The sequence below is a fragment of the Theropithecus gelada genome, chromosome 3 (assembly GCF_003255815.1).
Source record: "Theropithecus gelada isolate Dixy chromosome 3, Tgel_1.0, whole genome shotgun sequence".
Classification (NCBI taxonomy): domain Eukaryota; kingdom Metazoa; phylum Chordata; class Mammalia; order Primates; family Cercopithecidae; genus Theropithecus; species Theropithecus gelada.
In genome coordinates this window covers 87,835,466-88,095,440 of record NC_037670.1, presented here as the reverse complement: position 1 = coordinate 88,095,440, position 259,975 = coordinate 87,835,466, and the positions used below count along the sequence as shown (strand labels likewise).

Genomic DNA, 259,975 nt, shown 5'->3' with positions numbered 1-259,975 from the left:
CCCCACAACTCCCTCCTAAGTGGTCTCCCTGGATAATTGTCATGCTGGTCCCATGTGACCTCCACCTAAGCCTCAGCTGAGTGGACTGGAGCTCATCCCACGACTTAAGTGCAGCCAGCTTCCAGCAGCTGATGAGACAGCCTGATGCAACAGCCTTAACACACGAGGATGTGACTCTTTCCCAAAACAACTGAAAGGCAGATACGGGACACTGGTTAGTCAGCTGCAGAAGCTGAAAGATATCCAGAAAGAAATTAGGCAGCAGAAGCTGTGAGCAAGTAGAAGCCATGAGGTAGGGCAAAGACGTTCAGGTAAGAAAGTGGTTAGTAATTACAGAATGGCAAAGGCAGAGGCAGCCAGGCCCTGTGGAGAGGATTAACTTGTCCTTGAGAAGGACAAGATAATCTTATTGATAGAAGTGGGTGGGTTCCTGAATAATCCTCCGGCTTCATAAATGTATTAGAGTCTCTGGAGGCCCAGGAGTATGGCTATTCCTACATTCTTACACCTTAATCTCAGTTCCCAGGGTGGGGAAGTGATACATGGTGTGTGTGTGTCTGTGTGTCTGTGTGTTGTGCCATCAATGTGCTTTCAGTAGGAAAAAAACCAGAAAACCCCACTAAAAATGGCCTAACCAGAAAAGACATACATCTGTCATTTCACGTATCAAGACATGCAGCGGAAGAGCAGTTCTGGGGTGAGTGGATTCGGAGGCTCGGCAACATTGCCAGCGGCCTGGGCTCTTTCCACCATCTCTCACTGCCATCCTCAGTGCCCTGAGGCTCGCCCCTTCTTGGCCTCAGGATGACTGCAGAACAGTCCACACAAACAGCATCCCGAGGCTGGAAAGGAGATGCTTCTCTCTTCGGCCCCTTTCTCAGATTGTGGAAAACATTTCCAAAGCTGCCAGCACATTTCACCCTCATCTCATTGGCCAGAACTGTATCCCGTGCGCATTCCGAAGGCAGCTGCTGGCAGGAGCAGGAGTGCTGTCCAGGCTCAGCCTGATCAGGGTCTTGGGGCTGGGAAGGGGCTCTGCCCTGCTTCAAGCACAAGGCTGCCCACATCCAAAGAGAATTAAAGTTCTGCTAATAAGTAAGTAAGAAGGGGGATGAATAAATGGCTGAGGCCGTCTCCAGGATTCCTGGCAGGACGTCCGAGAAGTTGGCTGGCCCCTCTGGCAGGCCCCATGCAAAGGCTCCCGCCTTGTGAAATCACAGCCAGGGCCTAGAGTTACATATTAGAAACTTAATTTTGCCATCTGACACACTGATTAAGTTCTGGGGTATTGATACACCCTAGCCAAAGGTCAGCTTATAAACCAGGATATCAGTTTATTGATTTGTAACATAGGATGTGCAAATCTCTCTCCAATGACTAGAAAACTCATGTTTATCATCTGGTACGCAGCAGCTGAAAAACCAAATTAATATTCAGGAAGTTTCTTAGATGAGCATAACCAAGAAACATAACATCCAAGCAAAGGATTTCAGCTGTTTTCTGCCCTTCTCTGTTGGTGCCACACATTTTCACACTCCTACCCCTTCATATATACGCTTCTTGCCTGAATATCTTGTGGCCCTGCTCTGCCTGAAAAACGCCCATTCAGACCAACTCGAATGTCATGTCTTCTGTGAAACCCTCCCTGAAATGGAACTAACTCCTCCCTTTGTTAAGTTTCCATGCGTTGTAAATATTCACGGGTGGTTACACCCTCTCCCAAACCAGTATAATTCTCCCAGAGAGCATGAACTCCGCAAGGGGCAGAGCAGGGTCTTAGTGACCTTTGTCTACCCAGTGGATGGCATGCTACCTCTTCTGGAGCCTAGTAGGATCTAGAAGATTGGTTCTGAGTTTGGTGTGTGTAAGAATCACCCAATTGCCTCAAGAATTTGGTTTAAAAAATCCTATTTCCAGCCCCTACCCTCAGAAGGCCTAACTCACCCAGGACTCTGCATTTTAACATGCACGCAAGTGACCTTGACTCAGGGACTTAGGCCCCATTTTGGGAAACATTGGCCTGGTCCATGACGTTTCTTCAGCTCTTGCACACATTGGTCTACTGATGGGGAAATTGTTATGTACCATGAAAAGGGCATCTTTCTCAGATGCACTGAATGGGTAGTGACAAGATCTTCCTCTCTGGTCCCTTTCCAAGGAGATCAACATGACCTCCTGCCCAAGTCAGCATGACTACAGACAGGCAGGAGAGGTGTACAGCCTAACTCCAGACAGGCATCTAGAAGGTGTGGGTGCTGGAGCTGAGTCTTAAGGGGAAGCAGATGTGGGAGGAGACACTTCTCAAAGAGGAACAGCATGCACAAAGGCATGGAGATCTGGGCTGAGAGTAGTTCAGTTTAACACAGAAGAGCAGTTCTTCCCCCACGGGGAAGCCGTGAGACGTGCAGCTTACAATACTCATAGCCGGTGAATTTATATTCATGACACAGCACCTCATAAAAGAGTAAAAACCACCTCATTCTCCACTAGGAGCATGATAAGCATTGTATGTATATTATGTACAGCTGAGGACTATACATTTCATATAGTATGTATAGGTTAGGTCTGTGTTTCTCGAACTATTTGATCTTAAGGCACCCTTATGCTTTCAAAAACTATTAAGAACCCCAAAGAGCGTTGTTTATGTGGGTTAAATCTATTGATATTTATCATTTTAGAAAATCAAACAGAAATTTAAAAATATTAATTCATGTAAAATATCAATAATAACATATTACATGTTAATGAAAAAACTCTTTTGGGGGGTAGGGGGTGGGGACAAGGTTTCACTCTGTTGTCCAGGCTGGAGTTCAGTGGCTTGATCATACATAGCTCACTATGGTCTTGAATCCCGGGCTCAAGCAATCCAACCACCTCAGCCTAGCAAGTAGTTGGAACTACAGGTGTGTGCCACCACACCTAGTTATTTTTTGTTTTCTGTAGAAATGACATCTTGCCGTGTTGCCCAGGCTGGTCTGAAACTCCTGGCCTCAAGCAATCCTCTCACTTTAGCCATCCAAATGGCTGGGGTTACAGAAATGAGCCACTGCACCCAGCCCAAAAACATACTTTTAATGAAATATAGCTAGAGTCACAAAAAAAAAAAAAAAAAAAAAGAGGGAAGAATAGCTTTGCTTTATATTTTCGCAAATCTAATTGATGTGTAGCTTAAAAGAAGACAGTGGGATTCTCACACTTGCTTCTGCATTAACCTGTTGTGCTCTCACATGTCATGTAGCTTCTGGAAAACTCCACTGTACACTCATGGAGAATGAAAGAGGAAAAGGTAAACAGTGTCTTAATATTTTTTATGAAAACACTTGAGGCTTTGCATACCTCATGCATGAGTCTTGAGATTTCCAAGGCCACCCTCTGAGAACTGCTGGCTTAGAGGCTCAGAGCATTCACATCCTGGCTTTATCAAGTACAAGATTGTAGCTGTAAGCAAGTTACCTAACCCAGGGCTCAATTTCTTCCAGTATAAAATGGGGACAGTAAGGGAGCCTTAGAACAGTGTCTCACACATTTATGGAGTGAATGCTCCAGAAATGGCAGCAACCAGCGATGCCTACAACTACCCTCGGGGGTTTGCCCCAGTTTAGAACTGAGGACATGGAGGCTCAGAACAGCTGAGCTGAGATTCCAATGCAATTTCTCTCATTCAAAGGCCAAGCTTGTGACTGCAGTATTATACACACATCACGCTGAAGTGTTTAGAGCAGAGAAGGATTATAAGCAGATTAATGATAAGACCTGATTTTAGAAAAATGACTCCGGTGGCAGCTAAGAGTATGAACGGGTGGGAGTTGGGACTGCAGATGGGGGCTCCATTCTAAAAGTTTGACCTGAGGAAGGGGTTCTGGGGCTGAGGAAGAGGAACTTCATAGGTAGGGTGGGCAGGACTTAGTCCCCATGAACCTGGGGATGAGGGAGGGGAGGAGTCTAGAATTACTCCCAGACTCCTTGTGTGAGCTTATGGATGGTGGTGACATTTGCTGAGACAGAGAAGAGAGGAATGGGTTGGGCATGGGGAAGATGATTTCATTCTTGGATGTGTTGAGTGTGAGATGCCCCAGGGGATTTCCACGGGCAAAGGGAATGTGGATGGTGAGGTCAGGAGAGGTCAGGCGTGCAGAGGCTGCAGCAGACACTGGCGTGCATTCTCTGTGGAGGAAAAGCCACAATTTTGGATAAGCCTGGCCAAGGTGTTTGCTTTTCCGGTGCTCTCATTGCCAAGATTCTATGAGCCTAAGATCCAAAGAGTAGTCTGCCTTTCTTTACTTTGGTTAAATTTCAGGTGTGTGTTTCTTGGAAATGTGACTTTCTTCTATGATGGCTTGAGAGAGGACTTATCCATGGGCGCTGTATTAGTCAGGGTTCTCCGGAGGGACAGCGCTAATAGGATATATGTTATCAGAACTAACAGGCTATATATAAAAGAGAGTTTGTTAAGGAGAATTGACTCATGCGATCACAAGGTGAAGTCCCACGATAGGCCACCTACAAGCTGAGGAGCAAGGAAGCCAGCAGTTGCTCAGTCAGAGTCCCAAAGCCTCAAAAGTAGGGAAGCCAACAGTGCAGTCTTCAGTATGTGGCTGGAGATCTGAGATTCCCTGGCAAACCACTGGTCTAAGTCCAAGAGTCCAAAGGCTGCAGAACCTGGAATCTGAGGTTCAAGAGAAGGAAGCATTCAAGCATCCAGCACGAGAGAAAGATGAAAGTGGAAAGACTTAGCAAGCCAGTTGTTCCCACCCTCTTCCCCCTGCTTTTTCTTTTTCTGTCTTTTTCTTTTTCTTTTTTTTTTGAGACAGAGTCTCAAGCGATTCTCTTGCCTCAGCCTCTTGAGTAGCTGGGACTACAGGTGCCTGCCACCACTCCCGGCTAATTTTTGTATTTTTAGTAGAGATGGCATTTCACCATGTTGGCCAGGCTGGTCTTGAACTCCTGACCTAAAGTGATCCACCTGCCTTGGCCTCTAAAAGTGCTGGGCTTACAGGTGTGAGCCACTGCGCCCAGACTGCCTTTTTCTAGCCTCGCTGGCAGCCGATTGGATGGTGCCCACCCACACTGAGGGTGAGTCTTCCTCTCTCAGTCCACTGACTCAAATGTTAATCTCCTCTGGCAACATCCTCACAGACACACGCAGGGACAATACTTTGCACCTTTCCATCCAATCAAGTTGACACTAGTAACCATCACAGGCACTTATAGATGGTGCTTTGGGTGGAGTAGGTGTCAGCAAACTGTAGTCTGCAGTTTGAGTCTCGCCTGACGCCTGCGTTTTAAAAATAAACTTTTGTTGGAACACAGCTATGCCCATTCATGTACTTATTGCCTCTGGCTGCTTTGGGCTACAACAACAGAGTTCAGTGTAACAGAGACCATGTGGTCTGCAGAGCCTAAGATATGTACTACCTGACTTAAAAAAAATTGCAGATCCTTGGGATACAGCACTGTACCTTGAGTTACAATTTCACTATTTATTTCATAATGTGCTAATAGCATAGTTCCTGACCAGAAAATACTAAAGAGATATCAACTAAATAATTATCACAATCTCTCTTTCAACATAAAGGGGTTTCAATATTTATTTAATCCATAATTCACTTGGTTTTTTTTTTTTTTTTTTTTTTTTTTTTGAGACAGAGTCTTGTTCTGTCACCAGGCTGGAGTGCAGTGGCACAATCTTGGCTCACTGCAACCTCCACCTCATGGGTTCAAGTGATTAATCTGCCTCAGCCTCCCGAGTAGCTGGGACTATAGGCGTGTGCCACCATGCCCAGTTAATTTTTTTGTATTTTAGCGGAGACGGGGTTTCACCACGTTGGCCAGGATGGTCTCGATCTCCTGACCTCATGATCCGCCTGCCTTGGCCTCCCAAAGTGCTGGGATTACAGGCGTGAGCCACCATGTCTGGCCAATTCACTTGTTTTAAACATGTCAAGCACCCTGTTTTTAGGCTGCCACTTCCTATCTTTCCAGTTCCTTCCTTCTAGCCCTCTGTCTCCAGCAATTCTTCAGCCCCAGGACTATCTGCAATCTATTGATTCTGCCATCTCACAATCCCTCAATATACATATACAATATAATTCTTCCAGATGGCCAAATAATTTCCCTTTTAGGATTAAAAAGAAAAGAATAATTGAGGGTAGATCTTGCAATCTATAGGTAAGCTCCATGAGGGCAGGGCAGTGTCTGGCACATGTCTGGTGGTCACGAATAGTTGTTGATTGACTGCAGAACATTTCTACCTATTCTCGGTCATAGAGTGGCAGTCTAGAGCTTTAATGATAATCTGTCCATCTGCTGTTGGGGTACATGAGATTTGCAGAGCTAAGTGGCCTACCCAAAGTCTCCCCACTAACTAGAGATAGGTTCCCCAAGTCCTATCCCGGGGTTCTTTTCTGTGCACTGGGTTGCCTGTGTCTACTTCAAAGACTCAAGGAAAACTTTGGAATTAAGATTAAAGAACAAACATTTAAACTTGGAAGGGAAAGGGGTATTGGAATCATGCTGCTTATATCTTGTGTTGCAGCACAAGGAGGTGCCCTTGGAAACACGCAGACACACTCACAGCCTTCACCACCAGCAATGAGTTGTGAGAGTTTGGTCAAGTTACTTAACTTCCAGTCCTTACTGAATGCTTCTGACAAACGGGGATTGTCTAAACGGGGTTGTTGTGAGGCTTTTGGAGTGGGGTTGCAAAACTCACACTACAACACAGAATTGAGAAAAATATTCTGTTATCTTGTCAGTGACCGACCTGGTCCTCACGAGCCCTTCACATATTGGTGAGCAAGAAAAAGTGAACTGAAGTTCGAACTTTGTTTAACATTTAGTCTAAATGGGTACAGAGTTTCAGTTTGGGATGGTGAAAAAGTTTTGGAGGTGGACAGTGGTGATGGCTGCACGGCAATGTGAATGTGTTTAATGTTGCTGAACTGTACACTTAAAAATGGTTAAAACGCTAAATTTATGTATATTTCATCACAATAAAAAAGCAGCCTAATCTGATCATGTAGACAGTCGGCTGTGGTCATGCACAGTCGCTTCTGGAAAAATGACCTCTCTCTTAATTTCCTGGGTTCTGCCTCATTGTTCCTCCCTAAGATTGTATTTGGATGTGGTGGGGGCACTGGAGGTGGTGGCTTATGTGATCTGTGGCACAGGGAAGAGCTGAGGGCCTTGGGCATGATTTCCTTGGCCTCCTCTGGTTCCCTTAACCAGCCAAGTACTGCTGGCATCTACTCTCCGACCTTTCTCTCATGCCTCTGGGCTGAGGAAACAACAGATATTGTGACACATCAAAAATTTCATTGTGACCTAAGTTGGGCAGCAGCGTTGTGGGTTATTTAGCATGGAGAGGAACCATGAGTCACACATGCCTCTTGTGTGTATCCACCAGGCATCACAGGGGAAGGAGGGAACATGGCCCCTACCCACATATTTCAAAGACACTACAAAAGCAATAAATGAAACTCAATGAAAAGCAGCACATCGTTGTAAACTACATGCCATTTTTGAGGTCCTGGAACAATCATGAGATTAGAAGGTGGTGTCCCAGCTATGTGCTGATCAAATGCTGATTCACAAACCGTATGGTGCTATCTGGGTCTGAACTACCTGGCGGGACTTGGTAGTACTGGTGGTGGCAGTGGTGATTAGCTAAATCTGAGAATCACTGTTTACATCGATATACCTTTCCTAGTCTAATATTTGTTTAAATTACGGCAGTTAATAAAGAAGACAGCATGCTCTTGGCTCATTAAAGCCATTACAACAGTAATAGTGTCATGGAGAACCAGAGAGGTTTCTTGTTTGTTTGTTTTTTGTGGGTTTATTTTTATTTATTTATTTTTTTGAGACGGAGTCTCGCTCTGTCACCCAGGCTGGGGTGCAGTGGCACAATCTCGGCTCACTGCAACCTCTGCCTCCTGGGTTCAAGCAATTCTCCTGCCTCAGCCTCCTGAGTAACTGGGATGACAGGCACGTGCTACCATGCCTGGCTAATTTTCTTATTTCTAGTAGAGACGGAGTTTCACCATGTTAGCCTGGCTGGTCTCGAACTCCTGACCTCGTGATCTGCCCACCTTGGCCTCCCAAACTGCTGGGATTACAGGCTTGAGCCACCGTGCCCCACCCAAAGAGTTTTCTAAATGCACAGTTGATCATAATTCGCCTTTGGTAAAATAAATGGGAGCTGAAAGCACTGAACAAATTCTATCCTCTCCAAGGCTCTTATGCGTATCTACTTATTGAAAATGCCTCCAAACGCTCAGACATGAACTATTCTGGTGAATATAAAGAGCTTATTTTTCTATTTGCCCTGGCTCTTCCCCTGCCCCAGGGACTGAGCCCTAAGAATTGCATCCTGGGGCTCTGGAGCTCTCTCGGGTTCAGCCACTAGGGGGCACTGCAATAAGAGTGGTGCCCCGAGGAGACAGGGCCTGGGATAGTTCTTCCTCACTCTGGGCTGAATTTTTCTGGCAGACTCCACATGTCTCTCTACAGCTGCAGCTCCCGATGGCTGTCCCCTCCTCAGGAGCCCCAGCTACTGCTGGGCAGTACCCCTCCCTACTGTTGCTAATCTCTCGGTGACTTCAGCCTGCTCACAGCCTTATAAGTAGTCCCTTCATTTAAGTCTCTCAAACCATCTGAGTTGGATTCTGTTTCCTGCAGGGGCACCAACTAATAAGCCCATAAAAAGAAATCCTTTACTGCTATCATGTAAGGGGACAGTGATGTCCTGATGTGCTGCTAATCACTGATGGACATTAACTGTGATAATGCTAGTATTTCACTGGTATGACTCAATTTCTAAACTAATGGTTTGGAACTTATACCTTCAAATTGTATTGCCTTCTCAAAGCTGACACCTTAGGATGTTTCAATACCATCATGTTAAAATATTCTGAGGCTGCCTTTAAAGACATTCTTTAGTGCCCACAACACATTATTTTGAATAATGGTGAAAAACAGTCCTCCTTTAATGGCAGATTTGATTCAGTTCAACAGGCAATATCACAATATGCATAGGAAAATTGGCAATAATTTCATTATGTTCATATGCAAATTCCACTGTTATCCAAATGTCTTTTATAGCTTGTTTTTCCTTTCCTTTTAAGCCAGGATCAAGGTTCATGAATTGCTTTTGGATGTCTCTTTTAAGTGTTTTCAGGGATGCAGAGATGTGACTTTATGTCAGTAACTCTGGGGTATAGTGCATTGTGTAACACCATTAATATATCAGTGGAAGCAAATGGAACTAAGGGTGTTTCTGGTATCGCAAAAGACACAACTCAGGTATGGGAGATGAGTTAATTATTTATAAGGGCGATTATGTTGGTTTGAGTAGTAAGCATTTTCCTTTTTCACATTAGGACACACACACACACACACACACCTGTGAATGCAGCAGGACGAGCTGCAGACAAACCCCCTCAGACACCGAGTTGAGGAAGGAGGGGCTTTATTCAGCCGGGGGCATCGCCAGACTTGTGTCTCAAAAACCAAGCTCCCTGAGTGAGCAATTCCTGTCACTTTTAAGAGCTTACACCAGGGTTCGCGTGAGAGGGTCGAGATCAATTGAGCAAGTAGCGGGTACGTGACTGGGGGCTGCATGCAGCTATAATCAGAACGGAACAGAAGAGGCCAGGGATGTTCACAGTGCTTTCCCATACAGTGTCTGGAATCTATAGAAAACACAAGCAGTGAGGTCAGGGGTCGATCTTTAACTACCAGGCCCATGGTGCGCTCCGGTCTGTCTGCCTGTGGACTCCATTTCTGCCTTTTAGTTGTTGCTGCTTCTTTCTTTGGAGGCAGAAATTGGGCATAAGACAATATGAGGGGTGGTCTCCTCCATTATTTTCCCCTTTGAGAACTTCACTCGTTAGTGGGAGTTCTCACTTTCATCCTCACTACCCATGTCTTCTTGTAGGACAGATCAATAGTGATTCATATAGTACACTTGTGCTGAAGCATTTTGGTGAACTAAGGTAGCGATGAAGCTTTTTATCATTTGAAGAAGTACAGGTAGCAAACAAGGGAGTAGTAAGCAGGTTCTCCTAGTGCTGAGAACCATTTTCCAAATATGGTCCCAGAATCAAATCCATGCCACACTTTCACAGGCACATGTGCCAGTTTTGTCATATCTCTAACGATGTCTTCAACTACTTGCCCTTGATCATCTATGTGTAGACAGCAATTAGTAAGGTTAAATTTCCCACAGACCCCTCCCCCAGCTGCTAGCAAGTAGATGAGAGCCAATCTATTTTGATAGATAGCATTTCTCATCTGAGTTTCCTGGTGGGCCAGACTAGTCAAGGCTCTGCCAGTTTTATTAGTGATTATTTCTAAGACAGCTTGTAACCGTATGATTCAGGTGAGCATGTAAATGGGGGTCCCGTATCCCCACAAGCCATCTTGTGCCCAAGTAGCAGGCTCACAGTGCTGTATGACTCTCTCAGGGGGCCATTCATCATCTTTCCAATTTCCTATAGCTTTGCTTCTCTTTTCACGGGAAGCATAGACAGGAAAGCCCAGGAGTTCGCCTGTTTTTATGGGCAGTGGGAAGAAGGATGATTTAATAGTGCCAGTAACACAACTACCTGCCCACTGGTTGGGTAATCTGGTGTAAGCTCTATGCCCGCATATCCAGTATAATCCAGTGGGAGCTGTCCACTCCTGGTGGAACTCCGGGTGCGTCCACATGGTTTGCAACTTTGGGAATTTACTAAATGGATTCTTTTTAGTATGGTTTAAACCCCACCAGGTGACTGTTCTTAATTTTATTTTAAAAACTGTAACCACAGGGGGCTCAGCTCAGATGGGTTATCACACACATCAGGCTGGTCCCTTCCTGGGCTACATACCTTGTACTGGGTGGTATTATGCAAACCTGTCCCTTTTAGAGTTCCAGCACACTTATAATAACTACAGAACAAAGAGACAGTTTTAACTTTTTGCCCTACCTTAGTGACCTGATGTATACACTGAGAACAGTCCTTAGTTTGAGGAAGGTCAGTTGAAGTCCCTACTGTACCAAGTCCAAAATTTAAGGAAAATAAGTCCCATGGTGAGTTTCTTCATGCTTCAGCCATGCATGGACCAGTCAGCTTCCAGGTGTGACTGGACCAGGGCTTGTCGTCTTCTTCAGAGTTACTTTGCAGGGATTGTCCGGGCTTGGTCTCGCCTCCCAGGTCTCAGGTGCTGCGGGTTTCACGCAGCGAGGGTGGATCCAGGCTGGGATTTCTTGTACTTTCACGGCTGTGGGAGTGGTCAAGACAACAGTCTGGGGTTCTTTTCACCATGGCCACACGAGGGCTATGTTCTAATCCTTGATCTACACCTGATCACCCTTGCTGTCTTCTGTACCAAGGCAGCCACAAACGCCAGCCCATTGTCCAAGCTGATTCACAAGGGCGGTCCAAACCTAGGGATGAGATCTCCACATTTGGGCATCTTGGTGAAGTCTACTTGAAGATCTTCAAAGGGGGCTGCTCCATAAGCCTGTATGCCGGGCAGGACAGTTAGACCTTGCCTAGCATTGTGCTGCCAGGTGGTGACACACTGCTGTGCCACTGTTTTGGCAAGGGCTGACAGATGCGAGATGTAGAAGTACTGGCCTAACAACTTTTCAAGTGACTCTTGGCCTAGGTGGGTGGTCTCATGTACAGCCAGTATGACTGCAGCTCCTAGCAGTTGTGGCATAGCTACTCTTCCATCTGATAACCGGATCCATCCCTCTTCTATCACCTACCCCGCCTCTGGTTGATAAAATGCCAGGGTGAAAGGGATAGTCAATTGGACTAAAGCACACGTTCCACTCCAGTTATTTGGCAGAATGTCCAGTAAAGGTCCATCACAATACCACCACACACCTGCTTGGGGATGAACAAGGGCTGACTTACTGGTAAGCTCTTAAAAATTCTTAAGCTCACTGCATCCCTTCAGGTCTCCAAGGAACGCTAAGTTTCCTCCCTGTCGTGAGAGAGACGAAGTGAACTTAGTGTTGGAAGATGGAAGCTGGATGGCCCTCAGGGGCTGACCCGCAGGGTGCCTGACTTTGGGATACAGCAGAGAGAGTTTGGCACAACCTATTACTCCAGGCTATCGAATCCTGGAAAAGAGCTACCATGAAGTCCACGCCTGGTCGACTGAAGGACCACCTTAGTGGAAAGGGGATGATCTGGGCCTCTGGCCTGCCATGTGCACAAGCATAACAATTGCTTTTGTTTAACAGGCCAATGGTATATTTGATTCATTCTAACCAGGCATTTGCATCTTGGTATCCTGTCTTAATTGTCAATGTTTGTTTTAAGTCTTTAACTTCTATGATCCTCTAATAAAATGAATGTATGATTTTAGGAAATTACAAAAACTGGTTGGGGCGGTCCATCCTTGCTCTTTAGTGGCCCACAGAATGTTGGACCAACTACGGCATGAAAGCTCTACACTAGGGAGTGAGACTCCTGGTTGACACTGGGGTCTTTGTTGAAATATCCTCAGATAAAATGGTCCTAATTTACTAATGCCTACTCTGAGGAGAGTCAGGAGGAACAGAGGTACTTTTCTGAAGTAGAGGGCTGTCTTTGACTTGGCAAGTCCCCACAAGGTATAACATAAGGCAAGCATTAAATGCGATAGTTTGAGGCGAAATTGACTTGGTTATGTTAATAACTAGATGGTCAGCAACAGAGCGAGGAAAGAAGATGAGTAATAGAATAGATGAACGAGTTAAATTTTTCTTAGCTTTAGTTTGGTAGGGTTTTCCCCAGGACTATGGCCCATGACTCTTGAGCAGTGGCGCTTTCTTGACTCGGGTGTGATGAGTCCATCCCTTTTTTGCTGTACAAACAGCAGTCTCGGTGGTTAGCAGCACAAGGTAGGGTCCTTCCCAGGCTGGCTCAAGTTTTTCTTTTTTCCACCCTTCGATGAGAACGTAATTTTCAGGCTGGTGCTGGTTTAACAGAAATTCTAGGGGTGGTACATGTGCTAAAAGACTTTTAGTTTTGAGGGAAAGGAAAGTGCAAGATAAACCAAGTATATAATTTCTAAGAAATTGACCTTTGGTTTTAAATGTGGGGACATCAGCAGCGGACTTTATAGTACCTTGGTGTCATCTTACTGAGAAATTTCCTTTAGCAACTATTTTTATTAGTTTTTAGACCAAAGAAAGCCAAACACCATTTTATATTTGACAATGCTTTCTGTATGATTTTTATACCAGATAAGCTAAATTTCACCTTTATATTAGTGTGTTATTAATGTTAAACTTAGTTTTAATAAAACTTTGTAGACATATTTATTTAATTTTTAATGTCTGACCATAAGGTAAGATTTTTATAGACTCTTTTTAACCTTTTACAATTTTTGTAAAAGAGCAGGTTAGTGCTTTAAAAAAAACCCATTGTGTTTTAACTTTAATGTCCAGTTCACTGAGAAACTGGATGATACCGCTTTAACTTTAGCTCATGTTTACACACAGAATTTTCTTTATAGTTAACGTTTTAAAACTTGCTTAAACCTTCAAAAATTTTTTAACCTTTTAATGTAGGTAAAAATCCACATTTTTATGCCTCTTTATAATCCTTTTACTAAAAGTATATTTTACTTTTCTTATATACCTTGCATATAAACTGTTGCTTCAATAGTTTTACATTCAGGAGGCCTAATTACTTTTAAATTATACAACATTTCTTGCATAAATTCCTTTTTTATAACACACATTTTTTTTTCTTGTTTCACTACTTTCACAGACAATTCTTCGACATGTCTCAACTTTCTGACTTATGCAAACATCCCTTTCTTTAAACAACCAGTTAATTTATTTTAGGACAAGAATTTACTATATAACATTCTTTTTACATAAATTCTACCCCCCTTTTTTCTCTCTCTTTTTTTAACTTAGGATAGTTCTGAACTGGTGAGGTGTGCTCACAATGAGGTTTCCTTTAAAAGTTATTTTTCTACTTTTTTCTGTTAGCAAAGCTGTTGCCGCTACAGATTGAATGTATTTGGGCCATCCCAGGTTACTGGGTTAAGGAATGTTGATAGGAAGGCTATGGGTTGTCAGTGGCCTCAGTGCTATTGGGCTACGCCCTTGTTTACACTGACAACAGAGTGGTATTGGGGTGTTATATGGTCATGGAGAAGACCTTTAATTATCAATTATAGGTTCTAAATTTACCTTGGCTTTTAAAGAAATAGCATACACTGTTTTTTTCTTAACTACTTGTATATCTTTCTCTTTCTTCTGTCTCTGTCTCTTCCTCTCTCTCCGCCTCTTTCTCTTTGACTCCCTCTTTGTCTCTTCCTCTCTCTTTTCTCTCTTTGCCTGTTTTCCTCTCTCTCTTTCCCCCTTTGCCTCTTTTCCTCTCTCTTTTGTCTCTCTGCTGATCTTTCCTTGCCTCTGCCAGCCGCTTCTGCTGCTGTTCTCCTCTCTCCTTCCTCTACCCCTAAGGGAGGGACCGGCGGGAGTGGAGCTAGTCTTTCTTCCTTGGCTGTCTGTCCCTTTGCCGCTAGTAGTACTGCTGCCTGTCCTCTTAACCACTGTGGGGGGTCTAAAACTAGCTGCAACCAAGTATCTAGGTATGGAAACTGATCTGGGTGTCCTGATTTACCAGTTACTTTGTGCCATACCTTTGAAACTAGGGACCTGTCTAGGCTTCCTTCTGATGGCCATCCCAGCTCTAATGCCGGCCAATCTATCTCACACAAAGCCTTAAGCTTTCCAGGTGTCATAGTGATTCCATAGTTCCCACTGAATCCTTTCTTGAAATTCTTTAACATAGCCCCTAATGGGGTAGACTTACCTTGTGTTTTACTCATTTTCCTCTCTCAGGAGACAAAACAACACTCTTGCCACAAAGAGGGAAGGGAAAAGGGGGCGAACAGTCACTCACTCCCCAAGCAATTCACACTAAAACCAAAGTCTGGATAAGGAGTTACTCATTCATCAAGCAATTTGAGCCAAGTCAGAACCAAAATCAAAGCCAAACAGTTCAAATCCAAAAGTCAATGCCGAAATCTAAACCAAAACAGTGCAAATCTAGTCAAAATCAAAACCAAAACCAAGGCGCCGATAAAGGCATGCCGTGAGTGATCAGGCCAGGCTTCCACTCAGATGGAGTGGGCAAGTTCCAAGACCGGTCTTACCTGTTGCAGATGTCTGGACTCCAAGCGCCAATTCCTTGCTGGTGTTCAGCTGCTGTGTTAATCCTCCGTGGGGGCCTACCGTGAGCTGCTGTGGCGAGGTGTTCCACCAGGGCAATTGTCCACCCAGGAGTGCTCTCAGGATTTGCGTCACTAAAGCTGGCTGGAGTCCCCTGCAGGGATGCTCCACAGCGCAGGCCTAAGCCACCTAAAGGGCTGCCTCGACCTCCTGCTAATCACCTCACTTGCCCATCAGGGAACCGAGAAATGTAGCAGGAGAAGCCGCAGACAAAACCCCTCAGACACCGAGTTGAGGAAAGAAGGGGCTTTATTTGGCCAGGAGCATCAGCAGACTTACAAAACTGAGCTCCCCGAGTGAGCAATTCCTGTCCCTTTTAAGGGCTTACAACTCTAAGGGGGTCCGCGTGGGAGGATCGAGACCAATTGAGCAAGTAGCGGGTACGTGACTGGGGGTTGCATGCAGCAATAATCAGAACGGAACAGAAGAGGCCAGGGATGTTCACAGTGCTTTCCCATACAGTGTCTGGAATCTATAGAAAACACAAGCAGTGAGGTCAGGGGTCGATCTTTAACTACCAGGCCCAGGGCGCACGCCAGGCTGTCTGCCTGTGGATTTCATTTCTGCCTTTTAGTTTTTGCTGCTTCTTTCTTTGGAGGCAGAAATTGGGCATAAGACAATATGAGGGGTGGTCTCCTCCCTTATGAACAAGACAGGTTTGAGCTGTGTGGGTTCAATTATACTCAGATTTTCTCCTGCCTGTGCCACCCCTGAAACAGTAAGAGCAACCCCTCCTCTTCCTTCTCCTCAGCCTACTCAACGTGAAGCCGATGAAGACAAAGACCTTTATTGTGACCTTTATTCCACTTACTAACAGTATATTTATTTTCCCTCTAATGATTTTCTTCATAACATTTTCTTTTCTCTAGGTTAATTTATTATAAGAACACAGTCTATATTACATATATCGTACAACAGATCTGTTACTTATCTGTGTTGCTGGGACGGCTTCTGGTCAACAGTAGGCTATTAGTAGGTAAGATCTGGGGGAGTCAAGTTATATGTGGATTTTAACTGCATGGGGTATTGGCACCCCAGCCCTGCGTTGTTCAAGAATCAACTGTAATATGTTCATAGCACTCTGGCATTGACAGAGGGGCTCCTGGGGCTGGAGGTGTCCTGTCTGGGGCTCCAGTTGCCTCAGTTCTCTCTTCCATGGGCTGAGGGGGATCTACAATTGTGGCATGCCTTGGGAATGTTAGGGGAAAGGTATGGTGACTCTATGGGTTCCAAGTGTTTTGTATCCCAGGATATTCTTATCTCTAACCCCCATCACTTCCAGTAATCTGATGTGTTCCTCCTCGAAAGAGTTCAGGCAAGGGTCCTGTTCTGTTCCCTTTTAGCAGCCAAATAACCTTCCCATTAACCTGGAAAAACAAAGACAAAAGTGGCCTCTTTTGCATGTTATTTATTCACATTCAACTAGCTACACGAGGGGGATAAGCAAATTAACAGGAGCTTTTTGGGGAGGCACAGAGGTACGGATGGAAGGGTGGGATTAAAACAAAATAATTTTCAGTGGTTAAGTGGAAGATTTACAAATATCTATTTAAAAAGTATCTTCTGGATAAAATAATCAGAAATAAAATAAATTAGCCACTTCTGATCACTGCATTTCCCCAAAGTCTCTGAAAATGGTTTGCACTTTTGACCGTCATGATTTGCAGATATTTACATGACACAGGTTTCCAACATAGAAAAATGAAGACTGAGTAACAGATTAGTACAATGCAGAGGAAAATAGAGCAAATAAAAATAGCTATCATCTGGTAACAAAAATAGATTTATGCCGGTGTTAATATCAAAATTAAAGACATTCAAACAAATTATGCCAATACATTGGAACCATTATTCCTAAGACTATAAGGACAACTTCTTATTGCTTCTACTCATAACCAAAAGGTCTGCAGAGATTCTGTGGTAGCCAGAAGGCATAACTTGTAGTGTATGTAGTAGGGGCTACATCAAGGATCAACAGCCAAATAAAAACTTTATTATTTTTATTTTAGGCTTGACATCTTTAACAGTAGAACAAGACCACTCATGATAAATCTGGAAGATGTAGATGGAGGACAGTGCTTGAAGCCCAAGCAAATGATTTACTGCAAGTAATTAAAAGCAGAATATGAGAAAAGCAGCAGCGTAAATGAAGTAAACATTTTTAAAAAAATTAGTTTGTATATTTCCCCCAGAAGTCTCACAGGAAGCACAGGACACCTGTGTGGCTGTTTGGGCATCCTGGGTACTTCTTGCCCTCAAATGAACTCCCATCTCTTTAGTTAGGAGCAGAATCCACCTGGCTTCTAGGAGAGGAACTACATGGAGAAGCTGCATGAGGCTTTTATTATTAATACCTTTGACTCAAGGGAATACCAGCCTTGGGGTGCTTTGGGGCCTGGGGAGGGAACTGATTGGCTCTCCTGCTACACTGGAGACTGTTAGCTCATTTCTGAATGGATTTCCTGCAGCATGGGGTAGTCAACAGCTGTGACAGGAACATCACCTGAAGTGCAGGGTGGTTACCTGCACAAAGTCCCATTTCCAAGAATTTCTGTGTAATTCATCAGAACTTTTGGATGGAATAATTGGGGGGGGGGTGGGGAAAGAGGTTAAAACATGTAACTCAAATGGTACAGTGATTAGCATTATTTAACCAGGAGATTTAAAGTCCAGAAAATTAAATTCTACCTTGGTTCTTTCCAAATGATGCCATGTTTCTGTTTTCTTCCTCTTAAAACTATAAAATGTCCTAGAGACATAACATTCGGGGAAAGATGCTTTTGAGAAAATGGACAGAAGGAAAAAAGAAGTCATTTTCCCCTCAAGGTAGTTTTAAGCTTATAGTATCAGGATCATCACCAAGCTGTTTAAATTTCAGAAAAGCCCTTTATAGATGTAGTACTGACTAGATTTTAAAATCTGCATATAATTCTGTATCATATTTTAATTCATTCCCACCCCCATCTCAAATAAGATGACTACAGAGGTGATGTTGCTTCCAGTTGTCCTTGGGACTCTAAAACAAAGCATGAGGGCAAGTGAAATAACAACATTAGGATAATTAAAGAATTTCCAAATGCTGCATGACAGTGCTACATCCATTCAGCCTGTACATTTTGCTTTCGTTGCTTCTTTCTTTTTTGAGCCAGTCTCTAGAGCAGGCCAGTTTAACAGCCAGTATTTCTAAGATTCTACATTTACCCTCACACTGTGGAAACTACATTTGTTTTCCCCTTGAGTGCCCTTAAATCTACAGCCTGCTTCCTCATGCCTGTGAGCAGAATTTGGATAAATGCTTGAAATGGAAAGAACAAAGCACACACCAAAGAATCTGACTGTGTCATTCAACTGCTTAGAAATGGAAATGATATTCACATTGTGTTCATCTTGGCATCTCGATAAAATGAATCCCATATTTAATGAGTTGTTTTAAAGTGCCAGTCACGTGCAGATTCCAGAAGGCTACAGATCCACTTTAAATAACTCTCCATTTTGAAAATGCAATATTGTCCAACTGGTTATTTGGTATGACAATGAAAAGTCACGCATTCTTTTCCTGTAATTATTTTACTCTTCATTCATAACATTCGATATGCTCTGAATTTCTTTAAGTAAAAGTGTTTTCTGGAGAAATCTTTTGACTACATCATTATACTTGATATTCCATAGGATTGCTATGGACTTTAGAATAAAAGGCTTAACAATCAGGCTTTGGTTTTAATGTCAACTGGGCAGAAGTTGGAATTGCTTTGATAACACAATTCAACTACTACACATATTATTGTAATGTGAAATAACACATTTAAAAAGACAAAGGTTCCCCTTTCAGTAGTTATAATCTGTATTATTCAAGACTGCTGCAAAACTCACAAAAGAATGATACGGATAACAAGAAAGTATAGGAAAGGGGTAAGACACTTACTTAAAGCTTTACCAGAACACAACACAAAGCAAGAACATCAATTCTCTACATTTGTCTATAAGGCAGATGGCAAACTTTTTATACAAGATCTAAAATATGGTGCTTATTAAGAGGTAGAAAATACTAAAACAGCATTTAAGAAAAACGTGTTGAGTTATCCAAAACAATCAGTTACTTTACTAAACTTTTACAAAGTCAAACTGCTGTGTGGAATAAACTATATGTTTTATATTAAACTGGGACATTCCATACTCATAAGGGAGGTGATCAAACGGAGGGTCAAAAAACTAGGAGTAGGGTGGGAAGCAGGAAACAGTCTTTTAACTTCTCAAGGACTCAGCTCTCACTAAGGAGAAATTTCCTACTGTCTCTTTGGGATGCTACTGTGATATTTAATTAACTGGAATTTTTTCTCTTATTAATGATAATTTCTCTGAGCAAGAGGGTACAATTTTGCACACAAGGCAACAGAACTATAGGGAGAAACAAGTTCAAATGTTTCCTTTTCAAGAAGGTGCCATATTCATCTTATATAAAAATATACATTCCATTAATCTTATATCCTCTCCCTAACCACTAAAATGCAAATGAAGATATTCTTCAGACTCCAGCACCAGCAGAATTGTTCTGTATGAGCAATTCAAGAGCTGTCTGAAGCAAAAAGATATCTCAGCTACCAAATTAAACGTGGGTGGCTTACGCGTGGGTGAGTAACCCCGGGTATTCTCACTTCTTAATGCACCTGGGAGAGGCTGATTTTTTTTTTCTACAACATAATTTTATAAGGCATAAATTTAATTGGAATCTTCCCTAAACTTTGGAAAATTAGTGCTAAAGCTTCTTTTTTTAACCCACACATGAACATTCAATCTTTCATTTTTATTAAATAGTTTATATATAAAAAGAAATGTCAAGGTGTTCTACATTCATATAAACAATCAGGGTAACATTTGAAATTGTAAAGAAACGCACTGAGGAAAATATAGAATTAATGAGTTACAATGCTAAGCTAAGCACAAGTGATCATCCAAGAGTACTGTTTAAATATATAAAAACACAGGTTTGTGCCGCTTCAGAAAGCAAGCACGGGAGAAACACACTAACGTTATCTTTCTTCTTTACTTTTTCACCATAAGACAGGATGGTCCAGTTTGGAAAAACCAAGATCTTTTCTAAGTTCCAAATAGGTACCGTTGCTCAACCACGAGTCATCATCAGATTTCCTGTGAAAAAAGAAACAATTTCTTGCAGACTCTTGAAACCAGCGTCATGTTCTCAAGTCTTTTTCCTTCCTAACCTCCCTGCTTTCCCCATCCTCATTTGCACATGCATTCAGCGTCCCAGAGTGTTGGGACTGGGAATTCTGGGAATTAGAAGTCCAGAAATAATTTTGTTACTTTTTTTTTTTTTTTTGAGATGGAGTCTCGCTCTGTCATCCAGGCTGGAGTGTAGTGGCATGATCTCGGCTCACTGCAACCTCTGCTTCCCAGGTTCAATCGATTCTCCTGCCTCAGCCTCCTGAGTAGCTGGGACTGCAGCCATGTGCAACCACGCCCGATTAACTTTTGTATTTTTAGTAGAGACATGGTTTCACTATGTTGGCCAGGCTGGTCTCGAACTCCTGACCTCAGGTGATCCACCCGCCTTGGACTCCCGAAGTGCTGGGATTACAGGCATGAGCCACCACGCCAGCCCATTTTGTTACTCTTGACTTTAACTTCTCAAACTTAAGAGGCTATGAAAAGTGGTGCTTCTGACAGAAGGAGGGTGCAGGGAGAGTCTGTCATATACAAAACATGACTTGCATGACTGTCAGCACCTTGGGAATGACTGCACAAAAGCTACACATCAACCAGGTTGTGCATAGGAAGTGGTTAACATTTATTTATTTATTTTTAAAGGAGGCTGGGTGTGGTGGCTCACGCCTGTAATCTCAGTACTTTGGGAGGCCGAAGCGGGCACATCACAAGGTCAGGAGTTCGAGACCAGCTTGACCAACATGGTGAAACCCCGTCCCTACTAAAAATACAAAAATTAGCTGGGCATAGTGGCGGACACCTGTAATCCCAGCTACTCAAGAGGTTGAGGCAGGAGAATCGCTTGAAACCAGAAGGCGGAGGTTGCAGTGAGCTGAGATCACAGCACTGCACTCCAACCTGGGCAACAAGAGCGAGACTCCGTCTCAAAAAAAAAAAAAAAAAGTAATTGGAAGCCATAAGAAAGTCTGGAAAGATTAGTCCTGATTTTTTATTCTTTGAATAGAGAATATATGACACAGACCAAAATTCAAAGGGCACAAAAGGGTATACAGCTTCAAGTTTTTATCTTCCCCCTCTCTGCCAGCCTCCTGATTCTTCTCCTCAGAGGTAGTGATGTTATCGGCTTCATTCTTTCAGGGAAATTCCGTGTGTGTGTGTGTGTGTGTGTGTGTGAGAACATGTACTCTATCCCCTCTCATTCTGACATAATGTTGCACCAGACACTGTTCTACTCTTTCAGCTTTGACATAATGAAATATATTGGAGATCATTTCCGATTAGTACAATAAGGCAAGGGTCACCAAACTATGGCCCAAGGGTCGAATCCAGCCTTCTGCATATCTCTGAAATCTGTTTTATTGGAACATGGCCATGTCCATTTGTTTAAATACTGTTTATGGCTGCTTTCAATGCTGAACAGCGGGGCTGCATAATTGCTACTAAATGAATTGAACCTGATGGCCCGTAAAACCAACAATATTTATCATTTGCTCTTTATAGGAAAAGTTTGGTGACTCCAGCAATAAAGGAGTCCTCATTTTCTTTTTACACAGTTGTATGATATTCCATTGTATGGATGGACCACAATTTACCTAACAGGTACCCTACTGATGGGTACTTAGGTTATTTCCAAACTCTAGCTCAGCACATGTCATTTTGTATGTGTGTGCGTATAGTTACATTAACAATTCCTGTAATTAGCATGGCTGGGTCAAAGAGTATGTGCATTTGTGATTCTGACTGATATTACCATATGGTTTAGAAGCAAAGTGGAGCGTGCCTGTTTTCCCACACTCTCAGGAATGTAGATTTTTATCACACTTGTTTTCCTATTCCAGTAACACTATGTGTTTAAAAATGAGTCAATCTGTGTATCAGACAGTTCACTATTTTAAAACAAAGAGGCTCAGTTTGGTCAGAGCTACAGTTTCCACTTAGAATTTTCAGTGATTTTGTTGTTGTTCCTCAGTAAGTGTTAATGACAACATCCAAGTCCCCATATTCCTCTCCAAAATCTCTTTGCCAGGTTTCTAATTTGAACAGTCCCATGGAGGACTGCTACTGCTGAACAACTCTCGCTCCTTCTCCAATTTAAAAGTATTTCCCCATCTAATACTATGATAATTTTATAGACAGTCAAAAAGAGAGCGACGGCTGCCCAGCTGAAGCGGCTGCCCTTTTTCATTCCAGACATAATTCCTTCCTGATTGCAATGACAGCATAATCACATTCTGTATCTTGCATTTACATGGTAATGTGTTTCCAGCAGAGCTCCGCAGGCTTCCTAAGGTCATCCTTAATGTCTCATGTTGGATCGAGTTGGTGAATCTCCTTAACTAGTCCTTGAGACAGTTTGGTTACCTACCATTTTTAATGATCCTAAAAAGTACTGTAATGAACATCTTTATAATTGTAGTTTTTTTTAAAATGAAAATAGACAACATATGAAAGAAAAAGAACCAACCTATTTAAGGGTGTAATGTGTTTATCTATTAACTGATCAGTAAATCAACTGATCAGTCTGTTAATCTATCCATTTTTCTATTTCTTGCCTTTTTCTTTTTTTTTTTTTTTTCTTTTTTGAGAGGGAGTCTGGCTCTGTCGCCCAGGCTGGTGTGCAGTGGCCGGATCTCAGCTCACTGCAAGCTCCGCCTCCCAGGTTTACGCCATTCTCCTGCCTCAGCCTCCCGAGTAGCTGGGACTACAGGCGCCCGCCACCAAGAAAGAATGTAACATTTCCATCTTATTCTTTAAATGTTTAAATGAAGCCTGAATATTTCAGGATGAAATTTTGGCCAGTTGATTTTCAATCACTGATATCGTGAATTTGTGGAAATGATCAGAAGGGATCTAGTAGAATCTACATCAACTTTAGGGAAAAGAGCATCATATTCTTCGAGACAAAACCTTATTTGTTACTATTTTGATGTTTTGGAATACATATTTTATTACTGCTGCTGTTATTAATAACTAAATCCTCATAAAAGTACTTCTGTTGTCCACTAAAAACAAACAAAAACACAAAAAACATCCCCAAACGATGAAAAGACACTGGTGGCCCTGGAAGGACTTGGGCAGATGGAGCAGAGCAGGAACTTGCTGCTTTTTCACATATGCCTATTTAACTTTTTTAAAAAAAGAACAGAAAAACTAAAATGATATAGGCCCTGGCCTCGTAGTGAGGAGAGTCAGGCCCCATTCCGGGGTATTATACCAAGTCCTTCAACAGATCCCCTCCCTGCCTTAGGCTTTCTCTTCTACTCAGTTATAGGAGGAGATGGGGAGGTGAAGGGTTGAAGATCTCTCATACCTCCTTTAAAAATTTAAATCTATTGGCCAGGCGCGGTGGCTCACACCTGTAATCCCAGCACTTCGGGAGGCCGAGACGGGTGGATCACGAGGTCAGGAGATTGAGACCATCTTGGCCAACATGGTGAAACCCGTCTCTACTAAAAATACAAAAATTAGCCGGGCATGGTGGCGTGCACCTGTAGTCCCAGCTACTTGGGAGGTTGAGGCAGGAGAATGGCTTGTACCCAGGAGGTGGAGGCTGCAGTGAGCCAAGATGGCACCACTGCACTCCAGCCTGGGCAACAGGGCAAGATTCTGTATTAAAAAAAAAAAAAAAAAAAAAAAAATTAAATCTATTTTAACAAGACCTTCTTGGCAAGTTATTTTAAAGATAACAGTAAATGCAAGCCCAAGTGTATTGGAACTTCTACAATGCAAGAAACAGACTGCTTGGAATTTCCATACTGCTTACCTGTGGAGTGATCGTGAATGATCTCTGTCATGGTGTAAAATGTGCCTATGGGGGTGACCAACCTTAGCTGTGAATTTAATAAGCTGGCCTGGCACTGGCACCCAGCTCTGGCAGGCTCCCTGACTGAGGACCTCCTCTGAAAACTCATTGGTTGAGGCACTGGGAAAGCTCAAGGAATGCAAAAACACAGTCCCTCGTCCTGCCTGAAGTCAGAAAGAGGGAGGCCCTGAAGGCAAGCGCCAGGGAAGGGCCTGGCACAGAGGAGCAGTTCTCCCAGGCGGAAGTAGGAAAAGTCTGGAGAATGCTCTCATCTGGGGACAGCGCTGTTTACTTGCTGTGAACCAGAAGCATAACGTGCTGGCACCACCTATCAACCAAAAACCTACTCAATCCGGGCACGAACCTGAAAAACCGAGGCTGGTGCTCCACGTGATTTTCTTCTAAGACCCGCCGCCTTTCTCTCTGTAGTTGTTCAATCCTCTGCTTTTGTATTTCAGCTTCTTCTAAGTTCCCTTCTTCTAGAAACCTGAGGCATTGAGGAAAAAAAAAAAAAATGAAAGGATATGAATTCAAGAAAACAAAACAATCATTACTACTCAACTTGTATGTGTCCACAACTGGATATTCAAAATCCGTTCCTATACGTAAGACTCTGCCCCCAACCCTTTAATTAGTATCTTGAAGTAGTCAGAGAAGACATTTTTTGAATTGGTGATATTTACATAATTCAAAAATTATATCTACAAAAAAGAATTTGGGGCAAAGTCTTCCTTTCCTCCTGGTCTCTAATTCCAGCCACCTTCACCCTCCCACCCTAGAAAACCCACTTTATTATTTTCCTCTGCATCTTTCTAGAGATTCTTCATGTGTATATAAACAAATATTAATACATATTCTTACCCTTCCCTCCATTTAAAAAATATAAATGGTAGCATGCTATGTATTCCTTGATTTTTTATTTTGGTTTACTTTTTATTTAACAATATATCTTAGAGATCTTTCCACGGACATACATAGACATCTTTATTTTTTAATAGCCACATAATATCCAGTTGTGTGGATGTATCTGAATTTAGACAATTTCCTATGGATAGACATTTGAATTGTTCCCAATTTTTTAATGTGACAATGCTGCAATAAATGACCTTGAATATCCACCATTTTACATGAGTAAGTAGGAAAAATCTGCAGGAGAAATTTCTAGAAGTGGGTGAAAGGGTGAGTGTGTAATTTATATATTACTGAACGGCACTTTGTGGGGATTATAGCAATTTTATATTCCCATCAGCAATGCTGAGAGTGCCCTTTTCTCCCATCACCTCAGAATGTATAAAACTTCTGAATTTTTGTCAGTCTGATAGGTTAAAAAATGGGATGTCGACATGATTTTTAAATTTGCATTTTTCTGATTATGACTAAGGTTGAGAATCTTTCCAGATGTTTAAGGGATAGCCGCATTTCCTATTTTGTGGACTGTTCATTTTCCTATGTCCATTTTTTCTTTTTTTTTGTTAACACAAGCTTAAGATAAATTTAATTGAAAATGTTCATTATAGACATTAACAATGCTTACCATCCTTTAAATACCATATACGTTATTAATATATAGTGTATATTTCAAATTAACTCCATTCTTAGGTTTGATTTAAGAAACACAATTGTAACAGATTTTATACAAAAAAATACTTCCAGAAAAAAGTAGACAAACTGTATGAAACAGTACAAGCATAATGTGCATAGCAAGATAGCTTGAAGCATTCTGTGTGTGGCTTTCTTTAAAACAAATTAGGGGAATGGGCCCATTTGGGACCTACTGTTACAGGTGACATATGTAAATGGTTTCACATCTTTTTTAGGTGCTTGCTAACGACAGTGTTCAATCCCTGCAAAATGAATTTACCTCCGATCTATTACTAGATTTCTAGAGGCAATTCATGATACGAGTTGCAGATATGGACTTCTCTGTTTATCATTTATCTTTTGACCTTATATAGTTTTATTTATTTTGCCATAAAGAAGGGCTTATGTTTGTTTGTTTTTTTGGGGGGGGTGGGTGGGGTCTCACTGAGACACCCAGGCTGGAGTGCAATGGCATGGTCTTGGCTCACTGTAACTTCCTCCTCTTGGATTCAAGCAATTCTCGTGCCTCAGCCTCCCAAGTAGTTGGGACTACAAGCACGTGCCACCATGCCTGGCTAATTTTTGTATTCTTAGTAGAGATGGAGTTTCATCACATTGGCCAGGCTGGTCTCAAACTCCTGACTTCTAGTGATTCACCCGCTTCGGCATCCCAAAGTGGTGTTTGTTTTTAATAAAGCCAAATGTAACAATCTTTTCTTTCCTTGGGCTTCTAGATTTTCAGTCTTAATTAGAAAGACCTTAGGGGAGACATTATTATTTCCATTTTACAGAGTAGGAAACTGAGGCTGGGAAAGATGAAAAGACCTACCATATATCACACACCCTGTAAGCAGCAACCTAGAAATCAGTAGTTAGATCTCAGTGTACCAAAATCATTTAAATCTGAGGGCTCGGGGAGCTGGATGTTTCCACCCTTTCAAATACACACTAAGTTCTTTATGATTGCATGCAGTAAAACTCTTCAAAATAAACACCCTTTTTTTGGCATTTCAATGGATATGGGACTTTACGGATAACAAAGGTCATGCCACACGTGGATTCGAGTTGGGCCCCAGCTCCTCCGTGACACAATTGCTTAAAGCATCCCCACCTCTCAACTCCTGATGACATTTTCCACCTTTCTCAGGTGCCTCTGGTGGCCCGAGGATTGCTAATAAGACTTTTTGTAAAGGGTTTTACATCTCTGGAGAGAAAAATCTTTAAAAAAATCCTTACCTCTGGTCTGGCCTAAATCGAGTGTCAGTAGGTGGTAATAAAGACTTTGACGACGGATCCATTTCATTTAATTCCAGCGCAAACTGTGTGAAGCCATAGTATTGCTCATAGCCTTTCGGCATGGGATCTAAGAAGAAAATAAATCATTCATCCCTAACTTACATGTCGCTTATGTTACATTTTAATTCCTTCACCTTTTTCATCTCAGCCTCGCTACAATTTTTCTCTCTCAGCTCCCTTCCATTTCTGTTAAAATATTCTGACTAATGAACAGGCGCTGAACATTTCTCTCTACACATTTTCTTTTCTATAATTTTTCTTCTGTCTACAGGGATGTAGCCTCCTAAGTGTGTTCAGAAAGCAAATTTATACAATGCTGTGAAGTTTCTGTAGTGCTTAAGCTATGAAAATAATTTGATTTTAAAATAAATATGCTAGGCTGGGCGCAGTGGCTCACGCCTGTAATCACAGCAGTTTGGGAGGCCGAGGCAGGCCAATCACCTGAGGTCAGGAGTTTGAGACCAGCCTGGCCAACATGGCAAAACACTGTCTCTACTAAAAATACAAAACTCAGCCAGGCATGGTGGCGGGTGCCTGTAATTCCAGCTACTTGGGAGGCTGAGGCAGGAGAATCACTTGAACCTCGGAGGCAGAGGCTGCAGTGAGCCAAGATTGCACCATTGCATTCCAGCCTGGGTGACAAGAGAGAAACTCTGTCTCAAAAATAAAATAAAAATAATAAATAAACATACTAATATAAGCTCTGGGTCCATTTTTCCTGATTCTCACTCTAGAGAATCTGTTTTTAAGTGATGTCAAATTATTCTGAAACTCTGTTTAGTACCTACAACAGTGCTGAACACATAGAAAGTGGTTAATAAATGTTATTCTTTTCTTCCATTCCTGCCCTTTTTACCAATTCTTGCCTCCCCCTAATCTTACATCTTTAAACCATTAGGTGCACTGCCCTAACTGGAATTCCAGCTTTTCAAGCTAAACATACTCAAATTTATATATTGAATAAATCCAATGTAGACTACTAAGATCTACTTATAGTCTAAGCTCTTCACACATAACAAGAGAAATGCTTTCCAAGAACTCTTCTGCAGACCTTTTCTTTTAAATTAAAGGGTCTCAGTCCACCCCGGTTGGAGTAGTGAAGGATCTCGGCTCACTGCAACCTCTACTTCCAGGGTTTCAGTGATTCTCATGCCTCACCCTCCCGAGTAGCTGGGACTACAGTAGATGCACAGCACCATGCCTGGCTAATCTTTGTATTTTTAGTAGAGATGAGATTTCGCCATGTTGTCCAGAGTGGTGTCGAACTCCTGGCCTTAAGCAATCTGCCGCCTTGGCTTCCCACAGCGCTGGGATTATAGCCGTGAGCCACCATGCCCAACCGGGACCAATTTTTTGAATCTTCAGAAGTCCTCCTTGTAACTAATCTAATTCTCTGTGTATCCCTAAGCATAAAAATAGTAGCAAAGTTTCCTGTGGTGTCTTGGTCAGCAACCCAGTAACCAGGGAGTAAAGGTGCTTTTTCTTAAAGATGGGCCAGAGATGCTCATTGCCATTAGAGAGACATAAAGTCAAGGAATAATGACAGTAACAAAAATTTAAACCGTGTCGCTTTATCAAGGTGGTACTTTAACATTGAGACAGGATGGTAGTTCTCATCTGTGATGCATACTTTAAGCAAAGGAGACAGATTGTGCCATTTGCAAAATCTCATGTGTGCCTCTGAAGCTAGGAAGGTTTCCACTGGTGCCAGTTCATTCTAACTTCATGGCAACCTCTGCAACGGTGGGAGATGTGGCAGCTACCCATCGAAAGAGCCACTGCTGGCTGCCTACTTGACCATCATTTCTCTTTCCTGCTTGCTAACAGGATACTGATTCTGTTCAAATGGCATTGTTCCCTTACTGGCGATCACTCCAAGACATCTAAATCTCTCTTGCCTACCCTGTTGCCCACGACTGGTTCATGGATGGGTCTGAACCCACTGCAGGCTGACATGATGTCAAGTCCTATTTGCTGGGGGATCCTAGGAAATGTTCCTGAGAAAAGAGAGGCACAAGAGAGAAAAGCTCTTTTGTCCTCTCAATACGTGCTTGGTACGCTGTCATGCAGGGGTATGACATTGAATGGTAACAACCATTTTGCATCCATTAGGGGAAACAGCACGGCACACTGGGAGTGGCAGAATGTATCCTCACTGATCCGTGTGCCCTTGACACAGGTAAGTTGCCTATGTAACAACCCTGGGGCCACCCACCGCCTCACTTACTGTTACGTAATAGCACATAGCCTAACAGTTGAAGCCACCAGTCAAATGGTTTTCTGTTTGCTTTTTACCAACCTAAAACATCCTAACAAACAATGGTTTACAATATGGCTGTGACTTGGAAACAACATAATTTTTGGACTGAGAAGAGGGAGTAAGATGTTAAAGTGTGGTGGGGACATGCTGATGAAAGCTGGGGTTCCCTAGCTCTTCTGCCCGTATCTGCTCCAAGAGCTCAGCACCCTCTGGAATCACAGGAGTGATGAGGATGGCTTCTGGGGTTAGGTCAGCCTGGGGATAGCTAACTTTTGTAGGTCTCCTGGGTCACTGCTTTTCCAGGAACACTTTCCTCTTTGTCCTTGCTGCAGAATGACTTCTTGCATCTCACTGATATTCTTTCATAATACCCAGTATAGTTACGCATGCGGACTGCAAGATTCCCTCGGAGAATGCCCACGGATTAGCAATGCTTGTTCTGGGGTTAAGAACCCGGGACCCAGCAGCCCAACAGAGGTGTTGCTATAAGTAAGCATGACAAGTAGGTAAAGACTGGATGAAGGAAGAGGGCCAACACCTCTAACCGAGTTCAAAGCAGAAGAGGCTGGAGATGCTGAACAGACACCGCTCCTGTCCTCTGTGGCTTCTTTTGCCATGGCCACTCACGCACCCACTCGCAGCCTGGGGTCCACAAACCCAGACACTCACTTGCTCTCCACACACAAGCAGAAGAGGAGGAGCCACCGCAGTAGATGCTTTCATGCCATTTCCCAAACAGCCGATGAACTGCGCTTCCACTCCTGTCAAACACTGTGCCTTCAATCTCATGGGCGTTAGTGCTCCAGTATTTTGCCTAGGATTCAAATGAGAGTTGTCGGCTTAGTCCTTTAGCATCAGCTTATTATAGATATTAAGGAAAGAAAAAGGGAAAAGCTAGAGAAAGAACTGTAAGAGTGGTTCCATACTACACATTAGTTTGCTAGCTCTGGGTTCTGTTATACTAACCGACAAATTAAAAATTTATATATTTATCATGTACAACATAGTGTCTTGAAACATGTATACATTGTTGAATGGCTAAATCAAGCTGATTAACATATGTATTACCTTACATACTTACTTATGATAACACTTAACTCTCTCAGTGGCCGGGTACGGTGGCTCACGCCTGTAATCCCAGCACCTTGGAGGCCGAGGCGGGTGGATCACCTGAGGTCGGAGTTCGAGACCAGCCTGACCAACATGGAGAAACTCCATCTCTACTAAAAATACAAAATTAGCTGGTTGTGGTAGCACATGCCTGTAATCCCAGCTACTCGGGAGGCTGAGGCAGGAGAATCGTTTGAACCCAGGAGGTGGAGGTTGTGGTGAGCCGAGATCACGCCATTGCACTCCAGCCTGGGCAACAAGAGTGAAACTCCGTCTCAAAAAACAAAACAAAACAAAACAAAAACAAAAACAAAAACTCTCTCAGCAATTTTCAAGTATACAACACATTAACTATAGTCATCATGTTGTACAACAGATTTCTTGAACTAATTCTTCCCGTCTGAAATTTTGGATCCTTTGGCCAACATTTCTCAATCCTCCCCTCTGCCCCTGGCAAACCCAGGTCAACCATCATTCTACCCTCTGCTTCTATGAGACTGACTCTTTTAGATTCCAAATAGAAGTAAGATTATGTGGCATCTGTCTGTATCTGGCTTATTTCACTTATCCTCCAGGTTCATCTATGTTGTCACAAATGACAGGGTTTCCTTCTTTTTAAAGGCTGAACAGTATTCCACTGTTATATGTTATATGTACCATATTTTCTTTCTCCATTCATCCATTGTTGGACACTTAGGCTGTTTCCCTATCTTGGCCATTATGAATATTGCTGCAATGAACATGGAGATGCAGATATCTCTTTCACATACTGATTTCATTTCCTATGGATATACACCCAGTAGTGGGATTGCTAGATCATATGGTAATTCCATTTCTAATTTTTTTAGGAACTTCCATTCTGTTTTCCATAATAGCTGTGCTAATTTACATTTCCATGAATGGTGTGGGTTTCCTCTTCTCCATATCCTCCTGAACATGTAATTTTTCATCTTTTTGATACTAGCCATTCTAACAGATATGAGGTGATATCTCACTGTGGTTTTAATTTGCGTTTCCCTGACGATTACTGATGTTCATCATTTTTTCCTCATATATCTATTGGCCACTTATATGTCTTCTTTTGAGAAACGTCTCTTCAGGGCCTTTGTCCATTTTTAAATCAGATTGTTTTCTTGCTGTTGAGCTCTCTATACATTTTTTATATCAACCTCTTAGGGGATGTATAGTTTACAAATATTTTTTCCTGTTCTATAGGTTGTTTCTTTACTGTATTGATTGTTTCCTTTGCTGTTTAGTTTGATATAATCCCATTTGTCTATGTTTGCTTTTGTTGTGCTTTTGGGGTCATATCCAAAAATAATAACTGCCCTGACCAACGTCATGAAGCTTTTCTCTTTCTGTTTTTGTTTTAGTAGTTCTACAGTTTCAGGTCTTGCTGCAAGTCTTTAGTCTTTTTCAGTTGATTTTTGTATACAGTATAAAGTTCTAATTTCATTCTTTAGCATGTGGATATTCAGGTTTTCCAGCACCATTTATTGAAGAGACTGTCCTTTCCCCATTGTGAGTTCCTGGCACCTTTGTCAAAAACCAATTAATTATAAATGCATGGATTTATTTCTGAGTTCTCTATTTGTTCCATTGGTCTATGTATTTGTTTTTTTGCTTGGACTTTGGCTTTAAAAAACTCATACCTTTAGTTATTTAATAAAAATGAATGGTTAACTATCTACAGTTTGTAACTCAACTTGTATTTGTGTAAGACACATTTGTATTACTACCTTTGCTACATACAATGTAAAAGAAGGCTCAGTTCTCGGCCGGGTCCAGTGCCTCATGCCTGTAATCCCAGCAGTTTGGGAGGCTGAAGTGGGTGGATCACTTGAGGGCAGGAGTTTGAGACCAGCCTATCCAACATGGTGAAACCCTATCTCTACTAAAAGTACAAAATTAAGCCGGCTGTGGTAGTGGGTGCCTGTAATCTCAGCTACTTGGGAGGCTGAGGCACGAGAATCACTTGAACCCGGGAGGTGGAGGTTGCTGTGAGCTCAGACTGCACCACTGCACTTCAGACTGGGGTGGAGAGTAAGACTCCATATCAAAACAAAACGAAAAAAGAACAAAACCAAGAAAAGAAAAGGTTCAGTTTCTATACATCAAGCGAGTAGCGTGGGTATTCTCACTATGTATTGGTCCTGGTCTGCGAGGCAACCTTGCACTCTATTCTGCTCAGTTCAGCTCAGCTCAGGCCAGCCCAGTCCAGAGGATTTTATACAGTTCCACACTGCAGCCAGCAGAGGGAGCTCTAGCGCCCTAGAGTTGATTTTTTTTTTCCAAATTACCTGGCTGCCCTAAAAGTTTCTATGAAAGAACGGCAAAGGCATTTCTCCATAAATCAAAAAACCCTAGTACTATTTTCAGCTTAAACAGAATCCGTATTTGGAAACCAATAATGTTGAATGGCATTTTCAGGTCAGATTCTGGTCGTTCAGCTTCTGCATTTCAAGGCTGTGGTAAAAATGGTGGGGCACGGAAGTGTCTCAGAGTTGAATTAAAAATTTAAAGTTAAGTTCTCCAGCCATGTAATAATGAGGGAAAAGCAAAAAGATCTTAAGTTTATTTATTTATTTTTTGATGATACAGGGTCTTACTATGTTCCCCAGGATAGAGTGCAGTGGTGAAAACATAGCTCACTGCAGTCTCAAATTTCTGAGCTCAAGTGCTCCTTCTGCCTCAGCCTCTCCAGCAGCTGGGACTACAGGTGCATGCCACCATGTCTGGTTAATTTTTAAATTTCTTTATAGAGATAGGGTCTTGTCATGTTGCCCAGGCTGGTCTCAAATTTCAGGCCTCAAGTGAGCCTCCTGCTTCAGCCTCCCAAAGTGCTGGGATTACAGGTGTGAGCCATGGCACCCGGGCTCTTAATTTTATTATGAATCAGGTGTCAGATTTTCCCTTAGAGATATCTGCCAACAAATCCAGTGCTGAGAATTTGCTGGAAGCCACCAAGGGACACTGTCACCTTCCACAGGGGAGTGTGGCATCCGCTTGCAGCATCTCTTTCAGCACCAGACATGCCCAGTGTTCATCTCTCATGACTATACAACCCATTTTCTGCATGTAAGTGGATGAGAACCAGGTAGGTGGTAGATACGGGAGTGGAGCATGTGTCCTTGGAGAAAACGTTGAGAGCAATGTGGCTTTCACCTGGGACACAGGTAATATATCCCTGCTTCAGGCTGCCTTTTGTTTCTGTTTGCAGAGAGCTCAGACAAAGCTTTCAAGGTAGGGTCATTTTTATTTTGTCCCACATGTAAGGTCATTATGGGCTTTATGTCAGTCTATAAACCAGTTTGAGGTTATAATAAAGACCCCAATCCACCTCTTCCTAAGTATTCCCTATAGGTTACAGGTGGTGCAGAGAGGCATTGCATGAAGTTCCACAATAAAACCTCAACTCTGCTTCTTATTTCCATCTTTGTTAAATGCAAATATTCCTTGAGGAGGATCATGTTTTAAAGCTATTTTAACTACATACAATTTTTAAGAGCATGAAGGAATCTAGGAGAGAGAGAAAGCAGGGAGGGCTGCCCAGCAAGGCTGTTAAAATGATAAAGAGACTATTCCACACTTTTTGCCTCTGGTCAATCTTTCCATTTCTTCTCTGAATGTTTATGGGTCTCTCATGTGTGCCAGATACCATTTCAGGTATCAGGGCTACAGAAGTGAGCAAGATAGACTAGGTTTTGCTCTTCTGGAGTCAAGGATGAGGAGGAGGGTATGGAGAGCAGAAAATAAACACACACAGCAACGATGAGCAGGCTGACTTCAGATGGTGATAAGCACTCTGAAGAAAATGGGACAGGATAGGGAGCGAATGACAGGATGGGGCTAGTGATGGAAAGATCTGGGGACAGCTCCCCAAGCAGAAGGAAATGAAGAAAGAGAAAGAAGGCCGGTGTGGCCAGAGGACAGTGGGGAAAAAGAGGGAGGAAAAAGAGAAGTTCAGGTTGGAGGGGAACGAGGTGGTGTGTGTGTGTATCTGCAAGTGTGCAAGTATGTGTGTGAAAGGGTGGGGATGGGGAGTGTAGCCTGTGCAGGGCCTGGCGGGTCACCATAAGGATGCAGGTTTCAACTCTGAGAAAGATGGAAGCTGTTGGGGGATTTTGCTCAAAGGAATGATACAGCATGAGATTTTTTTTAAAAAAAAAAGTCTGTGGTAAACCATACCTAATGTAACATTGACCATTTTAACCATTTCTAAGGGTACAATTCAGTGGCATTAAATACATTCACAATGCTGTGCAACCATCACCACTATCTATTTCTAGAAGTTTTTCATCTTCCCAAACTGAAGTTCTATACCCATTCAACACTAATTCCCCCTTCCTCCCTCCTGCAGCCCCGGGTGACCACCATTCTGCTTTCTTTCTCTGTGAACTGGATTCCTCTGGGGATCTTGCAGAAGTGGAATCATGTAATATTCGTCCTTTTGGGGCTTCAAGGTGCATCCATACTGCAGCATGGTGATTTATATTTTAAAAGGGTCTCTCTGGCTGCCGTACTGAGGACAGACCCTAGTGGCCCCCAGGAGGGGCCACTGCCCTGGTCTAGGTGACAGAGGTGCAGCTGGGACCAAGGAGTTCCAGCATTGCTTGCCTGCTGGCATAAAGGTGAAGGTGAAAAATCTCTCAAATGCCCTGTGCTCTGGGGCCCTGGCTCTGCCACAGCCTTTCCAGGGACAGAGCTCAGAGAGTCACTGGAGTTACCTTTATAAAATTCACTTTGCAGTAGCAGGAATCATCATTCAGATTCTTGATGACAATCTCTCCATAGTGCTCAATCCACCTCTGCCCGCTTAAGATGTTATGGATGCAAGAGGTCACTTTGTTCCACTCAAAATGATCCCCAAAACTAAAAAGAAGGAAAAAGTAGAAGTACCAATTTCCAGAAGAGCCAGCAGCAAATGCAAACAAACTCTGCTCTTTTATAAAATAAGTCATGTCATGCATTACTCATCCCTTTATTCACAGAAGCAACACTGGCTGAGTGTCCATGCCACGCTGGATGTTCTAGGAGCCTCCACTCTCCAAGGAGGCGTGCATACCACAGAGAATGACAGCATTCAGACTCTGCACTCTGGAAGCTACCAGAGGCTTCACTAGAAGCTGGTGGTCTCTTGGAACAGCCCACCCCCTCTTTTGACAGAGGAGGCAGTTCAGAGCCAGAGGGGCTTGTCTAATGTTGCTGAACTAGGAAAAGGGAGGCTTGAGGAAGGGATGAAGATTTTATACAATTTGCTGAACATATATTGCCTGCATCCTTTATGATGAGAAAGTATTCAGATATTACTTATGGAATTCAATAATTATGAGGAAAATGGTATTAATAATATGACCAGATACTTACAAAACATATGCAGTGTGCTAAGTACTATTTTAGGTGTTTTATGTATATTATCGGTTTAATCTTCACAACAGCCCTAGGAAGTAGGTGGTTTATTATTCTCTCTTTCTAGACGGGGAAACTGGTGACGAGAAAGGTGAAGTAAACTGTCCAGCGATTTGCTGTCAGTAAGTACCAGAGTGAGCAGGTGAATCTCAGCAGTCCAGTTCCAGAGTCCCTGCTCAGAAGCATCTTGCTTAATAAATAAGTATCAATCACCCCTATCAGATCAAGGCCATACCTTTCTTAAAAGGGATTTTGACAGCAAAGCAGCACAATAAAGGAAAAACACTTTTTTTTTTTTTTTTTTTTTAAATTTGAGACAGGGTGTCACCCTGGCTGGAGTGCAGTGGCATGATCACAGCTCACTGTAGCCTCAACCTCCCCAGGCTCAAGGGATCCTCCCACCTCAGCTTCCTGAGTAGATGGGACTACAGGTGCGTGCCACCAGTATGCCTGGCTAATTTTTGTATTTTTTCTAGAGACAGGGTCTTGTCATGTTACCCATACTGGTCTCAAACTCCTGGACTTAAGCAATCCGCCCACCTTGGCCTCCCAAAGTGCGGGGATTACAGATGTGAGCCACCACGCCCAGCCAAAACCACCATTCTTAATCTTGTTAGGAAGTGGAAATGAGTTTTTAATAAGCATCTATTCGGGGAACTTTGGTCTCCAGGAGGCATTTCCATTTGAGGGAGAAACATTTTTTAAAAGTGAGCTTGCCAAAAGGAGGAACATTTAAACCTTCTGTCAGATAGATTACAAGTAAAAACACACACTCAATGCAACTGACGGGGGGGTGGGCATCCGGTTCCCAAAGCAAAATCTCGGCCCTAAATTCCATAAAGTTCCTTAACCACAGAAGAAGAACTTACGCTGGCAGAGTCACATGGGTTGTGCCAATTGGAACGATTTCCATGGATTTGCCCCAGAATTTGTTTTTCCATCTCACATCTGAAATGAAATACCAAATATTACATTTTTAGCAGGAGAGTTAGGTAGATGAAATAGTTCCTAGGCTAGATAAATGATCAATCCCTATATAGTACAACCTCTTCACAACCAAGTCAATTATTATATAGGATAACTTTTCATAAAATATAAGTACCAACCCCATGGGCCCCTGGCGCAGACTCAGGGAAACTGAAATGATAAGACAACGTCCTTTCCATGAATGCGTTAATAGCATGACAGGCAGACAGAAGTGAAAACAAGTAGTTAGCACACAGAGAGGCCCAGGTTATAACTAAATGTATTATAAGGTAAAATGAAACCTGAGAAGAAGGAGTGACGAACATGCTTGGAGAAAGCATCAGAAGAGGCTTGTCAGAAAGGGCCATCTAAATGGGGCTTTGAGGAAAAAGCAGGAGTTCACTGGGCAGACAAAAAGCAATTTAAGGCTAAATAGCTTGTCCAAGGGGACAGAAGTATAGGAAAACATAGTCACGTAGTATGGTTCTATCCTACAGGTCTCAGACTGTCTTATCTAGAGAAGAGTAGAAAGGTTGAGAACAAAACCAGGTGCAGTGGCTCATGCCTGTAATCCCAGCACTTTGGGAGGCAGAGGTGGGTGGATCACTTGAGGTCAGGAGTTCGAGACCAGCAAGGCCAACATGGCGAAACCCCTTCTCTAGTAAAAATACAAAAATTAGTTGGGCATTGTGGTGGGTGCCTACAGTCCCAGCTGCTAGGGAGGCTGAGGCAGGAACCCAGGGTGGAGGTTGCAGTGAGCCAAGACTGTGCCATTGTACTCTAGCCTGGGTGACGGAGTGAGATTCTGTCTCAAAAACAAACAAACAAAGAAAAAAAAACTGAAAACGAAAAACAATGGGCTCTCCAAGCCTGGCTAAGAGTCTGGTTTCTGTGCAATGAGTGGAAACAATCAGGCCACTGATGGGATTAGACATGGACCTTGCAAAGGCAATTGGAAGCCATACGGAGAATGGAACAGGAGTAGGAGAGAGGAGAAGCAAGGTGACAAGTTAAGAGGCTACTGCAGTTGCCCAGGGGATAACAAATGGGGATGAAGGGAACCAAGACAACAGACATGGGGAAGCGAGTGAGCCCAGAAATGCTAAAGAAGAAGAAATAGGCACAACTAGGTGACAAATTAGATACAGACCGAAAAAGAATTTATGAACAATGTCAGATTTCTCTAACTTGCATGAATGATGGTACCAACAGAGAAGCCAGGGAATAGAAAAAGAACAGCAAGAGGATCCCATCTGGCTGCTGCACTGAGGATAGACAGACTACAGGGTGGGAGCAGAGGGGACAGTGGGGAGCCCTGGCTGGGGTCCAGGTGAGAGAGGTGGAGGTGGGGCTGGGACCAGCGAGCACAGTGGGCCTCATATTGTAAAATCGTATTTATATAAAATGCCCCAAACAGGCACATTTATAGGCTGGGGAATGTTGAGAGAAAAGGGGCAGGGTAATATTTGCTAAAGAGGATTCTTTCTGGAGTGATGAGAATGTTCTAAAATTAACTGTGCTGATAACTGCACAGTTTATAAAATTCATAATTCTGTGAATAAAAACCATTGAATTGTACACTTTACACGGGTGAATGATATGGTATACAAGTTGTATGTTCATAAAATTGTTACCAAGAGAAAAAAAAAGATAGCTAACTGTTTAAAGCAAAAGTAGTAACAATGTACTACATGATTTATGGTATGCAGAAGTAAGATGTACGTCAAAAATGGTAGAGAGGTTGGGAGGGGAAAATGGAAGTATACTTCTGTAAATCTCACTATATGTGAAACTGGCATAATATTATTTGATGATATTAAAAATATATAACATAAATCCTAAAGTAACAACTTTAACAAGAAACAAAACGGGTAAGTATAGCTAATAAGCTAACAGGGGAGATGAAAGAGAACGATAGAAATTATTCAATCCAAAAGGCAGAGAAAGAGGAAAAGGAGAACAAAGAACAGATGTGACAAACAGAAAAGAAACATCATGAGGGCAGATTTAAGCCCAGCTACATCTACAATCACAACAAACGGAAACGGTTTACACAACCTACATAAAAGGCAGAGAAATGTCAGGCTGGGTTACAAACCAAGATCTGGGAATCCTAGGCCCATGGAAATAGGTGGATTGCTCAGGAAAAGGCTGATGGGGAAGGATGGCCTAGGAGAAGGATGCTCAGGAAAGGGAAGGATATAATGTAGGAAGCACACAGAACTACTTTGAGAAGACCCCTCTCATTTAACAAAAAAAAAAAAAAAAAATCCAACTTTTGGCTGGGCGAGGTGGCTCACGCCTATAATCTCAGCACTTTGGGAGGCCAAGGCAGACAGATCACAAGGTCAAGAGATCAAGACCATCCTGGCCAACATGGTGAAACCCCATCTCTACTAAAAATACAAAAATTAGCTGGGCATAGTGGCTCATGCCTGTAGTCCCCGCTACTTGGGAGGCTGAGGCAGGAGAATGATTGAACATGGGAGACAGAGGTTGCAGTGAGCCGAGATCACGCCATTGCACTCCAGCCTGGCAACAGACTGAGATTCCATCTCAAAAAAAAAAAAAAATCCAACTTTTGAAACAACAAAGAAGAGGTGCTTATAGCATGAGTGAGATTTATCAATTTAGGAGGCTAGGAACCTTATGAGAATATTTCCAGAGGGTTTTGGTGAGAGAGCAATTTCAATTTTAAACTTTAATAGCAAAGGTGAAGAAAGAACACCATGGTACTTGTCACTTTAAGCTGGAAATACTGATTGCCTCCAGGGAGAGAAACTGAGTGGCTGGGGAAGGGGGTTACAGTATACTGCTTCGTAATTTTAAAGTTTAATAGACTGCGTGTGTATGTGTGTGTGTGTGTGTGTGTGTGTGTGTAAAGGCAACATGTGATATCAGTGGTAGCAGAGAAAAATATTTTTAAAATGTATATGTGCTTACTGTCTAAAAACTTAGGATGCTTATATTTTCCTTCTACAGTACACTTTTTTTAAAATAAATTGAGAGGTTAACAAAATTAATCCATCTAGGAAATGGCTATAGCCTTATTTATTCTTCAGAAGATTTACCCACCCACCCCCAACTCAAAATATAAACTTAACAAAATTTTAGGAACAATCATCTCAAAACTGAAAAGAAGTAAGCAATGTAAAACACGACTTCGGAAATAAAATTTAAGTCTGGCAAAAGCAGAAAACCCCTCTGCTGTCTACACTCTGATAAACGACTGTAAATATTTAGTGTCTCTTGAAATATGTGAGGCGTTTCAAATGATTTTTAAATAAGATAAAGTTACAGAAATAAATGGAGGAGGCTCAGATAAACTAAGTGAGAGATGAGCGGCAAGAACAGGTGACGCAGATCCTTCCAACCAGGCCCAAATCCAGGAACCACTTTTGATCTCAGTAAGAATTGATAGCAATTCTTGGATAAAGTAAATAGATAACATATTACACAATATGATGGAAGTAAAATGTATTAGCACATTACCTTGCCAGAAAACAAAATTTCTAGACTCAGCATGGCATGCAGAGATAGGCGGATGGTGGCTGACCTGATGGAAACAAAGGACAGAAAAACAAAAAATGAACTTTTGCGTCTCATGAATTCCATTCTTTCTCCCCTGCACTGAGATGTAACACAGTGTGCAGTGCTGAACTGAAGGAAAAACTTTAGTTTCCCTCAACAAGTCTGTCCTCAAGAGGGCGCTCCTGATACAGTCAGCTCCCACTTGCTCAGGTTGGTCAAGGGTGAGGGGAAGGCCCTTGAATGGAAGCCTCCAGAAGCCTCTGTGGGAGGGCGGCCAGGTGGTGAGTGATGAGGATAGAGGCGCATTTTGAAAGACATAAAAATAAAAACAGGGACATGTGAGGATTGCTCATCCATAACATATAATCTGACATTGGCTACCAATGTGTCAACATCTCTGTCAGCTGTTCTGAAAGTAGCTGCAGATGTTTTAATTAAGATATCAAGTAACAAGTATTCTAACATGCAACCCAAATGCTCTTCCTCAGGCTCAGCCAATTTAACTCTTGAAAACTCTGCGTAATAAGGGCCAGCCTCTTTTCAAGTCACCTACAAGAAGACCGATGCAAGGTAATTTTTTTAAAAAGAATGTTTCTATTAAAAAAAAAAAAAAGGGCGGGGGACACACAATTGTTGAGGAAACGTTAGTCAACTGTTAAGAACATTTTATTTATTTTTTTGTCAAGATAAAAACTATCTTGAGCAAATAAGTAACCTCATTCCAGAAAAGAGAATTCCCTGGAGCAGAGACTGCTTTTTGGCAAGGAGTCATTACTCATTTTATTCAGTAATGAAGAGGCTGAAGAGAAAATGGCTCCTCCCTCTATTTCCTCATTATCTCAGTTGCACTCAGGGAACCTTGAGAGGTGTACATGCTGTTATTCTAATTCAGTACTGGTGAAACCACAGTAATGCTTTCAGGGTTGTTTCCAGAAAGTTCTCTGATGTAGCTGATTCCTAGCAGAGGTGTCTTACATTGAGAGTATCTAGCTCAAAGCCTGCACTTTATAAACAAAGAGACTGAAACCAGAAAGATTAAGTAACGTTTCCCAAGCCACACTGATAGTCAGAGGAAAGACCCAGCAGTTTTGGTTTACCTCACTGGTTTTCAAACTTGGCAAAAAAAGGAAAAAAAATGTTTTGAGCAGCTGCACGGTTTTCAAACCCATCTTATCAAGAACCCAGAATACTGAGCCCTTGCTTGAGAAAACAGGTGGGGAGGAAGGGAGGGCAGTGGGTAACAAATCCACAGCTGTTCACCTTCCTAGGACTCTCGGCTGAGGAACATGGTTTGAAAACTACTTCTGTGAGCCAGGCCTCCAGCTGGAGGACTGCAGGGCTGGGAGGATGCGGTCACACACACCACACCCACATATGACTCATGGGATTACAGCCGTGTGGGCCAAAGAAAGGTAGAGACAAAGATGTAAATCATGTAGGTATCTTTCAGATTCCTCAATGAACATAAATGCCAGTTGCAACACAAAGCAGGAGACTCAGATTTGCTGCTCTTTGGTTTGTCTTAGTTCCCATGTGCCTCCTAAGAACGTGAGCCCTTCTGTGCCTGTGGGATTTTCAAGGGCAATTTTCACTTCAAGCACTGACTTAGAAACCTAATCCCATAATGTAACTCTCTGATATTTCCTTTGATGTTGTCTTTTTTCTTGAGACAGGGTCTCACTCTGCCACCCACGCTGGAGTGCAGTGGCACAATCAGCCCACTACAGCCTCGCCCTCCAGGGCTCAAGTGATCCTCCTGTCTCAGCCTCTCAAGTTGCTGGCACTAAAGGTGTGTGCCACCATGCCTGGCTAATTTTTTCACTTTTTGTAGGGATGCGGTCATGCTGTGTTGCCCAGATGGGTCTGGAACTCTTGGCCTCAAGTGATCTTCCCACCTCAGCCTCCCAAAGTGCTGGGATTACAGGTGTGAGCCACCATATCCAGTTGTCTTTTTTTAAAAAATCCTACCACTTGGAGATACTTTATATCAAAAAATGCTACATTCTTCTCCTTTTCTTCACTAGCTGTCTCTCAATGAAAACAGTGGAGCTAGCTTTGAAACCATGGGATCATATAAAACAAAATCAGGGTGCAGTGGCACAGCCCTGTAAGCTACTTGGGAGGCTGAGGCAGAAGGATCCCTTGAGCCCAGGGTTCAGGAATTCAAGATCAGCCTGGGCAACACAGTGAGACCCTATCTATAATAATAATAATAATTAAAAACAACCATAAATCAGCTCAAGACAATCGCCACTCCCCACTTCTCCACCCCACCTGGCATGACCCACTACGGAGTGGAAGGACAGCTATGAAATGTTCCTCTCCCTCATAATGGAGACATATTTTAAAGTGGATTATTATGAAGGAGATTACATTCATCCCACAAAAACAATGTAGCAATGTGGGAGAGGAGCACTACAGCTTTGATGAAGAATTTGGCATCTTTACAGGTATGGCCGAATGTAAACATCAAAGCCAAACACAGTATATAAAAACCATACACCTCTTTTGTAATAATTTTAAACACCATAAAACAGGGATAAATATCCTATCCATATGAACTATAAAAGAACCCCTACTGTATACACACATCTCATAAAAACGCAAACTTGATTTTTTAAACTATTGTGTTAGATAATGAATGAATGTTTAGCAGATTAAGTTTAGATGGGTTCAACACATTTTCTGAATTAAGTCTCAACCTTCAAATATCAGTAACTTTGCTCATTTCTTTATGGCTTACACAGGCTTTTGGGAATGGTTTATTTGGCCCACATTGCTTTTAAGAGTTTTACAAAGCTTTCTGGGGAAATTTACATTGATAGCTTATTATTATTATTATTATTATTATTATTATTTTGTATATTTCCTCCTATTTCTGGAGTATCTGCCATGTGCTGCACTAGTGTCCAGGAATGAGGGAAAGGTTTTTGCTGTTCCACGGACCTGAGCCCTGACTGCAACATCATCTGCTGGCTGTTTGACCTTCACAGCTTTTCCATCCCCTCAGCCTCTGTCACCTCATCTGTGAAATAAGGCTGATTCCACTGACTTGGCCAACTAAAAGAGAACACATACAAACTGTCCAGGATCGTACACTGATGTGGATTAGGCAGAGACTATATTTTGATTTTTTTTTAATGAGTGTATTTTCACTTGGTTCTTACTATCTTTGTTAGCCTGATTTTATAAATTAGGAAACAGGGGTTCTGTCCAGCAAAGAGCTTCCCCAATGCCACACCATTAATGAGTGATCAAGGTAGCACTCCAAACCTATGTCATCCTCTTCCAGATCCAGGGCTCGTGTCCCTCCCCAAAGCCAGGACACATCGTTAAGGTTCCTTCTCATGGACATTTGGAGAAAAAACCTTTTGAATTTGACCTTTCCAACCTGAGTCTCGCATATTTCTTTGTAAAATGAGGTGTGAGGATCCCTCTTGGCTTCAAAATGCTCTGATTCTAACATCTGATGTTAATGTCTTCTTCAAATCTTAGCATCAAAGGTGGCAGCGGATGCTGGCCAACTTGAAAATATTATACAAAGGCTTTGATTAACTTCAATGCCCATGGAAAAAGGTAATTCACACTTAATCACTAATCTTTGTTGATGGCAATCCTTCTAAAATCTATTAGAGTAGAGAATAATGAGCAGAATCTAACCTGTCTATGTTATTGTAGGATTTTGGTTGAGTCTGTATTCTCCTAACATTTTAACTCAGGCAATAAAAGGCAGTAGATGCATTTGTCTGAATTGACCCAGCCCTGGAAGAGATGCTCTCTGTTAGCCTGTTGAATAAACCCAATTTAGACATTTTTTTTTTTAAGCATTCTTCCCTATCACTTCCTCTCCAATCAAAGAAGAGCAATTCTTGATTGGTAAGGATGCCCAAGCATTCAAGGAATTACTACACATGGTTTTTATTATGCAAGTATTCATATGATAACACATGTATCTATCTTTCTTTCTACAAGTCCCAATACAGTTCCCCTGGCAGTTAAGAATTCTGGTAATTTATAATTTATTTATATATCTGAGGACTTTCTTTACCTTGACCTAATCATTTTTAATTTATGCTTTGAATGCACTTTATATAAGAGGTCAAGGGAGAAGCAGATAGGGAAAGGATGTATTTTCAGTATTTTTGTACTTTGTAAGCTTTTATTTTTCAGATTTAGAAAAGTAGCCCTTCAATACCATCAGTTCTCCCCTGCAACTGCTCCAAGGCATAACTATCCAGTACTCCCAGGTCCTGACTTCCCTGTGGCAATACAGGGCAATAATGAAAAAGAGGGCAAGTGTCAGGTGAAGAAGTCATCCGGACAGGGGGACCAAGTGGCCATTCTTTCCAGGTCACTCATCAAGCACTTACTGATTGCCTCCGATGTGTCAGGCACTGTCCTAGTCACCAAGGGTAAAATGATAAGCTAAAGAAACAAAACTTCTTACCCTGATGGAAGTTGTATTTTAGTATGGAAGTGGGTAAGACAAACGACACATAAGAAGCACATAATTTGTCAGTAGTAATGTGTGTTGAGGAAAATAAAGCAGGGCATGGTGATGTGGGGACAGTGAGTAGGAGGGCTGGTTAGACAGGGTGGCGGGGCAGGACTCTAATAATGGAAACCTGTGGGGCTGAGAGAAGTTCGGAAGTTAACCACGCAGATATCTGAGAGAAGCACGTCCCAGGTAGAGGACACAGCCAAGGCCAATGGCTGGAAAATGCTTGGTACGAAGCAGAAGAAGCAAAGCCAGTGTGGCAGAGCTAAATGACCAGGCGGGGAAAGTAGAAGTGTCTGAGGGTGAGATTTTCGAGGGCGTTGTGGATCATGGCCAGGACTTTGGATTTTATTCCAAGTGACTTGGGAAGTTGGTGGAGGGTTTAGAGCAGCTGCTACTTGTTTTAAGCAGTCACTCTGGCTGCTGGATAAGGAATTAACTGGCTCTGGAAACAGGAGACCAGTAGTGAGTCCAACTGCAATAATCCCAGTCACTGATTTTAGTGGCCTGAGCTAGGTGACCAGCACCAAATGGGAGAGAGAGTGAAAATGGCTGGCTGTAGAAGGCAGGCTTCTGAAGGAAGACCCCAGGATTTGCTGATGAGAGGATGTGAGTTATTAGAGAAAGAGCTATTAAGGATGATGCCAAGAATTCTGACCTGATTCTGGGGAGAATGCAGATGTCAATTATTTTCCCTTCTCCCATGTTCAGAGTGAATCACTTATCTCATAAACACATGGCTTCTAGCAAAAAATTAAAAAACAAAAACACATTAAGTGCTGACTTGACCTAGAAATGTAGAAAACCACAAAGCAATGGTTTAGTTGTCTCATCTTTGATTTATTGCTGGTTTTATTTGAATGAATTTACCCTTTGACAGTGTCTTTAAGATGGTATTTACTTATTTAATAGGTAATAAATAACTGCTTACTAGTAGATACAAGGACTATTCAGAGAGGTTACATGAGTGTGCAAGGAGGAAGTGATGGGTGTGGCAAGTATAAGTCTGTCCAAGAATGTATGGACTCAGAGTCTTCCAATAAATAACAGAAAAGGAAGAAAAGCTGAGCCTGTAGAGCAAAGGAAAATATCTTCTTTTCAATCTCTTATATTTTAGTAACTTTTAATAACTGCACTCACCTTTTCTGACACTCTCAAGGGTATGCAGGTGGGTGGGTAAATGGTTAAAATAAACAATGATCTGGACATGTTTCATGTAATTAGGAAAAGCTACTTTTAGACTATAGCTTAATTGCATATCCTTTCAACAGCAAACCTTTCCCAAAGGTATGAAAAAAGGAATGTAGTCAACTGAAGTAAGTTTTCTGACCCATCTATTCCCTTGATGCAGCTCAAAAACAGTGTGTTAGCTCTGCCGGGCAGCAGGAGGACACAGCAAGCAGGGAATCACCTGCCAGAAGATACTCAGTCCCTGACCAATAAGGAAAGAAGGGAAGTCCTTCCTCTCTGAATTCCTCCTTTTGTGGGTTTGTGTAGAAAGCCAAGGTTGAATTGGATTTTTTGGCACAAAGGAAACCTCTGAGAAGGTGGAAGAGCCAGAGGGTCAGAACCCAGGACAGGAATGTCTATGACTCACTCCTGAACGTTCCTCTTTCACAAAGGCCACACCCCAGTCTACCACGGGAGCTGAAAACAAAGTCCTATGTGAGTCTGGAGAGACTCTTCAGGGCAAGAATGAACAGCATACACGAAGGGCTGCTTTCACATCCACCGCAGACTCCAGTAGCTCTGAGCACAGTCACTGAGTCCACACGAGAGACCCCACAAAGGGTGAGGGGAAAAGGACGCAGGGATGGAAACAGAGGGGCTGGGTGAGATCTAGCATTTGCTGAGGGGCACTGGGAAGCTCAAATCCTCTAGGCCTTGGTTTCCTCGCCTGTAACTGATCCCTGCCTCACCTTCCACAGAGCGCCATTTTGGAGATCAAGTAAGATCATGAATGCACGGAGCACTCTACACATCTAATACTTGTTATAAGAAAAGTTTTTAACAAGAAATGCTTTCTCTGGTTTCTGACCACATGAGTCATTTTGATATTGTGGTTTTGGGTCTTTTCGACGAGAAACAATAGAGAGGCAAGTTTCAACGGAGTCGAACTCTCAAGCAGCAACGACTTCCACTTGCCTGGCTGCTCCCCACCTGGAACATCCACACACCCAGCAAATCCACAGGATAACAAAATCGAGGGGCTTTGAGGGAGAGACCGCCATCGCTTTCCAAATCAGACCGTTGTCTAGGAAACTCAGAAGAAAAGCCAAGTTGTTTCTTGCCAGGTCCTTAAGCTTGGAGATATAATTTCCATCAACATCCTCCTTAGAAAAAAAGTCCCCCCAAAATACTAATTCAGGGGGCTTGCCCAGTTTATTATATTAGTCATCCAGAAACCTGTACTCACTGTAGAGAGGCGCAAGAAAACAAACCTCTAAGCCATGAGAGCTTAAGTATATCAATGACACATAATGGGCAAGGGCAGAGTCATGCTGCCTCCATCAACGTAGACTGTCTCCTGGGCTGGAGGCAGAAAGAGCCATACCAGGTACCAGTGGGAAACAGAATAAATGCTCTGGCACTCTCTTCAGACGTGTTAAATTAGAATAGACAAGGTCAGGAGAGGGAAAGAGGGGCACTGAGTTGATAGGTTCCTGTTGGCCAGGAAAAGGGAGGCTCCGACCCTATACCCTTCCCACTCCTAAGGCAGAGGGCTGCCTGGCGTACTGAATCACACAGGTGCATCTTCACACTGTATACTCACTTAGGATTCTCGGTGGTTTCCCAAGTAATCTGCCTATGGGAAAATCATACCTAGTCACACTGGACAATGCTTTCTGATCCCCAGAGCAGGTCTATTTTTCACAGTAAATGCATATAGTAGCATTCTAGTTTATACATCAGTCTCTTGTAAGCTTAGTGTGAATTTATCCCTGAGATACTCATCCATTCTTAGGTATATTAAAATAACCAACTATCTGCGGCCATCAGGCTAAATTCCAGACAGATGAAGCAGCTCCATGATGGATCAGGACTGGTGGTATGACCATGGTGAAGCCAGCTGTGAGCACTCCTGGCTGCCTGATAGCCATCCTCCGTCAGAGACTCACCAGCGACATTAAGGCCCCTTCAAACCACTTGTACTAGAAGTGGAGATATAGCATATCTTTTTTGAACATAAGAAAGTATGTATTATAGATACATGCCCTTCTAGTTTTCTTTCATCAAGTCATTCCTCAGGCTCCTCTCTGCCTTGTCAACACTCCTCTTACTATTCTTTCCCCTTTTTTGTGAAACGGAGTCTTGCTCTGTTGCCCAGGCTGGAGTGCAGTGGTGCGATCTTGGCTCACTGCATCCTCTGCCTCCCAGGTTCAAGTGATTCTCCTGCCTCAGTCTCCTGAGTAACTGGGATTATAGGCATGTGATACCACACCTGGCTAATTTTTTGGATTCTTAGTAGAGATGGGGTTTCACCATGTTAGCCAGGCTTGTCTGGAATTCCTGACCTCAAGTGATTCACCTACCTCAGTCTCCCAAACTCTTATTACTATTTGTTTTTTTTTTTTTTTCGAGACGGAGTCTCGCTCTGTTGCCCAGGCTGGAGTGCAGTGGCGTGATCTCGGCTCACTGCAAGCTCCGCCTCCCAGGTTCGCACTATTCTCCTGCCTCAGCCTCCTGAGCAGCTGGGACTACAGGCGCCCGCCACCACGCCCAGTTAATTTTTTGTATTTTTAGTAAAGACAGGGTTTCACCGTGTTAGCCAATATGGACCTCGATCTCCTGACCTTGTGATCCGCCCGCCTCAGCCTCCCAAAGTGCTGGGATTACAGGCATGAGCCACCACGCCCGGTCATTCTTACTATTCTTAACACTTTATACTAAAAGGCATTGTAGGCCAGGCGTGGTGGCTCAAGACTGTAATCCCAGCACTTTGGTAGGCCAAGGCAGGCGGATCCCATGAAGTGAGTTTATGACCAGCCTGGCCAATATGGTGAAACACCATCTCTATTAAAAATACGAAACTTAGCTGGGCATGGTGGCACAAGCCTGTAGTCCCAGCTACTTGGGAGGCTGAGGTGCAAGGATCACTTGAACTGGGAGGCAGAGGTTGCAGTAAACTAAGATTGTGCCATTGGAAGCCCGCCTGGGCAACAAAGTGAGACTCTGTCTCAAAAAAAAAAAAAAAAAAAAAAGGCATTGTAGACGTTCCCAGTAAATATAAGAGCAATAGCCATTTACTGAATATTTCCATCAGTGTATTATTTTGTTTAAGCCTTACTACAACCTATTAGTCAAACATTATCATTCCTAATTTATAGATTAAAAAAAAAAAGGGAGGCTCAGAAAGTTGAAGGAACTTACATAAGGTCACGCATGGAACAAACTGTGGAGTTAAGATTGGAAGCAGGCAGGTCTGCACATCCTACACCCAGCACATCCTAAACTACTAACAATAACCACTTCTCTTTCTTGCTTATTTCATGGAACTAAATGCTAAGTTATGTAACCCTCTTTCTGTCTTTGTGCACAGGTGCCCAGGAGCTCTGATTTCTCCCCACTGTGCCACCATGGGAAACACACAAACAGATCTTGTTTTGGGCCCTGTCCCACCAGGGCTCAGAGGACTGAAGCTCAACTTTACACAGCTCACGTTACTATTCTTTTCTTATAGCTATTCATCCTGTCCTGATTGTCTGCTGTAGTTTGAGGCTATTTTTGGCCTTTATTTTTTCACAAGAGTGCATATGATACCATGGAAACCAAATTATATTTTCATTTATTCTCATTCTATTTTAGGTTCAGTATTTAAATAACCCAGATGAATTTTGAATCACACAGATTATCTTATCCCCTTTAACTACTGATTTAGCTCCCTACTTCCCCAGTATCAGTCCATGTTTAATTTCTTGTTTTAGCTTCTAACTGGCAAGCTACTGACAGTGTGCTTTGGGTTACTGTATATTCATTTTCCTTCAAGTTCCAGAGAACACTCCTTATCATTTACAGTTAAGATAAGCACTATCATCATAAGTCTCTCAGCCAACCCACGCTTCCCTTCCTCTCCCTGTAGTGCAAATCCATTGATAAAGAGAGCAGCAAGATAAAAGAATATTTTAGCAATCCAACCCCCCTTTATCCTTAGTTCTCTAAGAACTGGGGGCTGAGAAATGTACAGAAACAATGATGTTTAATGTTCCTAGGGATTTAGGGATATACAGAGAGTGAACGTGTTTGATTGCTACCTTAACAAGGTGGGAGAGGGTATATTTTATTTTTTAAATTTGTTATAATTTTAAAAAACTTTCTTTCTGTGTATCTTAGTAAGAGAAGGTTTTTTAAAATTTTCAATATGTATACACTCTATTGATGCATGCTGGCATGCATCAATAATGACAGCAAACACTCATATAACATGTATCTTCATGTCTCAGATACTGCTCCAAGCGCTTTGCAGACAGTGTCTCACTGAATCATCACAAAACCATGTGAGGTACATACAACTGTCACCATCTCCACTCTCGAGAGCAAACTAAAGCACAGAGAAGCTATGTAACTTGCCCTGGGTTATAATGCTAGTAAGAGGTAGAAATGAGATAGGATGGATCCTAGGCTGTCTGATGTCTGAGTATTACTGTATGCTACTTCTATGGCAAGAGTGTGATGGAACTTTAGGCTGCATGAGTACAAGGTTTTGCATCCATCAGATGAGGGCAAGGACTCCTATCCGGATCCCTCACCCCTACCCCACTGTGATATCCTAGCACCTGGAACAGTGGCAGGCACATGGTATATGTTCTAGAAATAATTTATTGATATGAATGAATAAATACATCAATGAATGATTCCTCTCAAATCAAAATTGAGAATAACACATTTATCTGGTGCTACCCATTCTGCTGGGGGCATTCATGCTCTGGAATAACGATGTCAGTGTGTTAGGGAGCAATGTTAAACCTCTAAATTGAAGGTTGGGCCAATGTTCATCCTTTCAAAATTCCTTGTGCTAACGATTTTAAAGAGAAAGGACACCGGCAATGCATGTAGCCAAGCAAGTGTGCAGAATTACTGGTGGTACCTTTATGCCCCTGGGTGGTGGCTTGGCTTCAGTGGAAGGGAAATCGATCCCTCCCTTTATGTTGAAAAGCACTGTAATTATCTCGGCTGCTTTGAAGCCAGTGAAAGGTAGGAAATAAATATTTCAGAAGCACATTGAATGGGAGACATAAGCAACCCCTCCCAACAAGCACAAAAGGGTGTATATACCTGTTCTGAAAAAAACTGGAAGCCCTTGTCCTCCCGAATACATTCATATGTTTCTCCAAGAACTGGATTAAATGGCTTGCTCCCAGCTCGGTAGTAGCTAGATGCATACGCTGATATGGCAAAGGCTGCCACATACACCTAAGGACAAGAGAAAAGAACGTTGTCACTTCTGTGTCACCAAGAGCTTTATTGTTCACAAAGAACTTAACAAAATAAAACCTCTCTGATTTTCTTTCAGAAAGCCAAAGATTTGTCTTTGGTTGTTTAAAAACAACCAAACCAACATAGGTTTAAAATTGTAGGTTTAAATAATGTTTATTTGGGCCCCCAAACAAATTAATCCAATGTTTTCAAGCTGTCCGTTTATCTTGATGTCTAAAAGTTAGGAGATGCTATCAAGACGATGACATTTCTAAACTGGACTACACTGTTTCTGGAAACTGGTAAGCTGAGGCCAGTACTTTTAAGCCTGACAGTATCTGAGGATCTTGATAAGATGCTAAGGCTTTAGGGGTAGAGTGGGGAAAGACTATTAAAAAAGGAGTGTTAAAACATCCCTCCAAAACTCAGGAATCAGCATCATAAATTTAACCATTCAAAATGGGATATTATAGAAACCAAAACATTCATTTTGACCAAAGAAAATCTGAGTCATTTCCTAAGCCTGGGAAACAAGCCACAGGATATAGTGACTTTAAAGTTCTGCTTTTTTGGGAGGAAAAGTGAAACATAAAAAAAAAATAAATAAATAAAGAGCGGAAGGAAGAAAAACTTTACGTGAACACGAAGTGAACAAAGTCTCTGGGTGGCCCTCACTGTGAGGTCTTGGCATCTGCAGCGGTTCCCCGTCAGGGCACCAGGGAGGCACATTACCTTCTTTGTCTTTTTTTCCATGTGTGTGAAAACAGTTAAGCCTAAGCAGTGATGGCAAATTTTCCTTTCTAATGTCGGCTAGTAACAATCTCAAGATTTCTTCTTCCCAGCACATTTCATGCAGTTTCTTATACTGAAGAAGAGCTGAGTGCCTTTCATAAATGCTCACTAGTCACATAACCTTCCTTTATAACCTTCTGCTAAATTTTTGGTGCTGCCTATAATAGGGGCCACCTCACCACCTCATGCTATAGAATTCTCTAGAGCAGCTGGATGGCTTATAAAAATCAGCTATACTTGGCTGGGTGCAGTGACTCATGCCTGTAATCCCAGCACTTTGGGAGACCAAGGCAGGCAGATCCGCTTGAGTCCAGGAGCTCAAGACCAGTCTGGACAACATGGCGAAACCTCTTCTCTACAGAAAAGATACAACAGATGTAGCTGGGTGTGGTGGCACATGCTTGTGGTCCCAGCTACTTGGGAGGCAGAAGTGGGAGGATTGATTGAGCCCAGGAGGTCGAGGCTACAGTGAGCCGTGACTGCACCACTGCACTCACTCCAGCCTGGGTAACAGAGCAAGACCCTGTCTCAAAAAAAAAAAAAGGCCGGGAACGGTGGCTCACACCTATAATCCCAGCACTTTGGGAGGCCAAGGTGGGTGGATCATGAGGTCAGGAGTTCGAGACCAGCCTAACCAACATGGTGAAACCCATCACTACTGGCCAGGCACGGTGGCTCAAGCCTGTAATCCCAGCACTTTGGGAGACCGAGACGGGTGGATCACTAGGTCAGGAGATTGAGACCATCCTGGCTAACACAGTGAAACCCCGTCTCTACTAAAAAATACAAAAAACTAGCCAGGCGAGGTGGCGGGCGCCTGTGGTCTCAGCTACTCCGGAGGCTGAGGCAGGAGAATGGGGTAAACCCGGGAGGCGGAGCTTGCAGTGAGCTGAGATCCAGCCACTGCGCTCCAGCCTGGGTGACAGAGCCAGACTCAGTCTCAAAAAAAAAAACCCATCACTACTAAAGATACAAAAACAAGCCGGATGTGGTGGCACGCACCTGTAATCCCAGCTACTCAGGAGGCTTAGGTAGGAGAATTACTTGAATCTGGGAGGTAGAGGCTGCAGTGAGCCGAGATTGTGCCACTGCACTCCAGCCTGGTGACAGAGAGAGACTCTGTCTCAAAAAAAAAAGAAGAAAAAATCAACTACACTCAAGTCAGTCCTACTTGTGACTGCCTGCGTTCTTGAAACCTGGGTGTGTGTTCCTCTCCCTGCTTCTCCACATTGGTAACCTGTGAAACAGTACAGCCACACCGTGTATGGAATGCTGAATCAACCCTTAGTCACCTTCACCATGTAAAATAGAACACAACCGATGAAAGAACCTAGTGCCATGCATGATGCTGTGGGGAAGAGAGACCGAAGGGGAGGCAGAAGGAAGCACTCTCCCTATGGGTTGGCAGCACGAGCGAGAGTCCAGGCAGGGGCATAAGCAGACCTGCAGGTTAGTAAACAAAACCCATGCAATAAGACTCCTGCTTAGTGGTTATGCTGGGGATGAGAAGCCTCTCCTCAAACCTCTGCTCAAGGGCAATTACACCAATCAATCATCTGAATATCCTAAGGGTCTCTAAATTGCCACAGGATGAAACATCTTTAAGAAACTTTCACCCTCAAAGCCAATCATTTCCTTTAAAGAAAAGAGCTGCCCACAAATGCTGACTTTTAACACTTGCCTTAGAAGCTATTTCTAGAAGCTTTGCCTTCCTTTTATTCAGCAAAAATTATCTGGGGACAAGTAACCAAGAACAGTTTAAAAAATACGGCTTGTTTTTGTCTCCTACCCTGATTATCAGTAACAAGAAAGAAAGTCTTTTGGGCCAAGTACAGTGACTCATGCCTGTAATCCCGGCACTTTGGGCGCCAGGGCAGGAGGGTTGCTTGGGCCTAGGAGTTCCAGGTTGCAGTGAGGTAGGACTGCACCACTGTAATCCAGCCTGGGCGACAAAGACCCTGACTCAAAAAAAGGAAGTCTCTTTGATAGGGGAGGCCCTGGAGACTGGGCAGAATGACGATGGGATATCCCTCTCAGACAGCAGGTAAGATTTCCCCTTAATCTTCAAATCATAGAAGTAATAATGTTTTAATAAGCGCTAAGACTGCAGAATGCTTAGAATGTAGAAAAGAATAGCATCCTCCATCAATGGGGGGTGTCGGCAGGGCTAGGTCTGTGAAGCCGAGGGGGCACTCCAATTCCAATGTAGCCAACTGGCAAACACCCAGGAGACAGACTCTGCATTTGGGGGACACTGATGTCCCAGCATCCCGTAGAGACAATGACCTTACTGCTCTAAGGGCACTGAATATGAAGAAGCAAAAAGAGGTACAGACACCCACGTTCAAGAACAAAGTCAGTCACAGTCATAGAGAAGGCTGATCTGCCCAAGTCTTGCCCTTTGAGTACTCCATTCCCAATCTCCCTACCCATGAGATGGGGGAAAGATGAGAAATACTTAGAAGCCCTTTTAAAAGCCAGCATGCTGTGACTGGAGCTGATGCCGAGTAGAGAAGATGGGCTTTTCTAAGATTTTTTTTTAAGTACTCTATAAAATAAGAGGGAGAGAGAAAAAAAGAATATTTCTGATGTGAAAACCTCCTCTAGTGAACTTTATTTTCCAAAAACCGAGGAGCCGATGGGACAGTTCCAGAAATAAAAACAAACATTCTCAGGGGAAACTTACACTGGATGAGAAAAACAGCTCGAGAAATTAAATTCTGTCCACCCAGGGAAGTAAAAATAAACATGCAGACAGCCCTAAAGACATGTTTTCCAGCCGGGCACATTGGAATAATCAGCTAGAAGGCTTCTGGAGAAAGAGGAAGCACGAACCCACAGAACAGAACTACCCCAGGCACCGAGTGCCATAGAGAAGCACCCCAACCCTGCCTCCAAATCCTGACAAGGTGACTGGTAACAGCCAGGCGGAGGAAGCCAGACAGCTCTGAGTAATGAACCTGTCTATAGAACAATCAAAATGAAACCGGAGGGAACAGGGGCTGTCTCTCTGATGGGCCCCGTGAATGGCCTCGTGGCTCGGGGATTGAGGCTGGACAGTGACAAGGGAAGGCTGACTCCTCACCATTCTTTCCAGGGGGCTGGGAATCTGCGCGGCCTTGTCCAGGAGCTCGCTGTACTCCAGCTCTTCGCAGAGCCTCTGCAGTGTGTTCAGGGGCTCGTTCAGTTCCACCGGCATGGCCACCTTGGACAGGTCCTTCCCGATGTTGTTCCTCAGGATGTTCCACAGGCTGATGTTACTGCTGCTCGGGCAAGGTGCTGGCAGGCACGTTCTTCTCCGGGACTTCGCTTCCCCACCACTTTCAAGGACAGGCCCTGAAAGGGAAAGAGGCCTGGTTGTCTCTATAAAGCTTTTCATTTTATTCTATTATTTTTAATCCACGAAAAAAACCTTACCTAGCAAGTACTCAATGTTACTATTAAACTCAGTTGTCCAGAGTATGAAAATCGGCAAAAGAATTCTGAGCAATTAAATACTCAAACTGACACACACTAAAACCCATCGACTTTATTCACAGGGAAGACCTTGAATTGCTCCTCAAAATCTAGTTCCTCGTAGCCCATACACACTTAGAATAAAACTGGAAATTGGATTTCTATGCCTATAGCTGCTTACTGTTTATCAAAACTTGTAAAGTTTTTAAAAAATCACTTTAAATTCTGGTAAAATAATTGTGTTTATTACAGGAAAGTAATACAGGAAATAATGGTCATTTCATTGCTCCACCATCCCAAAATAGCAGCCATTTATATATTAGAGTATCTTCATTTCATGTTTTCTCCATCTGTGTTGTTCATACTGTAAGCATATTTTATATTCTGCTTGTTCAGCTAACAGAGTATTTTTCCATATTATTTAAAATTTTTCTAAAACATCAGTTTTTGCTCAATATCACTAATCATTAGGGAAATGCAAATCAAAACCACAATGAAATATCATCTCATATCAGTCAGAATGGCAATTATTAAAAAGTCAAAAAATAACATGCTGGTGAGGTTGCAGAGAAAAGGGAACACTTATACGCTACTGGTGGGAATGTAAGTTAGCTCAGTCATTGTGGAAAGCAGTTTGGCGATTTCTCAAAGAACTTAAAACAGAACTGCCATTCAACTCAGCAATCCCATTACCGACTATACACCCAAAGGAACATATATTGTTCTACCATAAAGACACATGCACGTGTATGTTCATCACAGCACTATTCCCAACAGCAAAGACATGGAATCAGTTTCAATGTCCATCAACAGTAGACTAGGTAAAGAAAATGTGGTACATATACATCATGGAATATTGTGCAGCCATAAAAAAGAATGGGATCATATTCTTTGCAGCAACATAGATGGAGCTGGAGGCCGTTATCCTAAGCAAACTAACACAGGAAGAGAAAACCAAATGCATGTTCTCACTTGTTAAGGGGTTTTAAACGTTGGTTCACATGAATAAAGAAGGGAACCATAGACACCAGGGCCTGCTGGAATGTGGAGGGTGGGTGGAGGGTGGATAGAGAGTGAGGATCAAAAACCTACCTATTTGGGTGCTATGCTTATGACCTTGGTGATGACATAATCTGTAGAGTAAACCACCGTGATATGCAGTTTACCTGCATAACAAACCTGCACATGTACCCCGGAACCTAAGAGTTTTCTTTTAACATCATTTTTAATGACGGTAAAAATATTTTTTGCCTGTATCTTTGATTATTTTCTTAGGATACAAAGAAGTGGGATTACTATGTCAGTAACTCTGAATGTTGTTAGGACTTTTGATTCACATAATCAGACTGCTTTTCAAAAAGGCTGCCCCCAACTTCCCCATTTATCAGCAGCAGATGTGAGCATCCATCTCCTGAGGACTCTTGAGGCTTGTCATTTTCATTTTTAATTTCTGTCAGATGGTCAGGTGGACGGTGTAACCTCCTTGTTTTAGCTTACATTTAAAAGATTTCCTGTGTGGTTTGGAGTGCTTTCACGAGCACTTTTGCTTTGCTGAATTGCCTGCCTTCCTATTTATGTATTAAGACCATACTCTTTTGTTTTTATATTTGTTTTACAATTTAATCCCCACTTGGCATTTACCTTTAAATTTGCTCCATGGAGTATTTTGATGAATGACACCCATTTTAGGTATGTCAACCTATCAATCTTTTCCTTCGTTTCATGCACTGAATTTCCTATCCTCCATTGTACCTATTTTCAAATGAAATCTCTTGCATTTTGTTTATTTATATATCAATAAACATACTTTATTGATATATATTTTATTAAACATACATATTTAACATTTACTAATTATAAAGCCAATCACTGAATAAAGGGGCTGCTCTGATGAACAGAAACACATGAAAACAGGGCCACACTGTGCATTTCATGTTAATCTAATCATCCAATTAGCTTTTGAATTTGTTTTGCTTTTTTAAAATTAAATTAAATGTTTTTTGAGACAGGGTTTTGGTCTGTTGCCCAGGCTGGAGTACAGTGGCATAATCTCAACTCACTGCAACCTCTGCCTCACCAGCTCAAGCAATCTTCCTGCCTCAGCCTCCCAAGTAGCTGGGACCACAGATGCATGCCAACATGCCTGGCTAATTTTTTGTATTTTTGTAGATACGAGATTTTACTATGTTGCCAAGGCTGATCTCAAACTCCTGAGCTCAAGTGATCCACCCACCTCAGCCTCCAAAGTCCTGGGATTACAGGCGTGAGCCACCATGCCCAGCCTGTTTTAGTTGCTTAATACGGGTAAATACAACATAGGTAAATAGCTGCAAATGGCAGTTTTAAAATTAATTAATTAATTATTGAGATAGGGTCCTTCTCAACAGGCTCACTCAGGCCGAAGTGCAGTGGTGTGATCATAGCTCACTGTAACCTTGACCTCCTGGGCCTAAACAATCGTGCCACGTCAGTCTCCTGAGTAGCTTAGACTACAGACATGCTACATCACTCCTGGCTAGTTTTTGTATCTTTTTTTAGAGATAGGATCTTGCTGTGTTGCGTAGGCTGGTCTCAAACTCCTGGCCTAAAGCAATCCTTCTGCCTCAGCCTCCCAAAGTGTTGGGATTATAGGTGTGAGCCACTGTGCCTTGCCTACAGTCATTTTTGAAAAGTTTTTCATGTAGTCTCAATTTTCTTTGATTACACTAATCTAAATTTTGAAAGAGTGTTATTCCACCACCATCATAACCACCAATACTACTAACAGCTAACACGTATCTGGCATTTTATTCTGTGACAGGCAGTCTTCTAAGCATTTTACATGCATGATTCCCACTTATGCTTTGTAACTACCACTTGTGGTAAACAGTATTATTATCCCCATTTCACAGATGAAGAAAATAAGGCATAGAGGAAGTAAGTATCTGGTCCCAGAACACACAACCACTGAGTGGCAGAGCTGGGGCTAACCAAGGAAGTCTGGTCCCTTAATCCACATTCTTAACCACTTAACTTCCCCAAAGTACCCAGCATAGAGACAGATCCTAATATGTGCCCAGCAGCATTGTGGGGAAGAAATTTATAGGAAATAGTCTAAAAATCTCATGTTTACTATAAACTCAAACAATAATAGTGTATCAAGACCTTGGTCCTAACGTAGGCAAAATGATGCTATGAAATGTAAAGGTTATTTCTGGATCCAATCTTTTCAGTAGAGTATTGATGCTTAGAAATATAATCTCCCCCAAACCCTGGGAATGTCTGTAAAGAACTGGGGGACACACATTTCCAGTATTCAAACACTGACAAAGAAGAAAGCTGGGTTTTGCCCAGTGCTTGTTCAAGAAAGGCAATGTAGGCCAGGCATGGTGGCTCACACCTGTAATCCCAGCCATTTCAGAGGCTGAGGCGGGTGGATTACTTGAGGCCAGGAGTTCAAGACCAGCCTGGCCAACATGGTGAAACCCTATTTCTATTAAAATACAAAAAAATTAACTGGGCATGATGGTGTGTGCCTGTAATTCTAGCTACTCGGGATGCTGAGGCACGAGAATTGCTTGAACCCGGGAGACAGAGGTTGCAGTAAACCGAGATCGCACCACTGCACTCCAGCCTGGGTGACAGAGTGAGAATCTGTCTTCACACACACAAAAAGGCAATGTTAGTTAGCATTCTAGCAACATGGCTGTAGAGCACGACAGAACCAGCTCTAACTTCTAAGCTTTTCCTGGCTGGTGTCAACACAGCATAGCTGTGGTCTTAGGTTCTGAACCACGTCCTCTCTTTATCTTTGACCTCTGAACACTCCATTAACTCTGTACTCCCTGTGGCTCCCTCTCTATAAGACTCAAAGAAATGGAGGGCTTCCACATTTGTCAATCCTCCTCATCTACGGTGGGAGCACCACTTTAGTGTGCGTGCTGTTTGCCAAGGGAGCAATGTTTCTTCATTTCTCTTCCAACTTGCCTCCTTGTTTTTCTAGAAAAATAAGTAGCACACAAATTTGCTCTGGTGTTTTTGGCCTTCTTCTTCCAACCCACTGGTTCTTAGACTTTTCCACTAAGGGGTTCATCTCCCAAGAAACATTTCAAACAAAACACCAACCATGATGAGCATCTCACTTCTAGCAGGTGTGATACTGAAAGGATACTCTTCCAAAGCATGGTAAAACTACCTGCTTTCTTCCCCTATACTGCAGTCCCCCAAAAGGTGGCTCTTAAGTATTCAGATAACAATTCATCAGTTCACACATACACAATGAATTGAAGAACGCTGAAATATCAAAAAGGTGCCTGGCATGGTCCCTCTCCTCCGTGTAGATATGAAAATAGGTGGTGCTTTGAGTATCCAATGCATAGTGCAGACAAACCTAGAGACTCCAAGGCAAACTGAGTACCAACACTGGTAAGTGTTTGATGCTACAAGGACCCACGCAGGGAACTGTCCAGGTGGGCAGATTCTTTTTAAGGGCACCTTCCTCAACAGGCCAGTCTGCTTACTGAAGTCCTAAATCAGAGCTGTTTAGGGGGCTAGCCAGACACTCCAGATATTCCACAGTTCAAACTAGCATTATGAAATATCTTTCCTGCCCATCATTTCCCTTCTTGGAATCAAGCAGTAATAAAGGGTCATCTTAGGATACCCTGAGGGGTCCGTCCAAGAGGTAGCCATTTGTTACTTTCAAATGTGTTGTTTTGAAGAATCTGAAGCTAAATGACGACTTGGATAATATCTTTTATTATATAAGTCCTATCACATTCCTAAATTATAAAACCTCCCTGATATCTAAGGGCAAAAAAATCATATTCTAACATGTCCACAGAGAGAACATTAGACTGCAAAAGGGATATCTGGGCCAGGCACGGTGACTCACGCCTGTAATCCCAGCAGTCTGGGAGGCCAAGGCAAGCAGATCACTTGAGGTCAGCAGTTCGGGACCAGCCTGGGTAACATGGTAAAACCTCATCTCCACCAAAAAATACAAAAATTAGCTAGGTATGGTGGTGCGTGCCTGTATTCTCCAGTTACTCCGGAGGCTGAGGCAGAAGAATCACTTTAACCCGGGAGGCAGAGGTTGCAGTGAGCCAAGATCGTGCCATTATACTCTCCAGCCTGGGTGACAGAGCGAGACTCCGTCTCAAAAAAAAAAAAAGCATCTGTTACGTTTTTTATATTCATATAATTGGCATACACTCACTTTATAAAAATAAAAATTTGTACAAGCAGACAAATTTATTTGAATTAATACATCTTTCACATGTGGGTGCTGTCTCCTCTCCTAGATTATAAAATCCTAGGGGGTGGGGTCCATGTCTTAGTTTTCTTACATAGTACTTGCTAGAGCTCTTTGCTTGTAGCAGGTCCTCTACACCGTTCACCCTTGAACAACACAGATTTGAACTGCATCAGTCCACTTGTATACAGGTGTTCTTCTGCCTCTGCCACCCCTGAGAAGGCAAGACCAACCCCTTCTCTTCTTCCTCCTCCTCAGCCTACTCAACATGAAGATGACCAGGATGATGACCTTTATGATGATCCCCTTAATGAATTGTAAATATCTTTTCTGTTCCTAATGACTTTCTAAATAACATTTTTTTCCTCTAGCTTACTTTATTGTAAGAGTACAGTCTCAAATACATATAACACACAAAATATGTGTTAATTGAGTGTTAGTAGTTAAATCTTTGGGGAGTCAAAAGTTATACATGGATTTTCATCTGTGTGGGGTATCAGCATATACCCCTGAACCCCCATATTGTTCAAGAGTTAACTATACAACATATTAGTATTCTATGAAAATCCAAACATTTCAGAGATTAAATAATGTAAATCTTACCCAAGGTCTGTCTCTCATTATCTAAATCATTACTGAGATTATCTAAGGAAAGATTATCACTTATGTCACTGACGTATGAGTCATCATCAGAAATCTATGGGAAAGAAGAAATAACATTCATTAGAGTAAGAATAAACAAGAGCCAGATTTTCATAAAACCCTTACTCCAAATGATCAAACATGATGAGTCCCACACTATAAATACTCTTAGGTACTGTTTTCATAAAGGTCCATATACCAATCTGCCAAGGAGGTGTTCACAACAAATACCTGTTCTTAAAATTCTTATACATTCTGAATTAGTTCTCACAAGAAAAACAGCAAGCAAGCTCAAGACTGTTATTATAAAGATTCTTATTAATTCTGACTGTATTTTTAGAATTTATTAGTGTTTGAGTAGAAGGAGTTACAATTTGTCTTTGAGCTATTTGTGTAAAAAGTATCTTCTATGGGAATTAATACATAAACAAGATGACTATGTCTATATTTAAGGGGTAACATTACTAGTACACACTGACACAAAGCAATATTAACTATAATACAGTAATAACTGCTATTCAGGAAAGTATAATTGTTATGCATCAATTTAAAACAAATAATGCTATAAACCAATATTACAATAACCACATTATGAAAAAAATATAATTATTATATATTATAAATCAATGTAGGTTAAATTTCATGATTAAGAAACATACAGGAAGCTAATTTCCTTCTCTGCAGTAGACATATTACATTATTAAGTAGGTAGAAGTCAAAATTATTAACCTGTACTTGAAAAGAAATATAGCACTTCGAGAGGCTGAGGCGGGTGGATCACTTAAGGCTAGGAGTTCGAGGCCAGCCTGGACAATATGAGGAAGCCCGTCTCTACTAAAAATACAAAAATTGGCTACAGCCTGGCTAACAGAGTGAGACTGTGTCTCAAAAAAATAAAAATAAAAAAACAGGCCAAGCACAGTGGCTCACACCTGTAATCCCAGCACTTTGGGAGGCTGAGGCAGGCGGATCACCTGAGGTTAGGAGTATGAGTTTGAGACCAGCCTGGCCAACATGGTGAAACCCCAGTCTCTACTAAAAATACAAAAATTAGCCAGATGCAGTGGTGCATGCCTGTAGTCCCAGCTACTTGGGAGGCTGAGGCTGGAGAATCACTTGAACCCGGGAGGCGGAGGTTGCAGTGAGCTGAGATTGCGTCACTGCACTTCAGCCTGGGCAACAGAACAAGGCTCCGTTTAAAAAAAAAAAAAGTATAACAAATTTAACACATCAAGTTACAGAAATGAGAAAATATCCAATGCTCTCTACTTTTACTTTTTCTTCTCACATACAGTATCATTTTTGGGTATGAGTTATGATAGAACTCTCAGAATACAATGACTAAAAAGGGCCACTGAGTTTAGTGTTTCTGATTATGGACTGTTTACTGAACAGATTAACCAGCAAAGCAACAAGAGAGATTTTTGAGGCACCTAACTGTAAACATTGCTCAAACCTCATTTTCTGAAGAGCTTGGAGATAACAGAACTTCCTGAGCATCAAAAAACTCGGAAAGGGAGTCAGTGATGGAGAGTCTACTTTCATTAGAAAGCTGATGAACTAGAGCTCGGTTTTCATCTCGGGAGTTTTCCTATTTGAAAAACAAAACCAAAAATGTATACATTTAGAAACATTCTCAAGAGAAAGAAAATAAGTGATTTAGCTGCACAATACACAAGGTCACAGGCCCATGCAAATAAGCAACTCAAAGCAGAGGTCAGCTCCAACTCTGAGAAGTGAGCCTCATGCAAAACACAAAGTTCTCCCCCAATATGGGCACCTCACTTACAGGCACTATCACTTCTCACACACATGCAACAAATCACAAGGCAAAAAACAACTGTCCAGGTCACTCTTTGTTCCATTTAAAAAGGGAAAAATTCCAATGCTCTCTGAATCATATCCTCTTATTTGCTACCACTGCTGGATGTTTCTTTTTATACTAAAATCTCCTCTGCATTGCACTGAATGCATGTCCTTGCATGGCTGGTTCACAGCAACATTGCTTTCTTCTGCCTCTATGCTCTCTGAAGGAACAATATGCTGCTTTGGCTTTTGTCAAGGTGTCCCTTGACAAATACACAGTGTGTTTTGGTCCAGAAGCACCCTGGTAGCAGATAATTTATTATTCATGGATGAATGATACAAGTTCTCTTTGTCTGTCTCTTTCCACCCACAATGACTCTGCAAGGAAAGGAAGTCCCCAGTCCTCTTTATAAGCCTCTGTACAAATAACACAACAGAATATCATTGTTTTCTCATCTCACATGACCCTCTATTCTCCACTCTGCTGGGTCTGGACTTACCCTCTGGGGAGGACTAAAGTCCTGAGCTGGTCATGGCAGGATATAACAATGAACCAGACAACGTTTGTGGACTGAATGAGTGGTGAGAAAATGCATCCAACACATATCAGACCAGGCCTGTGGAATAGACAAAGTGCTGGCAAAGTGGAGAGACTGATTCTGATTAGGGAGATTTTGTTTGGGGAGGGCTTCACAGAGGTGGCACTTGAGGAAAAAGAACAGATTCAGGACAGGATGATTTAATTTCTTTCAATCAGAGTAGACAGGTAGTAGTAAAACCACTCACATGTTTTATTGGGATAACAAAGGAGTTGCTTCCATATCATCCAGAATAATCTGGGGAAAAGGCAGATTATATCTTGCCCAGAAATTGTCTGAATTCAGGACACACCCCTCAGTCTCATAGGGAGGGGATGCTACGACAGGAGGGCCATAGCAGATTTTCGTAATAAAAGGCAAGTGGTCCCTTTACAAATTGGTTGCTTCTGTTTGTAAATATGTATCTACAAACTGTTGAAATATATATCCCGTTCCTAAATAAGGCATCTGCCCAAAGTATTAATGATCCTACCCATTTTAATACCCATGTAGCCTTCTGAAAACCTAGCCTCTTCTCTACCCTAACAAAGAGATCACTTTAGAATCTGTAAGTATCATAGCTGTTAACTTCAAGGAAAAGGTCTCTCTCCTCAAAAGAGCCAGGCATAAAGCTATCGAGTTTGAAAACATCATAAGGAACAACAGCTTCTGTAACACTCACTCAAACAACAGAATTGTCCTGTGTCTTCTGTGTGCTCCTGTCACAAGAGATGCTCATGATTTATTTACTTGTTCTACTCATTAATTTATTACTAGTCATTCCTGCTCTCTCTGTATCTTCCTCCTCCTAGACTGATGGGTTCGAAGGATTTCCTGGCTGACCAACACTGAAAATAATACTCCTAGCCCCTAGCCCTTTCTGGTGTCTTCCTGTATGTACTGAAAACTCATCAGCACTGCTGCAGCTCCAAATCTCCAGCTTGGTGTCTTAAACAACTCAGGACCTCATTTGTTAAAATATTAACCCAGTCAGTTCAATTCAATAATTTCCTTTCACATATGTAATGCATGACTGGTTGCTTATCTATTGCTTACACTACAAAAAGTTAAACCAAGGATGTCCAACCCACAGCCCGGGGGCCACATACGGCCCAGGACGGCTTTGAATGTGGCCCAACACAAATTTGTAAACTTTGTTAAAACATTATGAGATTTTTTTGTGATTTTTTTCCTGGCTCATCAGCTATTGTTAGTGTTAGTGTATCTTAATGTGTAGCCCACGACAATTCTTCTTCTTCCAATGTGGCCTAGAGAAGCCAAAAGATTGAACACCCCTAAGTTAAATAGAGAGAAGGGAGGGAAAGGAACATTCACAGTTCACACTATAACAACCACTACAAGCATTTTGACACATTTTTCTTGTGAAATAATCATGCTATTTTCATATCTCTATATATGTAATTTTATAAAGTTCGCCCAAACAACATTGCAAGATAGATTTTTTCAAAATTAAAATGCATTCTGAAAACAAAAATAGGTATTCAAAACAGAAAATTAAAAAATGCAACTAAATATCACTTCAAGTCCCATTGTATGAATGTGAGAGTGGATGTGGCCCCTATTAACTTGCTGGTATTTTCATATTAAAATATTTGTGTACAAATTTTATTTTGAAAAACTGGGATAGACAGTCTACATATTGTTTGCTTCATTCACTAACCATTATATTGTGAACATTTCCCAGACCATTCAAAATTCTTTGAGACAATGAACTTTAATTGATAAATATTTTATTATATATTTGTGTCACAGAGTAATAAAATCAGGGATGTTTACAGATTTGCAAAAATGGTTTAGTATGTTTGTAAATATATCTTTGCTTGTATCATGTTATTTCTTAGAATCAAGTTTTGGAAGTACAATTATTAATAACCTTTAAGGCAAAATATGTATTACCTAATCACATCAACAAGTAAGGAAACCTCTGTTTTTTCTATATTAAAGGCACTACATACCATAATTTAGAAAACGTTTGAACTAATCTGTTTTAATTTTCATTAAGCTGAATAGTTACTCCTTTTTAAAAAACAAGCTTGTAGAGATGTTAATGTAGGGAGAGGCTGGATGAAGGGTTCATGGGACCTCCCTCTGCATTTCTTCGTACTTCCCTGTGAATTTACAAATATTGCAAAATAAGTAAAAAAAAAAAAAAAGAAAGAAAGAAAAAGAAAAAAAAGAAAACCCATACCTATCTCCCCCTCTCTCTCTCTCTCCCCCTCTGTGTGTGTGCGTGTGTGTGTGAGACAGAGAGAGAGACAGAGAATTATGGCCTTTTTCCATTTACTTATTAAAGTTTTAAGTTACTTGATATTATTTGTTCACTGGTTACATATGAAAAACATTATCACTGATTTAGCATTATCTCAGTCTGTCAATTTCACTGAAAATATTTTTCCCAGTCTATTATTTGTCTTTTTTTTTGACACACATTACTTTTTCCTAAAAGAGAGTCAGATCTAATCAACATTTCTTTTGCAATTTTTTTCTATTGTACTCCAATTTAGAAAATCTCTATTCTAGCAGTTTGATATTTACATTAATATTTTTCAGTTTGAATTTTTATATTTAACTTGAATTTGCTTTTGATTCATTTCAGCATGCAATGAAGATTTAAACTTCTTTTTAAATTGCATGAGCAGGGCATGGTGGGTGGTGAGTGCCTATAATCCCAGCTACTTGGGAGGCCAAGGCAGGAGGATTGCTTGAGTCCAAGAGTTCAAGGTCAGGCTGGGCAACTCCAAAATAATGGTCATTAATAATAATAATGTAATAAACTTCTTTGAGCTGTGCCAACCTAATTTATTAAATAATCCATCTCTTTGCCATTGGTTTTTGATGCCTTTTCGAACCATAATCTTTATTTCTTTTATATACAAAATAATGTTTATGCCTAAGAGAGTTACTCCGTCCCATTCTTACCTATCATCACCTTATTTTAACTGCCGGAGCTTCAATGAGTATTTTATTTTCTGGCTTGGCATACTGTTCTTCACTATCTAGCAGTGTATACTATTGAGAAAGGAATTGCTTTGGCCTCATTAGATGTGAATTTAAATCCCAGCTCTGTCTGTTACAAGCTGTGTGTCTGGAGGAAGTTATTTAACCTCTCTGAGTTTTAGTTCTGTTGTTTCTCAAATGAAACCACCACCACCCACCTCACAGAGTCATGGTTAGGACTCTGTGAGGTAATGCATTCAAGTGCATACTGATACAGCAAGCAGACAATTAAAAGAATTAAGTTCCCTTCTCTTCCAGACTTTTCTTTAAAAGTTGTGGCCTTTTTTAGTCTCTTAAATGGACATTGGATATAGTATGGTGTTACCTCCCAAAGTCACTTGCCCTTTCATTTGGAATCTAAAATAATCTGTGAACTGATAACTTGATAATATTAAATCTTCACATTCAGGAATATAAAGCAGAAATTTGGAGGTTGTGGAGTAATTTGATTTTTAAAAAGGTGGGCATTTTAGAATTCAATTAGCCAGGCCCAGCACCAAAGATGGGTAATATATGTGGCTAAAGAAAAGGTAACAAAGTGAGCAAAGAAAGTGAGAGTTCTAAAAAGAGAGCACCTTGGGCTGACCCCATTGTTGGAGACTGTCATTTCCCAATAGAGTATCAGAGGTAACAGAGTTACTGAAAAAAAGTTAACTGGAGTCAAGTTTTCAGTTTGGGAGGCCATTTTCACTTACTTTCCTACTTATGTCCTGAAGGCAACAATAACTTTACCTTTGCTGGGAAAGTTAGCCTGAGTCACTCCATGATAAAAGGGATAAAAATAAGGGAAACAGAAAATTTCTGAAAGAGGAAATAGATACAGACGACAACTGCATCTAGACTCAAGAAGGCTGTTTTGGCAGGTATACGTTTGAAGAATGTTATTGTTACCTCTCAAGGACAGTGTACAGCATTTCAGCTTTCAGGTATGTTACTTTTAAGATCAGTTTTAAAATATGCATTTTAAATATATAGTTTAAAAACATGTATTTTAAAAGACTTGTGATTTTGGTTTCCTTTCCAAAACACAAACAGTTCCAAGTAGACATGCCAAGCATAAATTCATAAAAGAATAAATGAAGGTTATATATTTAATTACCTGTTCAATAAGTAAATTGTGATAATACTATTAAAAAGGTAAATAACTGTCTGAAAACATGCACAAACTCCAGAGAATACCATAGTAAGTGGCAGCTGGTCAGTAATGGCTGATCCTGGCCATGACTGGGTCCTGCTTTTAGAAAATGTGCAGATTCAAAAGAGGGCCTGCCCAGGCCTAAAGTCAAGGCGCCGTAAGTAATGTTTAGGTGCTCAATGCTGCAGGTGACAGTTTAGGTCTGGGCTAAAATATCTGAAAAGTGACCTCTTGGGGGTAGCATTTCTATAAAGGAATGTCATACTTAACCACTAGCATGTGCCTCAGAAGTAGTAGAGCCCCATGAGCTTCTGTCAGACAGAGGGTGAGGCTCATGAGAGCGGATGGGCCTGTTCACACATGGCACCATATGGTCTCCAAATGGGTTCGCTGCCCGGGGCCCTACAGTCCATATACTGACTGACTTCAGCCTCAACTCGCCTCACCACCCAGCACAATGGCTTCCCAAGGAGTGAAGGTGTGTGAGGCGTTTGTTTTTTTTCTGAGGACAGGAAAAGAAGGATGAAGGATTATGATTAAACATTACAAACTTCTTTTAAAAACTTATATAAACACACACCTCTTGTCTATTACCTGCCTTATATTTTTTATTTTAAGTGTACTCAGTCTAATTCATTTCTTAATAAAAATTTAGCATATCTGAAGCAGGCATATAATATAAAAAATAGCTTAAAACAGTTTTTATTTTCATTACTCTTTCCTACTTATTTTTTGAGTAACCTACTTGTACTTTTCTGAAATTTCTCATTTTAAACATGCAAAGACTATTTTGGATAAACATCCCTAGTCTTGAGGAAAGAACTTTTTAACATACTTTTAACTGACCAAGAGACACTTTAATTGTAATGAAGTATTTTTTTCCCTCAGAGTGTACAGCCGCATTCTATAAAAGAAAAATAAAATTGCAGAAAAGGGAGATGGGAACAGCCACAGAGAAAGGGCTAGAGGGGGAGGAGGCTGGCAGGGAACCAAGATACTGCAGGTCAGAGTAATGTAGGTTTCTTCAGTAGTAACAAGAGAAAATGTTTCCCTCTCTATAGTTCCCACTCCAGTACCACTTAGTGAAAGGAGTGACATTTAGGAGCAAAACAGGGTGAAGAAATACAAAAGAAAGAAGAGTTCAGGGGTAGGGAGCAGTTTAAATATGCAATTAGCAGCATACGCTCAAGAAAGCGTTTGAGCCCGAGACCCCAGTCCATGAGCCAGCTGCGGCCAGCACCCAGAGGAGGAGGGCAGAGAGGTGAACAGCACCCACGAGGGGAAGCAGGGAGGCCGTGCAACTGGACAGATGGTATCACAGGAGCGGGTGGCAGCTGAGGAGACATTACCAGACGAGAAACCTACCCACCTCTGCCAGATTGTCACCCGACTTGGCAACAGCGGGGGAGTCGAGGAGCAGAGACTCGGCATGGATTCTGCGTAAGCGTTCTTTAAGATCTGTGTTTTGTGCTAGGGCCTGGAACATGTTAAAATAGTGGGGCTCTGTTAATAAATGGGGATGTTTCAGAAAAGCACAGCAGTGGGCCCTGCAGGAGCAATCTCTAAGAGCTTGATGAAATTCCAGGTGATGTGGTCTGAGAGCACACTTTCTGGACTTTTTCCTTGAATGCTCTCCAAGAGGATACTGGTTCTGAGATGCCTGGGAGATGACAAACTGGAGGTTCTGGAAATGATGCTCCTTCTCTTTTCTCATTCCAGACATGGAAGGAGGGTTGGTAAGCGTGACAGAGAGGGAAGTCACAGACACTGTCAGCTTCTGTTAAGACCGGTGGTCTGGAGTCTCTTTGGTCAAATCCCTTCCTAAGGAATCCAGGCTTCTATCAGCTTTGAAGAATACGCTGTCCCCACCCCTTATGATTGGACATATTTCAATGTTACTTAATTATCATACCCATTGAATCAGATATTAGAAAGTGTGCTGGAGGCCGGGCATGGTGGCTCACACTTGTAATCCCAGCACTTTGGGAGGTGGAGGCAGGCAGATTACTTGAGGTCGGGAGTTCGAGAACAGCCTGGCCAACATGGTGAAACCCCATCTCTACCAAAACATACAAAAATTAGCTGGGCGTAGTGGCGCATGCCTGCAGTCCCAGCTACTGGGGAGGCTGAGGTGGGAGAATTGCTTGAACCTGGGAGGCTCACAGACGTTGCAGTGAGCTGAGATCACAGCCTGGGTGACAGAGTGAGACCCTGTCTCAAAAAAAAAAAAAAAGAAAGAAAGAAAGAAAGTGTGCTGTGTGCTGGGAAGTAGGACTTTGTGAAAGATTTTTATTCTTTTCCAATATGAGTATTGATCGTTCTATTCATTCTTCAGGACCAAGGCAATTTATTGCAAAAAAGAAATGAGTAAACCTCACTTACCTGCATAAGGGCTTAAGGACCATGGCTCTGGGAATGGGTAAATGTGAGATAAAAAGCGCATCTGAGACTACCCCAGGTCTCCTTTGTATTTCCCTGGGCAGGCCCCATTCCTTATCTCAACCTCTCAACTAGGAGGAAAGTGACTGAAAGGTAAAGGAAGCTACTTCTTTCACGTTGATACTCCTGTGCACTTCATGACCAACTGTTCTCCAATGGTCTGTCTGTGGAAGGGGATAAGTTCTCCTGACTGTCTTCCCAGACACTCACAGGATCAGCTCCATGGGTGCTTGCATGCAGATTCAGCCTATGTGTCTGTGTTCCTGACTCTTTTCTAAGAAGCTCTGAGCCTTTTCCATCCACCAGGGCCTGCAGGACTGACCTGCTGAAAGCACAGAAGGATGTGGCACTGCCTAATCCTCTACCTGGATCTCCAGCAGGGATGCTGGCTTTATTTTTCAGTCCCCGCAGAACATATGGGTTATTTGAAAATCCTTGAGGACCACTTAAGAAGCACTGTACAAGAGCTAAGATCACACAACCACATGTAACAATCTCTCTGGAGTACTCACTTTATTCTGGCCAATGTGTCAGTGGTATGGAGGCTAGAATCTTAGTACAGCCTGAAAATTGTGCTATTTTATTAGTTTTTCTTTCCTTTGTAAGCCACAGGCAGAAGAAGAAAACATAGCAACACTGTACATACAGCACCGACATACCCATTCTGATAGCTCTTATATGGTTCTAAAAGTTTTATTTTCAAAAAACAAGTCTTAAACCCAATTGTGAATCCAAGCCAAACAGGAAAGAAAGGATCATTCAGTTTTATCTGAGATTTCCAAAATCATGAATATGGGCAAGAATGAATGCCTTAGTGAGGGTGAGAACAGCCTTGGCCTAGGATACCACAGCCAAATAGGTCTCAGTGGCCAGACAGGCAGATTGACAAGATGAGGCCAGGCTTCTGTGGGAGGAAGCAGGGAGAGGAAGATCACGGGGAAAGGGGCCTTGGAAGCCCATCAGAGGTACCTTTTGTAAATACACTAAAAGCTAGCTTAATGGGAACAATAAGAAACTCAGGAAAAAAAAACAAAAACACTTTGCTTCTGCTTCTGTTAAACCAAAATGGCACCCAGTGTATGGCTGTCTGCTACAATAAAAAGGGGGCGATTCTATCTGTGACCTTAAGACAACATTAAGACTCTTTTTATATATGGAGCAAGCCAATGTTATTTTTAGTTTCTTTTGAAGACAGCATACTTGGAATGGTCCATGAGTGAATATTCCTTACATATTCTACAACAACTATACGTGCTACTGGCAAAGGATTTATCACTAACATTATATCAAAAGCATCACTTTTCTTAGCAATACGATGAATAGAAAATATGAATCAACATTTTCTAGTTCTCTCAATGCCTGTGTTGGCTTCTGGTTACAAGATCCTAAAATTCATCTCCCCTACCTGACCTGAAATAGAAAATTCAGTATTGCTTCAGATGGTGATTTCATATGTGCACACATTCTTTCTTTTTCTAAAGTAGGAATACCAAAGTACAGGAAAAGAGTAAAACCAAATCAGTATGATATTTCAAAAGTTCTCTAGCCTCCTAATAGATGTAGGGTAAAAAAAAAAATCCAGATAACTTTATTCAAATCGAGGTAGGACATGGCACTTTAATAGAGCCTAACTATTCTGAAGAATTAATTGAAACTGATGAAAAAAAAAGAGAGAATGAGTGACAGAATGGCTGAGAATCATTTGGGACCATGTCAGTGATTTTCCTGTTACTATGAAGGTATAGTGATTGCCTGACAGGCACTTTCATGTGACTCATCTCTTTGTAGCCACAGCAGGTGGGGCGGGGTGGGGAAGCTAAATGCCTTGTACTATCCAATCAAACAAAATAGCTCTCATGTCTTTCAAAGAGTAGTAAACAGGATCAGTGCTTTGCAATAGAGAAGGTAAGAGCATGATCTGGAAATTTCACTCTGCCACCTGTCATTTGGAAAGTAAGGCTAAACTTGTGGTGTCTCATGCCAATAAAATTTCCTCCAAACTGTCAGATTTTGTAAGCATTAACAGAAAAATGTCTGTAAGACATGCACACATACACACAAAAACGTACAATAAAAATGTTAGAGAAACAAAAAAATTTAGATCAGTCAGAGGAAACCAAACTTAAAGAAGGTATCACTTAATAAAATACTAGCTATTAAGAATTGGATAGGTAAGTTTTGGTGTATAAACAGCTTTGATGAAAGGTTACAATATAATTCGGATAATTTGGTTTTCTCCTGAATTTTCAACACAACCATGGAAATAGAAATTACAAAACATTCATGAGCCTGGACACATCTCAGGCATTCCTGGATGCAGACATGTAACTTACAGATGACAGGGCATTCTTCAGACCAATGACCTGAGCAGATGGGGAGGAGGAGGCATCCTGCTCCATCAGCTGCTTCAGTTTCTCTCTCTCCGCTGACATGATATTAAAAGCTGACCTTAAAGTGAAGTAAACTATAGAGATATAATCATTATAAAAAGGAATAAGGAGGCATAATTAAAAACAAAATACCGTAAAAAAACTATCTCTTATAAAAGAAATAAGCAAAGTAACAGCCCTGAATATTTTGAGTGTAGCAAATGCACACTCTACCTTGACTTTTAAAAAACACATTTGCCATGTAAAACACTCTAATGTAAATTAAGGCCTGTGGATGATGATGTGTCCACGTAGGTTCATCGACTGTAAGAGATGCAGTACTCTGGTGTGGGATGCTGATGGCAGGGGCACTGTGCCTACATGGGAGCAGGGGGCTTATAAAGGCTATGCACTTTTGGTTCAATTTTGCTGTGGACCTAAAATTGCTCGAAAAAAATTAAGTCTATTAAAACTAACTCCCATTCACACACATCTGGCAATTCTAAGGCCCCTATCCACTATAACGTCTCATGACTTTATGACTTATCATCAGGATATTTTGACATTTGGACTTTGCTTCTGGATCGTCAATGATCTGTGTTTTGTTTTGTTTGTATCCCCAAAGACTGGAAAGGGTTAAAAACAAAGCTTATTGGTTTTTCAGGGGAAATGTTAACACTGCAGCAGAAAAATTAGCACCTTAATCAGGTGATTAATATTAACTATCGGTGAGACTCAGGTGGACCATGTGCCTCCAGGTAAAGTACACTGAAAAAGATACAACATCTCCTTTGGTGCATACCAGCCAGGGCTATGTAATCCGAATTTGATCATGAGGAAACATCTGACAACCCCAGAATGAGAAGTGTTTTATTTTTAAAAGTTGGCCTATACTATTCAGAAGTGTCAATTTTATGAAACAGAAAGAAAGGCTGAGGAACTGTTCCCAATTAAAGGAGGCAAAAGAGGAATGACAATGAAATTGACTCAAGGGGCAACATGATACTAAAGGCATTATTGGGATAACTGACAGCATTTGAATATGGAAGGTAGAATAGATAAAATTGTTTCAATGCTGTATTTCCTGAATTTGATTACTATACTGTGGTTATATAACAGAGTATTCCTATTTTATATACTACAGTATAAAGCCATGAAGAACAACGTGGTGTATGAATCCTACTCTCAAATGGTTCCGAAAAGTGAAAGTGTGTATGTAGAGAGAGTGATAAAATAAATGTGGCAAATATTTAAAATGAAGTATTTGGGTAAAGGGTATACAGAAGTTCTCTGTATAATTCTTGCAACTTTTCTATAAGTTTGTCATTGTTTCAAAACAAGGTCTTATTGTCTACCTTCTTGCTTGTTAGCCCTTCCAGCTGCAGGACCCAGAATCCCCCAGCTCTAACCCTGGCATTCAGCTACTCTGTTCCTGAGTGAGCACTCAGGTACAATGAGGGCTTAGCCACTATGGCCTCCAATGCCTGAACTGAAGTTTTAAAAAACATTAACACATACAGCAAAAAAAAAAAAAAAATCATTATTCATTAGGTTTTGATCACATCATGTACAAATTACTTCCTAGGGATGAGGAAGCTGTTATCTAAATTACTGATCGTGGCTATCACATTTCAATATTATCTTTCCAATCTCCTTGATTATATTTTGTTTTAGAAGAGCAGGAAGACGGAAGAGACTCAGACATATGTCTTCTCAAATGACCTAGCACATTACTGAATTCCACAGGGCTGCATTTTTAGAGGTATTGTTATTCAAGAGTGGCCTATTTAGTAACACAGAAACTAAATAGGTATTATTGACTTACTTCATTTAATAGCAAAGAGGACAACTAAACCTCTCTATACGTTGTTGCTGAACTTGCCTGAGGTTGTGGCATTTAGTGATGGACATGAAACATCTTAACAAAGTCACAATTTGTGTACACACACACACACACACACACACACAATGATGCTGCCTCTGCCAAGAGAAGATGGGGGTCAAATGGAACTAAAATTTTCTAACAATGCCTATGAAACACACTTAGCTCTTTGCTTTAAACAATTTAATTGAGCAAAATAATAGGCAGGACAACAGAGTGACCAAAAGCTGGGGCTCCACCATCAGCCCTGGATTCTTCCCTACTCCATCATCTATTCACTGCATGACCTTGGATGAGTAAATGATGTGCCTGAACTCCAGTTTCCACATTTGTAAATGGGGATAACAATAACTTTTACTTTAAATGGTTGTCATGAGGATTGAATGAGAGAGAGAATGCAGGTAAAGCACATAACACAATACATGGTATGTAATAAATAACAAGTGTTACTGTAATAATCGTAGTGATACCAATGAAGGAGACACATGAGGATGAAAGTGATGGTGACTGCAGTCTCCTGAAATGTTGGCAGCAGCTCTAGAGGACGCTTTAGTCTTTTGCCAGGACAAAGCTTGTAAATAACTGCACACAGGGCAGAAATTCTAGGAATGAGGGGTTGGCCAGAATCCATGGAGTCGTAGGAGAACAGCCACAGGAGGAGCGCAGAAGCCACACAGTTACGGACTACATCCTGTGTCCTATTAGATAGGCACTATGCCCCTCCCCTGCCTGCCACACACACAGGATGCCCATGGCCATCTCAGCGGATCCCCCGGGGAGCTACCTCTCCACTGTCCTGTTTATTGCTCCAAATAAAATAAATGTGGTACTCAGCTGGCTGCCACTTTTCCAAATCAATTCCTCTGGCTTCCAGGTGACCCACAGAAAAGCAAGGCTTTCCACCAAATGAGAAGAGTCCTATATAAATTTTTAAAACTGGCAGAATATACAATATTTGGTTCAAAAGGTACAGCTGACAAGATTGCAGCAGGTGTAAGATAAGCAGAAAGAAACTCATACAGTCATTATACTTTATTGTGAGGTATAAAACGCTTCCTAAATCATCTGAAAAAAGGGTTTGGAAGACTAGATCCCCGTGTACTAAATTTCTTAAACGACTATTAAGGCCCACTCAGGACGTTAAAATAGTCATTCACAGCCACCTAACGATCTGCCACACACAGGGCAACGATCAGAGGTTGCTCATGAGAGACCCCACATTTACATTAATTAAGACACCGGATCCCAAAAGTCAGGAACACTCTCTGTGACAGGAGTGTTTTCTTACTTATTTCTAACACAAATCTAAGCTTACTAAAGACAAATAAACAGCCTTAAAAAATAGAAGATTCAAATGAGTGCATCACATCTATGGTTACCTGACAATAAATAAAGCCACACAGAAAATCTTAGCTGCTCGGAGGTATGAAGGACCTCATAGATTATCAAAGCCACCTACCCACAACACGACCAACTCTTCACATCTCCAGCTTCCCTGCCAAATGGTCTGTTGGCTCATGCTTGTCAGAGCACTTGCTATCTCCTAAAATGGTACATTGTGCTCTGGGACTTAGAAAGTCCTTCCTGCTGCTAAGACATTTGCCTCAGTGTCTCTTCACTGTCAAACAGGAGGTATTTCCTCTTTCATTGGGTGTTCAAATATCGGAAGGCAACTGTGGCATCTATGTTTATTTATCTCTTTCCCAAATTGTCATTAGCCACTTCTCAGATACCCTTCCTGGACTACGAGAGGCAGGCACAGGTTGAGTCTTTGATTATAAGAAGTCTTGAGTTGCATCTACAGAATGGAACATCATAAGCATCGTACAAGTGACTCTTGGTGGTCACTACTTTTCTGTTTCTAAGGCTTCCAAGCTGTTCTTTTATTGAGTTAGTATGGTGAGACTATAATGGATGGAATGTTTGGATAGTGAGAGTCAATACTGAAGGACAGTTGGACTCAATTTATCTGAGCTCTACTTCTTAATATGCTCCTTCTTTAGCAGTTTCTCAGCATCAGGAAAGAATAGGATCTTGGAGAAAGCAGTTATGAATGTCATGGGCACTGCTCTAGAAAGCAGTGTGGTACAGGAGAAAGAAATTCTCTAATAAGGCCAGCCAGAAGTTAAATCCTACCTCTAACACTTAGTTGCAGCTGCCATTTATATTTTGGACAAATCCTTGGTTTCTACATCTGTACATGTAGATAATGGGCACATCTGAGGAGTGCTTTAAGCAAGGAGAAAACCTACTATCACAGAGCACCTAACAAACAGTGAGACTCATTTTCCCCCCTTTTTAATTGGAAACCAAATTTTAGGTGAATTTTCTTTAAAATGTTAACATTCCTAATATATCTGGGAAACTCTGATCTTCTGTAATCTGCAGAAGTTTCAAACCTCACAGGATGCCCATGATTTTACAATACTTTTCAACCCATATTCCATCCGAATTGATTTAGATACATTAGGTAACTTTACCAAATGGTCCTACTTATGAATCTAATTGTTCAGCACATTTATGCTGAATTCTAATTTATGAACAATAAATTATTTGGCTTTTTTTGTTCAGTCATATATCTGTTTTAGCTTTTTAATCTATGCAAGAGGTATCATTGTAACACAATTGGCTTTTTATTCAATGCTTCCATAAGCTGAAAATGGTTCATAAAATGACCACTCAATAATTACTACTCAAACACAGAGAAAGAATCCAGGAAGAAAAGAATAGGTAAATACAATTGTGATTTTGTTCTATTTAGCTTTCACATTTGTGAATAATGATTTCCTTCACTTGTAGGAAAAGTGTCCCTAAAACATCATTTGCTTCCCTTCCAAGTCAGAGAACACAGATATCCGCTTCCATTTGGAACACCTGACCCTAGTCCTGTCTTGTTCCTTGCTTTGCCATCCTAAATCTACTCACCAAGTTTGGTCATTTCTGTTTCTGCTAACAGAGCACTCTCTCAGAAAACTTTCTGGTAACAATAAGCAATAGTATGGACTCTATTCAGTGTAAAATAATCAAAGAAAATAACTACAGAATTTGAGAATCAAAAGAGTCAGGACAACTACTATATGACATTTAACAGGTTATCAAGGGCCAGAGAGGTTAATAAATGAAGTCGAAGTTCCACAGCTAGTCAGTAACAGAGGTAGCCTACTTAGCCAGTATAGAGGGAGCTCCAAAAAAGGCTTATTATTCACATTGTTTCTTAAAGTATGTTTCTCAGAAACTTAAATTCCAGGATGTTAATAGCTGTTGGGAATAGGGGGGAAGATTCCCAAATAACATTGAAAGTCACTGAGTTAAACAAAGCCAACAGATTTTGTTGTTGCTGTTGTTGTTTGCTGCAGGACTTCTCAGGGCCTTTATTATTTACTGTTCTTATGTAAATCCAAAAGGAGACCATAGTCAGCAGTGCTTTCCAAACATTTTTAATCATGAAGTTTTTGTTTCGTTTTTAGAAGTACTGTACGCGCAAAGCGATCCATAAAATGTATTTTGGGAAACGTAAAAACTAATATATGCAACAAAAATTACTTAAGACTTTTAGGTTTCAATACATTTCATTCTCTGCTTCTATGTGTGTGAACATCCACACAAAGACAGAAACACAAGCCAACAACTGGTTCAACAATATGCCATAAAAATCAAACTCTCAGTCTATAATATAGAATAAGGACTTCAAAACTAGGATGGGTGTATATTGGTTCCCTACCATTTGATCTACAAAACCAGGAGAATTCAGATGCATTTAACAAGTTGAAGGTCACAGAGACTATGTTACATCACTGGGATTCTTGCCTTTAGTTCAGCTGCTTTGGAGTTGTAGTCAACAGAATAGTGATGCAGTTGAGAAAGTACAACAGATACTGTCAGTAACAAAACGAGGTTTACACAAGAAGAAAGGTCAAGATGCTTCGAGTCTGAATGTATGGAAGTGAGAAGCCATGCAAGGTCACAGGACTTAGCACAAACCTGAGAGCTGTCTTTATTCTCTGAGGCCCCCACATTACCATCTGTGTAAGAGACTCCCTGAACCAGGAAAAGGAAGATCTTTCCATCTCTGCAAGTGTACTGTAAAACCACAGGAATGAAACAGCTTGTTAGGCTCCCTGCGGAATTTGCTGTCTGTAAGCCCACAGGGCTCAGACGACTGTTGAATAACTGCGTTGGACCTTTCTCCAGGACAAACCTTGGCCCAGGCTAGGTATGTGGCAGCTCTGCAGCCAGCAGGTTTTCACAAAGTGGGAAAGACAGAACTGCTGGCTGGGGACCATTACAGACTCTCAACAAGGTGGAGGCCTCTGCAGGAGGACTGGATCAATGGATCCACTCAATATGGCGACCTCTGTCCCACTGAGGAGGGAGCTTCTTCAATGTAGGTGAAACTCAGGACATTTCCTCTGTGTAGGGAGGCATTATCTTCTCATTTTTTTAAAGTTCATATTATTAAAAAGTAACAATGTTTTATAGGAATTTCCTCCCACAAAATTTAAGATGCCCTAACTGCAGCTGATCATTTTAATTCTTCAAATTCTTTGAAGAGCCTTTAAGGGTGGGCCAGGTAACTCTTGCCATTTCACAGATGGACTGTACAATAGCACAGCAAAATACTGGCAACATTCTAACGGTAATTAGGACAAGTATTCAAGGTAGCAATCTGTATAAAGGATGAAATGGTTTCCTTATAACCCACCTTATATCCAATATGTAAGGGAAGAGAGAGCTGAAATAATCAGTAATGTACGAAAGAAAAATATGAAGTAGGAAAGGAAGGCAATAGAGGGAATATCTTTTCTCTTCCCACATTACACACTGCCCTCCTACTGAAACATTTTAAATCCATTTTCTCTTTAAGAAATAATAGATGAAAATTGAAAACAAAGTTAAGCAGAAAGATAAATAAGAACTTATAACTCCAGCCTCCATCACTAAAATGTTGGTATATATCCTTCCAGACTTTTTAGTATACCTATATGTGCCCGAAATATAAACATATCTATATATTGCTTTGTAATCTTACATTTTTACTTTATATTTTATGCTGAGGACATCTTTCTATGTCTATAAAAAATAATCCTGGCCACACCATCTGTAAGAGCAGAGAAATACCAGGTAAGGAATACGGACTCTGGGGTCAAACAGGTGAGAATTCAAGTCTCATGTTGGCTGCTTTATAACTATGTGACCCTCAGAAAGCTGTTATTTTGTCTAAGTCTCAAGTTTCTTATTTATGCAATAGAGATCACAATGATACCTACTTCACAGGCTACAGCTAGAATTAAAATAATGCATGTAAAGTAATTAGCAAATACCTGACATGACAGTTATGTGCTCGATGTTAAGTAGCTATCATTATTAGCAGTAGTGAATATTCTATTATATTACATTTTTGAAAAAACTCAATCTTCTATTGTTTGGCATTTAGATTATTTCTATTTTTTTAACCTTTTATTTTGAAATCATTATTGACTTACAGGTACTTGCAAAAACAGTAAAGTCCCACATACCCTATACCCAGTTTTTCCCAGTAGTTAACGTCTTACACATCTATGATACAATATAAAAATGTGGGAGTTGACATTAGTATAATCTACAGATTTTATTCAGATTTCACCAGATTTACATGCACTGATCCATTTATATGTGTGTGGGTATAAGTAAATGCAATTTTATCACATGTCCACATTCCTGTAACCAGCACCACAATCAGGGTATGGAACTTTTCATCACCACAAGATCCCCTGTGCTACCCCTTTATAATCACACTCCCCTTTACTTCCTCCATCTCCATAATTATATCATTTCAAAATGTTTATGTAAGTGGAAGCCTATGGATACGGTTTGGCTGTGTCCCCCCCGGGAATCTTATCTTGAATTGTAGCTCCCATAATTCCCATGTGTTACGGGAGGGACTCAGTGAAAGATAATTGAATCATGGGGGCGGTTTTCCCCATACTGTTCTTGTGGTAGTAAATACGTCTCATGAGATCTGATGGTTTTATAAGGGGTTTCCCTTTTCACTGAGCTTTAATCCTCTCTTGACTGCCACCATGTAAGACAAGCTTTTTGTCATCTGCCATGATTGTGAGGCCTCCCCAGTCACATGGAACTGTGAGTCCATTAAACCTCTTCTTCTTTATAAATTACCCAGTCTCGGGTATGTCTTTATCAGCAGCATGAACATGGAGTAATACACCTATACTATGTAATGTTTTGAGATTGGCTATTTTCTCTCAGCATAATGTCCTTGAGATCCATCCAAGTTGCTATGTATATCAATAGTTTGCTCCTTGGTATTGCTGAGTAGCATTCAATTGTATGGATGTACCACAGTTTGTTTAACCATTCATCTGTTGAAAACCACTTGAGTTTGTTTCCAGTCTTTGGCCAATACAAATAAACTTGCTCTGAACATGGGTATAGATTTGTGTGTGGACATAAATTTTCATTTATCTGGAACAAATGCTCAGAAATGAGTGTTGGGTTGCATGGTAAATGCATGTTTAGTTTTATACAACACTGCCAAACTGTTTTCCAGAGTGGCTACACCATTTTACATAGCTACAAGAAATGTATGATAGATTAAATTCATATGCATTTTCACCGGCATTTGATACTATATTTTCTTTTAACTTTGGCTCTTCTAATAGGTGTGTAGTGATATCTCATCATGGCTTTAATTTGCATTTTCCTAATGGCTAATGATGTTGAATACCTATTTCTAATTTTTGATGTGACAATGCAAAATGGATACTTTGTTTGGATAAATCCTAAGTTAATTCCTACAATGAATTCTTCAAAGTGGAATTACTAGATAGGCAGATTTTTAAAATAGTGGGAAAATAATATCATATTGCCCTCCAGAAAATTACCAATTTACACTCCCATCAGCATCACATGAACTGCTCAGCTTTGAAAGTACTAACTCTCTCTCATTGTCTCCCCTACAAGGTTAAAAAGACAGTTCTTGCCAATACATTCTCCACTACCAGGGAAATAAAATAAAAATTAGGTTTCCCTAAATCTTAATAGAGCAGAAAATGAACCAACTAAGATACCCTCTCTAAGGACATCTCACATTCAGACATGCATTTAACATTTTCATCAAACACATTAGGAAGAAAGAAAACTCATTTACCTTTATGGGCAATATGACACAGATCTTCTTGCATTTTAGAAAACTCTGATGAGGTTTCAGAGCCATCAGAATAATTTTTCTCTTCTCCAAAATCTAGTGTTGACAAATTAGGATTGGAGGAGTGTAGTCTTACTGGGCCAGAAAAAGGTTTGGGGACCTGAAGTAACACCAAAGGGAGACATTTCTTTTCAGATGCAGATTGCTTAGAATATTTACTTGATTCTAAGATTGAAATACAGTAATATAAAACATTTTATAGGTAGGTCTTTCTACTGAGTGATAACTTATTTTTAAAAATGAGAACTCAAGACAACACTTTCCACAGCAACTTGCTTCTTGTGAGCTAAAAATGGGTGAGAAATCACATATTCTTTTGGAAATGATAGAAGCATTAAAGCTTTAGGTTGAAAATGACAGCTAAAGCTGCCAGGCTTTCTCATGTATACTCAATTCCTTCCTCCTGGCAATAATCATCCATGTATCCAGGCAGTTAGTAATGGATAGGTTTAAAATGCTTTCCTTTGCACCTAGGGCTTCTACAAAACAAATGACCTTCATTTGTACATGGAACATTCTTTACTTCCAAAGTGCTTATCTTCAGTCCATAAACTACTTTGAACCAAAGAGTATACAAGAGTGTATCAGGTGACCTAACCAGAAGCTTGAGATTTATGTTGATTCTAAAAGTGTTCCAATTTAATATGAAACAGTTAAGCTGCAAATCTTGGCCTGTGGCTTAGCTGTGCACTGGGAAAGCTCCTCACATGCATGACACAGTGAATCCTGGATGAGGCATTGGGAGTTTGGAGATAAGAGGCCAAGGAGAATCTACACCATGTCCTGTGCCCAGAGAATCATGCCTGTGGGCTTAGAGGGATGACAAATCCATGGAGCATGAGCAGAAGACATAGGTCAGAGCACACAGTAACTGCAGCCACAAAACAAGGCACAAACACAAGCAGGGAAGAGCACAGGCAGGCTCAACAGTGAAGATGGGGAAACCAAAAGCCCTAGAAATGGCAGCAGTCCCTGCAACCTCACACCCTTTTTCCCTTAGAAAATATTCTCTCCCTTGCCCATGATCCATTATGTGCATATCCTAGCACCCAGACAGTCTAAGCGATTCAATTCATCTATCTGCAGAGGACATTGGAAAGAACAACTACAGAATATTCACTCATCTATTCTCCTAGCTGAGTCAAGGCAGCTCCCGGCACATGGCATGCAGAGCAGGGCCAATGAAGAAACCAGTCTGTCGGGGGAAGCAATGGTTACCTGCAGCGTTCCTTTAGCATCTTTGCCAATAGCTCTGGACCGCCACCTCCTTTGTGATCTTTTTTCCTTTTTGGGACTTTCAAAAGCTCCACCCTTTGTTTCAAAACAGGAAAGAGAGCACAGACAGTAAAGTCCACCAAACCGATAAGGATAAATGCTTAGCAAGGTGACTACCTCCATCCCCTTGACTTTGGCTGAAGCAACTGACCACAGCATCCCACTGTTAGTGAAAGGCTGGGAGGAGAAAGGAAAGCAGAAGAGGGCCAGAATGTCAACAGAAGAGGAGTCAGGCTCACCTGGATGGCGTTGATAGCTGGTGCCGAGTATGTCCGATGCAGGACATCCATGCTTTGCAGGAGCTGGCTCATTTCTACCAGGTAGGCATGACAGTGCGCCAGGTCTGTGGGGGAAAAGAGGATAGTGCTCACAATGCTCCACCAGCAAGAGGGATCACTGCTGTCCCCATGCCAGCTACTTTTCCTTATTTATCTGTAGTTGATTTTTTTTTTTATCTGTAAGGATCGGAAATTTTACTTCCCTTTTTACAGGAAAGGCTGTAGACTCTAGTGGTTAAGGGCACAAATCTTGAGAACCAGGCTGCCTCAGTTTGAATCCACTTAATGAACTGTAACTATTGAGAAAATTGCAAAACTGCATGCCTCAGCTTCCTCATCACAAAGATGGGGATAATTATACACGTAGATCACAAGAAAGTTGTGAGAATTAAATGAGTTGATGTTGCAGAGTTCTTAGAAGAGTGTTTGGCACAGAGTAAAAACTAAATAAATCAGCCAACATCATCATCATCATCAAGTTTAATCCTGTAGTAATATGCTGACGCTATCCACTTGTCAGGACCTAATGCACATTAATGAAACTAAAATGAAAGTTGTACCAGTCTCTAAGGAAAACTTTGTCAATCATGGACCTGCCTGAGGATCATAATGAGCCTCTGCAGATGGACCTGAGAGGACATAAGAGGACTCTCCAACCAGATCCCAGTTGCTAACTCAAAAGATAGTCCATAATTTGCCATTCGCTGGATGCTGATGGATGTTTCTGCTAAAGAATACAGGCCCAAATGCCTTAAGCTAGAGGCTCTCACAGTTTGATATCATCGGGATCACCCGGAGACCTTGTTAAACCATAGCTCACTGGGCTCCACCCCTAGTTTCTGATTCAGTACATCCGGGTTGAGCCTGAAAATGTGCATTTCTGGTAAGTTCCCGGGTGGATGCTGCTGCTCCAGAGACAAGGCTCCAGGGACTGCTTTGACAAGCTGTCACTCAGTAAAGCTCAAAAGTGATGTTTATTGGAGGGGCAAAGCCTACATGGTCCCAAGGGTGATACTACCTACATTCAACAAGAGATAATGCAATTTTCAAGGCTGCCACCTGGTATCTTTCTCCAACAGTGGCTCTCAATCATGGCTACACTTTTAAATCAATTGGAGAAATCTTCTAAATTATATATGCCTAAATCCCACCCCCAGACAATTCAATCAGAGCACTCCCAATCCCACTGTGGATCTTTTCGGTTTTTAGTTCCCTAAGTCAGTCTTAGCTAATTAAGGTTGAGAATGCTGAGTTTCCTTATGGCAGGCGCCTTATCAAAATCACTTGGGGAACTTTGGAAAATTAGTGATACCCGGGCCCTACCTCAGACCAATTTAAAGAGATCATTTGAGACAGAGGACTGGGAATGGGTATTACTGCATTTTAAAAGCCCTCTGGGTGATTCTAATGTGCAGTCAGGGTAGAGAACACCTAAGTCGTGAAGATCTCCATCTGATCACCCCCTCACCTCCAGCACAATGATTCTCAATCTTGGATGTGTGTCAGACTCTGCCCTTGGAGACTGACTTAGAGGCCCATGTGGAAATCAGGCATCAGTATCAGGCATCAATACTGAAGGAACAGAAGAAGAAACCTGTCTGCATGTACAGCCAGGTGAAGATGCAAAGATCTGCAAGGAGAGTGTCTCTTGTTGATGATGGGTGCAACTTTTACAAGCAAAATATGGAAGGGAATGTGGACAAGCAAAGGGGAAGGACACAAATGCACCTGAAGTGTAAACATCAAACCAGTATCATCTAACAGCCACGACAGAAAGCAGAGGTTTCAAGTCACTCTACCTTTGGAGCATTTTTCCATGTCCTCTGAAGACTGTAACCATAATGGAACTCGTGTCTCTCCACCGCAAGAAAATGATACATTGCTTCCAGTTTGAAATAAATTCTGCTTTGATATACTGCTACGCTGTTCCACAGATGACAAAAACACATTGTAAACGGAAACAGAGCCCAGCAGGGACATGTTAAGGTAAAGGATAACAGAATGGGTTAGTCACTAATGGACACCATTTGCCTATAACGAGGAAGAAGCTTCTAGCTAAGTACTAAAACCTCTGACTATCACCCTGGCTTGGCCATACCATGCTATGATATGGCATGCTTGAATGGTGGACCTTATTTTCTTCTTTTATCACATATTAATAATAACACCAAAATAATAAATGTTTGGAACTATTTTGCAATCCTGCACAGCTATATGCATACCTACTGTAGTTTACAACCAGAAAAGGAAACCAAACTCAAACCAGTCAGGACAAAGCTAGTTCATTCAGAGATGCTAAATTCCTCCTCATTCTTCAGTCACTGTCCCCCCCAGATAAGAGATGCTCGTCTGGTCTTGCTTCTGACTCAGTGGGCAAACAGACTAATTAAATACCACCCCAAGCCTACCTGCTTGTCCCTGAAAACCTCTCCTTCTTCGGACTCAGCTCCCAAGATAGGACTCCATGAAAAAAAGCCACCCCGTTCTCAGATTCATTATTGGCAAAACACTCATTACCTTCCTACTTGAAATGGAGTCAAACACCCCAGATGTAGAGTCTGTGACGGTGGACCCTGAGAAAAAGTGATTAACTTCATGTGGAAACATGGCAATTTCATTCTGACGATACATTCTGTGATGGCGAAGTTTCGATACCCACTCATCAAAGACTTCTTCTGATTTGACCTATGATGTATTCAATTGAAAAAAGGAAAGAAGAGAATCACTCACGGGAAGGAACAATTACTCATCAAATTGAGGCCACTCCCGAAATCCACCTTTTCAGTTGGCACATAATTTCAACAGCCAGGCGCAGTGGCTGATGCCTGTAATCCCAGCAATTTGGAAGGCCGAGGAGGTAGGACCACTTGAGCCCAGGAGTTTGACACCACTCTGGGCAACATGGTGAAACCCTGTGTCTACAAAAAATACCAAAAAAATTAGCCAGACATGGTGGCACAAGCCTGTGATCTGAGCTACTCGGGAGGCTGAGGTGGGAGGATCACTTGGGCCTGGGAGGTTGAGGCTGCAGTGAACCGAGATTGAGCCACTGCATTCCAGCCTGGGTGGCAGAGGGCGACTCTGCCTCAAAAAAAACACATAAATAAGAAAGAAAAGGAATGGAGAAGTAGCCTCTCATTGACTGTTTACATTGATGTGGTCTACAGGAACAAGTTTGAGAAAGAAATGCAGAGTAAAAATGATCTTTACAAAGTATGTATTTTGGCTTTCTATGAGTGAATCCAACTGTTATTTATTTATTTACTTATTTATTTGAGATGGAGTCTTGCCCTGTTGCCCAAGGCTGGAGTGCAATGGCCCGATCTTGGCTCACTGCAACCTCCACCTCCCAGGTTCAAGCAATTCTCCCACCTCAACCTCCCGAGTAGCTGGGATTACAGGCATGCAGCATCACGCCCAGCCAATTTTTTGTATCTTTAGTAAAGACAGGGTTTCATCATGTTGGCCAGGCTGGTCTCGAACTCCTGACCTTGTGATCTGCCTGCCTCGGCCTCCCAAAGTGCTGGGATTACAGGCGTGAGCCACTGCCTGTAATGCTATTTTTAAGAAACCAGAACACTGCCAATCATATTAAGCAACAAATAAATTGATATTTATATTTATCTGCCTCTTAAAGCATTTCTAAGTTCTCTAATCCCAGCTTCTCTATCCCTACTGAAAATATGAGCACCATTTTTCTTTTTAAACTCTTTTCTAATTCAGACTTTTCAGATCAATCTTTTCTGAACTGGAATGAATTAGTAAATTCTTCCTAAAATATTTAACCTTGTTCATCTCTCCAACAAAGAATACATTGCTGAGGAGTATATGTGATATGGTTTGGCTGTGTTCCGTGTCCCCACCCAAATCTCATCTTGAATTCCCACATTTTGTGGGAGGGACCTGGTCAGTGAGAGAGAACTGGATCATGGGGGCAGGTCTTTCCCATAGTGTTCTTGTGGTGGTGAGTGGGTCTCACAAGATCTGGGGGTATTATAAAGCGGGGTTTCCCTGCACAAACTCTTTCTTTTTGCCTGCCACCATCCACAGAAGATGTGACTTGCTCCTCCTTGCCTTCTGCCATGACTGTGAGACCTCCCCGGCCATGTGGAACTGTAAGTCTATTCACCTCTTTCTTTTGTAAATTGCCCAGTCTTGGGTATGTCTTTATCAGCAGTGTGAAAATGAACCAATACAATATGTTAATGAACGTGAAGGTTATTTAAAAGAACATTTCTCCCACTCTCAGAAATAAAGCACTGTACGGCAATATTATTTTTCCAACTTTTTTTACTCTCATACTCACAAACCTTTAGCCATTCTCTCCATAAATGAGCAATTATCAATTTCTAATTTCCATGAAGAATACTGTTTGTAACTAGTAGTTTTTATTTAAAGATATTTCAAACGTTTATAAAAATATATGTGATATATACAAAAAGAATATAACAAGCACCTATATACCACAGATATTTCTTAAAAGTCAATTTTGGCCGGGCACTGTGGCTCACGCCTGTAATCCCAGCACTTTAGGAGGCTAAGGAGGGTGGATCACGAGGTCAGGAGATCGAGACCATCCTGGCCAACATTCGGTGAAACCCCATCTCTACTAAAAATACAAAAATTAGCTGGGTGTGGTGGTATGCGCCTGTAGTCCCAGCTACTCAGGAGTCTGAGGCAGGAGAATCGCCTGAACCTGGGCGAGAGAGGTTGCAATAAGACGAGATCGCGCCACTATACTCCAGCCTGGGTGACACAGCGAGACTTGGTCTTAAAAAAAAAAAAAAAAAGTCAGTGTGTGTGTGTGTGTGTCAATGTATTGATATTTTCAAAGTAAAAAAATGATAGATACCCATATATTAGAACACTGAGACTTATGAAGCTGCAATTTAAGATAATCCAAAAGGATGCACAGTAGGATAACTTCCAAGATGAAAAGTTCAGGTCAAACTGTGAAAATCTTTACTAATGCCAGAGATGAGAGCTAGGATATGCAAATAAATGCCAGCAATATCACTCACTGAGGAACTGTTAGGTTGGCTCTAGTGTTGATTGTTAGAAGTACCTATAAGACTGGAAGCACCTGCAGGGGCTTTCTAATGTGTCATTTACAGGAAGAAGCAATACAAACAGACTCACACCTACTTGTCTCCCCTAAATTATGTTCTTGAAATGTATTTCATTTCCCAGATGTGGTTAAAAGGAATTTTACAGGAATCTTGTGTCATCCTTTGCTCTGATCTATTCTCAGAGGCCCTTATAAGTCAGTGCCCAAGCACTCATCTGGACTCACTTTTTTATCAGTTAAACAAGGTAGAAGAATAAGAGCACTTTATTAAATAACTGTCCAGGGTCCTGTTCCAGTCTCTCAAGTAGTTCTAGGGTCATGGGTGAACAGCCGCTTAATCTCTCTGCTATCCAGGATCCCTTATCTATAAAATAAATGGGATCAAACAGCCCACAATTTAAAACTGCCTGACTGAGTCTATTAACTAGAACCCTCAAATAACTACACTTGCCTAAGCTAAGAATCAGAGCTGATGTTCAAAAGAACGAACAAGAAACCAAACAGAACTTAAAGCAAATCACAGAGAAATATTAAACTGCATTTATCACAATATTAGCATTCAATATATTTTAAGGTATTCTAACCCTTTAAAAATTATTAATTCATAATTACTTTTATTTTGTTAACCAGAATAGTGGGCAAATAAGAACCTATTAATTCCTGACCATGTCAAAATACAGAGCCAAGATTCATTGGAAGTACCTGAAGAAATAACCTAAACTATTCTAGTGGAGATCAATCAATGAAACAGAATAAAGGATAGTATTCTTTCTTAAATTTCTTTTTTCTCTTAAGATATAGGCTTTTCCCTCCCATACTTCACACCAGTCATTTGCAGCCAGGGGTGATTTTATTCTCTAGGGAACACCTGGCAATGTCTGGAGATATTTTTGGTTGTCATAACTGGAGAAGGATGCTATTGGCATCTAGAGAGAGGGCAGGGGGGCAGGGACACTGCTCAACATCCTGCTATACAAAGTCAGCCCCCCACAACAAAGCATTATCCAGCTCACAATGTCAACGGTGCTGAGGCTGAAAAACCTTGCTTTACACAATTAGCTACACCCAGAGATACAGTTAGGCTAGGAAATAGTGAAGATTTCACTGTCTTGCCCATTCAACCAACCACAGGTATGTGGTCCACATGGCTCAATCACCACACACATGCCATAGAGAGGACAGGGACACACTGAGACAAGGAGCTCATGATCTCATGCTTTCATTTTCCTAATCCTGGGGCCCCATTCCCAATATCTCAAGTAATTTTCCCAAGTAAGAAAACGGTCTTAGTATTTTCTCAATTAATTTCTAACATTCGGGTACCATCCAACAAGCACATACAATAACTACACTTCCTGAGTTTACACTGGGCCAGGCACTAGGCCAAGTTTTCTACATGCAGCCCGACAAGATGAGTGTTATAATAATTTTCATTTTGTTTTAGGTGGAAAAACTGAGACTTTCAGAGATAAGTAATTTGCCAAAGTTCAATGGCTAGTGAGTAGCCACATCAAGATCTGAACCAGATCTAGATCTCACGCTTCACGCTTTGACTATCTCTACCACCTGCAGGAGAGACAGCACAAGAGGGTAAGCAGCTTTGAAGTACTATTTGGGAATCCCCGCTTTAGGGGAAAAATTCCTGACATTTCACTACAATATTAGAATTTTGGTGGGATTCCTATAAAATTAGCCAAAGTGATAAAACAGGGCTCCATGGCCTAAATGTTATATATATTTCAGGAACACATGTTAACCCATAGTAAATGGTTCTTCACTAAAGATGTTACTGCCTGAGTGGAGATGGTTTGCAAACAACATTTTTCATTGTTGACTGTTGTCACAATCACTGGGGGCAGGCTGGTATCTAGGGGATGAGGTGACCAGGAGGCTAAACCTTCAAGCAGTGCTGACAGTCCTGCACAATGACATCCCATTCAAACACCAACACTGTCCATGAGAAACACTTTGGTAATGAAGGTCTTCTACATGTTGGCTGAATACCCAAAAGGCATCACCAACAGTATAATAACTGACAATCCTTCCCCAACATAAGTCAACTCTGCACAGTGGGAAGCAGCCTCACCTTCAGATGGTAGATGTGCTCCTCGGTGTCAAGGTCTATGCATTTTGATGACTTCTTTACAGACATCACTGAGAGCCCCACGTCAATGCAGCCATGCAGCTTCTCTCTCTCTATCTGCAAAGGCACCAAGAGGGTCACTTGGGAACCATGGTGTTAAAAGCAGTAGTCACAACCCTGACACACCCTTCCACACCCACTGACAGTAAAATCACAACCACTGCGACTCCTCAAGCACTTAGCGTGAGCCAGTGCTGAGTTATGTGCTGGACATGCACTGTCTTCCTGAGTCTCTGAGGTAGGAAGTACTCTCCCCATTTTACAGATGAAGAAACTGGGGTACAGAGGGGTTAAGTAACAAGCAGTTTACATAGTCAGGATGTGAGGAAGCAAAAGAGTAAACACTGTGGGTTGACTCCCATAGCAGTGAATTCACCTGTCAACTGCACTGCCTCCCGCTGAATTAGTTTCTGGTGTCTACATTCATTTAGAAGTTGATGTATTAATAAAAGAAGTGAGAGCAGGAAGCTGAGAGGACAGGAGAGGAAGAAGGGAGAAGAGCAGGACTCCTTCAAGGGGCAGAACAAATGGTCATTCAGAGCCCTCACACACCAACTGCCCGGGATTAATTTGAAAAGGAACTTCTTCACCCAGGGCCTTCTCCCCGAACCCCTTGGTAACAGTACAAGAGAGAGGGACGCCCTATGTTTTGTTCCTGTTATCTAGCTGTGAGGATGTATTCTCCCACCCGGGGAACTCCTTAGCACAACCTTAAGACCAGAACAGACCTTTGCATGCCCTGAGAGTGTTGGGGGAGCCCCTGCACCTGGACCTGGTGGAGGAACTGAGCCTGCCTGGAACCCAGAGCTCAGACAGAAGTGATTCCCCTCTATGATTTCCAGTTCTGAGAAGAGCTATCCTCAACTATACGCACTCTCATCTCTGAGCTGATGGTTACCCCTTTAGGATTCTCCAATACCACACTGAGCCCACGAAAAGACTTACATCATTTTGGCTCTTGGCATATTTCAAGATTCCTTTGTCCAGATAGAAGAATCTCTGTGGGGAAGAAAGTATTATTAATTAAGACATTCAATTTAGGTGCCCTTTTCTTGGTCTGAAATTACAACTAGAAATTAAATATGAGTGCCTAAGAAACAGGTGCTGAGTGGGGCAGTGTGAATGCAAATAAAGGGGAGGCCAAGAACAACCTTACCTTGTGCCAGCCTTTTAAGGGCCATTTCCTCTTTTTCAGCAAAAATCCTTTCTGAACTGGTGGCTCCTGGGTGTAATTCATCTCCCCTCTCAGTCCTTCCACCACTTCCCAGCTGTCCTGTTCCAACAAAAGAGTTGATGTTAAATGTCTACCTTTTTGAAAAATAATAATGGTAAAAAGCACTGCATCCTATCAGTAAATTTATTCTAGATGGGGAGGCTGGCTGGGTTTGTTGGGGAGAAGAAATCCAAATTTAATTTCCATACAGTCCCTGGGCTTCATAGATTTAATTCTATAATTTAGTGGCATCGAATTTCAGTTTTTTTAAAGCTCTTTTTTGAGAAGAGAATGTTTCTTTCGGTGTTTGAACCTTAATAGGCACAGTTAAATGTAAAGATTTTCCTGTAAGTTCTATTTTTGTTCACTTTGACATTACCATGCAATTACTGTTTGCTCAGCACTAGACTTCGGTCTGAATTTTAACCAAAAGAGAGTGTGTGTGTGTGGTGTGTTGTTGGGGGAAGGAAGTTGGTTTAAGAATTGGCTGAAAAGTATGAGACAATGCAAATCAGTAAATATGACAACTTGGTTGAAATAATTATTTTGTTGAAAATCAGCATCCACAAATTCTAGGTATTTAAATGTACTGGAAATCTAGATGCGTTAAAAGTATATTTTTGCAACAAGAACTTTCACTCTTTTTTCCCAGAAATTTGTTTTTTCCATCTTTTTTTGTTTCAAAAACTTTTCTTTCTTTGGCCAATTATTACAAACAGTTCTTACAACTAATCTTCCACTATTGGCTATTTAGGTTATTTCAACTAATTGAAAAAGAATTTTAAAAGAAATAAAAAAGAAAAACACTAAAAGTTCTGAAAATTTACTTTTAAATACTTAAAAATGAATACATCATTGCTAATCACCTGAAGATAAACCAAAAGTGGCAATAGTTCAGTGACTGGGAGAGTTTATTTTTATTATTATTTTTAAATTTTTTATTGGGATATAATTTACATGAAATGCACGAATCTTAAAGAGTATGCCTTGATAAATTTATACATTTATACATATACTTAGTAACTGCCAGCCAGATCCAACAGAAAATATTTCCAACACAGAGTAATTAAGTTTTGACAAGCATGACACTTCAGCCAAGATTTCACCTGGACTAACTTGCTCTGAGTCAAATCTCCAGCCCACAAGCAGGTGCTACAGACAGAAGCCAAGGGCACTGGGAGATGGACAGTGAGTCTGAACCAGCACCAGGGAGCAGGAGGCAGTTAGATTCAAGTCCTGGGACACAAGTGGTCTAATAGGGAGGGCACAGAAACCACACAGGGTCCTGAGTGGCTCTGGCTCAGTTTCTGTGTTGTCCTCAAGTTCAATACATGGGACCCACCTGGTAATGAGAACCCTTTCCTACGTTAGCAACGGAACTCTTTACGTCACGATCGTGACGGGTCTGTCTTCTATCTGATGGCACTTTACTGTGAATCCAATTAAAGGTACATTCCAGAGTTTTAAAATATCACAGTGGTATTCCCAAGATCTGGAGTTGTGAAAGAGACTTCTTCAATGGAAAAAAGCAAAGCTTCGAAAAAAGATCCAGCTTTTAAATTAGATGATTTTTTTTAAGGAAGGTAGCAATGTTGAATGAGATTTCTTCATAGCAATTATTACCAATTATTCCAAGTCACTTAATTACACTCAGACAATAAATGCATACAAATAAGTGATGGGAAGTCAGATTTCCTATTACTTAAAAACACCAAAAAAAAATCTTACTTGAATTTATTTTAGCTCAGAAAGTCATTCCTCAAAATTTAACACACTTTACCTGTCTAAATGTTAATGAACCTTTACGGTTGTCAAGTTAAAACTTCCACCTCAAATTTCACCCCCTCCAGTGGAAAATACCATTTAATCCCTAGAGACTCCATAAGGACTCCATCTTACTTTTCCGGAGGTTCACCACTTACTTATGATAATATGTACATGAGGTTTTATCATCCCTGCTGGACAGTAGGCTCCTTGAGGGCATAAAGGGTCCAGAGTATTTCCGATTTCCCCACAACGCCTAACCTGCTGTCCTGTGAATAGTATGCATCTGATTGGCAAATGAATAAACTTAGTCTTGGAATAAGTCTGCAAACAGATTTATCTTCTTGGAATGTCATAAATTAGTATGCGTTTGAAGTATGCCCAGTATCTTTGAGCCGAATGACTATTTACAAATGAGATACAATGCATCCACATTTGTTAAAGAAGGGGGTGTGGGTGTTGTTGTCATTGTTAAATAAAAATCCAAAACTTAAAATCCTCTGGAAGTACTCTAAGTGGATCAAGTCCTTTTGATTTGTTTATTTTAAGATTCCCAGGCAGAAGCAACCTGCACAGCACTAATACTAAACAATCATGCACATCTGCTCAAAACATTTGATTGTGCACAATGCAAATACCAAGAGGAATCGGACGTTATGGCATCCTTTACAAAACTGAAAAAAAAAGGAGATAAGATCATACCTGTAAGTTTAAAGGAAAACAAGAATTAAATCTGAGAACTATTTCAAAAATTCCTGTTAGAACTGGATTGTTCCTCCTCCTGAGACAGAGTGCATTCCTATCAGTGAGCCACCAAAGAGGGCAGGGAATTAAAGCACATCTGTTGGCCCTTAACATAAATAAACAAACAAAAATAGGAGTTGATTTTTTTTTCCTACAAAATATTGTGTTTTCTTCATTTTATCTTCCACCTAGGGTCAGAACTTGAAACTGTTACCAGGTTGGAAAAGCTAGATTTGAAATATTTAAGAAAGTGAAGACTCTCCTTGGCTAAAAAAGCAATGCAACCAACTCCTTTTCTGGACTCGACATCCAAATCTGACCCCTGCCCCACCGCCAACTCCCCTGTCACCATCCATGAGTCATGAGGCCAACATCTAGCCTGGTGGTCCTCAGTGAGGTTGCGAGTGCTCCCTCCGGGCCACTGTGGAATCCTGGAACCACTTTTAGTTGTGACAATGATAAGGAGATGCCTCTAGCATGGAATGGCTGGGAGCCAGGAATGTTAGATGTCCCACAATGCCTTGGTCTTGCACAATGAAAACGCTGTCCCACACCCCAAAGACTTCCCAAAGTGCCATTAGCCATTTCTGTAGGTGAAATGTACTTAAAATCACTTGAGCATGGAACCGAACTCTGTTTCACATACACATCAACGTATTTTCGCATGGTTTTTATGCACTCTTGGGATGTAAGTGCTGAGTAACTGAGGGAAGACTGTATTTTGTTCTTGTTGGAACTTTACCAAGTGTCTCCCACTATTTTAGAGAACGACGTTGCTGAAGGCCATGCTATTTGAGCTATTAATACAGCATACCTGTATCCTCTCCATTTGCAGTGGTCCCTTTCTATGTATAGGTATATCTGATCACTTCATTATGTCTTCTGGTGTGGTCATGCCTGGGCTTTTACATATTGAAATGTATGTTTTAACATTAACCACATTCGTTGAATTTTCCTTTATATTACAGTAAAGCATGATGCTGACATTTTCAAAATTATGTATTCAAGTAGGTTACATTAATAATGAATTTCAGCTGGACATAGTGGCACATGCCTGTAATCCTAGGACTCTGGGAGGCTGAAGCAGGACGAACGCTTGAGCCCAGGAGTGTAAGGCTACAGAGAGCTATGAGCACACCACTGCACTCCAGCCCGGGTGAAAGAGTGAGACCCTGTCTCTTAAAAAAAGTGTGTGTGTGTGTGTGTGTATATATATATATGTAATTTTTAATACACAAAAATTATATACATTATATATATTTACATATATAAATTATATATATACACACACACACAAATTTATAGGAGAGTAAAGCAATCATTAAAATACTGGTCATAATAAGAGGACACTGGTTACGTGGATGACAGGGTAAGAACCACTAATGAACTTGGTGCAAATTCTGTGTGCCGCTGTAAGAAAGAATACTAGGCCAGGACACAGTATATGTGAAATCACTTTGAAAATTGTAAAGGCTTTAATATTTTCTTGTAAGTAAGTCCTGTTGGTTCCATCTTCAAAATGTGTATTTTCTACTTCCTTCCTCTCGATTCCCCAGCCACCATCCTAACCTCAGCTCTCATCCATTCCATTAATTCCTCACTTGTACTAAAGTCAACAACCACTTCTGGGGCCTCATTGTGTCCTGTCCTTCATGCAATATAAAAATGAGTATGACAAAATGGTTGTCTTTATTTCCACTTTGGCGATTTACTTATATTTTGGCCTCCCAGAATCTTCTCTTGATCTTTACCAACCAACCAAACTCTTCAGGATTTTAGTTTGGTTTCTATCTCCTTCCATGAAATTCCTAAATTATCCAAACCACATCAGTCACATATTCCTGTAAATCACATTATTATTACTGTCCATTACCAAATAATTTAGCAATTAATTAACTTGTAAGGTTTTTTTTTCTTCCCTTTCATTTTTATCTCCAGTGCTTTCGTCTTTTCTTCCCACGCTATCGCAGTGACCATCTTTTCAACCTGCTTAGAATCCTAGTAAAGTACTAAGTATATATTTAGTAGGAACTAAAATATTTCTCCTGGTTTATTCATTGTTGGGGTCTCAAACTGAGAAAATAAGTTCTCAAACCAAGTAAATGGCACTGAGTAGCTGACTTACAAAGAAATATTAGGCTGTATCCACAATTCTGCACAGCATGCCATTTAAATATACAGTGGGGTTGGCTGAAATAATACATAAACATAACAATATAAGCAATAATAATATAAAATAATTGGAGAACACTTTCTAGCTCCATGAAAGTAGGAACCTTTTCTGTCTTGTTCACTACTTAAAATAGTACATAGTAGATATTAATAAATAAGCTGAAAGAATAGAGCAATTACAATAGCTAACACTTATTAAGCATCTTCTATATTTCAGATAATGTGCTAAACACCATACTTACATGATCATGTTTAATTCCTGCACAACCTTTGAGATTGGATTTATTATTCTTTATTTTTTTGCATGTGGAAACTGAGGGAGAGAGAATTAGATAACTTCCCTGATGTTATAAAACCAAGTGATGAAGCCACCTGACTGCAGAACTTAAATTTTTAATCATTCTGTCACATATTATAGCATACTGGATTTTTACTGTAGTTTAAGTATGAAAATTCTGATGAAGAAAAAGGAGTAAATCCCATTGGGTAGAAGCACAGTGGAGGGTCGAGACCTTGAGACAATTGGAAGGAGTTAAGAAACAGTGCAGTATGGATGGAGGCAAGTTAGGTCTTCAACCCTGCTCAGAGCTACCATTTTCCCTATCCTGTAGTCCCACCAAACAGGGAAGGGAAATTAGCCTGTACATTTTAAGGCTGCTGAGTCTTTGCCATTCATTTTTTTCATATCTGGAAAGCCTGCCCCATCTACCTCTTAGCCTGGTAAATTCTCATTTAGGCCCAAACGTCCTCCCTGGATGACAGTCACCTTGCACTATCAGCCTCCCTAGCTAGAACATGGGTTCAGTGAGGACAGGGACTGTGTCTTATTTATTACAATACTACTACCTGGGAAATAGGGGCCGAAATAAATATTTACTGAATGAGTCTGCAAAGCAAGGGGGGTATCAAAAGAATCCCCGAGAACCTTCAGGACATGGGACTTTAATAACGTGTGCTGGATTAGAGTGAGTTGGCACTCAGGACAGAAAACAAGAGGGATGTTGATTTCTTTTGGCTAAAGGAACCAGGACTTAGGAGTGTCTCCTGGTGACCCAAGAGTAGGGCACGCATCTTGAGCTGCATATCCTGAGACACAGTACAGGGTAGACTTGGGCCCTTGGGGAAATCAAGGCCCTGCTGACTTAGCCCAACACGGCTGCACTGATGTCTCGTCCTGTGGGGTGTCAAGCTTAAAGGTCACCATGAAGACCAGATGGAGAGAGAAACATGGGAGCGGTTGGGGGATGTGGCCTCTTAAGGTTTTTGCTTGAGTTTCACTGAAGACAGTCTGGCGCTGTCATCTGGCACTAAATTTAGTCTGTTTTACTGAATGTCTGAAAAGTGCCAAAGATAGAAAGCTGCTTTGTGATTGCAAAGGCAGCTAAGCGTTTATTCATGCTCATGTGCTGGCCAAGTTAATTTCCATATTGCTGAGTGCACGAATTGAAAGCACTTCCCTCCAGCACAGCTGTTTCCACAGGCACCTTTCAAATGCTGAATCCTCAGTCACTACCCTTGCAGTGATGTCAGAAATAGAAAACAATTTAAACTTTTATTCTTCTTGCAGCTGAAGAGTGTTGGGGAAGAAAGTTTTGTGGTTGCCTCTCTCAGGCATGGTTGGAAAATGGGTGTCCTGATTACTTGTTTAATCTGTTTATCAGTTTTTTAAAAATCACAAGGTAATACCCAGCCTTAAATAATATAATTTAATCTGTCTTTAATGATTTTAAAGGCATTCAGGATCTTCTACAGCCTATTAAGAAAGGCTAACGATCATCAGTATTACCTTTTATGATTGTTTTATGAACACTGACAATACTTGTCAATAGATTTTCAATTAATAGAATGACAGCTTTAACTGATGCTAGAGCAAAACTGTACTCACATTTCAATCACTGAGAGCTGGAGTTGTTGTTTCTTGTTAGATGTTTCTCAGCTATGGTTGTTTGTTTATTTGTTTAGCACCAGCAGGTCTGATAGCAATGGCAATTTTTAACAAAAGAAAAAATTAGTTGGGAGAAAGGTAGTGTATGAGCTCTCACTCAGTGCTTCTCAAACGGTAATTTGCATGTCAATCACTTGGAGATCTTGTTTAAAATGCAGATTTAAATTCAGTAGGTCTGGGGGAGGCCTGAGATTCTGCACTTGCACAGTTGAGGCTATCACTACTGCTGGACCATAAGCCCAACTTGAGTAGCCACATTCCAGGACACCAGGCTGTCTCGAAGAATTGGGATTTGACTTGATAGACTCTGAGGGCAAAACCAGGACTAATGGGTGGGAACTACAAAGCCCTGGATTCTAGCTCTGCCTAAAAGGATGGGTTGTCTTACTATCTAATGAGTGCTATGAAAAATAACAAAAACGCCATGGCTGCTCTATGAAAGTCTCTGAAGTGTTCCGTCAGAGGCTGTGGCCACTTGGCAGAGGCACCACAGAGAAGGTTCCAAGACTGGCAGGGAGTTTAGAACAAGTGAGCTATGAGATCCTTTCTAAATCTTCTATCATAAACTCATGTCGGACTAAACAGCAGCATTTGCGTTAGCCCTATAACCTCGGGTACAATTCCTGACTTTGGGATCTAAGTAAGAAGATTAAAGAAAGCAGGAGACTGAGCAATGAAGCTCCCACTTGGGTTCTGATGGCTACATGGGAGTAGCAGTCACTACCCGCCACTGTCACCGTCCCTTCTTTCCCTTCACACAGAGATGTAGCTCTCCAATCTCATGCCAGGGCTAGGGAAATGAATATCCAGATGATTCAGGCCCCAGAATGTTTCGAGTCTTATAACCTGGCTAGCCACAGACCAAAAACACTGGTGCCTTCATTACTTGGATAATGGGAGAATATTCACACAGTCTTTGTGGTGAACCCTTGAGAAAGCGAAGGAAAAGCAGTCCTTGCCAGCAGCTGATACTGCCAACAGGGAGACAAAACCCTGTGGGCTGCCAGTTCTGTCGGTGGCTCCACCTGAGGTCATTCCCATCCTGAGTTTCCAAAGAGAAAAACGCGTTCCAACTGTATTGACCACAGATGGATTTATAGTTAGAACAGCATTAATAAAAACACTTCAGTGCACATATGACTTTTCCACGCTGTTGATCACTCACTCAGCATTTATGGCTACAATTACTTTGGCATGTTTTTAGGCCCCTCAGATATATTTGGAAATCATTAATATTTGTTAAATATTCCCCTAATTGTATCAAGCCCCTTAAAGCTACAAACAGCATCTTCTATGCATTTTTCTCTCCTCCTAATGCTCTGTTCGGTAAGCAGGGTCTCTTGGACTATTAAAGATGAAAACACCCAGCCCATAAATGTCATTCCTCTCTCGCCATGCAGCCCACTGCGGTGGTGATGGGGTTTTTATAGTTGCTATTGTGGTAGTGATTATAGTTATAAAAGTGACAACTACTATTTTCTTAATATGATGTACCTTGTGGTGATTCTATAATGAAACTATTATTATCCTCGTTTCACAGACGAGAAAATTGAAACTCCAAATTAGTTTGTGCAAGATCACAAACTACTAAGAGGCAGAACCCATTTGCAGACTGAGTCTGGAGATCCCACGCAGAACCTCGCAGCTGAGTGTCCACTTTGGACAAGATCACCTAGAAGCACACTAGCACTTAGCTGAGTCCATCCAGGGCCACCTACTGACCCTCCCCTACCAGTCCTGCCTCTCACCCCCACTACTCTCTCCCCTAGTGGAACGAGTCTATCTTTTGCTCCAGGGGCATGTTTCTGCCCTCCATATGTTTGCGGCTTAGTCAATAAAGACAAGATAGCTCTGTCTACCCAAGTGACTCACGGGTCTCTTCTGGGCTTTTCTCTTCCCTTCAAAGTATACCATGATGATTGGCTTTCCTGTACCATCATGGAATACTTAAGTCTCAGCGTGTGACAAAGAATGAGGAAGTCATTTACCCAGCTCTTTCATTTAGAGATGAGGAATCTACGCTGAGTGATTTGTCTGGGGCCACAAAAATGAGTGAGGGGCTTCTGAGGACAAGGACCCAGGTCTTCTGACTCCAACTCATGAGCACATACCATGTGTGGAGGTGAGAAAAACTCCAAAGCAGGCTCCTGTGTGAATGGGACTGGGGCCAGAGGCGAGACATTTTTCCTTTTTGTATCACCCAGGACTGTTTTAATATTTTACCTTTATTATCTTTTAATTAAAAAAAACTTTCAGTAACATGTCACAGAGCCCTGTCCTTTGGTGTCTGAGCATAGAAGAGAATCACAGACTCTACATTCAGATATAATACTTTTGTATGCCAACTACAGGGCATTCACAACTCTTCAAGGAGACCCACTGCTTTGCTGGACAGCACCAGCTGAGAACAGTGTTCTCTCTCACAGAGTGCTCAAAACTATTTTTTCAGAGCTAATTGAAATTTGCAATCAAAGTAGAGATACATTCTGACTAATCAACACACACATGACGTAGAATCACAGGAGTAGGTGGCAGAAGTTTAGCACAATAAACTGTTCTTTATCTTGATCCTAATCAGAAGTGTATTATTTTCACAGTGCTATACAACTGGTTCTCATAACGAGAACCTAGAGACAACGCTAAGATCTCAGAGAACTTTACAAATCAAAGAAGGAATGACTTTAGTGCTAAGTATGTTATAGTCCAGTTTGTAATGGAGCTTCTCTTTAATAGGGTGGTCCCTGCTCAAAGGTCCAAAGCTCATTATCAGGAACTAGAGATACAAAGATGTAAAATCAAGTGCTGGCTCTCAAGAATCTAACTTACATTACAAATGTTAATAAAAGGGATAGCACAATGTTGAAAATTTGCAAATGTCAAATGGGAGATTCACACAAACCTGCTGCAGGAGCTCAGACAGGCATAATCTCCAAGGCCTAGATCTACTTGAGCTGGGACTCCCAGAAAAATTGACACACAGTAAGCAGCAGGGTGTCTTAGATTCTTGAGGCCAACTTGATGAGCAGTCACAAACTTTCGTGGCTTAAATAAACAGATATTTATTTTCTAGCAGTTCTGGAGGCCAGAGGTCCAAGATCAAAGTGTTGGCAGGTCCACGCTCCCTCTGGAGGATCTCAGGGGGATTCATTCATTCCTTGCCTCTCCCAGTTTCTGGGGGCTGCCAGCATTCCGTGGCATACCTTGGCTTGTAGCTGCATCACTCCAATCTCTGCCTACACCATCACATCACCTTTTCCTCTATGTCTGTCTTCTCCCCAACGTGTTTCTTATAAGGACATCTGTCAGTGAATTTAGGGCCCACCTGGATAATCTGAGATGCTCTCCTCATCTCAAATCCTTAAATTACATCTGTAAAGATCCTTTTTCCAAATGTGGTAACATTCATAGGTTCCAGCATTAGGATGTGGACACATCTTGTTCTTTTAAAACAATGTACATATCTATAGGGTACATGTGCAATTTTCTTACATACACAGTTTGCACAGTGATCAAGTCAGGGTTTTTAGGGTATCCATCACCATGTACATTGTATTCATTACCTAATTTCTCGTCCTCCTCCTCCCTCCCCCACCCTCACCCTCTGGGTCTCCGTTATCTAGATCATTCCACTCTCTATGTCCACCCAAACACATTGTTTAGCATGCACTTATGAGAACATGTCATATTTGTCTTTCTGTGCCTGGCTTACTTCACTTAAGATAATGACCTGGTCCAGTTCCATCCGTGTTGCTGCAAAATACATGATTTCACTCTTTTTGATGGCTCAACAGTATTCCATTGTGTGTACATATCATATTTTCCTTATCCATTTATCCATTCAATCGTTGATGGAAACAGGTTAATTTTATATCTCTGATATTATAAATACTGCTGCAATAAAAATATGAGTGCAGGTAACTTTTAGATGTATTTATTTCTTTTCCTTTGGTTAGATACCCAGTAGATCATATGGTAGTTCTTCTTTCAGTTCTTTGAGAAATTTCCATACTGTTTTCTGATGAGGCTGTACTAATTTACATTCCCATTGACAATGTGAAAGAATTCCCTTTCTTCTGCATCTTCACCACCATGCTGTTCTTTGTCTTTGTATTAATAGTCATTTGACTGATACAAGATAGTATCTCATTGTGGTTTTGATTTGCATTTCCCTGATGATTAATTATGTTGAACATTTTTTCATATACCTGTTGGCCACTTGTATGTCTTCTTTTGAAAAATGTCTACTCATGTTCTTTGCTTGTTTTTTAATGAGATTATTTGTTTTTTGTTGTTGTGGTTGAGCTGTTTGAGTTTCTTGTATATTTTGGATATTAGTTCCCTGTTGGATGCATAGTTTGCAAATATTTTCTCCCATTTTGCAGGTTGTCTGTTCACTGTTTATTATTTCTTTTGCTGTGCAGTAACTTTAGTTTAATTAATTAGGAAGTGAACATGTTTTTTGATGATTCAACTCACTACACAGGGCACCAGGGACCACTGGGCCAAGATGTGCCAGTTATGTGATTCATCTGAAGTAGGAACAGAGAGGAGGTGATTTAGATGGTGATGTGGGCTTGTGTACAGATGCAGTGGAAAACACAGCTGAACTCGATGGTAGGGCCAGGGTGTAGGTTTTAGAGCGATGTCAGATGACACTAGCGAAGTATTCTGTTGTGCCTCTGTCCTACTTCTTACACTGTCACTTCTGGACCTTTAGTTTTTTCATACTATCAAATTACTGAAGTAGACTTTCCCCTCCCCAGGAAAGAGCTGTTGAATCGGTCAGTTTAGTTTACATTTGCATCAACAGCTTCTTGAGAACATTCCATTACCTTGTACAGCTGCTACGCCGTGCTCTCAACCGGAGCATGTGGGCCAGGGTTCTGCCTTCCTGCATCTTAAATGTGCCCACTCCCAACCATGAATAAATATTCTTAAGGCATTCCATGTAGTTTTCATCAAAGTAATATTTCTAAATCTCACCCAAATATATTTGCTGTGATTATTCCAGAATTGCAGAATACAGACAGTTCAGCAACTTTCCAGAAGTGTTTTAAGAGTTCAGTTTCTCGTGATCTTCAGAGTGTGGAATGCAGCTGACAGTCTGTCATCTGTGGGTGTGGAGAGGAACAAAGAAGTCCTGACAACTCAAATATGTCATTTGAGCCGATACTTTAACCTCTTCTGATATCAAATGTTTGTTTGTTTCTTATAAGACTTACTCTGAGTGGGAATATATTGAGAACTCAGTCTTATTTCTTCAGCCTTCCTACCTTTGAGGTATGTCATAACCATAGGGGTAGCTAAAAAGGTCAGCAGTAAGGAGGAGAAGTAAAAGGCCCAGAAAATGAGAATCTAGAAAACTATAAGAAATATACAGTTAATTATTTTTCTCAGTGGGGTCCACTAGAAAAAGAAAAAGAAAAAAAAAAAAAAAACCAGCTCCAGGCAAACGGCGACCCTAAGGCTACTTCAATCATCCACGTTCCTCTTGGCCCTGCATTCATAAAGATGTGAGCTGATGGAGGCTTGTTTAAATAACAACCATTTGTACATAAGGCATGGAACTTGAATAAACTTCTGCAGAAGCCTTCTAGCATCTAAAGAAACCCAGTGCTCTCCAAATAGTTGGTTGCCTGGTCCCCTACCATTTATTAGCCATGGGACTCCAAACAAATCAGTTAATATCTCTGGGCCGTATTTCCTTTCCACAGTGGGGGAAACATTACAGACCTCACTGAGTTGTGCTGAGACTCCAAAGGGTAGCATGAAAGGATATTATGAGCTGTGAAGATGCTATTGGAGAGTTTTCACTTGGAGTGTTCCATGCTGAGTCTTCCTCTGAGAGCAGCCTAGACACAAGCCAAGCTGCCTGCCCCTGTACTGTGCCACCCGCCTCCCAGCTGGAAAGAAGCAGGGAAGCAGCTGTGACACTGCCTAAGGGCTCCCAGGACTCCACTGCTCACAAAAGGCTATGTTTATTTGTCAAACACTTACATAGCACTTCCTACTACATGCTCTCCTCAAACTAAGCAATTTACACCTAATAAGAAAACAAGGCACAGAGAGGGTATTAACTTTGAGATCAAACAGCTTATAAACAGCTGGAGATTCAAACACTGGCCATCTGGCTCCAGAGTTCATGCTCACTGCCTCTCCTCTTCTATGATCATCACAGAACAATGTGAGACAACCACGATGCTTCCAAGGTCCCTCCTCCTTGACTGGACTGTCTTGTGGTGTTTATTCAGCCTGTACTGAATACTGAAATAAATTTAGAGATACTAAATCTTAGTATCTCTAAAGACATTATGAAATTAAAAGAAATAAATGGGGCCGGGCGCAGTAGCTCACACTTGTAATCCTAGCACTTTGGGAGGCCAAAGAGGGCGGATCACCTGAAGGCATGGTGGCACTACGGGAGCACACCTGTAGTCCCAGTTACTCAGGAGGGTGAGGCAGGAGAATCGCTTGAACCCAGGAGGCAGAGGTTGCAGTGAGCCGAGATTGCGGCACTGTATTCCACCATAGGCAACAGAGTGAGACTCCGTCTCAAAAAAAGAGAAAGAAATGGGACTAAGCATTTTCAATACCCAGACAGCTGAAATAACACCTGGATATTAAAGTGTTAATTCTCTTTTCCCTCCTTGGCAAATTCTTCCCTATTCCACTCACCTGTTTTATGAGTTCTGGCCCTGAGCCCAGCCAGGCTGGGCTCCCTGGAGTGCAGCATAATCTAATACCCTGCATAAATAAGCTCTCATTGGGTGACCCTAGGAGAGTTCAAGTCACTGTAGATTAGCAGGGTGACACGAGTGAATTGCATAATTGTATGGAAACTTACCTAGCAATAGATCTCTCCATTTCAAAACCCCTGCAAATGAGTGAAGCACTTGTCAATTATTTTGACAGGATTTACTCTCTACTGCTAACTTCTATGCCAAATGCTAACAATACACTTTAAAAATGAATAGAGGCTGTGCTCTCTTTACAACCCATAGTCTTTCCAGTCAGAGTTGATTTCTTATTTATGATGAACTGTTCAGCTGTCCTGTCCTTCATAGCTTCATATATCCCTGCTCAGGGCCTTTTAGTAACAGGCTCTCAATAGATATTGGTTGAAGAAATAAAATTCAAGGCTATAGGACTCTTTTGATAAAGACAAAGCATATTCAGTCATCTTTATCAAGCTAATCTGGTCTCTGGAATGTGTTACTTTGAAAGTTCTAGAAAGGAAATATAAGGGGGCAGTGGGAAAAAGATAAGAGGAAATTGCAATTACTCATATTTTACACATTTTAAAATAGCAATTCTCCCTCCCACTTAGATATTCCTTAACCCACTTAATGTATCTACAAGACTTTGTGAATGGTAATCTTTCTACTGAGCAACTGCATGAATGAATGATTAATTCTAACCCTAACCTAATTCTACTGAGCAACTGCATGAATGAATGATTAAATTCATTCATTAATTTAATCTACATTTACTGAATGTTTCCCATGTGCTAGTCTAGATACTTCTTATTTACTGTTTCATTTAGTTCTCAAAAGTAAGCAAAATTATCCAAACTTAACAGCTAAAAAGCTGAGACCTAGAATGTATTAAAAAACATGGCAAGGTTATCCAGCAGGCAAAAAGCAAAGCTGGTGAGAACATGCATCAGTTTCTAGAGCCAGCATCTTTACTTTTGTTCCAGACGTTCAATAGAGTAGTTCCTTCACAGACCGCAGGTATAGAAGAACATTTATGGATGCTATCATTTGCCAGAATAAAATCAATGGGGAAGCCCTTCTTCATTTTATTATAGATCCTCACAACTGTCACTGGAGTAGGGAGCTTAAGAATCTGTGGGCTTTTTGCTCCCGCATGTTCTCCATGTATACCTGGCCATACATTCTCACCTGCCCCAATAGAAGGATATTTGTCACTGGTTTTCAATAAATTCAGTCCGACGATTTGTATCTTCTACGTGCAAAGCCCTGTCCTAGGTGCTATGAGAAATAAAAGGATGTATACACAGGACCCAGTACTTAAAGAACCATACACTTTTTTAACCAATGAAGCAACTGAAGGAGGAGAGACAATGGCAGTGTTAAGCATGGTATTAGCCAAGCTCAAGGTTCCAAACCAGAACACGTGTGAAGGCCTCTCTCAAATCCTGTCGAGGGGCCTGGTAGAACTGGGCTGTTCTACTCCTCTGTTCCTAGTCTCTCATGAATCAACACTAATCAGCCTTTCACCCCCAGGACTGCAAAGAAACCATCTGACAATGACACCAATGACCTCCACCAACCACGGTCATTTTCAGGCATTTTATGTGACCTATCAGCAGCCATTTAAAAATAAGTTAATTAAAGCATAGCAATTCACATTTACTTTGTAAATAATCTACAATGAGCAAATGTTGTTTTTATAAAAATCATTTAAAAATCTTAAAGCAATAAATAAAAATTATTGCTAAGGAAATGACATAATTCAAAAGGGTAGTAAGGTTTCATATGATCATTCTAGCTAAAGGAATAGTGGAACCAAAACCTGGGATGAGGAAGAACATTGAAGATCCACTTAGAACTCTACAAATAATAGGGTATGATTAAGAAAGTCAGGAGGGACCAACAACCTTTTTTTTTTTTTTTTCAAATAAGCAGGGTGCCTTTAGTTCCTACAAGAAAAGTAGATTCCTCTATAGTGAAGGCATGATATCTGAAAAGTGATCTACTTCAAAAAGAACCAATTCTGCAGAATGTCAGGGTTCTTAAAACAAGGTCATGTGACTTCTGCTTCCAGAAGTGGCCAAAGTAAAGGCAGCTTATCTGTAATTATACCAGTTTCTTGAATTTACAGAGGACTTTTCTCCAAAGACTTTCAATGTCTTTTAGCCACTGAAAACACTCAATGTTCTCTTACTGCATTCCAGGGGAAAAGGCGGGAAGAGAGTTTTTCCTCCTTTTTATGAATGGAGAACTGAGACAACCTACGGTTACCTGAAGTTCATCCAATAACACATTATAAAGATTGCAACAGAGAGCTCTTGATTTCAACTCTTCTCTGTCACTAAGGGGTGACAAACACAGGGCCCATGCTGTGCTCTCCCTGCCTTACGCCCAGAAGTCACAGCTAAAAATATGGTAATCTTTCCCCTGAACGCAGACTCAGCTGCAAAGTCCTTCTTAACACAATGCTCTGTGCAGCTACTACCAAGAGATAGACGCTGGCATAGGGGGCGAGAGGGGAAAATCACTTACCACCCAAGCAAGGGCACGGCTTAGCAGAATGGGGTAAGAATTCATCAACTGTTTTCACTTGTTTTAGGTATAGGTTATGCCTAAAGATGTCAAATGTAGCCCAATTATTAAACATTCTATTGTATTCTTCACAAAAGCATTTTGTTAATGCGTGGAGTAAGGCACTTTTTATTTTAAAAGTATATATTCACATGTACAGTGTATATTTTAGTGGGCTTTTGTATAACACTAAAAAGGTATGAGTGGATACATGTATGATCCTGTAAAAGTTCCTGGGAGAAAAAAAGCTAGAACTATTCACTATGAGCATTTAGGACTTTCACAAATAAGAATGAATGTCAAATTAATGTTAACTATAATGATAAAAACATACGTTTACATTTACTCAGCACCTATTCTGAGTCTGACCCTGGAATAAGTACTTATTTTTCATCCTTACCACAATGCTATGAGAAAAGAACTATTATTATTCCAATTTTATTGATGAAAAAACTGAGGCTTGGAGAGTTTAAGGTCATAGAACCAATTAATGGGTAGATCCAAGATTGGAGAGTTAATGTTCTAATCACTATGCATACCTTTCTCCTCAAATTATCTTGAAGAGATTTTATTGACAGGTTGTTTTCGTACCGACAAAGTGAGGCTTACTGTTTTTAAAATCTCAGGAGCCCCAACATTTAAGTTAAAAGATGATAGAACCCTCCTCCTAGGGTTTTTATGGCCCTAAGTTGTACATTTTGTCTTAGGTCAGATGTAAAAATGAAAACACCTAGGTCTCAATCATTTTCTCCTTCAAGGAAGCAAGCTCTTTCAACATAGATATATAGGTAGGAGAGTATCAATACATAAACACATAGCTCCACGAGATTTTATATGAATAGGTCTGAGACAGGAAGACCAGGTTCAAGTTTAAGCTCAGTTCAAGAAACAAGGACAAGAGAAAATTCAGCTCCAGAAAGAGAAAGAAAGCTAGTGTGGCTGGAGTACAGACTCTCAAGGTCACCTGGCAATACTGGATGAGAATTTAAGTAAAAATGACTTTAAAAAACCATGTCTTCCAGCTAAGATGGTGTTTTAAGTTCATGCATTTAGTGCCCCTTCCCTATTGCCACTCTCCAAATACGGCAAAAACATACAAAATGCCACCCTCACTCCAAATATGGCAAAAATATACAAAATGCCACCCTTACTCCAAATATGGCAAAAATATACAAAGTTATAAACACGTAGGGCTCTTTTTTGTCTGTGCGATAAAAAACAAGATTAAATATTTCCAAAGAAAATGTGGTACATATACTTATGCAGTGGACTACTATTCAGCCTTAAAAAAGAAAGAAATCTTGTCATTTGCAATCACATGGATGAACCCGGAGGACATTATGCTAAGTGAAATAAACCAAGCACAGAAAGAAAAATACTGCATGATTTCACTTACATGTGGAATCTAAAAAAGTCAAACTTACAGAAACAGATGATAGAATGGTAAGTTCTGGGGATCTAATGTAACACCATGGCAACTATAGTTAATAATACTGCATTATTTACTTGAAATTGGCTATAAGAGTAGATCTTAAATGTTCTTACCACACATACACACAAAAATAACTATGGGGGGTGATGGGTATGTTAATTAGCTTGATAATGGGTAATCACTTCCGAATGTGTACATGTATCAAAACATCACATTATACACCATAAATATATACAACTTTCTTTGTCATTTATTACCTCAACAAACCTGAAAAAAAAGAATAATGTGGCAAAAAAAGATTAAGTATCTCCATGGATCAGAACCAAACAGAAATGTAAAGTATACTGTAGACAGAGGTGTCCATTAGCCTGTTTCTGTGGGCTAATGGGGTGAAAAATGTCATCAGGAAAAGGCTGGGACTTGAGCCAGGCTCGCTGCTGGAAATCTGAAACTGTGGAGGGGGAAGCCCCCACACCACAATGAAAGAGAGCTTTAAAAATCTGCTTGCCCAGGGAGAGGTGAGGAGGGAGACATAGCCTCACAGCCAGGCACTGGGCTATGCTGTCTGGGGCTTGGTGCTGGGTCCCAGGTATTCCATCATCATCATGGAACAGCAGGCCCTTGCTGCAAATATTAGACTTGACTCTGCACTGGGGTCCTGAGAGGTGGAAAGTTGGCAATAGCAAATCCCTAGATGGGTCAGCGTGAGCGCAGAGAAAGAATACATGGGAAGCAATCTCTAGATGAAGCTCTAAGCTGCAATTCCAAAGCACATGAGAAAAACTAGCACTAAGAAAAATGACCAATAAAATCAACATCAGATGTATCCCCTTAAGATGAAAGGAAGAGAGCAATTTGAAAATGACTTTAAACTAGTGTTTGAAATACAAGTAGGTATTTGCACAGATTATCTTTAGTTATATTTCTTATTCCTCTAATTAAATTTCTTACTATGTAAATCTTGAAGTTTTAAGTGTTTAACTGGTACTCTTCAGTGACGTGACTGGAAACACAGTGTCATCCTTATATTTAGCAACCGACAGACCATCGGAGATGGCTGTGTGCCCTAAGGGAGGAGAGCTTCAAAGGTTCCTGCACCTCTGTAGCACCTTTAAAGACTGAAGCACAATCTTGGGCCAGTTTGCGAAGGCAGAGTGGGTATGGGGGGCCAAAGTGGACCACATGGATGGAAACACTAAGCATACCCTGGGACAGAACACCTTTTTTCAACAGAAGGATGAGAAAGCAGATGGACTAAGAAAATGACCTCTGGAAATAAAACACGGGCTTTATAACCACAGGCTGAAGTTGAAATAAACTTATTAAATTCTCCACCTTCTCTGCCACAGAGGAAATAGAAGTGTCTCCATTTATAAAGCCACATTATATGCATATTAAAGCAGGTCATAAAAGATGACCATTTGATGAATGACTGACTGATTGACCAAGCATTCCAAGTCAGAAAAAAGTTGAGGCATGAAGCACATTCCTCTTACCCTTTATGATGTAACTTCCAAAAAAGCTTTGTGAAAACCCAGTCAATTCCAAATAACACACTGAAAACAGTTTCCGTAGTATTTGATCTGAGAATTTCATTGTACTGTTCCAATTCCTATGGTGTAATCACCACCTGCTACTTAAACGAATCATGTTCTCCCCCTTTATCAAAGAAGGACATAACAATCCCTGGGTGTAAGGAAGATGGCACAGGTAGGGGATATACCACATGCTGTTTTAACCCCAACCAGAGTTTTGGCTTAGGGAGAAAAAAACTCCTGTGGAAAGCTGACAAAGAGGACAAGCACAGTGAACCTCATGAAACAGAACTCCAGGGAGCCATGATGCATTAGCCAATGACTAATTTTAGTCTTTTCTTTTTTTTTTTTTAGTCCCAGAAGGAACCGATGACAGTGCTGACAAAATTCTCCTTCTTAACCCCTCAGGGGAGATCCTGGAAGGCTTCCCAAATGTCAGACCTGTGGCAAAATCTAATTTTCCTGGCATCACAGATTCATGGGTGGCAAAGCTCCTTATCCCAGGCAACGCTCAGTCTGAGAGACCCCAAATGTGTAGATGTGACTGAGGTGGGAGTTATTTAATTGCTGCTTCCAATTCTGGAACCAAAGACTCTGGGTGATTTCTCAGGCCAGCACTTCCCATGAGGAAAAGGAAATGCCAACAGAGCCAGCAGGTGCTGTAAAGGCTCACAGACCACTTTGGTCATAAATTCAGCTTTCTGACAGCTCATTCTCTCACTACCTAACTGCTGGGGGAAGAATTATAATGATTAATGTGCATTTACTGCCACTGATCTAAAACCAGCAAATTCTGCCAACAAAGATTCATTAGAAAGGAAACCAAGAAACAATATATAATTACCCGACAGTTATTTAGGAGTTAATTATTCAGTCCTTTGTTTCAATTCTTTCTTCCTCCTACTTAATTCCTTTGGACAATTTTTCTGTAGATTAGGTTCCCTCATCCATTGCAGATATTAAAGCAAGTGAGACTCAAAGCTACTAGCAGGGCAATCTGTGGTTACAAGCTGCCACAAAAGGTGTGATGAAGGGAAGAAAGTTGGGGTGGATATTTTAATTACTTGAAAAATGATGGATGGTTTTTTTGTTTTGCTTAGCAGGATATAAAGCAAAGTGTGGGCTCTGAAGCCAAACAGACTGAGCTTTGGTTCTTTCTTTGCTCCTTACTAGCTGTGTGTCCTTGGGCAAGTAACCTAGTCAGTCTGAGTCAGCTTCCTCATGGGGAAAATGGAGATGTTAATATCTACACTGGAGGACAGTTGCAAGAATTAAACAAAATTATATGAAGAACCAAATGCAGTTCTTCCCACCTGGTAGGCACACATTATTAAAATTATACAGAATTTACTCTCCTCACACAGTCAAGAGATAACCAAAAGTAAATGCTCTTAAACTGAGAAGTAGGATTTCCCAAGTAAATGTGTGCATTTTAACCAGCAAACTTGATGGCTTATATTTGCATATTAAAATTTGCATGAGTTAAACTTTACCTGTCGACTTCCTTGCTTGGAAGAGCAGCTACTTGTGCTCCTTGAAGGTGACACCAACTTTTGGGACACACCAAGGTTCTTCTCATCACTCATCATGGACAGCAAGTCACTTGGCCTCAAGACAGTCAAAATGCCATCAGATGATAAGGGAGCCGAGAGTATGGAAGTCCCCAGTGGCAGGTGGTTTAGCTCTTATCCAAAGTGTTTAAAAAACATTTCGGGTGACCCAAAGGAAACCCTAAAACCTAAAAAAGAGAAATTAGAAAGAAGGTCAGAGGCATCAGATATCATCTCTAATTTGCCACAAATTGTCTGCAAGTGGCTTAAACATACTACAGATTACAGAGTCATGATGTTTAGCTATAGCAGGGGCCAAGAAGGAAAAGAAGTTTTACACCATTCTCTTGTTCGGAATTTTGTATAGGTGGTTTTTCACGTAGCTTTGCAATATGGCAGGCTTAAGAACATCGATATAGAAATTTGAGTCCAGACACATACAAAATCAGTACTATAAAAAATCTTAAAACACAGTAAGACACCAGTTCACACCCACTGTGATAGCTATAATAATAATTTTTTTAATGGGAAATAACTAGTGTTGGAAAGAGTGCGGAGAAATTGGAACCCTCAGACATTGCTGGTGGAAATGTAAAATGGCATAGCCATGGTGGAAAACAGTTTGGTAGCTGTTCTATTTCTCAAAAATTTAAACACAGAATTATCATATGATCCAGTAATTCCAATCCTAGGTATAGATCCAAAAGAAGTGAAAATAGGTGCTCAAAAAGTTGTAGACCCATGTTCATAGCAATGTTATTCATGATAGTCAAAGGTGGAAAGAACCCAAATGTTCATCAACTGATGAATGGATAAACAAAATCTGGTATATACATACAATGGAATATTATTCAGATATTAAAAGAAATAAAGTACTGATACATGCTATAACATCAATGAACCTTGACAACATTAGGCTAAGTCAAATAACCCAGACACAAAAAAAACAAACATTGTATGTTTCCATATGAAATATCCAAAGTTGGCAAATCCATAGAGACAGAAGGCCAGAATTAGTGGTTACTAGGGGGAGAGTAGGGCGATTGCTTAAGGGCTACAGAGTTTCTTTTTGGTGTGATAAGAATGTTCTGGAACTAGGCCAGGCTCAGGGGCTCATGCCTGTAATCCCAACGCTTTGGGAGGCTGAGGTGGGTGGATTACCTGAGGTCAGGATTTCGAAATCAGCCTGGCCAACATGGCGAAACTCTGTCTCTATTAAAAATACAAAAATTAGCCAGGCATGGTAGTGGGTGCCTATAATCCCAGCTACTCAGGAGGCTGAGGTAGGAGAATCGCTTGAACCTGGGTGGGTGGAGGCTGCAGTGAGCGAAAATCACGCCACTCCACTCCAGCCTGGGTGACAGAGGAACTCTTGACTCAAAAGAAAAAAAAAAAAAAGAAGAAGAAAGTTCTGGAACCAGCTAGCAGTGATGGGTACAACACGGTGAATGTACTAAATGTCACTAAATTGTACATTTGAAGATGGTTAAAAATGTGAATTTTATGTATATTTTATCACAACTTTTTAAAAGTTCTTCCTGGTTTTTTGGGAGTGGGGTAGAGGATTTGTTCTCCCAAAGGTTTTTGGAAAAATCTTTAAAAACTACAACATGATATGACAAATAACCGTGGAGGGTAAAGTAGAATTTTCCATATCATCTATGAGCATATTTAAAGAAAAGGGATGATCATTCATTGAGTATATACAAATTACTGCCCAGCACTATAGTAAGGATTCCCACAAGCATTGTCTCATTTAATCAACAGCCTGATGGAAGTGGAGTATCATCACTATTTTATGGAGAAGAAAACTGAGTCTCTAAGAGGTTAGGGAACTTGCCCAATCACATAGCTGCCAAGAGGCTTAATTAGTTTTTCCCAGCCCCTTAACTACATTGCTGGAAATGAGCACATCCCTCCCTGGTGACCAGGTCTGAGGATAACAGCTGTTGCTCCATCTCTGAGACCTAAGAGACCTGGGGAGCTGGACTAAAAAGAATCAGGAGGGAGGTATCAAGCTCTGAAGAGGCAAAAATCTCATTCCCTCCTATAGCACAGTATCCATTTCCAAGATGGCACAGTGTCTGTGATGGGGAAGGAGACTGAGAAGGGTGGTGGGGGGCGGGGTGGGGGGGCGCCCTCTACAAGCACTCAGCTGGACTGCCACCTGCAGCTCTTTGGGAGTCTTGCCCTGATGGAGGGGTTTCTAGTTCTCAAAGAGGAGAAATGTGGGCCTAGAATCACTGGCTTCTCCCACAGCCCTGGGTTAAGAGTAACTAACATGTTTGGTTTTGGCTTCAGAAAACCAGGACTTTATTTAACACACTAAGTTCAAATAAATTCTACAGCTTTCCTAAGCATGTTAACATTTAAAAAAAAAAAAAAATCCAACCCATTCCATTGTTAATGTTCACATGGTCTAATTATTAAAAGAAGAGTATCATATATTTGTCTAGGAACCTGCTAGTTAACTATGATATCAAACTTGGCTAATTATCATATACTCTTTCCTATGCCTTCATTAACACTTAGTTCTTTAAAAATAAAAAAGAGTATGTTAAAGCAATAAGCTAAAATCAAAACAATGAAAAGAAATACAAAATCTCAGAAAATGAAATTAAGGTGCCCAGAGCCATAGAGCTCAATTCCCATGTTACTTTTAGATAACTCCCAAAATCTCTTTATTCATTTAGTATTGGATCCAATAATAAGTAAGACTAAAAGCAAACCAGCACCAGCCTCTTCATAAAATTAGCCTTACTTATGGGGGCATGACTAGGTGTACCTGAAGTTAGAAGCAAATGCAGTCTAAAAAGTACCAAGAGAGTACTATAAAGATATATTAATAGTTTGTGGAAAAGCAGTGTTGGCTGTTGCTGTTTGAGAAAGAGAAAAAAAATAAAAAACGTGATGGGAGCCCCATGATGAAGTGTGTGTCTGTGCTTGGTGGGGGGAGGGGGCAGCCGCTCCCTGCTGCTATGGCAACAGATTCCACAGTAGATTAGGAATAGTAGCGGAGGGTTTGTGTGTGTGTGTACAAGCTTTGTTTTTGTTTTTTCTTTAAGGCTGAGGTTCTGTTAAACGAGAGTCTGGGATGAGAGGGATGTGTGTGCAATGTAAAGGGAGAGAAACGTGGGCAATAAATGAAAGTCACAGGAATTCTACAACGGCCAAAGCAGAAACACCACAACCCTGTCCTAGAGGCAGCTGATACCGAGTCATCTTTATCTCTTTGTCCTGCAGAATTTTACCTGGGAGGCAACAGCCAGGGCTTACTAGGCCAAATCCAATAGTTATCAAAGTTGGCACTTAGAGCTAAGGGCTCTGCCAGCATGACCCCCTGGTGATCCTTACCCCTGTCTCCTTTCCCCTTCTGGGAAAGAAAGAGAGGGGACCCGCAGCCCCTCCCATGCCCCGCCCCAGGGTGGAGTCTGGGATTGTTGCCCAGGGAAATACATCTATTTCATCCCCCAGAACCTTCCTGCCTAGCCTCATCAGGAATTTGGTTAAAGCCACCAAAAGCAGCCTAAAAAGTAAAAGAAGTCAAATTGCAAGAGAAGGATATATAGTCACATACCATATCATAGGGTTTCAGTCAGTGACAGCCCACATATACGCTGGTGGTCCCATAAGATTATAATTCCCTGTACTTTCTCTATGTTTATTACACAAGTCCTTAGATTGTATTACTGCTGCCTGCAGTATTCAGGACAGTATCACGCTGTACAGGTTTGTAGCCTGGAAGCAGTAAGCCGTACCACATAGCCCAGGTGTGTAGCAGGCTCTGCTATCCAGGTTTGCTAGGTATACTCTATGATGTTCCCACAACAAAGATGAAATTGCCTGTCACATTTCTCACAGTGTTTCCTATCATAAGCGATGCATGACTCTACTTAAAACAGGGAAGAATAAAGAAAGAAGGCAGCAGTAGCCCAAGACTAAAGTATCCCAGGTGCCAAGATGGTCACTTGGATGGAGGCAACTACTGTGTCCACTCTAGGGGATACCACAGGGATGGGCTGGGGTCACCAGAGAGGAGGCCTTGGCAGGACGGTGCATATGAAAGACCCCTGAGTGCTTTCACTCCCCCCGGGAGACCCTTCCATGGAAAACCTCTAATTCAAAGGGTTTATGGGTTTGAACAATATATGATAATTTCCCTGCTCACAGACTGTGAATAATTTAAGGGCAAACATTTATTTCCACTTTATTTTGTATTGAGAAAGAACAGATATACTAAAGGGCACAAATCTTAAGTGCACATACAGAATGTTATGCTTGCAAATACTCAAATCATCATCAGCTGGATAAAAAAAAAAACAGAACATTTACAGCCTGCCAAGAAGGCTTCTTGGTCCCCTGGAGCTGATCTTTTTGCAGACTGCTGTCCCTGAGTAAATCTCTCCTGCAAGTACTTGTCAACATGCCTTAAGGATGGAGAGTTAGGACTTCCTCAGCTTACAGGAACAGGTTTTATGGCTACTTTGGTACATTCTGCCTAATGTCAGTATTTGATGTGTGACAGAATTCAGTCTGGGATCTGCTTTTGTTTCAACAACCTACCTGGTGGTGAGGTTGAGGAGGAGAGAACTTATGGCCCTCCCCTTCATCTAAATCACAGAGGCCACCAAATCCAACAGGTGTCAAATACCAGATGCACTTGGGTCAGTTCAAAAATGCCCTGTTTGTGCCTCTGAGATGAGCTTCATCGTCTCTCACCACTGACACCCACCTTTGAGAAGCCGATGGGTCAGGACTGTGTGAAACACTAGTGTTTTGGTGAAAAGTCAAATGGACATATGACATGCAAACATAAGCTGTCCTGGGGCTTCCATTAGGAAAAGAGAACTCTGATTTCTACCCAGAATGGGGAAGAATAAATGACCAATGTACTGTCAAGTATTTTGGCAACAAAGGCTGATTTTAAGACTCATGTTAGGAGGTTTGACTTAGAAAAGATGACACAATTTGGGAAAAGACGTAAAGGTGACATTACATACAATATACGTGCGCTGGAAGGAGTCAGACCTAGGTTTGAATTGGTTTTCCTTATTACAAACTCTGTACACCTTGACAAATGTATTAAGCTCTCTGATTTCTATTTTTTCCTGTATAAAATGAGGAATAATAATAGCCACCTCAGAAAATTAGAAGGATTTGGCCACATGCAGTGGCTCACGCCTATAATCACAGCAATTTAGGAGATGGACGCGACTGGATTACTTGAGGTCAGGAGTTCAAGACCAGCCTGGCCAACATGGTAAAACCCCATCTCTACTAAAAATACCAAAATTAGCAGAGCATGGTGGTGCATGCCTGTAGTCTCAGCTACTCAGGAGGCTGAGGCAGGAGAACTGCTTGAACCTGGGAGGCAGAGGTTGCAGTGAACTGAGATTGCACCACTGCACTCCAGCCTGAGAGGGAGAGAGGGAAAGGAGGGAAGGGTGGAAGGAAGGGAGGGTGGAAGGAAGGGAGGGAGGGAAGGAGAGAAGGAAGGAAAATTAGAAGGATTAAATAAGAAAACGAGGATACAATGTCTGGCTTTAGAATAGAATAGACACTCAACAGATGTAAAGGCTCATTGCCTCCTCTCTCCTGGCTTCCTGAAAGTGGCAGGTGCAGCACAAGATAAGAAGCTCTACCCCTCCTTCAACTACAAACAAACAAAGATGACAGAATCTTAAAACGTGTGTCCTTCAACATATTAACATCTCCCAAAATCCGTAACGCGAGTGTGAACAGACTAGTGTTAAATCATTAAAGCAGTGTGCTTACTTTGGAAGAAGACATAAATGCAGAAAGATAAAAGCCACAGAATTCATCACCACTAGCTCTCCAAAAAAGCAATATTATCTGGTAGATTGCAAAGAGGGGCATATAACACAGCTACTTATTAATCCATTAGGCCTGGGGGTCTGCACTCAGACACTTGGCCATGTTTTGCTTGAGAAACAGATTTTGCTTCCATAGTTGGAAACGACTTTCACGAAGGCCAGATGGCATGTAATTCCAAATAGTTTGCAATTTCCCAGTAAAATATATAAAGAAATTATGTTCTGAATTAATACTAGGAATTTTTAAAGTGAGATACCTATTTCTGGTCTTCAGTAAAATAAAATTATTCAAATCCTAGATATGCATCTTTTTACAAATGGTACCCTCTGAAACATCCTGATTTCAAAAATGTTACATGGTCAAAAGCAGGGCTTTGGTTACTTGGCTTTAAGCACAACAGACCAGAGATTCAGCATCAGAAGTTTCTGGAAGCAGGTTCTAATCACAACAACTTCAGATACCAATTGGTGATCCTGGACCTCTAAAGTGCTGTCCATGTGTCCGAACTATCTGAACCGCTGGTCTGATCCAAGGGCACCAATACCTGACTGTTTCTGGGAGATGAGTACTAAGGCTCAGTGTCCACACAAGTCACTTCCTTAAAGTCAAACATTCCTCCACAAACCTTTTTTTTTTTTAATTTTGGTATCTTATTCTGACTTTTGGCAAGACAGGAGTCAAGAGGCCTAAAGACTCAAATGCTTACTCTGGCACATTCAAACAGAGTATCCATTTCTATTCCCTGCTCCATCCATGGCCTTCACAATCTACTTCTTCAGGGGAGATCAGATTGCTCAGAGCCCAATCCAGCAAATGAAATGCACCTGGATGCATATTTGAAGTGTGCAGCTTCCATGAGACAAAAAGCTGGATAATGGTATCTGGCTGTCAGTTTACGCTGGAAACATTTATTTGTCATCACTGAGTAAACAAAACAACAAGCGCTATAACATCAGTCATTAGAGAGAATTATGGAGCCTAACAATGAATTCTAGCCCAACCTCTGGCTTAAACAAAGCAAGAACTCCTTCTATAACACAGCGAGATCATCACTGCTTGACCACTTTCTGTGACAGAAACAAGGCACTCCATTTCATTCTTTCTTTTTTAATCTATTCTAGACAGTTTGTCATTATTTAGAGCTGAAATAATGACTCACTATAATTTCACACACTGCTCCTAGATTTGCCCTTGGTAACTACATAGAACAAGACAGAACATTTTTTTAACCATAACCTATCATCCCCACATCCCACCCAGCAAATCTTTTCTTCTCTTGACTAAACAGCCTCATTGTCATCATCATCCATTTCTAATGGGACAAGGATCAAGAACCCTTGGGATCCCAGATGTTCAACTCTGATCACCCTTCAATTTGTGCTTCTCTCACAATGATGCCCAGATTTAAAGACAAGCTCCAGGTGTGGTCTGGACAGAGCAGAAGAGAAGGCAATGACAACCTTCCTGGCCTCAACCACACTGCAACTGTTAATACTGCTGGATTTGCCTTAGCTTTAGGGGAACCTGCATCTCTTTCCAGCTCTCAGTGTTCTTACTGGGACTGTTAGGTCATAGGGATTTCTGAGAAGTTGGGCTTCCTTCTTTCTGAAGTCGACTCCTCTACTTCCTTTAACTAAAATTCAGGACTTGACTGTTCTATTATTATTACCAACATTATAATCATTACTAAATTATCTCATGTTAATTTTGACCCATGTCAAGATATTTCTGGAGACCAATGGTCATTGGCTGACTTCTTTGTCATGGCATACATAGATTGCACAGGCATATGAATTCTATACTCACCCAAGTAAATTATACTTGGAGATTTACTAACAAGAAGAGCACCAAGGACATGGAGGTCTCTGCAGCCTGACATTAATTTGTTTGTTAATTAGCATTTCTGCATACGAATTTGCCAACCCACTGTAAATACCCATAACTGTACAATCACCTACAATTTCTCAAAGTGTCCAGATCCACCTTTTTCAAAGTCTTCTGGATCTTACTTACAATGCAGATTTTGCTCCATTTTAGATGAGTTGAACCAGAATGTCTATCTAGGGACGGGCCTGATAATCTCCATGTTTAACACATATCCTGGGTGTTTTTTGCTTACATTAAAGTTTGAGAACATAACTGACTTAGCCTGTAGCTTTCAACCCATCTTATTTGACTCCGAGCCAATCCTTCTATTTGTGTACATGTGATGTGGTAGAGGGTAGGAAGCTAAAACCCTCTTTTATTATCATCATCGTAGTCCTGCGGTTTTTAAAGAGTGGTCCTCAGACTTACAGCATCAGTATCACCTGGGACCTTGTTAGGAATGCAAAATCTCCGACCCTACCACAGACCTACAAAATCAGGAACTGAGAGTGGGACCCAGGGATCTGTTTTTCACAAGTTCTCCAGGTGACCTGAATGCACAAGTCCAAGAACCACTGCCACAGGCTAATATTACATCCACGGCATAGAATGTTTAGGCCTCTGGTATACAGAAGGTCCTCGAGTAATGTTGCTTTATTTAACTTTGTTATTTAGAAGTTTGGTGATGTTTTTTGTGACCAGAAATATGCCACAGGAAATATGCTATTGTTTTTATCAATTAGCCTATGGTAAAATTAGCTTCATATATATTGTTTCACTTGAAGTTACAGTTTCCAAGAACTTATCAATGAAGATACATGAGGACTTACTGTAAATCTGTCAGTGATTGGAGTAGACCCTGAGTTCTTTTCTGACAAAGATTTTGTCGCACTGCTTAGCTACTCCTTAATCAAGGGATAGCAAGTACCAGATACATGTGCTTCCAGTCTCCACTGCCACACTTCGTCATCATGGCAAAATTCCTCAAACAGCTCTCCAGAAAACTAAAAGACAGAGTTGGCCAGCCGGGCATGGTGGCTCATGCCTGTAATCCCAGTACTTTGGGAGGCCAAGGTAGGTATATCGCTTGAGCTCACGAGTTCAATACCAGTCTGGGCAACATGGTGAAACCCCCGTCTTTACAAAAAGTAGTAGGTTGGTGTGAAAGTAAGTGCGGATTTTGCCATTGGCACCAACCTAAGACAAAAATTAGCTGGGCATGCTTGTACACATCTGTAGTACCAGCTACTGGGGAGGCTGAAGTGGGAGGATGACCTGAGTCTGGGAAGCGGAGGTTGCAGTGAGCCGAGATTTTGCCACTGCACTGCATTCCAGCCTGGGCGACAGAGTCAGATCTTGTCTCAAAAAAAAAAAAAAAAGAGAGAGAGAGATGGCCAGGTGCAGTGGCTCATGCCTGTAATCCCAGCGCTTTGGGAGGCTAAGGTGGGCGGATCACGAGGTCAGGAGTTCAAGACAGCCTGGCCAACATGGAGAAACCCCGTCTCTACTAAAAATATAAAAATTAGCTGGGTGTGGTGGCAGGCTCCTATAATCCCAGCTACTTGGGAGGCTGAGGCAGGAGAACTGCTTGAACCCAGGAGGTGGAGGTTGCAGTGAGCCATGATGGCGCCACTGTACTCCAGCCTGGGTGACAGAGCAAGACTACATCTAGGAAAAAAAAGAAAAAAAAAGAGAGAGAGAGAGAGAGACCGAGTTGGTAAGACAGATCTATCCTGCTAAGATGCATTGCCTTATCCTGATTAAGAGCCATGATTTCACAGGACATTAGCTGCAATCTGGTCATCAAGATCAACACATATGGACCTGTCCTTGATCCTCAACACAAAACACCCATGCACCAGGTTCTTGCCAAACATTATAACTTTGAACTCTGTACTGTCCAGACTGTATCATTCAGTGGATCACACTCGGAGTGCATACTAAAATTATGTGAGAAACTTTTAAAAATGCTAATAAACAGACCCTATCCTAGGTCTATTATGTTGAAATTTCTGGTGGGGCCAGGCTTTGGTATTCCTAAACCTCCACAGGTATTTCTGGTGTAGGACCAGGGTTGACAAGGTGCTTCTGGGCTGTGAGCCACCATTAAATGATCCAAAAAGACAAGACAGTGTGTGCACCAAGCTCAAGCCATATCATCTGATAATGGAACTACCCTATTCTGATCTCTAAGAACTGCTTTCCCTGCATTGTCTTCTAGGAGTATGCCCGTACAATGAGATGATTGCTGCCAATAAATAAATAACCAACCCACTGTATGATACTAGAAAATTTTGTAGAGCAGTATAATAAAGACTAAAAGCTGTGGACTCTAACTGCCCAGGTTCAAGGCCAGCCTTACTAAGTTGCTTTAGGTTAAGCTTTTAGTCTCTCTAGATCTCAATTTTTCATTTGCAAAATGGGAATAATCAAAGGATCTCCCTGAAAGGGGTTGTTGAGGTGATTAGATGAGCTAATCCATATAAGACCATTTAGCAGAAGGCAATCACGTTGCTGTAAGTTAGGTAGTGTAGGATGTACTGGTCACCATCCTGCACAACATCACAATGGGTATTTTACTCTTTTAATCAGAAAAATGCGAAGGATATACACAAATATCCATATTACTATCATCCAAAATTAATAGGTCTCCACACATACATACTCACCATTTTTCTGAGTTTTCTTAAACTTAACTTCTTTCTGCAGCTGGCTTATTTTCACTGAAAATTATTGCACACACAAAAACACACGTTCTATTCCACTCCTGCAACATAATTATGCCTTGAACTTACTCGTTCAGATGTTTCTGACTCTCTCCTATTAAAAATGGTGATGCAATGAACAACTTGTATCGGCTCCCCGTGAGGCTGTGATGGTAATTTTCTAAAGCAAGTGGAACTGCTGCATCTTAAGGTAGGACTAGTTTTAGTTTTACTGGATATTCCAAATTGCTATTCAAAATGGTCACACCAACTAACGCTGTACAGAGGCTTCTTTTTTTAAAAGTCTCTTCTATGGTCACTTACAAGAGAAAAGAAAAAATAATAATAATAAAGAAAGGACTCTCGAATTCCACGCCTAAACGACTGGCTTATTCTTGGCTTTCAGAGACTGTGAACGGAGCACGTCCCTCTTTGTCTGAGGCACTAGGATGGACAGAGGGTCAAATTGATGGCTCACCACTGATAATCCTCAGTAGCAAGAGATGAGTATTTCTCTGTGCTTGGCTTCCCTCTATCATCACTGTGCTCCAATTCTCTCAACTACGGATGGTTTCCATGTGCAGTGTATTATTGGAGGCCACTTCAAAAACTCTGTGGAATATGACAATGTGTAAATAAATTACCTTTTTTTCTTAAGTTAGAAAGTAAGATAAGGTGCTGCTGGGCTGTTGGCAAGATGTTCTGGTAGTGGTGGTTTTCTCATTGGCAAAAACCGCAATGACTTGTGTACCAACCTAATACTTGGCTTCCAACACTAAGATGCCTTCCATTTCATCTTCTGGGTGAGCCCTATGGCTCCCAGCCTCAACTTGACAGTTCCTATGGCCACAAATGTCCTTCGAACAAGTGAAAAATGAGGAAAGAGTAGACACAAATAATAGCCTCTAGCTCACAGAATCAGAAAGCCACATATCAAAGATACTTGCCAGTGAAGAAAGGAAGAGATCAAGAGAGACCCAAGTGGCCATTGTTGCTTACTACTAGCCTTTTGAAGTTCATCGATGGACAATTCAAAGCTGGTAGGATTCTTGGGAGAGGGCACTTGCAGGCAGATTGGGAGAAGGAGGGAAAGATAATTTCCAAATGATTTTTATGCAAATGTAATACCAGAAGAAATGCTATTGACTCAGATCTTGGTTTTCTACCTTGTTCACAACAGCGTCACCAAACAGATATGTTTATGAGTATCTCAAGTGGACTTTTCAGAAGTCTGACATCCTCCCTAAAAAAAGACAGATGTTTGCTACACATCCACCCCTGTGTCTGCCAACACATCCACCCCTGTGTCTGCCAACACTCAATACGTGAATGCCCAGGGCTTTGCTCCAATGCTGAGTCCCTCCTCCTGTTCACATGGGCCTCACTACTGGCACATATCCCCTGACCCCTGACCACAGATGTCACTCGGGACAGTGGGTTTTGCTGTAGGGTTGACTTCATCAGGCTGTGTCCTCCCCACTGGCTACCATGTTCTCACCAATTTTTTTTTTTTTTTTTTTTTTGAGACAGAGTCTCACTCTGTCACCCAGGCTGGAGTGCAGAGGTGAGATCTCAGCTCACTGCAACCTCTGCCTCCTAGATTCAAGCAATTCTCATGCCTCAGCCTCCCGAGTAGCTGGGATTGCAGGTAGGTGTCACCACAGCTGGCTGATTTTTGTATTTTTAGTAGAGATGGGGTTTCACCATGTTGGCCAGGCTAGTCTCAAACTCCTGACCTCAAGTGATCCATCCACCTCAGTCTCCCAGAGTGCTGGGATTACAGGTGTGAGTCACTGCACCTGGCCACTGGATGTTTTCTTAACAGCATGACAAGGAAGACTTACTCCCTCTTCCTATCAAAGAGAATAATTTTGGAGGGGAGAAGTGGGACAGAAAAAGTACAGTTGAAATGTTAAAATGTAACTGTCAACTCTTTTAGTTGTGGTATATGCAGTCAGCCCTCAGTATCTGCAGGTTTCACATCTGTGGCTTTAGCCAACCACAGAGCAACAGTATTCCAGCAATAACAATACAACAATGAAAATATACAGATTTTAAGACAATACAGTATAGCAACTATTTACATAGCATTTACACTGTGTTAGGTATTGTAAGTAATCTAGAAATGATTTAAATATACAGGAGGATGTGCACAGGTTATGTGCAAATACTTTGCCATTTTATATCAGGAACTTGAACATCCATGAATTTTGGTATTTGCGGCGATCACAGAACCAGTACCCCACAGATACCAGGGGACAGCTATATATACAACAGAATATTATTCAGCCATAAAAAACTAAAGAAATCTTACAATGGGCAATAACACAGATGACTCTGGAAGACATTACACTCGGTGAAATGAGCCAGTCACAGAAGAACAAATACTGCATGATTCCACTTATATGAGATATTTAAAACAATCAAATTCATAGAAACAGAAAGGAGAATGGTGGCTGTCAGGGGCTGGGGGGAAGGGAGAATGCCAGTAATTGTTTAATGGATACAGTTTCAGTTAAGTGTTCTGATCATAATAAACGTGTGTGTGTGTGTGTAAAGTTAAGAGGAACTAGAACAGTGTACTGCCAGGCTCATAATCAAGAGTGTTGCACAACCATGCTGGAATAATGCCTGCAGGACTGGTATCAGGAGCAAGCCAAGGCTTGCAAACAGCAGTGGTGAAAACTAAAGGGCTTTGTGGACACATAGCCAGAGCCAGATGCACAAATAGAAGATAAGCTTCTGGGTGTGGAAACTCTCTTCACAAAGCATCCGAGGCCAAGAGGATTGCTCCAATCCCACTTGTTTTCCATCTTTTTTCTTAAAGGAGAAGTACTAACGGGAAAGAATAGAATAACCACAGAGAAGACAAACTTGAAACCCACGACAGAGAAGAGATAGGAAATGTGCACCCAGCTCTGCTAAATGGGTTCTGGATACCAATTTAGCCCAAACAGATGAAGGAACTGAATGACTTCAGTCTTCATGGGACTTGACAGTAAGCTATGCCGGATGAGGGAGAGTGAGATAGGTATCGGAAAATGAAAATTGGGTAGATCCTGTGAAGATTATTAGAAACAGAAAGGAAATTTCAGAAAAGTCTAGACCAATTGTTATCAACCCTGGCTGCAAACTAGTGAAGAGCTTTTACAAAATACTGCTGCCCAGGCCCCAGCCCAGAGTCCGTGACTGAGGCGGAATAAGCTCCTTAGGACATTCTCACAGGCGTCCAGGGCTAAGAGTCATGACTCCATACTGATGAGTATGGGCTCCAAAACTACTCTCTTTGATAGGAAGAAGGCATAAGTCTTCCTTGCCATGCTGTTAAGAAAACATCCAGTGGCCAGGTACGGTGGCTCATGCCTGTAATCTCAGCACTTTGGGAGGCCGAGGTGAGTGGATCACTTGAGGTCAGGAGTGCAAGACCAGCGTGGCCAATATGGTTGAAACCCTGTCTCTACTAAAAATACAAAAGTTAGCCAAGCGTGGTGGCAGGGACCTGTAATCCCAGCTATTGGGAGGCCGAGGCAGGAGAATTGCTTGAACCTGGGAGGCGAATGTTGCCGTGAGCCAAGATTGCGCCACTGTACTCTAGCCTGGGTCAGAGTCTACCTCAAAAAAAAAAGAGAAATCACCCAGAGTCACAGCACCATGATCTCCTGGTGAAGCAGAAGTAGTAACAGGAAACTGATATAAAGAGGCCTCCCTGCTGTTCTCATCTGCATAGTGAGTCATTCTGGGCTCAGCAGGCATCATCATGGAGCAGGTGGGAGGTTCCATCACTGGGGGCCTAGGCATCATTGGCATATGACCTCCCATGGCAGCCTCATTCCAGGAGCAGGTCCCACTGTCATCATCCCAGGAGGAGGAGAACCCATCATTGACATCACGAGAGGGCCCCTTATAGGAGATGCTGGCATCATACCAGGTCAAAGAGGAGCAGGGAGACTTGGGGGAAGGTGGGATCATTGCCCCTGCTGGAGAGGGGCAGAGAATGGAGTAGGAGGAAACTTTCCTTGTTGAAGTGCAGCCATGTTTCGTCCATCAGGCTCTGAGCCTGCTCTTCCACCCCATTCTGACAGCAGTCTTTCATATTCTCTTTGTAGATACCACTGTAGAATATCTTTTTCACAGATGAAGAGTCATGAGTGAGGTATTTATTGCAGTAGTCACAAGCATACATGGGCATGTTGCTCTCCAGGCCACTGACCACTCTGTTCCTACCACAGTGTCTTCACACATTCATCTGTTGATGGGCATTTAGGATGTTTCCACATCTTGGCTATCATCAACAGTGCTTCTGTGAACATAGGAGTGCTGATACTTCTTATCTTTAAAGTGTTGCTTACTGGCTCCTCTTTTCCTCTCCCAGTTCCACGGGCACTCACCAAAGTTTGGTCCCCCATCCACTTCTCTCTATGCACTTGAGCTCTTGATCACCTTACAGACCCCCGACTTTAGTAAAGTCTCTACACGGCTCCCTATCCCCACTCCAGTCCCCAGCCTGGTGTTGGCCCTGGATTCATCACTGGAACAGCAAGCTTATGCTCATTACTCCCTCATGCTGATATTAACACCTGCCACTGGCTTTCCTGACTCTGATTAAGACACCCACCCTTCTACTAATCCAACCAAACTCCCTCTCCCAGAGCACACAGTAGTGTAGATTCTATCTCTCCCTGACACTGACCTCATCACCCCCCAATGTGTTTTATATTCTTCTATTCTCAAAACAACTGATCCATTTTAGACCACCATTAGGCCCCACAGTTGACTCCATATTTTTTCTCCCAGCACTTTAATCCCTATATTCACTCCCTAGTTCAATTTATCTCCAGGCTCTCCCCTGCTCCAAATTCCCAATGCCTACAGGCTTAAGTAAAATAGCAAGGCCTGGCAGGCAAAACCCTCCACTATACAGTTGCATTTCACTGGCTTTGGATTCTGGCTCTACCTCTCACTCACTCTGTAGCTAAATGTCTGAGTTGCTTCGTCATGCAAAAGCAGGCATGAATAACTGTACTAACCTCACAGGGTTTTGTGAAGACTGACTAAAATAATGCATGTAAAACACTCAGTACAGTCCTTGCCAGACATCACTCAGTTACACTTTGGCTGTTATTACTCAAACTTCATCTCTAACAACTCACATATACAAACCCTGCATTCTGTACTCTCTCTTCGTCCTAGTGAGTCCTTCTTCACGGAGCACCCTCCTAACTCACTTTCTCTCTTCTGTCTGTGGCAAAGTCCTCCATCTTCTGAAGATCGCTTTCAGCACTGCCTTCTCCATGAAGCCTTTTCTCAACCTCTCTTCCACTCCAAATGGGTTTGTTTCCTCTTGGACTCTGCTTTACTTTTGTGCTACCTGAAAGTATTAGTCACGTTTCCTGTACCCTGACTCACTCTTCATATCCTGACTGCTAGATGTTGGGTCTACATCTCACTCGAGGACTGCATTTTATTCACATTTCTACAGTCTGTGGAAAAGTAACTTACAAAGACTGGCAGCAATCTTTGCTGAGCCAGGGAAAGAGTTCTCTGTGTGAGCACATTTATTTATTCCCATAGGAGCCTTCTGTCTTTACTGTTCACTGGAATCACTTGGGATTACTTATGTATCTCAGAATATTTTAGCTATTCCTTCCTTGTGAGATCTCCTTGCCAGTTTAAGTCTTTGGCCACAAGAGACATCATTTCTCTCTTTTCTCTGACTTGTTTCAGATATTTCTAGTATCATAGAGATGTTATGCCCAAGGCATCCTTCTTTGGTGATTTCAATTCCTGATTCCTGCCACTTTCCATCACTGGCTAATGCCTCTTTGTCGGCTCAGAAAGAAACCCAGAGCTATCAATCTCTGCATTATCTTTTCAGTCTTCTTAAAAATTAAATAATCGGAAAAACAAGTCAAGAGTTTATCAGAAGTTAGCAGAATGAAACATCCAGTGGGTGATTATCTGATTGAATCTCCTTTTTATCAGCACATGTGGTATTCATTCTAAAGTTTCAGTTTCTGAGAAGAGAGCGCCCTCCATAGACTCCATCTGGCCATCCATAATACTGATCCTATTACAATCTTTCTTCCCTACCATGCCCCCTTACCCAGGGATTCATCATTAAGGTCTAGATTTCTCGAAAACTGCTTTACAGTAAAACATCCCCTTCTAAAATCATATTCTAGTCATGAGAACCATGCTAACCATGGTGAGACAGATCCAGTGATGCTATCTATATTCAAGTTTTAGTGTTTCAAGTTTATTTTGCTTCATTCTCATAGGCTGCGCAATGGCAAAGAGCTGCAGGTATTATAACCAACCAGTTGCCCAGGCTTTTTAAAAAAGAAATTACTGACGTTCTCCTCCTGTTATTGGTCTTCTTATCTTTGCTCTGCCTATTGTTCTCCAGCCCATCAAGTTTTTGTTGTTGTTTTTTGAGACACAGTGTCACTATCGCCCACGCTGGAGTGCAATGGCACGATCTTGGCTCACTGCAAGCTCCGCCTCCCAGGTTCACGCCATTCTCCTGCCCCAGCCTCCCAAGTAGCTGGGTCTACAGGCACCCGCCACTACGCCCGGCTAATTTTTTGTATTTTTAGTAGAGACGGGGTTTCACTGTGTTAGCCAGGATGGTCTCCATCTCCTGACCTTGTGATCCACTCGCCTCAGCCTCCCAAAGTGCTGGGATTATAGGCGTGAGCCACCACACCTGGCCAGCCAATCAAGTTTTGACATTTTTCCTTCCCATCAAATTTCAGTTCAACTCTCTTAAACGGGTTAGCAAATCTCTTGCCAAACACACTTGTCCTCAAAAGATGGCAAGAGCGTGCTCCACAAACCAAACTCTGCTTGTCAACACTATCTGTGCTGTAGTTACACGTATACTTTCCACGTCCTCTTCAAGCTCGTGGTCTACCTTTCCCCAAAAGGTAGAGATATCACACATCCCCCTCAAGTTCTTTACTTTCCTACCATGACTTCATAGAACACATAATACATTTGAGGTTTCTTTTGACATTTAGTGTATTTTTACCAATGAACAGGGGTGATAACTGATAAGATCTGATATTTTGGCAAGTTAGCATGCATGCCATGGCTTATCATCCAGCAATATCCACTCTCTCCTTCTTTAATAATAGAACTCTCGAGTTTTAGTTTGGTTCATGGGCATCTAATAAGAGGCTTACACTTCTAGCATTCTTTGCAGCTTGGTGGGGGCTTGTGACTAAGGGCTGCCAATGAGATGTGAGCAGAGCTGTTTGTCTTCCAGGTCATGATCCTAAAAGAGATGCACATGTTCCCTGCCCTTTCCCCATTCCTGAGGGCTGTGAGGTGCTGATAGCTGGACCCAGAAATGAAAGCCACTAGTTGAAGACCGTAGTGTCACCATGCCACTTAAGGAATAACAATATCTGAACAGTTACATGAGACAGAAATAAACTTTAATCTTGTTAAAGTCACCTAATTTTTGGATCTCTCAGTTACACAGGTATAGTACAAATAACATTGGCCCTAAGAAGCTGGCATGCCTTAAAATTAGGAACCTTAGGTCACCTCTGTATGTCTTCACAGAAAGCTGCCAATCACCTCTGTCCTGGCCAGCTTTCTGTGCCAGAAACAGGAACCTCTGGCAATAAGAATCCTTTTCATTGTTTGACAAAATAAGGAAAGCTACTACTTTCTTTTTCTTTTTCTTTTTTAAGACGGAGTCTCCCTTTGGTCGCCCAGGCTGGAGCGCAGTGGTGCGATCTCAGCTCACTGCAACCTCCACCTCCCGGGTTCAAGCAATTCTTCTGCCTCAGCCTCCTGAGTAGCCGGGATTACAGGCGCATGCCACCATGCCTGGCTAACTTTTGTACTTTTTAGTAGAGACAGGGTTTCGCCATGTCAGTCAGGCTGGTCTCAAACTCTTGACTTCAGGTGATCCACCTGCCTCGGCCTCCCAAAGTGCTGAGACTACAGGTGTGAGCCATCACACTCAGCCAAAAGCTACTATTTTCAATTTGAAGGTGTATATTATCCTGGCCTAAAATAATCTCAAATTCTCAAAATAGGATAGACGGTAAAGATCCAATCCTCAAATAATTTTCACCTTCTCCAGCGAGCCAGCCCCTTTCATGTTGCATTTGTCACCCATGTGGTCCCAAGAGTCACTACAGATCAGGATGAATCAATGTTCTGAATGGAGAGAGATAAGTCCATAGGTCCTATGACAACTCCTCCATTCCTGAATGGAGAAATCAGAAATGGGCTGAGTTTTCCTCCTCCTTCTGTAGTTTAGTTACTCTTACGTGTCCTTCCACACCTTACAAGGAAGAAATACTTATGAGTAAATGTGGGCTAATAAAGGAAGCTACAAGTGGAAAAACAGGTAGCCAAAAGAAGACAGGCACACTGATGAAAACTCAATTCAGTATACATCCTATAAAGTAACTACTATGTGTCCACTGCTGTGCTAACCCTTCAGTGACGGAAACTAAGTGAAAGAAGCTTAATCCAAGGAGGAAAACCACTGTGATCAGAGCGAGAAGATGTCACAAATGAAATAAGCCAGAATACACCCCACGGTGGGCCATCTGGTAGGTGCTGTGGGCAGTCACAAGGGAAGAGCTCGGTGGGGCTGTAGTTGTGAGAAAAAGCTTGGGAAGAGGTGGCCTGCAGGGAGCCACGAAGATGTGGCTAGGGCTTGACTAGGTAGAGAGAAGCATGGAGGACAAAGCTGTGAGCTGGGCAGGAAGGGGCACCTCCTACAACATTTCTCAACCCCAACCCTGGCTGCATGACAGGATCACCCTGGGAAGCTTCTACAAAATCCCAAAGCCTGGTGCCATTTCATACCAACTGGTCCAGATATTGGGGATGAGGCCAGGGCAAGGGCATCCTGAGACGCTCCCAGGTGATTTGGATAAACAGCAAGAGTTGAGCCACTGCTCTAACATAATCTTGCATCCAGAAATGACAGATTAACTCCACAGAACTGCCTTCTTTAATTTTGGTATTTAATTTTGTTTGAGCATCTTATGCCAGGCCTATGTCTGCTGCATCCAATTTATACCAAATTGAAATGCAAAGCAGGATGTGACTTAGCAGTTTAAAGGGTAAGAAAAGATAGCACCACCCAAGAACTTAAAATAACATCTGGTGGTTTGAATTTTATCAGTGGGTGTTGTTACGCTCCCTTAACTGACAACTGCTTGCGGAAGCTTGGTAGAGTTTTAACAATTGGCAACCACAGACAGCATTTCATTACTTATCTAAAAAGACTATCAATTGAGTTACTATGAAATGTGAATGTGAAGTTTTAAAACTTCCCTATTTCCTATAAAAATCTACTTATCATCTTTTCAGAAATGTAAACAGCCAGCTAACAATGGGTAATTCTCTATAAGTGCTAACTGAACACTCTCAAATAACGAGAAACAAAATACCCTAGTGGGTCATGTATCAGATGTACACACTTCAAGTTTGTTTGTCCACTTAACTAAAAATAACCCTGGGACTGAGAATTTAAGCTTAAACCAAATTCTATAAATCTAAGTCCCCAAGATATATTTTGGAGGTATCCTTCCAAAACTGCAGGGGCAATAATAAGCAATTCCTTGTAAGAGAATCACTAATTTAGGGAACGTAGGTGGGGAGAAAAAGGGATACAGGAAGTTTTACTCACTTCTAGGGGAAAGAAAGATTACTGCAAAAAATTTAACCTGAGACACTTTTAAACTAGTACAAACTGGTAAAAAGAGAGACATAAAAGGAAAAGGCAGAGAAAACAGGTTTTAAAAAGGTGGGGTGGTTACTGGTAGACTAGAGCTAAAAAGGCAAGAAAAATCTAAAAGCACCTCTGTTCCCAGTGCTAACAATGGCATGGCTATTTTATTCTCTTCAGTAGAGTGTATAGACTAAAAGCAATTTGAAGACTCTGTCCCATTCTTGTTTTTGTTTTTTCTTAATTGACACGGCAGGTGGCACGTTATTTATCAAATTGATAACCTGTGTTCCCTCTCCTTCACACTAGCTGCCAGAAGAATTTTACTAAACTTATTTTATCTCAGAAGTAAGAAAACATTCTCAAGTATCCATTTATCAAACTTTAAAAATTTGTGGAAAGATGGATCTTAATTATTTAAGAGTTTACATCTAGTCAGAATGTTACCAAAAAATAATAGTTCAGAGGAATTACAAATAAGAAAATGTAAGTCAAAATGTGGGATATAAGTAATGTGTTAAAACTCTAAGCTGGCTTCCATCAAATTAATTTTAAAAATCAAATCCAGCAACCAGGGCCCTGATCTTCCTTGCATATTCCCCTATGTTGCAGATTCACTGCAGACATCTATTGATTTAGGGAGTTTAGCACATTAAGGGCATTCTAATAAACCATTCTGTGCTTACCGTTTTTCATCAAAGAACTCCGAGTACTATGCAAAAGGCAACTCTCCCATCCTCACACCCAAAGACAGAACAGCCCCAGCACAGAACAATGACCATCATAGCTCCCGAAAATGAGAAGCACCCAGTCTCCAGACCCAAGGCAGACGTCAAGGCTTATTTATGGCTTACAGCAAGCTGATGCCAGTTCTGATTCATTACTGGGTGTGGAAGATGTATTTTTCAAAGATGACCACACCAATGTACATCCCATCCCACATGCTCCTCTAACAAAGTGACAGTGACACTTCTTCATCAACAGGTGGCTTCTATATTCCCATCCTTCCAATTTGAGTGGCTTCTAATTATGGCAGAAATGATGCTACGTGACTTCTGAGGTTGCATTAGAAATGGCAATGTAACTTACGCTTGTTCTGTTGTCTCAGGGTGTTGCCCTTCCACTCAGCCACCACGATGTGAGTAAGCTCAAGATAGAAAGTAGAGGTAACAAGGGAGAAGAGACAAGAGCCCAGCTCTTAAGGCTGGAATGAACCCCGCAGGATCATGGAAAGAATAGATCAGCACGCAGACCAGAGCCAGCCATTGGACAGCACAGCCAGTATTGGACAGCATCAGGTTCTACCGGCTAGTAGATGCTACTGGCCGGTAGAACCTGATGCTGTCCAATATTGTAGCTTCCAGCCACTTGCCCCAGTGAGTGCATGAAATGTGGCCAGTGCAACTAAGAAACTAAATTCTAAATTTTATTTCATTTTAAATTATTGAAATTTGCATAGCCACAGATGACTGGCATCTACCATACTGGAGAGCCCAGTTTTAGGCCATACCATTCTAAACCACCTATCTTCTCCCCTTTTTCTGTAGCACAAAATGGGCAAACTTAGACACATTTCTGCCTCCTGAAATCTTCCAGGAGTGTCCTGCTCACCTCCTCTAAAAAAGTCAATGGCTGGTGTACATCTGAGTCACCACAAAGTATGATGGCCAAAACTTAAGTGTATGAAATCACATCTGGGTAATTTTCTTTCCCATTTCCTCTATTGTCTGGATAAAATGAAACAAAGGATGAAACAGGTTATTGGTTTTCTACGTGAGATCAGCAAGGTTTTTTAGTAAAAAGCCCAGTGTAAACTTACAGGTACTTCAAACTGTGTCACTACAAGAGATGAGTTGCCCTACAGGACCAGACCCTCCAGCTTATACAGCTTCAAATGGAAATCGTTTAGCAATGGCTCATAAGGACTGCTCAGTATCCAGACAGCAGACTGTCAGGCAAGGCAAAAGACCATACTTCATAACCAAAAAAGTTATCAGTTAAAAAAAATCAGATGCCAATTTTTTTAGTAGATGAAATTATTTACCACTTTCTACTATCTTCAGATGGCAACCAAACTCTACCATCAGCCAGACAGGTGCCTTTCCACAGTGAGCAGGCAGACAGAATGAGAAATCTTTTAAGAGGGTTCCCACACAATTTACAAAGTCTGTAAACAGCTCCACAAAGCTGCCCAATAGCTCTCATTTGACCTGCTGGAAAGTTGTTAATCAGTCAAACAAAGGAGAAACTCACCAAGAAAATAGCTGATTCTCCAACATGTAAGTTTTTCCATAATCTGGCCACTGATTTACCAACTCGAACTTACTTCAGCCACTACCCAATAGAGTTCTATCATTTCAGGCAAAGTCTTTAAAGTTCCCCCATGGAAAGTAGGCATTCTCATAAATTGCTAGTAGACTAGAAATGTGAGCAACCTCTTTAGAAGACAGTTTGGCAATAGAAAAGTTGTCTTTCAAAAATAAAGGCAACACATGATTCCAAACATAATAATCCTCAAACATGAAATATTTCCAAACTCAAGGAATATGGCACCCAAAACCCCTTTCTAAAAGGAAAAAAAAAAAAAAATCACCATGTTGCTCACCAAACACTAATTTTATTTATTTATTTAATTTTTTTGACGGAGTCTCGCTCCATTGCCCAGGCTGGAGTGCAGTGGTGCGATCTCGGCTTATTGCAGCCTCTGCCTCCTGCGTTCAAGTTATTTTCCTGCTTCAGCCTCCCAAGTAGCTAGGATTACAGGCGCCTGCCACCACGCCCAGCTAATTTTTGTATTTTTAGTAGAGATGGGGCTTCACCATGATGTTGGCCGGACTGGTCTCAAACTCCTGACCTAGTGTTCCACCCACCTCGGCATCTCAAAGTGCTAGGATTACAGGCGTAAGCCACCATGCCCAGCCCATTAAATTTTTAAGAATGAAAAGCCATAGTAAAAAGACCAATGGTTAACAGTACGTTGATTAGGAATAAATAGGTAGAGGGATACCCAGGGGAAATTAGAGCTACAGAGTGTTAAAACTATAAAGCCTAACAAAACAAAAATAAAACAAACAGCATACATCAGAAAGCCAGGCAGGGACGGAGGGAGAAGGCACTCGATGTTTATCATGTTTTCCTGTTATTCTCAATCCATCCTGACTCCCAACCTCGTGACGGTTTTCATCTCTTTTCTGAACCTAAGAGAACAAATACTCTTATGCTACAGAATTACTTTTCAGAAAATGGACAATTTATTTCCCTTTTGTTAAATTCAAGTAACATCAAATTGAATGTTTTACTTTTAAAGCCATGTTTTGTTTGAACCCAGTCTTACACAATTATTTCTGCCCATCATTTATCCATCCTTCTGTTCCTCTCTCACTGTTTGTACAAAGGCATGGCTGAAATAAATGTTAACATTTGTTATCTTCTGCTTGAGCTTTTTTACTTTCTCCTTTGAACTTTTTTTTCTTTTGCCTAATTTTTTAAAATTAGGGAAACATCACTGAAGTAAAAATAAAACAGCAATTACCTTTCTAGCTTGCATGGTTCTTTTTCCATTTGTTCACCCGATCTGTGTTTCTCTCATTTCCCCCAACACTCCCCAACCTCAGATTCTGACTCATATACCTCCATCAGTCTTCTTCATTCCCTGACCCTCTTCTCTGGCTGTGTCTCAATTGTTGGAGATACATTATGTGCCATGCTCTCAGGTGAAAGAATCTGCCTAGTATCACTCCTCCCAACACCATCATCTAGTAGGGAAGTGTAGAAACCCCCTGATAATGCAGATAAGAAAAACGTGGTGTTTGGGTATTTTCACTAGAGATGTCAATGGAAATTACCCATGCTGGGATTCCCAGCTGTGCTGCTGTTACACCACAATGGTGACACGCACCAACACACACAAACCAGGTTTACTAGCAGCCACTAAGACATCTTCCATTTTCTCCCATTTCTCTCTCTCTTTTTAGAGAATTAAATAAATAACTCCTATTTGATGACTTAGAAGAAGGAAGGATGAGTGTGTGGGTAGAGAGAGGGAAGGAAAAAGAATTCCTAGGAATAGAGAGGGCTGCACCCACGTTTGTAACTATATACAATTTGCTCTACCACAGAACTCCAAGAATGCATTCCAGTGACAAGCTTATCTACTACCACAGCACCATGATAGTGGTCCATATTTTGTTTATTCTATAGCAGAAGTCAGTGGTCATGTTTTCCATAGTTTGTCCTCCTGCCTCTTCCTTGTTCTCCATCTTAAGGAGTGTGCATTAGAACAAAATCCACAGAAATCGAATTTTCAAGTTTGCTATATCAAGGATTATCAGGCACCACACAGACTGAGCAATACAAGTAACAGATTTTAAAAACCCAAATATTGATATCCTGGAGCATAGGATATTTTGTAACTTATATATATACACTTATACAGACAGTTTCATCAATTTTTTTGTAATTCCTAATTTAAGCTCTCATTTTTGTGACAGTTCTTAGTAAGAGAACAGACACAGTCAGCTTCTATGTTATCTATCAGCAGACATGACCGTTCTTAGAAACAGCAACTGAAAAAAACTAAAGAATAAGACTTCATGTCTGAGAAATAAAGGCATTACCCTGAACCATAACTATGCAAAATATGCCCTGGCAAGTACCAGTCCCCGAAGGTTCTCTGTGGGAGCCTTTTAGTCATCTTTGGGAAGTCCTGCTCTTACATTCACTCTTAAAGACACCATGTAACATATGTTGGCACATTACAGGCTCTGAGAAATTCTGAAGTTAAACAACAAAAACAACAACAACAAAACCCAAACCTGTTAACTTGGTTGAACTCATTCCAAACCTATTTGATAATGGAATCCACTCTCTGAGGCAACACTTTCCCATTTACCAACATTCCTTCAGCCTGACGATCCTGTCTAGGCTGATCCTAGACAGGATCCTACAAGCCCACAAAATGACTTGCACTCTTACCTATAAAGGTTGGCTTATTCTCGATGCACATAATAACAAGACAGGTGCCATTTCTCAGTGTGTATCAGGCTCACAGCAGCCAGTAATGATACCTGGAAACTCTGTTTATAGTTTCATGTATAGACCTGAGAGGTCAACAGAGTCATGCGAAACTGACTGTCACATAAACAATATGGCAATGGTCAGAAGCTGGCAGTGTGCTTTCCTACTTGACCCTATCCTCCCTAAGTTTCCCTCCTTGGTTCTCATGACCACATGTCTTTGCCATCCCCAATATCCCACTCCCCTCTCCACTTGCTGTTTAAACTTTACTACCCAGACTCAATCCTTCCTATTTTGGTCTGGAATTACCCCACAGAGAAAATATCTAGATGGGAACATGTGAGTATTTGGAAGAAAGAAGTGCCACTCAAGAAAGTTAAAATACTAGGTCAGCTGGATAAACTACTCATAAAAATCTTGTGGAAAATACCTCAGTAATTAAACATTCACACAACTGTTATGTGGGCTCACTTAGAAACATATATGCAAGCAATTAACTTTATATTTATCCAAGCAAATAAGAAAATGGGATCAACATTTAGTACTCACTTAACAAATGTTCACTGATCACTTACTATTGGTCAGGCACAGTTTTAGACACTGGAGATAAAGCAGTGAACTTAGTCTGAAACATTATACAAATATTGCAGCACAGACTAGAAAATTCAGTAATTCCAATTCCTATGATGACCCTGGAGAAAACAGTTTCTAAACGGAAGAAGAATGATTTTAAGGAAGAATTTAGAATTGTATTACAAGGTACCAAGAAAGTTTCTGCATCCATGAGAAGGGGATAGAAAAGGCAACAGACATAAATTTTGTACCTAATATTTCCCAGATACAATGCTAGATGCTCTTATGTATGTCACATATTTAATTCCCAGAACTACCCTTTGATTTGGGAGAGTTTCATTTTATAGTTAAGAAACAGAGCCAGTGGCCAAATTTTTGGAATATGTCTGATTCCATCCAAATCCACACCTTGTATATAAATACCGAGGTTATATCTGAAAATGAATTCGTGGCCACTTCAAATAGCATTTCCAATATGACTTCATGATGACAAAGAAAAGATATCTCAAAATACGTGTGGGAGAAGGACAGACATCAGCAACACATCAAAAAATAGTATTTTCAAAGTTGGAGGAGTCACACTGTGATTTGGAGTTACTACAAAGCTACAGGCACCAAGACAACGTGTCCTAGCATAAACACAGACATACAGATCAGTGGAATAAGATTGAGAATGTAGACATTAAACCCTCACATTTATGGTCAATTCATTTTTGACAAAAGGGCCTAGATAATCCAAAGGGGGAATAAAGGCCTTTAAAACAAATGGTGCTGGTGCTGGAACTTGATATCTACATGCAAAAGAATAAAGCTGAGCCCTCTACCTCACACTATGTACAAAAATTAACTCAAAATGGACCAAAGACATAAATGCAAGAGCTAAATCTATAAAACTCTAAGAAGAAAACAAAGGGGTAACTCTTCCTGACCTCAGATTAGGTGATGGTTTCTGATATATGGCACTTGAAACACAAGCAACTAAGGGGGGAAAAAGTGATAAACTAGACTTTATCAAAATTAAAACATTTTGCACTTCAAAGGGCAATATTAAGAAAATAAAAAGACAATCCACAGAATGAGAGATAATATTTGCTGACCGTCTGATACAGGTCTAATATGCAGAATAAAGAACTCTTACAACTCAATAATAAAAAAACAAATAACCCAATATTTTAAATGGGCAAATAACTACAATAAACATTTCTCCTCCAAAGAAGCCACAAAAAATGGCCAATAAGCACATGAAAAGATGCTCAATGTCATTAACCATTAAGGAAATGCAAATCAAAACCAAAATGAGATACCACTAAAATGTTTATATAAAATTAATTAATTAACAGACAATAACAAGTGTTATCAAGGATGTGGAGAAACTGGGACCTTATACAGTTTGATGGGAACGTAAACTTTGGAAAACCTTCTGGCAGTTAAACATGGAGTTACCATGTGACCCAGCAATTCCACTGCCGGGTATAAACCCAGACATATGAAAATGTATGTCTACACGACATCTTACACAGGAATGTTCACAGTAGCATTATTTATAATAGTCAAAAAGTAGAAAAAGCTAAATGTCTATTAACTGAATGCATAAATAAAAAGTAGAATATCCACACAATGAAATATTATTTAATTCATAAAAAGAAATTAAATAGTGAGTCATGCTACAACATGTATGAACATGTAAAACATTACACTAAGTGAATGAGGACAGATTTTTTTTAAAGGCCATATATTATATGATTCCACTTATATAAAATGTCCAGAATAAGCAAATCTATAGAGACAGAAAATAGATTAATGTTTGCCAGGGACTGGCTAGAGGCTGAAGGAAACAAAGTAATATGGAGTTTCTTTTTGAGTGATAGAGATTCATTACATAGTGGTGATGGTAACAAGACTTTGTGAATATACTAAAAAAATTACCGACATATATTCCAGAAGAGTAAATTTTGTGGTATGTGAATTATATCTAAATGTAAAACTCCCTTGAAAACTCCAACAAGAACGTTATGAAAACCCCACCAAGACTGCTTTAAGATAGCAAGCTCAGTTGAAAACAAATGACCAAATAAAATCAAAATAAAATAAAATCAACCCTGTGATTTCGGATCAGTCTACATAAAGCCTATTAAATCTATAGCATCTAGGAACTCATGGAAATGAAAGAATGAAATAGCAAAAGTCAGAGGTCAAATTCAACCTCTACACATTGAAACACCTGTACAAATTATGACAAGACTTGTCAATCCTGCTGCCACATTAGTCATCCTAGAACTCACCTGAGAAGTTGTTGACAACTATATCCAGTAATGAACCTGGGGTCTTCTAAGATCTCAAAGGCTTTCTTCTATCCCAGGAGGCAGCACCAGCTTAGATCTCTGAGCATCTATTTATGTGTAATCCAAGGTCTAATGAAAATCTTTACAGAGTGACTAAAAGTCTAATCTGGATGTGACATGAAAATGACTTTCAAACTCTGCAACAATTGGTTGATCTTTGCTCTACATGCTTGCTTTACATTTAGCAGTGACTCAAGCCCACATTTTAAAAAAAAAGTTACAACAACTCTAATGCTCAGAAATATCATGATGTAGGCTAAAATAGATACACATATGTACACCCATATTCACACAAATCAACCCATCACGAATCCAAAGAATGACACAGGCTAATGAAAAGCCTGAATTGCTCTGTCTGCAGTCAAATGAACAACATGAACAGGGCAAGCACAGACAATCCCAACTTTTGAGAGGTTGAGCTCCAAAAGGTAATTGTAAATCAGCTCTTTGACACTACTCAAAACACATTTTTTCACAGATGTTTGGTCATGTGCCTAGGCCAGCCCAGAGAGGCCTATGCAATGCACTTCAAGCTAATCACGCCTTCCAAGGTCAACTCCAGAATGTGGCTCAGAAGTGGAAGCATCCTGGCTGCAGCAGCAGGAAATAGAAACAGTGTACCCTCTAGGGTACCTCTCAGGTACCCTAAACTGGGGAGCAAATACAGGGCATGGTCCACATTGAGAATTCCATCCTACTCCCACTGAGACATACAAATCCTTCACAAGGGATCTCTAAAGCCTGAGGGAAGGAAGAACCTGTGGCTTCCTTAAGCTACTATCCCAGAGTTCTAACCTCAGTACAATTCTGCTAATTTGGAAATGAAAACAAACATGAGTTCACATCATGGAATTTTTAAGAACTTGCCATTCTTACAGAAAGCCAAATTGCTGGATTTTTCAAAAATGTATTTTATAAGGAAGATACACGAAAAGTAGATTAGTAAAAGTAGATTCATGACTTTTGGCAGTTTCTCAACATCTATGATCAATACAGATTCAATTTTTCACCACCTCTATGTCTCGCACCCAGCTGAGAGGCTGGCACATAGCAGCCACCTCAAAAATGCTTATGGAATCTCTACACTTTTTTTTTTTTTTTTGAGATGAGTCTCACGTCTCCCAGGTTGGAGTACAGTGGTGTGATCTCGGCTCACTGCAAGCTCTGCCTCCCAGGTTCACGCCATTCTCCTTCCTCAGCCTCCCAAGTAGCTGGGACTACAGGAGCCCACCACCACGCCTGGCTAATTTTTTTGTATTTTTAGTAGAGACGGGGTTTCACAGTGTTAAGCCAGGATGGTCTCGATCTCCTGACCTCATGATCCACCCACCTCGGCCTCCCAAAGTGCTGGGATTACAGGCGTGAGCCACCTAGTTGGCCAGAATCTCTATACTTCTAACATCATTAGTATTGTGAATGCTATTTACTTTTTAACTACTGCAAAGTAATTTACATACAGTGCAATGGGGATTAACAGGATTGGCTTGGCCTCAGAAAAGACATTATTTAGGTGAGAAATAGAAAATAGAAGGTTAAAAAATACAAACTATCTACAAACACTGTACTGTCTGGACTGTGTTACAAAAAGTCCTAGTAGGGCACAGTGAAGTGGACTGGGCAGAGCACAAACTTTGGTGTTAGAAATTGTCCTTGCCAGCAATGTGACCTTGAGCAAATCTGCTTCCTTGTGCCTTGATATTCTCAACCAGGGAACAATTCCCTCTCAAGGGAATTGTACGGCTGAGTGACCAGGGTGGGAGGGAAATTAAGTTTTCAGTGGATACTGTGGTGCTTTTAGAGTCTGGTTCTACAAACATGACTTTCTCATTAAACAATTAAATACATAAAATGCACTATGTGATTCATCGTTACAGTAAAACCCAAGGGAAGTGTGTAAAATGGCAGGCTAATCTCCCTAGCCCTTCCCCCATTTCCTTATGCTCTCTCCTGGTTCTCCTGTGACTTCCACAGAGCTGCCAGCTCTGCCCTGGTCCTCAGTCTGACCTCATTCTAGCCTGACCACCTGCTTCTGACTCACAGTCTTGCTATGAACTCTGTAATCCCCCAGTCCTGCTTCAGGTTTTCAGGTCAAGGATCTCTGTCCAACCCTGTCCCCCCGACCCAACCTCTTGGTGAAAATGATGGGCCACCCTCTCAGGGAGAACCACAGGGCTAATTCTGATTCCAAGGTAAGCTTATTACCTTAGGGTCGATGCAGCAAACAAACAAAAAAGCAAGTTTGCTTACAGTTTTGGCAGTTGAAGAAAAAAAGGAAAAGAATAAGAAAAAGAAAAAAACATATAAACAAGACCATCAGAGATACTCTACACTATAACCACCACATACCTCCCCCACCCCAACACACACCCAGAATCAGAGGTGGAACCAATTAAGCAAATCTTCCTCAGTTCAGAACAGCAAATCTAATCCTAGAAGATAGTTTCCATCAATCAAGATAGATTATCTATCTAGAAAGGTCCATCACTAGGCCCACAGAGGAGCCCAAGCACGCCTGCTGACCTCTCTCTACAGAGTGGAGCTCCTCAGGACTGGGAAGTCAGGGCTAGAAGAGCATCTCCACTCCTCAGCAACCTGCTCCTAGAACCAGCCTCTTCCACTCTCAGGGTAAGTCAGTATCCAGGTCTGTGCCTCATGTCTCCCTGGCCACTAGAGTGACCTCAACCAAGAGCAGCCACTGTGCTGACCTAGCTGAGCCAACCTGATTCCCTTCCTCAGAACGTGGAAGAATTTGGAAGTTAGACACACAGTGACTTAGGCAGACTCTGAAGACCACTGAACTCAGTAGATGAGTAGGACTGCCAGGGCAGCTATTTTTAACCATGAGAGGAGCAAGCAGGGGTGATTATGGGACAGTGGGGCAGACAGAGGGAGGCAGAGACTAAAAGAGAAGAGAGGCTGACAGATAAGAGTCCCAGAGAAATGCAGAGTGTGAGGCACAGAGACAGGCAGATAGACAGCATGAGCATGCAACGACACAGGGGCAGGCAAATAGAAACCCAAAGGAGACCAGGAAGATGGCAGCTGGAGCAGGGCAGGCGGCCAGTTGGGGACAAGGGAGATCCTCATGGGGCTCTGTCCACCAAGTGGGAGGCCCTCCCACATCACAGCGGTGCTTCCTGCTGCCTGCCAGGGGCTCTGAGAGCTGCCCGCTTGCACCACTCCAATAAACCTTCTCTTACCTGATCCAGTCTATTTCTCACTTATGAAAGCTAGAAAAACAATTTCAAATATCAACACCTAATGAGAAGCAGCATTGGCAATTTTGACACATGTTGTGGATAAATAAGTTAAAATATCTGGGAAACCTACTTAGCTATCACTAATAAAATTCTATAAAATATTCATACCTTTGAACTAAATATTTATAATAGAAAAAAGTGTATACAACCTCAATGCCCAAGAGTAGAAGAAAAGTTAAGCAAATTAAGACTAGAATACATTTATTTCATGCAATGAATAATATCACCTTTAAAAATATTTATGGTTAAGAGAAAAATGTTGAATATAAAAGTACATAGAACTATGTAAAAATGCACATTGAAAATAAAGATCACAAGAAAATACCCAGGGAGATGACAGGAGGCTACATTTGGGTGGCAATGCTAAGAGATTTTTTGTTCCTCTATATGTTGTCTGTATTTTCAACATTTTTATAATGAGAATATATTCAAAATTATATATTTAATTATGCAAAAAAATTAAAATAAAAAGGGGAAAAGTAGTAAGAGTCTAACACCGATACACTTTTGTACTTGTGACTTTTGTATTGCTACAATACCCAGTATGGATTCCTACACAGAACTGGCTCTAAGAATTGCCATCATCTGGCTAAGCTTCTTCCCAGTATCGTTATGGTAACCTTAACTTAGTAAACATTTCCTCAATGCCTTCCCACTTTGTACAAGGTTGAGTTTAACGGCTGCTGATACTCTGATGGGCAACTCACTACTCATTCTTTCTGAGACAGCCAATTCCATTTTTAAATGTTTGGGTGGCATGGATTATCTCCAACTTAATCAGGTGCCCTGAGGCCTGTATAAGCAGCTCACCGATCTGACAGTAATCAGAAGGCTGTTAGATGACTAACAAGTTCCCCTTATTCTCGAGATACTTGGACCTATAGATGCTCACAGTTCTGCCTAGCAGTCAGATTTGTCCCGGCTCAGGTGGTCTGCCTGTCTTCCCTTCTTTAGAGAGAATAAGAGTCAACGATATATAGCTGTTACTCTTTTTCATTTCTTTTTTGTATTTATACACAACGGAGACAACGGAGAAGGCATAGCAATTCATCATTTTTATATGTCTTTCTGCTCTTTGTAAGAGCACAGTGGAACTATACATACAATTAACATTCAAAAAATGTTACTAAAGATTTCTAAATGACATGACCACAGAATTAGGTGTTTTAAATACCATGTATATTAGCACAGAGTTGGATTTAAAAAGCCAATAGCTGAAACAGAAATTATCCTGGTAGACTGTTTACAGGCCTACAGCTGTGATAACAAACCTCCCTCAGCCCCTTCAACATCAACCCCAGAAGCACATGTAGAGGGTGGGTGGTTAGCCTTCCGGGCTGACATGGGCATGTACATCTGACTTTGTTATTGTCGTCTGAGTTTTTGGAATACTTGGGGGTGATGTCTGCCTATAATGTGGCCAGATGCCTTTTCAAGAAAAGAAATATCCCAATTCCAGCCCAAATACTCAAAGGCCCAATACAGTTTCTCCATCTTTCCTTGCTAGTTCTTATTTCATAATAAAATTTGTCTTCCTTTTGAGCAGCCAGTGGACAGGCCTGCTTGAGGCAAGAGGCACTGAAATGTCTCAAAGGAATTCTACAAAGATGGTTTCCTTTCAAGTTTAACTCCTAAGGAATAAATCCTTCTCTGCAAGAGCATTCTCTAGTTTTTCAGGGCTAAACATGCATTCAGCAGTTCCTATTTTGATTGGAACATTTCACTGCTTTTCTCTATCACTGTAGCAGACAGAATCACTGAATTGTATACAAGAGAAAAGCAGGAATAGGCATAGGTTTGACTGATGGTGTATTTAAAGTAAGCTTTCTCCTTTAAATCTCAATGTTGCTAGAGTGAAGAGAGTTGGCTGGCTAGCTATATTTATTTTACCCAGATTTGTGATATGGAAAAGGTTGAACAGAATATCAGTTTTAGTTTCCACGGATCACTATTAAGACAAGATGATATAACTGGAATTAGAAATCTAAAGTTTCATTAAAAGGATCCTTAAATAGCTAGAGATTGAAATCTTATGAGCCTTCAGTTTTGCAATGGTGTGATGAAGAGGCAGACACTACTATCAGGCAGTTCCCATAACAGGGCTTGGTATGCCATGGTAATTGGATCCTATTATTTCTTTGTGTCTAGAACAATTACCCCTTAGGTGTACTGAACTAGGGATGATAGTGACCTATTTGCACCTATAGAAGTAGTGTTTATAAGATGGACTCCGTTTCATACAAAGTTTTCCAGTTTTCAGTTTGAACGTGTAGGGTCATGCCACGCCCCTGATCAAGTTTCTTCAGCGGATATTCATTACCTACAACAAATAAGAGGTCATCTAGTTGCAAATCAGAATCATCCACGAACAATGTAAAGAAAAATACATGCTCAGGACATGCTCTACCTGAAGATTCTAATTCAATGGTCCCAGGATCCAGGTATAAACATTTTTTTAGGCCGGGCGCGGTGGCTCAAGCCTGTAATCCCAGCACTTTGGGAGGCCAAGACGGGTGGATCACGAGGTCAGGAGATCGAGACCATCCTGGCTAACACGGTGAAACCCCATCTCTACTAAAAAATACAAAAAACTAGCCGGGCGAGGTGGCGGGCACCTGTAGTCCCAGCTACTCGGGAGGCTGAGGCAGGAGAATGGCGTAAACCCGGGAGGTGGAGCTTGCAGTGAGCTGAGATCCGGCCACTGCACCCCAGCCTGGGCGACAGAGCAAGACTCCGTCTCAAAAAAAAAAAAAAAAATTTTTTTTAAAAAAGTTTTCCAGATGATTGAAATGTACAGGATTGAGGACTACTGGCTTGCAAGAGGAAGTCTCTGTGTTACATACAAGGTTCAATTCCCACCACTTTTCAGCTGACATTCCACCTTCCAGCCACGCAAATCTACCTGCAGTTCTCTACAGACTATCTCTGAACCTTTGTAGCAGCCATGCTCACCCTTACTGTGGGCACAGCAGAGTGGCCACTGTATAAGGTCGTAGCTCAAATGAGGCCTTCTTGTCCATTTCTGCCTAACATTCGCAGGCTGGCATGCACCAGGCTGCCCTTGCATATACCTTGTATATACAACACTATTACAATAAAGATATGTACATGCTTCTCTCCTACCTGAACTGTAAGCTCCTGGAGGACCTGGTCTCTGTGATTCTTATGTCCTGCTGCCTCGCAAAATACCTGTCACATGACAGGTACTCAAAAAATTTTCGATGAACTAATAATTGCATCCATGCAAATAAAACCAATGTAGTCAATGTTGTAAGAAACAGACTGCTGGCATTATTTTGAATTGAACAGAAGAAAATTTGAATGGATATAATCACGAATTTTTATTCAAATAGATTTTTTTGTAGTAAGCTTTGGGTTCCAAGAGTTACTTAATCATCCTCAAGCATGCCACAAGAGAAAACGTTTGGGGATCTTTGACTCAGTCAGAACCAGTGCTGCTTCCATCGTATGTCTGGAACTCATTTCAAGAAGATTTGTATGTCTTCAATTCTAGTCCTAGATATCTCTGAAAGAAAACCCAAAAGAAAGAAGCCAGCAGGGGAATTGACAAAAACGAAGATATATTTTATGTGCAGTCTAGAGTTTTCTGAATAGCATTTTTCTAAGCTACAAGCTTGCAGACCTTAAAATATGACTCAGAACACCAACTGTGATGCCAACGTTTTTATTTTTAGACTTTTTAGCAGAGAATATGGCAATAACTCCAAGCTACTCAGTCTACAAATCCTCTAAACTTCCTCCTAGAGAACAGAATAGCACTTGGCATTTCTTGGGGTATTATTTTACTTGCATATATAGTTATGCTAGTAAAATTTTGGTGACTAAAGAAGAATTAATAACTGAAGCTCTCAATGATTCCCATGATTACTGCTTAAGTTGGCAAAATATCCTTAGGCACAGAAGAAACTTGCTGATGAAAATGTGTATGGGTGGATTGTTCAGTTTTTTTCACAGTGATACACTTGCTTCTAGTTATGTCTGCATTCTCAGACAAGTGGTAAGGGCATAATAACATAAGGTTTACCATTTTGAGAGAGAAAATAGGACCACAGAAAATTCATTGGCATGATAAAAATATTTTACACTTTATACCAACTGTGCTTTGCTGTTCAACACCTGAGCTTCTCACTACCTTATCTCTTTTTGTAAAGAAAAAAATGCTTCTTGAGGTATCATTTATGTGCACCTGATATGGTTTGGGTCTGTGTCCCTGCTCAAATATCATGCCAAATTGTAATCTCCAACATTGGAGGTGAGGCCTGGTGGGAGGTGATTGGCTCATGGAGACAAATTTCCCCTTTGGTGCTATTCTCATGATAGTGAGTATTGTGAGATCTTGTTGTTTAAAAGTGTGTAGCACCTCCTCCTCCCTCCCTTCCTTCTGCTCAGGCCATGTAAGACATGCCTGCTTCCCCTTTGTCTTCTGCCATGATTGTAAGTTTCCTGAGGCCTCCCCAACCATGCGTCCTGTACAGCCTGCAGAACCGTGAGCCAATTAAACCTCTTTTCTTTATAAACCACCCAGTCTCAGGGTATTTCTTTATAGCAGTAAGAGAACAGGATAATACAGCTCCCCTTTTAAGTGTACAGATTGACGAGTTTGGAGCAAATGTATATGCCTATGTAACCATCACTTCAATCAACACCTCAAAGAACATTTCCTCAACCAAAGAGCTCCCTCATGCCCTTTTGCAGTCAAGTCTGACCCTGATATCTCCGATTTCTATCACTACCATCTGGTTTTACCTGTTCGAGGACTTTGTATTAATGGAATCATACAGAATATGCTCTTTTCTTTTATGGCTTCCTTGACTCAATATGATGTTTCTGAGTTTCAGCCATGTTGTTGCTAATATCAGTGGTCCCTTCTGTTTTGCTGCTGAGCAGCATTTTGTTGTATAAATATACCACAATTTATCTGTTCACCAGCTGATGAACATTTGAGTTGTTTCCAGTTTTTAGTTGTTACGATCAAGCTGCTATTAACATTTGTGTTACAGGTCTTTCTCTTGGGTAAACATAAAAAGCAGTATGACGAGCCAGAGGGTAAGCATGTTTAGCTTTAGAAATTGCCAAACTGCTCTCCAAAGTGGCCGCACCTCTTTATACTCCCACCAGCCATGCCTGACAGCCCTGGTTGCTCCACATCCCAGCCAACATTTGCTATTGTCAGTCTTTTACATTTTAGTCATGCTGATGGGTGTGCAGGTATGCCTCACTGTAGTTTAATTTAGAAGGTCTGAAATCTGTTTCATTCAGTGTTTAACTTTTTCCTCTTTCTAAGGAACACAGGCAATGTGGTATACTGAAAGGTCGCTGGATCAGGATCGTTGTCCTAAATTTTATCACCGACTTTGTCATTAAATAGTTGCATAACGCCATAAAGACCATCTATCCCACCTCATTTCTTCCCCTATTGATAAAATAGTCAATTGGGCCAAATGAGGCTTAAATTCTTGTACTAAGTAAAAATGAACATAAATAAGTTTTACCAAAAATATCACAGTACTTTCATAACAGTTAAGCACTCTTTTTTACAGACTGTCCCACAGTTTTCAAAGAGAATTTGTATATTAATATATTCTATTTCATGCTATAATTATCTCCCAAACACCACACTTTGTTTCAAGGAATAAGAATAAATCAACAAAGGAGTTCCATTCAATGGAAGGCTCCCTCCTTGCCTGCTGCTTCCAAGCTAATTTGCCAAATCATGAACTTTCATGTGAACATTAATGCATTCCTTTTCACAGTCATCTGAGCTTCATTCCAAATTGTACCTGTTTTTAAAAACGTTTCTGATTCAAAAAGCATAAGTAATCATCCTTGGTCATGTATGTTTTGCTCACTAAGCTTTAAATAGTGGAGTGAATCAACTGGCAAATCTTTGCACTTCATCTGATATTCTGCCGTATGCTTATACAATATCTCTTTACTATTGTTCAGCCTTGTATATCTAGCAATGTAAAAAAAGCCAACCAAATCCCTAAAGTTAGTCTTCACCTCTCTGGGTTCTCATAAAGCAAGGTCAGGGTAAAGTAAAGGTGAAGGCATTGTTAATGATAAAGGAAGGAAAACATCATACATTCTTTATGAGGAAACTTTAGCAGTTAGAAGAAAGGGTAACTAATGATCAAAGGTGAGGGAGAAATGCATGGCAAAAGTGAAGGAAATTGGTTTTTTCAGTTCCAAGGAAATATGCACTAAAAGAAAAAAATGTGCAAATAAAATATCTGGTGCTTGTTGGAATATGGGGGAAAAACTCAACACTTTTTATCATCAATTCCTGTCTAAACAAGTTACATATTACCTATCCAAGATTAAGATTACACTTAACAAAGGTGTCCCATCTCTTGTTCTAAAGATACCTCAAAAAATGCCAAAAAAAAAAGAAAGTAAACTTTTTATTGCTGACAGCAAAAAAGACATGGGTTTCGGTGGGAGGCCTATTTCAATATGAACAGGGGATGCTGAGTTGCAGCTAACAAAAGATCACTTATTAAAAATACATATGCAGTGTACTTCAAACGGCCTCTTACCTAAGGGGGAAATGAAGAATAAAGCCATCAATTAGTTGGTCATTAACCTTTCCAGGTTAACCTCTTAAAAAATTGAATGAAAGTTATGGTCCAGTCTTTCCAGAAAGGATTACATGGTTTTGCACGGTCCCAAAGGGTCTGGCTCTCTGAAAGCCTTCTGTGGAGTCTTTAAGGGTTTGAGAACCTAGGTTGAGATGAAGGACTTCTGATTAAATGAATTCATCAGTGAGATTTTGTCACTCAAACTTGACCTATATCCAAAAACAAGAAGGCAAACCTCTCTCCAATCCAAATGCCAAATACATACATGGTAGAATGTGAAGATGATTTTTTTAATGCCAAAAATTATTTAACATTCTCACAGGAAGTACACGTTCAGAGGCAAAAAGTGAGCTGTGGGAAGACAGATGCTCCCCGATATCCATTTCCCAACCATTGCTTCCTGAACATCAAGGTAAGCCAACAAGTCTGAACGGTGATTTGAGGGGTGCTGTCAGTTCCTTCCATTTCTAGAACAGGTTTTTTCTAGAAGAAGGTATTCACTGTGGGGCACAGAGGGAGGAGTATGAATGGCTAGAAAAAATGTTTGTGAGCAAACTGATAAATGTTATTTAATTTGGAAAGAATTCAGAAGAAAAGAGATAATTTGGGAACTCCGGGTTATAAGGCAGGTGTCTGTCTGTGGTAGGCAGAATAATATAATGGTCCCCAAATACGTCCATGTTCTAATCCCCAGAAGCACTGAATGTATCTTATATGGCAAAAGGGACTTTGCAGATATGATGGGAAGATGATCCTGGATTGTCCTGAGAGGTCTGATCTAACCACAAGGGCCCTTATAAGAGGGCGTCAGGAGATGCAGAAGGCAATGTGATGATGGGAACAGAGGAAGAAAAGGAGATGTGATGTGAAGCCATGAGCCAAGGAACGCAAGCAGCCTCTAAAAGACAGAAAAAGCAAGGAAGTGAATTCTCCACAAAAGCCTCCCAAAGGAACAACGCCCGTTGACACCTGATTTTAGTTTTCTGACCTCCAGAACTGAAAGAAAACAAAATTGTGTTGGTTTAAGCCATAAACTTAAACAACTTAAGCTTAAAGCAACATAATTTGCTATAGCAGTAATAGGCAACCAATACAGTCTTTCCTAAAAGAGAGAAAAAAAAAAGGAAGGGGATGTAAGGAAATAAAGAGAAGTGTGAAACAGCATATGAAAAAGCATTTTCTGATGAACAACAAACACTTCCATCAACAAGACTGATACTGTCTCAAATATGGCCCTGAGCCAGCAATATATATGGGGAAGCTGGGGCTTAATGGAAAAACCTGGGCTCTCGTCCTCACTCTCCCACATACGGCTGTGTCACTGCGCAAGCACAACCCCTTCGCGTCTCAGTGACTAATCTATAAAACAAAACACGTAGACTAGATGAATGATAACCTCTCCTTAACAAAGGCCAGAGGGCTTTTCCTACAGACTAGTTTAAACCAGTGGTCAGTTTTCCCATAAACCATGTCTTATTTAATTAATAAGAATTGAATGGGCACATCTGTCCCAGTTTAAAGCTTCAGCAACTGAGGCTTAACAAGGTCAAATCTGTCCACCATCACTGGAATTTGAATGCAGGCATTTTGGACTGGAGGTCACCTTTTTATCCAGTGTACTTGCAGCATTCTCTGGTAAAGTTTCAAGCTGTGCGCCCAGGGGTCTGAGATAGGTTAGAATGCAAGGGCAAGAGAACACCACCAATACAAACCAGGATCATAAGCATCCTAGAGAAAATGAAAGGGAAAAGGGGGTGCTCTGGTGAGAATGTTTATATTCCCCTGAAATTCATACATTAAAACCTAGTCACCAATTTGATGGCATCGGGATGTGGGGTCTTTGGGAGGTGATTAGGTCATGAAGGCAGAGCCCTCATGAATGGGACTAGTGCCCTTTTAAAGAGGCCCCACAGAGCTGCCTTGTCCCTTCCACCCTGTGAGGACACAGCAAAAAGGCACTGTCTACCAACCAAAACACGAGCCTCCCAAGACACGATCAGTACTTCGATCTTGCATTTTCCAGCCTCCAGAACTATGAGAAGTAAATTTCTGATGTTTATAAGCCACTCGATTTATGCTATTTTCTTAGAGCAGCCCAAATGGACTAAGACAGGGGCAAAGACCAAACTGCCTTATATTCAAGCATTTTAAAAGTTGGGCATTCAGGAACGATCTAAGATCACTTTTTAAAACAAACGAAAACTTTCAAGACTCCAAGTGGTCCCCACGGGCAGACTCCCACTGTTCTGTAAGGCAGAATGCCATGTTACAAACCAGTGAACCGTTTTTCCCCCATATTCAAATTCCACACTGGACCTGATGCTGCTGCAGCAACTCCAGTCTTCGCCGTTCACAGGAGGAGAATGGAAGGGCTGCTGCCCAAAATAGTTTAATAAGGCCAGCAGTGATTCAGAGAGTAAATAACAGGCCACGCACTCAGACGCCTGCAGAACTGGGACCCAGTTGAGAGGGGGGTTCATTGCTCAAGGTTAAATGGGGGATAAAGAGGACAGGGACATTCAATTACACGTGTTCAAGGGAGAAAAGATCATTAGTACCACCTGCAAACTCCCAAAAAGGCAGTCAAATACGAGGCATTTCAGCTTGACTATTTATTAACACTGTTCTAGAGTCAAAAAAAGAACCAACCCATGAAGGTAAAAAGCAACCTTGCCAACATAGACCCTTTAGAACATTTTCTCTCTCAATGGACTCTGATTTGTTACTGAATAATTTCACGTGCATAAAAATATCTTAAGTTTATGAATATTTAAAAAGATGCCCAACATCAGGAGAACAAAAAAAATCCAGAAAAGCATCCAGAAAACTTTACTAATAGTCACAAGCTAGTCTAAAATCCAAACAAGATTCACCCTACCATGCAAAACACTCAAATCATTAATATTTCTGATTACGCTTCCATTCCCAAGAAAAACTAGGAATTGAGCAAACTTTAAGCTTGTGTAAAAAATAAATGTTGCATTTCTATTATTTATTTATCTTAAACTCCAGTTGAGGCAAATATTTGCCCATGCTCTCAGTTCTGATGAGAAGTTGATATTTAAATAATTAGTTGATATTTAAATAATTAGCTATGAGAAAAGCAAACCAATGGGTATTTCCCAAAGTTACTATCTGCTTTTGCTATCAAAATTTGGAATTTCAGTCAAATATACAGTGAAACATATATACAAAAGAGCTATGCCACTTAGCATAAATAGAGTAAAACAACAAATACTAAGATTTGTTAGCATTAAATCAGTTTAGTCTATAAATACCTTTATAGATGACAAGAGAAAAGCAAAGCTTAAGAATGCAGATAGATCATGTGTTTAACTGCTCTAAAATGGGAATCTGAGAGAAAGTTAATTTTCTCAGCTGGAGCCAAGAGTTAAAGCTTGTAACTGATGGAAAATAAGGTCATATTGGAGCAGTCTTTTACGTGAAAAATTAAATCTCACCACTTCAATACAGGCCTCATTTTAAAAACACCAGTATTAATCATCTCAACAAATTTTTATTCAAATATTACACAGATATGGCATGTTCAACACTGATCTTATTGACAAGTGTAAGCCTGCTTTGCTGGATGTCTCAGAAGCAATAACCTTTTCATTATAATCCTTTCTTGTGTCTTAGTTTTAAGCTTTAATGACAGATAACCGAGCTCCTCAGATCAAAGACACAGTAAAAGCCAGGAATAGAACATAAGTGAATTGAACACTGTCAACAACACAAAACAAAACACCTTCATTTACTGCTAGAGTAATAGAGTACCTGCTGTGCTCAAATGGAAAACAACCCTCATATAATGTATGTGTTATCAAAAACATATCTATCTTTTGGTCCCCAACCACTAGGGAGTAGCACAAAATACATTAGGGTGTCAAGAAGTCTGTCATGCAAGCTGATCTTCTCAAAACTGGCTTAGAAATCAGGATGAAACTCAGCATAACTACTTAGATGGCTTTATCCTTTAAATAAATACTGTAAAATAGAGTTTGCCATACAGCTTACTTTTGAATGGATCTTTTCTGGAAATATTTCAGCGTTCAGAAGCAATGTAATGACACAGGTTTGAATTGGGCCAATTTTCAGTTATGTCTTCTATTCCTTGGCTTGGGATTCAACACTCTTGGACTTTTGGCAACAGGCAGATGGAAATGCCAGAAATTATAATTTTGATGAAATGCTTTCTTTCTAGAGGACTTAATTATTTCTACTGCATGGGTTTGTTTCATTTTACATAAGGCATTTTCTTAAAAATTGTATGCAGATATTGAAAATGACTCACAAGGGCCGGGCGCGGTGGCACAAGCCTATAATCCCTGCACTTTGGGAGGCCGAGACGGGTGGACCACGAGGTCAGGAGATCGAGACCATCCTGGCTAACACGGTGAAACCCCGTCTCTACTAAAAAATACAAAAAACTAGCCGGGCGAGGTGGCAGGCGCCTGTAGTCCCCGCTACTCGGGAGGCTGAGGCAGGAGAATGGTGTGAACCCGGGAGGCGGAGCTTGCAGTGAGCCGAGATCCGGCCACCGCACTACAGCCCTGGAGACAGAGCGAGACTCCGTCTCAAAAAAAAAAAAAAAAAAGAAAATGACTCACAAGAACCTTTAGTGGCTTTTCCTTTAAGCCTCCTTTCAAAAATATGGATAGGGTTGCTCATCACAAGGTTGGTTGTACTAGTAAAAAAAAAAAGGCAAACATAATAATGCATATAAAATTGGATAAATAATTTGTAGTACAACTACATAATAACCTGCAAGACATCCATTAAAATGATAAAACAGGCATGATGGAGGCATTTTAATAAAAGAAATAATTGTAGATTCACAAGAAGTTGCAAAAATACTGCAGAGTGGTCCAGCGTACCCTTCACTCGGCACCCACCAATGGTAACATCTTATATATAACTACAATCAAAAACAGGAAATTAATATTGGCACAATACAATTAGGCTACACCGTTTACTCAGATTATGGTAAGCTACAGAACTTACTCAGAAACTTACCAATTTTTACATGTACTCACTTTGTGTGCATGTGTATTGTATATATTTCCATAAAATGTTATCTATATTTATGTAATCGCCACCACAAACAAGATACAGATTGTCCATCACCAGAAAGAAAACTACAAGGCAACTTCTTACAGTAATAGAAAGGGTCTATATCTTGACCTAGGTGGTGGTTAGGCCATATACTTCAGATTTATACAATTTAGATTATAAAGTATGCTTATATTTTAAAAGAATGAGGAAAAGTTCTTTGATTGATGACACATTAGGTTTTTTTAAAAGTCACAAAACAATGTTTATATATGATTCAATTCTCACATAATGTGTCTCTATGTGCCTGGGGGTGGGATGGGGGAACACCAACATTTAATTTTCTTCTACAAATTCTATTTTATGTATTCTGGCATTTATTTTGCAGAGAGTATGAGTTGCTTTAATAAAGCAGAGAAAAAGACCAAAAAAAAAGGTATGTACTGTATATTCTTGAAGAAGGAATCTTTTTTTATCACCATTTAATTCATTCTTAAGATTTCTTCTGGTTGAAAACTACCATCCTTTGTACCACTCCCCTAAAACACAACCTCTATCAACTTCATAATGAAGGGGCCTTAAGTTACTGGTTCCAGTAAAAGATAAACTTAAAAAGTTCTTCCCCATGAAGCTCAGTGAGTATGTAAGAACATATGTGAAAATTTCAAAGGAAACTGTGACACTGAATACAGGCTGTTACTTAGAGCTAACTTTTCCTCTCACAATCCACAAACATGAATACATTCTTTCAATATAACCTTTAATGACCACAGAATATGTACTAAAATTATGCAAAGGTTATCCAAGACCTCAACATGTACAAGACAAAGACTGTGCTCTTAACAAGGTCAAAACTGCAATGCAACACAATGGGCCAAGTTCTTACACCACCAACGAGAATAAAGTGCTGGGAGTATATGGTGAAGTAAACAGCCAATTCTGTCTAGGAGCGGGAAAGCAGAATGACTGAGAAAGGAAGGACCCTAGCTGTGGGCCTTGAAACCTTCTACTTGGGCTTCTGCCAGGTGGCAAAGAGAAAATGAAAATAGGGGAAAGAGTCACTCTAGTCACAGAGACTGCCTGCAGGCACGAACATTTTGGGGGCCTGCTGTAGAACAGATATGTACAAGTTAGGGAAGATGTGAAGGGATATGATTCTGGAAATGATCGTGAATACTATGATAAAAGTATGCCTGCATTACCCTGTATGCAGTAGAAAACTCAAAGGCTTTTAAACAGAGGACTAGACTGGTATCAGTATCAAAAGTGAGTTGGAATGAGAGAATAGAATAGGAAGAAAAATTATTGAGCTCTTAAAACTATATACCAGGTGAAAAGCAATGAGGTCCTGACTAGGGCAGCAACAGCAGTTGTCATAGAAAAGGATACTGTATTAGTCCATTCTCATGCTGCTAATAAAGACATACCCAAGACCGGGTAATTTATAAAGGAAAGAGGTTTAACTGACTCACAGTTCAGCATGGCTGGGGAAGCCTCGGGAAACTTACAATCATGGCAGAAGGGGAAGCAAACATGTCCTTCTTCACATGGCAGCAGGAGAAATGCCGAGCAAAAGGGGGAAAAGGCCCTTAGATTATAAAACCATCAGATGCAGTGAGAACTAACTTACTATCATGAGAACAGGATGGGGGAACCTCCCCCATAATTCAACTTTCTCCCACCAGGTCCTTCCCACAACACGTGGGGATTATGGGAACTACAATTCAAGTTTTGTAGCAGCTTTGCGTGGGGACACAGTCAAACCATATCAGTAAATTTTTATTTCAATTGTTTAACTATTATGAATGGCCTCATTCTGTATATAATCCCCAATTTGATATTTGGTTCAACATTATTCTTGAGATTTACCTACCCATAAGGATACAGATAGTTTTAGTTCTTTCTGCTTTATAGAATTTAATTTACTGAATCCACTATATTCATCCATCTTACTCATGGACATTTAGGTTGCTTCCAATGTTTTGCTCTAACTAACAATACAGCAGTGAACAGAGCATACATAAGATGTCCCAATACATGTGCCACACTTTTACATATCTGGAAATAGATAGGCAAAACTGGAGGTTTATGGTGCTATAAGGCACAAAACATAAAACACCTTAAACCTAACTAATTACTTATTACCAAAGCATTCTCCAAGCTGGTTGTTCCAAATGATACTGTCATTAATAAAACATGAGTTTCCACCTTACATATCTTTGCCCATACTTGGTATAGCCAAACTATTTAATTTGAACAAATTTGTGAGTGTAGAAATGATATTCTTCTTCTGGTTTTATATTATGCTTCCAGAATCAAAAGATATTTCCAAAGTAGAATCCATGAATTAGGATGAGGACAGTGAAGGACAGAGAAGAAAACTATGGAGTGTTCTGCTTGGGTAACAAAAGTAGAAATATCTGTTAGGAACTACATTTAATTGCAACCAACAAGGTACTTCCTCCTTATCTCCAAATGCTGGCCTAAATAAACAAGGGCTTATTTGCTATGGGCTCAATGTTTTTGTACTGACCAAACGGGTATGTTGAAACCTAATCACCAACCTGATGGTATTAGGAGGTGGAGTCTTCGGGGGGTGATTAGGTCATGAGGGCTCCCCGCTTGCATGGGATTAATGCCCTTATGAAAGAGAGCCCAGAGAGCCGTCTGGCCTTCCATCACATGAGGACACAAAGAAGGCATCATCTATGATGCAGGCAGCCCTCACCAGACACTGAATCTGCCAGCACCTTGATCGTGGACTTCACAGTCTCCAGAACTGTAAGCAATCCATTTCTACTGTTTATAAATTACCCAGTTTATAGTATTTGTTATAGCAGCCTGAACTAATACATTGCCACATAAAAATCCACAGGTAGGCATTCCAAAGCTGATATGGCAGCTTCATGGTTATAATGACCCAACATCCTTCTCTCCCAGCTTCAATTTTCAAGGTCTCCGTAGGGACCAAGATGGCTTCTGAAACTCTAGTCATCACTCAAATTTGAAGGCCAGAAGAAGGAAAAGTTGATGGGTAAAAGGGCATACCTCCCAGCTGAACAGTTTTGTTTTTGTTTTTTTTTAGGCTTCCTGGAAGTTCCATACAATTCTCCTAAATAACATACACAGGCAAGACGGCCATACCTAGGTATACTCACACGGCCATACCTAGCTGCAAGGAAAACTGAATAATGAGGTTTTGTTTTGATGTGTGTGTGTGCTTTTGTTTTTGTTTTGAGAGCAAAACTAATGTGGCCAAAAAAGAAAAAAAAAAAAAAAAGATTCTGTTATTAAGGAAAAGTATATAATGGAAGGCAACATTATTTGACACAATAAATGATGTGATTAATTAAGATGCAGAACACAAGAACAAATGAAAGGAAACAGAGTACAAGGGATAGGAATTGGTGTAGAAATAAAGATTTAAGAATTTTTAGCATAGAGATATCAGATGAAATCATAGGAATAGTTAAGATAGCCCAAGGAATCAGCATTGAGCAAGAAGAGACAGTGAGGTAAGTATCCCAGGAAATGCAGTACTTAAGAGAAAAAAAGAGAAAAGATAAATGAAGAAAACTAAGACATCAAGAACATTCAGAGAAGGAAGAACAACACTGTCCATAGTCCAAAGGACCAAGGTCTTTGAGCATGGAGGAGGTATAAGCTACTGGTAACTGTCTGCCCAGCAGCCACTCTCCTGTGCTTCTTTGTGACTAATAAGAATTCCAACTTTGTTCAGCTATTAGGAAGCTAGGTGCTTGAGGAGAGCTTGGGCTCCTCCCCAACCCCAGCTGTAAACCCTGACAATTCTAAACCTATCAGGTAATCCCATTTCCCCTTGCTATTGATTGGCTTAGGCAAGTGCATCTGAAACAATCCTGGCCAATGGAACCCTAAGGAAAGTATGGGAGACAAAAAGTTAACATGTTGCATATTTTAAAAAATTAAACACGCAGGAAGAAAAGACCAAAGAAACTGGGTCCTTGAGGACACGGTCAACCCACTGAATTAAGCAACTTTGGAACTGCCCTAATTTCAGGCTTTTTAAATGTAGTTTCTTCTATTCGGGTTTTCCATTACTTGCAGCCAAAATCATCCTAATAGTCAACAGTTTCAAACATTAACAGACAGGCCAAAATGTTATCAAGAGGCCTTGGGAGACAGTGAAGATTTAGAATGGAATGGCCCAGTTCAGTCACTGAGAAGGGGGAAAAAATCAGTAACAGGGGGCTATAACTAAAGTTAGGAGGGTGGGGGAAAAGGGGAGGGAGAGCATTAGGACAAATACATAGTGCATGCAGGGCTTAAAACCTAGATGACGGGTTGACAGGTGCAGCAAATCACCATGGCACATGTATACCTATGTAACAAACCTGCATGTTCTGTACATGTATCCCAGAACTAAAAGAAAGAAAGAAAAATAAATAAATAAAAATAAAGTTGGGAGAATTTCTTCCTATTGACTTCTGTTTTTAGATGAAATGAAAACAAGGTCAAATGCTGAGAATGAGATTGTGAAAGAAAGTTGTATTCTTGAAGAAAATAATAAAGGTTTGGAATAGCTGCTACAAAAAAAAAAGGGAAAGGGTGTGAACTTTGGATCTGAAAATATATATTCAGATCAAAATATCAAAAGGCTCTGTTAACATTAAAATCATAAATTTGTAAGAAAGCCAATAAGCAGAGTGGTAAACTGAGTACAAGGACAGAAGTAGACTGTTGTGTTGAATCAGAGTTGGAGAAAGAAATAAATCCTATAGAAGATCAGGAGGTGTAGAAATTACTGGTACCAATGATAGATCATCAAAAGGGTTGACTATATAGTCCAGGTACACCGGGGAGAAGTAAAGGGTGTGAAATAGTAAAGACCGGACAGGCTGAACAAACAGGGTGCAGATCAGGGAATAAATTCACAGTGAGTCTGAAGAAAAGGTTTAGTGACAGAAAGCAGACAGGAAAGACAGGGGCTGTGATGGAGGAAAGGGTATTTCAGAGATAACCATCTCAAAGTGAGAGCAGCAGGGTTTGGCCACTGGAGTGGGCTGCTGAGGTGGTGTGGGATGTCTCTAAAACCAAGGAGAAGAGGAACAGTGAATGAAGATGTCAGGTGAGTCCTCAATATAAGCACAGCGGAGGATAATAACAGGACAGGAGCTCAAAGGCAAACAGGAGACAGCTACAAACCAAAGCTCACACTTCCCACATCGCTCTTCTTAACATTTCTTTCTTCTTTTTTTTTATTTTTTATTTTTTGTGATGGAGTCTCGCTCTGTCGCCCAGGCTGGTGTGCGGTGGCGCGATCTCAGCTCTCTGTAACCTCCACCTCCCGGGTAAACGCCATTCTCCTACCCCAGCCTCCCAAGTAGCTGGGACTACAGGCTCCTGCCACTACATCCAGCTAGTTTTTTGTATTTTTAGTAGAGACGGGGTTTCACCATTTTGGCAGGATGGTCTCAATCTCCTGACCTTGTGATCTGCCTGTCTTGGCCTCCCAAAGTGCTGGGATTACAGGTGTGAACCACTGCTCCCGGCCAACATTTCTTTCTTTTAAGGAGAAATCTATTTGCCTTAGCAATAGTTTCAGGTAGATGATCTTTCACATATGTATAAGAAATGTTGCCGTGAACCCTGGGAAAATCCTAAAGATTCCAGTCTATTATCAGATAACTCCTCCTAAATGGTTCTTTCTTCTTATCAATTTAGAAAAACCCTGGAGGAATAAAATGAGAAAAGCGGAGATGAATCCGATGCATCTAGGATATTTCTTAAAGTCTCTACTCCCAACATTTCCCCTCTTTCTACTCCTGCTGCTACCTGCCAGATTCAGGTAGCAATTATCATCTCTTGCCTACATGACTACAATAGCTCCTATGTAGCTTTCCAAGGTGTAGTGAGCTCTCCCCACTAAATGATGCCACATAGAGTTGCCAACCGAATTCTCCTAAAGCATCTCTTTGAATACTCCTCTCTATGCAAAGACCTGCAATGACTCCTCTTCACCCAGAACACTGGCTTTCAAGCTCTTACAGCACCTGCATCCCGTAAGACAGGTCACAGTATTCCCACCACAAAAATCAAGTAATGACAATCTGTTCTCCCACCTGACCATAATCGCACCTAATAGAAGAGCTCTCTAATTTAGCATAAAGTAACACATTTAGTTATCTGAAGTGTAATACATCATTGCATGGAATTCTAAATGCAAAACTTGTGAACAAATGATGTATAAAATGAAGTCCAACTGTACAGTGGTGGTACTGAAGGCCTCCCAAGTGCCAACTCAACCTTCCTCTCCCCCTTTATCGCTCACATTTTACTCCACGTATCCTAAATGCAAGGCAAGCCAGGCAAGCTGTATAGATATCAGTGTCCACACTTCAGTGTCATTCCAAGAACCCAGGGCTGTGTTTTGCTCACATCTCTCTTTGTAACACATAACACAACAGAAAAGAATAAGCTTTGTTCTGTAAGGCTTGTTGCCCATCTGCTCCAAGTACTTTGGGCACCACCAGAAATGTATGTTGTGTCCAACTGACTCAAGAAGCCTTCCCTTAACAGTATCTCAAGATGCTTTTTTTTTTTAACCTCAGAACTTTATAAGAAAACAAAGGGGCTATTTGAAAAGAATGAAATTCATACAATATGGAATGAACTAAACCAAATTTACTAAATAGTCAATCTAAACATAGGCATTCTTTTATACAACTAATATAATGAACCTGTAGTTCTAAATACAGCTAAGGGCCCCCACGCCTAACCACAGCACTAAGTGCACTTGTAGCCAGGAGTGCCTGAAGCCATGTCTGTCTGGTGCCTTTCCAGACACTGCTTCCATTGTTTCCTGGATTTAGATCCTTCACAGGCCTCTTCTCTGTCCCATGGTAATCTATGCATTCCACGCTGATCACCAACAGAATCGGGAATCCTGCTATCAGGTCTCATCTACTCAACCATACAGAATTTAGAGTCCCTGAAATATTAGGACAAATGCAAAGTATGAAAGCTTCTGTGTTTCTATGGTGATGGCCATTTTTCTTCCTGTTAGGTGCAAGTCTTCAGTTCCTTTTCTGAAACCTTCAAGGCTAGGAATATTCAAAATAGCTTTAAGGTAACACAATACATCTGTCTTTTATTTTATAACAACTCCAGCGGGGCCTAGAGCAGCACCTCACAGTCAGAAACACTGATATTTTTGCATGTATGAACATCCCTATTAAGTGGGATAATGATCATGAATAGCCTCATGGTAGGGCAGGGCAGACTATGCCATCAAATGAACTCCACAAAAAGCCCAAAACCTGTCACTATTCAGATCTCACAATTGTAATTAAGAAACTACATTACAAACAACTGTGTGACACTGGAACTTAAGGAGTTGAGCAGTGCTGTTGCTTCTTCTGCAAAGGTAAGATGCTATGGCAATGCCTACCTGCAAAGGCCGTCCTCTCTCTGGCTCCAAACAGAACACCAACCCAGGGCTAGAAGAAATGCCCAGGTCAAACGGAACCTCAGAAAGGTTTCCCACGTTATGCTGTAGATCATTAAGTACTATAGTCTCTCCTGGCTATGGCAGCCCAGGGGTTCATGAATTCACTAATTTATGTCCCTTCTATGGTTGCCCTGGTGCAGTGCCATGCCCAGCACACTGGCTAGATTCATACTGATAAATCTGACCCTCTCACTCCCCAATAGTCTAGGTCACACCACAGCAAATCATGACACAGTGACTGAGACAAGGATACTCAAGCTATGAGGCAGCCTGTACATATGTGCTTGTACCTTAGAGGCTTAAAGGAAGGACAAAACACATTTCAGTCTGTTCATTTAGTTATTTCATTGCAATGTGAAAAGCAATCAAGCACCATATTCATAAACTGAAGTTTATCACCTCAAATCTTACCTGCATAGTTTCTATATTTGCTTTGGTGGGATATTTTAATGACTGAAATAACAGCATACCTTTCTAAGAAGAGTTCCATTAAACTAGATAAGATCAGAGTTAACACTATAACTCTGTTATCTCTACATATCTCCAAGGAAACCCATATACTATTAGAGTCACGCTAAGAAACAGATTCAATTTTGAAACAGATCAGCAAGTGGAATTTACTAAAATGGAAATGTGACTCTAAGAAAAGCTTTCACGTTCCCTGGTGCAGACTATATCTTCACTATGACAAGACTAAATTGGGACGGACTGCTGAAGATGTCATTATCCAGAGTAGATATCATAAACAGATGTGCCTTTGGTTGCTCCATTTTGAATCTTGGTATTTATCATTGTACTCCACCAGATAAGTCAATTTGTGAAATTTACTTATGTTTCATATTAAACACAAATTGGAAGAGACAGTAATAGTTGAATTAAGAATCCTTTACTTAATCTGTCTTCCTAGCATGGACAGGAGACTATAAGTAGTCAATTATTTCCTTTCACAGGCATAGAAAAACCAAGGAATAAATTTAAAATTTTCCAGTCTAAAATAAAAGAAAAATATTTAAGGAAACATTTTTATTAGGGAGAAACCAAAGATTAAAAGTTATCTTGACTTGAAGAGATTACTGGATTCTTCATACTCTAAAATGAGATGTCCGGTTACAATAGTGGCTGTAACACCTCCTAAAGTTATTGTGAGACTTTGAGCAAAGGCTTTTATTTTCTCATTTGCATTAAACTTACCTGATCATTACTGGGACTATGGTGGTAATGTTAATAAGAAGAAACTCCAAATGTTAAAAGTGCCACGGTGGCCGGGTGCAGTGGCTCACGCCTGTAATCCCAGCACTTTGGGAGGCCAAGGCGGGCTGATCAGGAGGTCAGGAGTTCGAGACCAGCCCAACCAACATGGCGAAACCCCGTCTCTACTAAAAATACAAAAAATATTAGCCAGCCATGGTGGCACGCACCTGTAATCCCAACTACTCAGGAGGCTGAGGCAGTAGAATCACTTGAACCCAGGAGGCGGAGGTTGCAGTAAGCTGAGATTGCGCCACTGCACTCCATCTTGGGTGACAGAGCGATACTCCAAAAAAAAAAATGCCATGGTGATGTTTAAAAATATAAAATCTCAATAAACCCAATCATCCTCCCTCTTTCAAAAGAGAAGGAATGCCAAAGGTTCTCCTGTATGCACTATTTTATCCAAAGGCTTGTACCACAATATGGTATTTGTATTTTTCTTACCTAGCAAAGTACATAACTCCTCTATAACGCCCTTCTCATTTGCTTTAATAGTGACATTTTAAATGAATGAGCAATGACATCATTCTCAAAAAATACTTTAGAAACAAGAAAACAGGAAACAATCATTCTGGCCCAATGGAGTTAACATCTGACTTGCTTTTCCCGATGGATTCCATGACGAGATTTTTCCTCGTATTTGAGAAAGCAGCATTCTTATACCGGAACTGTCACTGCCACGTCATTTGGTGGCAAACCCTATTCAAGATTTGATTACTTGAGTATCAAGTCTTGGGTGGAGTTTACCACCTATATTAAATAATATTATCACTTGAGAACAAAGGAACAAATAAAAAAGAAAAACACTTTATTTCAAATCTAGTACCATTCCTCTTCCACATGATAATACTTCCCTCCTTCAATCAACCCTTTTTTCTAGTCTAAACATCTCCATTTAATTCATTTATTCTCTCAGAAAACAGTTTCCAGTTCCTTCTCCATCCTATTCATTCTTCTAAGGGCAGAATCCATCATGAGTATGTGCTCTGACAACCTAAAGCAGTGTCCTGTATATTTATTCATTCAGCAAAGACTTAGTGAAATGAAGTATTAATATTATTCTAGGAATTGGAAATATATCAGTGACAAAAATCACTGCTATCTTAAAGCTTAACATCTCATCTAGCACCTAGAACAAGGCCAGACACAAGGCAAGCACTCACTAAATACTTGTTGAAAACATCCTGCATGAAGGGCAGTATCTGAATTTGAACACAATGATTCCAAATGTGGTTCAACATGTTGAAAGTGGCACACTCTGATACGGTGAAATGATTACTGGCAGCAAGGAAAAGAAAAGCTACTACACGTAAGACTCTGAAAAGATGAGCAGTCTAGAGTCCCTTTGCAACTCATTTTATGCCTTGAGGACATAACTACATTAATCACAATGTAAGAGGTAAGATGCTCATTGTTCATAAGAGGTTCGAATTATGTCAAGGCTCTGTTCAAAGAAACAGTAGAGTGGAGAATACATTTTAGAGCAATGTATAAACAGTTGATTTTAAACATTTTTATTTCTTAGTACTTGTTCCAGTTAGTATTGTTAAGTAACAAAGTACCCCAAAACTTAGCAGCTTCAAACCACTATTTTATCTGGCTCATAATTTAAATGGTGAAGAGTTCGGGAAAGGCTGGGCTGGGCAGCTCTGGCTCAGGGTCTCTCATTTGATGGCAATCAGATACCAGATGGGGCTGGAGCTAGGTGGGCGAGAGTCATCTGAAGGCTCAGCTGGGTAGGTGTCTTAGGAGGCTCCCTCCCAAGGCTGGTAGTCAATGCTGGCTGTCAGCTGGGAGCTCAGCTGGGGTTGCTGGTTGGGTCACCTACACATGGTTTCCCCAGCATGGAATCTCAGAGTAGCCATACTTCGACTTGGCAGTTAGCATGGTCAGAACTAATGTCCCAAGAGAAGTAAGGAGAAATTGCACAGCCTTTTACAACCTCGACTACCAAGTTGTCATATAGTGTTATTTTTGCCGTACTTTTATTAGTTGGAGCAGACACAAACCAACTCGTATTTAAGAGAAGGGAACGCCTTTCGGCCGGAACCGCCATCTTCCAGTAATTTGCCAAAATGACGAACACAAAGGGAAAGAGGAGAGGCACCCGATATATGTTCTCTAGGCCTTTTAGAAAACATGGAGTTGTTCCTTTGGCCACGTATATGCGAATCTATAAGAAAGGTGAGGCCGGGCGCGGTGGCTCAAACCTGTAATCCCAGCACTTTGGGAGGCCGAGATGGGCGGATCACGAGGTCAGGAGATCGAGACCATCCTGGCTAACACGGTGAAACCCCGTCTCTACTAAAAAAATACAAAAAAAAAACTAGCCGGGCGAGGTGGCGGGCGCCTGTAGTCCCAGCTACTCGGGAGGCTGAGGCAGGAGAATGGCGTGAACCCGGGAGGCGGAGCTTGCAGTGAGCCGAGATCCCACCACTGCACTCCAGCCTGGGCGACAGAGCAAGACTCCGTCTCAAAAAAAAAAAAAAAAAAAAAAAAAAAAAAAAAAAAAAAAAAAAAAGAAAAGAAGAAAGGTGATATCGTAGACATCAAGGGAATGGGTACCGTTCAAAAAGGAATGCCCCACAAGTGTTACCATGGCAAAACTGGGAGAGTCTACAACGTTACCCAGCATGCTGTTGGCATTGTTGTAAACAAACAAGTTAAGGGCAAGATTCTTGCCAAGAGAATTAATGTACGTATTGAGCACATTAAGCATTCTAAGAGCAGAGATAGCTTCCTGAAACGCGTGAAGGAAAATGATCAGAAAAAGAAAGAAGCCAAAGAGAAAGGTACCTGGGTTCAACTGAAGCGCCAGCCTGCTCCACCCAGAGAAGCACACTTTGTGAGAACCAATGGGAAGGAGCCTGAGCTGCTGGAACCTATTCCCTATGAATTCATGGCATAATAGGTGTTAAAAAAAAAAAAAATAAAAGACCTCTGGGCTGAAAAAAAAAAAAAAAAAAAAAAAAAAGAGAAGGGAACACAGACCTCACCTATCAATGAAAGAACTTCTGGTCAGTTTTTAAAACTTCCACAGTACTTTAAACGGGTAAGTTTCCATTAGTTAATAAATGTGTTTAAGTAGAAGATTATATTTTAGATATGAGACATTAACAGGAAATAACAGACATTATCTGTTATTTTCCTCAGTACAAGTATCTTGTTTTGTTGAATACGCTAAGCTTAACTGAATGATTAGACTGACAAGAGGGTTATAGAGCTGCTTTTGGACTTTGGACTCTTAAGCAACAAAAGGCCACACGACCAGAGTCCTGCCATTAAGAAGGGCAGGCTCAGGTCCACCTTATCCACTCCATGTGGCAAACATTTCTCCCTCCTCGGCTCACATCATTTTTTATCATATGCTCCGGATTCATAAGCTGAAGTAGCAGGGATGTGTGTGAGAAAGAGAAAGAGGAGAGGGAGGAGAAAGAGAGAAATTGACTCCATCTATATCATTTGCTTTGTGAGGATAAGAACAGCCTTAACTCTTTTTCTAACACAACACCCAGCAGGCATCCAATAAAGGTTTGCTGTTTGACTTGGGCTCAAAATGAAAAGGATAAGCATTATTGTTCATTATTCTCGCCCCTTTCATGTCTTTAAATTGTAAAACAAAGAAAACAATCTGTACCACAGGAGGCTGGACTGCTGAGTTCTAGCAAGGCGTGGAGCTGTCTAAAAACAAAGTCAGGGCCGGGCGCGGTGGCTCACTCCTGTAATACCAGGACTTTGGGAAGCCAAGGCGGGCGGATCACGTGGTCAGGAGATCAAGACCATCCTGGCTAACATGGTGAAACCCCGTCTCTACTAAAACTACAAAAAATTAGCCGGGCATGGTGGCGGGCGCCTGTAGTCCCAGCTACTCCAGAGGCTGAGGCAGGAGAATGGCATGAACCCGGGAGGCGGAGCTTGCGGTGAGCCGAGATTGCGCCACTGCACTCCAGCCTGGGTGACAGAGCAAGACTCCGTCTCAAAAAAAACAAAAAACAAAGTCAGGAGTGCCCCATCCTTGATGATGGTCAAGTCAAGGTATTGTAGAGAGGAGTAAAACATCAGATGGAGGTCCTAAGTTTCCAAGGTTCCTTCCAAGAAAGACTTTACAATTCCATAACAAAGGATTTAGAAAATAAAAGCAAAACTGAGTTCCTATAAATGTGTGCGATGTCACTATTCACTATCCTCCTGCCAAAAATGTATTAACATAGAAAAAAGACAACTAGGAAATTCTCTGAATAAAGCTCTTCCAGGTAGAGTTCAATGGCTACAGAAGGTATCAGCCCACAGCATGTATGCAGCCTGGCTTTACCCAGGCACCAGAAACCTCCAGAGCATCACTCCCAACTGCTGCTTCTGCTCCCCCGGTGACTACCCCTGAAAGCTGCATATCTTTATTTCACAGAAACTACCTTTCCTCAGTCCCTATCAAGAAATGAATTTCAAAGTAACATTTTTAGCATAATGCTTAATCCCTAACACTAGACCAGCAACTTATCTATATGGGTAAGGAGGAAGCCAAATATTCCCAAAAATATCTAGGAATCACTATTTCTAAGTAGAGAGCACAGCATTTATTGAAATTTGAACATTAGAAATATGCTACAAACTAAACTATAATCTGAACACAAGTAATACATGCATGTGTATATATATATATGTATACATACATATCCAATTAAATCACACACAACACACACACACACACACATTCATTGCATACTACTCATGTGCCAGATTCTGTGATCAGTGTTGGTGGTTTGACACTGTACAGGGGGACAATATAATGTCCCCAGAGAGCTCCATCCATCCACTGTGTCCCAAAGATGCAGAGATTATATCACAGATTAAGCTTAAAGAATGATTTTTTTAAAATCCAATGTTCATTTCTAAATCTTTTACAAGAAATAAAAAAATCAAACTAAGACAACCTATCATATGCCATACAGCAAGCTCACAGACCTATACAGAAATCCCTTGAGCTGGAGCTAACAAGGACAGATCACAGAGAAACAGTCTCCCTTGGCTACGGAAGACAAAGAGAGAGAGAGAGAAGATTCCCAAGTGGTTTCAAGTCTGGGAACGATAGCCTAAAAAGAAAGTCTTAGAAGACAGATAGGTATTTTCAAATATTTGAAGCATTGTTGTACAGAAGACATCAGACTTATTCTACTTCAGAGGAAATAGGTGAAGTACTTCCATACAGAAGACATTAGACTTTTCTATTAATACTTCAGAAGGCAGACCTACGGCTTACGGGTGGAAGTCAAAGCAAGCAGATTTACCTCATCTTTGAATAAAAAAAAAAAAGACCCTTCTAACAATTTGATAGCTCACAGCTGGAATGGGTTTCATGCAATGATACTGAGTCAATGCAAAAGCTTTCAGAGGCTAAATGATGTCCATCAGCAAAGTTGCGTAGATTACAGAATCAGATGGTGTATTGGAATGAGTGATATTACGATACCTTCCTCCAGCCCTATTCTATTATCCATTCTATGGAAGAGGAAGTCTCCATCTTTTCTTTGAGTAAATAATTCCCAAATCATCTTTTAAAGATCTCAGGATCCTCAATTTTACATCTTGATTTGGTATTTGTCTACTTAGGCTAATATTGAAGCCAGCTAATCTCACTAAGCCCTCTGTCATCAACTGTGAAGAAAGAGATCCAAAGTATCTTAACTGAGAGGGTAGATGGGGCTCTCTCAGGACAAGCTCTTCCAAGGGGTGGATACAAAGTATGTGGCTGAGTTATGAGTCATCACAGGAAATCAGTTGTTCCTAATGACAACACTGCTCCTAGTCAACAGAAACAGAAATTAATTAAACAATTTCCAAGAGGAGGTTTTAGGTCTGGCTTTTATGATGTTAATGATTTACCAAAAGAGTCTGCATATCATGATTTCTCCGGACTTCTACATTTTTATTTTTTCTTTGTAAACTATGTCACACCATGCACATCTCACCATGAAAACATAGTGAGTAATCTCACCACACTGGGGAGAATTCGTATTAGTAGTTGAGTGTAAATTCGCCTAGAATTTATCAATCTGCTCATTCACATTAACAGAACCACATTTTATACATTGTATAACCTGCCATTTTCATTTAACAATGTATTCCTGACATCTTCCCATAATATGACATACAGACCTACAGCTTCACAGTACTCATCACATACTGTGTTCCACCAATTCTGGAACACACTCTTTCTCATATTTTAATATCTCTGATATTGGGTGTGTCTCACATTTAACAGCCATGATAGTTTACCTGGCAGCATAGTTTCTTTTCTCAGTGGGACATTTTCTTTCTTAGTGGTACATAAATTAATGGGGGATCTTACAATTGACACAGTCTTTGATTCAATGAAGTAGGTTAGCTGAACTGTATATAATCAATCCATTTTAGATGTTAGCAGCAGATACTCCTGATGTCCCCTTGTCGTATTCCCTCCGCCCACCTCTGATTTCAGCCATCGCCATGGTGGGGAGTTCAGAGTAGGGTGGCCTAAAGCTGACACCTCCCATTAAAGACAGCGTAAGTGTCTCTTTTGTCCCCAGAGCCTTCTTTGAAGCTGGGCAGCATCAACTCAGCCTGAAGGCAAGAGTGACCCAGAAAAACAGGAGTACAAATGGCCCAGTGCACAACCTCAAGCAGAGGGGTACAGGGATGGCTGTGTAAATGCTCTAACTATAACACACTCTGTTATTATTGACTTCCTCCTTCCCTGCCTCTCTCCCTGCTCCCTCAGCGCTGCTTCCTAAGATCGCCTCCCAAATAAATTATTTGCACCCAGCTCCTTGCTTCAGGTTCTGCTTTCATGGGAACCCAAACTAAGCCCAGACCTTATGGACCTACTTCAACAGTCTCCAATTTACCGATACTTCATGCTTCAAAAATATGTTTATATGTCAACTGCTTGGAATTTGCAATCCGTTTTTTTCCCCCACAGAAATGCTATTATAAATGATTAGATTCGCAAGCCAGGTCATAAAAAGTATTTGTAGCAGCATGGAGTGCCAGCACAAAAGCTCTTAAGGAAACATGTCATTTTGCCATACTGCCTTTCTTTACCAGAAAAAAACATTGGTAATGCAATTAAGGCTCCCGGAGCAAATATCCATCCACGTTGACATGTACATACAAAAATACAGACAGACAGACAGACACACACACACACACACACATTGGTGAAAGCAGATTTCTAGAGAATCGAAATGCCTGTATCAATATTCATTTAAGTCCTTATAACTAGGGCTTACAACTTGAAATCCAAGAAATATAGAAAAAGTTAAACTCATCAAAGCTCTCAAAAGGGAAAAACAAGAACTATTTAGTTCAATACACAAAACGTGTAAAATTTCTTAGCCGAAGATGATAAGAGTAAAATGAAAGAAAGAGGGTCATTCAGAACAAATCAGTGCAGAATTAAAGTCGTTATATAATTTGGAACTCAAGTCACCACAGAGGACTGTCTAAAGTCAATGCTCAACAGTTAGAAGTCTGTTACAAAATCAGAGGAGACTGAACTTGAGTTGAAAAAAAAATTAAGCTTCATATTTATATAAAGCTAAGCCTTAAATCTGAATTAATGGATTAAAGTTGCATTTATATGATATTGTATCAAAGCCCCATTAAATGATCATTTAATATTCAAAACAACAATCTCCTTCCCCACCACCGGCCCCAACAAAAAGAAAGAATCTCCTAAATCAAATTATTGATTATTGTAACATCAAGAGGATGGAAAGTAGGAGAAAAGAAATGAAGAAATTTGAGATTATGGAATTAGACTGAAAGAAATCAATCAAAATCTTATGTAAAAATGTTTGCTAGTGGCCTAATGTAAGTGGATCCTTAAGTGGGGTTTTTTCAAATTTCTTAAAAATAGAAATGCCTTTAAGTGAAAGCAACTCCTTGCTCAAGTAAAAAGTAAATCAAAATCACTTTTTCAATTATATAGAATTTATATGTAACTTCATATTTCTTCTGGTAAAAAGAAAGGGGAAAAATGAAAAACAAAGGTGAACCAAAAAATAAATCACTGTAAATATATACATCAAATCCATGACTACGGATGTGGGCACAAAAAATAAAAAAATTTTAGATCCAAGAAAGAAATCTGGTTTACAAAAGCCAGAAGACTATTAGTATTTATGACTTAAACTTTATTATTGTGCATACACACAAATCCTTTCCCCCTACTCACACACACAGGATTTTTTTTTTTCCCCAAGTTCCCCAATTTAATGGTAAAGACATAAGCTTTGAGCTTAAAAGAAAAAATATTCTTTCATTTTGCTCTTCCATGTAAGGCCTGACAAACACACCACAGGGGAGAAACCTGTATTAATGATCCTCATAGCTTGCAATGAAAACTATTAATTTCAGTCTAAACAAACACAAACAGGGACAAAACACTCTAGACATAAACCTGCTGCAGAAGCTCTCCAAAATCACAACACCCACGGTCTTTCAGCTCGAATGAATAAACACTTCCAGTGAGACCTCAAATGTTTTCATTTTTTAAAAACATAAAAAGGAATCATTTTATTCCAACATGAATGAGACTGTAGAGAGCTCTAGTACTGTTGACGGCAACACTTCTTGGGGATATTATTAACCGGATTATAACATCTAATAACTAAAAGGAAGGACAGGGATGAATGTAGAGGGGCCTCCCCATCAGCCATTCTTTCAAGCTTCAAAAAAGGAGCTGAGACTTTAAGTCTTAGTCTTTGAATGCAATAGGCAGGAGGCACTTGAACTACCCAGACACTGAAATGATGCACAAAATTCTGTTCAACAGGCTAATACTTCATGTGGGTTAGGATCTGTAATCTAAACAGAATTAAGAAAAAAATTAAGAAGCTAAGCAGAACATAAGTAGTCCAACTTTTTATTTTAAGGACAGAGAAACTGAGGCCCACAAGGCTCAAGTTTTGCCCAATGTCATGTAATCACTAATCATACACCTGGTTATCTAGGTCTCCTGACATTCAATACAATGCCCTGTAGCAAACTGAAACCTCAGAAACCTCAGAAGATATGATCTAATCTAACATGTCTGAAATATTATTTTTAATACCCTTAAGGAATATCCTGAAACTGGATGAAATTTTAGATGTCGCTCTATAAATATGGAAAGATCCTCATATGAGCCACCTTTGGAGACTAGGTACTCAAATTTTTCATGTATCTCAGTACAGTTCATGCCAGGCATATGTATATTCACAGGCAAAATCCTGCAACATTCTTAACTGTGCATTACATCAACTCTATAGAGATTATGGTAAGGTTACTTCCAGGATTCTAGGCCTGCTCTACCAATATGCAAACCATCCGCTGAATCTATAAACAAGAGTACCATCAAGGTTCCCAGATTTAAAATAGTTCCCTACCCAATTCCCTACCAACCCTGCTCCCCCTCCCTAGTCTCATTTAAAATTGGCCAATGTCTGTAATCTCAGCACTTGCGGGGCAGAGGTGGTAAGATCCCTGGAGCCCAGGAGTTCAAGACCAGCCTGGGCAACACAGCAAGACACTGTCTCTACAAAATATCTAAAAATAAGCCAGGCATGGTGGTGCATGCTTGTAGTTCCACCTACTTGAGAGACTGGGGTAGGAGGGTCACTTGAGCCTAGGATTTCAAGGTTGCAGTGAGACATGATCACACCACTGTGTACCAGCCTGGACGACAGAGTGAGACCATGTCTCTAAAAAGTAAATAAATACATACTCTGGGCTTTTGCTAATAATACTATCTTAAAAGATTAAAGCCTTCACTTGAGTAATTTTGCTTCCTCACTTTAATTATTCTGGCAACCCATCTATAGCTCAATTCTCAATATGCCATCATTTGTCAGCTCTGCCAAGGAGTAAGCCCAATCTTTCCCAACCAAGCAACTCTTCCCTGGAGTTTCTTTCAAAAAAAATTACACCAGCAGGTTCTAATTTCCTATCTCTGCCAGAAAGGCTGCTCAGAAGTTGAGTTTAAATGTGTCTTATAAAAGTATTGTGTTAAAAAAAAGAAAAGTATTACATATCTGCTGAATTGCAACCGAACTTGAATATTCATCTTAAAAAATGGTTTATTAATTGAGCATTCCTTATTCCGCTCAGTATGAAAACTAAATAGATCATCAGAAAAAGAATTAGGCACATTAGGAAGCAGTCAGATTGTATCAGTGATCAAACAGTTCATAGCCAGGGAAGGAAGCTTACTCTAAACAGAAGCTGCAGATTTGTACCCACTACCTATTTCAGATCCTGGTACAGTAGGTGCCCAATAAATGCTGAACAAATGAATGAAAATAAAACTCCAAGTCACTTAGATCAAGGCACAACTGGAGCTCCATTTAACAATTGGTCAAGGCCGTCTAACTCTCCATTAAATGTTCAACGGCATGAACTAGAAGGAGGCAGCATGTATCCCAGGAATAGCTTTTGCTACAAAATGTGAGACAAAACAGCTCATGAAGAAAATAATCTTCATGGTAATCATCACAATGATGATCAGTAGTCTGGAACACTTCCTCAGTCACCAGATGACCCTTAGAACAAACTCAGAGAAAGGGGTCTAGGTACACTGGAAGTGGCAGCTCCAAACAGGCCCTGCGAAGCTCTTCTTCATCCAAGACTTTCCTTCCTCTTTCATGGTATTCCATTCTTCTACTTTCTCCCAAAACTACCGTTTCCATGTAGGCAAACAAAGTAGTGATAATGTCCAAACACAGAATCACTCAAGCCAAAATACTCTCCTGAGCACCAGGAATCATCTGGCTGCGCTGCAAAGTCTGTCCAAACACTTTGGATTAATTTTTTTTTGCACATTAAGATATTTTTAGACATGAAGTTATTTATTCTCTGCACCAAGAGAGACTTACTTTTTAATCCTTTCTCCATAAGGATGTCAAAATCTTTCAGTCCCAAGGTAAGGCATCAGACCAAAATAGCTTTAAAAGTTCTATATGATTATGAATATTTTTACAGCTACTCTCATGCCAAGAATCATCTACACTGCTTGAATTCATATAATCATATCCACGAGAGACCCAGTTAACCTTGGCATTTCTGCTGCAAACAAAGTGTTCAGACAAATAGCACTCTCTCTATCCCAACCATGTTACTCAGTGCTGCCTGGCCAATTCTCACACAAATCAGAAAAAAAAAAAGGTGGGGGGACAGAGGGGGCCAAGATGTAAAAAGGCAAGTCTGCAATCCTCCTGACCCCATCTCCTACAAATAAACTTAGGTTCTTCCAACAGTACACTGAAAAGAATTAAAGATGTGGACCCTAAACAAACAAACAAAAAAAGTCATTTTGCATTGAACCTCTCTTTAATTTCAAACCTGGAAATTTTTAGCAGGAATATGATGAGCAAACTACATTACCTAGAAATTATAAAGGTAGAAGACACTTTGAAAGGTTTTTTGGAAAGAGCATAAAAAGTATCCCATGGGGTCTGATAAGTGGTCCTTCTGGCCAAGGGTTCTTGCTAACAGTACTAAAGGAATGGAGTAGAGGGTGCGGCAACAGGGCAGGCAAGGGAAATGTGAACATGCCCTCCATAATCATGGCCTCAAAGATCCATAATGTGCCTTGGTTACTTCTTGATTCTCAATATCTGACCATTTGTCAACTCTGCCAGGGAGTTAGCCTTATTTCAAGTTTCATGAAAGCAGGGATTTTATTTTGTTCACTACTATACATTATTACCAACACTTGAACAGTGTCTGACACATAACAGAATTCCACAAAATTATTTTTGAATTAATAAACTGTTAGAGTTCAATCATTCATGAATTTGCTGAAAGCCAGTAGCAGGTTAATTTACCAGTCAATTCCCCACCAATAAGGAAAAAAGCAAATTTTTCCCATAATGAGTTTGGGAGCTACCATGTCATTTAGCAATTAATCTATCCCAACAACAAAAATATACTGAGCACTTACAATGTGCTGGGAATTTTTCCAGTGCTGAGAACACAGCGGTAGACAAGACACATGTTGTTCCCCTCATAGAGCTTCCATTCTAGTGATTCTCCCTGGCTGTTCTGTGGAGGAGAGACTACTGGGGTGGCCTCAGGGCGTTTGCACTTCCTGTTTTCTCTAAGTAGATGTTTGTGAAATCTGTGCTTCCCCTCTTTCTTTAGGTTTCTGCTCAAATGTCACCTTATCAGAGAGGCCTTTAGCCATTTCTATGTAAAATCAAATAGCAGCATCCCGTCCCCTAAACACTCTAACCTACTTATCCCTGCTTTACTGTTCTCCACAGCACTTACTATCACCTGACATATATATTTATTTGCTTATGATGCAAACTCCATGAGGACAGAGACTTTGTTGTTGTATCCCCTGGACCCACAAGGGGGCCTGACACATTAGTAGGCATTCAATAAATATCTACAGAATGAATGTTTTTTAAAAACATACAATCATTGAGCTTCTTCAGCACAGCCACTGCTGTGCAGTTTAGTCACTCATCTTTCAGATCTTTTTCACTCAAACTAGTTCTTGGTCCTGCTGAGAAAACCCTGCATTTGTAGCTATGAGATTATGCAAACCCTAAGAGTATAATTTCCACTTTATATTCTATATCACTAATGAAAATGCCCATTTCCATCAGGCCCTGGATCAGTCTCCAAGGAAAATACTCACTGACTTCTCCCAGGATGAAAGTGACCCACAGTCCACATCTGGATGTGAACTCAGTGCTGATTCCCATCATGCATGAACCCACTTAGCCATGAAGGCTTCAATAAAACTGCTCTGTGACTGAAATACTGAAAAGCCTGCCCGACTCAGCCTCAAAGGTGCCACCTGGCTCCCAGTTAACCAACTCTTCCCTGTTCTTCTGAGATATTTCCACACGTGCAAAGGATGCCAGTGGATAGAACTGTTTTATTCATTACGGAATGAGGGCACTCAGAATAGAATACACCTAATTTTTAAAAACCAATCCTGTATTAGTTTTCTCTACTCTGGCTTTATGTCTCACCCACCCATTCCATGTATTTGTTGTTATGAAGAACTGAAGAGTAAAACATGTAAAGCACTAGAATTACCACTTTCATATTTTCACTATCAAATAGCCATCTTCCTTTGTCTTATGCACATGAGGCATATATACATTTATCAGGGAAGGTTTTCTGTTTATAAAGTTAGTCTCATTATTAGACCTAAAACTTTTTGATTCTTTGTATTCTTCCTTGTAAAACAGGCCTTTTGCTATATTTTGTGGTTTTTCCCATCTGTCTTTCAGATACTTGTGTTATCTTAATAAAATTTTATTTTTCAATGGAGATATACTGTTTTGTTTCTTTATAAGAAAAATTCAGGTTTTATCGTTTTTTAACGCTTTTACCCTTCAACCATTATTACTTTCTTCTCATGGAGTTTTTTTAGTCCATTGAAATTCCTTTTTAAAATGCTTTCTCTTTGTTTTACTGAATTTCTAGTTTTTTAATTTATTGTCTCTTCCATCAATTAAAGTGGTAAGATTTTGGGCACATCCCTTTACAACCATGAGTTCTGTCTGCTCATCAATATAACTAGAATAAGTCACGCTATCTGCCTTGCCTGGTGCTATGCAGGTGGAGACTAAGTAGGTAGAACTGCTATTTAAGCCACTCTAGAAAGTTTCAGTCTCTGTAATTGAATAGGCCCATTGCTTCTAATAAGAGAAGAATTTAATACTCTAAAAGAAGGGGGCCAATACTATTAAGTCACATTAATCCACACTTTGCTGAGACATGGCAGAACAGACAAAAAAAAAAAGACAAAAAAAAAAAAAAAACACCTCACCATCAAATCCAATACCTGCCTTCCAGTCAATTAAAAAAGCAAAAAACAAAAAACAGGATTACAGTTCCAAATGCCCCTAACAAACAAATCCTCAGGTTGCATTAAGCAAAAACTTACCAAGGCCTCAATTACTTCCTTCCTAATGAATTCCAACGTTTCCACCTAGGGATAGAGAGTATGAAACCAAGCTTTAATCTAGGTTGAACAGCTGAAATTTGATCATGGTAATAGGGTACTCAGGTAAGGATCCAGATAAAATTACTAATAAACATGTCTCAAATCACTAAACTTCAACTGCTGTTATTCAGTACACATTCATTCTAAAAACACTCTAGTATTTTGTTTTTTGTCTTTTTAGTAACAAAATATAGTAAATATAAGTGATTTCTTAAATAATATACTTAATGTTCTCTAATACCAACCACTGAATTATTTTGCTTAAATTCCTGAGTCTCAGCTTTCTCGTCTGTAAAACACAAATAAAAACTGCTTCCTCACTTGGTTACTGTGAGAACAGTAACCAAAAAAGAGGGAGTGCACTTAGATGAATTTTATAAAACCTAAAAAAATATAACTGTTAGACTAGAATTCAAAGTCCTCATGATCTTGTTCTCTCAGGAAGCAATTAATATACTCAATTCCATACTTATTTTTTCAGAAAAATGTTCATTTCCCCCCAATTTTTGCATAAATGCCATCATATACTGTTTTACACATTCTTTTTTCCATTTAACAATAAATTTTGGAGACTGTTCCATATCAATAAAGAGGAAGCTCCCCCATTCTCTATATAAGCCTTTATTTACTTAACATTCTCCCACATTTAGGTTATTTCCAGTCTTTTACTGTCATAATCTTTTGCTCACATATAAGCATATTTGTAAGGTACACTTCTAAAAGGAGAATTGTTGGGTCAAAAAGTATACACATTTTCAATTTTCAAAAAGACCGCCAGATTGTCCACCATAGAGGTTTAGAGCAATTTGCTCCCCTGCCAGCCATAAATGAAGACCATTTCTCCACATGCTGATCAATATAAATCTCTCATCAAACACTGTTGTTAAATCTCAGTCAATAGGATAGTAAAAAATGCTATCTCCATGTGTTTTAATTGCTTTTTCTAATGAGGTTTTTTTGGCTTTTTTTTTTTTATTGACAGTCTCTCTTTGAATATTAAAAAAATTTATTTCACGCCCTTTAACTTTCTCCCTTTGTATTACTCTGCACATTCTATGATCCAACTACTCTGAGCTATCTGCTATTCCCCAAATGGGCTACATTTTGGGAAACGCCCATTACTTCCAACTTCACCTACAAAACTGTCAAGTTCAAAGGCATTTCAATGTTTATGAAGTGTTCCTGTATTCCTCTCATAGGACTTAATCACTCCTTCCTCAGAGTGCCCAGGGAGCATTTTTAACGCTTCATAATAGCATCACTTCACTCTGCCATGTACACGTATGAACTTCTTGAAGGTCCAGATTATATTCTTCATCTTAGCATTCCCTGTGATATTCAGCACATTCACTCAATTAATGTGGCATGGAAGACTGAATTAAAAAGACTGCATTTTAACTGCATATGTGGTTTTCAACTTCCAAACCAATGTTGTAAATCTAGTGATGGGGATAACAGAATAAAGTGAAGATCCGCAGACTTCTTCTTTGGCCTAGACATCCATATTACCACTTAAATGCTGATCAGTTTTTTTTGTTTAATGTTTGTTTTAACACTGAAATTCTGGCTGTGACTTGAATGACTAAAGGACATAACTAAGATCAAAGTATTAAAGGGGATTACAGACTTCTATAATCCATGAATTTTAATTTTTAAACATTCACTAGAATGGCTAAAATAAAAAAGAAAAGAACAAGTACGGACGTAGAGCAACTAGAATATACAGCTGGAAGAAACGTAAATGGGCACAACCATTTTGGAAAACTGTTTGGGGGAATCAATTGAAGCTAAACATATATTAACTCTGTGACCCAGCAATTCTACTCCTTGGTATATACTCAATAAAAATGCACACATTTGTTCACCAAAAGTTATGTATGAGAATATTCCTAGCAGCATTAATCATAAAAACCCCAAACAGAAAAAAAAAAACAAATGTTTATCAATAACAGAATGGATAAATAAATTTTGGCATATTAACACAATGCGATTCTAACAGCAATGGGAATAAACAAACTAAAAACACACATCAAAATATGAGTGACTCTCACAGATCTAAAGCGTCCACATGAGTCCATTTAAGTAAGTTACAAAAACAAGCAAAGCCAATCTTACGGTGTTACAAATCAGGATGGAAATTACCCATTGCGGGTAGGGATAGGGACTAGGGGCTATATTAAAGGGACTCCGGAAGAGCTGGTAATAATTTGTTTCTTGTTCTCGATGCTGCTTACACAGGTTATTTATCTTCTGAAAACTCATTAGATTATATGTTGATGCTTTGTATACTTTTCTGCAGGCATATTATACTTTAATAAAAATGTTCCTAAAATAAATCAATAGGTGAAACTTTCAAAAGAAAATATATTCCTTTTAAAATACCTTTCATGAATAAATGTTTTTCTAAATGCTGACATGCTTATCAGCCACTTGTAAAACCCAACTGACTTGCACTGGTTTGACCAAAGAGCCTGTCACTGAAAAGAGAACTTGGACAAAAAATTTTTTTCTATTTCCGAAACAATGCATGAGTCACAAATGGTATTCCAATTTTTTGATTAGGAATAAAGTGAGGTGACCAACGGAGATCAGCTACTGAGAGCAGGCAAAGATTGCAGAGAAAAATAAAAGAAAAGAATTTCCTTAAATAGTACCAAAATAGCTATTACTCTTAAATGAACCTTCTGTTGAACTACTAAGACAAAAAACGATTACTTATCCAATGCAGATATATGCCTCAGCACCCAGCTTCCCTCCCAATACTATTTTAAAACACTGCACAACAGACAAAGAGAGTGTGAGAGTACCACAAGAGGAGTAATTAATGGCAACTGCAGGTGTCTGAATAGAGGAAAACTAAGGGAAATGAAGCACAGATCCTTCCGCCTCATAGTCTTCTAAAAATATTCTCATAATACAAAGGCATGCCCCGCTTGTGTGGTATATAAATGAATGAGAAACCTAATCAAAATGTTTTTTATGAATCTTGACCACAACCCACATACAAATACTTTGGAGATTAAAAACAGGAAAATAAATTGATGGTGCTAAGCTAGTCAAGTAGAGCAGAAATAAATGCAGAAGCTGGACAACGCAAAATCAAAATATAGTAAACTCAATTATCTGTGCTAATGGAGGCAGATTTTTGAAAATCTTTTCTGTTGGGCTGTAAAATATAGAAGAGGCACTCCGAGATGTATGAACAGTCCCAAACACTTACACTCTTCTGAACCTGGCATTAATTCATTTTTAATTTGATCCCAACAAAACTCAAAAGGAAAGAAAAGGAAAAAGATGTGAAGTCTAGGTGACCACCAGTCACCAGGGGTGACTTCACAGCCAACTTTAAACTTCCTATTGTAAAAGGAAACGCAAAAAGATAATTAACTGAATTTCACAGATAATCCATCACAGTTCATCTCGGTCAATGTACAAAACTGGTTTTGCACAGAAGTATCACCAAGTACACAGTCCCTCCAAAAAGAAATAAGAAAAAAGACAGGATACTATCAAGGTTTTAATTACAGCCCTCAATCTTACCTTGCCAACCTTCGGAAAGTGGTACTAATAAGCAGTGAAATTCTCAGAAGGCAGGTAGCAACAAGGAAAACCAGCAAGGGATCTGAATAATTAAACTTCGAAATAATTTTTTTAAACCTGGAACAATTCTTTGTTCATGTAATTATTTTTTTTTTAAATTCTTCTCCCCCTTACAAAAGGAAGGATTCGAATTAACCACTAATAATCTGAGCTAAGAATGGCACGAAGGGAAAAAGGAAGATACCTTCTTTCCCCCAACAGTAAAGCAGATTTATTAAGGACATCTATGTCTTTAATAAAGATGGTCTTTTGGCTATCCATTCAGCCAAAACCAATCATAAACTGTCTAATACTGGCCTGGTTAGTATTAGAACAGTATCTGACTAGGTTCAGGGAAGAGAGGCTCACCATGATCTAGCCAAGTCTACTTGAAATTAACAAGAAGCAGCATTTGCTGAGGTCCTGCTATGGTCTGAATGTTTATGTCTGCCACAAAAATCATACGTTAAGATTCTCACCCCCAAGGTGATGGTATTCAGAGGTGTGGCCTTTGAGAGGTGATTTAAGAATGGAGTCCTCCTGTATGGCAGTAGCGTTCCCACAAAAAAGCTCCCAGAGAGCTGCCTTGCCCCATCCACCATTTAGAGGACACAACTAGAAGGTGCCATCTATGAGAATGCAGGCCCTCTCCAGACACCAAATCTGCTGGTGCCTTGATACTGGACTTCCCAGCCTCTAGAACTGAATGAAACAAATTTCTATTGTTTATAAACTTCCCCATTTCTGGCATTTTATTATAGCGGTCTGAACACACTAAGACAGGGCCCACTAAGGACTGGTAGTCAGCATAGTGCATTAAACAAGGAGATCTCTCTAAAAGGGCTCAAAGGTCCATACAATAAATGAGTATAACTTGGTAAAGGACTAAATAAACAAATGTATGGATAGCATCAAGCTGGCCATTTACTCATTCATCAAGCATTTATCCTCACTATTCACAACATCATAAAGGACAGACATACATTATTTTTGTCTGCCCAGCCAACTCCCCATTTTGGTACCAGCACATCAACCTTTCTATTGTTTAATAAAGAGACATTCGGTGGTTCACACCTGTAATCCCAGCACTTTGGGAGGCTGAGGCGGGTGGAATACTTGAGGTCAGGAGTTTGAGAACAGCCTGGCCAACATGGTGAAACACCATCTCTATTAACTATAAAAAATTAGCCAGGTGTGGTAGGGCATGCCTGTAATCCCAGCTACTTGGGAGGCTGAGGCAGGAGAACCACTTGAACCTGGGAGGCGGAGGTTGCAGTGAGCCGAGATCATGCCATTATACTCCAGCCTGGGCGACAAGAGTGAAACTCTGTCAGAAATAAAGACAGACAGAAAGACAAGAAAGATAAGACAAGAAAGAAAAGAAAGAAAAAAGAAAAGAAAAAGAAAAGAAGAGAAAACAAAACAAAACAAAACAAAACAAAACGCTTGGCCCATGCCTGGCCAGTAACAGCCCTTACAACTCTGGCCCCAGTAGCTGGTTCAGGATCAGACACATGACCCAGGTGGAAACAACCAGAGCCAAGAAGCATCTGTAGAATTAAGAGTTGCTGGGCATATAGGAAACAAGCCTGTAGCTGCTAAGAGACACACAGAGAAAGCCTGCTTGAGAATGAAGTCACGTGAAAACAGGCTAAGACATGGCAAGAAACAGGGCTCTAATAGCATGACTTGAGCCCCTAGGTCCAGCTGTGCCTGAAGTTAGCACTACTCTTGGACGTTTCAGCAACATAAGCCAATAAATTTTCTTTTACATTGTCCTTATGCTGGATGAGTTTCTGTCACTTGCAGACAAATGCCCTAACACAGCACCATTGCTGAATTCTTTTAAAACCCTTAATAGGAATAATTCTTCAGTCAGAGAGCCCACCCTCAATTATAATAAAAAGTTTTTAAATATTTTTGAAATGTAACACTCTGAGAAATGAATATCAACTAAGGTTGTCCCTTATTATTCCCTGCATCTTCAGAACTTTTTGATGACTGAATTATTTCCGTTCACAAAAGAAAATAAGCTTCTTGGCATAACTGATGTTTCACACCCGATCCTAATACCAGATTGTTTGGGCTTTTAGAACACCAAAAACCTGTCTGCTTAGTTCTATTTTTGTGGATGTCAGGAGTTCACAGGATAAAGTGAAATCTGAGGGGTTTGCTGCTTGAATTCACTTCTTTCTTGAATTCATCCTCCCCCATGGAAAGGAAGAGAACCCAAAGAAGCGGGTGTTGGATTCTAAAAGCCTCTTTTCTGCCAACTTCCCCAGAACACAGAGGCCAGTCATGTGGTCAAACCACAACTGCAAAATGCTGATGTCAGCAGTGCCACTCTGGGCGTCTGTAATTGTTTCACCATGACAAAACTCCATTCCAACCAGGCAGCACAGACTCACCATGGCAACCTCCACCAAGAATCCGGCCAGCCCACTTTCCCCTTTTTTGCTGATATCTGCCCAGGGCAGACAGCAGCACATTCAGCTGAGTGCACATCTGACTGCCTATGCAAAATGACCTGGGTGAGATGGGAGTACACTGAATCAGACTCTGAGTGGTGGAATCTGCCAGCACGGAGTGGTAAAAAAGGGGCAGGACTACAAGTTCAGAGGACCTTGTCCTAGCCTGGGATTTGCTACCAAAGAGGCGTAACCTTAGATAAACCATTTCACCTTCTGAGGTGTCTATTTTCTTATCTTTAACATGTGAGGAGTGGAAACAGATCAGTGTTTTTCACTGTGGGTAATAAACCATGTAGTGGGTGATGAAATCAATTTAGTGGATCAAGACCAACACTACCCATACAAAAAAATGATTGCAGAGGAGGGACAAGGACTATACAAGATTAGCCTGAGTACCTTGTAGTGCCAAAAAGTAAGGACATGCTAAAAAAAATCCACAATGATGGACTTATGTCAAAGTGATACAGGAGCCAACCGAAAGTACTCCTAATAGCTAAAGCTGGATGACCTTGAGCAACAAAATAAAGTACTACTAAATTATAATCCAAAGTATAGAATAAAGATCAATGGATCCACACTGATTAAAAAAACTGATTGAATAAACTAATGGAGAAGAAACAAATCCAACTCACAGAAGAATGCCAAATAATTTATGTAGCTACACTGCCCTCAAGAAAGTGCAGCGTAACTCCCCACTCCTTAGGTATGAGCTATGCATAACAACTTACTTCCAAAGAGTATAGTATGGAAAGGGGGAGAAAAAAATAACCATATGGTGGAGAAGCCTGACAGACACTACCTCAGCCAGATGAGCAAGGTCAACATGACCAAAACTATAAATCATTCTGAAAACATATACTCTTGATATGATGTGATGAGAATTGCATTTTACCTCTGTAATCTTCTTCCCCCAAACCCATAACCCCAGTCCAATACAAGAAAATCATCAGACCAATCCCAATGGAGACATACTCTACAGAATACTTTACCATACTCCTCAAAGCTCTCGAGGTCATTAAACACAAGGAAAGCCTGAGAAACTATTACAGCCAAGAGGAGTCTAAGGAGACATGGCAACTAAGATAACGTAGAACCCCACATGGAGTCCTGGAACGGCAAAGGACACAAAGGAAAAGCTAAGGAAATCTGAATAAAGTATAGACTTTAGTTATTAATACTGCAACAGTACTGGTCTATTGATTGTGACAAAAGTATCATACTAAGGTAAGATGCTGACAATGGGAAAACCACTGGGGGCATATGGGAATTCTTTGTACTATCTTCCCATCTTTTCTCTACCTCTAAAACTATTCTAAACTTAAAAGTTGTTTTGTGTTGGGGGCTGTGATTAAAACAAGTAAAGTTGGACAAACATTGAGCAATACCTGAGCAGATGATCTCTAAGCTTTTTACTAGCTTTAAAGGCAATGTTTTGGGAAGTATTTTTAATACGCATGTTGTATTAATTAATTTATTGTGCTTTTCTTATTACTTGTAATTGATACTACTGGGCCACTAAAGTGCATGAGTTCAGAAGTACAGTTAGTGAGTTATGGAAACCATTCATTCACTTATTCAACAATAAGTATGTGCTCTGTATTATGTCTTCAAAAAATATTTACTGTGAATGCATGAGGGAAAGGATTCTACATCTCCCTAATTTTGTTTTGTCTAAAAATCATTTGAATAAAATGTAGTATTTTCCAAGGAAAAAAGACAATGTAGAAGGAGCAATAAATCTACAGTAAGAAAATCTAGATACAAGTATGAGCTAAGCTATTTTTGCCCCCAGGGTAAGTCAGTCATCTGTCTTCAATCTGATTTTCCTTAGTCATCCCACAAGGTTAATACCTGCCCTGCCTACCTCAAAAGGTTATTTTGCTGTGAGAAGCAACATATATTAAAGTGATTTACAATTGTGGAAGTGTTATATAAAATAAGGGGGTTATGACAATCTAATAACCAGAATTCTCTCATTCTTCTCGGAATCAGAATGGACTCCAGGCTGGTTAAGACTTGGTCTTTTGCCTACTGAACCAATGCTTGGATTTGCTAAGGGGTCCGTGAACCAGAGTCAGTATCTCCTAATAACTTATTAGAATTGCAGAATCTCAGGTCCCACTAAATCAGAAACCCACTAAATCAGAAACTGTTGGGGGTGGGGACCAGCAATTTGTTTTATTAATTAATTAATTTGTTTGTTTGTTTTTGTAGAGACTGAGTATCATTATTCTGACCAGGCTGGTTTTGAACTCCTAACCTCAAGCGATCCTCCCACCTCAGCCTCCCAAAGTATTGGGATTATAGGCAGGAGCCACTGCGACAGACTCAACTCAGTGTTTTACAATCCCTCCAGGACACTCTGACACTGCTGAGGTTCAGAACCATTGCCCTCAAGGGTGTGTCCCATTCATGTGGCCCCACCCCTCCAGCTGGCTCCCTGCCCAGCCAGAATGTTGCCTTGCCCTTGTTTCCTCCAAACCCCCTTCACATCCATTGACACCTGGCTAAGTCTCACACAAGTCCTCTGAGAAAGAGAAGGAGAAACAGTACTGTTCAAAAGGATGTGGGAGGTCCATGACTTGCTATAACCTCAGCCTGAGTTAACTAGCTACAGCAAGACCCACAGATCTGACTTCCTACAACATGCGTATTTTCCCCAGACTGGGAAGTTCTTAACCACGAAGAGAAATCCAGCACCTGTGGAGACCACACACTGCACATTTTACAAAAGAAACCAAACTCCCACATCCTGCCCTTCTGGCCCCTAGCATCCGTCAGACAAAGGCATCTTATCTGTGGGTCGGAAAAGACAGTCATCTAATATAAAGATCTATCTACACCTAACTAGACACACGCAGGAAAATAAGACCTCTGGATGCCACAAACAAACAGGGCTTCCAGGCCCTTAATCAAGGAACAAACGATGCAGAACTGAAAGTAACAAACAAGCTGGAATGCTATTTTGCCCCACAGGATGAAAGACTAGAAAAACAGGAATTACAAGTCAGAAGTATGATGCATTGGCAGGTGTGCATGAAGAAGGCCAGGCAATCCTTTTTCTGAGCGATGTTTAGGCCAAAGACTTTCCTTTTTGACACCCTATTATTTGTATCATTCCTTAATGACACACATACAAAACAAACTTAAAGAAGACATTGGCCCAGAGAAAGACTAAGCTGAAAACCTAATTAGGGTGGAATTTTACACTATGTTTGTGTATATGTATGTTTATAAGGTAAAAGAACTGCTAGTACAAACACAGTGCCTCTCTAAAGAGGTTGGGCTTGTGTGTGCCTCATGAGGCTGACCATTACTTCCCAGGCAAAACTCATATATAAATCACATACATACAAATGTATGTCAACAAATAATCATTTCTTTATTTACCGCCCCTTTGCTTATTCCCCATTCACAGTCTTCTGGAAAATATATGAAAAACATCCCCTAAGTGACTAATACATAAGACAAGCAATACACTGCCACACAGGCAAATTCAGCTTGAGAGACTGAATTTGCAGGAACTATCACAATGCCTGTTCGCAGACAGTCTAAATCTGTATTCACAGGCCATCTACATTATCTCAAATTTTTATGGTAATTTTTCCTGTTTCCTATCATCCCTCCTTCCCATAATGTACACACAGAAATCTTCCAATCATACAACACTTAACATTTGTATTTGACTACCAGTTGAACAGATTAACACATACTACCTTGCTCAAAACATTCTGTGGCTCGCCAATGACCCGAGGATGACGTAGCCATGTACCACCCTTGGGTGCCCATGAATTCTTACCCTACAGCTGCAAGGGATAACCCTGTTTCCACCTTTGCTCATCACTCCCCTCTACCTGAAATGTCCTTCTCTCCCATTTCTCTACCTTTTGAAATTGTATCACACTTCAAGGTCCTGCTCTATTAACACTCTTCCCATGAGATGTCTCCTGGTTTATTCTTTGAAATTACCCTCCCCAACTCAACGGTTATCATGGAAAAAGTACCCACCCCAGAGAATGATTGTGAGAATTAAATCAGATGATGTTCTTTCAAAAAGTACAGAGAATAGTGTCTCACTTCCAGCAAATACTTCATTTAAGAAACTACCATTATTATTTTATGGTCCTCCAATCTTTGTGACTAGTTACCCTTTCCTTACCTATCTCTTGGTTTACCTTCCCCAAGGTACCACATGCTTCTCCCTTTCTCTCCTGGGACCTGCCTCAAAGGTTCTACAGGTAAGGGCCGCCTTAAGTGTCACAATTTTAACTAAACTGCTGACTCCTAGAACTGATCAACAGCTCTGCCCTCTCTCCTGAGCTATTGCTGGACATGTCTGTACTGATACCACCCATACACTTAAAGCTCAGCATATTCAAAACCAAAAGCATTATCTTTCTCTAAGATCTACTCATCTTCCTATTTGCCCCAGCAGTAGTCAATGGCACCAGAAATAACACAGTCACATAGGCCTGACACTCTGCAGTTACTTTTTGGTTTGCTTTATACATTTACTTCCAAGTAAGTAACACATTTACATGGAACAATATTCAAAAGGTATAAGTTCAACTTCATACCTATCCTGCCTTCCGTTACTCCTTCCTAGGAGAGTCTGATGTTACAGCAACCTCTTTTATAACCTTCAAAAGATATTTTATATTTATATCTATACAGTGAGTACAATTAAACATTGATCAACCAGCTCTCTGGAAAAACAAAAACAAAAATGTTCTCATGTCTTGCGTTTCCTGATTTCCATGGTGTAAATACCCCACTGTGGCTGGCTTCAAATTACCAACATGAAGTAATCAGCCAAGGGCTTGGGAAGTCATGTACAGTTGGTTCCCACATGCCAGTGTATACTGGCTTCAGCACACCAGGTTTTTTGCTTTTTTTGAGTCGGAGTCTCCCTCTGTCACCCAGACTGGAGTGCAGTTGCATGATCTTGGCTCACTGCAGCCACTGCCTCCCGGGTTCCAGTGATTCTCCTGCCTCCACTTCCAGGGTAACTGGGATTACAGGCACATACCAACACACCCAGCTAATTTCTGTATCTTTAGTAGAGACAGCGTTTCACCATGTTGGCCAGGCTGGTCTTGAACTCCTGACCTCAGCTGATTTGCCCACCTGGGCCTCCCAAAGTGCTAGGATTACAGGTGTGAGCCACAGCACCAGCCTCAGCCCACCAGTTTTAGCTATGTGTGCATATATGTATGAATATATGTCCATGTGTATATGTATATACACATATAAAATATATATATGGATATTCTATACTTTACTTTCTTAACTTCACAATAAATCTCACATATCATTCCGTATCAGAAAATGTAGAGCTGCCTCATTTTTAACAGCTCCATTATTTTTTAATCAGTACTTATTGATGAAAATTAAGTTACTTGCAATCTGATATTTATTCAAATACTGCAAGAAACGATTTTACATATATATCATTTTGTGAATTTTGCATATCTGTAGGATAAAGTTCTTAGGACTGTTATTGCTGAGTCAAAGAGTGCATGCATTTGCAATTTTGACAGATACTGCCAATGGCTCGCTAGTTTGGACCGACTTACATTTCCATCCACGATGTATACAGAATACCTGTTTCTTCAAACCTTTGCCAACACTATTATCACATTTTGTGATGTTTGCCAACCCGATAGGTGAAAAATAGCATTTCAATGAAGTTTTCATTTGCATTTTCTCTTTTTATGAGTGAGGTTAAAGTTTTCATATGTTTAAGAATCATCTGCATGCCATTTCGTGAACTATGTGTTCAAACTCTTTGCCTTTACAGTAACTGGCCTTTCTCGTACAGATTTGTTAGAGTTCTTTATATACTGATAAAAGTAGGTCTTTGTGATATGAATTGCAATTATTTTCCTAAATGTGTTGATTGCCTTTTGACATCGTTTTTGAAAATTGACCCCGCAAAAATGATATGTAATCAAATAAATCAATCTTTTATTTTATAGCTTCTGGATTTTGTGTCCTATCTAGAAAGGATTTTTCATCTTATTATTAAAAGTGTATTGTATTTTTTTGTACTTCTAATTGTTTTAAAGTTTTGATCCATGTGGAATTTATTTTATTTTTTGCCTAATTGTACCAACACCACTTATTATCCCTTGTGGAATCATCTTTGCTTTCTCCCTCAACCCTACTCCCAACCCCTAGTTTCTAGGGGCTATCATTATAACTTTCCAGTATTTTGATATTATCTGTCTTTTCCTCCTCTCACTGTGACCATCCCAGTTCAGGTCTCATCACTTTGTGCCTGTACTCCCAGCCTCTGCCTTTCTCTGTCACCACCAGAACACTTTCCACTAAGATAGCTCTTACCATGTCACTTCCTTGTTCGCTGTTTACAGAATAGTCTTTGGACTTACTATGGGATTTAGGACTTACACCAGTTGGGCCCTAATCTACCTCTCCATTCCTGTATGCTCTTACTTTTCACCATTACACAGTCCTTCTCTTCATCAAACTGGATAGTCCATCAACTCTCAAAATGTTATGCCTTGGCTCATCCTACCTACCACCTCTGCCTAGAACATCCTTCCTACCTTTCCCTTCATCCTTTTTTTTTTTGAGATGGAGTCTTACTCTTGTCGTCCAGGGAGTGCAGCGGCACCATCTCGGCTGACTGCAACCTCCACCTCCCAGGTTCAAGTGATTCTCCTGCCTCAGCCTCCCGAGTAGCTGAGATTACAGGTGCCCACCATCATGCCCAGCTAATTTTTGTATTTTTTGTGGAGACCGGGTTGCACCATGTTGGCAAGCTGGTGTCAAACTCCTGACCTCAGGTGATCTGCCTGCCTCAGCCTCTCAAAGTACTGGGATTACAGGCATGAGCCATCGCACTCGGCCCCTTCATCCCTTTCTTTATCTCAATTCTATGTGCCCTTCAAGACGTGTCTCAAACACTCACTTCTCTGCAAAAGCATCTCCCTAACTCCTCCTGAGCTCCTATGGCACTTTAGTATCTTATTTATATAAGTAGAGAAAAGATGGATCGATATATAGAGATACAGACAGATATATAAATATAAAAAACACAATTGTAGGGAGAAGGAGGAGTGCTATAAACGTATATACCCCAAACTGAAGTGAATATTCTTTGAGGTCAGGGGCTGTTGGTTAATTAACATTTGCCTGCTCCCTGCTTCTAGGTAGCACCTTGTACATAACAAATTGTTTTCAATAAAACGAAAATGTCTGGGGCTTAAAACATTAGTGTGCATCATAATCACCTGAAGGGCTAAAACCAGTTTTCTGGACTCCACCCCCAGAGTTTCCAATTCTATGGGTTTGGACCCCACCTAAGTTCTGCTAACAAGTTCCCAGGTGACACTGATACATCGCCTGCAGTTATACTTTGAAAACCACTGCCTCACACCATTCCTCAAACCTCAAAGTAAAAGCCTTTAGAAAACCGGGACAAAATGTGTCCAAAAGTCTCATGGACAGGAAAATCCTCTCAAACTGGGTGTCACTTAGATATGTATAGATTTCATCCCATCTACCCTGTCCAGCTCAAAGAGGCAGTGGCCCAAGGCCCCAGAGGCAGGTATCACAGGAACTACATCCATCCTCTGTTCCTCGGACTGCCAGTCCAATGCTGTTCAGCACACAGAGGGGGTCTCTGGTCAAGGGCGTGGCAGTAGAGGCTGAATGACCTAACTGCACCCCAGTTCTGCTGCTTGCTCTCTGTGTGACCATAGGAAAACTACTTCACCCTCTTTAAGACTGGATAGCCAGGGTTCTTTGGGTGGAAGCAACAGAAAACAATTTGGTAAATGAAGCCAAAGAACATGTATTAGAAAAAAAAACAGTTCAAGGAACTAAGAGGAGGCTGGAGAGGCAAGCCCGGGCACAGCTCTGTGGGATGGAAAGCTACACCACAACAAAGCTGTATGCACAGATGGTCTGGCCATGACACATCTCGCAGCAGACTCTCCATGACCCTCCCACACCCAGAGTCCAGAGAGAGGCATGTGACTGACCTGGCTCACAGGGCCACAGCTGAGGGGAATGGGGCCCCTCCTTCTGGTCCCAGCAGACTATATCCAGAGGCAAGAAGTGATTTATCAAATGGAAATCAGGAAGGGTAAAGGGATGTTGGAAAAACGAAAAGAGCAGGTGACTGCTCCCCAGCCTCTGTTTTAACACTGGTAAATTGGAATGATAGTAACCACCTCCTAAGTTGTAAGATCTAAGGAGGTAGTGTAAGTAAAGCACTCAGCCTGGCACATGGGGAGCGCCCAACAGCTACTGGCTGCCACTGTTATCACTGTTATTCATAATTACCTCCACCTTCAAAGGAAGGATGGTTTCCCCTTCCCTAATAACTCCAGCAAGCTCTGAAGGAAACCTCAGTTAATTCTGTATACACCAGGAATTTGCACGAAGCAGCCCTACACCTGAGAAAAACCCAAGTGGGCTTCCCTGTATTCTTTTAGGCTTCACATACTGCTAACCCAGTTTGCCTCAGATGCCAGACAACTGAGCTACACTAGAATCCAGCCAGCAAGTTATTTTAAGCTACATGCAGAGCTATGCTGGAGGGCAGGTTGTTGGGTATCATTCTGTTTCTGCTACAAAGGTGTTAAAAACTCAACTTTGGGGCCGGGTACAGTGGCTCAAGCCTGTAATCCCAGCACTTTGGGAGGCCGAGACGGGCGGATCACGAGGTCGGGAGATCGAGACCATCCTGGCTAACACGGTGAAACCCCGTCTCCACTAAGAAAATACAAAAAACTAGCCGGGCGAGGTGGCGGGCGCCTGTAGTCCCAGCTACTCAGGAGGCTGAGGCAGGAGAATGGCGTGAACCCGGGAGGCGGAGCTTGCAGTGAGCTGAGATCCGGCCACTGCACTCCAGCCTGGGCGACAGAGGAGACTCCGTCTCACAAAAAAAAAAAAAAAAAAAAACTCAACTTTGGATTCCACTCCCATTAGCAAATAAACAAACCGGTGTGTCGCACCAGAGAGAGAAATTCAAAACCTCAAAAGAGGAGTTAAGGCCTCCTCCCACTCAGTTCTACATGGCCTCTAGCAACGGCAGACAGACACAAAAGGGCAGGACTCTGCTCCTCTCATCCTCCTTTGAGGATTCCCCAGCCACATTCTCTTTTCTCCTCCTTCAGCAGCCTGAATCACAACTTACAAAAACAATGAAACTTTTCTCTCCAGGGTCCCAATTAAAAGCCAGACTCACTCCCTTTGAGCCACATCTCCCCACTGTAATTAATGAACTCTCTGCAACTCTTTAATGTTTACATCCCCTTCTAGTCTGTAAGCTCCTTGAAGGGAGGTTTCCACATCTGTTCAATTCATCACCACATCCCCTGCACCTAGCCTGGTGTCTGGCACATGGCATGTGCTTAATATTTGTGAAATGTATGAGCAAAAATCTTAGTGAATGCATTAATTCTAGGGAGGCATCTGCTTCAAATTTAATAGGAGTTGCTGAGATTAAAAAATATATACATACATAAATATCTACACACATATGTATACATATCTGTAGATTAAAATATATATATTAGCTTTAGCTTCTAAACATTTCAGATGACTGTCCACCACAAGTTACTTGGGGAGGGAAAAATATTTTATAAGATGTAAACTATAATTTTAAAGTTCTTGCAACCATTACGATATTTGATATCAAGACAGAAAACCTTTAAAAGTGGAGGTGGAAATCTTTACAAATACTACATTTTAATACATGTTTGGAGAAATGTTACATTAAGGAAAGTATATGACCCACAGAATACTAAAAATAAAGATTTTAGTATTTTAACTGTAGAGGGTAAACAAAATAGCAAACTTTATTTATAGTAACTGTTCAGGGATCCTCTGCCAATCCCGCACTGGATTGCTCATTGCAATTTGATTCTGTTCTGCTTTACATTTAAGCTATTTTTTAACTCAGATCTACTCTCACGCAATCTGAGAAATCACAGATGAGGATTCCGCTAAGATTGTTCATCCAGCCCACACTTGCTCAGAGAACTGGGTTGATTACCGCAGATATTTTTTTCGTAAGTAAACACAGACATATAGACAGCAACATAATTTTCATCTAAAGAAATTTGTATGAAAGAAATTCGCTTCTTGGCTTTAAACCCACACATGATTATTATTGTTCCCTAAGAATCATATTCCACTCTTACTCAAGGGGCCTTGGAGCATCTAGAAACAACCATATTCTAGCTCTCAAACAACAGACTTAGGGAGAGGCGGTTATAAACCAAGTCCAGAGAAAATTCAATTTCAGGGGCACAAACAATGTGACTAAGAACAAGGAAATTACCACTGAGTCTTCTGTATTTTTCCAAGATGAAGGAAATATTTCATCAACTTCACAACAAAATCATTTAGATTAATAACCAAAGAAGCAATTCGTCACACTGCTATTCCATTTATTATTATAAAAGAATTTTTAAATGTTCACATAGCTTAAATAAGTCCAGGAATGATATTGGAAGGCTATAGCCTGCCTGCTATAAGCTTCTGCAAAGAAGCATCTTTGAAAAAAATCAATATTTTCCAATCCTTTCATACCAGAGGAATTCTTTATAAAAATATTATACTCTAGACTTTTAAAAGATGCCTTTGATATTTCTAAACTTTTTATTATGAAAAATTTCAAATATATACAAAAGTATAGCACTGTACTGCCCAGCTGAAATGTAATAGGAGCCATAGATGTAATTTTAATTTCTTAAGTAGACCAAGAGTAAAAGAAAACAAGTTAGTTTTAATTACACATTATTACAATATATTCAAAATATTATTTCAACATGTGATGTTTAAAAATTGAGGTATTTTTACTTTATTTTTCATACTAAGTCTTTGAAATTCAGCGTGTGTGTTATACTTACAGCACTTCTCAGTAAGGACTAGCTACATTTTAAAGGCTGAATAGCCACATGCGACCAATGGCTGCTCAGCAGACACCACAGATAGAGAATTCATCACCTAGCCTCAACGATCATCAGCTTACGGACAGCCTTGCTTCCTCCGTACTCCCCTCCTCACCCCCAGATTATTTCAAAGCAAATCCTAAAAACTGTAGCATTGCAGCCATGTTCAAAGTTCCTTGACTCTTTTTAACAGTTGGTTTGTTCAAATCAGTATCTAAAAAATCAACTATGGGGACCTCTTTTTAACGACGAGACGTTTTGCTGACTGCAACATAATAGGAGTTACACTTTTAGTAAAATGCTGCAGTCATTTGAATGTTTATTACGCATCTATCTTGTGCCAGGTTCTGTTCTAGCTCCACGACAAAATAGCGAACAGGGCTCGAAGGAACTTCTGGACTACACATTAGGGTCGCATTAGAATCAAACTTTTTTTTAGAAATGCCAGTCCCATCAGCTAGCAAATAGATAAATAAAACCATGGTATATACATATAATGGGGTATTACTAGGCAATCAAAAGGAATGAAGTACTGATACACACTACAACAGAAATTAACCTTGAAAACAACATACTAGGTGAAAGGAGCCAGAAACAAAAGGCCACATACTATATGACTCCCCTTATATGAAATGTCCGGAATAGGCAAATCCATACAGGCATAAAGTAGATTAGTGGGTGGGGACTTGGGGAATGGACGGGCAGTATGGGGAATGACTGGTAATGGGTGCAAATGTTTTTTAGCGGGTGATAAATGTTTTAAAATGATGGTGATGGTTGCACAACTCTGAATATACTAAAATCCATTAAATGTTGTACCTTTAAACGGATGAACTGTATAATATGTGAATTGTGTCTCAATAGTGAGTGGTGAGCTATGAGTCTAGACAGGGAAGCAGGAGCTGATTCAGAGAGGGCCTTGCAAATCTGCTTTAAAATGTGAAATATTCATTGATCCATAAAATAGTCACAAAAATTCCATTTGAATTCTGTAACAATTTTAGTATATTTTTATTAACAGCATTACCATAGCTATGAAAAAATAGTACATAACATAGGCAAAATATTTATTCTACAGACAATGATTATTATATGTGTGAATTTGAGATCTCCTTGCAATATCTCCTTGGTCCAAAGATGAGAGCAACCAGAACAGGTGCTTTTCATGGATTTAACTAGAAATTCTATTACTTCATCATAAAATGATGATGGCATATTCTATTGCTTCATCATAAAATGATGATGGCATAAAATACTGTGGATCAAAACAAATTAGAAAACTAGAAAACAAAATGTCACATTCCAATTACCTTTTCACAGAATATTCTAACAAAATGCAAGCAAATATAATTAATATTTTTTTCAATTGAACAGTTACTATAGATAGGACACCATGTTTAGTGACATGAGGAACAGAAACCTAAGGAACACACATTCGCCCTGCCTTCAAGGCATTTAAAATCTAGTAAAGGAGGCAGTAAGTTTGAATAAATTACTAGCACAGGAGGCAACAGGGTGAGAGGAATAGGGGAAGACAAAAGGTAAGAAGTGCTGAAGGAAGGAAGGAAGGACACCAGCAACATACTTTGTGATCAGAAACTGAACTGGGAAGTTTCTCATATTTTAAAAAAACAAATGCTCTGGGAAATTGGGTTTAGAGAGATTATGCTGACAAAAGTAGTCTATGAGTCCAGCTTTGAAAGACTTAGGTTTTCACACGGAGAGACCAGAGAGCTTTCTAGGCAACAGGAGTGCATGGACAAAGGCAAAATCCTTTGTTGATTAATAAAACTCAGACTACCAGTTCACAGGGTTGGGGAATGATGGGATGAGGCCAAAGCTGAGCCCAGTCTGCTGGATCGTGACTTCAGACTAAGGAATCTACGTGCAAGTAAGTAGAGAAAATAACTTGGGGATTGAGTCTGAGATCCACCATATGTTAGTTGCAAAGCAGTTGTGAACTTAACTTTTCCTAGCCTCATCTGGAGACTGGAGGTATAATAACAATGCCTGCTTTGATGCTGCCCTGAGGAATAAATGCAATAATGCACGTACAGGAACATATGACAGCACCCAGCACATAAAAGTTCAGCAGCTGTTACTACTGTTATTAATGTTATTCACTATATAAGCCACCCACTAATTTTTAACAACATAATTACAGTACTTAAAGAATTTACCTGACCATGAAAACAGAGACAGGATGAAACCCCGTCTCTACTAAAAAAATACAAAAAATTAGCCGGGCGAGGTGGCGGGCGCCTGTAGTCCCAGCTACTCGGGAGGCTGAGGCAGGAGAATGGCGTAAACCCGGGAGGCGGAGCTTGCAGTGAGCTGAGATCCAGCCACTGCACTGTAGCCTGGGCGACAGAGCAAGACTCCGTCTCAAAAAAAAAAAAAAAAAAAAGAAAACAGAGACAGGAAAACAGAGGTAGGAAAACCCACCTGTAGACAATGTTAGGACAGAATGCACAAGTCCCTAAGATCCTGAACTAAGATGCTGCAAGGCCTCCAGGAAAGGACCAGTGTGAGAGACACTGAGACAACAGTTAGGGTGAGCCTGAAGGTGATCTGAACCGTAGTAACTGGAAAAACAAAAAACAAAAAACAAAAAAATTTCCAGAAGGGGCCAGAGAGCTGATAAATATGTAAATTTAGACAGGAAAGGAATGTGCAGAGAACCATAAACAACTCTCAATTATGCATGGAAGACTTTTTCCACCTAACAGTTTCCATCTTCCCTAGTATCCTACACCTCAATCTCTTCCTCAGGCATTCTAGGTTGCAGGGTTCTCCAACCCTTCCTGGAGTACTCTTGAAATAGAATTAACAAATAGGAAAATACAGTACTGCTGAGAAGTACATTATAAATAAAACTGCATTATCTAGACCCTTATGCGGGGGAAATGTTACACCAGCACCCAAACTGGAATAAAGTAGAAGAAAGAAGGAATCACTAATTCCTTCCCCATCCCATTTTGCCATGAGCCCTTTAGGTGGTACCCATGCCACTCCTCCCCAACTTTTCACCCTCAGTGTCAGTGCAAGAGTGGAGAGTTGAAATGTAGTTGGTTTACTGAAAGCCTACTGCAGAAGCTTTTGGAATTAGTAGCAGTTTCTAACTCTCCAATCTGCATTAGACAACAGAGGAACTAGCTGGTTTCCCAGCACTTTCTTTAAGAGGTATAAAGCATTACTTCAGAGTTCACTTACCACAGTGAGTAAAACCAATCAGATATCTCTTTCGATTTAGATGAAAGGAGGATTTCCTTTCCTTCTGGATTAAAAGTCCCCGATCTACCAAGCCCACAAACCATAAACGCAACCACAAAAATCAATGGCAGTAAGAGTCTCAAGGATTCTGAAAACAGTACAACTAGACACTTGATATTGGCACCAGAAAGTTTACAGCCCAATCTCAGATGGTTTTAATATTTGTATCATTGGACTCTATCATGAGTTAACATCTAATTAAATAATGGGGCAAGAATTGAAGTCAGACTATTAAAAAATCTAGCTCAGCAATTTATTGGTGACCTTAGGCAAGTTCCTAAACCTCGGTTTCCAATTCTTCACCTGAAAAATGGAGATAACCTCACAATACTGCCCAGCAAGATGGTGAAAATTACAGCTTACCGGCAGGACACGGTAGCTCACACCTGTAATCCCAGCACTTTGGGAGGCCAAGGCGGGCGGATCACGAGGTCAGGAGATGGAGACCATTCTGGCTAACACAGTGAAACCCTGTCTCTATTAAAAATACAAAAAACTAGCTGGGCGTGGTGGCGGGCGCCTGTAGTCCCAGCTACTCACGAGGCTAAGGCAAGAGAACGGCGTGAACCCGGGAGGCGGAGCTTGCAGTGAGTCGAGATCATGCCACTGTACTCCAGCCAGGGCGACAGAGCAAGACTCCGTCTTAAAAAAAAGAAAGAGAGAAAGAAAGAAAACTACAGCTTATGGCAGCAGCCTGGGAATATGTGGCTTATGATGTAACCATTAGCGATTACTGAAAATATATCTCAATAAGAAAACAGTAAATCTTTTGGCTAAGCCATAGCTTTTGATACAAATAAAGCTAAATGTCTATTAGCTGTAATGGTGGAAACCACATTTTAGTTTATTGGAAGAGGTCCAGCACAATAGAGACAAAATGAGCTGGAATCCTAGTTCTGCCAGGATAACCTTGGCAACACTGGTTAACCTGCTGGACCCTCAATTTCCCATCTGGTTAAATATACCTAGCTAACAGACTTCTGTAAATTTAGTGAGGTAATCTACAAAAGTTCCTAGTATTGCTATTTGTTAATTTTCCCAATAGTAATTAAGGATAAAGATGAAAATCAAAATCAGCTATGAAATCCTCATTCCTCATATTTACAGAGAAGGTTTCATTTATTCATTCTATAAATGTTTATTGCAAACCTACTGTGTGTTCTTGACACAGGGGATCAAGTGATGAACAAGACAGACAAGATCTCTGCGTTCCTGGTACTTACACCCTAATGAGGGAAGACAGATAACACAATAATCCAAGGAGACAATTTCAGGGAGAAATTTAAGTTCTATGAGCAACAGCAAACAGGTGACGTGGCTTGGCTACACGGGAGGGTCATTTAGCTTGGATGCATACAAGCCCAGGCCTGCCTGACTGATCTCCTTTAGCCAGGAGAACCTCACCTTGTATGATACTTGCGGGGTACAGTGTAGATGATGAGAAACCAGGCCTTCGCTTTCACCTATCTGTGGAAGTATCTCTTTTGCAGCTGTAGTTTAAAACGTTTCTAAATGCCCTCATCCCAATACTCAAACTCTGAGGGTCAGAGCAACCCCGAAGGGTCTCAAGCACCTCTGCGCAGTACGCAGACACATGGAAACTGACAACTTCACAGTCCCTTCAGCTCCAAGTGTCCCGTCTGAGGAGACTGGTGGCTTGTGAGATGGAGAAGGACAAGCACAAGTGTGCAGGAGGCAGCAAGCAAGTTGCGTTGCCGAAGGAGGGGCGGCGCGCCCCGGCTTAAGAAGTATCTGGACGACCTACGACAGTGCCCATCAGCGACTCCAGAGGCTAGGAACGCTCCCCGGGAAGCTGGGCAGTGCTAAGGGGCTGCCTGGGAGTATCTGGCTTATGATGACAGTACTTAAAGAATTTACCTGACCATGGAATAAACAGAGACAGAGATAGGAAAACCCAACTGCAGACAATGTTCAGAAAGAGTACATTAAGTCCCTAAGACCCTGAACTAAGATTCTGCTGCAGGGCCTCCGGGAAAGGACCAATGTGAAAGACACTGAGATAAGAGTTAGGGTGAGCCTAAAGGTGATCTGACCAGTAGTAATTGGAAAGTCAAAAGAAAAAAATTTCCAGAAGGGGCCAGAAAGCTGATGAATACGTAAATTTAGAAAGGAAAGGAACGTGCCCTGGGCCTCCAGCCCGGCACGGGGGATCTGGGCAAGCCGCGGTTGGGAAGGCGGGCGAGCGGAGCGCCTGCCCCGAGAGCGTTGTCTCAGTCTCACCGGCGCGCCCCATCCCGCGGATGTGGTAAAGCGTCGCGCTCCGCCCAATTAACCAGGCTTCCTGAGCCTCCAGCCCCGGCGCAGAGCCTCCCCGCTGCCCAGGACGGCTCCGCACGCCGCGTCCTCCCGCACCTGCGCTCCAGCCCCTGCGCTCGGTTCCTCCTGGCGGTCAATCCTCTGAGTCGTCCCTCCAGGGACGGAGCCCTAGGGTGGGTGAGACCCGGGTCCTCCCTCCCCGGGAGCGTCAGCCGGCACCGAGGGCGAGCTCCCAGGCTTCGGTCTGCCCCAGGGCCGGATCCTCCCCGGCCGACACGGGCAGACCCCGGTTCTGCAGAGACCCGCGGCGCCCCCCAAACCGCAGCCCTTCCGAGCCCGCGCCGCCGCCTGGCCCCCCTACACCTCGGCCCCATTTAGGCAGGCGCCCCGCCACTCACCTGAGCGCTGTGCAGCCGGAGACACTCCCTAGTTCCCCGGTGCAGGGCTCGGGGGTTAGCGCACAGACCCGGGAGAAGGCAACCCGGCTTCTCCGGTCTCCCCGCAACGTGCAGCTGACAGCTCTCGCACCGGCCGCAGGAGTCGGGGGCGGGGATGGCCACTCGCGGACAGACGGGGCCGGAGCCGCGCTGCGCACCGGCCGCGTCGCGCTCTGGTCCCTTCTCCCGGGCCGGCCGGCGGGCGCCACCAGCACGCGGCCAGTTCTGAGTACTTTGCCCAGAACTTCTCCGCGCGCGCCGCCCGGCGATTAGCCAGAGGAGCGGCGCAGGGGCGGGAGCGCAGGGGAGGGGCCTGCGAGGCCCGGGGGCGGGAAGGCGGCAGAGTGACGCACGTTACCACCAATCATAAGTCGCCTTTGGGGAAGGAGGTGGGGCGATGCCCTCGGAAGAAGCCCGCGGATTCCATGACGCAGCCGGGGCACTAGGGATCCCGGATTTCGGACGGGTTGGGGGGGCGGAGGTAGGCGAGTTCTGCGGCGTGGCAAGGAGTGGGGCTCCCGGCGGTCCAGCTCGGTGCCTGCTAGCTGTAGGCGTTCGGTAAATGTTCCTCGAGTGGCTCTTCCTGGCCAGGGAAGGAGGAAGAAGTGAAGGCAGAGTGGGAGGGGCAGGTTTACGAAGAAGGCTCCAGGGGACCCTTGCGTTCGCACAGGCTAGGAGAACTCTACCTCCCGAGGAAGTCAGACTAATGCAGAGGAGTCGAAAACGGAGGAAATACTTGGGGAGGCAGCACTCTAGGCACGAGATGACAAAGGACAGTATCATTGTGAGACCCGGGGCTCGGAGACCGTGACCCTACCTCCAGAGGCAGCCGTGCAGATACGTGCCGGAGTGATTTTGTTCTCTGCAGTTTATGTGCAATGGGGTAGGGGGTCGGGAGAGCACCGTCGTTACTATTAAATCTCCCTGAAAGACGGGAAAGTCCACCCGACTTGACTTCTCACTAGCCCAATGGCCTTCTTTGATCCTAGCATGAATGCAAGCAGCTGATTATTTGGGGTCAGTTTGCAGACTGCAAATGTGTCGAGTGCCGCAGGTGGCGGGTGGGAAGGGCATGAGCATTTACTGAGCACCTATTATGTGCCAGGAGCAGTTGCGAGCTTGCAACTGTGAGAAAGGCGTACCAGGCTCCTGTACTCACGGGTCTTGCATTTTTGTGGAAAGGCAGACAATAAGAGAATATACATATCCATGCACAAAATAAAAGGCTGACGAACTGTTAGTACTGAGAGGAGAGCCAAGCCTAGCTTTCGAAAGTGGTTTAGTGCGTGATGGCGCGCTCACCCTGAGGGGCCTCTAGGCGAGGGTGGCTTTTACCCAGATTCCTGAGCATGGGAAAGGAGCTGCCACACCCAGTCTCGCAAAGAGCGTTCCAGGCGAAGGGAATAGCAAAGACAAGGTATTTAGCCTCCCTGAAGACCCAACTGACCGACCTCACCCAGCTGGGCACCGCGCGTGGCTCGCTGGGCTCGGCGCCTGGCACAAAGGGCTCCACAGTGTTAAATCCCCCTGCCAACCACCACCTGAGGCGCTCGTCGCATTTCCAGTCTCCAAACTGACCCCAATTCAAGGTTTCTGAGACTGTTTCCGGAGCTATTCTGTTCACATTTCATTCACCACGTTCAGATCTCCGCTTTCTGGAACCATCCCCCTCGCGAAATGTCTGGGACTGTCTGTTTCGGATCTGGCAGGCGGCGGGCGAGGGCGGGAGGCGCCAGAGATGCTGCCGAGCAAACCGACTGTCATGCCGCCTGCGTCGGCACACGGAAAAGCTTACTGGAGAAGATTTCAAATCGAGTGACTCCGCGGTTCCTAAACAACCTCGCAAAGCCCGACCAGCGCCAGGTGGCTCGATGGGTAGTGGAAGGACGTGTCTGCCAGGCGCGCGGACAGTCCAAGGAGGCACCTTGCCCACGCCCAGCCCCGCCGCCGGAGCAGCTTAGACTGGGTTTTCCCAAACCTCCTTCCATTTTTCTATAATTCCTCTCTGAGAGAGGCTTGCTCTGCCCTCCTCCTGCCAGTCCCCTTCCTCGTTCAAGCTATTTCTTTTTCTTTTGCTCTCCACCTTCAGCCTCTCCGCCTGTTTCTTTAGCATTGGTTTTTCTGTAGGAGACCAACCTTCAATCTGAAAGGAAGTTATTTGCATAGGGCTTTGTTGTTTACACTAGCATCCCGTTCTGGGCTTTTTCATTAATGTCTTCCAAATCAAATCATAATAGAGTGTACATTCTCTCTCTTTGTGTGTGTGTGTGTGTGTGTGTGTGTGTGTGTATACTTGAGGCGTTAATTGGACAGGATGAGAGAATTATTCACATTGTGCCTTGTCCCCAAGTAAAGGAGGAATTGTACTGTGGCTTTTCATAGTTTCATTTCCTCTTCTACTCCTAAATAAGCTTCCAGGCTCTCCAGCTCCTAAAATCTAAAGGAAAAAAAAAAAAGTTGAAACCCACGCGGAGCTAATTATTCTTGAAAAAGCTTGTTAATGTTCTAAAATTAGCTTTCTTCTCAGAGTCTTATTTTAAAATAACGATTTGAATGTCTAATAAAGATCAGTGGTTCCATATTAAGAGTTCCTAGAGACCCTCTTCTTTGAACTGTTGAACAAATACTTTTTCTCTTTGGAGACACGCCCACCACAGTGGGAATTTTTCACATTTGGCACAGTGGTCTTAGCTTCTGAAATCGGTAATAGGTAAGCGGGTGCTACCTGAGTTTGCATGTTTTGATAGTAAAGGAAACTGAGGACCTCTAGAATACCTCAGTTCCTGTCTTATGATGACCACCTCATTCTGTGATCACCTTTCCTTGTCTGTAAAATGGAGATAATTAAGTACCTGCTGGACTACAGGAAGAGTTTGATCATCCATTTGCAAACAGTTCCTGCATACAGAGTTCTCAACCTCAGCACTATTAACATTTTAGGTAAAGATAATTCTTTCCTGCTGGAGGTAAGGGGTGGGGAGGAGTGCTGTCTTGTGCATTTAGCAGCATTTCTGGCCTCCACCTACTAGATTCAAGGAACACCCTGTCCTCCCCAGTTGTAACAACAAAAAATCTCCAGACTTTTGCCAGAAGTCCTCTGGAGGGCAAAATCCTCCCGATGAGAACCACTGGCATAACACATAGTAAGTGCCTACAGGAGGCGATATAGGGAAATGCTTATGGATATGGGTTTCTAAGGTGTGAACCTCAGGCAAATTTTGTTTCCTTAAGCCTCATCTATAAAATGGGAATGATAATAATGCTAACTTCTTAAAGTTGTCTAAGGATTAAATACAATTGTGAATGTAAAAGCAATTTGCACAGTGCCTGGCACATGGTAAACTCAAAATATGAGCTTCTGGTCTCATTTGTTTCCTGTGAAGAGACGGCATTGGGCTAAATTGGGGATGACACATCTTGACTTATTTGCTGCCACTTTCCTCCTGCCTTGTATCAGACATCATTAAGTCAAGGCTGCCTTTTCCGCTGAGTCCAAATAGAGCCTCAGAATCCTTCTCAACACTGCAAGAAGCTGCCACTGATAGGCCAAGATCAGTATCTAAGATAATGCTGAATTGCCATTCTGGGGCTAGATGAACTTTAAGATCCCTAATAGCTTCAGTTTTCTGATACGATTACAAGTGAGGAGGAACTATTGTTTATCACTTCATCAACTTCTTTTATGAAGGGGTGGTGGAGCAAGGCCCAGAAAGTTCCCAGTGTCTTGACCATAATCATACAGCCTATGAATGGTCAGAGGCTAAGTCTCCAACCCTCTTAAACGGCCATCTTTTTGCCACATCTACCACCTATGGAAAGTGGGAAAAACACTTGTCTAAATCTGAGTTGCCATCCTCTCCAACCTATACAGCCCTACTCATCTTCTTCCTCCTTCACTTTCATCTGAAAAATGAATCAAAGTATTTAGTTGCATATGAACACCTTGTAAGCATTCTTTTACAACTGTTAGTATAATTCTTGACAAGGATTGTTCAAAAATTCACCAATTCCTTTATTAGATTGCCTGCTTTGTATAAGGGATCATTCTTAGCAAGCACTTCAAAGTGAATAAAAATGAATCAGTGAGTGTCCCTTCAGTGCTTTTATAGTTTTCTATATTGGGCAGATCAGATGTGGACATAAATAACTACAACACAAGCTAAAAAATGGAAAATGTCCTGAGAGGTACCAAAAATGTGTTCAGAGAAGAGAGAAATTATTTTGGGAATTAGGAGCTAGAGCCATTTCCTGCATGTCTTTGTTAACATTTTTAACTTTTGGAAAAAAAAAATTCTTATTTATTACAGTAAAGTTATCCTTGTAGAGGAAGTTGCAACATTGTTAGTTTTCCTGGTTCAGATACATTTCCTGCTTAGTTTAAGTCAACATGATCAGTGCAACTAAAAGTCACAGATTATTCTAATCCTAAATTGGTTTTCATCAGCTGTTTACAATTTCTGGGATTTCTGGGCTATTCTAGAGGAGGCTTGCTCACCTTTAGTTTCCTTTCTTTTTTTTTTTTTTTTTTTTTTTTTTTGAGACAAGCTCTCACTGTTGCCCAGGCTGGAGTGTGGTGGTGGTGTTCCCAGGCCCAACTAAGTGTTGGGCTGCTGTTTCTCGTGGCCCAATAGTGAGATGCAGATGAACTCAGGATGAAGAGAGTTTTTATTTTTGCAACTGGTTACAGAGAGAAGGCTTGGAAATCATGGCCAGACCAACTCCAAATTACAAAGTTTTCCAGAGCTTATCTACTTTCTAAGTTATATGTCTACATGTAAGTGTACATTCATCTAAGACATAAGTAATTAACTTCTTTTAATCTATAACTAAAGTCTGAGTCCTGAAGACCTTCCTCTGGAGCCTAAGTAAATTTACTTAATCTGAATGGGTCCAGGTGCTGGAATGATTACCCTTATCTTGTCTCCTGCTAAATCATGGAGGTTTGGTGAGTTTCTTCCAACCCCCACAATAAGCTTGTTTGTGGAAGCCTGGGGGGTTTCTTCAGACCCACAATAAAACTTGTTTAATCCTAAATGAGTGCTGTTAAGAATTCCTTCATTATTTTGTCATGCTTTAAGACCGAAGAAAGGCCTAGGCAAAACTCCTGGTGGGCTTTTCTTACACTGGCTTTTGATATTGAACTTATCCACTCAGTCGGTACTGACACAGTTGTTATGGAGGCCTGCATGAGTGAGACCTGGCCTGCCGCAGTGTGATCTCAGTTTGCCGCAACCTCTGACTCCTGGGTTCAAGTGATTCTCATGCCTCAGCCTCCCTAGTAGCTGGCACTATGGGCACACACCACCACTAACCACACCTGGCTAATTTTTGTATTTTTTGTGGAGATGGGGTTTCGCCATGTTGCCCAGGCTAGTCTCAAACTCCATGGCTCAAGCAATCTGCCCGCCTTGCCTTCCCAAAGTGCTGGGATTACAGGCATGAGCTACTGCCCCCAGCCCTCCTTTAGTTTCAACAGACTAGCTTTCTTCCAAGCATTTGACATAATCAGGTATTTTAGCATGTTATACTGTGGCGCGTAGGCTACTTGTAAAAAGGAATGTAACACGGGCTTAGGGACACCAATGTCATACACTTTATTAAACCATGAAACAATATTCCCTTCAGGACTGAACTACCTCAGAAGTTGGGGTGAGCATTTAATTATCCTTTAGTTTCTGTCTCTGTAGCACATAGACATCCTATATTATTATCTGCTGTATATCCTAAGTGTAATAATAGTAGCCCATGAGTTTTAAGCATTTGTGTGCCAGGCACTGCCAAACTGGGCTGCCAATTGCCATAGCTCCTGCCACCCTTAGGAGGCCACCTATCAAATCAGAAAGATTTGGCAGAATTGCCAGAACCCTACTCCTTCTGTTACAAGCCACACCAGCAAAAAGTATGCCTTGAATCCTGCTTCTTCCCTTATTACCTCTTTCCCGAATTCATGTCTTACGTAAGTGCATTGGGTTAGTACCTTCTAAACCACATCTGCAAATCTAACTGCAGGGGATTTGCAATGCAATTTTCTCTCTCTGGCCTCTCCACTATAGAAAAGCACATTAAAAGGAAATTGGGTTAGAATTTGAGTGATCCAAGCCCCAGCATTCACCATCTTTTCCTCCAAATCTCCAACAAATATGTTGGCAGAAAAAGTTTTATATGTTATGCTTTGTGGTATGTTTCCTTTTTTATTGAGTAACCCAGAAAACCTTTGTGAATTCCTCCTCATTTCCCATCTCCATATCCACTAACATCACCACTGTAGTATAAACCACCATCATTTCTTGCCTGGAAAATTACAACAGACCAGGAGCCACCATTGCTCTTACTATAATCCCTTCTCCACTCTGAAGCCAGAGTTTTTTGTTGTTTTTTTTTTTTTTTTGAAGCTGGGTCTCACTCCACCTCCCAAGCTGGAGTGAAGTGGCAGGCAGAATCATGGCTCACTGCAGCCTCAAACTCCTAGGCTCAAGCAATACTCATGCCTCAGCCTCCCGAGTATCTGAGACTACAGGCACACACCAACATGCCCGGCTTATTTTTGCATCTTTTGCTAGAGATGGGGTTTCACCATGTTGCTTAGGCTGGTCTCAAACTCCAGGGCTCAAGCTGTCAGCCCACGTCAGCCTCCCAAGATGCTGGGATTACAGATAATAAGCCACCATACCTGGGCCAGAGTGATTTTTTTTTTAACCCAAATCTGATCATGAACATCCTCCACAGTCTCCCATTGCTCTTAGCATAAAGACTAAACTACTTACATGGTTTTCAACGTTCCATGTGGTCTGACATCCAACCAGCTTCATCCTGTGTCAACTTGCCCCTTCTTCCTTTCCCTTTCTCCACATGGATCTGCTTCCAGGACTTTGTTCCTTCCTGGCATGAGGCACTTGGACAGACGTTTCCCACTCTCTGCTGGAATATGCTGTTTCTTTCTCTCCATTTAGTTAATGCAGACTTCCCTCAGAGCTCCTTCAGTCATCTGTTCCTCAGGGAAGTCCTCCTTGATGTTCACAATCAGGTCAACTCAGCCTATCATTGCTCTGGTTGAAACTAAGTTGTGTGTTTTTTTGGAGTGGTGTGGAGGAGTTGTTTGTTTTGGTAGCACCTATCACCTTTGAAATTATGTTTATTTTTTGTGATTTTTCTGATTAATTTCTGTCTTCTAGCTGGATTGTAGGCTCCACAAGTCAAAGATCATGTATATGTTTAGTCTTCTGCCAACCTAAATAACAAACAGAGAGAGGCTCTCTAAAAGAAAATGATATTTATTCATGGACAGGGCATTCCAGTGGGACTATGTGTGCCATAGTCACCTATATGTGTATTCAGGGAGGTAAAGGCTTTTAAGGGAAAAGTGAAGAGAATTACATTAATTGTTTCTGAGATAATTATCCTTGGCTTCAAGGATCAATAACAAAGGTGGCGCCAGTTTGAGGTTGGACAGGCAGTTGCTGGGTAGACGCCCTTGCAGAAGTATTTTTTTGTGCAAGGTTGTGGTTTCTGCAGTCTTTGGGGATAGTTCTGGGTATCAAGCATACAAGCCTGGGAACTCTCCCTTCATGGCTTTCCCCACCTCTGTTTGTCAGAGTTTTTAACACAAATTACTCCATTTTGATTCTGACAACTTTCACACTCTCAGTGCCTGTCTCAATACCTAGCACCTAGTAAGCATTCAAATATTCGTTGAATAAACAGAATCCCAAAGAATAAACTTGAATGGTGGCTGGAACTGGGGAGATGGGAGGGGGATGCCCACCCCAGGCCCAGTGAGCAGAGATGTTATTGGAGATAACATGCTCGTGCTAAGGTCATAGAGATGATTTTGTAGCAACTTGACAACAGAAAGATGCTGCCTCCTTTAAAGTGGCTATTTTGCCAAGGTCATAAGTTAACGGATTTTTATTTTATCCCTTTCCTCTTCAATATATTTCCCTATTCCTTAAAATGTCCAGATCAACTTTGCCAAATGTATCAAAAGAAATGGCAGAAGTAGGCTTAGTTTGGCTGCCTCCGTCCTGCCATAGCCGGATTCACATAGACCTTTCCCATTTACAGAAATGAAAACTAGGAATCCTCCATGTCTGTGTATAGTGTTACCTTTACTTGAAGTACATTCTTCACCTTTGTGTTAGCCTCTTCTCAACTCCACAACACTGTGGAGCATGATATTCCTGTTGCTGTGGAGTAGTAGGGAATTGTGTGTAAGTCATTTCACGATAACTCTTGAGAGTATTTCACGAAGGTGAAAACTGTGTTTTCACATTATGTTGTGGTATCTCATGTGACTTAAGATGCCTCATATTATATTTATTATATATTTATTTGGGTGCCCATTTTATATTTCCTTCTAAATTATAAGCTCTTTTTCTTATTCTTGGGTGTCCTCTCTTCACATAGCACATAAAAGACATTCATATATTGCTGGTTAAACAACACTGTGGAGATATGAAAAGGCTAGCACAAAGGTGAAAAACTTTTTTCAACCTGTGGTTTCATCAAAAGAAAGTGCCCTATTCCCTGATGCTTATTTCTTACACGCAATTCCCTACTGATCCACAGCAGTTGGAATATCACACTCAGATGAAATTAGGACTTCAGGGAGGAAACTGTGACTATCTTGCTCTGACTCTTACAGACTGTTAAGATAATAAACTGAATTCCTGGAACCAAAAATAAACTTGTCTATGAAGAGTATATGCTTAGAATTAGACATATCAATACCTATATAATTCTTTTTTTTTTCCTTCCTCAAAGTGAGTGCAACTTGCTGGGACTATGAGATGGGGAAGAAAGTCTGATGATTCCAAAAGAATGATCTTTCAGTGTTTGCTTTGCCCCAGTATTTCTTGCAAAAGCAACTGTACAAAATAACATCAAAAGAATAGCAAAAACAAAAAATAATAGAAGTTAGACAAGCATGGTGGCACATACCTGTAGTCCCAACTACTTGGGAGTCTGAGTGAGGTAGGAGGAGCACTTGAGCCTAGAAGCTCAAGGCTATAGTGGGCTATGATCATGCCTGTGAAAAGTCACTACACACAAGCCTGGGCATTATAAAAAGACCCTGTCTCTAAAATAATATTAATAATAATAGTAATAGAAGTTAAAGAAAATGAATAAAATCGCCTATAATGCTACCTAAAAAAAAAAAAAGCTGTTTTTATTGTTCAATGTTTCCTTGTAATATTTTTTCATGTAGTTGTATTTTTAGGGTAAATACACACTTAAGTTATATTTTTGATTTAATATTATGTATGTTTTCCTAATTGTTATGTCATGATTATCAACAAAATATTATATATTCATTCAAATGATCATTATGAAGACTATAAAAAGCCCTGAAAAATATGTATAATATCAATTTAACTTGTACCATAGCAGAAATAACTGGTTTGAATACAAAAAAACTAGATTTAAGTACTACTTTTTCAATTTAGTAGTTCTTTCATCTTGGGCAAGTAATTTAACCCTTCTCAATTTTTGCCTCTTCATTTTAAAAATGAAGTTCCTAATAGCTGCCTCGTAGTTGATTACAGGGATTGAAAGCAATAACGTAATCAGCTGAGATAGGTCCTTAAGGAAAGGAAGATATTTATAAAAATTTATTTTTTAGTAATTTCATTTTTAATAAACCTTCCTTTCACAAAGAAACCTAACTGATATCTCTTTCAATCATGTCATAATGAAGTACCTATTTGCCCACTAGTTCCTTCTTAGGGAAATTTCTAGAGTGGATTTACTGGGTTAAAAGATGTGCCATGAATATGGCTCTGAAAATTGCTTTCCTCAAGCCTGTGCTAGCTGGTGTTGCTGTGGCGATGCTGGAGCCTGTCGCTCTCACCCCATCCTCTCCCACATTATAGAGCCACATTTCTAAGGGAAGTGGACAATAAGTATACATTGAACAAATAAGAATCAGAAAGACTGCTTGTTTATCCAGTAAGCTGAACCATGTATCCGTTGAATAGGATCGTACCTGGGCAACCTCTTCCCAACTAAGAGAAATAGAAAATCCTAATAGCTCGATACGATGAAGGAGCCTGAGCTCTGGGAGGCTGAACATTCTTCGCTGGATTGACCATTTGTGTTTAGCTGAAGGCTAGCTAGTGTGTGCTTGAACCACAAGCAACTGTCACTTTAAGGAGCTTGAAACCAGGGGAGTACCTCACGTGGGTACTCTTCTTACCGGAGGAAGCAGACCAAAAAGACCTCAACTTTACAAGTTCTGTCCTGATCACTCCCAGAGACTCAATCTGTCATGGTGGGCATTCACTTGTCAGTGACTGCTGTAAGCATGAATGGGCTTATGCCCCAATTCTGGACAACAAGACAGGAAGATAGCTCTGCTCAGAGCTTTGGAATAACTTGTGTCCTGAATAACATGAACTCAGAACAATGTTGGTATGAAACAACTTACATAACACCAGCATTATGTTGTAGTACCTCATGTGACTTAAGATGCCTCATATGATATTTATTATATATTTATTTGGGTAAACAATTATATACTTATTTATATTAGGGAATATAAATGTGGGAATTTATATTCCCTTCTGAATTGTAAGCTCTTTTTCTTATCCTTCTTGGATGTCCTCCATTCACATAGCACACAAAAGACATTCCATAAACTGTTGGTTAAACAAATACATAAATACGTTTTGTTCAAAAACTACAATCTAGGCTAGGTGCAGTGGAGTGGCTCACACCTGTAATCCCAGCACTTTGGAAGGCCAAAGCAGGAGGACTGCTTGAGTCCAGGAGTTTCAGATTAGCCTAGGCAACATAGCAAGAGCCTCTTCTCTATGAAACAATAACAACAACAAAACACTACAATCTAAATCTACTTAACAAGGTAGTGGAATTATATTTTAATTGTCTGCTAGGATACTTTAGCTCCAAATAAGAGAAATTCAATTAAAGATCACTTAAACAAGATGTATTATCACACAGCAAAAAGTCTGGAGATACGGTGACTTCGGCCTGGGTTCATTCAGTAGTTCAAACATGTCAGTAAAAGATTTCCTCCTCAGCCTGGATGTACATAGCAGTTATCAATATCATGTCCAGAAATACTCATGTCCAGAGGCAGAAAAGAATATACCTTCCTTGAGCACATTCTATAAGTATGAAAACCTCTCCCAGAAGCCCCCAGCTGAGTTACCTTTGTGTATCATTGGTCAGAAATGGTGCCCATGCGCATCCATACTGAAAGCAGTCATTAGACAAGACACAATTTCTGCCATGACTGATTTAGATCATAGGGTTCATACCTGAAAAACAAAACAAAAAACTGGAGTTCAATTAGTAAATGTAGAAGGAAGGCAGGTGTGCAGCATAAACCACACAGTTTGCACAGACACTTCACGCCACTCTTATGAGTTAAGGAATTGTGGGAACCCTCCCTACATCTAGGTTCCCAGAGGCCAGTCAAGGGCCAGCCTTGCGAGCAGGCCTTTCTAAGGAAGCAGTCTTAGGCCTGCCATTCATTTTTTTTCTGCACATTTCTACATTTGAAGTGTGGCTTGTCCACAAGTCAAGCCCCATGAGCCCCACTGAAGAAGGAAAGAACTTCATTCTTTCCTTCTCAAGAGCAGGCTGAGCAAGTGCATTTTCAAGTATTTTTTCACGGTCTTGGCTGTGTATTCTTGGCAAGACCCATATGGCTTCTTTTAGGAAATGAAATGACGTTTCATTAGGAAATGCAGGTTCGAATGAGGGAACTGGTGTGGAAACCTTTCTAGGGCTGCTCAAAGGGTGCTAAGCTGTGTCAGTGAGGCCTCAACCCATTGTGACTGATACAGCAAGGGGGAAATGGGAAATGGATATCTCACGAATGCAGCCAAGAGTGTTGCTCTATCTCCTTTTAATCTTAAATGGAAAGTAACACGTGTGGGAAGACAGGTGTCAAAGCAGTCCTTCCTGCCCTTTCCAACTCTCTAATTCCCATGTGTGACATTCCTGCCCTTCCATCACATAAGCTTAGAACATTTGTTCTGAATCTTCCCTTCTCCTGCTGGTCTCTTCCCATTTTCTATCAATTTTTCATACAAGGTGGCTCTCGGGTACGTTGTTTCTTCTTCATATGCCCAGTCACCTCTCCAGGACAATCCCCCAACCTCTGTACAGATATCCATTCTGGTCCCCCTACTTCCACTCACATCTCACATCTGCTGGGCTCAGAAGTTCCAGGGTGCTCATCTTCATTTATAATTTTCATCACATAATTCTACTCCTTGAGATATGGCACTTAAAGTCCCTTAGAACATGAGCTAATCTTCATGCTACCTCTTCAAACTCATAACTTATTACTTTTAGAAAGGCATTTGGCTCTCTGTAAGGCCTTATTTATTTCCCCTAATGCTAGGTTTTGATGGAAATCCATCAAGATGGTGTCATACTCATCCCTGCCTTTTTACCTCCTAAAAATGCTGACCATAGTTGAAATGTTAACCTTTCACGTATAATTCAGGGTCATTATTTCTTACATTAATTATTAAAGTAAGATAATGATGACTTCAAGAATTGAGATATTTAAAGTCATTTGTCCTACCACAAACCAACTTCTGATACTTTTTGAGTGCTTATGTATTAAGAAAATAATAAAGATTTACTGAGCCTTTCCCATGTTCTGGGCACGATTCTAAGTGCTTAAGCCTCATTTAATCCTAACAATTTCATGAGGTAATTACCATTATCAACTCAGTTTTAGAGATGAGAAAACTGAGGTGGAAAAGTTAGGAACACCATAAATGTGCATAACAGCATTGCTCGTAACAGCAAAAAAGTGGGAACACCTCACGTGTACATCAAGTGAAGAATGAATAAATACAATTTGGCATATCCATAAAATGGAACATTATGCATAAATACTATTCCATAAAATATAGCCATAAAATGGAATGAAGTACTGATGCATGCTACAACATGGATGAACCTTAAAACTTTGTGCTAAGTGAAAGAAGCCAGATACATAAGACCACATACTGTATGATTTCATTTATAGAAAATGTCCAGAATAAATAAATCCATAGGGATAAGTGGAGATTTGTGACTGTGTGGGGCTAAGAATGGGGGAAACTGCATAATGGGTTCAGGGTTTTACTTTGGAATGACAGCAATGTTTAAGAATTAGATAGAGGTGGTCACTGCACAACATTGAATGTTCTAAATGCCACTGAACTGTACACTTTAAAATGGTTAATTTATTTTTTTGTTTTGGTTTGGTTTTTTGTTTTTTTGAGATGGAGTCTCACTCTGTCACCCAGGCTGGAGTGCAGTGGCACTATCTTGACTCACTGCAACCTCCGCCTCCTGGGTTCAAGCGATTCTCCTGCCTCACCCTCCCGAGTAGCTGGGACTACAGGCATGTGCCACCACACCCAGCTAATTTTTGTATTTTTAGTAGAGACAGGGTTTCACCTTGTTGGCCAGGCTGATCTCCAACTCCTGACCTCAGGCAATCCACCTGCCTCGGCCTCCCAAAGTGCTGGGATTACAGGCATGAGCCACCGTGCCCGGCCTAATTTTTTAAATTTTACTTTAACTTATTATTCATTTTTCTTTTGAAAAATTGTAGATTTAGAAGGTACATGTGCAGGTTTATTACATGGATATATCACATGGAGATATGGTGAGGTCTGGGCTTCTAGCATACCCATCACCCAAACAGTGAACTTTGTACCCAACAGGTAATTTTTCAACCCTTGCCTCCTTGCCACCCTCTCGCCTTTTGGAATCCCCAGTGTCCATTATATCCACCTTTATGTCCATGTGTACCCATTGTTTAGCTCCCATGTGTAAGCGAGGCCATGCAGTATTTGATTTTCTGTTTTCTGAGTTTGTTCACTTAGGAAAATGGCCTCCAGCTTCATCCGTGTTGCTGCAAAATACATGATTTCATTCTTTTCTTATGGCAGGTTAGTATTCTGTGGTGTACATGTACCAGTACCACATTTTCTCTATCCAATTATTTAATTGATTAAAAGTCATAAGAAAAGGAGAAAGGATTCAACATTAAAAATGCTGCCAAGAGAATCAGTTCATAAGTGAAAGCACATTATTTTCTCAAGGAAGGCACTGATGTCCACTTACAGCAATTTTAGTGGAGGCTGAAGTCGGATTTTTCCCCCATAAAATAAGAATAAATGTGCTCTAGGTGAGGACCAAAGCAGCAACGCTTTTGAGGAAATAATATGAACTTTTTGACATTCTTTCTGACTCTTAAGAAGTATTTTGTGTTTAATTTCTTCTTTTTTCCACACAAGATTTTAATTGTTCTCCTAAAAATACATGAAAACATTGAAAATAAGTAAAAGTTTACAACTAGCAGCTTTATTATGTACTCTTGCGCAATAAGGATTTCATAAAATTTCATTAGATTATGGCTGTCCTCTGAAAGTTGTGATTAAAAGAATGTCCAACATCATTTTTAAAATATAGCAAAATTCTGCATTGAACCATGTGTGAAAGAAAATTCTATCATCTAATAAAATATTAACACACATTTTCCCAAACAGGAAATTATGTTCCAGAATTATCAAAATGTGTGTTTTTAAAGAGCCAGAAATGACAGAAAATTAGAGTTAGGAAGCAAGGATACATAAGAAGCACCTGTTATAAATATGTTCGATTTTCTTAATATGTTACAATAAATCATGAAAATTAGAAAAAAATGGAAATAAAGTAAGCAAAAAGTTTTCAGTAAAGAAAAGAAATATTTGTGGATTGGATTTATTACAATTTTAAAATGGCATTCTTTGGAAAACAATGTTAATCAATTGACTTGGTGTTTGTATTATTTTTTAATTTATAGTTTCACTTTTAAATATTGCAGAACATGTTAATGATTGGTTTTTAAAAATTTTTGTATTTGGTTTCTTAAATTGTAACATCTGTGTATTTTCATCTAGTTATTTTCTTATATATTTTGAGAAAACTTTATAAACTTGACCTTCACATTTTCATTTGACTTATTTTACTCTCAATCCTGTTTTCCCTATTAAGTACTTTAATGCTTTTTTTGTATCATGTATTCATCTCATTTGTATCATTATACATTTTACCCGGCTACATTTTAGCTCAGTTGTTAATGCCTTCAAATTGTTTAACTTTATTGAATTTATACTTTCTTACTTTGAACTGCTGAAGAGTTTTCAAATAATATATTCTGACACATAATTTAAGAATCAAATAATTTTATGAGGTGTTTTCCTACTCTCAGTCTTCAGAAAGATGTTTCTCTTTTTAGTTTTTTGCTTTTGTTTATATTTTCAATTTTCTGTCTTGTTTAATTAGTCCTTATATTGTTTGCTGTCTCATTTTTTTTAATAAGAAATCATGCTTACATATGAATTTCATGTTTTCATCTTACTTATATAAATTTCTGAGATACAGATGTAATTTTGTTACATAGATATATTCTGTAGTGGTAAAGTCAGGGCTTTTAGGGTATCTATTATCAGAACGAAGTACAATTGTACCGATTAATTTCTCATCCTCCACTTAAGTCCCACTCCTCACCTTTCTGAGTCTAGTGTCTATCATTCCACACTCTATGTTCTTGTGTACACATTATTTAGCTTCCACTTATAGGTGAGAACATGTGGTATTTGTTTTCTGTTTCTGAGGTGTTTCACTTAAGATACTGGCCTCCAGTTTCATCTGAGCTGCCTTAAAAAGACATGATTTAATTCTCTGAAAAATGAATTATCAAATAAGAATTGAATTTCCTTTGGCTCTATTCTCTTTTTGATTGGGTTCTATGATGCACTTCAATAAAATAAAAACACAAGCTAACAGAAGAAGGGCAAGTCTAAAACCTAATTGCAAGTGCTTTTCTCAAATTTGACTGTGTAGGACCTAATGGGATCTCTCCTTATCTATTAAACCCGACCCAGCCCCGGAATGTCTACTTGACAGTGTCTTCTCTGCTTATACAATGGTTAGATTCCAAAAGTGTTTATCAATCTAAAATTATACAGTATCAGTAATTGCACATCTTCACATAGAGTTGATACATTTAAGTCACTTGTATAGATTTCGTCTTATCTATACCATTTTATAAACTGAAAGTTCTTAAGTATATTTCATACCTTGAAAAATAGAGTAAAAGTAGAATTTTAATATACAAAATACAAGGTTTCCAAATAATACCTTGTTTTTTGTTGTTGTTGTCATTGTTGTTGTTTTTTATTATACTTTATGTTCTAGGGTACATGTGCACAATGTGCACGTTTCTTACATATGTGTACACGTGCCATGTTGGTTTCCTGCACCCATCAACTCGTCATTTGCATTAGGAATTTCTCCTAATGCTATGCCCCCCACAGTCCCTCACCCCTGACAGGCCTCAGTCTGTGATGTTCCCCACCCTGTGTCCAAGTGTTCTCATTGTTCAGTTCCCACCTATGAGCGAGAACATGGGTGCTTGGTTTTCTGTCTTGTGACAGTTTGTTCAGAATGATGGTTTCCAGCTTCATCCATGCCCCTGTAAAGGACATGAACTCATCCTTTTTTATGCTGCATAGTATTCCATGGTGTATATGTGCCACATTTTCTTAATCCAGTCTATCATTGATGGACATTTGGGTTGGTTCCAAGTCTTTGCTATTGTGAATAGTGTCGCAATAAACATACGTGTGCATGTGTCTTTATAGCAGCATAATTTATAATCCTTTGGGTATACACCAAGTAATGGGATCGCTGGGTGAAATGGTATTTCTAGTTCTAGATCCTTGAGGAATCGCTACACTGTCTTCCACAACGGTTGAACTAATTTACACTCCCACCAACAGTGTAAAAGCATTCCTATTTCTCCACATCCTCTCCAGAGCCTATTGTTTCCTGACTTTTTAATGATCGCCATTCTAACTGGCATGAGATGGTATTTCATTGTGGTTTTGATTTGCATTTCTCTGATGACCAGTGATGATGAGCATTTTTTCATATGTCTGTTGGCTGCATAAATGTCTTCTCTTGAAAACTGTCTCTTCATATCCTTTGGCCACTTTTTGATGGGGTTGTTTGATTTTTTCTTGTAAATTTGTTTAAGTTCTTTGTAGATTCTGGATATTAGCCCTTTGTCAGATGGGTAGATTGCAAAATTTTTCTCCCATTCTGTAGGTTGCCTGTTCACTCTGATGGTAGTTTCTTTTGCTGTGCAGAAGCTCTTTAGTTTAATTAGATCCCATTTGTCTATTTTGACTTTTGTTGCCATTGCTTTTGGTATTTTAGTCATGAAGTCCTTGCCCATACCTAGGTCCTGAATGGTATTGCCTAGGTTTTCTTCTAGGGTTTTTATCGTTTTAGGTCTAACATTTAAGTCTTTACTCTATCTTGAATTAATTTTTGTATAAGATGTAAGGAAGGGATCAAGTTTCACCTTTCTACATATGGCTAGCCAGTTTTCCCAGCACCATTTATTAAATAGGGAATCATTTCCCCATTTCTTGTTTTGGTTAGGTTTGTCAAAGATCAGATGGCTGTAGATGTGTGGTGTTATTTCTAAGGCCTCTGTTCTGTTCCATTGGTCTATATATCTGGTTTGGTACCAGTACCATGCTGTTTTGGTTACTGTAGCCTTGTAGTATAGTTTGAAGTCAGGTAGTGTGATGCCTCCAGCTTTGTTCTTTTGGCTTAGGATTGTCTTGGCAATGCAGGCTATTTTTTGGTGCCATATGACCTTTAAAGCTGTTTTTTCCAATTCTGTGAAGAAAGTCATCGGTAGCTTGATGGGGATGGCACTGAATCTATAAATTACCTTGGGCAGTATGGCCATTTTCACAATATTGATTCTTCCTATCCATGATCATGGAATGCTCTTCCGTTTGTTTGTTTCCTCTTTTATTTCGTTGAGCAGTGGTTTGTAGTTCTCCTTGAAGAGGTCCTTCACATCCCTTGTAAGTTGAATTCCTAGGTATTTTATTCTCTTTGTAGCAATTGTGAATGGGAGTTCACTCATGATTTGGCTCTCTGTCTGTTATTGATGTATAGGAATACTTGTGATTTTTGCACATTTATTTTGTATCCTGAGACTTTGCTGAAGTTGCTTATCAGCTTAAGGAGATTTTGGGCTGAGATGATGGGGTTTTCTAAATATACAATCATGTCATCTGCAAACAGGGACAATTTGACTTCCTCTTTTCCTGATTGAATACCCTTTATTTCTTTCTCTTGCCTGATTGCCCTGGCCAGAACTTCCAACACTATGTTGAATAGGAGTGGTGAGAGAGGGCATCCTTGTCTTGTACTGGTTGTCAAAGGGAATGCTTCCAGTTTTTGCCCATTCAGTGTGATATTGGCCATGGGTTTGTCATAAATAGCTCTTATTATACCTAGTTTATTGAGAGTTTTTAGCATGAAGGGCTGTTGAATTTTGTTGAAGGCCTTTTCTGCATCTGTTGAGATAATCATGTGGTTTTTTTCATTGGTTCTGTTTATGTAATGGATTACTTATTGATTTGCATATGTTGAACCAGCCTTGCATCCCAGGGATGAAGCCAACTTGATCATGGTGGATAAGCTTTTTGATGTGCTGCTGGATTCAGTTTGCCAGTATTTTGAGGATTTTTGCATCGATGTTCATCAGGGATATTGGCTAAAATTCTCTGATTTTATTGGTTCTCTGCTAGGCTTTGGTATCAGGATTATGCTGGCCTCATAAAATGAATTAGGGAGAATTCCCTCTTTTTCTATTGATTGGCATAGTTTCAGAAGGAGTGGTAAAAGCTCTTCTTTGTACCTCTGGTAGAATTCAGCTGTGAATCTGTCTGGTCCTGGACTTTTTTTGGTTGGTAGACTATTAATTATTGCCTCAATAAATAATAAATAAATAATAAATAAATGCATGAACTCTACAGGAAGAATTGCAATTACTGATGTTGTATAATTTTAGATTAATAAATACTTTTGGAATCTAACCATTGTATAAGCAGAGAAGACACTGTCAAGTAGACATTCCAGGGCTGGATGGGGTTTAATAGATAAGGAGAGATCCCATTAGGTCCTACACAAAGCCTGTTATTTGTCTATTTAGAGATTCAACTTCTTCCTGGTTTAGTCTTGGGAGGGTGTATGTGTCCAGAAATTTATCCATTTCTTCTAGGTTTTCTATTTTATTCGCATAGAGGTGTTTATAGTATTCTCTGATGGTAGTTTGTATTTCTGTGGGGTCGGTGGTGATATCCCCTTTATCATTTTTTATTGCATCTGTTTGATTCTTCTCTCTTTTCTTCTTTATTAGTCTTGCTAGTGGTCTATCAATTTTGTTGATCTTTTCAAACAACCGACTCCTGGATTCATTGAATTTTTGAAGGGTTTTTTGTGTCTCCATCTCCTTCAGTTCTGCTCTGATCTTAATTATTTCTTGCCTTCTGCTAGCTTTTTAATGTGTTTGCTCTTGCTTCTCTAGTTCTTTTAATTGTGATGTTAGGGTGTCAATTTTAGATCTTTCCTGCTTTCTCTTGTGGGCCTTTAGTGCTATAAATTTCCCTCTACACACTGCTTTAAATGAGTTCCAGAGATTCTGGCACATTGTGTCTTTGTTCTCATTGGTTTCAAAGAACATCTTTATTTCTGCCTTCATTTCATTATGTACCCAGTAGTCATTCAGGAGCAGATTGTTCAGTTTCCATGTAGTTGTGCAGTTTCGAGTGAGTTTCTTAATCTTGAGTTTTAATTTGATTGCACTGTGGTCTGAGAGACAGTTTGTTGTGATTTCTGTTCTTTTACATTTGCTGAGGAGTGCTTTACTTCCAATTATGTGGTCAATTTTAGAATAAGTGCAATGTGGTGCTGAGAAGAATGTATATTCTGTTGATTTGGGGTGGAGAGTTCTGTAGATGTCTATTAGGTCCACTTGGTGCAGAGCTGAGTTCAAGTCCTGGATATCCTTGTTAACTTTCTGTCTCGTTGATCTGTCTGATATTGACAGTGGGGTGTTAAAGTCTCCCATAATTATGGTGTGGGAGTCTAAATCTCTTTGTAAGTCTCTAAGGACTTGCTTTATGAATCTGGGTGCTCCTGTATTGGGTGCATATATATTTAGGATAGTTAGCTTTTCTTGTTGAATTGATGCCTTTACCATTATGTAATGACCTTGTCTCTTTTGATCTTTGTTGGTTTAAAGTCTGTTTTATCCCAGACTAGGATTGCAACCCCTGCTTTTTTTTGCTTTCCATTTGCTTGGTAGATCTTCCTCCATCCCTTTAGTTCAGGCTCTGTGTGTCTCTGCCTGTGAGATGGGTCTCCTGAATGCAGCACACTGATGGGTCTTGACTCTTTATCCAATTTGCCAGTCTGTGTCTTTTAATTGGGGCATTTAGCCCATTTACATTTAAGGTTAATATTGTTATGTGTGAATTTAATCCTGTCATTATGATGTTAGCTGGTTATTTTGCCCATTAATTGATGCAGTTTCTTCATAGCGTTGATGGTCTTTACAATTGGGCATGTTTTTGCAGTGGCTGGTACCGGTTGTTTCTTTCCATGTTTAGTGCTTCCTTCAGGAGCTCTTGTAAGGCAGGCCTGGTGATGACAAAATCTCTCAGCATTTGCTTGTCTGTAAAGGATTTTATTTCTCCTTCATTTATGAAGCTTAGTTTGGCTGGATATGAAATTCTGGATTGAAAATTATTTTCTTTAAGAATGTTGAATATTGGCTCCCACTCTCTTCTGGCTTATAGGTTTTCTGCCAAGAAATCCGCTGTTAGTCTGATGTGTTTCCCTTTGTGGGTAACCCGACCTTTCTCTCTGGCTCCCCTTAACACTGTTTCCTTCATTTCAACCTTGGTGAATCTGACAATTATGTGTCTTGGGGTTGCTCTTCTCGAGGAGTATCTTTGTGGTGTTCTCTGTATTTCCTGAATTTGAATGTTGGCCTGCCTTGCTAGGTTGGGGAAGTTCTCCTGGATAATATCCTGAAGAGTGTTTTCTAACCTGGTTCCATTCTCCCTGTCACTTTCAGGTATACCAGTCAAATGTAGATTTGGTCTTTTCACATAATCCCATATTTCTTGGAGGCTTTGTTCATTTCTTTTTACTCTTTTTTCTCTAATCTTGTCTTCTTGCTTTATTTCATTAATTTGTTTTTCAATCACTGATATCCTTTCTTCCACTTGATCGAATAGGCTATTGAAGCTTGTGCCTCCATCACGAAGTTCTTGTGCCATGGTTTTCAGCTCCATCACGTCATTTAATGTCTTCTCTGCACTGTTTATTCTAGTTAGCCATTCATCTAACCTTTTTTCAAGGTTTTTAGCTTCCTTGCAATGGGTTAGAATATGCTCCTTTAGCTTGGAGAAGTTTGTTATTACCAACCTTCTGAAGCCTACTTCTGTCAGCTTGTCAAAGTCATTCTCTGTCTAGTTTTGCTCTGTTGCTGGTGAGGAGATGCGATCCTTTGGAGGAGAAGAGGCACTCTGGTTTTTAGAATTTTCAGCTTTTCTGCTCTGGTTTCTCCCCATCTTTGTGGTTTTATCTATCTTTGGTCTTTGATGTCGGTGACTTACAGATGGGGTTTTGGTGTGGATGTCGTTTTTGTTGATGTTGATGCTATTCCTTTCTGTTTGTTAGTTTTCCTTCTAACAGTCAGGACCCTCAGCTGCAGGTCTGTTGGAGTTTGCTGGAGGTCCACTCCAGATGCTGTGTGCCTGGGTATCACCAGCAGAGGTTGCAGAACAGCAAGTTTTGCAGAACAGCAAATATTGCTGCCTGATCCTTCCTCTGGAAGCTTCATCCCAGAGAGGCACCTGCCTGTATGAGGTGTCTGTTGGCCCCTACTGGGAGGTGTCTCCCAGTTAGGCTACATGGGGATAAGGGACCCACTTGAGGAGGCAGTCTGTCTGTTCTCAGAGCTCAAACACCGTGCTGGGAGAACCACTGCTCTCTTCAGAGATGTCAGACAGGGACGTTTAAGTCTGCAGAAGTTGTCTGCTGCCTTTTGTTCAGCTATGGCCTGCCCACAGAGGTGGATTCTGTAGAGGCAGTAGGCCTTGCTGAGCTGCGATGGGCTCTGTGCAGTTCGAGCTTCTCAGCTGCTTTGTTTACTTACTCTAGCCTCATCAATGGCAGATGCCCCTCCGCCTGCCAGGCTGCAGCCTCATAGGTTGATCTCAGATTGCTGTACTAGCAGTGAGCAAGGCTCCGTGGGCATAGGACCTGCCGAGCCAGGCACGGGAGAGAATCTCCTGGTCTGCCAGTTGCTAAGATCATGGGAAAAGTGCAGTATTTGGGCAAAAGTGTCCCGTTTTTCCAGGTACAGTCTGTCATGGCTTCCCTTGGCTAGGAAAGCGAAATGCCCTAACCCCTTGCACTTCCAGGGTGAGGCGATGCCCCACCGTGCTTCAGCTCACCCTCCATGGGCTGCACCCACTGTCCAACCAGTCCCAATGAGATGAACCAGGTACCTCAGTTGGAAATGCAGAAATCACCCATCTTCTGCATTGATCACACTGGGAGCTGCAGACCACAGCAGTTCCTATTTGGCCATCTTGGAACAGACTCCATTTTGTGTTTAATTTCTAAGTTTTATCTGGGTTCCAGAAAGTTGAGATTGTTGGATAACCAATCTTTCAATAACGAGTTCATGCTTCTTGATTAATTCCTTTTATCCTGTTGGTATGATACACGTGTCAGATTGCACACAGCTTTAAGGCCAAGAATGGTTCCTCTATCTTCATCAAGTTCCTGCTTCCCCAGGTCATGCTGTGTACATGAAAGGCTCTCAGCAATGTGTTCCCATTGCTTACAGTTGGCTCTGCCCTCCTAGCCAGTGCAACTCCAGACAGCTCTCTCTTCTCCAGAGAAAGCAAACGGGACACAAAAAACTGTGAGTCACGTATTCCAGCTCCACAAGAGTCACCAGAAACATCCTGGACTTTTTATGCCCAAAATTGGACAGTAGAGAATTATCCTTGGTGCCTATAGCTGACAGGTTTTTTGTCATGTGGCTCTCTCCGCAGAAGAGAGGAAATCGGAGAAGTGTGGATCGCTCCATTAACATATCTGACTGCAGACCAAATGCATCCCTTCTGAGCGCTCTGAGTATGATCTAACTGGTGAGAAAGTGCACTGAGAAATTCCAGGGTTTGGTGCAGAGTTCCAAGTCCTAAAACACCAAGGCTGGATGAAACTCTCAATTCTAAAGAGTCTCTGGGAACCATACATTAAAAATCAGAGATTCAGTAAATAATTCCCTGAGGACAGTCATCCTCAGTTTCCTGCATACTCATTATTCACTATTCATTTTTATTTCCCTTTCATAAAGTGCTTTGGACTGTTCTTTAAGATGACATTACTCTAAAGTTTTTTCCAGAGACTGCATTCAAGCCTCAGATAACAACATTTGTGTATATTTCTTCAGTAGCTGTTACTCCAGTAAAGAAGGGCTGAATCTAAATCTTCAAGAGAAATTTGAATTTTCCAAGTAAGTTATGTCCTGAGATTGAGTGACTTTTAACAGTTTAGGAGGAAGAAAAAAGTTTCTAATTAATTTTCAGCTGGTTGGGCCCTGCTTCCAGCTCTCTCATGGTTTTCTCAGGAGAGTCTTATATAAAAGATAAAAACAACCTACCACATGTTTGATTGCCTTGGGCTGCTTGTAATCCAGAAAATTGTTGTTTATGTACTCAATTGTATGCTACAGTAATCTCAACTGGAGTGCTATTGCTTTAGTAATTTAAAAGTACCAATGATGTCAAGTGTCAAGTTTTTGTAAGTATTTAGCTTAAAAGGTCTTTTATTTCTGCCAACAGCTGCTCTTCTGCATCAAGGATCTCCAAGACCATCCCCAGGTTGGAGGATTTTCTAGGAGGAATCATAGGACTCAGTGTATAGTCATCTGCATGGGTATGATTTACTTCAGCAAAACAACACAAAGCAAAACCAATAAAGAGAAAATACACATGGGGTGATGTCTCAAGGAAACTAGGCACAAACAACGAAGGGTCCTCTCCCAGTGGAGTCACACAGGGCACACTTGATTTCTCCAGCCTCAAGTTGTGACAACACACGTGAAGATCTACCAACCAAGAAGGCCAAGGGCCCAGAGTTTTTGTTGGGGAATGGTGACATAGGCACCCTTTGCCTGACATATACTAAAATACCAGACTTCCAGAGGAAGGCAGGTGTACAGCATCAACCACACTGTTTACACAGACACTTCAGGCTACTTTTACCAGTTAAGGAATTGTGGGAATCCTCCCTACATCTGAGTTCCCAGATGCCAGCCTAGGGCTAACCTTGCAAGCAGGCGTTTCCTAAGGACAGCCGTCTTAGGCCTGCAATTAAATCTGTTCTGCACCTCTTCTCTACACTCCAACTGTGGCTTGTCTACATGCTAACCCCACTGAATTAACAAATTTCATTCTTTCTTTCTCAAGAGCAGACTGAGCAGTGCACTTTCAAGGACCTCTTTATAGTCTTGGCTGAGTATTCACGGCAAGACCCACATGGCTTCTTTCAGGAATGAAGCGATGTTTTGTTGGGACATGTGTGTAGTTAGACTGAGGGAGCTGGTGTGGAAACCTTTCTAGGGCTGCTCAAAATGTGTCAAAGACATGTCAGTGAGGCCTCGGCCCAATCAAATAAAAATGAATCTGTGTATTCACTATAGTTTTTGGTTTTATTTTTATGTATGTATTTATTTTGGAGATGGAGTTTCACTCTTGCCACCCAGGCTGGAGTGCAGTGGTGCAATCTTGGCTCACTGCGATCTCCGCCTCCTAGGTTCAAGCAATTCTCCTGCCTCAGCCTCCCAAGTAGCTGGGATTACAGGTGTGCGCCACCATGCCCAGCTAATTTTTGTATTATTGGTAGAGATGAGGGTTTCACCATGTTGGCCAGGCTGGTCTCGAACTCCTGACCTCAGATGATCCACCTGCCTCAGTCTCCCAAAGTGCTGGGATTATAGGCATGAGCCACCCCACCCAGCCAAAACATATTTTCTTTTATACCGTGTTCCTAAAATATTGTTGTTTCAACATGTAACCAATGAAAATATACTAATGAGACATTCCAGTGTAAAATGTCAATAGTACCAAGATTGAGAAATTTTGGTTTAGATACTGGTTGCATCACCAACCAAATATATGGCTTCGAGCTTACCCTTCTGAATATCACTTGATATTCCCACATAAAAATGGGGAGAATAATACTTATGTCACAGTGGTAATACCTAAAACTTTAAAAAGTACTCACAACGGGCCAGACACAGGAAACCAAAATAAGGAGGCTAAAGTTCAGAAAGGTTGGTGAACTCAAGTTGCACCACTAGTGAGTGGCTGAGCAGGATTAGAAACTAGTCCAAACATGATCCTTTACGTGCCTCTGAGCCTCTAGCTTGAGGTGTCTGTGGCTCCCTTGACCATTCAGTTGGAGGGGTCACTTGCCCTTCCATGGCCTCCTTGCACAGAGCTGCTCAGAGTTATGCAGATCCATTGACAAAAACTTGCTCATCTGGATAAAGTGTCAAAAAAGGTGGTAGCCAGGAGGAAATAGTGTGATAGAATTGATGCCCAAATATTTCCAAAGTGCTGTGATGCATTACAATCAGTGGTTAATAGACTTACTGGATGTAAATGGACAATTTAACGTCGCTTCCAGGAACAAAAACCCTGACTCCAGCTTTCCAGAAACACAGGGTGTTTAAGAGTCCCAACACCACTGCTGCCAAAAGTTACAGCTAACGTGCTTTAGCTGGAAGCTTCTTACTCAGATAGATTCCTTTAACAGAAAACAATGGCTCTGTATACAGAAACACCAAAGGTCCTGTTTTTTTCTTTTACAGATATATATGTCCAATGCTTTTCTCTCTTCAAACCTATGACATTTATTTCATATCTCAAAAAGATTTTGTGAACGAAAGTATAAAACTCTAATTTACATGTCAGATATGGTTCTAATTCTGGACAAACTATCCTATTTCCCTGGATCTAGGAGCCCATATTTACAGGCAATGCCATTCTCTGCTGTAAATAATCATAACAGCAGCCCTTTCTTGCGTGTGTACTATGCCCACATGCTTGACGTGTGCCATCATTTTCATCTTACTGTTGAGAACCCTGAGGCTCAGAGAGGTCTAATGACTTGCCCAATACTACAGAGATAGAAAGTGACAAAGTAAGTTTGAAACAGGGGCTCTTGGAATCTGAAGTCTGACCTCATGCCGCTATACCACAGCAATGACAACTGTGATGCAAATCCAGACCTAGCCTAACAGGTTCAAGGAAGTAAAGGAAATACTAGAAGCAAGATGAGCAATATCATCTTTTGGCTACTTAGTAGGAGGCAAAGGGTGGTTGGTAAGAGGAGCAGAGAATTTGGAGTCAAACTAGACTTGAATCTCATATTCAAGGGTCTAAACCGAGGTTTCTCAATCTTAGCACTATTGACGTTTTGGGACAGATAATATTTGTTAGGGAGTGCAGCATTGTATGCGTTGTAGGATGTTTAGCAGCATCCCAATAGATGTTGGTAGCATCCCCCCACCCCACCCCAACCTCCAATTGAGATGACCAAAACTGTACCCAACATTGCCCAGTGTCCCCAGGGAACAAAAATGGCCCTTTGCCCCAGGTAGAGAAATAATGATTTAAGCCACGTCTTCCAGGCTGCAAAGCCCATAGTCATTCTACTACATCATGTTATCATCCATACATATTGTTATGTATTTTCAAAGCACCATGTTGTTTTTCTTCCTCACTTTATATAATTTCATATTTATTTGTATGATTATTTCATCTGTCTCCCCAATCTACATCAACATATTTGAATGCCAGGGTTTTTGCTAACTTTTTTCCCCAGGACTTAGTACAGAACTTGGCACATAGTAATTGCTCAATAGATGTTTGTTAAATGGCTAGAGGTAGGGAAGGAAGAAAGAAAGGTTTTCCTGTACTTGTATTTCTGTACTTTGGCAGTCAGTAGATAGTCTTATGTGCCCAACACTGTCACCGACTGTTCAGTGGGTGTGTATTTTCTCCTTGACCAGATTATAAGAACTGATGGGCAGGGACATACACTGCAGGATGTTTGGATCCTATGGCTTCCAGCACCATGTCAACACAAGGGAAATACACAACACATAGTTGTTACACCAGAGTAAGTGTAATGCCCCTGGTGGTTGGCAACCTTTCAGAGGCAAAGGATGATTAAGATGTTTAGGGAATGTGGAAATGGGAATATGGATGGAGAATTACCTTCCTTCAGATATTTTAAAAGCCAAGCTGCCATCTACTAAGTTGTTTTTTTCCCAATTTATACTGTCATCACACTATTTGAGAGTTCCCATTTCTCTGCACTCTGGAGCTGACCTAATTTACTGATAGTTTTTGGACCATTGCTTAGGGGATAATTGGGGGGTGTCAGTAGTCTTATGAAAATGTCATCCTTATTTCTCCAGGCTTCGCAATCCTGGGGTTTCCAGTCAGTCAGGAAACAGAATTTCTCTGACTCTCCCACAGTATACATTTTGGCACCCCTCAAAGTTCCTTTTAATGAAGTCTCAGTGTTTCACAGGTGTTTATAGTAAAGGCCTCTTGGGTACTGGTGGTATCACCATTTTTCTCTCTTGCTCTGTCTCATGTCACCACTGGGGCCACCAACACTCATCCCTGTCTGTGTCATAGCTATTGGTGCAAATTATGTCATAATTGGTGACTCTTATACCATCAACATCTTACAGAAATTTTACTAAAACAGCTCCTTCAAATTTTTATCAATAAAGGCTTGCTAATGAAATTTCAAATCTACAAGAACATAGACTACAATTTTCATTGCTTCCTTACAAGGTTTTCATGTGTCAATATTTATCTCTATATACACATAACTCTAATAAATTATATTCTCCACATAGTCCAGTCTCTAAACAAAGTTAAATTTAAAGAAATAAAGTCTATGCATAAAATGCTCATTAAAAAGCATTTCCAACCCCTGTACGGATCTTTTGAAAACCCTTAAAGGTGCCCCAATTCACACCACACACTCCACTTTTCAAGCTGCTCCAGGGATCTCGCATGCTAACTTACAAAACTCTTCTCAAGCCTCAGTTTGTGCCTGTCTTTCTCCTCTCTCTTCTCCCTAATTTTCAGCTCTGTACTGCGTAGACTAGCTTGGCCTCTCAGTAAATCCTCCCTACTTTCAGGCACATCCCTTTATATGCATTGTCTTGATTCAGTATCTAAAAGCAGGGTGGGAGAAGGCGAAGACTCACTTTAGTGGGTAGAGGGAGGAAAAGGAGAAGAGGAAAGGCAGGAATAATTACATATCAATTAATCTTTATCTACCTCCCATACATTTTTATTTTTGTGTTTTTAATATATATGGGATCTGATGGCTGGGCGCAGTGGCTCACGCCTGTAATCTCAGCACTTTGGGTGGCCAAGGTGGGTGGATCACAAGGTCAGGAGACCAAGACTATGCTGGCTAACATGGTGAAACCCCGTCTCTACTAAAAAAACACAAAAAAATTAGCCAGGTGTGGTGGCGGGCACCTGTAGTCCCAGCTACTTGGGAGGCTGAGGCAGCAGAATGGCATGATGCAGGAGGCAGAGCTTGCAGTGAGCCGAGATTGCACCACTGCACTCGAGCCTGGATGACAGAGCGAGACTCTGTCTCAAAAAAAAAAAAATATATATATATATATACACACACACACACACACACGCATACACATATATGGGATCCTACTACATATATTAAACAGTAATTGAGTTTTTATACTTAATGTTAAATTAAAGCTACTGTATTAGTATCCATTGCTGCAGAAAAATTACCCAAAAACTTAGGGGTTTAAAGCAACCAACGTTCATTATCTCACAGTTTCTGTGGATAAGTTTCACATATAACTCACTTAGGTGACCTGGTTCAAAGTGTCTCATGAGACTGCAGGCAAGCTGTTGGCTGAGGCTGTGGTCTCATCTGAATGCTTAACTGGGAGCGAGAGAATCTTCTCCTAAGTTCACTCACGTGACTGTTGCCAGGCCTCAGGCCTTTGCTACCCAGGCCTCCCCACAGAGTTGCCTTGGGACATGGCAACTGGCTTCCTCCAGGGTAAGTGATTCGAGACAGTGCAAGAGAGTGCATTCAAGATGGAAACCAAATCCTTTTAATGACCTAATCATGGAAGTGACATCTCATCACTTCTGTTCAAGAAGAGAGCCAGTAAGTCCAGCCCACACCCAAAAAAATTCAGTTACACAAGGGTATAAATGTCAATGAGCAGGAATCACTGGGCACTGTCGGACACTGTTTATGACACATCCACAGCATACCTCATTCTTTTTAACTGCAGCACAGCATTCCAAAATTTGAATGGACTATAATTTTTTAAATATCCGCCATGATTTCTGTTTTTTTTTATTTTGTCTTCACTTTCTGCCTTTCATTTGATTACTTCTACTTTTTTCTTTAGTATTTTAGGATTTATACATTGGTTAATATTAATTCTTAACATTTTCTGGTCAGCATTTTTACCTTGCTGCCTACTCTAAGAATAAGACAAGACTGTTTACATGCTTTTACTCCCCACCTAAATCTTCATTTTCTTAAAATCATCTGCACTCTTAACTCTAGATTTGTGCTGTCCAAAATGATAGGTCCAGACACCTGTGGCTGTGGAGCACTTAAAATGTGGCTAGACTGCATTGAGATGTGCTGTAAGAATAAAATATACACCAGATTTCAAAACCTTAGTATGAAAAAAATGTAAAATCTATTGCTAATAATTCTTATACTGATATTTTGAAATGATAGTATTTCTGATATATTGGGCTAGATAAAATACTTTATTAACAGTAATTTTACCTGTTTCTTTTTACTCTTTTTAATATGGCCACTGGAAAATTTTAAATCACATAAATGGCTCATATTTATAGCTTGCAATTATATTTTTATTGGACAGTGCTACTGTGGATTGTGATAGTTTTTATTTTTAACATAAGGCTTTTATTTTCTTAGGAATAATTCCTTAACAATTGCCTTAAGGTTTTCATCCATATTATCAAGAATTATTTGGACTTACATATAAGTTTTACTAGTATCTTTGTTCATTTTCCTTGTGTCCTATGTCTTTCTCTTTCCTGGATTTATTTTTCATTTTGATACCTTCAATTTTGAGTAATTCTTAATGTAGAGTCTGTGAAGGATAAACTTTTCAAGTCCTTACATATCTGAAAATATCTTTATTTTTTTCTCATTCTTGATTTAAATTTTGGCAGGGTGGTGAATTACTCCATTTTCTCGGATGATCTATTTTCGGTGGTTCTGATTCAATATAGGTAATCTGTTCCTTTTTCCTGACTATAAGCTCTCAGGACTTTTTCCTTATTTTTGTAGTTCAGATTTTTTAGTAGGATGTTTCAATGACTAGTTATTTTTTCACTAATTCTGCTAGGTACTTAGCCCTTTTAAAACTGAACTCTTATTTCTTCAGCTATGGGATTTAGAAAAGAAATATTCTATTGATTGTTTTTATGTTTTCAACATCTCTGGATGACCTATAATAATAAAGTTATTAGGAACTTTAGATCTATCCTTCATAACTCATTTTTTTCTCTTATTTTCCATCATTTTGGGAGAAGCCCTCAGCTCAGTCTTCCTCTGATTTGATTTTCAGTTGAGTCCATTCTTCTATCCTGAAGCTGATTTGGTTTTGTTTGTCTTGTTTTGTCTCCTAGCTTTCATTTTCATTCTGTCAAAAGGGATTGAAGAGGAAGGGTAAGTCAATGCCTGCTCAGTCGGCCATTTTGAATTGCATCTTCTAGTTAATATTTGCTGTTTTATTGAAGATGCCTTTAACATTCATACCTCTAAGGGCTTGGTGACAGAAACCAAGTGTGCCTACAACTCACCCTCCTATCTGAGCTGGGGGACCATTCTTAGGTCAAGCTTGGATACCTCAAATCTCTTCTCTTAGAATTAGTTATTTCTTAGGTATATCTTCCATTTCTCATGCAGATCTTCTGAAACCTGGCTTCACATCAAAATCATTGGAAAGGGTTTTTAAAGTTTTTTTCAAGCAATTTTGTTTGTTTGTTTGAGACAGAGTCTCGTTCTGTCACCCAGGCTGGAGTGCAGTGGTGTGATCTCGGCTCACTGTAGCCTCCACCTCCTAGGTTCCAATGATTCTCCCACCTCAGCCTCCCGGGTACCTGGGATTATAGGCACACACCACCACACCCAGTTAGTTTTTGTGTTTTCAGTAGAGACAGGGGTTTCACCATGTTGACCAGGCTGGTCTTGAACTCCTGACCTCAGGTAATCCGCCTGCCTCGGGCTCCCAAAGTACTAGGATTACAGGCATGAGCCACTGAGTCCAGCCCAAGCTATTTTTTTATTGTGATAAAATGCATATACATACATTAAAGTTACCATTTTAACCATTTACAATGTACAGCTAAGGTACATGTATAGTTCAGTGGTGTTTAGTACATTCACAATTTTGTGCAAACATAGCAACCATGTAGTTCCAGAACATTTTTATCACCCTAAATGGAAACCCAATTTTCAGAGCATGCTTAGACAAATAGAAAAAAAAAAAAAAGAAAGGCTCTAATTTACAAGTGCCTGCAAATTGGGGGACAGGGGTGGTTTCTATAGTTGGGGAGAGGTTTTAATGGTAACTGTAATCATCAAAGGGAATTCATAAATGGTCTCTTGTATATGTACTAAAAGCTTGCCCAAACCATAACTAAGTACCATCCCTTAAAGGTGACAGAAAGGTCTTGCGTATTATGCTAGAAACTAGCACTCAGTTCTATGGTGAGCTACAAACTCAGCCACCTGCAGGACTGAAACAAATGATCAACAGATGAAGTGCTGACAATGATATGCAATGGCAATAAATTATACCTTGTTTATTAATCACTGTAGTGTTAATATTCCATTAACTGAAGACTTTTCTACTTGACCATTTTTCCTTGAATTCCAATGGCTACTTCCAGTTTAATGTAAATATGTGAGTGAGACTTGGTTTTGTAAGTTAGTATCAAAAATAAAAACTGCAACTCTGTTAAAGCCTAGCGTAAGCATGTATGAACTAATTTCTTTTCTAATCCTTGGACTCAAAAAAAAAAAAGCATCCAGCCACCTAAGGGCACACATGTGTCACCCTTCCCACTTACTATATGTCATCACTTAAAATAAGTTTCATCAAACATCTTTCAGAATTTTTATACAGTAAATCTGTGGGGACAGGCAACATAGTATTACTGACCCTGATATGTCATTCAGGAGGCTTTTGGCTGCAAGTAATAGAAAACCCAATTTAAACAATAGGGAACATTGTTTATCTCACAAAATAATTGCAAATAAAGACAAAGCTGGATTTTCCACATAAGGAGGAAGTTAATTAAAATCACTGCCTGACAAGACAGAATTTACTTATCTATCAGTTACCTACAACTTACAAAGACAATGAATAGGGCTCAAAGACAATGAGGCCAGGCATGGTGCCTCATGCCTGTAATCCCAGAACTTCCAGAGGCCAAGGTGGACAAATCACTTGAGGTCAGGAGTTTGAGACCAGCCTGGCCAATGTGGCAAAATCCTGGCTCTACTAAAAATACAAACATTAGCTGGGTGTGGTGGTGCGGCATGCCTATAATTCCAGATACACAGGAGGCTGAGCCACGGGAATCCCTTGAATCCATGAGGCAAAGGTTGCAGTGAGCTGAGATCATGCCACTGCACTACAGCCTGGGTGACAGAGTGAGACTCTGTTTCCAAAAAAAAGGACAATGAACAAGCTAGAATTTGATCATTTGATCATTTTGAAGGATATGCCCTAGATAATGTATATTTTCTATTGGAATACAAATTTTTCTCCATCCCCAAAGATATCATGTGGTAGATATTTGCTTAGCCACTTAGAGATTTTTTAAAAAGAGAAAATATCCATCTTTAGAACTTTTTTTTTTTAATTCAAAAGACAGGCTTGTGTCTTGCAATTGCTGGATCATAAATTCTAAGAAAAAATAAAAAGCTCTAGAACCAAAGAGAGGATTAGCACATCAGACTCAAAGGGATACTGTTGTGGAGAACATGTCCAGCGTCAGAAGCTGGACAAGCTTGAGCCCAGCACAATAGCACTCTGAAGCCGGACAAAGCACTCAAAACCAGATGGTGAAGCTAAGGTGAAAGTCAGGCTCCTGACTTTCTGAGCAGGTCTCAGAAACTGAGCAAAGCAGTTGGTGGAAGCCAAAATGGTCAGGAGGCCTCAGAGAGCACTCTGGGGCCCCAAGTCAAGCAAAGGGGACATGTGCTGATGACCCCCAGCATGACAAGCCTTTTAAACAGCCATCCTTTTTCATCGTCAGCTCTGAAGAGGATGGGCTGCGTTTCATCTGCTCCCTTCTTCAGAGTCGCTCCCCACTGTTCCGCACCCTCCTTTGTGCCCAGGACTACATCTGTGATTCCAGACTACTTGCGTTTGAGTCGTGAGTTGAGCTAGGTGTTTTCTATTTACTCGCTTTTTCCCCCGTGGAACATTATTTTTACTTAAAAAGACTACTGGCTGATAAACAATGGGTATTTGGTAGTATGTAACATATGGTTTAGAAGAAGAATATCCAAGTATCTAAAAAGGCTAATAAAATACTTCTCCTTTTCCAATTTCATGTTTGTGCAAAGCCAGATTGTTTCCATATACTTTAATAGATGGTAACAAATTGAATGCAGAAACAGCTATAAAAATCCAGTTCCTTTACATTGTATCAAATTTCTAAAAATGTAAAACAATGCCACTTTTCTCAGTACTTTTTGTTTTCGTTTTGGGAAATACAGTTATTGAACATAAAAATGTTGCTAATGTTAACACAGACTGACTCTGTTATTGGTTGTTTGCATATGCATTAGTAAACATTTAAAAAGTATTAATTTTATGGTACAATATGGTAAATATCATAGAATTTACCCTACATAAGCAAAAACAAACGTTCTTTGGGGTCCTCAATAATTTTTAGAGTGTGAAAAAGTCCTGGAACAAAAACTTTGAGAACTGCTAGTCTAACAAATAGAGAGACAAATGATTCTGAGTTGACAGCAAGCAGAATCATTTTACTTAGCCAGTGAGTGAGTCTGGCCTTTACCAGCAACCCTAGCTCAAGGCAACCTTTGGAGTTTTTATTTAAATTGTATCTGTACTATATTAAATTTAAGGATTGGAGACAGACTTGGGAAATTTGTTGTGATAATTAATTTTATGTGTCAATTTGGCTGGGCCACGATGCCCAGATATTTGGCCAAACATTATTATTATTTATTTATTATTTTTTTTTAGAGACAGAGTCTCACTATGTTGCCCAGACTGGTCTCAAACTACTGGGCTCAAGCAATCCTCCCGCCTTGGCCTGCCAAAGTGACGGGATTACAGGCATGAGGCACCGTGCCTGGCCTGGCCAAACATTATTCTGGATATATGTGTGAGGGTGTTTTTGTGGGTGGGATTAACATAGAAATTGGTGAACTCTGAATAAAGCATATTATCCTCCAAAATGTAGGTGAGCCTCATCCAATCAGTTGAAGGCTTTAATAACATGAAGGCTGGCCCCCAAATAAGAAGGAATTCTGCCAGCAGATGGCCTTCAGACATGAATTGCAATATCACCTCTTCCTGAGTCTTAGCTTGCTGGCCCACCCTACAGATTTGAGATTTGCCAGCCTCCAGAATTGTGTGAGTCAATCTCTTAAAATTAATCTCTTTCTCCAGATACATACACATATCTAATTGGGTCTGTTCATCTGAAGAACCCTGACTAATACATTAGTCTTCTCAAATATAAAGGATTTACAATGCAGCCAATAAATCCTTGGTGAAGAAGGGATTTAAAAAGGGGGAGATAAATTTTTTAAAAGTTGTACTAATAATGTTAATTAAAGTATAAAATGTTGGCTGGGCACAGTGGCTCACGCCTGTAATCCCAGCACTTTGGAAGGCCGAGCTGGGCAGATCACGAGGTCAGGAGTTCAAGACCACCCTGGCCAACACAGTGAAACCCCGTCTCTACTAAAAATACAAATATATATATATATATTTTTCTCCCTACCCAAGAAGGAGCTGCCTGCTGGAACTTCAGTTTGCTGACACTTGACAAGTAGGTGGGTCAAGAGCCAATCAGCAATCAAATAATCCATTATTATGGCATGTGTGTGTGTGTATATATATAGATCTCCATATCTAGAGAGAGAGAGAGTAAGCTTTGAATAAATTAAGAGATGTAAGAAAATACATTCCTGTATGGAAGACTAAATATTCAAGGGCATGGTGGCAGGCACCTGTAGTCCCAGCTACTTGGGAGGCTGAGGCAGGAGAATCACTTGAACCCAGGAGGTAGAGGTTGCAGTGAGCCAAGATTGTGCTACTGCACTCCAGCCTGGGCAACATAGCAAGACTCTATATAAAAAAAAAAGTATAAAATGTCTGGAAATAACATGAGTAAACATGTATAATGGTTTATATGGCATCAGTCATGGTTATGTATCTAAGGCTATGCCTGGTAAAATCACAAAATAGTCAACTTGCCTTCTACAAGTTTCTCCCGTTTCCTCCTCCCCAACACCCCTTTCAGAGGATTTCTCCAACCCCTAGGGCTTACATTTTTAAATAGTGTCAGTTTCTTTAATTTTGAGAAACTATTTTCAAGTAAGGTGTTAATGACTTTGCACCTCCAAAACCAGATTTACATGTTAAATGAAATCTAAAGAGAAACAAGAATGTTTAACCCAAAAGTACTGAATTTCTAATAGTGGGTGTTGAGCACTGTAGCACCTGAGTAGGGGGAGATATCTGGGGTAGAGGTCTTCCTGAGTCCCCTCAAGTTGAGCAAAATAGTTGACTACCTATCCCACTGGTACTTGCCACCTCCTTACAAAGCACTGTCATTGAAGCTGCATAGGTGTGTGAATCCTACCTTTGTATCTGGCATATTGGAGGAAATAATGTGCATGGCAGGTGGCTGTGTGTGGCATAGTGAAGAATTCAGTGGAGCCCTTTGTGGAGTAAAGGACTAGTGGCTGCTATCCTACATCAGCTCATGGGGCCAAGTCCTATGTGGGTACTCTTATGAACCATACAAGTGTCCAAATAATTTTTCCCGAGCAAGAAATTTAGAATTAGCTGTGGTGCAAACAATCAGGGGTAAATATTTTTATTTGTCTCATCCTAATCCAAATACAGAATATCCTTTGTATCTGTGGATTTAATATTTGGAATAGTGAAGGGCCATGCAATATAGTGATTTGAAGTCAACCATACCACCATCTATATGTAATATGCTGTCATAGCACAGTAAGTGGGGTTCAGTGATTTCAACTGTATAAAATGTGTGTTGAATGACTGCAAGATCAATAAAGTGACTGGAATAAGCCTATGCATGGTGACTTGGATTCTCTTGCTGCTTTATTCAAATCTGTTTGCACTCATTGGCTTTTAATAGATGATGACTGGTAGCAATTCCACTCTAGCTTAAACATTAATGGTGACAATTCTGGGTCCTGTGGCTGGCTAAGAACTCCAGGACAGAGGGAAGTTTCCAGAAATCTCCTCATTAGTTGGCATGCATTCCATTGATCCAATTCAGGGAGTCTATGCTGGAAAATATTGCGAATGCAGAGCCTTACTCACTGCTTTCTCCCTACCCTAGAAGGAGCTGCCTGCTGGAACTTCAGTTTGCTGACATTTGACAAGTGGGTGGGTCAAGAGTCAATCAGCAATCAAATAATATCCAAATTTCCATTATTATGGCATGTGTGTGTGTGTGTGTGTGTATATATATATATATATATATCCATATCTAGAGAGAGAGAGAGAGAAAGCTTTGAATAAATGAAGAGATGTAAAAAAATATATTCCTGTATGGAAGACTAAATATTCAAGAAAAAAAATAGTTCTTCATATGTTGTTTCACAGCTTTAAGTATCCTAATCTAAAATTTCAAGGGACTTTTTTGTAACTCAAAAAAAAAATTCTAAAGTTGATCCAGAAGAATAAAGAGATTAATACAGTCAAAATAATATTTGAAAAGGTTAAAAAATTATGGGAAAACATGCCTAGCAAAAATATAAACAAACAAAACTTCAAACGAATGAAAGCCCCATGAAAAACCAAAAACCTATTTAAAAACTAAATTCTAACATGAGAACTAACATACAAATCAAGAATCAGAATAGATAGCTAAGAAGCAAATTATAGCATATAAACTAATTCAATTTATTATAAAGGAGACGTTATAAATCAATTAGAAAGAGAATAATCATCCAATTAATAAAAGGAAATTTAATCAAAGGTATTAGGAGAAAATAAATCAACTTAGATTCTTGCCTTACATTATCATCCAAATAAATCCTACGTGAATCAAAGAGCTAAATGTGAAGAAGAAAAATGAAACAAAATAAATAAAAAACAAAATAAACACAAAAAACCACAACAATTAGAAGAAAATATATTGTTTCCAACAGCTAGATAAGAAAATACTTTTTAAACCTAAAGTAAATGTAAAAAGGAATCACAAAAAAAGATTGGACTATCTTAATAGCTACTATAAATAATTATAAGGCAAACAAGTTACAAAAAATGTTTAGGCCCAAATATGCAAAATTTTTCATAATGTAGAAACATTTAATAGTAATCAATAACAAAACTTGCTTTATAGGAAACAAGTACTTTCAGAGCCTGTTGGCAGAACGGTAAATTTATCCAGCCTTCTTGGAAAGCTAATTAGGAATATGCATAAGAAATATATAAAGTCTATGTTCTTTGACCCACTAATTCCATCTACATTAATCTATCTTAAGGTGATAATGATAAAATGATAAGGAAAGAAGTTATGACAGTATACAAAACTATGTCTAAAACTATGTACATACAATCCAATCCAAACTATTCTAAATACACTTAGAAAAAAAAAAGACTGGAAGGAAATATACCATAAAAGATTGTTCATCCAACAAACTTTTATCATTCAGATGGGCTCAACATTTGGGTCTCCCCCAAATTCCTATGGCGAATCTCTAACCCCCAATGTGATGGTATTAGTGGGTGAGGCCTTTGCAAAGTAATCAAATTTAGATGTGGTCATGAGGGTGAACCCCTCATGATAGAATTAGTGCCCCTGTAAGAGATGATATCTCTCTCTCTCTCTTCACCATGTAAAGCCACAGCAAGAAGGTGACCATCTGCAAGCCTGGAAGAGAGTCTTCACCAGAACCAAACCCTGCTGGCACTGATCTTGAACTTCTTGGCCTCCAGAACTGTGGGAAACAAATGCTTGTTGTTTATACCACAGTCTATGATATTTTATTACAGTAGCCCAAGCAGATGAAGACATTGATCACTAGCAATATCTCAGTTTGTAAGATTACGAGTGATTTTTGTCTATCCTTCTCACTTTCCAAATTTAACACAAAATTAATGATTTACATCTTAATCTTTATAAAACATAAATTACTCATTAATATATGACTACACTCCCATTGTAAAAGTCAAGCAATTTTAAAAAAAGCAAAACATAAAAATTCTCCTTTAACATTTTATCTTACCAGTCCCCCATAGTGGGTTTGATTTCTCAAAAATAAGCACCAATAGCAGTTTATGGATTTATCTTTCTAGGTATTTTACATTGCATATATAAACATGCACACATATGTAAGGAAAAATGCATACACAGAGGTTTTTTTCAATTCATTGCTTACAAAAAACCATAGGGGAGTTAGATACTTCTAGTATAGAGTTTTGTTTAACACACACAATAATTCAACAGTCACATAGCTACACAAGTAGTACTTTCCTACCAAATAAACTGCTTAACACCTATTGTCACATGTCTGGCCCTTTACATTTTCATACCTGTCGGCCTCTGTGCTTTTGTGTTTGTCACCCTGGATTTCCTTAATATTTTGTGAAATGCTTTAAAACACCCACACACACACTCCAAATAATAAATATGTTTGCATGTAAATATGTCTAGATATTTTCTACATAGTATTCTTTTCTATATAATATTCAACAGTACACACTGCTTTTATAATCAGAATTTTGAAAAGTACACATGATTTATTTTAAAAGGGTTTAGATGCCAATTTTCAAATTGCTTCAAGTTTCCTGAATGTGTTCCTGCCTGTTCATTAGCTGTGAAGCAGGAAGTCTCTTAGTCTCTGTTTAATTTTTCATCAAAGATGGTTTGTGAAAGGGTGCAGTGGTGATCTGGAAGGCATTCTTATACTGAATGCTACATCAATAAAGACTCCTGTTTGTACAGTAGAAAAGCAAAATTATTATTTAGAAACTCCCCCTAGGAAACTGCTTTTCACACAGAATGGGTTGTCTAAATGTCAAAGGAATTTCCATAATTTTCATAAATACCCTTCATACCTAGAAAACAGCAGTTGGTTTCAGATTTTGTAAATCAGGTTTGCCTCTACCCCCCAGATATACCTTAAATTTTTTATTATACTCAGTTCCATACATTACTATATTCTGTCTTGTCTTATATTCCAATCATCTCACACCTCATTAGTTTAAATATTTATTTACTTATTTATTTTTTGGAGACAGAATCTCACTTTATCACCCAGGCTGGAGTGCAGTGGTGCAATCATAGTTCACTGTAGCCTCGAACTCCTGGGCTTAAGCCATCCTCCTGCTTCAGCCCCTCAAGTAGTTCAGATTACAGGTGCACACCACTACGCCCCCAGCTAATTTTTTGTATTTGCTGTAGAGACGGGGTTTTGCCATGTTGTCCAGGCTGGTGTTTAAGTATTTAAGCCTGTATTCCCTAAATATAGTATATGTATACACATAGGTATATATGAATATATTATCTATTGCATATATAACATGACACATTACTTATTTTTATATATTAGATAATATACAATATATTGTTAATATACTTTTTGTATGTAAAGGTTTTATACACATACCCACAGACAAATTAACCCCCCCAGGCACCCACCTGGCTTGGTCTCAGCAGGGTGTTGCAGACTGATCCCAGCAGTCAAGGGTAATTAGAAGTAATTCCAATCTTACTGGTATTTCTCAAATCTCTCAAATATCATTAGAGAGGATCCAATGCATAGCCTATGGTAACAACAAATGCTCTTTCCTTATTCCTCTTCTTGTCTCTCACCACAGAAATCTGTCCAAGAGCCTCTCTTCCTATAGCTCACTCTAGCCCCTCCCCTTTCAAAGCCAATTCCCATCCTTGCTTCTCTGTTCTTCCCCACTGGATTACCTGGGATCTGCAATTTAGGATCCTAGAATGGGCGCAGAGGGGAAGATGGACCAGGAGGTGGAAGGGGACAATCCTATCAGACACCAAGAGCTCCTCAGCACAAGGGAAAAGGGCACAAGAGATGGAATAAGATCTAGATACTTTTGTGTTATAGTATTTTGTACTTGTTAAATATGTCTACAGAGACTATAATTTTCCGATGATTTGTATATACAAGGTCTAGAACTGGGCAGCATATTAAAGCTGGATTTTGGAAAATCAAGGGAGAGATTTTTTAAGGGTTGTTTATTGGTTTCTTTAAAACATTTTTTTTATTTCAATACCTTGTAGGGTACAAGTAGCTTTTGGTTACATGGAGGAATGGTATAGTGGTGAAGTCTAAGATTTTAGTGGACATTGTACCTAATATGTAGTTTTTTATTCCTCATCGCCCAACCCTCCCCCTTCTGAGTCTCCAAAGTTCATTATATCACTCTGTGATATAATGCTTCTTTCGTACCCATAGCTCTCACTTGTAAGTGAGAACATACGGTATTTGATTTTCCATTCCTGAATTATTTCATTTAGAATAATGGTCTTCAGCTCCATTAAAGTTGCTGCAAAAGACGTTATTTTGTTCTTTTCTATGGCTGAGTACTATTTCATTATAACACATTTTCTTTATCCACTCATTGGTTGATGGGCACTTAATTGGGTTCCGTATCTTTGCAATTGTGAATTGTGCTGCAATAAACATATGCGTGCAAGTGTCTTTTTGATAAAGTGACTTCTTTTGCTTTGGGTGGATACCCCGTAGAGGGATTACTAGATTGAGGTAGATCCACTTTTAGTTGTTTAAGAAATCATACTGTTTTTCACTGAAGTTTTGGTAATTTACATTCCCATCAGCAGTGTGTTAAGTGTTCCTTTTGTGCCACATCCACCCCAATATCTACTGTTTTCAATGTTTTTAATAATGGCTATTCTTTCAGGAGTAAGGTAGTATCTCATTGTGGTTTCAATTTGCATTTATCTGATGTTTAGTGATGTTGAGCATTTTTGTTTGCTCCTGCCTATATTGTTATATAATATTATACAATTTCTTATGCAATTACTTCACAAGTTACTGTGAAATGCTCCCTATCAGATATTATATATTACATAATATATAATATATGTCATATTATAGATGTAATATATAATATATTCGTATATACCTATGTGTATGCATATACTATATTTACGGGATACAGGTTTAAATACTTAAATGCCAGTCTGGGCAACATGATGAAACTTCGTCTCTACAAAAAATACAAAAAATTAGCCGAGTGTAGTCGTGCACATCTGTAATCCCAATGACTTGAGGGGCTGAGGCAGGAGGATATTTGTTAGTTATTTGTATATCTTCTTTTGAGAAATGTTTATTCATGTCATTTGCCCAATTTTTGATGGGATTATTTATTTTTTCTTATTGATTTGTTTGAGCTCCTTGTAGATTCTGGATATTAGTCCTTTGTTGGATGCACAGTTTACAAATATTTTCTCCCATTCCGTAGGTTGTCTGTTTATTTTAATGATTATTTATTTTGCTGTAGAGAAGCTTTTCAGTTTAATTAGGTCCCATTTATTTCTTTGTTTTAGTTGCATTCGCTTTTGGGGTCTTAGTCATGAATTCTTTGCCTAGGCTGAGGTCCAGAAGAGTTTTTCCTAGGTTCGCTTTTAGAATTTTTATGGTTTCAGGTCTTAGTTTTAAGTTTTTGATCCATCTTGCATTGATTTTTGTATAAGGTGAGAGACAGAGATTCAGTTTCATTCTTCTACATGTGGCTATCTAGTTTTCTCAGCACCATTTATTAAATAGGCTGTCCTGTCCCCAATTTACATTTTTTGTATGCTTTTGTGAAAGATCAGTTTGTTGTAAGTAATTGGCTTTATTTCTGGGTTCTATATTGTGTTCCATTGGTCTATGTGTCTACTTTTATACCAGTACCATGCTGTTTTGGCAACTATAGCCTTATAGTATAATTTGAAGTCTGGTAACATGATGCTTCCAGATTTGTTCTTTTTGCTTAAGATTGCTTTGGCTATTCAGGCTCTTTTTTGATTCCATATGAATTTTAATATTGTTTTTTTCTAATACTGTGAAAAATAATGTTGGTATTTTGATGGGAATTGCATTGAATCTGTAGATTGCTTTGGGCAGTGTGGTCATTTACCATATTGATTCCTGCAATCCATGAGCATGGGATGTGTTTCCATTTGTTTGTGTCATCTATGTATTCTTTCAGCAGTGTGTTGTAGTTTTCCTTGTAGAGATCTTTCACTTCCTTGGTTAAGTATATTCTTAGGTATTCTATTTTTTTTTGGCAGCTGTTGTAAATGACATTGAGTTATTTATTTGATTCTCAGCTTGGCTGTTGTTGGTTTATAGCAATGCTGGTGATATGTGTACATTGATTTTGGTTTGTTTCTTGAAAAGAGGAGAGTAACATTTACTGAGTGCAAGTTACTGTGGAATGCCCCCTATGAGATATTATTTCACTTAGCTACATTGCTGAAAGGAATGTATCATTGCCTCTCTTTCATACATGAGGAGTGTAATGTCACCTTCGGTATATCTGTCCTTTTCTTTCTGGCCAGAGTGAACTGGACCAGAGTCAGCTTTCTCTAGTGTGCATGTGGCATGAGATAAGCCAATCAGATATTCTCTTCCAGGAGTTTGAAATTAAGGTTCAGTGACAGCAGGGGCTGGAACTGTAACTTGTGAGTGAGTTAACCCTCTGAGAGACTGGGTCCTGGTCTGGAGAATCTCTGTTTGCTGACTCCCAAGATAGGACAGGCAATGCTGAGTGTTCACATTCAGCTGTAGAAGCCCGGGGAAAGTTGGTGCCCCTGCATGGAAGGGTTGAGAGATTGAGGAGCCTGGTGGAGTTGGGTGCAGAAGGAGGTGACCCAGGAGCACACTGGATGATGTATTTAGAGTAGGGGCAAAAAGAGAAGAACCCTAATTAGAGGTGCTGCTGGGAAGATTTGGAGGCAGAGGATGGGTTTGAAGAATTTGTCCAGGAGTATGCAGAGTAACCCCTGCACTGTCCTGCAAACTCCTCAGTAGCCAGATGGGCCTCTTATGTTTTGGTGAGTGCAGGCTGTTTCTGGAGTGGTGCTGAGCCCTGTGTCCATACTTGTGTGAGACAGGAACAGAGGCTGGACAGGGGAATGGCTGGCATTTGGGCTAAATGGGCAAACTCAGGGGTTACAGGAGGTGCCTCTTGGCAGAGGAACAGATAAAGCTGGACAGTAGAGAGAAAAGAAGAAATATGCCATTAAGAGAGAAATAAAGATGAGAGACAGAGTGAAAAGTCTTGCTTTGTGGGTGGTGGTGATGTCTTGTTAGCCACAAGTCCTGGTTCTAGTTCTGTCCTGAGGACTAGATGGTCTCCTGTCATTGCTTTCTGGGAGGCATTCTTGTATACTTATTATACATTCTCTTTTTTAGTTAACCTAGACCAAAATTGGGTTCTGTTAATAGCTATCAAAAACCTTAATAATTACAAGAAATCCATGGCACCTAGAATTTAAATAAATTGAGCCAAGTCCTGTGGCTACTTAGCAGTAGGAGCTGGGTTCAGACCCATCTCCTAGCGCTCTCCCCATCACACTCTGAGCAGCCACCCTGGCTGCCTCACTGTTTTGCAAATACACCAAGCTCAGGAGCTCATGCTGATCCTATTGGAGTTTGCTCCTCCTGTCACAAACAGCCTTAGAGGCCACTTTCTCACCTCATTTAGGTCCCAATTCAAATGTCACTCAGAGGTACCTACCCTGACAACCTCATCTAAAATAGCCTCTAACTTCTTTCTTGTACACTTATTATAAATAGTAAGTTTCTAGGCTTTACATATGTATTTATTTTTACTAAAACTTATGGCTACTAAAATTTATATTGCATGTTTATTTGTATACTTTTTTATCTACCTCCCCCGCCCCCACCAGAATATAAGCCCTTTGAGGTCTGGGATCACCTTTCTTATTCATTGCTGTATTTTCAGTGCATTGACTAGAACTGCACCTGGCATATAGAAGATACTCATAAATGTTTGTTTCATCAGTTCATTAAGCCTAGATCAATGCCATTTTCATGGCCTTATAATATTTTATCACAATCCTAGGAACACTCAGAAAAATCCTACTGGAGTAATCCCAGAAATCTGGGAGGCCGAGGTGGGTGGATCACTTGAGGCCAGGAGTTCGAGACCAGCCCGGCCAACATGGGAAAACCCTGTCTCTACTAAAAATACAAAAATTAGCCAGGTATGGTGGCACACGCCTGTAGTCCCAGCTACTTGGGAGGCTAAGGCATGAGAATTGCCTGAACCTGGGAGGCAGAGGTTGCAATGAACCGAGATGGTGCCACTGCACTCTAGCCTGGGCGACAGAGTAAGACTCAGTCTCAAGGAAAAAAAAAAAAAAAGGAATGAAAACAATCTCTGAAGAGCGTCCATGAAACTTAGTTTCTCATCCTGCAGAGAAGATAGATGTCTGCTGGTTATTCTTCTGGACTGAAAGGATTTGGCAGTTGAGGCAGCGTGCTCTGATCCAGCATTTATAAGAGCAAAACGAAATACGTGTACATTCATTTCTAGTTGTTCTGTGACAGTTTTTCTGGCCTGGGAAAACAAAGCTTCAGTGACAGTCAAAGCGCTTTTGTTCCTATGATACCACACTTTAAATTGCAAATGACATCTACCTTGTTCTCGGTTTCATGTTATTTTCTGGGTCTGTTTTAAAAGATTGTTCACTGTGTTCATGCTCACTGTGTCTGGTCGGCCTGAGATGGTCTGGCTTGCTGAGAGCAGCCTGTCCGCACAGCTCTATGGGAGGAGAGCTGCTAGGACCTCAGAATGTCCAAATAGTGGCACTCACAGGAAGTCAGGAAGGGCGAGCTGAGGGAGGAAGCAGAGGAATGGGATGTGCTCCCATCTGAGCTTGGCTAGGCTCTTTCAGTGTATCGTTTTGAAACCAGACTGTCAAACAGAGGGTTACTTCAGCTGTGGCTTTCAGACCCTGGCTCCCGTGTAGCCATGTCGATGGTGGCCCCTGACTAGCTACCCTGACACGCATGCTATTTAATCCATTGCTTTTAACAATGGACTAATGAAAGGATGCAAGTAGCTGGAGAGTCAGCACAAGTCCACAACCAATACTGAAAAAATACAACTGAAAAATTTAATAATAATATTAATTTGTACTTGTATGTGACTCATGTTAACTTCTTCACTTGCATAGCACTTAATTTTAATAGATAAGAAACTCACTGTGATTTGGTGGGTGAGTGTGGTTGTTCAGCTAGTGAGTGGCAAGGTCTGGACTCAAACTCAGATCTCTTGACTGCAAGATCAGGGCTCTTTCCACTGCCGCTGCCTCCCTATGTCTGCATTCAAAGAATGGCTTGCTGTACAATTTATTTTCATAATTATGTTACATTGCCAAAGAAGCAGAGTCTTTAAGAGTCACAAATTCAGAGAAAGCTAAAGATAAATCAGCAGCCTGAAAAAGACAGTTGATAGTTTTTATTTGGTAAATCACAACACGAAGCCAGACCTTGACCCAAGTTTGACGGTAGCCTTGTTTCTTTTTTTTTTTTTTTTTTTTTTTTTTTTTTTTTTTTTTTTTTTTTTTTAAATTTATTTATTATTATTATACTGTAAGTTGTAGGGTACATGTGCATAACGTGCAGGTTTGTTACATATGTATACTTGTGCCTTGTTGGTGTGCTGCACCCATCAACTCGTCATTTACATCAGGTATAACTCCCAATGCAATCACTTGGACTCGGGAAGGGGAACATCACACACCGGGGCCTATCATGGGGAGGGGGGCGGGGGGAGGGATTGCATTGGTAGCCTTGTTTCTAACAAGGGCCGTGTGTGATGCAAGTGAAAAATGCAGAAACTCAGATTTATAGGCAGCCATCTCCATGCCTGGGGAGGCAGTGCCTGGAGCCTTCTCATCTGGCTTGCTGAGTCAAAGTCACTAAGTCTTTCTGCTCCAGAAACCACAAAAGTCACTTTGTTCTTTGACTTAGTCCTGCCAAAATTCAAAACTTGGTGAAATGGTTGAAATGGCCAACCAGATGCCATTCCTTCACCAGACTCCCAATAGAAAATGACGTCGTGAGTTCAGCAGCTCTCTAGCTAATTCCTCAGATTTCAAAGACATTAATAATTAATTCTAATTCTCCCTTCCTCCTACTAGCCACTCATGTCAGATAAGGGGAGTCAATGTTTGCTTGAATTATGCAGATAATTGCTGATTCTTTCCACTTGCCTGGGCGTGTTCTGAAAGCCTAAATAACAATTACCACAGGAAGTGGTGACTTTCCCTCTCACCTCCTTGCTTTGTTTATCATTTTTAAAAACGAACTGTGATCAGACAGATATTCCAATGCCCAGAGGCTGAGATGTGTAAACAGAGAAGATGGTAGAAGGCAAGGGCCCTGAGCGTGCTCAGAAAGTGACAGGTGGAAGGAAGGCCTTGGGGAGAGTAAGAAACCTTCCGTTGCCAAGTCTTAAAGTTTGTGATGCAGCAATTCCACTTCTGAGAATTCACCTTTATGTCAGTTAGGGTCTAACCTGGAAAACAGAAAGCTCTCTGAGTGTTCAGAGCAGAGATTGGTTGCTAGAGTAAGGGGTGCACCACAGAGCTGAGCACCACCAAGAAGCCATCTAGCTAACCCCTAGCTGTGCTGAGGGGACCTGGGTGAGGGGTGGTGTCATCCGAGCTGGGACCTTGATGGGCCTGCCGGCAGCGGTGAGGCCAGTGGGGAAAGACATGGCTGCTGGAGCCTGAGCTTCTCCCTGCCCCATAGTCAGTCTCCCATTGCACAAACCCAGCTGGAAACCAACAGACTCAGGGCCTTGTAAAGCTCAGCCTGCATGGGGCCACACAGCCCTGTAACACAGGGCAGATCTGGCGGAGGGCAAGAAATGGATCCAAGAGCTCACCGGCCCAGGGAAGCAACCTAAACAGAAATCATCAATAAGTAAATGTTTGTGAATGGGTAGACAAAGTCACAGATTCTTATACCTAAATATTAAGTTTGGATTTAAGATAAGTGAGATCATAAGAAACCATTTCAGGAAAAGAAATCCTGGAAAATACACCAGGAGAAGGATAGGTGGAATAAAAGCTAGAGTTAGGAGAAGTAAAAATAGACCATGTGCTTGTTAAATGATAAGACAGAGAGAAATAACCCGAGTCAAAGTAGATAAAACATGTCACGACAAACTACAAATTACAGCTCAAGTTCTCACAAATGAATTGAGCCTCATTTATAAGGGGAGAGTGTCAAAATAATTCCCTGTGAGATGTGACATGGGACGAAGCAGTGACAAAGAATTACAACAGATAAACCTTTATCTTGAGGTCTTACCACACGCTCAGGCACAAATTCAGTGTGCTGAGAGGCTGGAGTCCATGTCCTGATAGGTGATGAGGAATAAAGGATGAAATTAACAAAGAAATAGTGACACGAGGTCATAGTAAAGCTGTGGTATAGGCCTTTGAGGGCATGAACAGAATAAGATCAAAAAGCAACAGGCAACTTGAAGAGAGGATTCCCAAAGGGAAATCCAATTTTTATTTTGCCAAGAGAAGCCTAAACAAACAAAAGTCATATATTGCTGAAGAAATAGGAGGATCAAAAAACAAAAAACAAAACAAAACAAAACAAAACAAAAAATCCCAGAATAAAGCCAGGTCTTTACATTGAATTCATTTAGATAAAATAAAACTCATTACATTGTCCTATTTTTCTCTGTGTGTTACAAAGTGGTATTCGGTAAGCACTGGATTTTATGACCCCTGAATTTCTTCCTAGTTCTAAGATTCTATGATCTTGGCCTGTTTTGTTAAAGCAGTTGTTGTTCTGTGTCAGGCACTAGCTGAAGAGACTGTTAGGGTTAACAGCAGATTTTAATTTAATTGATAATCAGCCAGATGATTGACTTGTCACCAATCACCACCAAAGAACTGCATTGATAATGGGAAAATTCATCTCCTCAACAGTAGGAAAGAGGAAATGTGTTGGCCACACTCTCATCCCCAATGACCCTTCACCATGTTTGTACCAGATGAACTTGACTTTCCTTGACTGAAGCTCTTTGGACACACTTAGCATCTAGCCCAAGAGCAAACAATCTCTAAATTGGTCAGAAATTTAGGGAGTGGCCTGGTGCAAGAAATACTATTCATACAGAAATGAGGGCACTAAGCAGACTCTAGCTCCTTTTGAGAATTTGACTGTGAGATATGTGTGGAAAGGATTTATTTAGTTCCTCATTGTGTTAATGGTGGGGCAGTTGTCAAGCTGGCAACTTCCTGATACCAAAAGATTTAGCAGCTCTCCTTTAGTGGCCCAGTTCAGCAGTGTAGCCCTGTGAGTGTTTCCTGGAAGCTTCATCTCGAGTCTTTCTTTTCCCCTCCCAATGATGCTACAAGTCATTTAATATCCCTTCCTGCTTAAACTGGTTAGAGTGGATTCTGTTTTCTGAAACTTACCAAATGCAATTTCTGCATTAAAGGTATTACAGCCTTTTGGGGAGACAGACGTGTGAACAAATCTGTGAGGGTAATGCATATTCAGGTACATACCCAGTGCACTGGGAGCATAGAGGACTGAGCGCCTTAACTCAAGGAAGCCAAGGAATGACTCACACTGAAACTTGAACACTTTCTAGGAGATTAGCAGAAAGACAAGAAGAGAATATTAAAGGTCAAGGGCATGGCAGAGGACATAATATGAGAGAGAAGGGTTGGAGAGTTGGTTAAGGAATAAGAACAATGAGAGAAGACACTGTCCAGGTTGCAGGTTCTGAGTCAAAGACCCATGCATGTTAGGGCTGCACAGAGCTTCAGGCATAATCTGCAGGCAAAAAGGCATTGCCCTGTGTGGTTACAAATGCAAACACTGAAGCCAGAGAGATAAAATAACCAGCTCACGGTTTAACAACTAGTTTCGTAGTCCACAACGGAGCACAGGTCTGATTCCCAGGTCAGTGTTGCTTTAGGTAATATTCATGGACTCCTACATTTATCATGTGTTGGTAAATGTTACAACAGAATGGAGAAAATGGGCATATGACAAAATGTTTAGTTAGAAAGAAAGGTGAGGGAGTTGAGAAGTATGAAACTGTTTGTCAGTCCCCTGTGAGTGCCCTGAACCAAGGTGGCCGGAGCCCTTTCTGACTGTTCTGCTCAATGGGCCTTACAGGGCCATCTGCAGGGGGTGCCATGGCACAGCTCTGTCACATCAGCCCTTCGCCTGCTGTCTGCCTCGTGTGGGGCAGTGGTCTGGTGGTGATTAGTCATTGTGGCTCTGTCCTATAAAACAAAGAGCACCTGTTATCCTGGACACTGGAGAGAGGAGAAGGGGGAGAGTGTGGCTAGATCTACCCAAATGTGTGACTGCCTTTGCAAAGACATTCCGGGAACCATGCTCCCGCCTTCATCTCCCACATCTAGGTGCCATTTATCCATCTCTTCACCATCCCTCCCTCCCTTCATATATCTCTTGGTATTCTCTGTATCCATTTATTCCTATATCTACAGCTATTAACATCAAATACTCATCTAGTGCTTACTATGTGGCAGGCAGTGCTCCAAGTGCTTTATGTTGATGAACTCAATTAATGTAGTCCTTACAACGGCCCTGTGATGTGGGTTTTCTCTCATTTTACAAGGAAGGAAACTAGACACATGGAGGCTAAGTCACCTGCCTAAAGTCACACATCTTACATCTACCTGTTCACCTACCTTCATGTTTACATCCCTTCTGTTTCCTCAAACGGTGACTCTCTCATCGCATTGATCACCAAGTTTGTTGGTTCTATTTCCTAAATATTCCTCAATTTGCCCCCTTGGCTCTTATCATCCTACTTCTATTTTACCCAGTATAGGCTTCCTCCCCTGTCACCAGCCACTCCTGGGTTTTGATGATTGTCACAGTTTTCTAGCTAGTCACTCTGATTTCAACCTCCCCTTCCTCTTCCTCCATCCTGCACAAATGTATCTCCAGCACAGGTAGTGTGGTTTTTCTAAAACAGCATTTCCCAAGGGAGCTGTCTCGAGGCTTGAGGAACATCTAGCATGCCTGGCCTTGGACTCCTAGATGGCAATAGCACCTCTCAGTCATTGTGAGAAACAGATGCCCCAGACATTTTTAGACCGCTTAGTTGAGAACCTCTATTAAACACACACACACACAGACACATACACACACACACACAGACACATGCACATACACACACAAATCAACTCCCTTAAATCTATTTAAAACCCTCAGATAGGTTTATGTGTTCAACAAATATTTGTTAATCCCTTAACCATGTCACGCACTAGGCTAGGTAGTAAGAAGAGTTGGTGAATAAGCCGTCTTCATGAAGCACACTGTGTAGGAGGCATGAGAGATGCCGAATTGCTGCTCACAGATGCGCTCAGTGTTGCACAGAAGTGTGAGCGGGGGGCAACAAGAGCCAGAGGAACCAGGAACGGCCCCTACAGGATCTAAGATTTAAGCTGCAACCTGCAGGATGAGCAGGACTCAGCTAGTAAAGTGGACAGCGAAGAGAGGATGAGCAACCTGGCCAGCAAGAGCCACGTAGGCACAGTTCCTGATGAGAAGCAGGGCACGTGGAGTCCAGCAACAGAAAGAAACCTGGCGAGGCTGGGGCAGAGTGCTGAGTGGCAGGGGGAGGGGGTACAGAAGGGGGCATGAGAAAGTGGCAGGTCATGCAGGGCCTGGTGTGGTCACTTCAAGGGTACCGGCCTTCATCCCAAGACAAACAAAAGTTGTTGGTTTAAAATCAGCTTTACAGAGGTATAATTTAAAAACAGTAAAATGTCCTTTTGTTGAGTGTGTGGCTCATTGAGTGACCACCACAGCCAAGATACAGCACATCACTCAGAAATTCCCTCCTGCTTCTTTGCAGTTAGTCCCTGGCCCCTGGTAACCACTGTTTCTTGTTCTGGTTCAACTGTTGCTTGTTATAGATTTAAAGAAAGGGGTCTGAAGGATCTGTCAGGCTGCAGTGTGGACGACAGATCAGAGGAGAGCAAGAATGGATGGGAGAGAGCCATTAGCAAGCTGTGGTCATACCCCAGGCAAAAGCCAGGTTGTGACAATGGCAGCAGGGATGAAGAGGATGGAAAGGCATGACACATGAGAGAGGCATTTAGGATGGAATCCAGGTCCTCTGCATGGCACCCAAGGCCCCATACCCAAGAGCCCAAACCCATCCTTCCCACTGGAAGTCCGCAGACACTAAGCTCCAGCCAAGAAAGCTACTCCCCACTTCCGGGGCCAACCAAGCTCCTCCACACACCCAAGCCTTCGCGTGTGCCGTTCCCTTTCCCTGGAAGTGTCCTTTCTCCCTGCCAGTGCATCGAGTCCTCTTTCATGACCCAGCATAAACGTCCTCTGTTCCATATTTTCCACTTAAGTTATGTCCTTTACATGAAATATTCGCTGTCAGTAGCTAAAAGCTGCAGAGTAGACAGATTTCTAACTCTCTTCTTGATCACAATGTGTAAAAGTAATTTGGAATTTGGGTTTTTAAATACAAATTCTTATTTGTTTAAAAAAATACATACTCTTGATTAATTGGACTGGAATACCCTTAATAAAGGGGCAATCTAATTGATTTTTTAATAGGCTTTTAATTTTAGGATGTTTTAAATTTGCAGAAAAATTATGAAGATAGTACAGAGAATTCTTACATGTCTCACATTCAATTCTCCCTACTAACATTAATTAATTAGTAACATTAGACTTATTTTAGTACAGTATATTTGTTACAATGAATGAACCAGTGTGGATATGTTATTATTAACTAAAATCTGTACTTTTTCCACCTTCCATTTTTCCCTGATGCCCTTTTTCTGTCCCAGGATCTCATTGGGACACCACGTTATGGTCAGTGCTTGTGTCTCCTCAGGCTCCTCTTGGCTGTGGCAGTTTTCCTTGTTTTTGATGACCTTGATAATTTTTCTGTGTTTGTGTTGTTGTTGTTGCTCATTTTTAAAAATTGTGTTAAAATATACATAACATAAAATTTAAAATTTTCGCCATTTGAAGTTGTACAGTTCAGCAGCATTCGTCCGTTCACATTGTTGTGTAGCCATCATCACCATTCATCTCCAGAACTTTTCTATCATCTCAAACTGAAACTCTCTACCCCTTAAATACTAACTCCCCATCCTTCCCTTCCCCAAGACCCCGGCAATCACCATTCGACTTTCTGTCTGTGAATCTATTCTAGGTACTTCATATAAAAGTCATCATATAGTATTTGTCCTTTTGTGTTTGACTTATTTCACTTGATATAATGTTCTCAAGGTATATCCATGTTATAACATGTATTTTATTCTTTTTTAAAGGTGAATAATAATCTATTGTTTGTATACACCATAATTTGTTTATCTCTTCATCCAATGATGAACATTTGGATTGTTTACACCTTTGGGCTATTGTATGTAACTGATTTTTAAATTGTCAAATATTAATCTCACATTACTTCCTAGAAGAAGGCCAAAAACCCCAAAGGTAATAAAATCTGCATAGAAACTGATCCTTTCAGTTAAAAAACACTTTTAAAAATGTACCTTTTGGCCAGGCGCAGTGGCTCACGCCTGTAATTCCAGCACTTTGGGAGGCCGAGGTGGGTGAATCACAAGGTCAGGAGATCAAAACCATCCTGGCTAACATGGTGAAACCCTGTCTCTACTAAAAATACAAAAATTAGCCGGGCGTGGTGGCGGGTGCCTGTAGTCCCAGCTACTCGGGAGGCTAAGGCAGGAGAATGGTGTGAACCCGGGAGGCAGAGCTTGCAGTGAGCCGAGATAGCACCACTGCACTCCAGCCTGGGTGACAGAGCAAGACTCCGTCTCAAAAAAAAAAAAAAAAAAAAAAAAAAAATTTACCTTTTGTGTAGCAGACTCTTTGCCAGCTGCTGGGAAATAAGACAAATAAGACTATTGACATGTCCTAACCAAATGATGAGAAAGAAAAGTAAACAATTTCAGCACTGTAAAATATATATCTATTTAAGGAACCAGGTAATAACAAAAATGGATAATGGTCTACAGAGAAGGGGGATGTGAAATCTTCATAGAAGAAGTGATATTAGAGCAGGGTTTTGAAGTCTAAATAGGAGTTCATCAGGCAAATAAGTGGAAGAATTGTATTCCAAGAGAGGAAACAGCACATGCAAAGTCAGGAAATAATACTGTATTTTGTGTATATGCAAACCATGACCATTCAGGTTTGCTGGTGTGTGTATGTCCAGGTTGGGGGCTTGGGAGGTTGGGCGCTTGTGGTCAAAAGCAGACCCTGATGTCAGAACACCTGGGTTCAAGTCTCAGCATCACCACTTAAAATCTGTGTAAATTTGAACAAAATTCTTTTACATTTTTATTTTTTTCTCACAAGCCTTTGGAAAGAATTGAATGCAATTCTTGACCACACTTTAAAAATTATCTTTCTATAAGGACAGGGAAGAAGGGATGAGAAAATAATGCCATCACCTAAGGACTTTAGTGAATATTAAATCAAATAACTCACATAAAATACAGAGCATCAATGCAGGATTTTTACTCCTCAGCTCAGCTAGGTCCAGGTTCTTGTCTTAGGACCAGAATTAGGCACGTGGCCATCAAAGAGTGAGTGGAGTAGAATTTATTAAGTGAAAGGAAAGCTCTTAGCAAAATGTGGGGACCCTAGGGAGGTGATTCTCTTACCCAAAGACAGGAAAGTTCTCCCAATATGACTGAGCCTGGGGCTTTCTATGGGCTCAAAATAGGGAGTATGTGCTGATTGGTTTGTAAGTATACAAAAAAGGTCAAAGAGAAGATACCACTCAAAGGTGGGCACGGCAGTGGAGAAAATCAATTAGGAAAGGGTAGGTATATGTAAAATAGATGAAGGATGGGAATTAATCAGAGGAAAGTGCGCCAAATGGGAAGGCAGTTTCTCAATCCAGTCTAAGGTTTTACTTGGGACAATTTCTGGCTTGAAGGTCGGGTTTCACCAGACACCTGTCCCTATCTGCCTAGGCATTTGTCTGCCTTCTGCCTCTATCAGTATTACACTTTCTAGCATGAGGGAGGCCTTCAATAAAAATTATTATGGAGGTAGAAAATGAGGATTTGAAGTGCAGAAGGGCCAGATTAAGAAAGGCTGTGCAGGCCACATTAAGATAAACCTGAAATGTTTCATTCCAGGGCTTGGAGAGGTAGCTGTACCTGGATAACATATGGAGGACAGATGGAAGGCCAGGTGAGAGAGAGGGCAGGGAGAGCAGAGGGACAGCTGTCTCAACAGTCTGGGCAAAAGTGAGGATGCCTGAGTCCAGGCAATGGCAGTAGGGATTGGGAGTCAGTAGTAAAGAATGAATTTGGAAGAACTTAAAGTGGTAGAACTGGTGGAAATTGATGAACACTAAGATATGAGAACAAAGAGATAGGCAAGTGTCTAGGACCACATACAGGGTCTGGCTTGGGTGACTTGGGTGATAGAGGGGCCATCAACCGAGATCGTGGAATAGAAAGAAACTGTGGTTTGGGAGGGTTGTTTGCTCATTAGTGTGGAGATAAACTATGAGCTCAGTGTTTGACCCAATGACTTTGAGGCACCAAAGACTTGGAGAAGGGAAGGAGATGGATAGGGAAGTGGCTATAGATGGGTAAAGGTCCAAGGGAAGAATTGGTTCTATTTATTCATTTATTTATTTACTACCTTTATTTATTTCTTTGGGCAGAGCAAAATTTTTTTTAGTCTTCCTAGCCATCTGTCTTTTGTTCAAAGAGATCTGGGTCAACTTCAGATGAGTTCCAGGAAGTAAGGGAAAGAGACCTGGACATGTTTGTTACCCACACAATGGGTGGGTTAGGTCACTTGGTGGGTATTAACCCAATGATCACAACCAAGGAGAATTTAGCAAGGGGATTTTATTGCTTGCAACAAGTAAGGAAAATACCTGGGATATTTCCTGATGCAGTGCCTCCCCAAGCTGGCTGGGTTGGGTTTTATAAGCATAGGGTAATGAGGTGTGATCTGATTGGATCCTGAATCCTACCTTGTGGTGCTCACTTCTTAATTCAGTCCCCCTCCTCCGTCCAAGCACTTAGGTTCCCCCTGTGCTTGTATGCTTGGTTCATTTGAGCATGCTTAGGTTATGTAACTTGAGAGTCCATGGCAACTGAAAAACAACTCATAACTGTGTTACATAAAAGTTGAACCAGATTGGTCTGGCATGGATACCTGTTGGCAGCATGAGGGAAGGAGCCAGAAGAGAGGAAGAGGTTGAAGGTGCAGGAGCGAGGGGCATCACTGGGGGCTGGGTGAGATGGAGGCTTAAAGCAGTAATACTCAGTAGGGTCCCCAGTCCTCACAGTTACCTAGGGGCAAAATTGACAGGGAAGCCTTGCTGGGGAAATGAATTGTGCCGATTATTCAATTACCTGCAATTATGAAAAGTGGTGTGATAGTTGGTTCTCTGAGGAGGCTGTATTTCAGAAATAAGATGAATTAGTTGAGCTCTTTGATGAGAATCTGATTGACCTTACCCCTCATTAAGTGAGCTCTGTTCATCCCATAACTCACCTTCTTTTAGGATAATTGATTTAAATTGCAATCGATGGGCTCTCAACAGCAAATGTACAATTGCAGAGGTGGGAAGTGGGGAGTCATCTTCCCTCTCTGCAAAGGAAAGTCTTTCTACCTCCTCTCACTGATCTTGCTTGCTGACCCCAAGTACAACTTGGGGACTTGTTCTTGTCTCCCAAAAGTGAGAAGAGCTAAAAAACCCAATGCTTCTGTTCTGGTTAAAGAATAGCTCTGTCAGCTGCAGTATATTACACTGTGGAAGAGTGTATGCTCTTTATACATAATTATGCAGATTATAACAATCTGTTAGACTCCAAATTCATTTTAAAAAGAGATAGACAGTAGTTTCTCTATATCCCACAGCCCTTTGCTCACCTACCTGTTATGAAGCTTATCATATTATTCTGATTTCTCTTTTCATGTTTATTATCCTCACAGTACTGTAAATTTTTCAAGAGCAAAGACCGAGTACTAATTATTCAATGAATGAGGCCAGGCACGGTGACTGAAGCCTGTAATCTCAGCACTTTGGGAGGCCGAGGCGGGTGGATCACCTGAGGTCAGGAGATCGAGACCTGACCAACATGGTGAAACCCTGTCTCTACTAAAACTACAAAAAAAAAAAAAAAAATAGAGCTGGGCATGGTGGCATGTGTTTGTAATCCCAGTGACCCAGGAGGCTGAGACAGGAGAATTGCTTGAACCCAGGAGGCAGAGGTTGCAGTGAGCCAAGATTGCACCACTGCACTCTAGCCTGGGTGACAGACTGAGTCTTCATCTCAAAATAAATAAATACATAAATAATAAAAATCAAAATAAAATCATTCAATAAATGAATTATTCAATGAATGAGTAAAATTATATTCCGGGGGAGGTGAACACCAGTATATACATACTGGTTGTAACTATATATTGAGAAATGTGTATTTTAACAAAACGTCAGAAGTACACTTGGCGCTAATTCATAAACAATGAAATATGTTGTGGGGTTTTTCCCAGAGAAGCTGTATTTATTAAGAATTTTTCTCACACTTGTAATCCCAGCACTTCGGGAAGCTGAGGCAGGAGGATCGCCTGAGCCCAAGAGTTCAAGACCAGTCCTAGCAACATAGTGAGACGTCATCTCTACAAAAAAATTTAAAAATTAACTGGGTGTAGTCGTGTGCGCCTATAGTCCCAGCTACTCAGGAGGTTGAGGTGGGAGGATTGCTTGAACCTGGGAGCTCGAGGCTGTGGTGAACATAGTTGTGCAACTATGCATTAGCCTGGGCAACACTGTCTCAAAAAAAAAAAAAAAAAAGAATTTTAAAAACTTTTTATTTTGAACAAAATTTAAGCATACAGCAATGTTGCAAAAACAGCACAGAGTGCTCACACCCAGCATTCAACTTGTTTCCCCAAATGTCAACATCTTACCTAGCCATAGTACCATTATGAAAAACCAAGAAATTAGCATGAGTGTAACACTATTAACTAAATTATGCACAGTATTTGAATTCTGCAAGTTTACCCTCCTTATGTCTTATTCCTATTGTAAGATCTAGTCCAGGATCCCACACTGCATGTGGTGGTCACGTCTCCGTAGTCTTTTTCAATCTGATGGTTCCTTACTGTTTTCTTATCTTTCATGACCTTGACATTTTGGAAGAGTAGTGGTCAATGATTTTATAGATTGTCCATCTTTTGGGTTTGTCTGATGTTTAAAAGTGATTAGATTGAGGTTATCTATTTTTGGGAGGAATACCATGGAAGTGATATTGTAATCTTCTCAGTGTACAGTATCAGGGGCATATGATGCCTGTGTCTCTTATGACACATGATGTTAACCTTGATTGCTTAGTTCAGATAGCATCTGTTGGATTTCTCCATCATTAATCTAAAATCGGGTGAGATACTTTCAGACTATGCTTATAAACTGTTTTTCCTCAAGCATTCACCCACATATTTTAGCATTGATTGGTGGCTTTTGCTTGCAATAGTGATGACTATAGTATTATGGTTATCGCTTGCCTAATGGTAATTTTCTATTTCCCTCATTTTTTCTTCATTTCTAAATTAGAATTCTTCTGTAAGAAAGAATTGTTCCTTCTCTTCCTTTTAAAAGTTAACCAATTAACTAACTGGTTATTTCATTAGCAAGGACTCATGGATAGTCTTATTTTATTGAGTATAATCAATTCTATCATTATTTACTTTGTTCCTCAAATTGTTCCATCTTTGCTTTCTGGGAGCCTCCTCTCATTGGCTTTTGTGTTCTTTTGACAAGTCCCATCTTTCTGTCAAGCACTTCCTTATTTTTTTTGCATCATAAAATGTTCCAAGCTCATTTTGGATTTTTCCTACCCTGGAATAAACCACTTCTTCAAGAAGCCCTGGCTCCTTACACTGGAAAATGGTTATTGAGAAACCAAGACTTGGTTGCTAAGTTTTGATGGAAGTCTTTTGCATGCTTGCTTGCTTATTTATTTATTTATCTATTTATTTATTGTTTTTGAGACGGGTCTCCCTCTGTCACCCAGGCTGGAGTGCAGTGGCACGATCATGGCTCACTGAAGCTTCAACCTCCTGGGCTTAAGCAATCCTCCCACCTCAGCCTCCCAAGTAGCTGGAACCACAGGCATGACCCACCACGCCTAGCTGATTTTTATATTTCTTGTAGAGATGTGTTTTACCATGTTGCCCAGGCTGCTCTCAAATTCCTGGGCTCAAGTGATTATCCTGCCTTGGCCTCCCAACGTGTGCATGCTTTCTTAACCAGAAAATAGTGATAGTAGACTAAATTTTAACCTTTTCCTTATGATTCAGTGTCACTATTTCTTTAACAGTTATTGAAGTGATACCATGATGACCTCAAGAACTGTTGAGATATATAAGGCTCTTAACCTTGACAGCAACTGATTCTTCATCCTTTTTTGCTTACTGAAGTGTCATTGCTCCTAGACTGTCTCAGCAGAGACAGGAAATCCATGTATGTATACTAACCCATGTATACACACACATCTGTATTTATTTCTACATCTGTATATCTATGTATGGGTTTGTGTGCGTGTATGCATTTTAAACTATGGGTTTGTATCGAGATACATCTGATTTCAACACACCACCAGAAGGTTCATTCCAGTCTTATCCTTTTCTGTATTTGTAACTTCTAACTTAGCTCTCACTGTCTACATCACTAAGAATTTTTAGAAAGACTACCTCTATGGGGCCAGGCGCAGTG

At 40.8% G+C, this 259,975-nt stretch overlaps 2 protein-coding genes across 2 annotated transcripts; one reads left to right on the top strand and one right to left on the bottom strand.

Moving 5' to 3' along the window:
- Positions 1 to 16,632: 16,632 nt before the first annotated feature.
- Positions 16,633 to 201,169, bottom strand: OSBPL3 (oxysterol binding protein like 3). Its single transcript, XM_025379596.1, has 23 exons — positions 200,848 to 201,169; positions 112,184 to 112,428; positions 91,755 to 91,871; positions 91,544 to 91,597; positions 90,542 to 90,655; positions 85,905 to 86,072; positions 85,187 to 85,310; positions 83,349 to 83,452; positions 83,053 to 83,145; positions 81,778 to 81,934; positions 72,713 to 72,843; positions 69,310 to 69,417; positions 62,860 to 62,994; positions 61,365 to 61,458; positions 55,158 to 55,408; positions 51,140 to 51,277; positions 40,330 to 40,393; positions 36,741 to 36,819; positions 35,190 to 35,334; positions 30,022 to 30,166; positions 27,033 to 27,159; positions 24,580 to 24,702; positions 16,633 to 20,377 (listed from the first exon to the last, which is right to left on the bottom strand). The coding sequence occupies exons 2-23, from the start codon at positions 112,277 to 112,279 to the stop codon at positions 20,281 to 20,283; spliced, it is 2,664 nt and encodes an 887-aa protein (XP_025235381.1). The 5' UTR covers positions 112,280 to 112,428; positions 200,848 to 201,169; the 3' UTR covers positions 16,633 to 20,280.
- Positions 165,974 to 166,881, top strand: LOC112620767 (60S ribosomal protein L21). Its single transcript, XM_025379597.1, has 2 exons — positions 165,974 to 166,118; positions 166,469 to 166,881. Exons 1-2 carry the CDS (start codon positions 166,010 to 166,012, stop codon positions 166,840 to 166,842), a joined length of 483 nt encoding a protein of 160 aa, XP_025235382.1. The 5' UTR covers positions 165,974 to 166,009; the 3' UTR covers positions 166,843 to 166,881.
- Positions 201,170 to 259,975: the final 58,806 nt, after the last annotated feature.

Coding starts and splice junctions, on each gene's coding strand:
- OSBPL3 (XM_025379596.1), bottom strand. CDS start 112,279: ATGATGAGTGATGAGAAGAACCTTGGTGTGTCCCAAAAGTTGGTGTCA. Junction 62,995..69,309: donor CGGGTGACAATCTGGCAGAG/GTGGGTAGGTTT, acceptor TTTTTCAAATAG/GAAAACTCCCGAGATGAAAA. Junction 55,409..61,364: donor TAATGAGAGACAGACCTTGG/GTAAGATTTACA, acceptor TTTCCCTTTCAG/GGCCTGTCCTTGAAAGTGGT.
- LOC112620767 (XM_025379597.1), top strand. CDS start 166,010: ATGACGAACACAAAGGGAAAGAGGAGAGGCACCCGATATATGTTCTCT. Junction 166,119..166,468: donor TATGCGAATCTATAAGAAAG/GTGAGGCCGGGC, acceptor AAAAGAAGAAAG/GTGATATCGTAGACATCAAG.